Source organism: Mesoplodon densirostris, chromosome 1 (genome assembly GCF_025265405.1).
Source record: "Mesoplodon densirostris isolate mMesDen1 chromosome 1, mMesDen1 primary haplotype, whole genome shotgun sequence".
Classification (NCBI taxonomy): domain Eukaryota; kingdom Metazoa; phylum Chordata; class Mammalia; order Artiodactyla; family Ziphiidae; genus Mesoplodon; species Mesoplodon densirostris.
In genome coordinates this window covers 38174089-38462446 of record NC_082661.1, presented here as the reverse complement: position 1 = coordinate 38462446, position 288358 = coordinate 38174089, and the positions used below count along the sequence as shown (strand labels likewise).

The 288358-nt window shown below is 39.3% G+C and overlaps 2 protein-coding genes and 1 non-coding gene across 20 annotated transcripts; 1 reads left to right on the top strand and 2 right to left on the bottom strand.

The window, feature by feature from the left end:
• Positions 1–75176: 75176 nt before the first annotated feature.
• On the bottom strand, positions 75177–190750 carry PANK1 (pantothenate kinase 1). Of its 9 annotated transcripts, none has more exons than XM_060102276.1 (9): positions 190621–190750; positions 185349–185495; positions 177316–177371; positions 103469–103821; positions 94346–94599; positions 89160–89336; positions 88531–88654; positions 79747–79872; positions 75177–76645 (listed from the first exon to the last, which is right to left on the bottom strand). In XM_060102276.1, the coding sequence occupies exons 4-9, from the start codon at positions 103802–103804 to the stop codon at positions 76586–76588; spliced, it is 1077 nt and encodes a 358-aa protein (XP_059958259.1). In that variant the 5' UTR covers positions 103805–103821; positions 177316–177371; positions 185349–185495; positions 190621–190750; the 3' UTR covers positions 75177–76585. The 9 variants fall into 9 exon arrangements, with proteins under 9 accessions (XP_059958259.1, XP_059958278.1, XP_059958288.1 ...); XM_060102295.1 differs by lacking the exon at positions 190621–190750 and adding an exon at positions 190272–190614; XM_060102305.1 differs by lacking the exon at positions 190621–190750 and adding an exon at positions 190043–190265.
• On the bottom strand, positions 96420–96527 carry LOC132501276 (U6 spliceosomal RNA). The gene has a single exon (XR_009534211.1). It is a non-coding gene; the product is annotated as a U6 spliceosomal RNA (small nuclear RNA).
• Positions 190751–190875: 125 nt separating the features above from the next.
• On the top strand, positions 190876–264045 carry KIF20B (kinesin family member 20B). 10 transcript variants are annotated; one of them, XM_060102180.1, is made up of 35 exons: positions 190876–191035; positions 192002–192127; positions 194230–194377; positions 200697–200783; positions 200885–201001; positions 201777–201915; positions 202836–203020; positions 204803–204839; positions 205305–205532; positions 207104–207215; positions 208234–208305; positions 208392–208538; positions 209195–209357; positions 209915–210205; positions 214315–214454; positions 214738–214876; positions 215966–216194; positions 217213–217265; positions 220227–220380; positions 229588–230824; positions 231165–231303; positions 238301–238420; positions 240709–240769; positions 244312–244389; positions 245648–245773; positions 246409–246536; positions 248277–248432; positions 252130–252306; positions 254067–254177; positions 255807–256004; positions 256794–256862; positions 258558–258659; positions 259065–259215; positions 262508–262650; positions 263801–264045. In XM_060102180.1, exons 2-35 carry the CDS (start codon positions 192075–192077, stop codon positions 263876–263878), a joined length of 5568 nt encoding a protein of 1855 aa, XP_059958163.1. In that variant the 5' UTR covers positions 190876–191035; positions 192002–192074; the 3' UTR covers positions 263879–264045. The 10 variants fall into 10 exon arrangements, with proteins under 10 accessions (XP_059958163.1, XP_059958172.1, XP_059958181.1 ...); XM_060102241.1 differs by having other exon boundaries at positions 190877–191035; positions 216086–216194; XM_060102189.1 differs by lacking the exon at positions 192002–192127.
• The last annotated feature ends 24313 nt before the right edge of the window (positions 264046–288358 follow it).

Genomic DNA, 288358 nt, shown 5'->3' with positions numbered 1-288358 from the left:
GGTTAGATATTCTAATTTCTGAATTGAGACTGTGTGACTTGAAGTGACCAAGAATGAATAGAAAGCCATAGGACCTGAACACGTTTTCACCCAGAGATAGCGGTGGGCTATTCTCCACTGAACAAGTTTTAAAGAGGAAATGAGAGATGGAAAAAAAAAAGTTGCAGTTTTATTACATCCCACAAGGGATGCCTGTTCAACATCATACACACAAGAGGAAGTATATCACTGTGACCTATAAAAATTTTATGGAAGTCATCTCCAGAGGCAATACCAATTGAAGTATGAGTGGAGTCAAGAAAAGTTTAGACCAATTCATGGATAATATCAAAATAGGTTACCCAGAGAAAGAGGGAATATTTGGAAGATGCCATCACACTTTGGGGCTAACATGATATCCACGTCCTCCTACTGGCTTCATCTGTTCATGGTGTCACACTTACAAACAAACAAAAGGTCAATTTTAATGTTTTAAAGCTGCACATATCTTAACTGACCATAACCATCATATACTAAGATAGAATAATCCATCATGATTATTACTTCATTGACCAAGGCACTTTAAATAAGACTCTATAAAGATGATGATAAATGTATATAGATTATCCACTAAAGGTTATTATTGATCTTCCCTTGAAGTTATCCTTTATCTTCCGTGGCCTGAGACAAGAGCAGTTTAGGCACAAGAATGGGAACAACCCAGCCATGCCTAAAAGAATTTGCAAAAATTATCTATAAATAATTTATTTTAGTAAGTCTGCACTACTTAGTAATGGTTGAGCATCCATAAAATAAAAGAAAAAGAATAACTTACATTTGTTGTATAGTGCAATGGACTTTCTATCCACAAATATTACTGTATTTAAGCCACAGATGATCTAGTGAGCAAAACAGAGAAAGTAATGGTAATCTCTTGCTTTTTTTTTCTTTTTTTTTTTTTTCTGCCCAGCATCTCAGTTTTCCATTGGGCATCTTACCCATTCTCAGCTCATGTGCTTTGGAAACCTACATGCTCCTGGAAAGGCCTGGCCAGTTAGAGGCACAGTGATTCATTCAGAGACTTATGAACCAAACTAGACCAGTAAGAGTCAGCCTTGCAGCATTTGCTGGAACAACTGGGAAGAAGTGCGTTCTTTGCATGGGATTCCAAGTCATAGAATTGATACACAGAGCTGCTGGTGGCCATTTTTGTCTCCACTGGGAGAGACCCCACCTAAAATGAAGTCAACCCAGGAAAGAGAAGGAGCGAGAGAAATACATAGTTCTGAAATTGTATCAACATCTGTATCAGCTATAACTAAATCCTACCCTTGGAACTCTCTGTTCAGTGAATAAATGAATTAGCTTTTTGCTTTTAGTCAAGTTGAATTTGATTTCTGTCACTTGCACCCAAGCTCCTGACTAATTTTTTGAAGCATTGTTATTCTGGTCTTATACATATGGCTCAGAGCTTATGTAATTGTCCAAGATCATGCAGTAATATGTGTCTAAACCAGGATGCAAACTCAAAGCTGTCAAATCCTCCATCCGTAGCTCTTTTCAGTTCCTCAGCTTGGCTCCCCATCCCTCAAAGTTATCCTACCAGTGTTTATAGTTTTTGTTTTTGTTTTTTTTTGGTGTGTGTGTGTGTGTGTGTGTGTGTGTGTGTGTGTGTGTGGTACGCGGGTCTCTCCCCGCTGTGGCCTCTCCCGTCGCGGAGCACAGGCTCTGGACGCACAGGCTCAGCGGCCATGGCTCACGGGCCCAGCCGCTCCGCGGCATGTGGGATCCTCCCAGACCCAGGCACGAACCCGTGTCCCCTGCAACAGCAGGCGGACTCTCAACCACTGCGCCACCAGGGAAGCCCCCCTACCAGTGTTTTATAGGCCTAAACAAACACATTTGTATCCCTTTTTGCACAGACACTCAAATAATCAGATGAGCCAGCAGTAATCAGAAGCAGGAGGACCGGGACAGTGAGTGTGTAACATGTAGCAGATAAATGAAGGGTTCTCACTAAAGTAATTTTGTCAAAGCAGACTAGTACCAAATCAATCTCCAGTTCCTCTAATGCTAAAAGTGCTGGAAGCCTAGGAAATTGAAGTATTGTGAGCCATAGGAACACAGTAGAAATAAAGAAAATCCAAGTAACCGTACTGGCTCCATTCCTGTTGGTAGACTAATTCCATCACCCACACACTATTTTTTCTTTTCTTGAAGAACTGTGATACAGCGATATTTAGGATAAAGTTTTTCAGTTATCTAATATGAAAGTCTGCCAGAATTATTAAATAAAGCAAATGTTTTAAATCCAACAAAGAAATCAATCAGCCAAGGATCAAAGAGGATATATAGCTACTTCATTAACAAAGACATATGTTCTAGCTCACACTGTTGATAGGAGTCTTAATTGGTTCAATTTTCTGGAGTGATATTTTGCAACATCTATCAAAAGTTTAAATGAACTTAACTTCTGACCCAATACTTCTACATTTATTTAGGAATCTGTCATATATGCTCAGATATGTTTGGATAAGGGTGCATTAGCATTATTTATAACTGCAAACACATTGAAATAAGTTTCTATTTGCAGGGAATCAGCTGGATAAATTGTGGTACAGACTCCGATTTATTATAGATTGAACACACACGTTTATCTCTGCTGTCTCCTAAAATGCCACTGATGGTAAAGGAATAAAAAAGAAATAAGCCACAAAGATAAAGAGAGCAGGAAAGATGATGATAGCAGATAAGAAATGTGAACCAAATATTGGAAGCTGGGAAGTAAACGAACAGATGGTATAGGACTTAGCCAAACAGAGAACGCTGAAACCTAAGCCGACAGGGAAGGAATACAATAAGGAGTAAGCTGACTGTAGAATCACAGAAAGACTCAGGGATGGAGGAACAGAGGACTTCTAGAGGCAGCGCATGTGGTTAAAAATAGTATTGATGGAAAGTCTTTAAAAGTTCTCCTCCCCGGCACCTGCCCCAGAATCAAATAATGCCATTTGCAGCAATATGGGTGGACCTAGAGATGATCATACTAAGTGAAGTAGGTCAGAAGGAGAAAGACAAACACCATATGACATCACTTACATGTGGAATCTAAAATATGACACAAATGAACTTATCTACAAAACAGAAACAGACTCACAGACATAGAAGACAGACTTGTGGTTGCCAAGGGGGAGGTGGGGGGTGGATTGGGACTTTGGGATGAGCAGATGCCAAGTATTTTATATATAGGATGGATAACCAACAAGGTCCTATTGTATAGCACAGGGAACTATGTTCACTATCCTGTGATAAACCATAATGGAAAAGAATATGAAAAAGAATATATATGTATACACACACATATATGTAACTGAATCACTTTGCAGTACAGCAGAAATTAACACGACATTGTAGATCAACCATACTTCAATAAATTTTTTTTAAAAATTCGCCCCCCACACCCTGAGACAATTAGCCTCCCCATCTCCACTGGGGGGAGAATGGTGCTTACTCTGTGGAAATGCTACACACTATGTTATTGGGAACAGCAGATACAGTTGGGGTGCAGGGGGAAGGTGAGGCACCATACGAAAACAGGGGATTAAATGAAAACCATACTGAAAGGTGACATACCCTGTCCCCAAACCCAGGTCTCACTGGACTCCCAGAACACTAGCAGCCAAGCTTCTGACCTCAGGGCAAACGACTGAGATGTATCTTTGGAGAAACCGACCAAACTGAGAGCAAAGGTGCTAACCCTTGGGAGATGCAGGAACTACATCTAACAAAACTGCTGGATCCAGAGCTCCTCATTCATCATGCAGCTTGCCAATTCACCAATTCTTCCATCCAATCAGCTTTTTAGCACCTCGCTCTTAAATGAATAGACAACCACAGATCACCAGATAATTAAAAGCCTCTAATATAAAAGCTCGGATAGAGGGAATCAGGAGGGGAACGGCAGGGGAAATGAACTCAGAGGAAACAAGGACCATGACAATTCAGGGCATGAAAGAGAAGGACAAGGTCAGGAAAGAACAATTTTTTTTTAAACTTTAGTTGATATCTTCAAAAAGATAGAGAAAAGATAGTGCACAAATGAAACAAGAAATGGAGGCTATAAAAAAGAAACATTCAGGAACTAAAAAAGAACTCTTGGAATTAAAAATATGATAGTGGAAATTTAAAATTTAATGGAAGAATTGGAAGACAATGTTTAAGAAATACCCCAGAAAGTAGATAAAAACACAAAAATATAGAATATTAGAGTGAAAGAATAAGAAAGTTACTGCATTGGTTCAGAAGATCAAACATTCAAATAATAGGTATCCCCAAAACAGAGGAAACAGGAAGAAATACATGATGAAAGAAACACTACAGAAACACGTTCCACATTTGAGTGTCCGACAAAATTAATGAAAAACCCCACAGCTCCCAATCTCACACGACTTACAAAACTCAATTTCAGGTGTATTATATAACAAAATATGAAAAACAAAATGATTAAGCTTTAAGAATATAATACCTTCATGAGGTGGAGGTAGGGAAAGAATTCTAAAACAGAGCTCAAAAAGCCCTTAATCATGATGGGAAGAACCCTGATACATTTGATTGCATTAAAATTAATAACTTGGGGGCTTCCCTGGTGGCGCAGTGGTTGAGAGTCCGCCTGCCGATGCAGGGGACACGGGTTCGTGCCCCGATCCCGGAAGATCCCACATGCCGCGGAGCGGCTGGGCCCGCGAGCCATGGCCGCGGAGCCTGTGTGTCCGGAGCCTGTGCTCCGCAACGGGAGAGGCCACAGCAGTGAGAGGCCCGCGTACAGCAAAAAAAAAAAAAAAAAAAACAAAACAAAACAAACAAACAAACAAAAAAATTAATAACTTGGGTTCATCAAAAGATATGATTAAAAGAGTAAAAAGACAAGACAGAAAGTGGAAGAATATATCTACAATACATATAACCTACAAAGGGTTCCTATCAAGAATATAAAAGACACCCCTATTAATCAATATGATTAATAGGACAATCCAATAGAAAAAGGATCTGGACAGGCAATCCACACAAATGGAAATCCAATGGCCAGTGAGTACATGAAAAGATGCTCAACTTTATTTGCAATCAGATATACAAATTAAAAACACAAGATAGGGGCTTCCCTGGTGGCGCAGTGGCTGAGAGTACGCCTGCCAATGTAGGAGACACGGGTTTGTGCCCCGGTCCGGGAGGATCCCACATGCCGCAGAGCGGCTGGGCCCGTGAGCCATGGCCACTGAGCCTGCGCGTCCGGAGCCTGTGCTCCGCAACGGGAGAGGCCACAACAGCGAGAGGCCCGCGTACCGCAAAAACAAAAACAAAAACACAAGATAGATGTGAGCCCTAACGTAAGCTATGAACTTTAGTTAATCATAATCATAATGTGTCAATACTGGTTCATCAATTGTATCAAATATTCCACACCAATGCAAGATGTTAATAATAGGGGAAATCATGGAGGGGCAGAGAAAGAGTATATGGAAACTCTATACTTTCTCTTCAGTTTTTTTGTAAACCTAAAACTGCTCTAAGAAATAAAGTCTATTAATTAAACACAGACAGAGACACAGACACAGACACACACACACACACACACACACACACATGATGAGATACCACCATACATGCATCACATTAACAAAAAGTATTAAAAGTTTGGCGATACCAAGTGTCGGCAAGGATGCAGAGCAATGAGAACTCTCGTACACTATTGGTGTAAGTGTAAATTGGTACAAATATTGTGGAACACCACTTGGCATTATCTAATAAAGTTCAAGACAGGATTTCCACATGACCTCTCCTAAGTGTATACCAACAGAAATGCATATACAAATATATGAGAGCACATGTATGAGAGTGTTTATGCAGGCATCTCGGGTAAAAACCCCAAACTGGAAAAGCCCAAATGTCTATCAATATTAGTAATTCGAACAATTAAATGAAATTAAAACGAAAGAACCACAGCTACATGCACCTATACAGATGAATCTCAGAAACCTAAAAATAAGTGAAAGGAACAAGTCCCAAAGTAATATGAACAGTGGTATTCCATCCTCAAAAATTTTATAAAATTTTATAAAACTAAATTGTATTATTTAGAGACATACAAAAGCGAAGTCCACAAAACATAGGACAGTGGTTATCAGGTTGGGGGAAGGAAACGTAATCAAAGAGATCCAGCGCACAGGAAGTTGGGCTGGAGGCGGAGTGTCTTCTAAGATATTGGCCATGTTCTATTTCTTAATCTACGTGGAGTTACATAGAAGAAAAAAAAAAAGAAAAAAAGAGCAAAACACTTTGAAAATGTAACTAGCCCCTCTGGTTTTTTAACTTTTGGTCTCCAGATCAGTCATTCTCACAGCAGCCAAGTCAGAACATCAGTAAGCAAAGTTCTAGGGCAAGAAGGGACTAGCTCCTTCAAATACTTTCATAGAACTCTGTGAACTGTTCTATTCTCCCTCCGCCTTCATAAAGGGTCCTTCAGAGAGCTCTCTGGTTGAACCAACTTTGTAAAGTGAGGGTAGTTGGCAATGATGAGGGCACCAACAAGACTATGACACCAACAAGACTCTGACAGTTAAAAGAAAAGGGATATGATCAACTCTAAGCAAAAGTTTTCTTAGTGATTTCAGGATTTATTATGCAAGTGGCAAGAAATTTAGGAACTGTCTTTAACCTGATTGGTGGCATTAAGATATTTGAAAGAAAAAAATGTATATATAGACAAAAAGAGTGGGATTGAGCATGGATAAATGGGCAAAAGGAATAAAATATTATAAATAAATAATATAAATAAGTAAATAGCATAAAATACAAGAGAACAGGGACTGTGCATATGTCCACTTTCATACTGTACTGGAAACTAGGGGATATGATCAATCCATTACAATGAAAAAAGTGTTCTGAAACAAAAAAAAAGTATAAATTACAGCCTGACCCACCTTCATGGAGCCCAGGGATTCAGAAAGAGCTGAGAAAAGCATGGTCCTAAGCTTACAACTCCCCTCTACCTGCTGGACAGGAAGTAAACTCCTTTTATGGTTGCAGCTGCATGCCAGGGAGGTTGAGCACTGAATCCTCAGGAAGTTCTGACACTTTGTGAGCTGGGGAGGGAGTGAAACTAAGGGAGAGGAGGCTTGCATGCCTCTACCTCCAATCTGCACTTTAGTTAAAGAATATCCACGCTCTGTGTCTGCTCAGAATTAATGTGTTTGGTCATGCGCCCTGTTGATAAACACGTTCCCCATGGGTCAAGGAAAATATCAAGCTTCTTTGGTTTTATTTATTTATTCTTAAAGAATACAGGTAGAAACAAGAAATTCAGAAGTTAACATATAGTATTCATAGCAATAAGAAATGTATATTACTCTTAAATCGAACTACAATATATTGCATTTTTTTGTATCAAATTTCTGAAAACTCTGGGACTTCCTTGGTGGTCCAGTGGTAAAGAATCCGCCTTCCAATGCAGGGGACATAGGTTGGATCCCTGGTCGGGGAACTAAGATCCCACACGCCACAGGGCAACTAAGCCCACGCGCCACAGCTACTGAGCTTGCGCGCCTCGACGAGAGGGCCCGCGTGCCACAAACTACAGAGTCCACACGCTCTGGAGCCCGTGTGCCACGACTAGAGAAAGAAAACCCACAAGCCTCAACTAGAGAGAAGCCCACGTGCTGCTACTAGTGAGAAACCTGAGACCACGTGCTGTAACGAAAAGATCCTGCATGCCTCAACAAAGATCCCGTGTGCCACAACTAAGACCCAACACAGACAAAAAAAATAAGGAAAATAAATAAATATTTTTTAAAAATTTTCTGAAAACTCAAAGACCAGGTCTTTTCAGCAGAGGTAGAAAAGTATAATGGTGAATAGGGGTAACTGGAAAGCACAGGGGGAAAACTCCACATGGTGCAGGGAAAAGAGCACTGAATTAGGGTCTCAGGAACCAAAGTTTCCCTACATGCACACAGCTGGTTAGAGGCAGAATGGAGTTAAATTTGGATCTCCTGACTCCTAATCTAGCACACATCCTATTACATGCTATTGCTACCCTGTGTACAGCTACTGATTGAAGGATTAGAAGTGTGTAGACATCAGAAAGAGAAAGACCCATCGACAGACGCATGGATAAAGAAGATGTAGTACATATATACAATGGAATATTACTCAGCCATAAAACGGAATGAAACTGGGTCATTTGTAGAGACGTGGATGGACCTAGAGACTGTCATACAGAGTGAAGTAAGTCAGAAAGAGAAAAACCAATATTGTATATTAATGCATATATGTGGAATCTAGAAAAATGGTACAGATGAACCCGTTTGCAAGGCAGAAATAGAGACACAGACGTAGAGAACAAATGTATGGACACCAAGGGGGGAAGGGGGGTGGGATGAATTGGGAGATTGGGGTTGACATATATACACTAACTAATATGTATAAAATAGATAACTAATGAGAACCTGCTGTATAGCACAGGGAACTCCACTTCACTGCACAGTAGAAACTAACACAACATTGTAAAACAACTGTACCCCGATTAAAAAAAAAAAAAAGAACAGAGAGAGAAAGAGAAAGAAAACCCAAAATGATTTCATTAAGAGCATGTTTCTCTTAATTAAAGAAGATCTTTTCAGGACTTCCCTGGTGTCACAGTGGTTAAGAATCCGTCTGCCAATGCAGGGGACATGGGTACAAGCCCTGGTCCGGGAAGATCCCACATGCCGCGGAGCAACGAAGCCTGTGTGCCACAACTACTGAGCCTGTGCTCTAGAAACCATGAGCCACAACTAATGAGCCCACGTGCCACAGCTACTGAAGCCTGTGTGCCTAGACCCCATGCTTTGCAACAAAGAGGAGCCACCACAATGAGAAGCCTGCACACTGCAACAAGGAGTAGCCCCTGCTTGCTGCAACTAGAGAAAGCCTGCACACAGCAATGAAGACCCAATGCAGCCAAAGTAAATTAATTAATTAATTAATTAAATTTATTTTAAAAAAAAGACCCTTTCTAGTAAGATATAAACTAACATTTTCCTATTGAGGTCAGAATTATATTTTATGTATGCATGTGAACTACATATTTATTCCCCCCAAATTGTAAATTATAAGGGCACACAGACTACATAAGATAAAATTAAAAGTAAGTACAATTTTTATTTTATCTACTTCTGTACTATTTGAAAATTTAATAAGAAACAAGTACTACTGTTACACCCAGTAAAAATATAGTGATATTTCTAGTTCAATTGACTGAGATTAATTACATTAGCTATGAGCTCTCATTTACATATGACTGGCTGAAGTATAATTCCTGACAAGGGGAGTTGTTCCAGATATATAGTTACAGTTATGTGAACAAAATAATTTATAAAACTATGTATGATCTATCACATTTTTATCAAATACACATAATATGTAAAATATCTACAAAACACCTGGAACATTGTATAAAATGGAACAAAGGAGAATGTTAATTCAGGTAAAATCAATCCACTTCCTATGGGGAGGCCACAAAAGTTGGCCTTAAAATTTCTAGACATAGCCAGTAAAGGAAAACCCAGGCAGATACATGATTTGTAATGTCCATAAGGTAATGACAAACCAGCTGGACTAAAGCCAGACAATTTTTCCTAACAGTAATAATAGTGTGCTTACATAATGCCTACCATATGCCTGGGCACCAATCATTTAATCTTTTCTACGATGACCCAAGTGAGTGCTAAAACTGCTAGTGCCATTGTACAGATGGGGAAATGGAGGCACACAGAAATTAATGAATGACTCACCAAAGGTCACACAGGTGTTTAAACCCTGCCTGGAGTGCTGGCTCCAGAGTCCCCACAAATTCCGTTTGAGGCTGGAATTCAGACAAAGAGACTTTTAGCTGCTACAGTATCTCTCCTCAGTCCCTCATAGGGAAAACTGTGTGATGTAAGACTAACACCCTCAAGAGCATTCTTACAGCAGGCACAGTGCCACAGTTTGGAGGGCTTTTTAGATTGGACCATAAATGTACAGTTGGATGGAAGGTGGCACTATTTATCGGACCACCTCATTCTCCTCCTTAAAACACTCCAATGGTTTCTCCATTGCCCTGAGAATACCACCTATCCTCCTTATAACATGCAAGGCCTTGAAGGACCATCTTCGTACCTTCAAATGTCACCTCTTACCACTCTTCCCCTCAGTCATGTTGAAGCAGCTTCCCACGTCTTCTGTCTGATCTCTGAACATGCTAAACTCATTTCTGCCTCAGGGCCTCTGCACTTGCTCTTGCTTCCCTGGAATACCCCTCCACCCCCATGGTCTTTACAAAAATGGCTCTTTCTTGTCATTCAGACCTCAGGTCAAATGTCTCTTTCTAAGAGAGCCCTTCCCCACCATAACAATGCATGATACCCCCTGTCTCCACGACCTCTAAGTTAGACTGTTTCATTTTCTTGTAGCACAGTTATCACTATTTGAAGCTGTCTCATTCATTAATTTGTTTACTGTTTGTCTTCACTACAAAACCATAAGCTGTATGAGGGAGGGAATCTTTTTTATTTTAACATCTCTATTGGAGTATAATTGCTTTACAATGGTGTGTTAAGTTTCTGCTGTATAACAAAGTGATTCAGCTATGCATATACACATGTCCCCATATTTCTTCTCTCTTGCGTCTCCCTCCTTCCCACCCTCCCTATCCCACCCCTCTAGGTGGTCACAAAGCACCGGAGGGAGATAATCTTGCCTATCTTATTTACTGCTGGATACCCAGCACCTAGAACATACCTAACATATAACAGGTCCTGAGTAAACAAACATTTATTGAGATTGAAAAATTAATTGAAGACAACGTGATCCTTTTCATTTCAGTTATTTAGGCTGGCTACTCACACGGCCCAGATCTTCAACTGCTTGAAAGCCCTGTTTCAGTTAGGGCGGTGTAGGGAGTACACAGCCTGCACAACCAGCATTTGATGCTGGAATTTGGGCCAGAGTGACGCCCCCAGAAATATTCCTGGTCCAGCTGCAAACTAGAGGCCACTTGCATTCACCAGCTGGTGGGCAACACTCCTGAGCAGAATTAAGCCGCTTGCCCAGGAGTTTGCAGCATTTCAGAGCCTCACACTGGAGAGCTATCCAAAATGTGCCAAGTGCCTGGAGCCCTTGGGATTAGAGAAGCAAATAAACATCAGTCATCTTGGCCATACATCCGCCGGGCATCGATACAGTTGATACCACTTCCATAAGGAGTATGCATTTAAGTTTCCAGCTGCCAAATCACACTGGCTGCCACAGACTGAGACTAACACAACACTTATAAGTGTTATAAGTGTTAATTTGGCAGAGGACAAAGAAGTCCGTGACTTCATATCAACTAGGCCTCCATCTGTCCAAAGAAGCTGGCAGTCAGCTTTCTCTTATCCCTTCATCAATGATTGAAAAGATAAGGAGCAACAGTGATGGGTAAAGCTTGTAGGAAACATGTGCTCTACCCAAGATCAAAACCACAAGTGGAGGTCAGGTCAGGGGGTTCCTATCTGGTAATAAGGACCTTGTCAAAACAGACACGTGCTTAGTTCATTTCTCTCTGATGAACGTTCTCAAAAGCAGCCCCATGTCATTCAAAACAGCAGGCATGAAGGAGGATGAAGCAACACTCTTTTTCTAGAACAAATCTTAAAACATGATCACCTATCAAATGGTTTGTTTCTCACATAACTGACTTATACCTTTTTTTTTTACATTATTTTCCCTTGACATTAAATATACCTTACTAAAGCGCTAAGTCCTTGACTAGCCTCATTACATAAACATAACCTTGTTTTATTTGAGAAAGATTTTAAAATAAGGTGGCCAAAATGTGCTTCAGCAAAAAGAGAACTCACAAACAATTAATGTAGTGCCTTCTAATCCATGGTTGTTATCTCATTCCTACTTAGAATTATAAAAGGTCCCTGGAAAATCCCATTAACCTGAGAAGAACCTCTCTTCGCGGCTCTGTGCCTTCTCCAAGTGGAAGCACAGAGGGATTAAGTAGATGAAACATGAAGTGATTTCACACCCAGAGGGTAGACAGAGAAGGGCACGTCCGGAGGTGCTTGGAGCATGTGGATTTCTAAACGTGTGTAAAGAAAGTGGAGACACGAACAGGTGAGTCACGGGCAGTGACCCGTAAAGGCCACGGGGCCATGTGGGCTGGAGGAGGTGTCACTGCAAAGTCACTGGAGAAGACAAGCCCCTGGTCAGATGGAAAGAGGCTTGCAGGGGAGTTTGCAATTGTCCTCATATGATTTGGACCACTAAGGCCTGTGCTGGGACGGGGCTTCAGTGATGGACGCGAACAGCAGCCCTCGGAAGAGGCTTTGGAGGAAAATGAGGCCACGTGCCCAAAGGGTGGAAAGGAGGGAGGAAGGTGACAGAAAGCCAAACCCCAAAGTCATTGACTGCTTCTCTTTTGAGAAGTTTAGGAGAAAACCGAGCACAAGAAATGTTGAGATGAAATGAACAAGGATGTCTTATCCAGATGTAGTGTGATTAAGAAGTGGAATCACTCTTGTGCCTCCTAGATACACAATCTGTCCTCAGCGTCACATGCTTCCAGCTCTATGAGGCCCCAAATTTAGTCATCACATCTTACCACTGTTTCTTTCTTTTTTTTTTTTACAACTTTATTGGAGTATAATTGCTTCACATGGTGTATTAGTTTCTGCTTTATAACAAAGTGAATCAGTTATACATATACATCTGTTCCCATATCCCTTCCCTCTTGCGTCTCCCTCCCTCCCACCCTCCCAATCTCACCCCTCCAGGTGGTCACAAAGCACCGAGCTGAGCTGATCTCCCTGTGCTATGCGGCTGCTTCCCACTAGCTATCTACCCTACATTTGGTAGTGTATATATGTCCATGCCTCTCTTTCTTATATCCACACAAAACCAGCACAAGTCCTAACAGCTCAAGTTGGGACCATTCCAACAGTCTCTCTGACTTTGCTGCAAATTCTTGGCCCTCAGACTAGGCAGCCAGAATCATCTTGTCAAGAGAAAACAAACCAAACATTAAAAAATCTCCCATAAGAGGTCACTGATAATTGATTAAAACATTCAATCACTTGTAAAGAGGCCCTTAACTAGTGCCTTTCCTTATCACCTGTCCCCTGGTTCATCACTCTCTCTATCCCTAAAAAAAAACCCCCAGGGCTTCCCTGGTGGCACAGTGGTTGAGAGTCCCCTGCCGATGCAGGGGACACGGGTTCGTGCCCCAGTCCGGGAACATCCCACATGCCGCAGAGCAGCTGGGCCCGTGAGCCATGGCCACTGAGCCTGTGCGTCCGGAGCCTGTGCCACAACAGTGAAAGGCCTGTGTACCACAGAAGAAGAAGAAAAAAAACCAAAAACCAAAAACCCAAAAACCAAAAACATACTTTGTAACCCACCCTTTTACCCTGTAGGTCATCAAATATAGTAACTGGAAAAAAAAAAGAAATAAATTATATTGTTGTAAACTGGACAAGCCTGATTTTCATAAAGGTAGTAGTAATTTGCTCCATGAAAGGATTCCTTTCAACTCTTTCTGAATTGGTACATGTGCAAGCTTTACTGCTTTTTAAGCTGACATAGGCACTTGCTATGAGCCATAAAGCTCTTTGGAAAATTACAAAATATATAATTTCACAGAATAGGAAGAAAGCAGCCTTCCCTTTCAGTTGTAATCAACCAAGATGACCAGTCAAAACCTTTCTGAGTAAACATACCTAAAAAGGAGATTTCTTTGTGCTAAAAATCAAAATGAGGGAGGAAGATGCACTTGGGCAGCAGAAAGCCACATGCTGAGGCCTGGTTATAACAATGTCTGTAGTCTAATCCACTGCCAAGAAGCCCTGTTTCTGCTTCACCAGGCAGAGGAATGTGTGGCAGCCGGGCCTCCAGCACTGGAGCATCTGTGGACGGCCTCCACCCATGGACAGTGGCAATGCAACAGGGGCAGCATCAGGTCCAAAGTCAGCAAGTAGGAGGACTCACGTGAAGGCTTCACAGTCAAGGGCAAACGGGAGGTACTGTCAACCTCTGAATTCATACAGCTTGATTCTGAGTTTCAAGCATTTTTTTTTGCGGTACGCGGGCCTCTCACTGTTGTGGCCTCTCCCGTTGCAGAGCACAGGCTCCGGACGCACAGGCCCAGCGGCCATGGCTCACGGGCCCAGCCACTCTGCGGCATGTGGGATCTTCCTGGATCGGGGCACGAACCCGTGTCCCCTGCATCAGCAGGCAGACTCTCAACCACTGCGCCACCAGGGAAGCCCTCAAGCATTTTTAATTACACATATTATACATGCTTAATGTGGAAAAAGGAGAGAATAGAGCAAGAAGACAATAATAAAAATCAGCTACATCCTGTCAACTAATAGGCACTGTTTTTATTTGGAATAAATCCTTTGAGTTTTTTTATATTATATATGTATGTAAATACATTTAAAAAAAACAAGACTGAGAATTCACACCCATTACCATGTCTATTATTGAAAACAAAAACAAAAAAGTTAGCAAGTGTTAGTAAGGATGTGGAGAAATTGGAATCCTTGTGTATTGCTGGTGGGAATGTACAAGAGCGCAGCAACTATGGAAAACAGGATGATGGTTCCTCAAAAAATTAAAAATATATAGAATCATCGTATGATCCAGCAATTCCACTTCTGGGTATATACCCAAAATAAATGAAAACAGGGTCTTGAACAGATATTCGTACATCCACGTTCATAGCAGTATTATTCACAATAGCCAAAAGATAGAAGCAACCCAAGTGTCCAGATGAATGGATAAACAAAATGTGGCATATGTACACAGTGAAATACTATTAAGCCTTAAAGAGGAAATTCTGACCCATGGTACATCTCAGATGAACCTTGAAGACATTATATGAAGTGAAATAAGCCTGTCACAGAGGTACAAATACTGTGTGATTCCACTTATGTGAGGTACCTAGAGTGGTCAAATTCATAGACAAAATGAGAATAGTGGTTGCCAAGGGCTGGGGGAGGGAGAATGGGGAGTTATTGTTTAATGGGTATGGAGTTTCAGTTTGAGATGATAAAAAATGTTCTGGAGGGACTTCCCTGGTGGCGCAGTGGTTAAGAGTCCACCTGTCAATGCAGGGCACACAGGTTCGAGCCCTGGTCCCGGAAGATCCCACATGCCACGGAGCAACTAAGCCTGTGTGCCACAACTACTGAAGCCTGCATGCCTAGAGCCCGTGCTCTGCAATAAGAGAAGCCACGGCAGTGAGAAGCCCACGCACTGCAACAAAGACCCAATGCAGCCAAAAATAAATAAATAAATAAATTTAAAAAAATGTCCTGGAGATAGATGGTGATGATAGTTGCACAACAGTGTGAATGTACTTTAATGTCACAGAACTATACTCTTCTTTGTTTATTGAAGTATAGTTGATTTATAAAGTTGTGCTAGTTTTGGGTGTACAGCAAAGTGATTCAGTTATACACACACACACACACACACACACACACACATATACACATATATATATATATATATACATATATATATTCTTTTACAGAGTCTTTAGAACTATACTCTTAAAAATGGCTAAAATGGTAAATTTTACATTTTGTATTTTTTACCAAAATTAAAAAAAAACACCATGATGATCCTATCTGTAATTTGCTGTTTTTGCTTCATTTGATACCATGGCTGTTAATAAAGGTACTCTGTCTGATCATTTAGACATGATTGCAAAGTATTTTACTGTATGAATGCACCATAATTGAGTTCACCAATCCTCTACTGGTGGACAATTAGGCTGCCTCTGATTTTTCTCTCCCCAAAAGACACTGTATGATTCAATCATGTGACATATCAGGTCACACTACATTGCTGATGATCTTTCTTTTGGACTCATTAAGGTCATTCACAAATATTCTGAAAATCTTGCACTTCAGTCAGCAAAATTTCCACACCATTAAAAAATATTTATTAACTACTTTCCCTGTAATATATTAATAATTAATAACAAAGATAATGATTAATACTTAATTTTAAATATTTATTCAGTACTTGTACACTTTTTTTTTTTTTGGCCGCATCGCACGGCACGTGGGATCTTAGTTCCCCGACCAGGGATTGAACCCATGGCCCCTGCAGTGGAAGTGTGGAGTCCTAACCACTGGACCACCAGGGAAGTCCCAGTACTTGTACACTTTCAAACTTACTACTGAGGAAAAAAGTTAGAAATGTTACTAACTGAACATGACACCATGGGCAAGATTCAAAATACTTAACAAGAGGTGGATAACGGCGCCAGTTACTCAGAGGAGAGGCCAGCTGAACAATGGGTCAGCCAGACCAGTTAGCCCTGACTAACCCCAAAGAAACCATGTAACCAGGAGTATGGAGTAATACGGGAGTTCTAAAGCAAAAGTTTCTGAACAGACCCTATCTTTTTTTGGTTGCCCAAAGGAGAGAGAGCATAATTAGGAAAAGGGGAGCCAGGCTCTGGACTGGTAAAGTTCAATACCCCTATGGGACCCGGAAGTGGACAGTCCAGAGGTTCTGTCGGATAAACTGGTCTAGAGCCTAGGAGAGAGATCTGGTGTGCAGATCAAATATACACTTGGAGGTCAGAGCACACAGTTGATCACAAAGACCTTTAAAAGCAGGACTTTCAGACTCTGTGGGTGTCCCCTGTTAATGGCAGAGTCAATTCAGCACGTCTGGAGGGAGACTGAGATTTGCATTTCTGATAAGCTGGTGAGTGAGGCCTATGCTGGTCCCCAGACTACGAAATGAGAAACCAGGTGGCCTGAGGGTGGGTAGAAAAGGAGAGAGAGGGGGACTTCGAAGAAGCCTGAACTTTAGGAGAGGATAAGAAGAGGAGGCTGCAACGAAATTGAGAAAGGCAAGAAGAAGTCCAAGAGAGCCTGGGGTCACTGAAGTCAAAGAAGAAAGGAACAGTACTGCAACCCTGCTGAAGAGGTACTGAGCCTGTCTTAGTCTACTCAGGTTGTCACAACAAAATACCCCAGACTGGGTGGCTGAAACAGCAAACAGTTATTCTCCCACAGTTCTGGAGTCTGGAAGTCCAAGGTCAGGGTGCCAGCCTGGTTGGTTTCTGGTGAGAGCTCTCTGCCTGGCTTGCAGAGAGCTGCCTTCTTGCTATGTGCTCACGTGGCCTCTCCTTGGTGTGTATATGGAGAGAGGTATTTCTCTCTCTTATTCTTCTTTTTTTTTTTTGCAGTACGCGGGCCTCTCACTGTTGTGGCCTCTCCCGTTGTAGAGCACAGGCTCCGGACGCGCAGGCTCAGCGGCCATGGCTCATGGGACCAGCCGCTCCACGGCATGTGGGATCTTCCCGGACCGGGGCACGAACCCGTGTCCCCTGCATCGGCATGCGGACTCCCAACCACTGCACCACCAGGGAAGCCCTCTTCTTCTTCTTATAAGGAAACTAATCCTGTCACGGGGTTCCACTCTCATGACCTCATCTAAGCCTAATACCTCCCAAAGGCCCTACCTTCTTTTTTTTTTTTAATTAATTTATTTATTTATTTATTTTTGGCTGCGTTGGGTCTTCGTTGCTGCGCGTGGGCTTTCTCTAGTTGCGGCGAGCAGGGGCAAGTCTTCGTTGCGGTGCGTGGGCTTCTCATTGTTGTGGTTTCTCTTGTTGCAGAGCATGAGCTCTAGGTGTGCGGGCTTCAGTAGTTGTGGCAAGTGGGCTCAGTAGTTGTGGCTCGCGGGCTCTAGAGCGCAGGCTTAGCAGCTACGGAGTGCGGGCTTAGTTGCTCCACGGCGTGTGGGATCTTCCCAGACCAGGGCTCGAACCCGTGTCCCCTGCATTGGCAGGCGGATTCTTAACCACTGTGTCACCAGAGAAGTCCCGGCCCTACCTTCTAAGACTATCACATTGGGGGTTAGGGCTTCAACATATGAATTGGGGGGGCACACAAACATTGCATCCCTAAAAGTGCCCACTGGACTTTGTGTAAATGTAAAGATACCCCGTAGGTGTCTGGCAGCAACTTCATTGGATGATGTGATTACTTGAGGGTACACAGATTCATTATGACAACCCAAGACCACTGCTGTAATACTCATGACCTGTCAGCACTCTCAGGCTCCCCCAGGTTGAGAATGCTGAGCCCCTGGCTTGGCAGAATTGCTGTGTCCCGGCTCAATGCAGCACCCTCGACATAGAGGAGAAGGCAGGAGCTCCTGGGTACACATGCCAGGAAGCTCCTGAAACAGGAGTCTAGGCCACAAACATTCACATCTCTAATACCTATTAATTTGCTAAAAACAGTCCCCCTGGGCACTACAGACTTAACAGAACAGTCAGAGTCAGAGGGCTTGAATCCCTGCCGGCAGCCTGCATTTTCTCTCTCTGAAATTATCAATTTTGCTTCACTTTACAGGCCCAGCAGAAGTTCTATTTGTGGAAACTGAAAATAAGTGCAGTCACAAATGCTTCTTATCCCCATATTCCCACAAGAAGCTCAAAGAAAAGGCACATGGTTTCCCAGGTCCAAGCTCCCAGGCTTGTTATTCTAGTGACCTCATCAGTCACTCTGCAGAAAGCCCTGCAGAAAACCAGGCCTGCAAGAGCCCTGCTCCCCATAGAATGGCTTCCTGGGGGAGTTCCCAGCTCAGCTCACAGCTCTCTGGCCCCGGCCATGGGATCCACTGACTAGGGCGGTCATAAACTGCACTCAGCCATCATGAGTTAACCTCAGAAAGTCATCACAATCAATACAATGAGAGATGGGATTTTCCACAATGCTTTACTTTCAATTAAAATTAAAATTAAATAAACTAGGTGCTGCCTTGTAGAGCCAATAATATTTTATAATTGCAGTTATTTGGCAAATTAAGGCAAAAGACCAAGCAGAATGCCAAGAAGAAGCTACCTTGACTTATATATTATAATTACAACAATCTCGCTTATCCAGAATATTAGCTAGCTATGTGACAAAGGGCTAAAAGCTAACAAAACTGAAATCTGTGCAATTTATTCACAGGAACACATCAATGCATCTTGTTCATTTATTTATACTCTAGAGATAATTCTAACTGGCCTAATTATTTGTTTTTCAAGGCAGCAACAAATTAGAATGTAAACTTCAGGGCAGGGACTTTTGTCTCTTTTGTTCACTGATACACCCCTGACACCAAGAACAGAACTCAAGTATCTGATGGATTGTGAGAGAATGAACCTTTACATGTTCTCCTCAGTTGTATAGCCCAGACCCACCCTACTATGTCTCAACTCAGCTACGTCACACTTGAGCCCCAAAGACCTCTGATTTTGCAACCCCTGGTTTAAGTGCTATGACAGACCATTGGCTTGTAAATGGATATTCTAAGCAACTAATACAATTTCTTGTATGAATAAAAATATTCCCTCTGTGATCTTGTTTCCACTGGTTATTTGCTTAGCACCTTGTTTTTACCAAAACAAATGTCCACCTTGTTTCCTACCAGATCGTAAACTCCTTCACACTAGTTATTGAGGCAAATTGGTTGAATTGAGCTGGAAAGGGAAATTTTAGCTCAGTGCCTAACCTTCACCATTTGAAGGCTCTCCAAACTGAACTCCACCTGGAGAGGAATAGAGTCTTGTAAAAAACTGATAAACGGAAACCTCAATTAAAGAGTCAGGAGACTAGAAAGGGGAGCACTTATGCCCTGTGATGGTAAGAGAGCTCAACAGCAAGAAGGAAGACTCCTTTCCTGGCAACAGCTCAGCCAGTGAAAGGCCATGGACTCTGTTTACTAGAACCCTGCCAACTTCCTTTTCCCCTCTAAAGAAGAGTTCTCCTTCCCTGGTTGTGAAGGGACTTGCACGCGGCTCACCATGGTTGCAGACCCCAAACTGCAATTCTCTGCTGATCTTGAATTAAACCCATCTTTGCTAGAGAAACATCTGGCAGTCTATTTGTTTTAGGTCAACAGTGTGAGTAATTGTTTTTAATCCCCTCATTACCTGGCATATCATAGGAACAAAGTGGCACTGTAATTTCCCATTTGAAACACAGCACTTTTTTGGATTAACATTCTGTTCAAGTTACAACAGTTCTGTGGCCAATGTGATACTTCCAATAATGGCCAGGAATCCACTAAATCCATGACAGGCCAACAGTTCTTGCTGAGGCCTAATTCAAGAAAAATTCAAATGTTTAAGAGCCATGTTCTTTTTTTTTTAATTCAAAATGAAAATAGCTTATTGAGTTCTATTGGGAGAATGGGGAGATTAGAAATGTACATTCTCATAACCTAGAACACCAGCTTTATTGAACAGAAGACTCTCACGTCCCTGTCTAAGCGTCTCTAAGAAATAACCCTGCAGAGGTAGTTGGGCAGTTTTCTGATCTTTCATATTTATACAGAACTCTACCATTCACAAAGTGAGTTATTAGGCATTACCCATTCTCCAAATCACTCCTCAAGGGATTGATTACCACATTCCCACAACCCTAAAATAACAGAAATTGTAAGTTACCTCATGGACTTAAAAACAACTTTTCAGGCTTCCCTGGTGGCGCAGTGGTTGAGAGTCCACCTGCCGATGCAGGGGACACGGGTTCGTGCCCCAGTCTGGGAGGATCCCACATGCCGCGGAGCGGCTGGGCCCGTGAGCCATGGCCGCTGGGCCTGCGTGTCCGGAGCCTGTGCTCTGCAATGGGAGAGGCCCGCGTACCGCAAAAAAAAAAAAACAAAAAACAAAAAAACAAACAAAAAAAAACCAACCAACAACTTTTCAGGAAAAAGGAAAAATTAAGAAACTCCAGGATATTAAATATATGCATCTACTGATGGTCACATCTTATTTCAGAAACATTAAAATGAGAAGGAAAAATAGTGTACCTTAGACTCGGGGAAACTGAGACTAGAATCTTCTGATGTTCAAGTGACTTGCCCAAAGTCGCTCGATGATTTGCCTACAGGGCCAGGGCTAGGGCATCTTCATTCTTTCATGCAACAGTAGCTGAGCACCAATACATGCAGGCGCTGGAAAAACAGAGATGAGCAGAGGCAGCCCGGGCCGTCCTCCCCACCTCTTACTGTCAGGGGCTCTGCTCTCTGCTTGGGCAAGGCAGGACAGAGCAAGGCAGAAAGCCAGAGCAGCACAGATAGCTCTCCTTTCTCAGAAGAGTTGGCTGCCAGGACACTCCGTTGCTGCTAAACCTGGGAGTACCTTGGTTCCCAGAGCCCAGCCCTCCAGCAGCCTCACCCAGGTACATCCCGGAGAGGACAATGCGTTCCTGAGCCCCACCTCTGCCCTCTCAGCAGTTCTGTCTGGCTGGAGACAGGCATGCCTGGCTCCTTTAGGTGATTTGTACATGAAGAGAAGGTGGCCAGGGGGCACACCCACCAAACTGTTAGCAGTGTAAACCTGGAGCATGGGAGAAGAGGGGGTGCGTGGGGAAGCAGCATGCCCTTTATTCCCTTCTGTAAAGTCTAAATTATTTCAGAGGTGATTTTGAAAATGCAAATCTGGAAAAAAAAAAAAAACAAGAAAAGCAAATCTAAAATGTGCAATTTGGACATAGAAAGATTTGGGTTGAAATCCAGGCTCTCCCATTGACTTGCTGTGTAACCATGTCTCCACTGTCTACCCACTTCACAGCGTTGTTCTAAACGATTTAGTTGCTGCCGCTGGACTCTCTCCCTGTCCCCGCCTCCACAGTCCTGGTCACACTATGTGGTCAGTCTGTTAATGGGTTCTTCCAGGGCAGGGGTGGTCCCACTCTTTGCTTTTTCCTAATATCATACATGACACATTAGTCTTTAAAATTACTTGGGGAAACATATAGGCAGAGAACACTATTTATATCATATACGGTCTACTCGCAACTATGACTTTTGCAGGAGGGGTATTATCATTTTTTTTTTTTTTTTGCAGTATGCGGGCCTCTCACTGCTGCGGCCTCGCCCGTTGCGGAGCACAGGCTCCAGACGCACAGGCCCAGAGGCCATGGCTCACGGGCCCAGCCGCTCCGCGGCATGTGGGATCTTCCTGGACCGGGGCATGAACCCGTGTCCCCTGCATCGTCAGGTGGACCCTCAACCACTGCGCCACCAGCAACTATGACTTTTAAAAATCTGTTTAAGAATAGTGGCAGTTCCGTCCTCTGACTTTCTGTTGCTACATAGCTTCATTCATCAATGTATCTTGTGGGCGGTGGCAAGACCTGGGGAGAAGTATTTTAGGAATTGTTGAAAGAATTACACTGGGTCATATGAAGGAGTCTCTCTACTTCCTCCTCAAAACCGATAACAAATACTCCATGTTCATACTGCATCAACAAAAAAACAGTATCTCTCACTTCATCTTTCCCATCAATTTACTCACAGAATGTCTAAGAGTATAGCAGAGGTCCCAGCATGAGGGCCAGAACCATGAATAAAAAGCAGATGTGTCTGAAAAACAGCCCTTCAGGGAGTCGATCTGCAAGCAGATCAAGAGGCCTCATGAGAAGTAACTCACACTAAGGGGAGGATGAAGCAAGATGCACAAGTTGAGTTTCTCCCCTGGACTTGACAACTAATGGGGAAGAATTGATATAGGCTGGATTTCCTCAAAATCCAGTATAGGTTAAGCAATTCAAACACTATTTTTATTATAATTGCAAAGGGGGCCTGGGAAAAAGTAAGTTATGTGGTATCAGTCAGAACAGTTCAGATTTTCTGGAAATATTTTATGATCCTAGGCATATAAAACAGCAGAATGAAAAAACACATAATCCCCCAAAACATTACAAGTGTGGCATTTTCACCACTCAAAAGCCTTCCATGAACTGATCAGGCAACTCATATAAAAATTTCAAACTCTCACCCACCTATTCTCCTTCAAAGAAACTACCATAAGGATATAAACCAAAATACAGAAAAAGTTCACTCCACAATGATGTTCAAAGCAGGGCAACGTGCGGCATCAAAATAATGATGCCCCACACTTACTGACTTCATTACCTGATAGGTCTCTGGACCGCAAAGCCTCAATACAATACAAATTCAGTCTTGACCTCTTCATGAGGCTCAGATGACACAAAATATACAAGAACCTGAGAAACATTTGTAAATCCCTTTACTATTTCAAAAGCATAAATATGCAAAAAGCTTATACCTAGGGAAAGAAAGGAACGGTGGAAAGAAAAGCATCACGTGTTCTAAAAGTACACACACACACAAGTGTTTTGCAAATCTCCAGAGCTGTGAGCCCTGAACTAGTGAGCAAAAGACAATCAGTGGCAGATAACAGAGAAATTGTCAGGGGCCTCACCGCCAGCTGCCACTACTCAGTCACAAAGCCCAAGGAAAGGGCAGTGACCCAACCCTTGCCAATGACTTGAGGAAAAGTCTTTAGGGAGATCCTGGGAAAGTTTTCCTCATTACCGAGGAGACACGAAAACACAGCTTCTCCCCTTCCACTGTATGTCTCCTATCTTGATGTGACCCTTCATACTATTACCCATCTCAGGACAATGAGGGGAGTCCAGCTGAGAATGAAACCAACACAGGGCAGGAACAAAACCAAAAGAGTCACAAAGAAACAAACTCAGAGCCAGACATTCTGCTCCTGGACTTTCTACTACACAAAGGAATTCTTTTCCTTACTAGTAAAGTCATCCCAGGTTAGAGTTTCTGTTCCTTACACCCCAAAACATCCTACCTGATACATTATCTACATGTGCCACTTATGTATCAGACCCAGCTCACATATTTTTTTTTCCCTATGTGGTAGCTCCATAATTTCACATGTGGGGATTTCTAAGCTTCCATCAGATGTAATTTTGATTTCCTGAAATCCTAACTGGGCAGAAGAAAAAGGGAGACAGAGGTATGCACAGCTGTACAAAGGGAACACATTCGGCTGGTTCCCATCACACGGCTAACTATAGAAGCAGAGGACACCACAGTGAGTCTCACTGAAGCTTCTGGCCCCTCTCCCATGACCCCCACCCCCATATATCACAACAAAGCTCGACATCTGGAAGCCCGGTGATCTTCAGCTGCCTCCCTCTGCCCAGAGAGTATTGTACTGCACACGACCAGGAGAAAAAAAGAGGAGGGAGAAGGAAGGGGAAGAGGAGATTTCATCAGAGCACGTAGTCTTTTCTTTCCAGGGTGATAATGGCAATTTGGCTAAAACACCCAAAATTGCTTGTGAAATGTACTGTCTTGTCAATTAACACTTCAAATTCTTTTTTCAAAAATTACAGTGCAAAATAGAAGCTATTCAACTGTTCTTTGACAATGTTCTACTGAGATCACTGAGTGATTTTCATTGCATGCCAGGTATCAGCTCACCTTCTGTATCTTTCCCTAAAACCATAACAAACTTGAGTTGTAGCTTTCTAAAGTCTAGACCAGTCCTTGGGGCTTCTCCGAACCATCCTCCCAGGAGAAGCAGGGTCTAGTCAACATCTACCCAACATCTCTGCGGATGTCAACCTTGACCTTGACCTCGTGAGATGTACCTCCAATCCACTTGAGTCATGTCCTCCCAAAGCCACACCATCAACCTATCATCACCTGTGCCTACCCTCACTTCTGAAATGCAGGGTTGTTGTGAGAATTAAGCATCCCTCTCTAACCCCAACTTTCCAACCTCCCCAAGTCTCCAGCTCCTCAACATCTATTGCTAACCCTGTGTTTTAGTTGTCTCATTTGTAAAATTAGGATAATAATTCCATCTTTACAGAGTTGTTGCAAGAAATTAGTGAGTTAATATATGTAATTTTAACAATGCTTAGAACATAAAAAGTGTCCAAAACTATTGGTGCCAGTTACTATTTTAGAGAGATTTGGGGCCGCTGGATAGGATTTCCCTCTATTTCCTTTCCTTCAGTTATTCTTCCAGTTTATTCACATCCATGTGCATCCTTATTTCTTTTCTGCCTTTCTCAAAGAAAGATGTGTCCACTTATATTTAATTTTTCTAGTTAATATCCCCCTCCTCTTTTCTATATTTTGAACCTAGACCTTTACACTGGGTCTTCTTTAGCCTATAAATTTACTCAAGTGTCTCTCATCTTGAAAGCAGAAAGGAAGAATGGGAGAAAGGAAAGAAGGGGACATAAGGAGAGAGAAGGGGCAAAAACTACCCTCCAGCCTTGCCACCCTTTCCAACGACCACCAATTGCTTTCTTCCCTTCACACTCCCAGCCTCTTAAGAACCTGTCTCCTCACCCCGTCCTCATTCCCACCACCATGGAATGGAATTTGCCACCTGCCCTCCATACACACCATGCAAGCTATTTTTGACATTATCACCAATGGCTCCTAATTGCCAGGGGTAGCTCGGTCATCCTTCATTAACTGACCTCTCTGTAGCATCTGGCACTGCTGACTTCTCTCTCATTACTGAACTATTTCTCCCCTGAATTTCCATGACTGGAGTCTCTCCTGTTGAGCCTTCCTCCCCTGAGACCTGTGTTTCTTACTTCTTTGGCTAGATCCTTCTTCCTCGGACCACTCATTAGACATTGTGCCATGTATTCATTCATTCAACACATGTACTGAACACTTACCGAAGGGCGGGTACCATGACAGCTGCTGGAACCAGCTAAGCAGGGGCAGCTGAAACACAACTCCAGAGGGCACTACTCATGGTGAGACACAACGACTCAGACATCTGAGTGGTCCTTTCTGAAGTCGTGTGCGGCAGTGACACGACTCGGGCCCTGCCCTCACACTTGGTATAGTGAAAAAGAACATGTAACTAGACAATCAGAGGACAAAAAGAAAGGTACAGTGACCACGGTAGAATGTGAACACACCCTAGTTACTCTCCACAATTTTTTGATCCCTTTCACACTTCACTCCTCACACACTCCCCAGGTAATTACATCCCATCATGTGATTTTAACTGAACCTAGTAGCCGATGATGCCCCAATTTTGTATTATTTGCACAGAATATCATATTGCCTACCAAACATCTCTACCACATGCCCTAGAGGGCACCAAGCACCAAAAATATAAATAAAGCAAAAGTCTTACCATGAGGCATTAATCATTTCCCATCTGTACCACTTCAGCAGACCCCCTGGTTTATCACCCTCTTGGACTTTTCTTCAAGCACCATTAAGAGTTATTTGTTTGAAACACAAGTTAATTTTATCACCAAACTCCCAGTCCTACCTAAATCCCCTGTGTAAAAGCTTTCAAGGATTACTCTTAGTGGCCAAAGCAAAATTGAAACTCCTTCTACCTTAGTGTAATACACAAGACCCTAAATGATCTAGCTCCTGCCTGCTCTTCTGGCACCTACGTAGCCACATACGTACCCTGCACGTCAGCCACCCCAAATCACCCTGAAAAACCATGTGGTTCCTTCAATCCACAGTGTCCTTTCCCACCTCATTGCCTTTGTACCTATTGTTCCTGCTGCCTAGAATGCCCTTCCTCTGGTTGTTCACCTCATGAATTTCTACATTTAATTGTTTGACCAATCTAGGCAGAGTTAAGTTCTTCTGGCTATAAACTCCCATAGAAAGCAGTCACTACTGGGACTTATCACAGTGCAGTCATTCTTTATTGATACACCTGTCTCCCCTAGGATAGCGTAAGCCTTTGAGTAAGGACCCTGCCTATTCTCTGTGGGCCTTCAGCATCGCGGGCAGCATCTAGCACGTGCTGGGTAGTCAGCCTGGTGAAGAGGTAAACTCACTGAGTTATTTTAACATTGTTTAATCACATGATTATTTTATTTATTTATTTATTTATTTATTTATTTATTTTTTGCGGTACGCGGGCCTCTCACTGTTGTGGCCTCTCCCGTTGTGGAGCACAGGCTCCGGATGCGCAGGCTCAGCGGCCATGGTTCATGGACCTAGCCACTCCACGGCATGTGGGATCTTCCCGGACCGGGGCACGAACCCGTGTCCCCTGCATTGGCAGGTGGACTCTCAACCACTGCGCCACCAGGGAAGCCCCCACAGTATTTTTTAATTAGGGACTTTAAAGGTAATTAATTGTCTTTCATCAAATGTCTCTTCCCCAGAAAAGACTATTTAAGATTATTAAAACTATAACAGGCTAAACTGAAATTTTACCTTAATATATAGTAACCTGTCTTTGGAACCAATTAGGTATACTATTATGCAAGAATTTATAAAGAAAGCAGAATGTGCCAGGACACTTCTGAGATGCCAATTTGGGGGATCAAATGACTCAATGTCATTTGAAATTTTAGTTAGACCTTCATTTCTAATAAAATTAGAATATATGGGACTTCCCTGGTGGTCTAGTGGTTAAGACTCTGTGCTCCCAAGGCAGGGGGCCTGGGTTCGATCCCTGGTCAGAGAACTAGATCCCACATGCTGCAACTAAAGATCCCTCATGCCACAACTAAAGATCTCGCATGCTGCAACGAAGATCCCATGTGCCACAACTAAGACCTGGTGCAGCCAAATAAATATTTTTTTTTAAATTAGAATATATGGTTGGCTATATTTTATTTTATTTGAATGTGGAAGATAATCAAAGAAGTCAACCTAAAGAAGTAAAAAGGAATAACCCATAGTAGAAGATAATGTAAAAAGGATATATACATTTATATGAATATGTATAACTGAATCACTTTGCTGTACATCTGAAACTAATACAACATTGTAAATCAACTATATTTCAAGAAAAAAATTTTAAAAAGAAGTAAAAAGAAGAGGAAAATATGTGGGGCTTAATTTTTGATACAATGACCAGTCCCTTTATCATTGGAACACCCTTACTAGTAAGTAAAATATTTTTGACAGTATCTTATTTATATCCATTTATTTATTCTTTACCCACATACTTTGACTTTTTCTAAGATGTTTATGAGTTTTTTAATTAAGTTCTCACTGTTGCCTGGTAAGCCTTGTAACTAAAGTTGCCAAATAGCTAGCCAGCATGGAGGGCAGGGTCTGTGTCAGTGAAACGAAATGAAGCTTGGACCCTGGTGGAATGGACCTTACCCCTGGGTTCACTGGGATTACAATCAGAACCTGACAGTCACTGCTCTGATTACAAAAGAGAGAACAAAGACATGGGGGAGATATCTGGCTTTTAAAAGTCAAGAAACCACAATACTTCTTAAATCATTTTATGCCAAAAATACCACAATGGCTGTCTACACTGCCAAATCCACTAGCTAACCACTCAAGTTTATCTTCTCATTCTGCACCTCAATATGCGTATGGAAGAAGCCCTATAGTTTTGTTCAGGATATAGGATTTTTGAAGAGTGGGAGAACTTCCTTGGCTGGTTCCCACACCCTGTGCTCTGACCCTACCAGGCTACCTCACCCACCCACATATACACTCGTGTTCCAACTCTTCCAACAGTTATGCACGAGCATATGTGGGGAAACAGCAAATTAAAATATAAAAAGGAAACATCACTGACCAATGTGTACTGGGTTAACGTGAGTACAGAAGAGGGTACCTGACCTAGCACAGCTACTCCTGGGCATTTTATCTTTGACCCGTTACACTCTCTATAAACACTCCCCATAGGTAATTACACTTACACACACACACACACACACAACTTAAACTGAGTCTCTATGCTGATGACTACCAATCTATATTTCTTGCCCAGAATATCTAACTGCTCATTTGGCTCTCTCTCCCCACAAGCATGAAGGATATAAAGTTAATAAGACCCCAAGTCTTCCCATGCTTTTTTCAACACAGATGCACAGTAGCAGCTAGAAATAATTAGGAGCTACCAGAACCACATAAACCAAATTTGGCAGGGAAGGAAAAGCAGAAACTTAGAAACATGTGGCCTAGGCATTTACAAACTAGTTTTTGTCAAGAAATCCTTTGTTCAAATAAAATCTTACTTGGAAACCCAAAATGTGAAATCAAGAATAGCCCACCTGCTCAGGTTGCAGAAAAAACCACCGAAAGGAACCCTAAGCTGGACGCTGGACTCTTCCTGCCCACATTGTCCCCATGCCCCGGAACAGCCCCTGAGGCTCCTTGAAACTCTCAGAAATCTGCAAAACATAGTTCAAAAACTACTGGTCAAGATCCATGAAGGTGCTATTTTCAAAACAAAAATTAACAGCTTAAGCACAGTTTGGGAAAGCTAACTGGTAACCATGCATGAGAATTTCCATGCATATTAACAGATGCACACTATATATAAAATAGGTAACCAACAAGGACCTACAGTACAACACAGGGAAGGAACTACACTCACTATTTTGTAATAACCTATAACGGAAAAGAATCTGAAAAAGAATGTGTGTGTGTGTGTGTGTGTGTGTGTGTGTGTGTGTATAACTGAATCACTTTGCTGATTCAACAATACAACATTGTAAATTAACTATACTTCAATAATAAATAAATGAATACATAAATAAATAAAAGAACAAATGTCACTAAAAATAAAGTTGGTTCTGAGTAGCAAGAGCTAGGTTGGTCTTTTTCAGGTCCTATGTCAACCACTTCACCACATTTTCTCAAAGACAGTAGATCCCAATGACAAGGAAAAACCTAAAATTAGTCATATTTTGTTTAAGTCACACAAGGCCAAGTTTAAACTGCTATCTTTATTATAATATCTTTCTTATATAAAGTCCTATATTTTTGAAATCAATTTGGTACAATTAAATAAAAGGAAAAGTATCCTTTTATTTAAGGATTTATTTTATTTAAGAGGCAAATTTGAGCATTAGGATTAACAACTCAGTCAACTTAAGAAAACACATAATAAATAAGGACATATCTGTAAGTTATTATAGAGGAAACACATTGTTGTACAGGAAAACCCCAACTTACTGTCCTTAAGAAACAGACCTATATGACACCACAATCATCAAAAACATGAAACAAGGTGGGCAACTGATTGGTTGGTTGACGGTCATGATACCATATTTGGTTGCTTTGGTTACTTTGATACTGTACACACATAAGCTCAGTGAATCTCACAGGGGGAAAAATGAGTGGAAATTCACTTAACCCTTAGAAAAGCTTCCCATTTACTTAGTGGACACTGTATAGAGAAATTACAAAAATCCAATATCGTGTTTAATTTTTTCATCGTAAAAAAGACACTATAACAGTGATTTGTTTCAATAACATTTATTCTGAAAAAGCATAAAATGATTAAGTGTTATATAGATTGGTGGCTCTCAACCCTGGCTGCACATGAGATTCACCAGGGGAGCTTTAAAAATTCCTGATGCCCTGGATCTGTCCCAGAGCTACTGAATCAGAATTTCTGAGGGTGGCTTTTGGCACCAGTAGTTTCCCTTCCTTCCCCAGGTTATTCTAATGTATCACCAGGCTTGAGAGCCATTGATATAGTCTTGCATCAACTGATCAACTCAGTTGTCAAACACCAACATGAACAAACCATTCCTTTTTGATAGCAGTGATGCCTGTGAGTTGGGCTCCCCTGGCTCATGACTAGTTAATAATGATGGGTAAGGCTGCTTTCTGCTAGTTGTCTTGTTGACCCATATCTGACCGAAGAGGTTGCATTCTCTTCTCCTTTAAAGCAGATCTAACTTTGTTGTGAGTGTGGGTTTGGGGTTTTTTCTTTTTTTGGTCGTTCCTTCATGGGCTGTGAATGTCGTTGTTTTGATACAGGTTTAGAGAACTGAAATTGCTATTTCAAGAAATACAACTGGTTTTGGTAGATAAATATGAGCTTACTTCCATGGAAAGTATTTCATCAAAAAAAAAGTAGAATTACAAAATAAGTAATTGTGGCCTTAACCTGTAATATGTTAAGTAAACCAGAAAATGGTGAATTGTGCTCAGAAATATTTTGAAATTTATAAAGTCTACAAGTGATGACGTATTGGTAGAGTTAAGATTTTATGTTGCTACTTTGTTTACATATATGAACCAGGGAGCCATAAGACAGCTTGGGGAAAAATGGGTTGTGATTTTTTATGGTGATTTAGAAGACTGAAAACTAGGTTCCGGCCTCCTCTACAATCATAAGGGACTAATATTACATCCATAAGAGAGGCTCATAAACATGGAATTTCTCTCCAGAGCCAGAGAAATGAGCCATTTTCAAGATATGCTAGGGTACCCTAAGAAGTTGAAACATTAAAAGCTCTCTTAACTGAAGCAATCGAAGTCAGTAAAAGCAGAGAGTCAAAAAGATGATACATCATGTTTCAAACATTTTATTTCAATTTTAGTCACATAAATAAAAGTAAAATCATTCACTAATCTTTGGGTGCCAGGTCATGACTGCAGTTCTGTGTTGCCTTGGTTGGTTAAACCTCACCCAGATTTCCTCCTTCCATTTCTTAAAGGCACTTGTGAAAAAACCTGAGGGCAAAATCTCCCTAGTTTTTTTTTACTATAGTTTCCAATCTTTTATAGCTCTGTATTCCATACCTGGGGAGCAGTAGTTTGTTGATTTTTTTTAAATTCAGCCTTTTAAAGTATATAATTCAGTGGTTTTTAGTACCGTCACAATGTTGTAAAACCAAGACTACTGTCTAATTCCAGAACCCAGCCATCACCTCAAAAAGAAACCCTGTACCTACTGCCTTCATTCTCAATTCCCCCTACCCCATACCCTGGCAACCACAAATCTACATTTTGTCTCTATGTGTTTGCCTATTGTGGATATTTCATATAAATGGAATCACAAGGTGTGGTCTTTTGTGTCTGGTTTCTTTCACTTAGCATGTGCTCATGGTTCATCCAGGTTGTAGCTGCTGATATTGTTTTTTAATATGGCTTATTTTTATGAGTCTACATGGCCATCAACTTTGTTTTCACAGAAATAGCATTCCTTTTTGGCACTCCCATTATATCAGTTTATGTAATATTTAATTAAATCACGAAATTACAAGAGCAAGTATTAATAAAATAAACAAGACTGTGACCAAACACCACGGTAAGCGTGCACCTGAGCTGATAAAAGCAAAGTACACCCATTTATTATGATGACAGTTATTTGCCACAGTGGTCTCTGAGCTCTGAGCAACAACGGGTTCGTGTTTCAGAGGGAAACACAGTTAAGCACCGGTTAAGCCCATGAGCCGTTTTAGTGTTGGCGGATACTCCGTTACCTAGGACGGAGCGGTATGCATGCAGAGGGTGTAGAGGCGATAAGTGTCTATTAGACAACCCAACACAACCTCAACTGTCCCCAAAAGAAAGTCTTCTATACATCTCCTTCTTCAAAAGAGGCAAGGATGTGTTCCCATAAAGATAGGTATACCCTCCTGCCTTTATAAAAGCTTTACCATCCTATTTATCTTTCGAGAATCAGCTCAAACGTGTCCTGCTCTATAAATTCTTCCCTAAGCCTTGACTCCCCAGAGTGTGTACATGCTCTCTCTCCTTCAATTTCCAACATACTTATCTATCTCTTACAGTGCTTATAACTGGTATTACATAGCTAGTTAAACAATGTAGTTTCTTCCGTATGAGGCTGTAGGCTGCTTGTGTTTTTATATCTCCTACAGCCACTAGCACAGGAAAAGAGGGGCTCGGGACACAATCTTTGCGCAAATCTGTAATAAGAAGTTCAAGAAATATTTATTAAGTAAATAATGAATGAGCACATTGATTAAATGATTAAGTAAAGGTGTGTAACTTCCTACCTGGCTATAGAGGAATGCACCTCTTTCTTCAATGTGCAGTAAGGAAGGAAGATGAGAATCTGATGGGGCTGAGCGGTAGGCAAAGGAAGAAAATCAACTCCTCTGGGTGCCTAGCTGCTATCAGAAATCATGACTCTCCTCCACGTGTTCAACAGAAATCACTTTCAAATAGGACATTGTTAGATAATGGCACTTCCTGATGTCCTCTGACGTAGAACAAATTAAAAACAGAGAGAAAAATCTTTGCACTCAAAACATCCCATTGTCTTCAAGTGTGGATTTGGTTTTTCTCAATTAAATTACTATACCACTTGAATGGGTTTTTAGATATCCTAGAAACTACTCATAAGAACATAGCTTCCAAATTGGCGATTTTTAAAAGCAAAGCCATGGATTAGGTAAGGAATGCATAAACAACCCCCAAAGCGGCGCTGAATACATTTTTTTGGCCATATACGAATGAAAAACTGCCAAGTTCATTTTGATAATCCTTTGTTAAAAACAATAAACATGCCTGAGCTTGCAAACCATGCCATTCTGAAGAAAAAGCTATTGAGAAAATTAGAAAATGCTTAAAACTGTGATGTCTGATTAAAAAGAAAAACCTCTGTGGTAACAGATTTACCAGTAAGTCACAACACTGTGTCTCCTATTAATATGGAGCAGGGGACAAAATGTAAAGTGAGACAAAATAAAAGCAGAACACCATCTTCATAAATAAGTAAGAAGCTACATCTTAAAACTAATACAATTACAGTCCGCAACACTGACACAGGGGCACCAACACGATTGAGAAAACGAATCCTCCCATGCTTCATTAAGTTCAATGTCACCACAATGATGTCCTTGCATTAAAGGAAGTGTAATTTCAGGGGCTCCGAATGAACATACATAAAAATAACCAAGTGTGGGAATTTCTATTCACATAGAGTTCACGTATGTCAGTTCATAAAAGTTAAAGTAACTTTAACTGAATTTATTTCTGTGTTTGTTTTTCACTGATTATAAAATCAGCAGAATCACAGTATTGGAAGGAAGATAATTTGGAATATTTACATCCATTTCCCTACTTTAGGCAAAACTGAACTTCTCTTCTATCTGCCAAACAAAATCCTGGAAAAATTCTAATGAACTAATTGTAACTTGAGGACCACAGGATCAAAGTTCTCTGTTCTGTTCACTGACATACCTCAAGTGCCCAGAACAGCACTGGGCACATAGTAGGCACTCAATAAATACCTATTAAATGAAAGTAAATTGAAAGACATAAAAAATGTGCAATGTAATGCTAAAATGCTAAATAAGTCTGTGTAAAATTCCTTTCTCAGCTCTGTTATAGGTTATGGTGTTAATCATAACACACAAATTGTCTTTATATAATCCACTTTTCTCAAGCTGGCTCCAAAGTCACAAATCACACTTTTAACTCTAACCAATCACCACCACAGGGAGGTAAGAATCGGAAAAGACTCCAAAGAGAGATGAGGGTAAATTTCATCCATATGTTTTGATTTTGATTACTTTTCTTCTCCTGGAAGTTCATCTGGGATGTATCCGCATATTCATCTTTGTATTATTATTTAAAGACATGTATTTAAGAATGTGTTGGGCTTCCCTGGTGGTGCAGTGGTTGAGAGTCTGCCTGCTGATGCAGGGGACACGGGTTCATGCCCTGGTCCGGGAAGATCCCACATGCCGTGGAGCGGCTGGGCCCGTGAGCCGTGGCCGCTGAGCCTGCGCGCCCGGAGCCACAGAGGGAGAGGCCACAACAGTGAGAGGCCCACGTACCGCAAAAAAAAAAAAAAAAGAATGTGTTATTTAAAATTAAGGTTTGTATTTTTTAAAATTATACTACAAAGGTGGTTTGACTAAATCAACCTCTTATTTATTTCAGAATCCCACCAGCTTAAAAATAAATAAATAAAAAATAAGAACAGGAAAATGACATGATTAGGTGATTCTAGTCATCATTTTTGCTCAAAAAGCCTGGAAGCAATATGCTTTGAAAATTGAACGGACTTGGAAGGAGAGGGCCTGGATTCTGGTGTTGGCTCCATCACCAAAGAGCTTAACCAATCCTTGCTAACAGGAAACTGAGCTTCCCAGGCTGTAAGGTGAAGAGTTTGACAAGATGACCTCTAAAAACCTGTACAATTTCCAAGATCCTGTGATTATAAGTGACCAAATCCAGTCACTTAATTACACTCCCTGGGAGGGTCAGACACCATTGGCTTAGTTTGACATGACATTTATAGGGGGAGAGGGGAGCAAACTATGCAGGGGCAGTTGATTTGAAAAGCTAGTGATCTCGGGGGATTTCCCTGGTGGCACAGTGGTTAAGAATCCACCTGCCAATGCAGGGGACATGGGTTCAAGCCCTGGACCAGTAAGATTCCACATGCTGCGAAGCAACAAAGCCCATGCACCACAACTACTGAGCCTGTGTGCCACAACTACTGAAGACCAAGCGTGCCTATAGCCCGTGCTCCGCAACAAGAGAAGCCACTGCAAGAAGCCCACGCACCGCAAAGAGTAGCCCCCGCTCACGCCAGCCAGTAACGAAGACCCAACACGGCCAAAAAAAAAAAGCTAGTGATCTCCGATACCCTTGGACATAGTGTGTTTCTAAATTTGGAGGATCTGAAGACTTTCCTCCAGGGTTAAGCTGACTGGGGCACCAGAATGCCCAGCTCTCAGCAAAGAAAAGGTAAGATAAACTAATTAGAGTCCCTTCAAGAATGGAAGGGTTGCACCACTGGGCATGTACCCTGAGAAAAGCATAATTCAAAAAGAGTCATGTACCACAATGTTCATTGCAGCTCTATTTACAATAGCCAGGACATGGAAGCAACCTAAGTGTCCATTGACAGATGAATGGATAAAGAAGATGTGGCACATATATACAATGGAATATTACTCAGCCATAAAAAGAAACGAAATTGAGTTATTTGTAGTGGGGTGGATGGACCTAGAGACTGTCATATAGAGTGAAATAAGTCAGAAAGAGAAAAACAAATACCGTATGTTAACACATATATATGGAATCTAAAAAAAAAAAGGTTCTGGACAGGAATAAAGATGAAGACATAGAGAATGGACTTGAGGACACGGGGAGTGGGAAGGGTAAGCTGGGACGAAGTATGAGAGAGTGGCATGGACATATATACACTACCAAGGGTAAACTAGATAGCTAGTGGGAAGCAGCCACATAGCACAGGGAGATCAGCTCCGTGCTTTGTGTCCACCTAGAGGCGTTGGGTAGGGAGACAAGAGGGAGGAGATATGGGGATGTATGTATATGTATAGTTGATTCACTTTTTTATTTTTCCAAAATGCAGAGAATATTTATTTCGTACAAGAGCATAAAAGACATAAATAGAAGACTGTGTGTGTGTGTGTGTGCGCGCGCGCGTGTGTGTGTGTGTGTGTGTTTTCTGGAAGTGGGGGTCATGGATGTCAGGCCTGGAAATATGTGAGGTAGGAAGTGACGAGACAAGCCAGACCCGTGAGATCAGGTGGGCAAGCCTAGCACCTGAGGTTTGAGCCAGAGAAGGTGGCCTAGTGATCAAGGGACACCCGTGGTGAGCCTGACCCCAGGGCAGTGGTCCTGGTTGTGATTCACTTTGTTATACAGCAGAAACTAACACACCATTGTAAAGCAATTATACTCCAATAAAGATGATTTAAAAAAAAAAAAGAATGTAAGGGTTGAACCAGTGCCCTGGCAGGTCCCATCCAACTGAACACTAAAAAAAGAAAAAGAAAAAAAAGTTACAAGAGATTCAGAATGCTGAGTTGTGAAAGCCGAAGGCTAACCAAAGAGCCCTAGGACTTACTGGAATCGTGCTTTTAAATTTTGCTTCAAACACCTTCCGCTGTATCTGCACTACAGGTATCACTGATTTTCTGTGAGGACAAGAAGCAACTAAGAATTTAAGTCAGTTGAAGGTTGTGAGTATTATTACCTGAGGGTGAGGGGAGATTCAAAATAAAGAAATAAATAAGATACACTGGAAACAGAATACAGAAGAAAGGCGGTCTCTCTTGCACGAGAAGTCTGTATTTGGAAAACACAGGAGATGGGGATCAAAGCCGCTCCCTCTCCAGCCACCGGCCCAGAAACTGCCCGAGCGCCGGCCCAGCACCGTCGGGGCAAGTGGGCACGTGTCTCTCCTCTAAACCAACGCGCGCTCCGAGGGACCGGGTTACGGTGGCGGGCTCCCCGCACGTCTCACGAGGCGCTGGGGCGGCGGGGAGCCAAGGGAGAGCCCTCCGCCACCTCTGCCCAGCCCAGACCTAGATCCCGCCGCCGCGCCGCGAAGGATGCCCGGGTCACCTGAGCCACCGCGTCCTCAGCACGGCCGAGCAGGAGATAGGACAGAAGGTGAGCCAGGTGGTTCCTGGGCCCGAGCGCTGGGGATCCCGGCGCGAGAGCGACCGGCGGGAGACTGCGCCCCGGCAGCCCGGCGGGCCAGCCTCCAGCCCTCCGCAGCCCGCCCAGACCCCCCTCTCCGCCTGCCCCCGCCGGGCCCCGCTGCGTGCTCACCTCGCGTGGACCTCTGCAGCCCGGACGGCCGCGTGCACGGACATACCCCCGGGGCGCGCCCACCGTGCCGCGTCCCCGTGCGGTGGCCCCTTCCGGGGCCCCAGGCGCCGCTGTCCGCGCGTCAGAGGCGCGGGGAGCTGACTGGGCGGGGGCGCCGGCGGTGCCGGGGCGGGTGCCCCGCGGGCAGCGCGGGAGGCGGAGAGCGTGGCGGGGAAAATCCCGGCGCTCGGCCTCCGAAATGCACCAGCAAGTTCAGCGTCCCGAGCTCTGCCGTGCACTCCCTGGCCGGCGGGTGAATGGGATTTATCCCTGAGATCCGCTCTACGTGCCGCGGCTTGGTGAGGGGTGAGGGGCGCGCGGGAGGAGGGCCGCCTCGTGGTTATGTAATGGATCAGCCCGCCGTGACCCGAGCCAGCTCGCTCTGGGACGGCCCGACCCTCCCCGGCAACTGCAGTGCGTGCCCCCGCCCTAGGCAAGCAGAGGGGGCCGGGTGTTCTCAAAAAGAACTTTCCCCTGCAGGCTCAAAGAGCAAGCTCTGGAAAAGGAATCCAAGGACTCCCTTAGGTGTATCTGGCAGGGATCTGGACTCTGCCATGCAACCCGTCCCATTTCACAGCACAGGGAACTGAGGCCCCAAGGTGTTTAAAACGCTTTTTCTTATCGTTAGGTGGACCTAGATTCAACTCTCCTGAAAAGCTCGTGACCTTAGGCAAGTTACTTAAATCTCCGAGCCTTTCTTCACCTATAAAACGACGATAATAATAGTGTCCACTTCCTGTGCTTGCTGAAGAAGACAAAATTAATAAGGCACAGGAGTCCGGTACGTACGTAACACACCCGCAGTAAAAGTTACGGCTGCTGCTTGTGCTAAGGTTCGCCTGACTCTCCAAACGTCGCCCTAAAGTTGGCTGTCTCACTGGCCTAAGGAGCTGCCCGAGGGGCCTTCCTGTAAATTATGCTCCCTGTCAGAAGCAAAGTCTCCGAACTGACTAGGTCTGATTCCAATTTCTTGGGTTCTACATCCTTGCTACTCAACAGCATCGTCATCTGGGACGTTGCTAGAGAGGCAAAATCTCAGGCCCAACCTCAGAGCCGTTTAACAAGAATCCCTAGGTGATTTAGTCGGTTGTACTTCAAAGTTTCAGAGTGAGTAAGACTTTTTGGAAAATTTGACAAGGGGACTAGAAAGTTATGGCGCGGTGGCCACACAATACCTTAGGGTATTTTAAAAATAGACTGCTAAAGACCTTCCTCATTTTACCCTCCCGCTATTTTGTCTCTTTACCCCCTCCCCAGTTTCCTGCTCTTTAACTATAAAATCTGGATTGAGCTCCTCTTTTCACCTGAAGAAAGCTCTGGGTTACATCTAAGTAATGATTAGTGAAGCTACCTCTAAAACACACAGAAGAATTAGCAAATACGAATTGTAAAAGAATTCATTAGCATTGAAAATGTACTTAAAATGTTGAAGCAGCTGCAAGTCTTGAGCTTTCATCTGTGAAGGTCTTTAGGTTAAAGACTTGAATACTTTTGCAGTTCAGTACTTCTCTTAGTTAAACATTGCTTTGGGTGGTCAAGATGACCCATTTTCCACTTAAATAATGTAGGACAACCAGTTATTTCTTTTTTCTTTTTTTAAAAATATCTTTATTGGAGTATAATTGCTTTACAATGGTGTGTTAGTTTCTGCTTTATAATAAAGTGAATCAGCTATACATATACATATATCCCCATATCTCCTCCCTCTTGCATCTCCCTCCCATCCTCCCTATCCCACCCCTCTAGGTGGTTACAAAGCACGGAGCTGATCTCCCTGTGCTATGCGGCTGCTTCCCACTAGCTATCTATTTTACATTTGGTAGTGTATATGTGTCCACGCCACTCTATACTTCGTCCCAGCTTACCCTTCCCACTCCCCGTGTCCTCAAGTCCATTCTCTACGTCTGCATCTTTATTCCTGTCCTGCCTCTAGGTTCTTCATATCCTTTTTTTTTTTTTTAGATTCCATATATATGTGTTAGCATACGGTATTTGTTTTTCTCTTTCTGACTTACTTCACTCTGTATGACAGTCTCTAGGCCCATCCACCTCAGTACCAATGACTCAATTTCATTTCTTTTTTTTTTTTTTGCGGTATGTGGGCCTCTCACTGTTGCGGCCTCTCCCGTTGCGGAGCACAGGCTCCGGATGCACAGGCTCAGCGGCCATGGCTCACGGGCCCAGCCGCTCCGCGGCATGTGGGATCCTCCCGGATTGGGGCACGAACCCGTGTCCCCTGCATCGGCAGGCGGACTCTCAACCACTGCGCCACCAGGGAAGCCCAATTTCATTTCTTTTTATGGCTGAGTAACATTCCATTGTATATATGTGCCACATCTTCTTTATCCATTCATCTGTCAATGGACACTTAGGTTGCTTCCATGTCCTGGCTATTGTAAATAGAGCTGCAATGAACATTATGGTAGATGACCATTTTTGAATTATGTTTTTCTCAGGGTATATGCCCAGTAGTGGGATTGCTGGGTCATATGGCAGTTCTATTTTTAGTGTTTTAAGGAACCTCCATACTGTTCTCCATAGTGAGTGTATCAATTTACATTCCCACCAATAGTGCAAGAGGGTTCCCTTTTCTCCACACCCTCTCCAGCATTTATTCTTTGTAGAATTTTTGATGATGGCCATTCTGACTGGTGTGAGGTGATACCTCACTGTAGTTTTGATTTGCATTTCTCTAATGATTAGTGATGTTGAGCATCATTTCATGTGATGGTTGGTAATCTGTATATCTTCTTTGAAGAAATGCCTATTTAGGGGCCTACCTGGTGACGCAGTTGTTGACAGTCCACCTGCTGGTGCAGGGGACATGGGTTTGTGCCCCAGTCCAGGAAGATCCCTCGTGTCGTGGAGCGGCTAGGCCTGTGAGCCATGGCTGCTGAGCCTGCACGTCCAGAGCCTGTGCTCCGCAATGGGAGAGGACACATCAGTGAGAGGCCCGCGTACTGCAAAATAAATAAATAAATAAAATAAAATAAAATAAAATTTTTAAAAAGAAATGTCTATTTAGGTCTTCTGCCCATTTTTGGATTGGGTTGTTTGTTTTTTTGATATTGAGCTGCATGAGCTGCTTGTAAATTTTGGAGATTAATCCTTTGTCAGTTGCTTCATTTGCAAATATTTTCTCCCATTCTGAGGGTTGTCATATTGTCTTGTTTATGGTTTCCTTTGCTGTGCAAAAGCTTTTAAGTTTCATTAGGTCCCATTTGTTTACTTTTATTTCCATTTCTCTAGCAGGTGGGTCAAAAAGGATCTTGTTGTGATTTATGTCATAGAGCGTTCTGCCTATGTTTCCTCTAAGAGTTTTATAGTGTCTGGCTTTACATTTAGGTCTTTAATCCATTTTGAGTTTATTTTTGTGTATGATGTTAGGGAGTGTTCTAATTTCATTCTTTTACATGTAGCTGTCCAGTTTTCCCAGCACCACTTATTGAAGAGGCTGTCTTTTCTCCATTGTATCTTCTTGCCTCCTTTATCAAAAATAAGGTGACCATATGTGCGTGGGTTTATCTCTGGGCTTTCTATCTTGTTCCATTGATCTATATTTCTGTTTTTGTGCCAGTACCATACTGTCTTGATTACCATAGCTTTGTAATATACTCTGAAGTCTGGGAGCCTGATTCCTCCAGCTCCATTTTTCTTTCTCAAGATTGCTTTGGCTATTAGAGGTCTTCTGTGTTTCCATACAAATTGTGAAAGTTTTTGTTCTAGTTCTATGAAAAATGCCCATGGTAGTTTGATAGGGATTGCATTGAAGTTGTAGATTGCTTTGGGTAGTATAGTCATTTTCACAATGTTGATTCTTCCAATCCAAGAACATGGTATATCTCTCCATCTGTTTGTATCATCTTTAATTTCTTTCATCAGTGTCTTATAGTTTTCTGCATACAGGTCTTTTGTCTCCTTAGGTAGATTTATTGCTAGGTATTTTATTCTTTTTGTTGCAATGGTAAATGGGAGTGTTTCCTTAATTTGTCTTTCATATTTTTCATCATTAGTGTATAGAAATGCAAGAGATTTCTGTGCCTTAATTTTGTATCCTGCTACTTTACCAAATTCATTGATTAACTCTAGTAGTTTTCTGGTAGCATCTTTAGGATACTCTATGTATAGTATCATGTCATCTGCAAACAGTGACAGCTTTACTTCTTCTTTTCTGATTTGGATTCCTTTTATTTCTTTTTCTTCTCTGATTGCTATGGCAAAAACTTCCAAAACTATGTCGAATAATAGTGGTGAGAGTGAAGAAGACAACAACCTTGTCATATTCCTGATCTTAGTGGAAATGGTTTCAGTTTTTCACCATTTAGAATGATGTTGGCTGTGGGTTTGTCATATATGGCCTTTATTATGTTGATGTAAGTTCCCTCTATGCCTACTTTCTGGAGGGTTTTTATCATAAATGGTTGTTGAATTTTGTCAAAAGCTTTTTCTGCATCTATTGAGACGATCATATGGTTTTTCTCCTTCAGTTTGTTAATATGGTTTATCACATTGATTGATTTGTGTATATTGAAGAATCCTTGCATTCCTGGGATAAACCCCACTTGATCATGGTGTATGATCCTTTTAATGTGCTGTTGGATTCTGTTTGCTAGTATTTTGTTGATGATTTTTGCATCTATGTTCATCAGTGATATTGACCAGTAGTTTTCTTTCTTTCTGACATCTTTTTCTGGTTTTGGTATCAGGGAGATGGGGGCCTTATAGAATGAGTTTGGGAGTGTTCTTTCCTCTGCTATATTTTGGAAGAGTTTGAGAAGGATGGGTGTTAGCTCTTCTCTAAATGTTTGATAGAATTCACATGTGAAGCCATCTGGTCCTGGGCTTTTGTTTGTTGGAAGATTTTTAATCACAGTCTCCATTTCAGTGCTTGTGATTGGTCTGTTTATATTTTCTATTTCTTCCTGGTTCAGACTTGGAAGTTTGTGCTTTTCTAAGCATTTGTCCATTTCTTCCAGGTTGTCCATTTTATTGGCATAGAGTTGCTTGTAGTAATCACTCATGATCCTTTATATTTCTGCAGTGTCAGTTGTTACTTCTCCTTTTTCATTTCTAATTCTATTGATTTGAGTCTTTTCCCTTTTTTTCTTGATGAGTCTGGCTAAAGGTTTATCAATTTTGTTTATCTTTTCAAAGAACCAGCTTTTAGTTTTATTGATCTTTGCTATTGTTTCCTTCATTTCTTTTTCATTTCTTTCTGATCTGATCTTTATGATTTCTTTCCTTCTGCTAACTTTGGGTTTTTTTTTTTTCTTTTTTCTCTAATTGCTTTAGGTGTAGGTTAAGTTGTTTATTTGAGATGTTTCTTGTTTCTTGAAGTAGGATCTTATTGCTATAAATTTCCCTCTTAGAACTGCTTTTGCTGCATCCCATGGATTTTTGGGTTGTCGTGTTTCATTGTCATTTGTTTCTAGGTATTTTTTGATTTTCTCTTTGATTTCTTCAGTGATCTCTTGGTTATTAAGTAGTGTATTGTTTAGCCTCCATGTGTTTGAATTTTTTTACAGATTTTTCCTGTAACTGATATCTAGTCTCATAGCATTGTGGTTGGAAAAGATACTTTATACGATTTCACTTTTCATAAATTTACCAAGGCTTGATTTGTGACCCAAGATATGATCTATCCTGGAGAATGTTCCATGAGCACTTGAGAAGAAAGGGTATTCTGTTGTTTTTGGATGGAATGTCTTATAAATATCAATTAAGTCCATCTTGTTTAATGTATCATTTAAAGCTTGTGTTTTCTTATTTATTTTCATTTTGGATGATCTGTCCATTGGTGAAAGTGGGGTGTTAAAGTCCCCTACTATGATTGTGTTACCGTTGATTTCCCCTTTTATGGCTGTTAGCATTTACCTTATGTATTGAGGTTCTCCTGTCTTGGGTGCATAAATACTTACAATTGTTATATCTTCTTCTTGGATTGACCCTTTGATCATTATGTAGTGTCCTTCTTTGTCTCTTGTAATAGTCTTTATTTTAAAGTCTATTTTTTCTGATATGAGAATTGCTACTGAAGCTTCCTTTTGATTTCCATTTACATGGGATATCTTTTTACATCCCCTCACTTTCAGTCTGCATGTGTCCCTATGTCTGAAGTGGGTCTCATGTAGACAGCAAATATATGGGTCTTGTTTTTGTATCCATTCAGCCTGTCTATGTCTTTTGGTTGGAACATTTAAACCATTTACATTTAAGGTAGTTATGGATATTTATGTTCCTATTACCATTTTCTTAATTGTTTTGGGTTTGTTATTGTAGTCCTTTTCTTTCTATGTGTTTCCTGCCTAGAGAAGTTCCTCTAGCATTTGTTGTAAAGCTGGTTTGGTGGTGCTGAATTCTCTTAGCTTTTGCTTGTCTGTAAAGCTTTTGATTTTTCCGTCGAATCTGAATGAGATCCTTCCTGGGTAGAGTAATCTTGGTTGTAGGTTTTTCCCTTTCATCCACTCCCTTCTGGCTTGCAGAGTTTCTGCTGAAAGATCAGCTGTTAACCTTATGGGGATTCCCTTGAATGTTATTTATTTCTTTTCCCTTGCTGCTTTTAATAATTTTTCTTTGTATTTAATTTTTGATAGTTTGACATGTGTCTTGTTGTGTTTCTCCTTGGATTTATCCTGAATGGGACTCCGCACTTCCTGAACTTGATTGACTCTTTCCTTTCCCATATTAGGTAAGGTTTCAACTATAATCTCTTCAAATATTTTCTGTCCCTTTCTTTTTCTCTTCTTCCTCTAGGAACCCTATAATTCAAATGTTGGTGCATTTAATGGTGGCCCAGAAGTCTCTGAGACTGTTCTCAATTCTTTTCATTCTTTTTTCTTGATTCTGCTCTGCAGTAGTTATTTCCACTATTTTATCTTCCAGATCACTTATCCGTTCTTCTGCCTCAGTTATTCTGCCTGACTCCTTCTAGAGAACTTTTAATTTCATTTATTGTGTTGTTCATCCTTGTTTGTTTGCTCTTTAGTTCTTCTAGGTCCTTGTTAAACGTTTCATTTATTTTCTCCATTCAATTTTCAAGATTTTGGATCATGTTTACTATCATTACGCTGAATTCTTTTTCATGTAGACTGCCTATTTCCTCTTCATTTGTTAGGTCTGGTGTGTTTTTACCTTGCTCCTTCATCTGCTGTGTGTTTCTCTGTCTTCTCATTTCATTTAACTTACTGTGTTTGGGGTCTCCTTTATGCAGGTTACAGGTTTGTAGTTCCTGTTGTTTTTGGTGTCTGCCCCCAGTAGCTAAGGTTGGTTCAGTGGGTTGTGTAGGCTTTCTGGTGGAGGGAACTGGTGCCTGTGGTCTGGTGGATGAGGCTGGATCTTGTCTTTCTGGTGGGCAGGACCATGTCCGGTGCTGTGTTTTGGGGTGTCTGTGACCTTATTATGATTTTAGGCAACCTCTCTGCTAATGGGTGTTATTGTGCTCCTGTCTTGCCAGTTGTTTGGCATAGGGTGTCCAGCACTGTACGTTGCTGGTCGTTGAGTGGAGCTGGGTCTTAGTGTTGAGATGGAGATCTCTGGGAGAGCTTTTGCCATTTGTTAGTATGTGGAGCCGGGAGGTCTCTGTTGGACCAATGTCCTGAACTCGGCTCTCCCACCTCAGAGACACAGGCCTGACACCTGGCTGGAGGACAAAGACCCTGTCAGCCACATGGCTCAGAAAAAAAGTGAGAAAAAAATAAATAAATTAAATTAAATTAAAAGTTATTAAAATAAAAAACTAGAAAATTGTTTTAAAAAATTACAAGTAATTAAGAAAAAGGAAGAAAAAGAAAGAAACAAAGAAGAGAGCAACCAAACCAAAAAACAAATCCACCAATGATAACAAGCGCTAAAAACTATACTAAAAACACAACAACGACAACAACAAAAAACGGACAGATAGAACCGTAGGACAAATGGTAGAAGCAAAGCTATACAGACAAAATCACACTAAGAAGCATACACATACACACTCACAAAAAAGAGAAAAAGGAAAAATATATCTATATCTATATATATAAAAAAAGAAGAGAGCAACCCAATCAATAAACAAATCTACCAATGATAATAAACTTTAAATACCAAACTAAGATAAACATAAAATCAGAAACAAATTAGATGCAGAAAGCAAACCCCAAGTCTACAGTTGCTCCCAAAGTCCACTGCCTCAATTTTGGTATGATTCATTGTCTATTCAGGTATTCCAGAGATACAGGGTACATCAAGTTGATTGTGGAGACTTAATCCGCTGCTCCTGAGGCTGCTGGGAGAGATTTCCCTTTCTCTTCTTTGTTTGCATAGCTCCTGGGGTTCCGCTTTGGATTTGGACCTGCCTCTGCATGTAAGTCGCCTGAGGGCATCTGTTCTTCGCTCAGACAGGACAGGGTTAAAGGAGCGGCTGATTTGGGGGCTCTGGCTCACTCAGGCCGGGGGAGGGAGGGGTATGGATGCGGGGTGAGCCTGCAGTGGCAGAGGCCAGCGTGACGTTCCACCAGCCTGAGGAGCGCCGAGTGTTCTCCTGGGGAAATTGTCCCTGGATCTTGGGACCCTGGCAGTTGCGGGCTGCACAGGCTCCTGGGAGGGGAGGTGTGGATAGTGACCTGTGCTCGCACACAGGCTTCTTGGTGGCTGCAGCAGCAGCCTTAGCATCTCATGCCCATCTCTGAGGTCTGCGCTGATAGCCGTGGCTCGCGCCTATCTCTGGAGCTTGTTTAGGCAGTGTTCTGACTCCCCGCTCCTCGTGCACTCCGAAATAATGGTCTCTTGCCTCTTCGGCAGGTCCAGACTTTTTCCAGGATTCCCTCCCGTCTAGCTGTGGCACACTATCCCCATTCAGGCTGTGTTCATGCAGCCAACCCCAGTCCTCTCACTGGGGTCTGAGCTCCAAAGCCCGAGCCTCAGCTCCCAGCCCCCGCCCATCCCAGCGGGTGAGCAGACAAGCCTACCAAGCTGGTAAGTGCTGGTCGGCACCGATCCTCTGGGTGGGAATCTCTCCGCTTTGCCCTCCACACTCTGTTGCTGCTCTCTCCTCCGTGGCTCCGAAGCTTCCCCCCTCCGCCACCCGCAGTCTCTGCCCGCGAAGGGGCTTCCTAGTGTGTGGAAACTTTTCCTCCTTCACAGCTCCCTCCCAGAGGGGCAGGTCCCATCCCTATTATTTTGTCTCTGTTTATTCTTTTTTCTTTTGCCCTATCGTGGTCCATGGGGAGTTTCTTGCCTTTTGGGAGGTCTGAGGTCTTCTGCCAGCGTTCAGTAGGTGTTCTGTAGGATCTGTTCCACATGTAGGTGTATTTCTGATGTATTTGTGGGGAGGAAGGTGATCTCCACGTCTTACTCCTCTGCCATCTTGAACGTCTCTCTTCCAACCAGTTATTTTTTAAAGTTTTGAAGAAGAGAAAGAAAACCTCACAGGCTTTCCTCCATCTATGTCACCAGTTATAGGGAGTCTAGCAAAGCACAGAGCAATACTTTTGTTTATGTCATTAAATGCTGTGTGTGTGTGTGTTTGTTTGTTCAGATTTAGCTTGGCTGATTCTATCTCTGGCAGAATGATTTTCATCTTTTGAGAGGTGAGTAACTGTGGATTGTTGATCATGCTGCTGATAGAGAATGTCACTCCCATCTGCTTCCCCCTTTGGGGCTTCCACAACTCAAGGCTGTTGAACAAGCTGGTGCCATGGGGTGGGCAGTGTGGAGGTGAGGTAGGAGAAGGTGGAAAGAGGTATCTCCTTTCTCTAAGCCTGGAGGGTTGGAGGAGCTGGGGAGGGGAGAAGAAACCCCTTTGCTTGCCTTGGAATCCAACCAGGGCGGAAGGGGGAAATGCAGCATTTTTCCTAAACAGTGCTATCCAATAGAATTTTCTGCAATGGTGGAAATGTTCTATATTGGCACAGTCCAAAACAACTGTGAAATGTGGCTATTTACATTTAAATTTTAATTAAAATTCAGGTTTTTTGTGTGTTTGTTTCTTAGTGCGAGTCTGTTGCACTCATCACATTTTAAGTGCTCTACATTGATGTGCAGCTCGTAGCTGCCATACTGGACGGCATATAAAACATTCCCTTCATCACAGGAAGTTCTATTGGACAGCAGTGGCTAGAAGCCAGGATTTTGGTGAGGAGGTGAGCCCAGATATTTCAGTTTTTCCTAATTCTACTCAGAACCTCATCTGTCCTAGGGGAAGTGGAGGAATTGATCATTAAACCTAAGCCATTGAGTCCTTGTGAGAGTCAAAATGGGATAATCCATAGAAGGTGCTGGATGCCATGCCCTGCACATAGTAAATGTGCAAGAAGTCTTAACCAGTATTAGTATTAATAATAATTTTACATTTTTAAAAGTTGGGGGGACATGGTACTACAGTTGGATCATTATTAGTTAAATAACCTTTTGCTAATGTGGTCAGCTACTCTGGTACCTCAACTACCATTTATGGCTGTGCTCCAACCCCCTCCCCTAGCTTCTTCCTTCCCTCTCTGAGTTGGACACTACCTGTACTGTTCTGGCCTAGAGACACAGCATACCTAGTCAAATCCCTAGCATTTGTAACCAATAAATAACAAGTGTGTGAACCAAAATCACACTGCGCCATGGTTCAGGGGAATCAATTTTCAGATGAGATTCTCAGAAGCATAACACCTTAGGGTACATCCATTATAGAAGGAATTGTTTGTTCCTGTTACTTGGTCAAACAAGGATGTGTGGACTCAGCAGAGAGAAACGAGAACATTGGTTCCAGATAAGTAATATTTGGGGTGTCCACGTCAGACTGGAAGCTACCAGAAGGTGGGGGGTAGGGGATGGAAATGTGAAGCTTTTGCCTAAATAGAATTTGAAAGTTTATTTCCATGGCTAATAAAGATTCTAAGGATAACTACAAACAGCATAAAAAAGATGCAAGTATATTATGCTGTCAGTTATACAAATGAGGGCAATACATGGAATGGGAAATTGTGATTCTTCCCAGGACACCAAGAAACACACTTCTGAATAACCTTTTCTCAAATTCCTGTTCTTCTGACTTCTTTAATAAGATCACATCCTATGGGCACCTTTCAAATTCCACTTTCTTTATTGTCTTCCTTGGTTCCTTTTTCATCACATCACTTCTTTTCTTATGAAGGTTTTCTTAGAATTTAGCCCCTATTTCTCTGCTTTCCATTCTTTGCCCAAATCCCGATCCCCCTCTTGTCATGACTGTGGCTAACACCTGCCTGTCAGAAGCAGTGCATTTCCAATTCTGACCTCTCTCTGAACTCCATTTATCACCAGACCCCCAGTGGATATTGTCACTTAAGTTCTCCCCACCCCATCACTTCGAATGTTAACCTATCAGGAACTTGCTAGCTGGGTGACCTTGGATAAGTTACATAACAACTCAAAACTTCAGTTTCTTCACTTATGAAACAAGCAAAATAACAACACCTTCCTTCCAGAGCTATTGTGAACGTTAAATGAGACATATATGTGTGAAGTGCCTAGCACAGTAGCTAATGCATAGTAAGTACTTAATCAGTGTTGGCAGATGATTCACAATAGCCAAGATATGGAAACAACCTATGTGTCTGTTGACCAATGAATGGATAAAGAAGATGTGATCTATATATATACATACATATATATATATATATATATATATATATACACACACAATGGAATACTATTCAGTCATAAAACAAGAAGATCCTGCCATTTGTGACAACACGTATGAACCTGGAGGACATAATGCTCTGTGAATAAGCCAGACACAGAAAGACAAATACTGCATGATCTCACTTATATGTGGAATCTAAAAAATTTAAATTCACAGAAGCAGAGAATAGAACAGTGGTTGCCAGGGCCCTGGTGTTGTGGGAAATGGGGTCAAAGGATATAAACTTTTACTTATAAGATGCATAAATTCTGGGCATCTAATGTACAGCATGGTGACTATAGCTCATAATACTGTATTGTATACTGAAATTTGCCAAGTAAGTAGACTTAAGTGTTCTCACCACACACACACAAAAAAGGTAACTATATTAGGTGATGGGTGTTTCAATTAGCTTGGTTGTGGTAATCATTTCACAATGTATACATATATCAAATCATCACATCGTACACTTCAAGTATATTGAATTTTTATTTGTCACTTATGCCTCAATAAAGTTGAGGGGAAAATTAAATAAGTGTTAGCTGAAAATACAGCAAATACAAATACTCTTCCCTTGACCCCATAGAATATAAGCTATTTGATGGCAGAAAACTTCTCAGTCTCATTTACTGTTCCCCCAATGCTGACAGAATAGGAACTTCAATAAATCTTTGTGGAATGAGTGAATGTTAGCTACTCATCACCTTTGTTGTCACCTCTGTGGTTCTTCCTCTTATAGATTCATTCGATTAGGATTTATGACATTTATTCTGAGCTAAGTCAGCAACCGTGGGCAGGACCAAGATAGCCCCACACTATGACTTTCTTCCTAGTTCAGGGCTGCTGTGCAGTTTGAGAGTTCTCTGACCCAGCTAGGACTCCTTCCGAGAACACATCAGGGATAAGAAAGTTTACATGGAGAATGGGAAAGAGAGAGAAACTGCTGGTTTTGTCACCCAACCAGATGTGGAGTACAACCCAAAAAACGATGAGAAAGTCCCCATGGTCTGCCCCACAGACTTTGTGACCTGCCCTTTCTTGCTCCCATAGGATCAGCACAAAGGTCCTACTGATTTTAATAACATTGAGCTTTGTTTCCCAGTTAATTTCTTCAAAATCTTTCAAATGACTGCTCAAACTTTTATGTCCTTTTTTTCCTGAATTATGCATTTGGGTTTAGCGTTTCATTTCTCCAAATCAAATTTAAATAAAATTATCTAATTTTCATCATGTTAAGAGATGATGTACACCTCTTTCCCTTCTCTAAACAGCTGTTGGGAGAGCTGTGAGGAATTTAATGAGTTCCTATAATGTCCCAGGCCCTGTGTATAGATTTCCTTTGAGTCTCATAGGACCTATTTTCCACTTGAGGGAAAGTGGCTCAGAGTGGTTAAATAAATTGCCCAATATTACGCAACTAGAAAACTGTGCTGGTATATGAAATCAGGTCTGTCTACTCTGGGGTAGGTTGATTGCAAGAACAGCTGGGGTTCTCCATCCCTGTTTCCATATCATTTGCAACGTGAATTAGCTCTGCCCATCGGGAAGTGGGGCCTGTTTCCCCACCCCTTGAATCAGTGGGGAAGGGGAACAGTGGTGGGCCAGTGCCGAGTCTAGATATTAGGAGGTCATGCCACCACTAGCTCTCTCTCGGTACCCTGCATCACCATGAGAATGAGCCTGAGCTAGCCTGCTGGAAGATGAGCGAACACGTGGGGCCAAGCTCAGTCAGCTTAGTCACCCCAGCCAAGGCCCCAGACACCAGGAGAGCCAGACCAACATTAGCAGAGACAGCTGCTACCCCCATGGCAGGCTTCGGGGGCATGAGTGAGCCCACCTAGACCAGCTCAGCTCAGCAGAACTGCCCAGCCAACCTACGCGCTCATGCACAAAAATAAAGGTTTCCTGTTGTAGCCACTGCAGGGTTGTTGTGGTTTGTCATGTAACGTTATTTAGCCAAGAGACGACTACTATAAATTCAGTGTCTGCAGATCTTGTATTTACTTTAGAAGAGTATAAGAGAACAGTTTTTGCAAACACATCTATCAGAAGTCTTTTTTCCCCGGTTTTTATTGTGCTAGTGTGTTCTTTTCAATGACTCAAGGGGAAAAAAAAAAGTGTTGTGAGCAATATATTAGAAGAGAAAATAAATTATTTGTGTTTAATGGGCCAACTTAATGAGACTGAATTGCAAACTGAACTACAGTGTGTCTCTCCATCTCTATCATCAGACAAATCCAGTGCAAACAAATCAACCAGTGTTTTTGAGTGTCTAGCCTGTGAGCAGTACAATAGTAATTAAGACAGTGTTCCTTCCTTCAAGGAATTTACAATCTAGTTGAAGTAACCATGCAAATGAGAGAAGTTGAATAACAATAAAAGATTTCAAAAACACTGTCACCACAGTCTAACATTTCAAAAAGAAAAGGTGCATGATCATTTTGATAAAGGAAGTCAACACCTGCTAGAATTCAGAGGAGAAGCTAAATGTTTGGGACAGATGCTGCTTAAGGTAACGGCTGACTTTACAGGTGAGCCTGGAACCCCTTGGAGCATGTCAATAAGCAGATAAGAAGGCTCTCATGGTAGGTGAAACTACAGGTAATAATATTAGCAGTAGGAAAGTGCAAGGTGTATTTGGCAGTGAGTAAATAAGTCATTTTGATGAGAACAGGGAAAATCAATAGGACAAAGTGACTGATTAGATAGGGAGTGAAAGAGATACGAGAAGCATGTGTGTCTCCAGCCGGGAGGATGGTGATCATTAACAGAGAGAGGAGTTAAGAGGTAGCAGTTGGTGAGCTATTCAATATATGACACATGGAGCTTGAGATGGGAGTGAAATACCCAGCAGACTGTTGGAAATTTAGGTCAGGGGCCAAGGGAAAAGGTCAAAGTTAGAGATAAGGCTTGAAAATCTTCAGAGCGAGAGAGCTGGGATGAAACCAGAGCAGAAGGACAAGGCCTGGACCTCGGGGAATGCTCGCAATGTCTAGTGGGGGAGATAGGAAAGATGCACAGCTGACTGCTAAGCGGGATGGAGCGAGTGCCTCATGAGTCACATAAGTGTGATAACCATTCGGAGGCAGGAGAGAGGTGTACACCAGCAGAGCAGAAACATTCTCTTTCAAGAGAAGAATGAGTGATAATGAGCAGGACCTACTCCCAGCAGGACCAGACGGCTTCTGTAAGTCATTTGAAGGGATGCATGGTTCCAGCTAGACAGCTCACCTGCTAACATCAGAAACACAGGGAAGGCTGATTAGACTTTATTTGCAAGAAAACAATCAGCCAGCTTTGTCTGGGGCTGATTTACCCTTTTTGACTCTCTATGTTGATCTTCTTAATGGATTAATTAGCAAGTTTCTGCTTCACCTTTATTCATTTTTGATAAATTCAGAAAGTGCAAATTGAAGCAAGTATTTCATGAGGATAAAGCCAATCCAAATAAATAAGGCATCAAGGTAAAAGAACAATGGTCAAATGCCCTTTTAGTTTCTGTGCTAAAGTAGATCTTAATTGTTACACAAATTAACACATACTGGGTACTATTGTATCAGTCTTTTTCAGCAGACATTTATACATTCATGTGAATTAGTTCTCTTGATTATAGTCGATGACACGATAGCATCATTAAGTGAAGGAAATACAATTCCTCCCAACCACTGGAAGAACCACTCAAAGAGTTTCTAGCAATATAAATAATAGCCATTGGTTCTATTTTATTTCAGTAGACTGTGAAGAGTGGAAAAACACGAAGTGAAAAAAAAGGCTACCTTGGTTTTTATACATTTATAAAAAGGAGCCATGAGTCTGCCAGCAAACGGCTTGCCAGTTGCTTTAAGTGTTTCCAACCAATCTGAAGGTTAGTTGAAAGCAGTGTATCTTGTAAGCAGACACATCAACAGTAACCTTCTGGTCTATATCTGCTCCAAGTGCTCTGTTCCAGAAACACTACATGTAGGAACCGATATGTTAATAGGCTTTCCAAACGGCTCAGCACCCTAAAATTTAAGAATCGTGTCCTAGGTATCCTAGGGAGACCCAAGGATAGTTGGGAAGGTGCCCCAGTGAACAGGACCCAGACCTCCCCTTTTCCTTTTCTCCTTCTTTAAGCAGAGCAGCTCTCCTCTATGACTTTATTGTGTTGGGCTTCCAATCCATTCCATTCATCAAGCCAGAAATCTAAGAGTCGTCCCTTACCTCCCACATCAATCCATCTGCAAGTCCTGTCAATGAACTCATCAAAATCTAGCTCAAAATCTGCCTCACTTTTCTCCATCTGCATTGCCAACACCCTAATCCTGCTTGCTGCCTTCTCTTGCCTACTCCTGTCATAGCATCCTAACCCATCTACTTGTTTTTGCTCTAAGCCTCTGCCAGTCCATTCTCATGAGAACACCAAGAATTTTTTTTTCTCAAAACTTAAATTTGATCACATTGCCTCGCAGCTTATAATTTATCTATGGCTCCCAAAGCACGAATCTGGGCTCCTCTGACCATGGCCCATAAGTGTGTCATGCCCCTGCCTATCCCTGCATCATCTTGTGCCACATTCCCCATGTCTGTTTTTTTTCTTAGCATCAAGGCAAGGACATAGAGTTTTTACATCTGTTCTTCCTCCTGCCTGGAAAGCTCTTCATCATTTTTTGTTTGTTTGTTTGTTTGTTTTTTGTTTTATTGCAAAGACCTCAACTTAAATATCACCTCCCCAGAGGTCTTCTAAGACCATTCTATTTAAACTCAATCTCCTCCATTATTCTCCAACTTAGCACTTTCTTCCTCCTTCATAATTTTTATCTCAACTTGAGGTTTTTGTTGCTGTTTGCTTTCATTTTGTTTGGCCCTAAACTAAAAGCTCAATGAGAATAGAATCCATGCCCATCGTGTTCACCACTGTGCTTCTGGTACCTAGCATGGTGCTTGGCATATATCAGGAACTCAGTTATTGGATGAATGAATGGTTAAAAGGTTTCGAAGTTTTCAAGGTGTGGAGTCCCTGAGATAGACAAGTTAGACATTTTGGTTGGGGTGAGAGTGTGCATTTAGAAATTAAATTCCATTCCAGAGTTATACTGGTGACCGGTGATCTGAAATTCTCAAGCCCATGCTCTTCCAGCCTAGTGGAGCTAGATCGCGTTATTGTTGGGAAACTTCTATGAAGCTAAAAGGTTGTTTTGCCCCTTATGAAGAGAGATGTATTCCTGTTTATCTGTAAGTACAAATTGATCACAATAAGACATAAGAATTTGAGCTCTTTGGGGGAGAATGCCAACTGATTATACAGCATGCATTATTAATACTTGTTATGGTTATATTAAAACTCATATGAATCTCATGTAATCTCATTTTAAAAGTATAGGATTTTGGCCAAGAACATTATGACTATCTAGTTTGGCATTAGCATCATCTGGAGAGGGTCGAAGTCAGGATCATTGAAGTAGATTTGACTGCTTGCTAACAGCACATTGTATTTCCCATCACTGATGGAGGGGAACGTGGAAGAGGAGGGGGCTGGTATCGTGCTGGGAGGGGTGGAATGGATGAGGATGATGAGAACTAGCTCTAAGCTCCCTTCCAACTGCTTCTGATTCTTCAATTCCAGCTGAGCCAATTCAGCCTAACTTAGCAGTTATTGAGGACCTTCTGAGCATCAGGAACTGAGCTGAGAGCATGACCATGAACAATTTAGACATCCACTCTGCCCTAACAGAATCTGGAGATGGTCAGTGAGAGGTGAACACGACTTGGTAAAACCAGATGGTGACATCAGTCAGCACTTGGCTGTCCTCTTGGAATGTCAGTTTGGCACAAGAATTAGCCACGTGTAGTGAACAATCAAAAAAATAGCACTTTCTTAAATGGTATAAAATATTTCTAGCCCCCATATTAAAAAAATGATCACTGGACATGTTGGAAATGGCCCCAGAATTTGAAGTCCCAACTGGCTTCACTTAAATGTTCCTTCATCCCCTCATTTGTTTGAGCTCTTTAGCAATACCTACATGTTTATTGTATTTCCTGTGTGATACTGAGCCATTTTTTTCTTAATTTAATAGTAAAATCCATATGCACTTCTCTTATTAGATTTATGAAATAATGGAATGTCTGACTTGCCCAGAATTTCTTGATATGTAAGCCTGAAGCTGTTTTCCAATACCCTGTTGTGTTCATAGTTACTTACTCAAATTTGATAGAACCATCATGGTGCTGATTTGTAACTCATGGCAGTGGCCAGAGCATCTTTTATTTTCTCATTAGCCCCTCTGCAATAATCATCATTTTCCACATTAGGTACTACATTCATTGTTAGTATAAATCATACTCTTCTAAATTGTCTCAACACCAACATTGCCAAGTAGCTGGTTCATTTTGCACCTACCTTTTATTTAAGTTGACAATAGTTGTCTCACTAGTTGTAAGACATTTCCTCCACTTTTTTCAGCTATTTTATGACTTAGAGTAAAAAATACAGATTATGTGATGATGTTGGGCAAGTCATTAACTTCTCTGGGCCTGTTATTTAATCTGTAGAATTAGAGGATTTAATTAGGTTAGAGGTTAAGCTACTGGACAATGAGGCAAATTTAGCTCTCAGATGAGCTTGGAATGGCCTTCACAGCATTGAGAAAATTCATTGGCAGCTCTCTAAAATTGGGAGATTTCCCATGAAACTCCAGATTTATGGCTTCTCTTTGAAAGATCAACATCTGAATTCCCTTGACAAATCTGGCCCCAGAGACTCCTTGCCTCCATCTCCCATCCTTCTCTCATTCACTAGTGACAGGGGAGGAAGACACAGCTAGCCCCTCGCATTTCTCTTCTGATAGCACCTGAAGATGGTTACACCGCATGCCCTGTTCCTGCTGAAATCTAACAGGAGACTCAGAAAAACCAGACTCAGAAAGGGAAGCTCTCTTAATGGCCTAGAAAATTCCTTGAGGAAGGAGAAAAACAGCGACCTCACCTATACCGTAGCCTTTGGCCACTGTTCATGTTGTGGTCTTGCATTGCTCAATATTTATTATGGTTTGGGTTAATACATTTGTTTAAAAAAATTTGGGGGGAGGGGTGGGGTGGAGGACAAGGTGATTTATCTTGACTCCTTGCCCTTCCTAGTTCTGTGAATCCACCTTCCTTAAAACAGTTCTTTCTGTTTGGTAACTTTAGGAGAAGGTGTGTGTGTGTTGAGAGGAGCAGGTCTTGTTTTGGGTTTAAAAAAAAGAGAGAAGAGAGAAGAAAATTCTAGCCTGAGCTTATTGGGAGAGAGTGGTCTTTAAATTAGACACCTGCTCTTCACTTAATTGCAGACCCCAACTGACCCATTTTATTTATTTATCTGTCTGGCCCCTCTAGGCATCTGAGTTTCCACTAGGTGATCTCTAAATCCTCTTCCATCTTAACAAACCTAAACGTTTTAAAGATATTCTTTCAAAGGGGGAGAGCCTCTGCAGGCAGGTATATCCCTTCCTCCCTCTCCTGACAGAATATCACCAGTCTAAACACAAAGATACAACCCTTGTCTGGGTTCCATTAAATCCCCAGAAAAATCCCTAGCACATAGAAGGCACTTAGTAAATATTTGTGGAATGAAGTATTCAGGGTTAGCAATTACCTTTGGAAAGGATCTATGGTGATTAACAGAGCAAATTAGTGTTTAAGAGAGCCCAGACAATCACCTTAATGGCAATATCATTATATTTTATGTTACTCAGTAGAGAGGGATAACCAGCCTAAAATGCTTTGGTTTAAGTATTTTGTTGTTTCGTAAACTCCCTATTAACATGTCCTGGGTATAAATACAGTCAGGCTTTTAGATTTAAATTTTATTTCTAAAGAAGGGTAGGTATATATTCCAGGCAGTAGTGAAGAAAAACAGCAAGGCTGAATCTTAAAGGAATAAGGATTTGCTTCCTTAACTAAGATAGGCTTAAAAAAAAGCACTTCATGAAAATCAGGTGTCTGAACGGAGCCAGGGCAGGGATAGGTGGCAGAACGCTGCCCCCTTGTGTTTAGTATTAGAACTTACAACCTAAGTGCCCACACAGATACGGAGAAAAACTAGGGTTACCAGAGAGGAGAGGGAAGGGGGACGAGCAAGATAGGGGTAGAAGATTAAGAGATACAAACCTCAATGGACAAAGTAAATAAGCAACAAGGATATACTGTACAGCACAGGGAAATATAGCCATTATTTTGTAATAATTTTAAGTGGAGTATAATCTATAAAAATACTGAATCACTATGTTGATCACCTGAAACCAATACTGTAAATCAGCTGTACTTCAATTAAATTAATTAATTAACTAACAGTTCAATCTGGAAAGCTAAAAGAAAAGAATGCTGCAGTATTTGGAAAAGTACACATAAATAATCTTCTCAGAGGAAGAGATTGAGAAAACTGGCTCATTTGACTTCAGTATAAACTAGCAATCCTAACCTACCAGCCGGCAGCACTGGATGGAGAGCTAAGATTTTAGACATTTAAAATTACTTTAAAAACCCACCAACAAACACATATTGAACATCTAGATGGAAGTCATTGGAATGGAGGTGGTGTATAAGGTCATGGAGTTCCAAGGAGAATTCCACACCCCTAAATTTGGACGGTGCTTTGTAGGGTTTAATTGCTCCTACGTCTCTGCAAGACAGGGAGCTTTGTGCCCACGACACCCTTCCTTCAAAGCCTTACCATCCTAAACCCCATGCCTCAAGACTGTCAAAGAGTTGATACCACTTTACCTTGTCTGTTATTGAGAACTAGTCTAATATTGATAACAATACCTAACATTTTATGGAATATATACATTTGCCATGCACTGTTCTATGTGTTTTGCATACATTCAGTCATTCACTGCATAATGACCCGGCGAGGGGAATATTATTAGTATTGTCTCATTTTACAAGTGAGTAACCAAGCCACGGAAAGATTACTCTGTTACGAGGTACCCACTGGTAAGCTGGGGAGGCTGACCACTCACTCTGTCATGCTGTCTCTCGATGACCATAGCTAGCCGGAGGGCCTCCAAAAATTGTTCTGCAGGTTGTTCATTGTGCAAGGTTGCTGCCCAAGGGAGCTTGGGAACAGTAATCCAATCCCCACTCAGCTTGCCAAACTGTAGGCCTGCAGGACTGCATCTGTCCAGAGAGGTCTTTACCTAATTAGCACAAAGGTGCTGGGAGCCAAGTACTGAATTGAATGCTTTGTATTATCTCATTTCATCCATTTGTCCCCAAGCCTCTGCCCATTCTGTTTTCAAGACTCCAGTGCTTCCTACACATGCAAAGATCTCTGTATTGCTTATGTTTTAAGAACTTTAGGGCACATGAATCATTTGTAGACCTACCTATGAACACTACTTACTTGCTTTGATTTTTTGTCTGTCAAAAGATGCTCCAGGTGTTAACTGCTTGGGCAGCTTTAATTAAGCAACTAGGTCAACTAGGGGAGAATGCACAACTTTGAAATAAGCTGTTAATAATTTAAAACATAAACTTTTTTAAACCTATATTTTCTGCATCTTTAGTAGCGATATTTGTATCCAGTAATTAACTCATTTTGCATACAATGAACGCTTCTTTTTTTTGTTTGGTTGGTTGGGTTTTTGGTTTTTTGGTTTTTTTGACTGCTGGGCACTATTTGGTAATGAGAATTCAATAAAGAATAAAATTATTGTTACCCTAAATAAACTCCTAGTCAAATAAAGGAGAAATATAGGAAATGGAACTCACTTATTTGTCATTATATATTTAAGGGTTATTATACATCAAATTCTCTTGGGCACTAAAGGTACAAAGAAGCTCTGAACTGTTATCACCAGACAGGACAAATGCTTCTCATACTAAAATATATTTCAGCCAAGTCAAAGTTACCTCACCTAACTAAACTAAACAAACTAGGAGTATCCAGTACAGAGATCACTTACTTAAAAGTGCTGTAATTTCCTCACAGAATCTTCTCGGACCACTCTCTCTGATGATAGTCTCAGGAAGATACTCAAAATGGAATTTCTTTTTAAACTGTTAAAATTCTTGAGAAGCCCTGAGCTTAATGACACTGACTACCTTAAAGAGAATAACATTTTTATGCATAATATAAACACCGAAGAGTATGAATCTTTAAGTCCTCAAAATTAGTAACAATTAGCATAGTGCTTCCCAGATTACAGTGCATTTTCACAGTCATTTTTCATTTGATACTCATAAAACCCCACAAGGAAGGTTTTAATTTACTTTCATCTCTTTCTAGAGGATTAAGCAAGACCACTGAGATTTGTCCATGATCCTTTAGGTAATAGGCGGAGCCAGGTCTATAAATCAAACCAAGTATCATGTAGATTTCACAATGACATTACAAAATCCCCTATAGTATTTTGTTATTCCAGTCTTGACTGGGGTATTATTATTTACTGCCAGCTAAATAAAAAGATTCAAGCTACAATAATTCAGTATGAAATCGATATTTTAAAAACACATCTGAAAAGTAATCTCTACTTACCCAGAAGCCACTGTTGCTTATCACAGCATGTAATGGCCAGATCCACGACATATTGTATGCTGTAGTGTCAAAGCAACCCTAATGGCTGATTCATTAGGACTCATTTGGCTTTGCAGTGAAAGCAGTTCTTGAATTGATATAATTTTACAGTGTAATTTAGTTAATTTCACTAACTAGTATTGGGACAGACCAGGAACTTCCCAAGAAAGTAATGCCATCTAGAGGTAAAATCAGGCAGATGACATATACCTGCAACAAATTGCAAATAAAATATATAGAATAGTTTATTTAACCGTAAAAAGGGATGAACTATTTTTTTTTTTTTCTTTTTGCGGTATGCGGGCCTCTCACTGTTGTGGCCTCTCCCGTTGCGGAGCACAGGCTCCGGATGCGCAGGCCCAGCGGCCATGGCTCACGGGCCCAGCCGCTCCGTGGCATATGGGATCCTCCCAGACCGGGGCACGAACCCGTATCCCCTGCATCGGCAGGCGGACTCTTAACCACTGCGCCACCAGGGAGGCCCCGGGATGAACTATTAATACGTGCTACATCATGGATGAATCTTGAAAATATTGTGCTAAGTCAAAGAAACCAGACACAAAAGATTATGTACTGTATGATTCCATTTATATGAAATATCCAGAATAGGTAAATCCATAGAGACAGAAAGCACATTAGTGTTTGCCAGGGGCTGAGGAAGTAACTGCTTTATGAGCAGGGGGCTTTCTTTTGGGGTGATGAAGATGTTTTGGAAAAAGATAGTAGATGCATAAGTTTGTGAATATATTAAATGCCCCTGAATTGCTCTCTTTAAAATGGGCAAAGTCAATTGAAACACTTCTGGAAAGGATTCACCATTCTAGATGCCATTAAGTGAATTTTGCCTCATTTTAAAATGTTTTAAATAAAATAAATATATAGAATGTATTCATCTGTAATACCTTCATTTATACAAAACGAGTGTTAAACCATATGTGTCCTGTCATTTGTTGACTGAGGCAATGTTCTAGGCACAAAGAGAATACGAAGATGCATAACCCAGTTTCTATCCTTAAAAGCTACAAGTTAGTGGTGAAGGGTTGTACATTCATAAAACAGGACTAGATGGTGGAACGTGATGAGTGACATAAGGGAGAGAAAAGATAACTACAGGCCAACCTCAGAGATATTGTGGGTTTTTTTGGAGACCATGGCAATAAAGCAAGTCACATGACTTTTTTGGTTTTCCAGTGCATATAAAAGTTAATTTACAACATACTGGAGTCTTTTAAGCGTGCAATAGCATTATGTCTAAAAAATATACACATACTTTATTAAACAAAATTTATTTATTTTATTTTTGTCTGCATTGGGTCTTTGTTGCTGAGTGCAGGTTTTCTCTAGTTGCAGTGAGTTGGGGGCTACTCTTGGTTGCGGTGCGTTGGGCTTCTCATTGCGGTGGCTTCTCTTGTTGCAGAGCACGGGCTCTAGGCGCACAGGCTTCAATAGTTGCGGCGCTTGGGCTCAGTAGCTGTGGCTCGCAGGCTCCAGAACGCAGGCTCAGTAGTTGTGGCGCACGGGCTTCGTTGCTCCACAGCATGTGGGATCTTCCCGGACCAGGGCTCGAACCCGTGTCCCCTACACTGGCAGGCGGATTCTTAACCACTGCACCACCAGGAAAGTCCTACATACTTTAATTTAAAAATACTTTATTGCTAAAAGATGTTAACCATCATTGGAACTTTCAGTTATTTGTAATTTTTTGCTGGTGGAGGGCCTGGCCTATATGCTGAAGGCTGCTGACTGATCAGGGTGGTAGTTTCTGAAGGCTGGGGTGGCTGCGGCAGTTTCTTAAAATAAGACAACAGTGAAGTTTGCCACATCAATTGACTCTTCTTTTCATGAACGATTTTCTCTGCAACATGCACTGCTGTTTGATAGCATTTTACCCACAGTAGAACGTCTTTCCAAATTGAAGTTAATAATCTCAAACCCTGCCACTGCTTTGTCCACTACGTTTATGTACTATTCTAAATCCTTTGTTGTCATTGCAACAGTCTTCACAGCATGGTCACCAGGAGTAGATTCCATCTCAAGAAATCACTTTCTTTACTCATCCATGAGAAGCAACTCCTCATCTGCAAAAGTTTTATCATGAGATTGCAGCAATTGAGTCACATCTTCAGGCTCCACTTCTGATTCTAGTTCTCTTGTTATCTCCACTACATCTGCAGTTACTTCCTCTGCTGGAGTGCTGAACCCCTCGAAGGCATCCATGAGGGCTGGAATCAACTTCTTCCAAATTCCTGTTAATGTTGATATATCTTGGCTTATTCCCATAAGAATGTCCTTAATGGCATCTAGAATGGTGAATTCTTTCCAGAAGGCTTTCAGTTGACCTTGCCCACATCCATCAGAGGAATCACTATCTATGGCAGCTGTAGCCTTATGGATTGTGTTTCTTCAATAATAAGACAGTTGAAATGACTCATTGATCCCTGGGCTGCAGAATGGATGTTGTGTTATCAGCCATTAAAACAATATTAATCTCGTTGCATATCTCCATCAGAGCTCTTAGGTGACCCGGTGTTTTGTCAATGAGCAGTAATATTTTGAAAGGAATCTCTTTTTCTGAAGCAGTAGTTCTTAACCGTGGGCTTAAAATATTTAGTAAACTATGCTGTAAGCACACATGCCATCATCCAGGCTTGCTGTTTCATTTATAGAGCACAGGCAGTGTAGATTTAGCATAGTTCTTAAGGGCTCCAGGATTTTGTAATGGTAAATGAGCATTGGCTTTAACTTATTGTGTGATGAGCTGCATTAGCCCGTAACAGGATAGTCAGCCTGTCCTTTGAAGCTTTGAAGCGAGGCATTGGCTTCTCCTCTCTAGCTATGAAAGTCCTAGCTGACATCTTCTTGCAACAGAAGGCTGTTTTATCTACATTGAAAATCTGTTGTTTAGTGTAGTCACCTTCATTCATTATCATAGCTAGATCTTCTAGGTAACTTGCTGCAGCTTCTACATCACGCTTGCTGCTTCACCTTGCCTGTCCAACTTGTGGAGGCAGCTTTTCCCCTTAAGCCTCATGAACCAAAACCCCCGCTAGCTCCAAACTTTTCTTCTGCAGCCTCCTTACCTTTCTCAGCCTTTGTAGAATTGAAGAGGATTAGGGCCTTGCTCTGGATTAGGCTTTGGCCTACGGGAATGTTGTGGCTGGTTTGATCTTCTATTCAGACCACTAAAACTTTCTCCGTATCAGTAATTAGGCTGTTTTACTTTCTTATCATTCCTGTGTTCACTGGAGTAACACTTTTAACTTCCTTCAAGAACTTTTCCTGGGAAGGAGGAGAGATAAATTTGGAGATTGGGACTGACATATACACACTACTATATATAAAATAGATAACTAATAAGGACTTACTGTATAGCACAGGGAACTCTACTCAATACTCTGTAATAGCCTATATGGAAAAAGAATCTAAAAAAAAAAAAAAGAGGGGATATACATATATGTATAACTGATTCACTTTGCTGTACACCTGAAACTAACACAGCATTTTAAATCAACTATATGCCAATAAAAATTTCTTAAAAAACCAAAACCTTTCCTTTGCATTCACAGCTTGCCTGACCAGAGCAAGAGGCCTAGCTTTCAACCTATGTAGCTTTTAACATGCCTCCCTCATTAAGCTTAATTATTTCTAGCTTTTGATTTAAAGTGAGAGATGTGCATTTCTTGGGAATTCCCTAGCGGTCTAGTGGTTAGGACTCCACGCTTTCACTGCCGTGGCCTGGATTAAATCCCTGGTCGGGGAACTAAGATCCTGCAAGCTGCACAGTGGAAAAAATGAAGTGAGAGGTGTGCATCCTTCCTTTCACTTAGAGGCCATTGTAGGGTTATAAATTGGCCTAATTTCAATATTGTGTCTCAGGGAACAGGGAGGCCCAAGGAGAGGGAGAGAGATGGAGAATGGCCAGTCAGTAAAGCTGTCAGAACACACACAACATTTACTGATAAAGTTCTTGGTTGGTGCCCCCAAACAATGACAATGGTATCAAAGATCAGTGACCACAGATCACCATAACAAACATAATAATAATAAAAATGTTTGAAGTATTGTGAGAATTACCAAAATGTGACACAGAGACATCAAATGAGCAAATTCTGTTGGAAAAAATGGCACCAATAGTACTTGCTCGTTGCAAGGTTGACACAAAACTTCAGTTCTTAAAAAATACAACGTCTGTGAAGTGCAATAAAGTGAAGCACAACAAAAGGAGGCACGCCTGTATTCTGCCAACTGGAGAAGGGCGTCACACTTCACAATGGGGGCCAAGGCAGCGTGGGGCAGTGCAGGAAGCCTCCTGGAGAAGTTGGCTTCAGATCTGGAGTTTGATGGAAACCAACACACTGTGCAGAAAACTCAGCTTAAATTTAAACACGCTGGGCTTCCCTGGTGGCGCAGTGGTTGAGAGTCCGCCTGCCGATGCAAGGGACACGGGTTCGTGCCCCGGTCCAGGAAGATCCCACATGCCGCGGAGCGGCTGGGCCCGTGAGCCATGGCCGCTGAGCCTGCGCGTCCGGAGCCTGTGCTCCGCAGCAAGAGAGGCCACGATAGTGAGAGGCCCGCGTACCACAAAAAATAAATAAATAAAAAGAAAAAATTTAAACACGCTGCCATGAAGCCCAACCGGTGCAGCACTGTGCGTCTCGTTGCTGCCTGTTCTAGCAGTGAGATCCAGGAGCTAATATTCTGAAAGGCAGCTCTCACCTATGGGCACTAGACAAATAGCTGGAAGTGAACTCTCACACTCTGTTGTGACTGAGAGCGGAGGGCAGCTCTTTCATAACCTTATCTTGAACTTCATGTTTACTATTTCCACGCATATTTTTATATGTCTAATATATAAGTATGCATCCATAACTAATATATGTTATTCAAATGATATATTTCCATGAGTACCTATAAATGCAAATGAATAGGAAAAAATTGTCAATGTATGTACCGAACTGACACCAGTGCTTACTTCTGGGGAGACAGGAAGAGTGGAAATAGGTAAGAGTAAAGTGGGACTCTCATTTGATGTGTTATTGAGTTAATACATGGAGATTGTGTTAGCAAAACAGCAAAACAAAGAAAATCAGCAAAACAAAGAATCAGCAAAAACAAAGAAACATGGTTTATTATGTTTTTAATATATTTTAAAGTGTAGTTGATTTACAATGCTGTATTAGTTTCTGGTGTACAGCAAAGTGATTCAGTTATACATATATGTAATTGTTTGCATGTGCTCATCCCAAACTCCCAATCCATCCCTCCCCAACCCCCACCTTGTCAACCACAAGTCTAGTCTCTATGTCTGTGATTCTGCTTCTGTTTCATAGGTAAGTTCATTTATGTTGTATTTTAGATTCCACGTATAAATGATATCATATGGTATTTGTCTTTCTCCTTCTGGCTTACTTCACTTAGTATGATAATCTCTAGGTCCATCCATGTTATAGCACAGGAAACTATATCCAATATCTTGTAATAACCTATAATAGAAAAGACTGAAAAAGTATATATGTGTGTGACTGAATCACTTTGCTGTACACTTGAAGTAACACAACATTTAGATCAACTATACTTCAATTTTAAAAACACAAAAAGGCTGAGGAAAGTCTAGCTGGAGGAAACATTCCATTGTTCAAGATTTACTGAGTACCTACTATGTGCCAGACCCTGTGCTAAACTCTTAGAATCTTGTTTTTTTTTTTTTTTTTTTTTTTTTTTGCGGTATGTGGGCCTTTCACTGTTGTGGCCTCTCCCGTTGTGGAGTACAGGCTCCGGACGCGCAGGCCCAACGGCCATGGCTCACGGGCCCAGCCTCTCCGCGGCATGTGGGATCTTCCCGGACCGGGGCACGAACCCGTGTCCCCTGCATCGGCAGGCGGACTCCCAACCGCTGCGCCACCAGGGAAGCCCCTCAACTCTTAGAATCTTTAAGATTTTACCAAGATATGGACTTTTGGGTCATTAATAGCTGAGGTCAGCAGAGAAATGCTGGACTTTGCATTTTGCCTCCACACAGTTTTCTATTCTTTTCTTAATCTTTCCTGAGGAGGAAAATGAATTGTCTCAGTGTGGGAATGTGTGCCAGCAATAAGTCTCCAGAGACCCAGAAAATGAAGTAAATGTCCTAACAAGGAGACAGAATAAGTGAGCTGGAAGGGGAGGGGAGGTGAGAATCCTACGGGTACCTGCCTCTTACATTCATTCTCCTAAACAGCTGCACACATCTTCAGTGTCATGATTTCTGAGTTAGCATCCCTAACCAATTCTGTGCTCCCCTAAGGACAGAGGAAAAGAGGGTCAATTATGTCCCCTCAAACTTCAAAGCTGCAAAACTTTAAGAAAGTTCAAATGGTCCTCTTCTGCCAGTAATGCACAGTGCCAATATAGTCCTGCCATCTGTTTTAAATTCTAAGTGCAGCAACTGCTACATGTCTTAAATAAATATTCAAACCAGCTGCCAAGACAAAATTTGGTTAATGGCATATTTTTAAAGTATCTAATTCCGAGTGTGATATGGAACAGAAGTATGAAGTTTTTTAAAAGGCTGGAAAGCCTTTTCCAAGTAGAATGGAATGCAAAGGTCAATTATATGCTTATTTTGTTTCTCTACTAAAACCAGAAAAGTTTGCCCTTCCTAATCATGCCAACTGACTTTTTGAGTCAGTGTGTGTTATTAATCGCCGTCATAACCCTGACTTAATTTAAACACAAAAATGTGGTGCGGTCGTGTGATTGGAATGTTCTTTATAGTCCCTACCTTTGGGGGATTAAAATACTAGCTTTAACTTTTTTTTTGAAAGAGTGGTCCCCATTCCCCAAATCAGTTCCTTCAGAAAAGTGAAGATTATTGAAAATAAAGTATTGAGGGAAAAGAAACAAAAAAGAGAGAGAAATAATCACTATGCAGTGTTGATTCTGGAAGCAGAATATGTGCCTCAAAGTCTTGACAAACAACCCTGCTCGGTGGGCCGGGTGGGTAGACAGCCATTAGAACAGCCAGCTGAGATTTTTAAGAACAAAGAGTCTTGGCTCAAGTGATGTGATTGGTCCAAATGTCAAAATCATTTGGGGATTTTGTATACCCCCTGTTGACTCTTTGTTTAAGTGCTACAAGGAAGCTCTAGGAGGTCATAATTACGTGAAATACAACAATTAGTAAAAGCTTGCTTTGAATAGAGTTTTAAAAAAAATTTTTAATTGTTTTTTATTGAAGTACAGTTGATTTACAGCATCATGTTCATTTCAGGTGTACAGCACAGTGATTCGGTTGTACACGTAAATGTTTATATATATATTTTTTCAGATTCTTTTCCCTTATAGGTTATTGCAAAATATTGAGTAGAGTTCCCTGTGCTATATACTGTTGGTTAACTATTTTATGTATAGTAGTGTGTATATGTTAATCCCAACCTCCTAATTTATCCCTCTCCCCACCCTCCTTTCCCCTTTGGTAACCATAAGTTTGTTTTCTATATCCGTGAGTCTCTTTTTGTTTTGGAAATAAGTTCATTTGTATCTTTTTTTTTAGAGTTTTTAACATAATATAAATGTTTATTAATGATAAGATATAATAGCAATCTATGAACACATATTGAAAGTCATGAAACAGCTGTATAGACGTAGATGTAGATATATGTATATACCTTTGCAGTGAAATGATTCATATACCTTAAGCTTTCAAAATGATGGAACTTTCAGAATAATAGAGTGTATACAAAGCAAAAACAAAAAGTGGGCTTTTTTCCTTTATATTTTCACTTCATCCTCACCTCCTTAAGTGGGAAAAAAAAACGTGCTTTAGTTTTAGATAAATTAAATGACCCCGGGGAGAACATTTTTAGCAATTACACAGTAAGAGTGAAGAAAATATGTTTATTTTAATGATCTTTAATTTAATATAGTACAGGTTTTTCAAAATAACAGTGTTTCAGGATATGCTGGAAATTAATACACCTAAATACCTAGGTGAATAATATACCTAAATAATTAGGTATATTAATAAATATACCTAAATACCTAGGTGAATAAGTGTCTTGCAGTCATCGGGAATTTAGAGTAACTCCTCTTCCTGAGCCTGAAGAATTTATTTTTATTATTATTATTTTTAATTAATTAATTAATTAATTAATTAATTTTTGACTGCATTGGGTCCTGGTTACTGCACACGGGGTTTATCTAGTTGTGACGAGCTGGGGCTACTCTTTGTTGCGGTGCACGTGTTTCTCATTGCAGTGGCTTCTCTTGTTGCGGAGCACGGGCTGTAGGCTTGTGGGCTTCAGTAGTTGTGGCACGCTGGCTCTAGAGTGCAGGCTCATTAGTTGTGTTGCATAGGCTTAGTTGCTCCGCAGCATATGGGATCTTCCCGGACCAGGGCTTGAACCTATGTCCCCTACATTGGCAGGCGGATTCTTAACCACTGCGCCACCAGGGAAGCCCAAGACATGGAATCTTTAAGTTTCTGTGCAAATTGTCCTTAAAGTTTCCGGTGTATTTGCAGAGCACTTCAAAAATGCAAAGTGTTTATTTAGTAACCAGAGATGACAGCAGTAGTAAGTGCAGGCTGACCTTATGAAGATGTCTTTTGTTGCTTCCATACTTGGAGAGAGACTAGTGGCTCATCTGAGATGAACCTCAGACAATCTTAAGCAGAGTAACTGCCCAGCTAAGAGATTCCTTCTTCCCTACAAACTAAATTCAGAACACCAAAAGAGGTATCAGAAAAATGTGGGAATGGAACAGAAGTTGAAAACCAAGCTATAAAACTGTGCTGTTTGTGTCTATTGTTTTGAAGGGTGTCAGTCATTATGTAGTGGCCATGGTTGATTAATGTCCATGTGGTGCCATCATTTTTAACAGAGACAGCAGTTGGGTTTATTTAATCAGTAGTTGATCATCAAACAATGTTGCTTTCCTGCAATTGGTTGTGACCTGCCAGAGAATCAGGAAGGTTTATTTAAATGTGGATATGATTTTTAATGTTAGTAGTAATATAACCTTTAAGACAGTGATTCTTAAATTTTAGGTTTTTAAGGATTATTTGAGAAGATCTTTTTTCATGCATTCTGGGACCCCAATCTTAGAGATTCAGATACAGATGGTCCAGGGAGAGGTCCCCAAATAGTTGTGTTAAATAAACTCTCCAGGTTATTCTGAGGCATGTTGGCCTATACCACAATGTAAGATATTCTGTATCCTGAGCATCTCCTTCTGTTAAAGCCATCTGACATCTGAGATGCTATGAGTATTTAAGCAATTTAACTCTGCGCTAAGTTAGTGAGAACATAGGATTCCCTTTGAAAAAGAAAACTGTCTTTGACCTACATCATTTCTAAGGACAAAAAAAAAAAATTGAACAGGAATAAAAATAACTCAATAAAGAACTCTTCTTCTATCTTTGAGGATGACAGTGGATTTAGAAGACACGCTCTTCCTAATAAAAATCATAATCAAGACAAAATGATAGGTCATTTAAATTTAATTAACTATTGAAAAGAGGTTTATTTGCTAATACTAAAAATTGCATAACTACTAAAAATTTAAAATCTAATGAGGAACACTTAAAAACCAAATACCATAATTTCTATATACTCTTTCAAAATTTAAGAATTGAAAGATTAATTAAAAATCGCGTCCAGGTGAACTGTTTCATGAGAAGAATAAATTTTCAAAAGTAATATCAGAGCTCAGAAATATAAGTTATTGACTAAAATAGAAATTATTTCAAATTATAATAGAGAAAATTGGTACAAAAGTCAATAATTATTCCATTTTGCAAAAATAATTTTGCCATGGGTCTTCACAATAAGCTAGTATTTTGTAGACTCAAGTATTTCTTCTTGGACAAGATGAAATACAGATTATTTTAACTGCACAGAACTTTAGTCAATAAACTTTTTGTTTTTTGTCTGTTTTATAAGCACTCTAGTATGTGCAAGTCTAGCATCAATGCTTGTATAGAGTGTGGTGGAAGTGTGACTAAAGAAGAAAGAGAGAAGGCCAGGCGGGGGAATGTTAATATTAACCGAATAACAGAGAAGGAAGGCCCTTGAGCTAGGACCTCAGACCAGCCAATGTGAAATATTGAGCCTGGGTATGAAGAAATTTCAATGAGATGAATAATAGGAGTGATAGTACACAGTCAGACATTGTGTCTATATACAATCCCTTTTGGAAAATGGAAGCAAATATCTGGATCATTTGGACTCAAAGAAGCCTTGATTTTTCCCAAAAGGCCATTTCAAGATTCTTGATGATTGGTATCGTGGGCATGCTCCTTTACCTCTCCAAACCTCAGTCTTTTCTGTAAAATGGAGACAGGAATCCCCACCATGTTCATTTGCTGGGTAGATTAAAGGAGGTTATGTACTCGGAATGCCAAGCACATGAAAGGCTTAATCCCTCAGACCTGTCACTGTTATGAGCTCTTTTCCGCGTAAACACCATTTATTCTCATGTGATAACTTTATAAAGGGCAGGCTCAATGCCCAATTCTTAGAATCACAGAAATGCAGGTTTGGAAGAATGTTAAAGGTCTTCTCTGTCCCAAGCCCTCCCTCTTCATCTGGTGCCAGGTCAGAACCTGTGAGAATTCAAGAGAATTTAAAGCAGGCTAATAGGTTGGCTCCTTCCTAACTGATATTCCCTAAACAGTTGTTCACATTTATTTAGGAATTTAAAAATTAGAATAAAAGCAAAAAGTTTAATTTCTGCTTCTCATACTTGGTAACCTTACTTTGGGCAAAGCTTTTAGCATAGTTTTGCAACTTACCAATTGAATGATCGAAACTGATTTCCCCTGAGTTGAAATGTAAGACCCCATCATTGCTTCCAAATTCTCTTTTGCAGCACTGGATCAATAAGTAAAAGCTGACATTAAAACATGAGCTTTAATTAACTAATTAATCGATAGTTAACATTATATAATGAGTTGATAAATCTTAAAGTTTGCATGCCATTGTGTTTGGAACTTGCGTGGGATCCAAAAACGAGACTCAGTTTGACGTTTTCTTTTTAAAGCAAATCTTAATGTCATATACCCTTTTAAAAAAGTTAATTTCTTATATCCAAGGGTGGTTATATCTTGGTAGTATCTTTCTCGATGGCCACTAAAATAGATTATGCCACAGGTAAAATGGTCCTTAAGGTTCCCTGAGGCCAAGCTTTGTAATGGACAGGGATTCCTCCAGCTTGATTTTGCTGAGGCAGTCATCATGGTTAATTAACGACCACAGTCATGACTGACATGGACAGCTGAGGCCAGGCATGGAATGTAGAAACACAGGCTAAAGGACAGGAAGAATTGCATAATTAACTAAATGTTCAGGGCAGAGTCAACAAAACAGTTGTTCTTGACAACCAACCCATTTTCTCTGCAGTTGCTGAAAACTGTGTGGGTAGGATCCACAGATAATTGGCTCCCTTCTCCATTTCATTTTGCCTGTCTAAACATTGCATAAATAATTACTTGATAAATTCAATGTTGATGTTGGCACGTGAACAGACAGACAAGTGTGACTGCTTCTTTCAAAATTTATAAATCCAATATAAATAGTAATCAAACCCCAAAGGAGAGTGCTTAAAAATATTCCTGTTTAACATTCACAATCCCATTTAACTTGCCTAATTTTAACCCACACACTTGTGGAGCTTAATACAGAAACACTCTTGGCCTACATTTAAAATAATGTAACATTTGACAAACTGTTCAAGTACTGAGTTTAAAAATACACTCTGCATAAATTATGATTCTCATATAAACTCCAGATGCATTACTTGCAGGATTAACTTGGGGTTTCTCTCTTCCTCAATGCACCATGTATACACACTTACACAGTAAGCAAACACAAGAAAAATGCTAGAAAACATAGTCTGAGAACATACCATGAAAAAATATTTAATAAGTCAGGGTAAGTAAACTTGAGTAGTCAATGGAAAACAATTATTTTAAAATTTAAGTTTTCTTTAAAATTACAATTTAAGTATCTCTTAAAGGTACACAAGAAGACATAGACCACCTGCCTCACTCTGGAACTAAAATAGACAATTCATTAGCCACATTATGGCAGCCAAATGGCATGAATTCTTTAGATGCTGGACCTGGTTAAAATAGCAACAGCAAATTTCATGAACAGAGTGAAGGGAAGGAAGAGAAGAGAGAAGAAAAAGTCTAATATAAAAAAGTCCAATTCTTTCTAGTTGTTTTCAATCTAAGCAAAAATTAAAACTCTTCTTAAGCTATAACTGCAAAAAGTAAAAAGGAAATCCATTAGTTCAAAAAAAAAAAGAAACCTTAGACAACTGGGGCTGAGGCTGCTGGCATTTATTTTTGCTGGCATTTATTATTTATTATTGTAACCACATCAACTCTGCCATACACATTTGACTAAATGCACTTGGTTGTTGTGTCTAAAAATGTTCAAGGAATGTACAGGAGAAAGAAGGTAGAAAATCAAATACAATGAGTAGAATATTTTACAAAACTGAAAATGACACCAGTTAGGTTAAAATAAAGAATATCCAATTAACATAATTGTTAAAGGATTTTTTTCAACCTTCAAATTTAAGTTTTTTTTTTTTTTTTTTTTTTTTTTTTTTTTTTTTTTTTTTTTTGCGGTATGCGGGCCTCTCACTGTTGTGGCCTCCCCCGCTGCGGAGCACAGGCTCCGGACGCGCAGGCTCAGCGGCCATGGCTCACGGGCCCAGCCGCTCCGCGGCATATGGGATCCTCCCAGACCGGGGCACGAACCCGTATCCCCTGCATCGGCAGGCGGACTCCCAACCACTTGCGCCACCAGGGAGGCCCTTAAGTTATTTTTGAAAAGTAGTTTTACTGAAATATAATTCACATACCATTTAATTAATTCAGTGGTTTCCAGTTGAGTTGTGCAATCATCACTTCAATCAATGTTAGAACATTTTCATCATCAAAAAAGAAGCCTCATAACTATTAGCAGTAAGTCCTCATTTCTTCCAAACCCCCAGCCCTGGGAAACCACTAATCGAATTTCTCTCTTTGCCTATTCTAGACATTTTATATAAGCAGAATCATTTTGCTCTATTATCACTTTGAAGCCAGATTAATTCTAGTTTCACTTTACTTGACACTCTTTGATGGCTTCACACTGACTACAGAAACATCTTTTACACGGAATACGAGTCCTTCCATAATCTGTTTTCTTCTCTCCCTGGTTTCGCTCCCACTAACCACACTCCGGCTGAAGCAAATGGTGTCCCGGACAAGCCAGGCTGTTTCTTTTCTCAGTGCTTCTCTCATCCTGCTCTCTCTGCTTGGGCAGCCTTCCCCTCCTGCTCTACTCGGTGGTCTCTACTTGTTGGTTAAGACTCTGTGAAAACTTTTCTTGCACCCTCCTCCAGGAGAGGGGACCAAGGCCTCCTTCAAGGGCTGTTTTCTACCCTCAGTTGCGAGACTTTGTATAGGACCTGGTCCACGGCTACTCCTAAAACTGCATTTCCCACCACTCTGCCTGTTGTTTACTCCAGGCAGACTGGCCTCCTTACAGGTCTTCACAACTTCCATTCTCATTTTCCAGGAGTAAAAAAGTATTTTCCCCAGGTATTTCCAGTGTGTTCTCAGCTTTATTCACCTCTGCTCCAAAGTCACCTCCTAAGAGAGATTGTCTTGAGCACTCTAACCAAAGAAGTTTCAATCCCCTTTTCATTTTCTAAACAAAATTACCTCCTTCTGAGGCCCCTCTACCTTACTTTTTCTCTTTGTAGTACTGATGTAACATTATGTAATTAGCAATGTATCTGTCTTCCCTTCCAGAATGTAAGGTCTGTGAGGATGGGTCTGTTTTGTTCACTGCTGTATTTGTGAATGAATGAATGAATGACAGCTGTGACACTTAATTATATGTGTTGGTTTAAGACTTCTGTCTTCCCCACACTGGACAGCAGGGGTTGTATCCTATTCCTCCTAGTTTACTCAGTGCTCCTTCCTGGCACAAAATAACTTCTTAATATTCCTTGTATGACTGAATGATGTCAAGTATAAATTACCTCTAACAATGGTTCCCAACAAAGGGACTCTGAATCCATGTAAATATGTAATATGGAAGAGTACATAAGCTGAAGAATACAAGTAAATCTTTCCACTAGTCCTTTACCTGAAACTCTTGAGACCACTTCTGTTTTAAGATTCAGACTTGTTCCCTACTTTTTTTTTTTTTAGAAGATGTTGGGGGGTAGGAGTTTATTAATTAATTTATTTTTGCTGTGTTGGGTCTTCGTTTCTGTGCGAGGGCTTTCTCTAGTTGTGGCAAGCAGGGGCCACTCTTCATTGCGGTGCGCGGGCCTCTCACTATCGCGGCCTCTCTTGTTGCGGAGCACAGGCTCCAGATGCGCAGGCTCAGTAGTTGTGGCTCACGGGCCCAGTTGCTCCACAGCATGTGGGATCCTCCCAGACCAGGGCTCGAACCCATGTCCCCTGCACTGACAGGCAGATTCTCAACCACTGCGCCACCAGGGAAGCCCTTGCTCCCTACTTAATTAACACCTCTGGTAGGGTCTCGGGCAGACCCTGTAATCAAACACATTAATGGCTTTGCAACAAAACATGTGAAGAGCCCTCCGAAGAATGATAAATAATGCTCAAATCAACTTTTTCTGTCGTGAATATTTCTGTCAAGAGAAATGTTAAGAGTTTGGGATTTTGGAAGTGTGGATATGGGGCTGTAGACGTGTACTAGCATATGCAGATCTGTGTGATGTTTTATGCTAAAATGGATTCCCCACATTCCAGTTTAGAAATCACTGATTTAATGCATTAATTTAAAAACATCTATTTTTTTCCCAGCATAGCTAGCATTAATGTAGCTTCTACTATGTGTTAGCCCTTGTGCTAAGCTTTTTAAATACCTAGGTAAAAACTACTATTTGCCCCATTTTATGAGTGAGAAAATTAGGGTTTAGAGAGAGGGTTAGCAGCTTGTCCACAAAGCTTGTCAAAAGCTGAGCTGGATCAAAACTACAGCTGTCTCAGAACCAAAAGTCATGTTCTGGACCACCTGGTCACCCTGACTTCATGGAGTTCAAGATAAAAATTCTTTAGTCTTGCCAAGTTTCTTCATGATGTTGAGCCAAAGGAAAGTTTCTATAATTCAAGTGAATGTAAAAAAATTCCTCAGGCTACAACTCCCTCATTTAAAAAAAAAAAATGCTGGCTATAAGTAACCAACATTTAACTGATATTTGTATAACGGAGTAATTTATCTCCTCAGCTAAACCAATGTTTTAAACATTTGTAATGAGAGATCAAGTAATTCCAGATAATTAAAAAATTATGTAGTCACACTAACTTGCCCTCATTTTATTTTTTGCAGAACCATGATCCAAGGAGTGCTATTCCCTAACAGATGAGAGTAGGAATGGCAGAAGAGAACAATCTAAAAAAGGTACTATCACAGAGGATATGTGGATTTTCACACTTACCTTTTTCAAGAGCATCTTAATTGCTTGAATTTTTTTAAGCCAGGCGGAAGTTGATCAAATATAATTGTGATGACCAAATTTTGGAACTCTTTCAGAATAACAAAATATAGTAGTGATCTTTTGGAATAAGGAGTTAGTTGTATAAGAACAATAAAGCTACATTAAAAAAAATAAACCCCTGCGTAGGGCTACAACTTCAACTGAAGATACAGTGTTTTGGACCTTACCATGCTTATGTGAAATCTTCAAGTTATGAAATGTAGAGTAGCAAAAGTACAACACATATTCATTTTATGATACAAAAGCAGATAAGATGGACATAAAGGTTAAGAAATGAAAATAACATATACACTAAAAAAAAATCACAACAGAAACAGGCTTTATTTCAACCAGACAAGTGAATACTTCCATTAACATCAACTTCTTCAAGACTTGAAGACATGGAAATTAAAGACAGTGCCCAGAAGGCAGAGAAGGAAAGTTTCATCATGGAGCAATTGTACTGCCCTTCAAAAATCCCTTTCAGCAATATGCTCAATTCAAAAGATTAATTAGTTCTAAATCATTAGGTCTCACGTGTTTCAGTATTTGTACAAGACTCTCATTTGAAAGTTACCCATCAGTCCCAATGATATCTTTCAAACAGAAAAAATATATATAGATCAGTATCACAATTTTTTTTTAATTTTAGAAAGTGGGATTGAAATAGTTTAAAATATCTCAAATAAAAAACAACTTTATTATTATTTAAGATGCCTTGTTACAAAGCTCCTAGCTACATACATGTACAGAACACATATATTACTACATGACATCTCAACCCATGACTTCTCCTAAACATCCCAATGTGAACAGTTAATCTACCGGGAGACTTTCCCCTGTAAATCCCAACATCTTGCACAAGGATTTGTTGCCATTCATACGCTGTGCATGGATGAGGACACTTCATCAGAGAACATTTCAATTTAACATAACCTCACATAAAATAAATCTAACGCAACACTATATGTTCATAAGGGATATGACAAAATTGCATATAATTTTCAATTTTTGCCAGACTCACTAAATTCATGAACACTTTTTCAGAGTTTTCTCTTCAAGGGCACTTTTGAGAGCTTTAGATCTCATGCTTAACTTTGTATTGAGTTGGTCAGCACCTTGATTAATAGGAACAATTACATTAAAGAACGGTATTGGAGGGGGGACGGGGAGTCATCCGAGGACAGAAACAGGGGGAAGGACTCTCTTTTTCCCTAAGACATTCAAACAGAAAAAACAAGACCCCAAAAGGTAAACAAACAAACAAAATAGTGTTCACAGTAAAACATGACAGATTTGTAGTTTCATTTGAAACCAACAGCAAATCATGAAACGTCATGAAAAATATAAGTCAAGGTAAAATCTCCTAGAGTAATTACTAAATGAAGTTAAAATTACCACACTGATCAGTAAACCCCAGAAGAAAAATAAACAGCACTTACATTTCAGGTCCTTCTTAAACATCATACAATTTTTCAAAGTCAATGCATAAGATTGGTAGGTTTGGCCACACTGCACAAATATTTTTTTAAAAAATACAGTATACAGAAAAAACTCTTGTATTCCCCATTTTGAATCATAAGCTCAAAACCCAAGAGTAAAAGATCAGCTAGAAGGATTTTAATTATTTACAAATCCAGCAGGTTCATCTGCCATAATGGCTTGGCTTCCGTCCCACAGTGGCTTTCACCCTCTCCAGCTGCAGAGCTTGGATCCCTGTTCTCACAGAAGGCTGTTCCATCTGTGGCCCATCTCTACTGGTCATCAGTCATTTTGAACAGTTCCAGCAGTGCCCCAACAGCTCCAAAATAACCCTACAACAACAATGAGAAAACTTCTGTATGATTATCTCTGAACCTTAGTCCAATACCTACTGTTTTTCATAATTCGAGGGATGCTGCCCCCTAATGCTATAGATACAAGAAACTTAAAACCTGACCTCTGGCATGAAACATGATATAATAATAATAATAATAATAATAATAATAATAATAATAAAAAAAAAATGCATTGGATATCTATTTGTTTATATACATTAAATAAATTAACTGACGTAAAGTGTGTAGAAAAATGTCTGGCACCACAGTGTATACTACATCAGTGTTGACAATTTTTAGGATTTTTAGGATTATGATTATTTCATTTTAATCCTTGTCATGGCAAAATTCACATTATTACTCCCATTCCACAGATGAGAAATGGGAGGTAATAAAGTAAATTACCCTTTCAAGGTCACATGAGTTGTGCCAGAGTTCAATCGCAAATCTATCTGACTTCAAAGTTGTAATGTCTCACAAGGCATAGCTTTAAGCTTCCCTCAGTAGATCCTGGAAAGGCATCTAAATCAGCTCAAGTTTCCCTTTGCTCATCTGTAAAGGAAAAGCTCACGTATCTGTGAAAATGAAGGAAGCTGAAAAATGGAAATGTTTAGAGAAGCTGGTTTCCAAAAGGCAAGAGACTCTACTCCTCTGGTATTTGCCTGACTCGACAGTTACTTACTGCGAAATGGGTGGCAGCTGGCAGAACACTACATGGTAGCATCTTTGCCTCCACTGCCAGCTAACCTCTGAGGGCTCACGATATGCTAGAAATTTACATGGATTTCCTCACTTAATCGTCACAGTAACTTTATGAGACAAATAATATTATCACCCCGTTTCACAAAAGCTAAAACAGAAATGGAGAGGTAGAGTCATTGCCTAAGGTCTCCAAGTCAGTGAGAGCCTGTGCTCTCAATGGCTTGGCTAGACTACTTCTTTTAGGAGACGCACACTTACATAAGTGGAGTGAGTGGGACTGAGTGAGTGAGGACTCCAGGCAGGGCAGGAAGGCCACCTCACCAGCACCTCCCAAAAGTCCTCTCTCCATAATATCCTCCAGGAAGACCTGCCTAAGCAAGAATGAACCTAAGAAGGTAGAGAATTTTCTGAGAAACATCTACAAGGAGATACAAAATTGCTCTACTTTCATCGCCACAGAGACTGAGTTATGATACTTAGTAACAAACCAAAGCCATCGTTCACAGAGGCCTAAGATTGTACAAAGGGATATGCCTTTTTATCCAGAGAAGTAGGTTTCCCCCAAAGGCTGGCTCTTTTTCCTTATCTTACCATCAACTAACTACCTGTGTGCCCTTGTAGATGGCTTTTAATCCCTGACGGCTTCCAGGGTTTGTTTTCTGCCTTAGTGCAAGAGGATCTAAACTTAGGGTTGCCAGATAAATGCCAGGTAAAATAACTGTGTCCTATATTTTTAATCGCTGAATATGGCAACACCAGATGGGCTAGAAGAGTGGTCTTCTTTTTCATTTTAATTATTTTTTTAAACAAAATCTTACAAGGGAAATCGGTAACTAAGCAGATAGAAAAGGAGCTGCTCTGGTTGGAGGAGGGGGAGTGAAAATTCTGAGACTCCACTGCCCTTGCCCCCCACAAAAAAGTTATATCACTTCATGCCTTAGCCTCCTTAAAAAGACAAAAACAAAAACTTTCTTTAGTATAGTTAAACAGTTAACTATTTGGTATTTAACTTCGTATTGTTTTAGATGCTTTAATAAAACAAAACATAGGCTTAGAGAGCTCTAAATAATTTATAAATGCATCAGCAACTTTTCAAATAAATTATTCAGTTTGGAGATGAGAAAAATGCCACAGTAGTTATTCATTACAATTAAAATTTATGACACTCGTTCTCCCAATGTTCTTTCTGCTGCAATATACCCAAGGCTTTGGGTACCTCCTGTGATAAACAGCTATTCTCTACAGTATTGATTTTAAAGGGGAATAGAAGAGGTGGGAAGAGATGAGGGCTCCCCACTCAGTCTTAGAAACCTCCGATTTGCATTAGTGTAGAAACTGGATATAAGGGACTCTTTGCATTAACCGGAGCGCTCCACTTCTTCTGTAAACAGGCTGCCTAATGGCTAGCACACCAGCCTCTCAAGGCCACCAGGCTACTTGGAGCAGCCCAAGCACTTCTGTTCTCACCAGCTGAGTTGTTTACTTGCCAAGAGTCACCTGTGTTTATCCTCAAATTTGTTTATGACAGTTTGATTGTTAATGTAATAATCTAATGTAATTATATGCCACCTAAACCAATAAAAAAAGTACAAGATGAATGGTCACCTCTTTGAAGATCCAGTTAAATTCTTGAGAAAGATTAAAAAGCTAGTTAACAAGTGAAAGTTGCTAGGAGAGTAGATCTTCAAAGTTCTCATCACAAGGAAAAAAAAATGTTTGTAACAATGTGTGGTGATGGACGATAACTAAACTTACACTGATAACCATCTTACAGTATATACATATATCAAATCATTGTTGTGTACCTTAAACTCATACAATGTTATATGCCAATTATATCTCAATAAAATGGAAAAAAATGAAACAAAGATTGAAAAAGGTAGTCACAAACCACTGCTCTCTATTTAGGTGGATCCTACATATGAAAGATTGGGAAAATCTAGAATGACTCTGCAACCAAATTGCTTCATAAGGATCTTTAATTTTTGATCTACTTTAAAGAAACAAACCAGAAATCATAAAAGGTGCATAATACTTGTGGATTATGAAAAAAAAAAGACAATTACAAAGCTCTAATCAGCAGAACCCATGCTCAAAAATAGGTCTTGGTCCTACATCAAGAAATTGGTGAGTGAATGAACATTTATACATTTTACATTAAAATAGAGTGGTAAAAGTAGGGAGATATTTTTCCATGATTACCCATTTAAACTTTTTTTTGTTTGATTTTTTAAATTAACCATCTACTAGTCCTGATTATTGGATAATAGAGCTTCCATTTTATATAATGTTCTTCCTTATCTTTTGCATAAATGCAAACTAAGGAACCCACTCATATGTTAGACAACCCAAAAACTTCCATGTAGGACAATTAAGTCCATGTGAACTCAACCTACCTCATGTTCCAAAAACAGAGCTTTTAGCTGTCCTTTGGACCAAAAATCCATGGCATATGCTAGCAGCTTCATGGAGACCATATTGATTCTGAGAAAATTCCCAACAAACACAACTCTGTCAATATTCTGGAAAAATAAAATAAAAGAAAAACAATTGAACCATGACATACAAATAGCATTTAGCAACAGACTCAATGTGCTGTGTATCACTGTACTCCAGGACCTTGCAGAGTGAATTTTTTTTTTTAAGTGGAATTATTTCAGGATTTCCAAGATGAAGTCAAACAAACCTCAGAATGCATTCCACAAGAACATGAGGGGGAGAATTTGGTTGGGGGAGGCAGAGACTAATACTGGGCTCATTTACAGGTATTATGTTAGGCTGCCTTAGATCTGATATGAAATTCAGCTCCCAACATTCACATATGAAATTAAAACTGAAGTTCATCTAAATTTGCCTATGTATTCCTTAAATCCCACAAACTTCCAACTACAAAATGTATTATTACCAACTCAAATTATTTTTAAAATTTTATTTACTTATTAAAAAAATTAAAAAAAAATATTTTGGCCATGCCACGTGGCTCATGGGATCTCAGTTCCCTGACCAGGGATTGAATCTGGGCCATGGCAATGACAGCTCCAAACCCCAACCACTAGGCCACCAGGGAACTCCCAACCAACTCAATTAATTAAATGGCTATGGCATGGTTATTCATCTAACAACTTTGGTCAGGTTGCTCTGTGCCAAACACTGGGAATACACAAAAGAAACAATACCCAGTCTCTACCTTTAGGATATATGGTGAAACATCCTGTTTGGTCAGTATGTGGGTTACAATGTGATAACAAAAAATACATTTATGTTTTTGTTGTCACGGATACAGATTTGTATTCTGAACACACCCCTCACACTGAGCTCAGCCTATCTGCCACACAGACACTGCTCACTCCTCACTCACTCACAGAGCCAGTTGCTATGGTCACTCATATCAAAGGGAAGACAGTCTTGGGAGCTGGCATTATTTTCTGTTCAGTCTATCAAGAGCAACCAGGGTCTGGGAACAGCGCCTTCTAACTGTCTCAAGCTTTAACAATACATGAACCCATTAACCACTGTGAAAATTTTCCCTGGGTAGAGGGGTGGGAGGTGGGGCCACGATTAGGGGTCCAGCAGGGACAGGAGAGACCCTGGGTGGGGGTAGGCATGGAGGAAGGGAAGGGAACGTGGCCAGTGCTTTCCCTGTCCACTTAGGCACCGGGGAGCCCGTTGGGCTCCCAGGCCTAATCCTCTGCCCTGGAGCCTCCCTCCTACCCTGCAGAGCCCAAGCCTCACCCCACACCCCCACCCACAGCCCTGCCTCTGCACTCGGAGACCCCCTCTGAGACCCCCTCCAACATGCTGGGCATAAACCCCAGCCACACACCCTCACCCAGGGCCTTACCTCCAAACTCTGGAACTCCACACTCCAGAGGCTCCCGTTTGGACGTGCTGCCTCTCCCCTTCCGCACAGGTCCTAAGCAGAGGCCCCGCCCCACACTTGAGCATCACCCCTACCTAAGTTCCACCCCCTGCCTAAAGTCTGCCCCCCATAGCCAAGGCTCTTTTTTTTTTTTTCTTTTTTCCTCTTTTAGATTGGGGTTCTGTTTCGCCTTGTAGTTGATTCATTTATATTTTCATTTTTTCTAATAATCCTTTTATTTTTGGAATTTTATTTTGTTCTTTATACTTTGTTATTATTCTGCTCCTTTTGGCTTTTTCCTCCTTTTTTTCCCCTTTTCTCTGTAGTGGATTTGTTTTACCTTGTTGTATTTGTTTTGATTATATTTTTATTTTTCCTAATATATTTTTATCTTTCTAATTTTATTTTATTTTTTATTCTTTGTTATTGAACTGCTCCTTTTTCTTTTCTTTCTTTTTCTTTTTTTTTTTTGCCACACCATGTGGCTTGCGGGATTTTGGTTCCCAGGCTGGAGGTTGGGCCTGAGCTCCTGTGGTGGGAGCACCAAGTCCAAACCACTGGACTCACTGAGAACCTCGGACCCCAGGGAATATTAATCAGAGTAAGGACTCCCAGAGGTCCTCATTTCACACCAAGACCCAGCTCTACCCAACTGCCTGCAAACTCCAGTGTGGACGCCTCAGGCCAAACAACCAGTAAGACAGGAATACAGCCACACCAATCAAAAAAAAAAAAGAAACGAGAAATGACAAAAATATGTTACAGATGAAAGAGCATGGTAAAAACCTACAAGACCAAATAAATGAAGATGAAATAGGCAAACTACCTGAAAAGGAATTCAGAGTAATGATAGTAAAGATGATCCAATATCTCAGAAACAGAGTGGAGAAAATACAAGAAATGTTTAACAAGGATCTAGAAGAACTAAAGAGCAAACAAACAATGATGAACAACACAATAACTGAAATTAAAAATACTCTAGAAGAAATCACTAGCAGAATAACTGAGGCAGAAGAATGGATAAGTGAGCTGGAAGATAAAATGGTGGAAATAACTTCCAGGGAGCAGAATAAAGAAGAAAGAATGAAAAGAATTGAGGACAGTCTCAGAGACCTCTGGGACAACATTAAACACCCCAACATTCAAATTAGAGGGGTCCCAGAAGAAGAAGAGAAAAAAAAAGGGGTCTGAGAAAATATTTGAAGACATTATAGTCGAAAACTACCCTAACATGGGAAAGGAAATAGTCAATCAAGTCCAGGAAGTGCAGAGAGTCCCATACAGGATAAACCCAAAGAGAAACATGTCGAGACACATATTAATCAAAATATCAAAAATTAAATACAAAGAAAAATTATTAAAAGCCGCAAGGGAAAAGCAACAAATAACATACAAGGGGATCCCAATAAGGTTAACAGCTGATCTTTCAGCAGAAACTCTGCAAGCCAGAAGGGAGTGGCAGGACATATTTAAAGTGATGAAAGGGAAAAACCTACAACCAAGAAAAAACCTACAACCTTACTCTACCCAGCAAGGATCTCATTCAGATTCGACGGAGAAATCAAAAGCTTTACAGACAAGCAAAAGCTATGAAAATTCAGAACCACCAAACCAGTTTTACAACAAATGCTGAAGGAACTTCTCTAAGTGGGAAACACAGGAGAACAAAAAGAGTTATAAAAACAAACCCAGGGCCTCCCTGGTGGCGCAGTGGTTGAGAGTCCGCCTGCCGATGCAGGGGATACGGGTTCGTGCCCCGGTCTGGGAGGATCCCATATGCCGCGGAGTGGCTGGGCCCGTGAGCCATGGCCGCTGAGCCTGCGCATCCGGAGCCTGTGCTCCACAACGGGAGAGGCCACAACAGTGAGAGGCCCGCGTACGGCAAAAAAAAAAAAAAAAAAAGAACAAACCCAAATCAATTAAGAAAATGGTAATAGGAACATCCATATTGATAATCACCTCAAATGTAAATGGATTAAATGCCCCAATCAAAAGACACAGACTGGCTGAATGGATACAAAAACAAGACCCTTATATATGCTGTCTACAAGAAACCCACTTCAGACCTACGGACACTTACAGACTGAAAGTGAGGGGATGGAAAAAGATATTCCATGCAAATGGAAATCACAAGAAAGCTGGAGTAGCAATACTCATATCAGATAAAATAGACTTTAAAATAAAGACTGTTACAAGAGATAAGGAAGGACACTACATAATGATCAACGGATCAATCCAAGAAGAAGATATAACAACTGTAAATATTTATGCACCCAACATAGGAGCACCTCAATACATAAGGCAATCGACAGTAACACAATAATAGTGGGGGACATTAACACCCCACTTACACCAATAGACACATCATCCAGACAGAAAATAAATAAGGAAACAAAAGCTTTAAGTGACACAATAGACCAGATAGACTTAATTGATATTTTTAGGACACTCCACCTGAAAGTGGAAGAACACACTTTCTTCTCAAGTGCACATGGTACGTTCTCTAGAATAGATCACATCTTGGGTCACAAATCAAGCCTTGGAAAATTTAAGAAAATTGAAATCGTATCAAGCATCTTTTCTGACCACAACGCTATAAGATTAGAAATCAATTACATAAAAAACACAAGTACATGGAGGCTAAACAGTGCACTGCTAAATAACCAAGAAATCACTGAAGAAATCAAAGAAGAAATAAAAAAATACCTAGAAACAAATGACAACGAAAACAAAACGATCCAAAACCTATGGAACGCAGCAAAAGCAGTTCTAAGAGGGAGGTTCATAGCAATTCAAGCTCACCTCAAGAAACAAGAAAAACCTCAAATAAACAATCTAACCTTACACCTAAAGCAACTAGAAAAAGAAGAACAAAGAAAACCCAAAGTTAGTAGAAGAAATCACAAAATCAGAGCAGAGATAAATGAAATAGAAACAAAGAAAACAATAGCAAAGATCGATAAAACTAAAAGTTGGTTCTTTGAGAAGATAAAAAAAATTGATAAACCTTTAGCCAGACTCATCAAGAAAAAAAGGGAGAGGACTCAAATCAATAAAATTAGAAATGAAAAAGGAGAAATTACAACTGACACTGCAGGGTTTCCCTGGTGGCACAGTGGTTGAGAGTCTGCCTGCCGATGCAGGGGACAGGGGTTCGTGCCCTGGTCCGGGAAGATCCCACATGCTGCGGAGTGGCTGGGCCCGTGAGCCATGGCCTGCTGAGCCTGTGCGTCCGGAGCCTGTGCTCCACAATGAGAGAGCCCACAACAGTGAGAGGCCCGTGTACTGCAAAAAATAAAAATAAAAATAAAAGTCTGTGTACAATTGACACCGCAGAAGTACAAAAGACCATAAGAGACTACTACCAGCAACTATATGCCAATAAAATGGACAACCTGGAAGAAATGGACAAATTCTTGGAAAAGTACAGCCTTCCAAGATTGAACCTGGAAGAACTGGAAAATATAAACAGACCAATCACAGATAATGAAATTGAAACTGTAATTAAAAATCTTCCAACAAACAGAAGTCCAGGACTAGAGGGCTTCACAGGCAAATTCTATCAAACATTTAGAGAAGCATTAACATCCATCCTTCTCAAACTCTTCTAAAAAATTGTGGAGGGAGGAATACTCCCAAACTCATTCTACAAGGCCACAATCACCCTGATATCAAAACCAGACAAAGATATCACCAAAAAAGAAAATTACAGACCAATATCACTGATGGACATAGACACAAAAATCCTCAACAAAATACTAGCAAGCAGAATCCAACAACACAGTAAAAGGATCATACACCATGATCAAGTGGGATTTATCCCAGGGATGCAAGGATTCTTCAATATATGCAAATCAATCAATGTGATACACCATATTAACAGATTAAAGAATAAAAACCATATGATCCTCTCAATAGATGCAGAAAAAGCTTTCGACAAAATTCAACACCATTTATGATAAAAACTCTCCAGAAAGTGGGCACAGAGGGAACCTACCTCAACATAATAAAAGCCATATATGACAAACCCACAGCCAACATCACTCTTAATGGTGAAAAACTGAAATAATTTCCTCTAAGATCAGGAACAAGACAAGGTTGTCCACTCTCACCACTATTATTCAACATAGTATTGGAAGTCCTAGCCACAGCAGTCAGAGAAGAAAAAGAAATAAAAGGAATGCGAATTGGAAAAGAAGAAGTAAAGCTGTCACTGTTTGCAGATGACATGATACTATACATAGAAAATCCTAAAGATGCCACCAGAAAACTACTAGAACTAATCAATGAATTTGGTAAGGTTGCAGGATACAAAATTAATGCACAGAAATCTCTTGCCTTCCTATACACTAACAGTGAAAGATAAGAAAGAGAAATTAAGGAAACAATCCCATTTACCACTGCAACAAAAAGAATAAAACACCTAGGAAAAAACCTACCTAAGGAGGCAAAAGACCTGTACTCAGAAAGTATAAAACACATGCTCCTGGATTGGAAGAATCAATATTGTGAAAATGACTATACTACCGAAAGCAAGCTACAGGTTCAATGTAATCCCTGTCAAATTACCAATGGCATTTTTCACAGAACTAGAACAAGAAATTTTACAATTTGTATGGCAACGCAAAAGACCATGAATAGCCAAAGCCATCTTGAGAAAGAAAAACGGAGCTGGAGGAATCAGGCTCCCTGACTTCAGACTATACTACAAAGCTACAGTAATTAAGACAGTACGGTACTGGCACAAAAACAGAAATATAGATCAATGGAACAAGATAGAAAGCCCAGAGATAAACCCCCACACATACGGTCCCCTTGTCTTTGACAAAGGAGGCAAGAATAGACAATGGAGAAAAGACAGCCTCTTCAGTAAGTGGTGCTGGGAAAACTGGACAGCTACATGTAAAAGAATGAAATTAGAACACTCCCTAACACCATACACAAAAATAAACTCAAAATGGATTAAAGACCTAAATGTAAGGCCAGACACTATAAAACTCTTAGAGGAAAACATAGGAAGAACACTCTATGACATAAATCATGGCAAGATCTTATTTGACCCACCTCCTAGAGTAATGGAAATAAAAACAAAAATAAACAAATGGGACCTAATGAAACTTAAAAGCTTTTGCACAGCAAAGGAAACCATAAACAAGATGAAAAGACAACCCTCAGAATGGGAGAAAATATTTGCAAATGAAGCAATTGACAAAGGATTAATCTTCAAAATATACAAGCAGCTCATGCAGCTCAATATCATAAAAACAAACAACCTAATCCAAAAATGGGTGGAAGACCTAAATAGACATTTCTCCAAAGAAGACATACAGATGGCCAACAAATACATGAAATGATGTTCAACATCACTAATCATTAGAGAAATGCAAATCAAAACCACAATGAGGTATCACCTCACACTGGTCAAAATGGCCATCATCAAATTTCTACAAACAATAAATGCTGGAGAGGGTGTGGAGAAAAGGGAACCCTCCTGCCCTGTTGGTGGGAATGTAAATTGATACAGCCACTATGGAGAACAGTATGGAGGTGCCTTATAAAACTAAAAATAGAACTACCATATGACCCAGCAATCCCACTACTGGGCATATACCCTGAGAAAACCATAATTCAAAAAGAGTCATGTACCACAATGTTCACTGCAGCACTATTTACAATAGCCAGGACATGGAAGCAACCTAAGTGTCCATCAACAGATGAATGGATAAAGAAGATGTGGCACATATATACAATGGAATATTACTCAGCCATGAAAAGAAATGAAAGTGAGTTACTTGTAGTGAGGTGGATGGACCTAGGGTCTGTCATATAGAGTGAAATAAGTCAGAAAGAGAAAAACAGATACTGTATGCTAACGCATATATATGGCATTTTAAAGAGTGGTACTGATGAACCTAGTGGCAGGGCAGGAATAAAAATGCAGATGCAGACGTAGAGAACAGACTTGAGGGCACAGCGGGGGAAGGGGAAGCTGGGACGAAGTGAGAGAATAGCATTGACATATTTACCCTACCAAATGTAAAATGGATGGCTAGTGGGAAGCTGCTGCATAGCACGAGATTAACTTGATGCTTTTTGATGACCTTGAAGGATGGGATAGGGAGGTTGGGAGGGAGGCTCAAGAGGAAGGGGATATGGGGATATATGTATACATATAGCTGATTCACTTTGTTGTACAGCAGAAACTAACACAACGTTGTAAAGCATTTATACTCCAATAAAGATGTGAAAAAAAATATTGTGAAAGGAGGATGTGTCTCTTGTAACCCCAGAGTTCAAAGGCAGGGCTGCCATCCACCTATTATAAAGACTGCCTCATACCCTGTTTAACAGTCCACTATTCAACTAGAAGGGGGTTGGAAAGGGTTTCTGCTGTACCTGTAATGTTCTAATTCTTGATCTGTGTGGTGGGTATTAGGGGTGTGTGTGTGTGTGTGTGTGTGTGTGTGTGTGTGTGTGTGTGTGTGTGTGTGTGTGTGTGTGTGTGTGTGTGTGTGTGTGTGTGTGTGTGTGTGTGTGTGTGAAAATTCGTCAGGCTGTACACTTGTGATTTGAGCCCTCTTCTGTATGTATGTCATATTTCTCTTAAAATTTATATTTAAAAAAAATTCTACTACTGATGCTACTAGATTCTTTAGTGCTTCTTCTACTATTACCTATTCCATGCCCCCTCTTTCTTGTCTTCCTAATACAACTCAGTTGTATTACACATCTACTTTACACATCTTGTATTTCAGAAAAGGGTTCCATTCTTTCCAAAGGAATTTTGCAGTGTTTTAAAACATGGTACCAAAGCTTGGTCTGTCATCAGGTCCACCCTTTCTTGTGCCTGGGGCTCTGGCTGGCCTCAGCTGTAGCAAGCTCTCTGTGCTTTGATAGCCCTGTACAATGCTGCTTGAACTCCATGCCACAAGGCAACACTGTAAAGAAGCTGAAAGCAGAGAGAATATCGAATATTGCAAGTGGAATGTTTTACCTGCAATTATTTGCAAGGATGCAGAGAGAGTTTTGCCAGCCTTCATTAGGTGTGTGTCCATGAGGTTGGAGAGGTTATGGTATAGATTGTCATTTTTACCATGTTTCCACAGTTAGATGGTATTGTTTGTCATCATCTAGTGCCTACTTAAAACCAAAACATACTCCTGTCCCTCCCCGCAACACACGCCCCTCATGTTCTACCAGGTGTGACCTTGAGAAAGGGCAGGTTTCCTAAGGATCTGTGGTTTTGTGAGGGTCAACAGTTATTGCACTGCCAAACGATGTTTATGAATGACACATGGCTTTCCCTAGGTTAAGGCCTTACCTCATTCAATGCACACATCCGAGCAATGGAGCCAATGTTGTTGGTGATGGTGACCAGGGTGGCTCGGGCGAGGTCTTCCTTGCTGATGGAATCTCGCTTTTCCTTACTCATCATGTTGCCAAAGCTATGTTGGAAATAGTAGTGAGAGTGTTCAAAATCATCCTTAGGCAGGCCCCATGCTTCCACCAAAGTACTGTGGAAAGCTTTATGAATAACTCTGATTGAGCTCAAATGACCTGATTTGGCTACCATGGTTTACAAGCAGACAGGATTACGGTATGAATGGTTGGCTGCCCTTTTCTTAATAGGGACAAAGTAGCATGGCTATTAACGGGGGAAAAAATTTTTTTTAATGCCTCTAGATATCTGGACAAGAATGGAACGGGGGAAACTGTTGCAGTTTTCCAGAACCTTCTTTCAAAGCTGCCTTATTTTAAGCACAAGCATCAAGAGCTAAACATCTCAGTGCTTCATCAAGGGCAGGAGATCAAGTCTGAGCTCCAATACCATAGATCCTTGCACCAGGCTGGTGGGTTGACATTAAAAAAAAACAACAACTAAATGAACAGCCAGGGTGGAGAGGTTGCCTCGTGTTTAATCACTACTGCTCCTAGCTACTTAGTCTCTACCTTGATGCTACCGCAGATCCTTGAAGGCCAAATCGTTCATAGTCTCCTCCGTAAATGTCCTTCACCAGCTTATCAACATTGGTGCTGTCGCCTTTAGCTGCCATTTCCAGAGCTTCTTCAAAGGTCTCACAACCAGTCAGCAAGCAACATAGGCCTAGGAATGTTCCACCTCCAAGACTGAAGGAACAATAAGGTTTATTTTTTAAGTTTTACTTTAAGAGATGCCCATCCAAGTCCCCAACTACATCAATATCACTAATATGGGTTAATAAGAACAGAAGAAAAACAAAGGGGCACTTGAATCAAAGTGCTGGGTGGAAAAGAGCTTTAGGGTAGACTGGATAAAAAAAGAGGGCAGAGACTAAAAGAAACATCAAGGAAAACTCGCCCTGAAGTTTATGAACAAAACCAGAGAAAGACTCTCACTGATTTCCGTTGTGAGACCTTGAACTAGCCACTGACCTAAGTGCTTCATGCAATCTTCCCACCTATAAAATGGGGCCAAATCATGATCTATCTTCCTTATTTGGGTGGTCTGAAAGCAGCAAATAACCAGAGAAATGACCTCTATTAAAAAGAAAAAATACAAACATATGTAGCTAAACAAATACTTAGAAAAAGAAACTGTGTGTACCTGAAGCACAGTTCATATCTATACAGACAAACTCTGTGGTGACAAAACTGAACTGGGACGCTGCCCGGAATAGCTGGCCCCCAAGCTGTATCTTTCATCTGACCTTGCTTCTCTAGCAGAAATAATTTCATTTAAGCTCCTCAAAAATTTCAAAAAGGAAACCACCGATGGATCTCATATTGGATTTTTTTCTAGTAAACTCTAGAAAAGGTTATTAGTACTTTACTTACCACCCAATAGTCAAAAAATAGTAACAAAGATCTTAAAATGGTTTCAGTGCTCGAACCATATTTTAAAAGTTTTCAGTTGTTTGGGGGGAAATACTTCTAAAATAGTCTTTTGAGACAAAATTAGAAACCAATTATGATAGTTGAGAGTGAAATCAATTGTATATTAATATCAAAGTTACGTGAGGGGAAGTAAAGCAGATTCAGAGTAAAGCTGTCACCAGTGATCTCCTGGTAGGAAAGAGCACTGATATGGCCATGAATGGGCCTTACTCTTTACCTACTAGACAGAAGAGCAAATGCACATCAATTTGTTCTGAAGCCTCAAGAGCTGCTAGCCCTGGGAATTCCACATGTGTTTGGCTACTGGCTTTTAAGAGAAAATTCAAGTTGAGATCGAGGTTATTTTCAAAACTTAAATTTGAAAAAAGAAAATTTAGGGTAAATTATACTGACTGTCAATAACTGTTACCAAGAAGGCACCAGATTATAGACACACGGTTCTTTAAATCACATCTAAGGAGTAACTGTGATATTTCTTAAATAGTGATTCTTACAAAAATACATACTTGATTGAAATGATGGGTTCTCATGGAAAATTAGGTAGCTAGGCACAAGTCACAATATCCAAACTGTAGGTGCAGTACCACAAGGACAAAAAGAGCTCCATGGGCATTATTGCCTTGACACCTCAGTCACAGTAGAAAGTTTGGATTCCTTCTAAGAAAGTTTGTCTTCATTTACATTTAACATGGCACCTCATGCGATGTCGTTAGTTTCAGTCTACCCTAGAAAGCTAGCGTGGTTTAATGGGAACACTTTTTGGTTTGCGTGTCATCTGAATTTGCCTTGTTTTCTCTCTTTATATTCTTTTAAAAGGCTTGGCTCACATTTCTAGTTTCTACCTTTCATCCACACTAATAACCTTTCTTTGAATATCAGGTATTTGTATTCATCAAGGTGTTCAACAACCAACTCCAAACACAGGCACCTGAAGACACTGGCTGACTTAGAAAGAAGGCAACTCATCATCTGATGTGTTGGTATGAGTGAAAAAGGACACGGGCTTTGTATGACTGGAAAGTGACAGGTGACTCCAGACAAAGAATCGGAGCTGAATGGAGAAAGTGAGCATGAATTGGCACAGCTGGAGCACTGCAGATAAGAGGAAAGAATGCACAGTTGCAGAAGAACACTTTATTGACATCCTTAACCTGCTAACCGCTCTCTAGTCTAGTGATTCGCTCATAATCAGATACATGTTTCTTTCAGCAGACACACAGCAAGATCCTCAGCAAATCAGAGACCAAAACATCATTTTTTTTTAAAACCCAACAAACTTGTAGTGAGGAATTTTAGGAAGAAGTAGAAGAATCCAATCACTGAATGTTCATGCCCTTAAAATTGACTCCAAAAGAATGAAATAAGCTGCACTGTTCATTTCACTGAAGTTTTAAAATTCTTTTCATTCCTCTTTTAATAGATCACACATTCTAACAATGTTAGCTGTTAAGTTCTGTTTTTTCAGTTGACTTCTATAATAAAATTGGAGTTGGTCAACAGAAATGTTGCTACTAATCTAGGATGCAGTAAAGTTACACACAACACTGAAACAAACCATTTAAAATCATATGCTTAAAAGAAAACTGATATCCTGTAACGATGTGGCTTCCTAAAAATAAAAATGCTTAATGGGAAAATAGGGTATATGAGAATAACAAAAAACCTAGAGTTATAGCTATCACAGTAGGAGTAACAAAATTAAAACGGAAGCCATTTGCTTAAATCAGTGATTCCCAAAGTGTATTCCACACACTGATGTTCACTGCTGACCAAAATACAGGCACACCTCATTTTCCTGTGCTGCCCTTTATTACACTTTGCAGATATTGCATTTTTTTTACAAATTGAAGGTTTGCAGCAATCCTGCATCCGCAAGTCTATCGGTGCCATTTTTCCAACAACATTTGCTCACTTTGTGTCTGTGTGTCACATTCTGGGTAATTCTCCCAATATTTCAAATTTTAAAATTATTATTATATTTGTTATGGTGATCTGTGATCTTTGGTGCTACTATCGCATAAGGATTATTACCCACTGAAGGCTTAGATGATGGTTAGCATTTTTTAGCAATAACATATTTTTTAATAAAGGCATATACATTTTAAAACATAATTCTATTGCACACTTAATAGACTACAGTACAGTGTAAACACAACATTTATATGCACTGGGAAACCAAAAAATTTGTGTGATTCGCCTTATTGTGATACTCGCTTACTACGGAGGTCTGGAATGGAACCTGCAGTATCTCCGAGGTATGCCTGTAGTTTAGATCAGTGGTTTTCTAACTTGGATCAAAAAAAAACCTTTGGCAGAACAACTCTGGTTGGACAAGGAAGATCTGGGGCCCAGAGACTTGATATTTCATTCCCCTCCCCGACCTGTGGCAGCCCCAGAAAGGGCTCTCTAGTAACCTTCCATCTCCTGTAGCACCTTTCCAAAACTACTGGTTAAAGAGAGCTTGTAAGGAAGCTTGGGCATCCACACAGGATTTGTTGATGATTGCAAATCAGTGATCATAACTGGCATTTACCGGTAACTGGAATGGATAGGCATTATTGCACATGTGACAGATGCCAAACGTCACAATTTGGCTCATCATTCAAAGACAACCCAGATCCTTGGAACCCCCAAGTTTGAGAGAGTGTACCTGTGATATAATTCTTGAATTTGTTAAGTGTTAATGAACAAAATTATAAATATCTCTAATTCTGGAAAATGCTTAGCTTGTTGTTACCTTGAGACTAGCTCTACCAATTCAATGGTTGCTTTGGGGAAGCAGTTTGTCGTTTCTTAAAAATTATCCTTTCTCAGGAGATCACCCTCTTAAGGTAAAACCAGCTCAGCCGAATTCTTCATTTGTCTCAGATAGTTTTGACAGTCCTAATGAGGCCATGGGGCCAGTTGTGATTCTCATGTGAGCAAGTAAGGTTAGTGCTGTATTCTCAGTGAGAAAATGTATTGACTAGTGGCAATTAACGTACACACCAAAGCCTATATTCTGGACACGAGCAGGATCAGTCAGAATGTGTGGTTCAGGGTTTCTTAACACCACTAACTGTTAACATTTGAGGCGTGATACTTTTTTGCTGTGGAGGACTGACCAACGCACTCTAGGATATTTAGCAGCATCCTTAACCTCTGGTCACTAGGTACCATTATCGCTGCACCTCCAGTTGTGACAACCAAAAAGTGTCCCCAGACATAGCCAAATGCCCCCTGGGGGCCTCAATCTTCCCTTCCCCAGTGGTGAGCCCCTGATGTCTGCCCATCACAAGTCATGTCAATACAGGAGAAAAGCAGCGCTCTCCTCCTAACGGGTGGGTAGAACCGCAGAATTTCAGTACTGGAAAAGCTTGTAGAAACTAAGAAACAATTCACTCACTTCATGGCACAAACAAGGAAACTGAGGCCCAGAGAAGTTCCATGATATCTTCATCTATCAAAAACAAGGGTTTCAATATCATGTTTCAAAGCACACACCACACAACACTAGTTCCTTAAGTTGTTCCTCCAAAACCGGGTTCTGTGGTCCAATAAGCTGAAGAAACACTTCATACCAAATCTTCTTATAAGTAAGGAAAACCTGTTTAATTTTGTTTGTACTACAATTTCTCAGACTTCTGACCCTGGATCTTTTTCCCGTGTTGAATTCCCATTAACAGGAAGCTGAGCCCACGTGCCGTTGGGGAGTGTGTACATTAAGAAACATGGTACTCTGCTCTGCTCTAGTTGCAGGGCTGTTTTCCTGTCCACTGCACTCCCAAATTCCCTGTGAGGTGTGCTGACTATTCCAGTTTGCAGCTGAAGCATTTACCTGAAGGTAAAAAATCTGTAAACCCCATCTGGCTCACTGATTGGAACGACTATTTCAAGCAATTCTTCCTGTGCTAGGCACCAAGGTACTTCCAGAAAGAAGCCCTCTTTGACCATCCCAAGCATCCTTCCACCTGGATTCTACTGTGCTTGTGGTCCCTGCCATTCACCTGGCACTTAATATGTCTGCCTTTGGGAAAATTTCTGGTATGTGCAACACTTTTTCCCACAACCTGACCAGTTTCCAACCAAGGCTGTGTTTTATTAAATTTTCTATAAATCTCCCTGTGTAACATATCCAATAGATCCTTTTTGGTTGGCTGAGGAGGGTAAGATCTTTCTTTTAAAAATGTATTAAATATAAATAACCTTTTCAGAAAGTGGTCTTCAAGGAAGAGGCCTGGGTTTAAGCACAAAAAGGTTCTTCTAGTGGAAACCACGTTTACCTGGTCCCTGTAACTCTTTTATAGTTGTCCTTGGAGTACACTGCTAGGATGCTGACACCTGAGCCCATGTTCACCAGCAACATAGGGTACGGGTTATCCAGACAGTACGGCCTTTTTTGACACAATTCGGGATTTGTGGGATTTTCAAAATAGTAACATTCCGGCTTGCCGTTGAAGCCAACAGAGTCAACGTAAAGCAGGCCCTGAATCAGACAGTCCAGTTCATCCAGTTTGTGCAGCTGAAGGTCAGCAATCTGAAAGAGAAGGAGCCCTTGTGAGAGAGACCGCTACCACCTCAGGGGAAGACCCCGGAAGCTTTCAGCTGAACTTAACATGTGTCATGAACAGGAAAAGCATGGAAACATCCCTCAAGTACCACACTGAAATCTTGTTGAGAACCAGTCATTCCGCTGGAAAGGCACCGGACGTTGTGTCTGCTCATGGTGCCTGCCGAGAGACAGGACCCTACCTGATAGCTGGCAAGGCAGCCACTAGCACGTGGGGTGGGCAGAAGGGTTGCCCCTGAAAGCTACGTCCATGTCCTAATTTTCAGAACCTGTGAATGCTGCCTTATTTGGAAAAAGGGTCTTTGCAGGTGTGATTCAGTGAAGAATCTTGAGATGCAGAGGGCATCCTGGGTTATCTGGGTGGGCCCTAAGTCCACTGACAGTTTCCTCACGAGACACAGGAAAGATCTGACAGACACAGAGGAGAAGGTCGTGTAAAGACGGGAGGCAGAGCCTGGAGAACTGCACCACAGGCCAAGGAAGGCCGATGGCCACCAGACGCTGTGAGAGGCAACGAATGGATTCTGCCCAGGAGTCTCTGAAGGAAGTGTGGTCCTGCCAACACCTTGATTTCAGCCCTCTGGCCTCCAGAACTATGACTGAGTAAATTTCTGTTGTTTTAAGCTGCTAGGTTTGTGGTAATTTGTTAGAGCAGTCACAGGAAGCTAACCCAGCATACTTCAGGGTGAGGCGAGTGAGAATGTTCTGAAAGCAGAAAGGCTCCTACACTTCTTGGCAGGATACGGGGTCCTGAGGGAGGCATGTGAGCCTGGGAGCTGGGGACAATCTCCTCTGAGCCCACACAGCCCAACTCTCCTTTTCCCAAGCCTGGGCTTTGGAGTTCGACAGACCTGGCTTTGAAAGCTATAACTCCAACACTTACCTAATTGAGGGATGTGGGGCAAGTTACTTAACTTCTCAAGCCTCAGTTTCCTCCTCTGTAAAATGGGAATAATACCCACAGTGCAGTATTGTGAAGGTTACATGATAATAATATATGTAAAATGCTAACACAAGGCTTGGCAAGTGCAAAGGACTCAAAAAATATTGACTCTTTTATTAATAGCTGAGGTGGTCCCAGAGTGTCCTCTCAATGCTCCTATGAAACAAAAACTCCTATTCTCCTAGGTACGGGGGAAAAAAGTAAAGGGGAATCAGCTGGCTGAGGGCTAGCCTTAGCGGAGCATGAGTACTTTGCATCCTCAAAAGTTTATTCACGATCCTCAAGAGTGATTACTGCTGGTCAAAAAAAAAAAAAAAAAAAATCTAACATTCACCAACATGAAACTGAACCAATGATGGAAGATCATTTTTAAGTTCTAATTTAAATTAAAAAGAATCTCTTTAAGGAAATAATAACTGGTATTTATTATTTACTATATGCCAAGCACCTGTACTAGATCATTTACTTCTCATAAAAACCCTATGGGGAGGTATTGTTCTCCTAACTCTATGGTTAAGGCTCATAGAGCTTAAATAATTTTCCCTAAGTGATACAACTAGCAAATGCCTCCTAATAACTCGCTGTTCTTCTCTTGTCTTCATTCATAATGAGTCCTGCTTCTGGGATCTGGAAACCACCTACACAACTACTATACTTAGATATTTTGCCCCAAAAGCATCATCTTCATTATAAAAGTTAATAGCTAGAAGAAAACTTCTGACTTTTTGTCACTCACCTGAATGTCCCATTCAACAAAATCCACTGAAGCTATACCTGCAGAGCAGAATTAGTTAGAATAGGTTACCAGCAAGGTGGTAGACGTTTTCTTTTTTTTTACATCTTTAAAAATATGGACTGCTTCACAAATTTGCGCGTCATCCTTGCGCAGGGGCCATGCTAATCTTCTCTGTATCGTTCCAATTTTTAGTATATGTGCTGCCGAAACAAGCACTAGATGTTTTCTTGATACACAGAAACAATCATTCTAAGTGACACTTGGTGATAAAGTACATCTATCTCATAAGTGATTTTGAACATTTCATTTTTCACCAAGTGGAACTTTTGGGTGAGATGCATGTCATGATTCACGTGTTCAGGGGGTAACACTAGAGGTATAAGGCTATCTGGAGACCTAAACACTATAGTGACACAGCCACGTAAACGTTATCTTCTCATCCTCCGGGATTCCCTGCCCCTATCAATGTCTTCCAACGCACTCACAGCGTGGGTCACATTCTGGCTTGTTTTTGGTTCAGTGGGTGCCCCTGAGCACCACGCTCAAAGGCCTGTCCATAATAATGGCTTAATAAACATTTCTTAAATGGAACAGGGAAAACTGTCCCCTCCTGGATCACCACAAACTGAAAAGTAGCGATTTCATCACCCAGTCTTGGGGCCATAGGTTCACCTGCTTAAAAATTAATCGGAGGTCCATCAACAATATTGACAGCAGTGCCCAGAACCAACATCACGAACACGAACAGTGACACCGTCTGTTCAGGGGACATGCTGAGACTATGTTCGGGAAAAAGAAAAACCTGTCAGGGCAAGTAAACAAAGCACGTAGCTTTGCTCTGAAGGGAAAGATCTCACCTTTCCCCTCAAAATCACTTTCAAATAAAGTGCTAGCAGCAAACAAACATCTCTTCTATAACATTTTACAGAGGGATGGATATTTCTGAAGCCTGAGGTCATGCATCCCCAAACTGGGAAACAGAAATATTAGTCACTTTCATTGAGACCTATGGAGACCTCCCTCAAAGGTCTTTTCCATCCAGAAATAGGGACAGGCTCACAAGTGTAAGCGATGAATCAAATCATTACTTGGACAGTATGTTCAGACCCCAGCTATGGAGAAACACTCTTTCTTTGGGTTTAGTTTTCTTTATACCAGGGTAACAAAAGCAAATGCTGCAGGAGCCAATAAAGCAGTGAAGTCCCTTGACTAAATGTTAAAGTAACAGAATGATGGGGATTGTGGCACACAAGACAATCCACACATATTTAAAATTCACTGCAGCCCGCTGTTGCCGTGTGGTAATGGGGGCTTAATGTTGCCAAGTGATTCTATTTCTCAAGAAATAGAGCTCAAGAGCTGGAAACCCAGATTTTTATGTGAAAACTTCCAATTTTTATTTTTATTTTATTTTTTATTTATTTATTTATTATTTTTTTTGTGGTACGCGGGCCTCTCACTGTTGTGGCCTCTCCCGTTGCGGAGCACAGGCTCCAGACGCGCAGGCTCAGCGGCCATGGCTCACGGGCCCAGCCACTCCGCGGCATGTGGGATCCTCCCGGACCGGGGCACGAACCCGTATCCCCTGCATCGGCAGGCAGACTCTCAACCACTTGCGCCACCAGGGAGGCCCAAAACTTCCAATTTTTAAATGCTGGCAGCTAGTTTTAAATTTTTAAAAAAACATCAGATCCAGCAAACATGCAGATGAAGCTGCAGCTAATGTGAACATAACCTTGTCACCAAGGTGTGCTGGTCAATGTTTAACAATCAGCTCTCTGGGAGCAAATGCCCTGGCTTATAGCATTTACCAATTTCCATGGTATAATCACTCCCACCATAGCCGACTTCAAGCTACCAACACGATGTCACTAAACACAGCGCTGGGAAGATACAATGCGCTCTCATGCACACAGTGGGCTCTCGTGAGCCAGTAGGAGCTGACTTCAGCACCCCACTGCTTGTGACTCTCCTTAGCACTTTTGGGAAGTATGAGTTTTGCCAATTCCTATGTCATTAAGCTTAAACTATTCCCCAGACTTAACACCAACAAATCAAACTTGCCCTAAGACTCACACTTTGTAAATAACGGAAGTAGGGGAAGAAATAAAGTAAAAAAAAAAAATTTTGTTTTCAAACTACTACTATGATAAACTAACTTTACTTTGCCTAGTCCCAAAGTCACCCAAGCAAGCATGGGTGCAGTGGGGTTCTCAAATTTTAGGTGCCAGCAGAATCACCTGGAGGGTTTGTTAAATCACAGATCGCTGGGTCCCACTCCCAGAGTTTCTGATTGCATGTCTAACAATATCCCAGGTGATGCTGATGCTGCCAGTCCTAGGACCACACAGACTTTGGAGCTGAAGAGCTGGGATTAATGCATGGCCCCACTCCAGTACAGTGACAACAGGCCTTCAATAAAATCACATACTCTCCCCAATAGCAGCTGCCTTGGCTAACCTGCAGGGTTGTTTTCAAGAATCCAGTGAGATGGCTGTGTGAACATGCTTTGGAAACATGAGTTACACATGAATTTTATATAAGAAGTAAGATAATTCAGGTCTTCTTATCTCAAGTTGAAATACATTTGGACACATCATTTCCAAACCGAAAACTCTGATTTCTCAAAGGAATTCAGTGATTCCCTGTATGATGAAATTAGAAAAAATATGGATTCTAAACACATGTTCAGGATACAACTGTAAGAGGTTCTCCTTATGTGCTTCAGTCTGTCAAAAATAAATACTATTATATATAAGATGGCTAAACAACAAGGTCCTACTGTATAGCACAGGGAACTATATTCAATACCCTGTGATAAACCATAATGGAAAAGAATATGAAAAAGAAGGTATATATATGTATAATGGAATCACTCTGCTGTATAGCAGAAATTAATGCAACATTGTAAATCAACTAGACTTCAATAAGATAAACTTAAAAAGTAACTAAATAAATAGCTGAGTAAACAAATCTGGTAAAAATCATCCCAGGGGGCTCCATACCTACTCTCTATAGACCTACCCCAAACCAGTTCCATCACTCTCCTGTGCTTGAGAAATGAGTCATCAAACCGTTTTGCACAAAATGAATAAAATACACATCTGTATGATACCCCACACTTCCCAAGGTGCTTTTGCTGACCCTGGCTCCATAAATCATAATGAAAGTGGCAGAAAAGGTTATCTTACTAAACCAAGAACAATTTGCATATAAAATGGTTGACTCTGAATTATAAATTACATTCGGGGCTCTTTTCTCCTCACACAGGACAGCTAACTGAGACCTGAGAGACAGATGAATTTCAAATATGTTCTGTGAGTGAGAAAAATAACAAAACCTCAAAGATGGCTTCTTCCTCCTGGCACCCAATGATAAAAGGGGTACATGAATGGCCAAAAGGGTCGAGCCAGAATGAAGTGGAGGATGACAGTATCTACAAAGCTTATGCTCCTGCAATATCACAAATCAGTTCCTGGATTAATAATAGGAACCCAGCTAATAATGAATGGTCTACTTAGATTTAGAATTTCACACATCCACAATTACCTTATTATCCCCTCCTGATGATTTTTCCACCATTATTAACTTTTTTCGGTTGTGTCCTTGGAGATTTCTGGCTTAATGAAGGCCAATTCTTAAGTCCTCACACCTTGAAAAAAATGTAGTGAAGCAATAAGAGAATCTTTTACTGTTCCCTAAATATCATGTAAACCCAGTAAGATTGTTGTTATATATTGCTTGTTTAGAAGGTAGGTATTTGTTTTCTTCTAAAAAATGAAAAAAGTCACTTCTAACTTCTAATAAATGTTAGTCTTGGACTGAACAAAACTTACAAGGAAAAGTATCTCTTGTAATGAAGAGTTAAGTGGACAAAAAGGATGACTTTTTTCTAAAAATTTTCTATCATTAGAATACTTTGCATTCTAAAGAGGACTCTTGTTGAAGTTGGGAAGTGTACTTGTGGATGGAAATATTAGATTTGGTACATAAAATATTCTGGTAGGTTCTTTAAAACAACACTCGCAGAACATAGACAGTGGGGAGAAACACAAAGTTAAATGAAATCTACAGGATTAAGTGCCCTGGTATACAACCACATGGGAGCCTCCCCTTTGAGAATCACTTTCTCAAATGGTAGGAATCTTCATTGGCCTACCAATCTCTTGGAGCATATGTTGTTTAAGTTTTTCTTTTGTGTTCCATTTTGTTGAATCATTAATTTTGAAGGCAAACTTTTACCAGCCAGAAGTTTGTTTGTGAAAGTGATCCTAAAATGTTGAAGGAAGGAAGGAGAGAGGGAGGGAGGGAGGGAGGAAGGAAGGAAGGAAGGAAAAGGGGAAAGGAAGAAGGAGGAAGGAAAAAAAGAAAGAAAAAGAAGAAAGAAATGCAGCTTTGTTCAATTGAAAGTATTCTACACAGGGGTCTAGTTTAATGCTTGTCTCGTGGCTCTGTAACTCTTTCTTGTACATTCTAAATTGATGAAGACTAGTTAACATTATCTAAGGATTTAAGTACATTTACTATATATGAAAAGGACACAGTCATCAGACATAACAATCGCTAACTATTCAGGGTCGGCTGAACATCATTTAGATAGCCCTAGTCACTCAGGTTTTCAAAATACATGTCTGCAAACTTGTATTATGCTCAAAAGAGTGATTTTATATAACAATGACAGGACTTTACAGGTATGTATATACACTGCTTTATTATTTGTCAGATTGTTTACTACATAGTAGAGTAGTATATATTGATCCTTTATAACTTAGTGTGCACCTTCAATTTCCCATTCTGGATAAAGGAAGAGCTTGGATACATTATACCTAAGGACCTTAGCACTTACTAACCCTAACTCTTCCCCACACCAGCCTGGTTTGCTCTATTTCTTCTTCGGGTTCCTACTCCAATGTTACCTCATCACACAAAGACCCACCCAGCACTTCCTATCCCCCTTACCTATTTCTTTTCCCCCACTTATTGCCATTTGATATACTCTATATCACTTTTTTGATTATTGACCATCTCCCTGCACTAGAATATAAGCTCCAGGAAGGCAGGGGCTTTGTTTTGTTCATAACAGTACTTGTTGCATTGATAGAGTATGATAAATACTTGTTGAATGAGAATGAATGCTTAGGAAAGAGAATGAAAAAACCTATTCATCCTCACAAACTTTGGAAGGATCAGGGCATATCACTTACTGACAGACGGGCTACAGGAAGAGATCTGTCTTCAATTGTCTTCACTTTGGTCAAGACTGAGCATGGAAAGAGAAGGCAGGCCATATAATACTTTCTTTTACAGAGGGCCAGGCTGTTAGGCAAATTCTCCAAACTTGCTCCCTGCACCAGTCTGTTCATTAGGCTCCAGAAACCTCCTGAAGGAGCAGAGGCTTCTTTACCTTGGCTGTAATAAGATATGACCTTTCTCAGTTCAGAAACTTGAGAAACACAATTGCTCGTGGCCAACACAGATTGAGTAACTTTCTGGAATCCAGGGCATTACCCAAGAGGAGGGACGGAGACTTTGAGGGAGCTTGCTTAAATGTCCCAGGTCACCTTGGTACACTTCAGGCTCCCTAGTGGAGATGGACACAGAGGACATCCTTGAGGGACCTGGGGAGCTCACAGCACTAGGGGTGGGTCAGCATTTCCTGAATCAGAATTGAGCTGAGACCCAGCTCTTACCTAGGGGACGGTATTTAGCGCCTCTTCATCTCTCTTTAGCTTTAGTTTCCTTATCCGCCTAAACAACTTACTGCCACTTTCTGAAAATGATGAAACTGAGGCCCACAGGAGGGACATGTCTTGCCCAGTCACCCAGCTAGTTAAATGCAGAAACAGCACTAGAATTCAGGATCAGTGCTTTTTCATTTATGAATTTGAACTTAATTTTCATGCCCCTGGATCTCAACTTTCTCAGTTTTAAAACTCTTCAATCATTGGGTCCCTTTAGTGGGAAAAAGATCCCATGGATCATTTAAGTAAGTGGCAGTGTCAGATTCTGCTGGCAAGGGAAAGGGCACACAGGAGGAAAAGCCAAAACCTGAATATAATCAATCTGACTTAAACTAATGCTCTAGGGCTCTATTGCCAGCTCTTGTAGAAACTACTTATCAATGAGATAAATGATGTTACCTTTGATGATGCAAATAAAATTTGCAATTATAGCTTTATTAAGTACCATGAATAATGCGTTGATTTATTAACTTATTCATTAATGATAAAATTTCTGGCAAGACTAATCCACAAATCTTCCAACCCTTCCTTCTCCTATGTTCAATCACTACTGTTAATTTAATTTTCTTCATTTTCTCTATCTATTGTTTCTCTTTCTTCTCATTTTATTCCCTGTGAGATGAAGCTAGACAGTATAGAGATTATCTTGACTGTAGAAATGGGGAAATTGGAACACATAGGTGTTAGGGATTGCTTAATAAAGAGAAAGTTAGAACTCCATGTCACTCATCCATATCTTCCAATTAGCCAACTTTGTCAAATCTAAATAAGCAACACTGCAGTCAGGATATAGTATTATTCTTATTATGTAGAGCCATACTCCCTAAATCATATTCATCAATAATGGAATTCACCTCTAAATAATGTCAAAGATTTCATGTTTGTTTGTGAGCAAAACTTCTGAAGGACATTCATAAAAAAAAATGATACAGAGCAAATGGGTAGAAAGAAGAAATCATTTTTAGTAAGATGTGTAGAAAGCCTTTCCTGCAGGCCTCAGTCTATATATCTATGAAATTGGCACAATGATTAGGTTTTTCATGAAACATAAGAGTCTGTGGAAAACTAAAATACTTCAGAAGGGGATTTCCATCACCTTGTCTCTGGCATATTGTGCAGAAGTAATTGTAACAAAACTGATGAGGAGGACAGCCAATATTTATTGAGCACTAATTGCCAGGTACATATTATCTCATTCAATCCTTCATGTAACAACCCTGTGAGGCAGAAACTATTTTTATTCTCCTATAGATGAGGAAACTGAGGCACAGAGGGGTGAAGTAAGCTTGTCCAAAGTCCCAAGCCTAGTGGTCAGGTTCTTCCATAAGAGATGCCATGATCACGGGCATGGGAGAGGTTTTCTTTCTTTCTCTAAGAGGTGGTTTTGTTCTTTGCAGGGGGGTAAAGCGGACCTACCGTTCTGAAGTCCTCTTCGAACTTAAAGGCCCCGCCTCCCGTGGCACAGAGAGTGGTGTGCAGGCTGGAGAAGTTCTTCTCGCTGCCCATCTGGATGAACCTGTGCATCGCGCAGCTGGGAAAGCGGATGAAATGCAGGTTCCCCTTCCGCCCACACATGGTCAAGTTTTTCAGTTCCAGGTGAACGTCTCGGATCCCGGTTTTGCCGTAAGCCGTGTTCGAAGTCAAGTACTTCCTGATGCTCTTCAGGTTCTCCACTTCCTCCTGCTCCTCTTCAGCTGTAATATCCTTCGGTTCAAAGTAGACCAATTTAACCAGCGTCCCACCGATATCCATGCCGAACCACGGGAACGCTAGCGGACAGAAAGACAAAGTGCCCTTGAATTCTGGACAAAGAAACGGGGCCGTCTTTGAATAGTCAATAATGAAATGCAGTGGTGTTACATCTATAGCTGCATTTACCATGCAGTTTACCTGAATTCGACTATAGGTGCCTAAAAGAAGAGACAGGTGAGGAGAAATTCACACTTTAAATGGTGTCCATGATTCTGCCTACATTTCATTCAGAATCGGCCTCGGAATTGAATATGAGATGAGAATAAGATTCCCTAAGCCAGTCTCAATTCCCACGTGGTTCTCAGGGCTCCAGAATCTCACCAAATAGAGTTAACTCCAATACTTAAAGATACATATTTTGCATACACTCTGGCTCCCAAATGCTATTTTATCAGAATCTCAGCCAAAGAAAACAGTGATCTGTTCTGATGCCAGAGGAAACGCTGGCTATGCTAAGTGTACCAAGAGATGGTATGTTGACCTCTACGCCTCACGGTGTCTTCCTAGCTCATTCTTCAATGATCATTTTTACAGCATTCAATTTTTGCCTTCATGAGCTGACTTTATATGACATGACTCCACTGCTTTAATCTACAGAACAAATAGGAAGGAGAAAGGAGAGAGAGTGGGCTGTGAGAGCTGAGGGGCACACATGATGATCCCTATGGAGACAGAATTCTCAAAAGAACAGCTCGAGCTACAGCTCATTTCTTTCTTTATTAAGGAGAGATACTCTCTCCATCTCAAATGGCCCGCCCAGAAGTCCTCACCTCAGCCATGTATCCTCTGCCACAGATTCTGATTTAATTCTGAGGGAGGATCTAGGCATGAGCATTTTTTTTTTTTATGTTCCCCAGAGGTTCCAACTTGCAGGCTTGCAAACTGCTAAGCCACAAGAACCATGACACCGAGAGTCAAGCCCACAAATAAGCATAGCTCCTGACCAGGTCTGCAACTCAAAGGCATTTTTTTTTTTTTTTTTTTTTTTTCCGGTATGCGGGCCTCTCACTGTTGTGGCCTCTCCTGTTGTGGAGCACAGGCTCCGGACGCGCAGGCTCAGTGACCATGGCTCATGGGCCTGGCTGCTCCGCGGCATGTGGGATCTTCCCGGACCGGGGCATGAACCCGTGTCCCCTGCATTGGCGGGCGGACTCTCAACCACTGCGCCACCAGGGAAGCCCTGTGTTATATTTTATATAATTTATATAAATATTTTATATATTTTATATATATATATATTTTATATAAATATATATTTATATTTTAATCTGCTGGAGAGGCTTATCTATGACAAAATGAATTTCCATCGTAATTATCTTTATTGTTATTAAGAGAACGGGCTGAGCTCCCTGAACAGGCTGACTTTATTTAGAGGCAACCTGGAAAGTTAACGCTGGGCTGTCATATGTTCTGTAATGAACACAGGGCAAACCCAAGTGGGAATCCAAAATTTGGAGTCTCCCTTTTCATCTTCCTCAGCAGACTCTATGGGCTAAAGCTGAAACTTCTATTAAAACTGAGTTTAAAGACTCAAGAAGTAAAAGTGGCTTCTTTCAAAAAGCTTATTTTACTCAGCCCTAGAGAACATCCATTTGAGCCTTGGTCAAACTGTGCATGTTACACCTAGAGATTACATTGCCAGGAACATACCTGGGACCTAGAAGGCTTCTGGGACCTAGAAGGCTTCTTTTTTCTAGGCAGCCCCAATATTAAGCTCTCTTCATGGGTACACTGGGGAGGGAGGAGGAAGGAGTACATAGGATGAAGCCATTCTTGAACAGAATCTTCTCTCCTGTGTTTCCCTGTTGTCATTTTAGCTGTGATCCAAGCCAGCTGCTCCACACTTAGTAAGCAGTAACTCTAATGGTTTAGAAAAATAAAACCTCAAACTCCCCAAAAGATTAAGAGCAGCAAATTCCACTGATAAGACCAATGTAACAAATGTCCTATTATCTTTGCAGAAGTTTGCAAAGCAAATCCCACACAGCCCAGTGTAGGGTGGGAACTTGCTTATCCTAGCAGGAGAGAATAGAAAACTGGAAACAGTTTATCTCTATCTCACAGATGACATTCCTTGGTCCATTCTCTAAAAATTACTGTCAGCATGGCCCACAGTGTAGGTAGTAGGTAAATCCCTGATTTAGAATTAAGACCAATTGCTTCCCAGAAGCAGCAGCCAGTAACTAGCTCACATTAACTCCCTCCACCTCCCTGGATCTCAATTTCCTTACCTGTGAAAGGAGTGGACTGCATAAGAATGGCCTCCAGTTCCCTCCCTCCCATAAACTTTCCATGGATTTTTTAAGAAACACACACAAAAAATCGCAACTACCCCTAATCACACAGGCCATCCAGAGTCCTAGTTTTAAACCTCACTGAAATACACTATAGTACGTTAACAGGTGCCCAGGCTATGCAATTGGGGTTGCAGGTGTAATCCATTCTCATCAAAGTAGGAAAGACATGTACTACTGGATAGGATGGGGGAAGGGTATTCTGGAACATTGCTAGGATAACTATTTTTGAAAGACAACAACATCTATTAAACATCTAGCAACATCTATTAAAATTAAAAGTACACATACATTTTAAATGCAGTTAATCCCTCTCTTGGACCATATTAGAAAAAGGACCAGTATTCCAGGATGGGTATAAGGAAGTTCACTGTACCCCTTACAGTGGCCAAATTTAAGAAAAGCAAAAAAGCAAGATCAAAACAGATTGGAAACAACGTGCATACCCTTTAACAGAGAAACTTCAATAAAGTATGACTTCCAAACCATGGACTATTAGGCAGACATTAAAAAGAATGAATGAGATCTATACTAACTGCCTGGAGGGGTACACCCCCAATCTTCTGTTAATGAGAAAAGCAAGAGATACTTAGAAGTGTAAATAATTTATTAACCCCATCTGGATTGAATAAAAAGTAGGGGAGGAAGGGAGGAAAGAAAGGAGGAAGGGAGGGATGAAGGAGAGCAGGCAGGCAGGTGGAAAGAAGACCCTCCAGTGTTTATGATCTTATGAGCCCACAGGAAGGTTCAGAGGGCCACCCCTTCAGGTTGTTAATATTGTCAGAGGGTGGCAGGACAAGCAGGTTTTATAGGTAGAGGTTAGAAGTCAAGGGGAGAGGATGAGGAAATTCTATACTTAGAACTTGCAGTATATAAAGAAGTAAAAAAATAAGAATTCAGTGATAACGGAAAGTAGGAGACACCTTAGCACAGAATGGACAGAATAAGTTGTGTGTAACCCAGAAAAGCCCCTACCTGGTCTTTATTTGGTTGGATATTATTAAGTACAGGAAACTGAAAAGAGGTCTCACTTTTTAAAATGCATCAGGGGACAGCTAAGCATTTTATAAGTTATTTACAATTCCAGTTTCTTCTTCCTGCCTTCACCTCCTGCGCAGTTTTGAGCCATTTCAAAGCTTTTGTTAGCAACTCAGCAAAACAGGGGGGAAAAGTGTAGAGTTTTGGAAATTCAGTTAAATGTCATATCAGCAGTTTGGGTTAAGGTAAAAGGGAGCAAGGATTGGAAAACTACAGTTTGAATGGCAATAGAAATTGCTTTCACTTACCTATATTCATTTCTTACAGTCAAGAAAAAGTAAATGCTCTTCTATTCACATTTTAATGCTTTTATAGGACACTGTCATATTTTAAATGTTCAGTTTTATTTATCTTCCTGATATCAAGGTCTACCTAAACTACACTTCCCGTATATGAGCTGTGGATAGAGATAGAAGAGAAGGGGAAAGAAAAAATCCCAATGCAGCTATAATCCATGACTCACGTTTTCTTTAATCCAGGGTATGCAGATGCTTTGATGAATTCAGCTGAACCACTAAGGGCCTGTTCTGTGTTTGCCAGAAGTGATGCTCGTTCTAGATACAGAATGTCTGCATTCACCCTTTACTCCTCCCTTTTAAACCCAGATGCCTTTTTTAGTTCAGAAGTCTCTAGATCAACAGGACCCACATCCAGAGTTGATGTCAAAATGACCCCCTAATTTAGTGCCAACGGTGCATCATCCAGATGCTGTGACTGGGTGGGACTGCAGGGTTCTCTCCTTTGGGGAGGGGATGAGTATTTCACCTGCAGGAGGGACAGCGAGCCAAATACCTGGTAATCAGAAGAGCAAATTGTGGTCGTCACTAGTGTTGCTGCTTCCCTTTCTTCCTGGCCCATGGGGTCAGACTGCAGTTCCTAGCCATTTTTTTTGGTGGTACGTGGGCCTCTCACTGCTGTGGCCTCTCCCATTGCGGAGCACAGGCTCCGGACGTGCAGGCTCAGTGGCCATGGCTCACGGGCCCAGCTGCTCTGCGGCATGTGGGATCTTCCCAGACCGGGGCACGAACCCGTGTCCCCTGCATTGGCAGGCGGACTCTCAACCACTGCGCTACCAGGGAAGCCCCTCCTGGCCATTTTTGAATGGAGCTGGGCAATGTGCTTAATCTGGACAGTGAGTTAGGAATGGAAATGGTGAGTGTCACTTTCAGGCAAGAGCACTTACGTCAGACCTTGCAGAACTCTTTCTCTGTTACTGTAACCACCAAAATTAAAGATAATGATCGCTCCATCAGCCAGGATGCAGAGTCAAGACGAGCCATATTGGAACCCCAGCTGCCCATCAATGAACTTACAGTGTGAAGGAGAAATAAACCTTTGTTGTTTTAAGGTACTGAGATTTGGAGGTTGTTACCGCAGGATTATCTTGCCTGTCCTGACTAGTACACTTTCCATCAAAATCTTTGGCTGTTTTTTTCCCTGGAACCTTCCCTCTCCTGCAGAACCAGATCCAGGGACTGCCAGTATCGCTGATAAACATGTGGTAGCTGAGTGTTAATAAAAGGGTACGTAGGCTCTGTTGCATTTATTTGTGTAAAAATTTCTGTAAACACAAACCTGAATTGGCAATCTGATAGTAGTTAAAACCCTGAAATAAATCTGTATTCTACATAGTGTGGTGAAAATATTTAAAAATTTTATTGGTAGTCAATGGCTTTAAGACAAAGCCTGTTTCTTAAAGACCTTTTCAGAACACTAGAATAGTCTCTGAGGGGCACTTAAATATATATAACATCTTTACTGGAGTATAATTGCTTCACAATGAGGGACACTTATGCTTCTTGCAGTAAATTTCAAGGGTTACACAGTGAATTCCAAATAGCATACATGAGTAAAGACTGAGAAAAAACCAAAACCAAAATCAAAAACAAAACAACCACACACCAACAGAGAGAAAAGGTTTCCTACCAGTCAAGGAAACAATCTTAAAGAGCTAAGAGAGCCTGACATGAGAAAACCTACCTCCTCTCAAACAACCAGCCACAGAGCTTTAGGGTGTTCCTAGTGCGGCAAGTTTCCCTACCATCGGTATGTCTTCCTGCGTGTAAAGTAGGTGCCCAGTGCTCAAGATTAGCTCCTCTGTGCACGGGTCTGACTCAGCAACCTGCTGTTGTCATGGACGGTTCTCCCTAGACTCACCAAGTTGTAATTTGTTATAATAGTTGTGAACAGGGAGCAAAAGGACTGAATTTCTTTCCCTACTATTTGTTAATAGGTTTGTTAAGCAAACTAATAAATAGGTGGAAAAGATGTTTGAAGATGATGTGTGATCAACAGAGAAAAGAGACTTTTCAAGCACTTTGGAGATATTTTTACACTATGTGAATACTGACTATGTTCAAGTTGCCTAAGGATCTCTGCAAGTTAAAAACAACCACAACAACTTTAACTTAGATCCAAGTGTGTAATACAAACTGTATTTCTTTAAAAATTTCCTGAGCGCTAGCCTTCCCTTCACTATGTCTCAATTTGGTTGATAGTATAATGAAATTCTTTGCTAATATAGTCATAGAAACATTGAACTTTAAGAGGTAGAAGGGACCTTTGGTGGAGCCCAACACCCTGTTTACAGATAAGAAAATCAAGGTTTAGAAAGATCAAGGAATTACCCAAGGTCAGTCACAGTAGGTAACAACCTATCTTTAGTTTCATGAGCAACAAATTCCCCATTTCGCTCCGCTAGTCTGAGTTGTCTGGCACTTGCAAGAGACAATGTTTGTGGGCAAGTTTCTTTCTTGAGCCATTTACTAACCTGTAAGATGGAGGCAGACTAACCCAACTAACTAAAGTTCTGTCTGGTTCTCATATTCTATCCTCCTAAATACACACACACAAAGTTCTCCAAAACCATACTTTTAACAGCAAAAAACCTAACAGTTGAGACCCTAAGAACTATTTAAGGATCTTGAAGAAAATGGTAAATGTAAAATATAATAAAAGGGTTTCCATAACATTGTGAAGAAACCCATAATTACTGCACACAGAGCAATCTGCTAAACATTAAATACTCTTATGCAAAGAAACCTGAATCATGGTTTCTTTCAAATTAATGCATACCAGATTTCTTTAGTTTATATTTCAGTCACATGGCAAGGATACAAGAACACAAGCGCTTACAGAGTACTAATGGGAATATAAACTGTTGCAATCCTTCCTCTGGACTATTTGGAAATATACGTCAAAAAGTTCCAGATTCCTATGCCCTTTGATACATTAGTTCCACTTTACCCTAAAGAAATAACTATGCATGCATTTAAAAATGTATCTTACAAAAATCATTAAAGTTTTACTACTAATAATGAGGATGTGAAATTTAATGTCCAAAAATAGAAGGCTGGTTAAATAAATGATTATCCACTAACACAAAGGAACAATACATCAGCATGAAAATCATTTTGTAGGATGGCAATTAATGATGTAAGGAGAATGTTCATCATATATTGTTAGGTGAAAAGTGTGGGTGATTAAATGGTACATTTTGTATGATTACAATTTTGTATAAAAATTAAACAGCTATTGTTCGCAGAAAACAAGACTAGAAACTTCAGGCCAAAATGTTAACAGGCATTATGTATAGTGGATTAAGGTTTTTTTCTTCTTCTGGCTTTGCTGATATGATGTTTTTCAATTTTTTACAGTCAATATGTTGAATCTTCATAATCAGAGTTATTTTAGAATTCTCAATCAAAAACTTCTCTGTAATGATGCAAAAGAAAAAAAAAAAACTTTTAATTTTGCTTCAGTGAGCAGAGAGCAGACCTGTGGTCTTGCCCATGAAAAAAAGTATGCCTGCATTCCTCATCTCAACAGTTCCTTCCTTTCTCAAGCAATATTCTGCCCATCTCAAGCCTGTTACTGAAATCCAAGATGGCAATATAAAGAAGATGTGGCACATATATACAATGGTATACTACTCAGTCATAAAAAAAGAATTAAATTTTGCCATTTGCAACAACATGGATGGACTTGGAGGGTATTATGCTTAGTGAAATAAGTAAAACAGAGAAAGACAAATACTGTATGCTATCATATATGGAATCGAAAAAAATAAAACAAACTAGTGAATATAACAAAAAAGAAACAGACTCACAGATATAGAGGACAAACTAGGGGTTACCAGTGGGGAGAGGGAAGGGGAGAAGGGCAAGACAGGGGTAGGGAAGTGAAAGGTACAAACTATTAGGTATAAAATAAGCTACAAGGATATATTGTACAACACATGGAATATAGCCAAGATCTTGTAATAACTATAAATGGACTATAACCTTTAAAAATTGTGAATCACTATATTGTACACCTTCAACTTATATAATATTGTACAGCAACTATACTTCAATTTAAAAAGTTAAAAAAAAAGAAGAATGACAGGGGAAGGCTGACACCCAAGAGCAGAGTCCTTTAGCCAGTTAGATGCTTGACATCAGCAGGGCTCCTTCAGGTAGGAAGAGACCTGAATTACTCCCTTATTGTCAAGGCAAAACCTGTATGTTAAACTTGGCAATTCAAAACTCAGTTAAGGAAGCACAGGTATGTTTGTGGGAATGGATCACCATGGGAAAGGCTACATACACCCGTGTGACAGTAACCCTTCTTCCACTGACACAGCCTCAGATGCCCATCAACTTTCTTCCTCTCACCTGGACAAGGGTGGGAACAAAAGTGCTGATCATAGTCTCACATGAGTAAGAGCAAAAGGATAGTGAGGATTCCTTTCAGAAATCCCGAGACAAGTAGAAGTATTATCACATGAGCCTCCAGAACTAACTTCTGGATTTCACCACCTCTGCCATGCAGGCCCAAATTAACTGTTAGGCACAATAGGCTCGGTGCCTATAGTATTTTTAAGCCATCATGAAAATATTACAATTTCTTTTAAAATCAGAAGAAAATATATGAATTTTCAGGTCAAAGAAAATGTTGTAATACATCTTATCAACACATCCATCTTTATATCAAAAGAATCGTAAAATACAATTTTTATTTCTTTTTTCTTTTTTTTTTTTTTGCAGTACGTGGGCCTCTCACTGTTGTGGCTTCTCCCGTTGTGGAGCACAGGCTCCGGACGCGCAGGCTCAGCGGCCATGGCTCACGGGCCTAGCCGCTCTGCGGCATGCGGGATCCTCCTGGACCGGGGCACGAACCCGTGTCCCCTGCACCGGCAGGCGGACTCTCAACCACTGCGCCACCAGGGAAGCCCCTTTATTTCTTTTTTATGGAGCAAGGGGCCCGCAAAGGCAAAAGTGCCTGAGGTCTATGAAAGTTAGGCTGTTTATATTCTTCTTTACACCCAACCCCAGGTTAGAAATGACAATACGCGACCAGAGTTTACTTTGTGTGTGCAATTTGAACTGGATCTCTACGATTTGTTTACAGTTGTATTTCCTGAAAGCAACTTCCATTGGTATTTTATGCAACTAAACTTTAAAGTCAAATGTTTTAATTATCTTTATTTTTTAAAACTGGCTGTATTCAACCACAATGTTTCTCAAATTTGCCTCATCATAAAAACCATCAAAGGCACTTGTTAAAAATATAGACTCCCTGGGACTTCCCTGGCAGTCCAAAAGACTCTGCATTTCCACTGCAGTGGGTGTGGGTTGATCCCTGGTCGGGGAAATAAGATCCCACATGCTGTGAGGTGTGGCCAAAACGTTAAAAAACAAAACAAAACAAAAATTCCTAGGCCACTGCCTGGAGAGCCCAAAGCAGTGGGACTGGAGAAAATGTTTTCAAAGAGGGGTCCCTGGAATTCTCACAAGTCAAGCTCAAAACCACAGTTCTAGCTGAATCGCAATGAATGCTCTAAGTAGCTGGACCACTATTTGAAAGAGACAATCAGAGTTTGAATGAGCTGCCTTTGCTCCTAACTGCCAGGGAACTCAGGCTGCCAGCTGAGGGCAATGCACGGTAATGACCCAGCTGATTCCCCATTCCCAGGATGGACTTGGAAACAACTTATCACTTGTTAATGAAATTATTTCTGGGCAATTTATAACATGAGTGCCACAGGCGATTTTCACATCTTAAATACAGCTTCTGAAGTTTCCAGTTATCATTCATCTGGGACTAAACCCCACGGATATGGGTCTAGAAATGTTCCATATATAATTAAATTTCATCCACGTGCTCTTCTCTCCGAGTGACTCCCATTTTAAAAAAAATTAATTTAATTAATTTATTTTTTATGCAGCAGGTTCTTATTAGTTATACATATTAGTGTATATATGTCAATCCCAATCTCCCAATTCATCCCACCACCCTCTCCCCCCACTTTCCCCCCTTGGTGTCCATATGTTTGCTTTCTACATCTGTGTCTCTATTTCTGCCTTGTAAACTGGTTCATCTGTACCATTTTTCTAGGTTCCACATATATGAGTTAACATACGATATTTATTTTATTCTTTCTGACTTACTTCACTCTGTATGATAGTCTCTAAGTCCATCCATGTCTCTACAAATGACCCAATTTTGTTACTTTTTATGGCTAATATTCCATTGTATATATGTGCCACATCTTTATCCATTCATCTGTCAATGGGCATTTAGATTGCTTCCATGACCTGGCTATTGTAAATAGTGCTGCAATGAACATTGGAGTGCATGTGTCTTTTTGAATTATGGTTTTCTCTGGGTATACGCCAAGTAGTGGGATTGCTGGATCATATGGTAATTCTATTTTTAGTTTTTTAAGGAACCTCCATACTGTTCTCCATAGTGGCTGTATCAATTTACATTCCTAACAGTGCAAGAGGGTTCCCTTTTCTTCACACCCTCTCCAGCTTTGATGTTTGTAAATTTTCTGATGATGCCCATTCTAACCGGCGTGAGGTGATACCTCATTGTAGTTTTGATTTGCATTTCTCTAATAATTAGTGATGTTGAGCAGCTTTTCATGTGCTTCCTGGCCATCTGTATGTCTTCTCTGGAGAAATGTCTATTTAGGTCTTCTGCACATTTTTTGATTGGGTTGTTTGTTTTTTTAATATTGAGCTTCATGAGCTGTTCATATATTCTGGAGATTAATCCTTTGTCCGTTGATCTGTTGGCAAATATTTTCTCCCATTCTAAGGGTTGTCTTTTCATTTTGTTTATACTTCCCTTTGCTGTGCAAAAACTTTTAAGTTTCATTAGGTCCCATTTATTTATTTTTGTTTTTATTTCCCTTACTCTAGGAGGTGGGTCAAAAAAGATCTTGCTGTGATTTATGTCAAAGAGTGTTCTTCCTATGTTTTCCTCTAAGAGTTTTATAGTGTCTGGTCTTACATTTAGGTCTTTAATCCATTTTGAGTTTATCTTTGTGTATGGTGTTAGGGACTAATTTCATTCTTTTATATGTAGCTGTCCAGTTTTCCCAGCACCACTTATGAAGAGACTGTCTTTTCTCCATTTTATATCCTTGCCTCCTTTATCATAGATTAGTTGACCATAGGTGCGTGGGTTTATCTCTGGGCTTTCTATCCTGTTCCATTGATTTATATTTCTGTTTTTGTGCCAATGACATATTGTCTTAATTACTGTAGCTTTGAAGTCAGGGAGTCTGATTCCTGATTCAACTCTGCTATTTTCCCTCAAGACTGCTTTGGCTATTTGGTGTCTTTTGTGTCTCCATAGAAATTTTAAGTTTTTTTGTTCTAGTTCTGTAAAAAATGTCACTGGTAATTTGATAGAGATTGCATTGAATTTGTAGATTGCTTTGGGTAGCACAGTCATTTTCATAATATTGATTCTTCCAATCCAAGAACATGGTATATCTCTCCACCTGTTTGTGTCATCTTTGATTTCTTTCATCAGTGTCTTATAGTTTTCTGAGTACAGGTCTTTTACCTCCTTAGGTAGGTTTATTCCTAGGTATTTTATTCTTTTAGCTGCAATGGTGAATGGGATTGTTTCCTTAATTTCTCTTTCTGATCTTTCATTGTTAGTGTATTGGAATGCAAGAGATTTCTGTGCATTAATTTTGTATCCTGCAACCTTACCAAATTCATTGATTAGCTCTAGTAGTCTTCTGGTGGCATCTTTAGGATTCTCTATGTATAGTATCATGTCATCTGCTAACAGTGACAGTTTTACTTCTTCTTTTCGAATTTGTATTCCTTTTCTTTCTTTTTCTTCTCTGATTGCCATGGCTAGGACTTCCAAAACTATGTTGAATAATAGTGGCGAGAGTGGGCATCCTTGTCTTTTTCCTCATCATTGAGGAAATGCTTTCAGTTTTTCACCATTGAGAATGATGTTTGCTCTGGGTTTGTCATATATGGCCTTTATTATGTTGCGATAGGTTCCCTCTATGCCCACATTCTGGAGAGTTTTTTCATAAATGGTGTTGAATATTGTCAAAAGCTTTTTCTGCATCTATTGAGATGATCATATGGTTTTTTTTCTTCAATTTGTTAATATGGTGTATCACATTGATTGTGTATATTGAAGAATCCTTGCATCCCTGGGATAAATCCCACTTGATCACGGTGTATGATCCTTTTAATGTGTTGTTGGGATTCTGTCTGCTAGTATTTTTTTGAGGAGTTTTGCATCTATATTCATCAGTGATATTGGTCTGTAATTTTCTTTTTTTGTAGTCTTTGTCTGGTTTTGGTATCAGGGTGATGGTGGCCTCATAGAATGAGTTTGGGAGTTTTCCTTCCTCTGCAAGCTTTTGGAAGAGTCTGAGAAGTATGTATGTTAGCTCTTTTCTAAATGTTTGATAGAATTCACCTGTGAAGCCATCTGGTCCTGGACTTTTCTTTGTTGGAAGATTTTTAATCACAGTTTCAATTTCATTACTTGTGATTGGTCTGTTCATATTTCCTATTTCTTCCTGGTTCAGTCTTGAAATGTTATACCTTTCTAAGAATTTGTCCATTTCTTCCAGGTTGTCCATTTTATTGGCATAGAGTTGCTTGTAGTAGTCTCTTAGGATGCTTTGTATTTCTGCAGTGTCTATTGTAACTCCTCCTTTTTCATTTCTAATTTTTTTGATTTGAGTCCTCTCCCTCTTTCTCTTGATGAGTCTGGCTAATGGTTTATCAATTTTGTTTATCTTCTCAAAGAACCAGTTTTTAGTTTTATTGATCTCTGCTATCGTTTTCTTTGTTTCTATTTCATTTATTTCTGCTCTGATCTTTATGATTTCTTTCCTTCTATTAACTTTGAGTTTTGTTTGTTCTTCTTTCTCTAGTTCCCTTAGGTGTAAGGTTAGATTGCTTATTTGAGATTTTTCTTGTTTCTTGAGGTAGGAGTGTATTAGTATAAACTTCCCTCTTAGAATTGCTTTTGCTGCATCCCATAGGTTTTGGATCATCGTGTTTTTGTTATAATTTGTCTCCAGCAATTATAATCAAAAAGTTTTTTGATTTCCTCTTTGATTTCTTCAGTGATCTCTTGGTTACTTAGTAATGTATTGTTTAGCCTCCATGTGTTTGTGATCTTCACAGTTTTTTCCCTGTAATTGATTTCTAATCTCATAGCATTGTGGTCAGAAAAGATGCTTGATATGATTTCAATTTTCTTAAATTTACTGAGGCTTGATTTGTGACCCAAGATGTGATCTATCCTGGTAAATGTTCCATGTGCACTTTAGAAGAAAGTGTAATCTGCTGTTTTTGGATGGAATGTCCTATAAATATCAATTAAATCCATCTGGTCTATTGTGTGACTTAAAGCTTGTGTTTCCTTTAATTTTCTGTATGGATGATGTGTCCACTGGTGTAAGTGAGGTGCTAAAGTCCCCCACTATTAGTGTGTTACTGTTGATTTCCTCTTTTATAGATGTTAGCATTTGCCTTACATATTGAGGTATTCCTATGTTGGATGCATATATATTTATAATCGTTATATCTTCTTCCTGGATTGATCCCTTGATCATTATGTAGTGTCCTTCCTTGTCTCTTGTAACATTCTTTATTTTAAAGTCTATTTTATCTGATATGAATATTGCTACTCCAGCTTTCTTTTGATTTCCATTTGTACAGAATATCTTTTTCCATCTCCTCACTTTCAGTCTGCCTGTGTCCGTAGGTCTGAAGTGCGTCTCTTGTAGACAGCATATATATGGCTCTTGTTTTTGTACCCGTTCAGCGAGCCGGTGTCTTTTGGTTGGAGCATTTAATCCATTCACATTTAAGGTAATTATCGATATGTATGTTCCTATTACCATTTTCATAATTGTTTTGGGTTTGTTTTTGTAGGTCTTTTTCTTCTCTTGTGTTTCCCACTTAGAGAAGTTCCTTTAGCATTTCTTGTAGAGCTGGTTTGGTGGTGCTGAATTCTCTTGGTTTTTGCTTGTCTGTAAAGCTTTTGATTTTTCTGTTGAATCTGAATGAGACCTTTGCCAGGTAGAGTAATGTTGGTTGTAGTTTCTTCCCTTTCATTACCTTAAATATATTGCGCCACTCACTTCTGGCCTGTAGAGTTTCTGCTGAGAAATCAGCTGTTAACCTTATGGGAGTTCCATTGTATGTTATTTGTCATTTTTCCCTTGTTGCTTTTAATAATTTTTCTTTGTCTTTAATTTTTGCCAATTTGATTACTATGTGTCTCGGCATTTTTCTCCTTGGATTTATCCTGTATGGGACTCGCTGCACTTCCTGGACTTGGGTGGCTATTTCCTTTCCCATGTTAGGGAAGTTTTTGACTATAATCTCTTCAAATGTTTTCTCTGGTCCTTTCTGTCTCTCTTCTCCTTCTGGGATCCCTATAATGCGAATGTTGTTGCGTTTAATGTTGTTCCAGAGGTCTCTTAGGCTGTCTTCATTTCTTTTCATTCTTTTTGCTTTATTCTGTTCCGCAGCAGTGAATTCCACCATTCTGTCTTGCAGGCCACTTATCCGTTCTTCTGCCTCAGTTATTCTGCTATTGATTCCTTCTTGTGTATTCTTCATTTCAGTTATTGCATTGTTCATCTCTGTTTGTTTGTTCTTTAATTCTTCTAGGGGTTGGTTCTTTAATTCTTCTAAGTCTTTGTTAAACATTTCTTGCATCTTCTTGATCTTTGCCTTCATTCTTTTTCCAAGGTCCTGGATCATCTTCACTATCATTGTTCTGAATTCTTTTTCTGGAAAGTTGCCTATCTCCAGTTTACTTAGTTATTTTTGTGGGGTTTTATCTTGTTCCTTCATCTGGTACGTAGTCCTCTGCCTTTTCATTTTGTCTATCTTTCTGTGAATGTGGTTCTCATTCCATAGGCTGCAGAATTGTAGTTCTTCTTGCTTCTGCTGTCTGCCGTCTGGTGGATGAGGCTATCTAAGAGGCTTGTGCAAGCTTCCTGATGGGAGGGACTGGTGGTGGGCAGAGCTCAGTAAAACTTCAATGCACTTGTCTGATGATGGGTGGGGCTGGGTTCCCTCCCTGTTGGTTGTTTGGCCTGAGGCGACCCAGTACTGGGGGCTACCTGGCTCTTTGATGGGGCTAATGGCAGACTCTGGGAGGGCTCACACCAAGCAGTACTTTCCAGAACTTCTGCTGCCAGTGTCCTTGTCCTCACGGTAAGCCACAGCCAACCCCCCCCATCTCTGCAGGAGACTTTCCAACACTAGCAGGTAGGTCTGGTTCAGTCTCCTATGGGGTCACTGCTCCTTCCCCTGGGTCCCCATGCACACACTACTTTTTGTGTGCCCTCCAAGAGTGGAGTCTCTGTTTCCCCCAGTCCTGTTGGAAGTCCTGCAATCAAGTCCCACTAGTCTTCAAAGTCTGATTCTCTAGGAATTCCTCCTCTCGTTGCTGGACCCCCAGGTTGGGAAACCTGACATGGGGCTCAGAACCTTCACTCCAGTGGTTGGACTTCTGTGGAATAATTGTTCACCGGTTTGTGAGTCACCCACCCAGCAGTTATGGGATTTGATTTTATTGTGATTGCGGCTGTTCTACCACCTCATTGTGGCTTCTCCTTTGTCTTTGGATGTGGGGTATCTTTTTGGTGAGTTCCAGTGTCTTCCTGTCAATGATTGTTCAGCAGTTAGTTGTGATTCCAGTGCTCTTGCAAGAGGGAGTGAACACACATCCTCCTACTCCGCCATCTTGAACCAATCTCTCCCAGTGACTCCCATTTTAAAGGCAACCAGGCATTCTTCCATAAAGAAGAGTGCTCTAGCAACAGTACTCATGATTTTAGGTCAGGCAGGCAGATATTCTTTGATTTGCAACCCATGGCACAGACAACCACATGAAATCAGAAGAACAAACAGATACATCGACATAAAAGCTATGTCACTTTTTTTTTTGTAGGTTAAGATTTGGGAGGAACAAAAGGTCTTGCAGGGAGCCATTCTGGTGGCACCAGTAAATGTATTCTTATCTTGGGTCTGGGCCAGGAGTTAGCAGGGCCAAGTTGGAGGCAGACATGAGGGGACCCAAAATGTCAAAGCCATGAGGTTAAAACAAACTTTTCCTCGAGTCTCTTCCTCAAGTCCCTGAGAGGCTCAGTGAGGTGCAGTTTCTTTCCCAAGGTCCTGGAGCCTCTCTATGCCAACTTCTTATGAGAGAAATCAGAGCAGAGAGACCACCGAGCTCATCTTCTCCTCCTCACCCCTGCAGTCAAGCCCTGAATTTCTGTTCCAGGTCTTAAGGAGGGAAAATGAGAGGCAGATGAAATTTGTTTCCCATTCCACAGCAATGTTCTCAGGCTAAGCGGGGGAGCAGGGGTGGGGGGTGAGGAAAACACAATTACAGACAGTTATGGTCATCGTCCCTATTTCTCACCCAGAAGCTGCTTGTCCCGTCCAGTCTAGAGGCAAGGGAAGGTGAGTATCAACCTTCCATGTGGTTCTCACCTTTAATTACACCACCTTATTCATAAGAAGTACAGTCCGTGGACTAAAAAGATTGCACCCTTTTGACCATACAGCGATATGCCATGGGGACCTGAGTACAGTGCACCTGTGCGACTGTCACCAGTGTGAGTGTTTCAGCCACCAGAGCTGATCCCAGCATCCACCCAGGAATGGTTCTTCCAGCTACCTAATGCCATGCACTGAGGCTCAAGACGGTAATCTCATTACCTACTTAAAGAATCCCATAATAAACCACCAAGAGGTTTAGCTTTCTGTCTTGAAAGAAGCATGCTTACTTACTCTAGGGATGCTATTGACAATTTAATACTAGGGAGTGCTTAATTAAAGAGGCTTCCGGGGAGAACAGCATTGCTAGGTGGCACTGCAGGGCAGAACAACAGGGCTACCAGAAATGGGCTTTGTTCATTTATTTTAGCTGTGAAAGCCTGGCAAATCTTTCAAGTCAAGATGGGTGGGGACCGAGAAAAGATGCGCCAACTGCTCACATGGCAAGGCAAGCTGCAATAAAGAGGTCACAACGACCCTCCTCCAACAATCTGAGACCAAGCTACATGCTTATGCCTCCACTGATTCATTAAACAGATATTTTGTTCCTATAGACAGTGGGAGCCACTGTGGCAGAGTCAGGACACAGCAATGAACTTGCTTCCCTGGCACTTACATTCTTGTTTGCAAGGACTGATTGTTAATCAAGAACAGTCTGGACTCCTAGACTTAGAGAATGAATTTATGGTTACCACGGGGGAAGGGGAGGTGGGAGAGATAGTTAGGGAGTTTGGGATTGACATGTCCACATTGCTATATTTAAAATGGATAACCAACAAGGACCTACTGTATAGCACAGGGTACTCTGCTCAATATTCTGTAATAACCTAAATGGGAAAAGAATTTGAAAAAGAACAGATACATGTATATATATGGCTGAGTCACTTTGTTGTAACCTGAAACTAACACAACACTGTTAATCAACTATACTCCAACATAAAATAAAAAGTTTAAAAAAAGCAAAAACAGTCTGGAGAGGAGTGAAAACTCTGCTATGAGTATAAATTCACATTGTCCTTGTACCAGACACTACTTAATTAAAACAATCCTTTAGTATTTACAAATGCAGCTCTTTGCAGGGTTCCCTTCTGAGCACAGTAACTATCACAAAGTAAAGCCTGACACCACTTCCTAGCCATTCAAGAACCTTCTTTTTTTTTTTTTTTAAGTCCTGAGATTTTTTAAAAAATAAATTTATTTATTTATCTTATTTTATTTTTGGCTGTGGTGGGTCCTCGTTATTGCGCGTGGGCTCTAGTTGCGGCTAGTGGGGGCTACTCTTTGTTGCAGTGCATGGGCTTCTCATTGTGGTGGCTTCTCTTGTTGCAGAGCATGGGCTCTAGGCGTGCGGGCTTCCGCCACTGTGGCATGTGGGCTCAGTAGTTGTGGCTTGCGGGCTCTAGAGCACAGGCTCAGTAGTTGTGGCGCACTGGTTTAGTTGCTCCGCATCACGTGGGATCTTCCCGGACCATGGCTTGATTCCATGTCCCCTGCACTGGCAGGTGGATTCTTAACCACTGTGCCACCAGGGAAGTCCCCATTCAAGAACCTTCTAATTAAACTGGATATAAAGTTTGAACCTACAAAAAGTTTCAAAATCACAAGGATGTTAGTGTTTGAGGGATGTAAGACACCTTTTAGGGAAATGCACATCAAAACCACAATGAGATACTACTTCAAGCACCCTAGGATGACTATATTTAAAGCACGGAAAATAACAAGTGTTGGTGAGGATGTGGAGAAACTGGAACTCTCCTACACTGCTGGTTGGAATATAAAATAGTACAGTAACTTTGGAAAACAGTCTGGCAGTCTTGCAAGAGGTTAGACATAAGCTAGTATATGATCTAGCAAGTTCAGCCTCAGGTATATACCCAAGAGAAATGAAAATATATGCCCACACAAAAATTTGTATGTGAATGATGAGAGCAGTATTACCCATAATAGCCAAAAAGTGGAAACAATACAAATGTCCATCAATTGATGACTGGATAAATAACATGAAATATTATTTGGCAGTAAAAAGGAACGACATACTGATACATACTAAGACATGGGTGAGCCTTGAAAACACTATGCTAAGTGAAAGGAGTCAATCACAAAAGACCAGGTATTATATGATTCCATTTATATGAAATATCCACAATAGTCAAGTCTATAGAGACAAAAAGATTAGTAGTGGTCCAGGGTTGGGAGTTACGGGTATGGGGGAAAAGGGGAGTGATTTCTAATAAGGTTTTTTGGGGGATGATGATGTAGTCTAAACTTGATTGTGGTGACGGTTGCACTCTGAATATACTAAAAAACACTGAACTGTACACTTTAAATGGGTGAATTCTATGTGAATTCTATCTCAGTAAAGCAGATTTTATAACATATATAAAGCTCTGGCCCAATCCCTGTCTTTTATAAATGACTTTTAAGATATAAATGCCAAGTTAAAAATTGTTTTTGAAGGAAATCTTCCTAAAATGCATGACCCACCTTCTCATATTCTTAAAGAAAACAGAAGAAAATCTTAGCTCTTTCTGATGACTTGGAGTCATGTAAGAATCAATTACTGTACCCACTATATACTGATGCCCTCAGGAACCACATAAACTTGTGCTTCCCAGGCTGCTAGGTTTGCGTATTCTTCTGTCTCTGTTATAGCTTTCTGTCTTGCTTTTTAGAAGCTAACACTGTTAATTTCTTGGCTGCTGTCAGTGTACTGCAATGTCTATCCCGAACCTGCTATGTATGATTGCAGAGAAACCAGAAAATCAAGTCTGGTAAAGCTGTGACTTTGGTAAGAGTAAATAGACTCAGAGAGAGCCCAGGAAGTACTCCAAGTGTAAAATGCATGAGCATCTCCAATTTTATCTACTTTCCAACAGTGATTTTTGGTGGCTCAGAAGTGTTTGCTTCCCTCTAGGTTCTCAGCTGCCTCCTGGGTTATCACTGCCAAGATGCCAGAAGTGATGATCACTGTGATTAGTAACAACTGTTTTTTTTTTTTTTTTTTTAATTTTTTTTTATTTTTTTATTTTTTTATTTATTTTATTTTTGTACGCGGGCCTCTCACTGTTGTGGCCTCTCCCGTTGCGGAGCACAGACTCCGGACGCACAGGCTCAGCGGCCATGGCTCACGGGCCCAACTGCTCCGCAGCATGTGGGATCTTCCCAGGCCGGGGCACGAACCCGTGTCCCCTGCTTCGGCAAGCGGACTCTCAACCACTGCGCCACCAGGGAAGCCCTGTTTTTTTTTACTATAACAATTTTTGTCAAAGGCACAGCCAGATTTAATATTTAATTGGGAAAAGAGATGAAAACTTTACAAATATAAATATGAGTATTCAAAATATTTTATTTATCTGGCACCATTTAGTCTGGGGGCACACTGCCCTTCTCTATCACTAAGAGATTTTTAAACTCTTTAGCACTGGAACCTTTATTTTTCACACTTTAACTCTGGACCTCACATTTGAAAGAGATAAGAGCAACATCTTATTTAAATTGGTTTATTTTAAAAACATATCACACATTTAATGTAAAGTTAACCAATAAGAATGATGCTGTTTTGATGAACATAAAGGCTGGTTAACTGTCATTTATGGACGATAGCTGCAGTTTCAGGAACCTCAGCATCCAATTTATTTCTGTACCTTGTTTGGATTACACAATATGGAGACAAGCTTGATTCGCAGAGAGTAGGTGCAAATCCTAACTGGTTTTCTGAATAGCTTTCCTCACAATCTCAGAGATTTCTTGAATCAAAACTGATGCAGTAGCTTGAAAAGATTTACTGGAAAATTTTCACAAAAAGCTGAATACTAAAATATCTAACAACTCCTCAGTTTGCTTGTAATAAATATAAAAATCAAACAAAAAGCATCAAAACCTTATAAAAAGTGCTAAAACTCTAAGACAACATAATCAGGACTTGACAGGTTATCCACTTACTTGTTAGAGCATTTGCTAAAAGCAAATATGCCTAAGCCTTGCCCAAAATTTAATCGAGTGTGGTAAACGTGTGCTGAAGTGATGTATTAGCTTGTGTAAGTTTATGTGGATGTAGACGCACAGGCCAAACTTCAAAATACTTCAGAGCTGCACACTTGCCAATCAATGGTCTGCTTATAAGAATTCAGAAGAAGCTTATTCCAGGGTCTATAAAAAAAAAGCAGCAGCATTGTACCAACTAACATTAAGGGTTTACCATGTGGCAGGTGCTGTGCTAGGAGCTTCACATGTAATATTTAATTTAATTCCCATAACGCAATGAGGTAGGCACTGTTATTATGCTCATTTTACAGATGACGAAACTGAGGCTCAGAGAGGTTAAGGAAACTAGCCAAACAAAGTTGGGTGATCTCCACCTTTTTAATTACAGCTTTTAAATAGACAAAAATATTTTTAAAGAAGAATTTTGTATGAAATATTTGGATCCCCTAAAAGTTCTGTCCTGTATAAAACTGATGTATAACAAACATCCATTGACTGGAAAACAAAAGAGCAAATGCAAACACTTTGTACGCCATTACTTTTATAACTCAGCATAAAAAATGATATTAATAATGTCCCTAGATTGTTAGAAGATATTAAATGACACTCATTATTCCATCAAAGAAGGCAGGGGTGTATAAAATGCATTTGAAGCACTTTTTTCATAGAAATGATAAAGTCATAAAACCGGCAAAAGTAAACCAGTTCTAGCAGTTATATAGATAAGAATTCACTGATGCTTAACTGGTTGGATCCCTAGGAATGCTTGACAAACAAGAGTGATATCAGATAGATTCAGGATCTTTTTCTTTGCTTTTGTGGTTAACGTGAAATACAGGGTCATAGGTAGAGAGATTGCGGAGAATCCCGAGTATCTCACAAATTTCAGCAATACCTCTTGGTTCAACCCTGAATCTAGCACCTCCGGATTCCCAGGCCTGAGTCCAGACCTACATCCTAACTGTCTTCATCTTCAAACTGAGTGCTAGCTTGCCTGTTCCCACCCTAATGACTCCAGAGGAAAGGAGAGGGGTGGAATTCTTTTAAGACTGTTCCTAATCTCTCAATCTCAAGACAAAAACTGTGTAGGAGATAACAATCGCTTCTAGTTCAGTGATTTTGGGGTGATCCCAAAGCACCTATTTTGGGGTACAGGAGCATTTCATTACAAGAATGAGGTTTCAAAATCTCAGACCATAAAGAAATGGTTGAAAATTAATCATAAACAAACAATAAAAGGTACTGGCAAACAAAGGAATCCTCCAGGGCAACATGATATCAGATTTTCATCTATCAACAAACAGGATGTAACAATTTTAACTGTGGTTAGATAACTGAATTTCTACATCTAATTGTGCATCACAAAATACTATTGTCTCAACTGGATATAATATGTTGTTAATGTTTTTAACAAATAACAGATTATGGTTATGTTTTTTTAAAGAGTTCTTATCTTTTAGATATATATATGAAAATATTTACCATTGAAATGTTATGATATCTGAGATTTGCTTCAATATCATCCAGTTTGGGAGGGGAAGGTTTGCATGTAATAGGCAAAATAAAATAAGATTGGACATGAGTTGATAATTATAGAAGCTGAGTGATGAGTAATTAGTAGTTAGTTATACCATACACTCTAGTTTTGGATAATGATTGAAATTTTCCTAAATATAAAGATTTTAAAAAAAAATCTCAACACTCTCCATACATTTCTTCAGGACAGTGAGAGAATAAATGGAGAACAATGAGTTACCTTTAGAGTAAAATGCAAAGGGGTATGAACTGGGGAAGTCCCTCCTGAGAGATCCTGTTTTGGAACCAAACATACACACAAAGTTCATTCTCCTCTTGGCTGGGGCAAATCTCAACCTTCCCACCCTAACCATAAACATGAAATGAAGATATTCTGGCAACTCCATCCTGCTGTTTCAGCAGCAATAAATTCTAAATCACCTTACAAAGGTGCAAGGCTCAACCGGGGCCAGATTTACACCTATTTAAAGAAAAAATTATGCTGTTCCCCCATCCACAAGCAATAAGTGTAACTCAAAATAATTTGTCATTCAAAATAAAAACAATAGTGAATTGTGAAATAGGTATAAAGAAGTCCAAAGTTATGATTTTCCTATGATTAATACTTGGGTGAAAGCGCGCGCGTGTGTGTGTGTGTGTGTGCATACACACATATAAAGACATGTATGTTATCTTCTCCTTTCCATGGTTCCCATGCTGGATTGCTGGTACACTAACACCTGCTTGTTCTACCTATTGGGTCATCCAGCACTGAGCCCAACTATTTCTGATGTAGGAATTTCAGAGAGAAAAAGGGTGACAGATAACAGTTGTCCATCAAAATCCGAGGGGGATTCGTTCCAGAACCCTGAACCTCTCCCCACCCAGCAGATACCAAAAATCTTTGGATGCTCAAGTCCTTTATGTAAAATGGCATCGTATTTGCATATAACCTACACACATCCTCCCATATACTTTATTTTTTTATTTATTTATTTATTTTATTTTTTTTTTGCGGTATGCGGGCCTCTCACTGTTGTGGCCTCCCCCGTTGCGGAGCACAGGCTCCGGACGCGCAGGCTCCGGACGCGCAGGCTCAGCGGCCATGGCTCACGGGCCCAGCCGCTCCGCGGCATATGGGATCCTCCCAGACCGGGGCACGAACCCGTATCCCCTGCATCGGCAGGCGGACTCTCAACCACTTGCGCCACCAGGGAGGCCCCTCCCATATACTTTAAATCATCTCTAGATTACTTATAATACCTAATACAATGTAAATGCTATGTAAATAGTTGTCAGTGCATGGCAAATTCAAGTTTTGCTTTTTGGAACTTTCTGGAATTTTTTTTTCAAATATTTTTGACCTGTAGTTGGTTGAATCCACAGATGCAGAATCTGCAGATCCAGAGGGCTGACGGTAATGTGGTTCTAAATTCTACCCTTATACTACACTGGGCTCTCAAAAATTTGTAGAATACTTTCTTTCCTGAGAATGAGGGTCCATCACCTAACATCTCATCTTCTGGCACTGTCCTACGTATCAGAGGATATGTTGAGCTTTTTCTCCCATTCTCTGCCCTAAATGCGTTAATAATTCAGTTTGTATTACTGATACCATCTGGGACTTTTCTCTGAGTGACATGTGACATGTATTGCAGGCAGTGGTAAGTATTTCACAATTAGAACTCTGAAAATAAAGCCCTGATTTTCAGCATTTGCCAATTTCCACAGTGTAAATACACCCACAGTGGCCAATTTCAAGCTACCAACACAAGGACATCAAATGCAGAGTTGGGAAGTAATGTGTACAACCAGCTCCCAGAGCCTGTAGGGGCCGGATCCAGCACACCACTGGAACTCCTGGTTTGCCCAAGATGGTCCTGGCATAATTATTAATGTTACTCCCTACCACCTTTTAAGATTGCTGATGAAACATTATGTGGTCACTCCAAAGAATAAATCACATTTGGGCCACTTCTTCATAGTAGAAAGCTTCCACAAAAGGTAAGATGTGATATCTCCTTGACCAAACTAATACTACCTTCCTTCCCCTAAACATATAGTATCTCTTTAGGTGTTTTTCATCAAATGTAGGTAGTGGGGGAAATAAGAATGGTAAACAACCTCAACTACGTTCAAGCCCTCTGACTCAAACATACAATTTAATGACTTAAAGGAACTGCCATAGCATTTGAGTAAAATCAAGTCATGTAACTGGCTTCAGGTTACACTACCGCTTGGAATCACATGAAACCAAGTATCACACCCAGGGTCTAGCACGGTGCCTTGGCCCAAAGGAATAAAAACTGACTAGCCCCTGTGCGACACACGGGGAGTATTAAATCTCAGCGTTCAAGGTCACCCAGGTCAATACTTACTGATCTCCTTTATGACAACCCAAAGAAGCCACCCTGCAGTCTAAACTTTAATACTTTCTAGTATTTCAATACAACCTGTACTGAATCACATGGGTGATGGAGTCTGGCAGGTGAGAGCATGGCTCTTGGTTCTTCAGAGGGTAGGACCCCAAGGAAAAGTCAAAATAAAATAGCTGTCTTTAAATATCTAATGAGCTGTCATGTATAAGATAAATTAAATGCACTGTACTGTCAGGGAACACAGGGTAGAAATTATGAGGCAGATTTCGATTTAGTATAAGGAAGGACATCTAAGACCACCCTCCCATAATTGTTATTGAGTGCTGATGTTTTGACGGAAGATTCACCATCCTGCTGACACGAGTTCCAAGCCAACTAAGTCCATCTCTGCCTCTTTCACTCCTGAACTGCCTACATCAGGGTGTAAAGGAGTTGTTTGTCCAAAAGCCTCAGAGGATTTCCAGTAACTGGCACTGCCCAGGCTGGCCTCAGCTCACAGAGGTCCATGTAGGTCCAGGCCGTCCTGAGCCTCTATCTAAAGTCCTGTGGCCTCAGATTCAGTGTAGAGTCAAGGCCAGGCACACCAGAAGGTTCACGTGCTGATCTTGAGGGCAAGAAGCACCCAGAAATATCCATTTTATCATCTGCCAGAACAAAGTTTGCTAGGCTGAGGGTCCATCAACAGATGAATGGATAAAGAAGATGTGGCACATATATACAATGGAATATTACTCAGTCATAAAAAGGAACAAAATTGAGTTATTTGTAGTGAGGTGGATGGACCTAGATACTGTCATAGAGAGTGATAGAGTGAAAGAGAAAAACAAATATGGTATGTTAACACATATATATGGAATCTAAAAAAAAGGATATGAAGAACCTAGGGGCAGGACAGGAATAAAGACGCAGACGTAGAGAATGAACTTGAGGACACAGGGAGGGGGAAGGGTAAGCTGGGACGAAGTAGGAGAGAGTGGCATGGACATATATACACTACCAAATGTAAAACAGATAGCTAGTGGGAAGCAGCCGCATAGCACAGGGAGATCAGCTCCATGCTTTGTGTCCACCTAGAGGCATTGGATAGGGAGACAAGAGGGAGGAGATACGGGGATGTATGTATATGTATAGCTGATTCACTTTGTTATAAAGCAGAAACGAACACAGCATTGTAAAGCAATTATACTCCAATAAAGATGTTAAAAAAATAAATAAAATAAAAAGATAAAATAGAAAAAAAAACACCTAGGCCTAAGAACTAGATGCGGCTGTTCTGAATTCTGAAGTCTTGTTCAACTCATGCAGCTTTTATAAAGGAAAAGTGCTCCCTTTCCTAATCTTTCTCCTCTCTTTGGTGCCTATCTGCCTCACTCAAGGGCTGAGATATCAAACAGTAAAGATCAAAGAAAGATACTTCCTGTTTTAAAAATAACTCTGTCCTGACACTAGATTAGCAGTAAAATAAATCACACAGTCTTCTTATTCACAAGTTCGCCAACATCACTCTCAGGCAGGGCATGCTTGTACTTGGTCTCGGGAGTTGCAATGGAGCAATCTATGAAAGTGACAATGACATAAAGACCCGACTCACAGGCCATGTGTCCTGCCTCCAGAAACCTCAGAGGGAATTAGGGAAGCTTCCATTCAGGAGGTGATGTCAGATCAGCTTGGAGGATACCCTGAAACCCAGTCCCCAAAGGTTCACAGTTGGAGCAAGATGAGTTGATGAAAATCCTGAGATTTCAGAAAGTTTTGAAAGCTTCTGTGACTAAACAATAGCAAAAATATTAATATTAAATACCCATTATGAATAGCAGCTAGTATTAACAGTAAAATATCTTTTACTATGCACATATCAGGGTCTAGGCATTCTACTATAGACTTTATCTACTTTTTTTTTTTTTTTTTTTTTTGCGGTATGCAGGCCTCTCACTGTTGTGGCCTCTCCTGTTGCGGAGCACAGGCTCCGGATGCGCAGGCTCAGCAGCCATGGCTCACGGGCCCAGCCGCTCCACGGCATGTGGGATCTTCCTGGACCGGGGCACGAACCTGCGTCCCCTGCATCGACAGACAGACTCTCAACCACTGCGCCACCAGGGAAGCCCTGTCTACATTTTTGACGTTTGGTCCTCACAACTCGTAAGATGGACACCAGTTATTTCTAGTCAACAAAGCGAGCCTCTGAGAAGTTAAGCATCTCAACTGAGGCTACACTGTTAGTAAGTCGTAGAATGAGGCTCTGAATACAGATCTGGTGGCTCCAAAACTCCTTCTACTACAAAACACTACCGATAAGTCCTAGGAATCCACTAGGGTCCTGAATCTGGTCCCCTGGCCCAGCAGAGTCCAAATCTGAGCTCCATTTTCCTGAGTCCTGGAGCCCTCGCACAGTTTCTTCTTCTGCAGAAGGAAGATCATGATGGTACCTGTCTCAGGCTGTTCAGGTTGCTGTCACAGAATACCATAGACAGGGTAGCTTATAAATAACAGAAATTTATTTCTCACAGTCCTGGAATCCAAGATCAAGGCACTGGCAGATTCAGTGTCTGGTGAGAGCCTGATTCCTAGACAGCCGTCTCTTTTGTGCTGTAACCTCTAGCGAACTCTCTGGTCTCATCCTCGTGACCTCATTACCTCCCAAAGGCCCCACTTCTTAATACCATTACCTTGGGGGTTAGGATTACAATATCTGAATTTTACAGGGACACAAGCATTCAATCTAGAGCAGTACCTATCTCACAGGGTGCTGGGAGTGTTGGATGAGGTAATCCATGTAAAGTGTTTGGCTTCCTGGCACAGAGTAACCATCTCTAAATGTTGGCTACTGTTACTTCCACAAATACATGAATGAGCTTTTTGCCAAAGGTGTACCAATTGCACACACTTATCTCTTCTACAAGTTTTACAGAATGCACTTCCTTTTCGCAAAATAATAGGCTGAATGTGGCATAAAAGAAAGCTGGCTAGCTGGCAATGGAGTTAGACTTGTTTTTGAATTCTGGCTCTGCCATTCAGACTTCAGGCAGGTTGCTTCACTTCTCTGGGCCTTGCTTTCCCCATCTGTAAGATGGAGTGTGGGAGTAGTAATCACATGCTTTTGTAAAGACACGTAAAGAGCATTGGGACACATAGTTGTTGCAAAATACTAGCTACGCTAATTACTCGGTCAATCAAAGTGACTACCATAAGTACCCACTACTGTCATGAGTCTTTTCACCCTCTTTCAAAACCATAGAGAAATCTGTTACAGGCCCAGATCATTATTTTGATGTAACTGCCCCTAAAAATAACATTCCCTTACCCCATGGAATCATCAGCTGCATTCAAATACATTCCCAAGGACAAAAAACAGTCCCACACATACACATGTATGATGAAACAACTCTAAGCATATAAAAGATGTCATAAATTAAGTAATGAGATACCATTACCATTGACGGCTGCACTATCTAGAGAAAAGGTCTACTTAGAAATTCTGGGGTGGACCTTTAAGATGGCGGAGGAGTAAGATGTGGAGATCACCATCCTCCCCACAAATAGATTAGAAATACATCTACATGTGGAACAACTCCTACAGAACAACCACTGAATGCTGGCAGAAGATCTCAGACTTCCCAAAAGGCAAGAAACTCCCCATGTACCTGCGTAGGGCAAAAGAAAAAAGAAAAAACAGGGCCTCCCTGGTGGCGCAAGTGGTTGAGAGTCCGCCTGCCGATGCAGGGGATACGGGTTCGTGCTCCGGTCTGGGAGGATCCCATATGCCGCGGAGCGGCTGGGCCCGTGAGCCATGGCCGCTGGGCCTGCGCGTCCGGAGCCTGCGCGTCCGGAGCCTGTGCTCCGCAACGGGGGAGGCCACAACAGTGAGAGGCCCGCATACCGCAAAAAAAAAAAAAAGAAAAAAAAGAAAAAACAGAGACAAAAGAATAGGGACGGGACCTGCACCAGTAGGAGGGAGCTGCAAAGGAGGAAAGGTTTCCACACACTAGGAAGCCCCTTCGCGGGTGGAGACTGCGGGTGGCGGAGGGGGAAAGCTTCGGAGCCGCGGAGGAGAGCACAGCAACAGGGGTGTGGAGGGCAAAGAGGAGAGATTCCCGCACAGAGGACCAGTGCCGACCAGCACTCACCAGCCTGAGAGGCTTGTCTGCTCACCCGCTGGGGCAGGCGGGGGCTGGGAGCTGAGGCTCGGGCTTCGGAGGTCAGACCCCAGGGAAAGGACTGGGGTTGGCTGCGTGAACACAGCCTGAAGGGGGCTAGTGTGCCACAGCTAAATGGGATGGAGTCTGCGAAAAAGTCTAGAACTGCCTAAGAGGCAAGAGACCATTGTTTCGGGGTGCACGAGGAGAGGGGATTCAGAGTACCGCCTAAACGAGCTTCACAGATGGGCGCGAGCCACGGCTATCAGCTCAGACACCAGAGACGGGAATGAGATGCTAAGGCTGCTGCTGCAGCCATCAAGAAGCCTGTGTGCAAGCACAGGTCACTATCCACATCTCCCCTTCTAGGAGTCTGGGCAGCCTGCCACTGCCAGGGTCCCGTGATCCAGGGACAACATCCCTGGGAGAACACACGGTGCTCCTCAAGCTGCTGCAATGTCATGCTGCCTCTGCCACCTCAGGCTCGCCCCTCATTCAGTACCCCTCCCTCCCCCCGGCCTGAGTGAGTCAGAGGCCCAGAATCAGCTGCTACTTTAACCCCATCCTGTTGGGGCGGGAACAGATGCCCTCAGGCGACCTACACACAGAGGTGTGGCTAATCCAAAGCTGAACCCCAGGAGCTGTGCGAACAAAGAAGAGAAAGGGAAATCTCTCCCAGCAGGCTCAGGAGCAGTGGAATAAATCTCCACAATCAACTTGATATACCCTCCACCTGTGGAATACCTCAATACACAACAAATCATCCCAAAATTGAGGTGGTGGACTTTGAGAGCAATTGTAACTTGGGGGTTGCTTTCTGCACCTAATTTGTTTCTGGTTTTATGTTTATCTTAGTATAGTATTTAGAGTTTATTATCATTGGTAGATTGGTTTATTGATTTGGTTGCTTTCTTCCTTTTTTAAAAAAATATATAGATATATTTTTTTTCCTTTTTCTCTTTTTGTGAGTGTGTATGTGTATGCTTCTTTGTGTGATTTTGTCCATATAGCTTTACTTTTACCACTTGTCCTAGGGTTCTGTTTGTTTTTCTTCATTTGGTTTTTTGTTTTTTGTATAGTTTTTAGGGCTTGTTATCATTGGTGGACTTGTTTTTTGGTTTGGTTGCTCTCTTCTTTCTTTTACTTTATTACTTTTAAATTTTTCTTATTTTTAATAATTTATTTTTTATTTTAATAACTCTCTTTTCTTTTCTTTCTTGCTTTCTTTTTCTCTCCCTTTTCTTCTGAGCTGTGTGGCTGACAGGGTCTTGGTGCTCCGGCCAGGTGTCAGGCCTGTGCCTCTGAGGTGGGAGAGCCGAGTTCAGGACATTGGTCAAGCACAGAACTCCCAGTTCTATGTAGTATCAAACGGCGAAAACTCTCCCAGAGATCTCCATCTCAATGCTAAGACCCAGATCCACTCAATGACGAGCAAGCTACAGTGCTGGACACCCTATGCTAAACAACTAGCAAGACAGGAACACAACCACACCCATTAGCAGAGAGGCTGCCTAAAATCATAATAAGGTCACAGACACCCCAAAACACACCACCGGACATGGTCCTGCACACCAGAAAGACAAGATCCAGCGTCGTCCACCAGAACACAGGCACCAGTCCCCTCCACCAGGAAGACTACACAACCCACTGAACCAACCTTAGCCACTGTGGGCAGACACCAAAAACAATGGGAACTATGAACCTGCAGCCGGCGAAAAGGAGACCCCAAAAACAGTAAATAAGTGAAGCAAAATGAGAAGACAGAGAAACACACAGCAGATAAAGGAGCAAGGTTAAAACCCACAAGACCAAATAAATGAAGAGGGAATAGGCAGTCTACCTGAAAAAGAATTCAGAGTAATGACAGTAAAGACGATCCAAAATCTTGGAAACAGAATGGAAAAAATACAAGAAATGTTTAAAAAGGACCTAGAAGAACTAAAAAGCAAACAAACAATAATGAACAACACAATAAATGAAATTAAAAATTCTCTAGAAGGAATCAATAGCAGAATAACTGAGGCAGAAAAACGGATAAGTGATCTGGAAGATAAAATAGTGGAAATAACTACCACAGAGCAGAATAAAGAAAAAAGAATGAAAAGAATTGAGGACAGTCTCAGAGACCGCTGGGACAACATTTAACACACCAACATTTGAATTACAGTGGTCCCGAAGAAGAAGAGAAATAGAAAGGGACTGAGAAAATATTTGAAGAGATTACAGTCAAAAACTTCCCTAATATGAGAAACGAAACAGTCAATCAAGTCCAGGAAGCGCAGAGAGTCCTACACAGGATAAATCCAAGGAGAAACACGCCAAGACACATATTAATCAAACTATCAAAAATTAAATGCAAAGAAAAATTATTAAAAGCAGAAAGGGAAAAACAACAAATAACATACAAGGGAATCCCCTGGCTTCTGCAAGCCAGAAGCGAGTGGCAGGACATATATAAAGTGATGAAAGGGAAAAACCTACAACCAAGATTACTATATCCAGCAAGGATCTCATTCAGATTTGATGGAAAATTAAAACCTTTACAGACAAGCAAAAGCTGAGAGAATTCAGCACCACCAAACTGGCTTTACAACAAATGCTAAAGGAACTTCTCTAGGCAGGAAACACAAGAGAAGGAAAAGACGTACAATAACAAACCCAAAACAATTAAGAAAATGATAATGGGAACATACATATCGATAACTACCTTAAACGTAAATGATTAAATGCTCCAACCAAAAGACATAGACTGGCTGAATGGATACAAAAACAAGACCTGTATATATGCTGTCGACAAGAGACCCACTTCAGACCTTGGAACACATACAGACTGAGAGTGAGGGGATGGAAAAACATATTCCAAACAAATAGAAATCAAAAGAAAGCTGGAGTAGCAATTCTGATATCAGACAAAACAGACTTTAAAATAAAGACTACTACAAGAGACAAAGAAGGACAGGGCATAATGATTAAGGGATCAATCCAAGAAAGATATAACAATTGCAAATATTTATGCACCCAACAAAGGAGCACCTCAATACATAAGGCAAATGCTGACAGCCATAAAAGGGGAAATCATAGTAACACAATCATAGTAGGGGACTTTAACACCCTACTTTCACCAATGGACGGATCATCCAAAATGAAAATAAATAAGGAAACACAAGCTTTGAATGACACACTAGACCAGATGGATTTAATTGATATTTATAGGACATTCCATCCAAAAAAACCAGAATACACTTTCTTCTCAAGTGCTCATGGAACATTCTCCAGGATAGATCATATCTTGGGTCACAAATCAAGCCTTGGTAAATTTAAGAAAATTGAAATTGTATCAAGTATCTTTTCTGACCACAACACTATGAGACTACGTATCAATTACAGGGAAAAATCTATAAACAATATAAACACATGGAGGCTAAACAATATGCTACTAAATAACCAAGAGATCACTGAAGAAATCTAAGAGGAAATCAAAAAATACTTAGAAACAACTGACAATGAAAACATGACAACCCAAAACCTATGGGATGCAGCAAAAGCAGTTCTAAGAGGTAAGTTTATAGCAATACAATCCTACCTCAAGAAATAAGAAACATCTCAAATAAACAACCTAACCCTACACCTAAAGCAATTAGAGAAAAAAGAAAAAAAAATCCCAAAGTTAGCAGAAGGAAAGAAATCATAAAGATCAGATCAGAAAGAAATGAAAAAGAAATGAAGGAAATGATAGCAAAGATCAATAAAACTAAAAGCTGGTTCTTTGAGAAGATAAACAAAATTGATAAACCATTAGCCAGACTCATCAAGAAAAAAAGGGAGAAGATGCAAATCAATAGAATTAGAAATGAAAAATGAGAAGTAACAAATGACACTGCAGAAATACAAAGGACCATGAGAGATTACTACAAGCAACTCTATGCCAATAAAATGGACAACCTGAAAGAAATGGACAAATTCTTAGAAAAGCACAACCTTCCGAGACTGAGCCAGGAAGAAATAGAAAATATAAACAGATCAATCACAAGCCCTGAAATTGAGACTGTGATTAAAAATCTTCCAACAAACAAAAGACCAGATGGCTTCACAGGCGAATTCTACCAAACATTTAGAGAAGAGCTAACACCTATCCTTCTCTAACTCTTCCAAAATATAACAGAGGGAGGAACACTCCCAAACTCATTCTTTGAGGCCACCATCACCTTGATACCAAAATCAGACAAAGATGTCACAAAGAAAGAAAACTACAGGCCAATATCATTGATGAACACAGATGCAAAAATCCTCAACAAAATACTAGCAAACAGAGTCCAACAGCACATTAAAAGGATCATACACCATGATTAAGTGGGGTTTATCCCAGGAATGCAAGGATTCTTCAATATATGCAAATCAATCAATGTGATAAACCATAATAACAAATTAAAGAATTAAAACTGTATGATCATCTCAATAGATGCAGAAAAAGCTTTTGATAAAATTCAACACCCATTTATGATAAAAATCCTGCAGAAAGTAGGCATAAAGGCAAGTTACCTCAACATAATAAAGGCCATATATGACAAACCCACAGCCAACATCACTCTCAATGGTGAAAAACTGAAATCATTTCCTCTAAGATCAGGAACAAGACAAGGTTGTCCACACTCACCACTATTATTCAACATAGTTTTGGAAGTTTTTGCCACAGCAATCAGAGAAGAAAAAGAAATAAAAGGAATCCAAATCAGAAAAGAAGAAGTAAAGCTGTCACTGTTTGTGGATGACATGATACTATACATAGAGAATCCTAAAGATGCTACCAGAAAACTACTAGAGCTAATCAATCAATGAATTTGGCAAAGTAGCATGATACAAAATTAATGCATAGAAATATCTTGCATTCCTATACACTAATGACGAAAAATCTGAAAGAGAAATTAATGAAATACTCCCATTTACCATTGCAACAAAAAGAATAAAATATCTAGGAATAAACCTAACTAGGGAGACAAAAGACCTGTATGCAGAAAACTATAAGACACTGATGAAAGAAATTAAAGATGATACAAACAGATGGAGAGATATACCATGTTCTTGGATTGGAAGAATCAACATTGCAAAAATGACTCTACTACCCAAAGCAATCTACAGATTCAATGCAATCCCTATCAAACTGCCACTGGCAATTTTCACAGAACTAGAACAAAAAATTTCACAATTTGTATGGAAACACAAAAGACCCCGAATAGCCAAAGCAATCTTGAGAAAGAAAAACAGAGCTGGAGGAATCAGGCTCCCTGACTTCAGACTATACTACGAAGCTACAGTAATCAAGACAGTATGGTACTGGCACAAAAACAGAAATATAGATCAATGGAACAGGATAGAAAGCCCAGAAATAAACCCACACATATGTGCTCACCTTATTTTTGATAAAGGAAGCAAGAATACGCAATGGAGAAAAGACAGCCTCTTCAATAAGTGGTGCTGGGAAAACTGGACAGCTACATGTAAGAGAATGAAATTAGAACACTTCCTAACACCATACACAAAAATAAACTCAAAATGGATTAACAACCTAAATGTAAGGCCAGACACAATAAAACTCTTAGAGAAAAACATAGGCAGAACACTCTATGACATAAATCATACCAAGATCCTTTTTGACACACCTCCTAGAAGCAACTGACAAATGATTAATCTCCAAAATTTACAAGCAGCTCATGAAGCTCAATATCAAAAAAACAAACAACCCAATCCAAAAATGGGCAGAAGAACTAAATAGACAGTTTTCCAAAGAAGTTATACAGATTGCCACCAAACACATAAAAGGATGCTCAACATCACTAATCATTAGAGAAATGCAAATTAATACTACAATGAGGTATCACCTCACACCAGTTAGAATGGCTATTAGCAAAAAGTCTACAAACAGTAAATGCTGGAGAGGTTGTGGAGAAAAGGGAACTCTCTTGCACTGTTGGTAGGAATGTAAATTGATACAGCCACTATGGAGAACAGTATGGAAGTTCCTTAAAAAACTACAAATAGAACTACCATATGACCCAGCAATCCCACTACTGGGCATATACCCTGAGAAAACCATAATTCAAAAAGAGTCATGTACCACAATGTTCATTGCAGCTCTATTTACAATAGCCAGGACAGGGAAACAACCTAAGTGTCCAATGACAGATGAATAGTTAAAGGAGATGTGGCACATATATACAATGGAATATTACTCAGCTATAAAAAGAAATGAAATTGAGTTATTTGTAGTGAGGTGGGTGGACCTAGAGTCTGTCATACAGAGTGAAGTAAGCCAGAAAGAGAAAAACAAATACCGTATGCTAACACGTATACATGGAATCCAAAAAAAAAAAAGAAAAGGTTATGACGAACCTAGGGGCAGGACAGGAATAAATATGCAGATGTAGAGAATGGACTTGAGGACAAGGCGAGTGGGAAGGGTAAGGTGGGACAAAGTGAGAGACTAGCAATTACATATATACACTACCATATGGAAAACAGATAGTGGGAAGCAGCCGCATAGCACAAGGAGATCAGCTTAGTGCTTTGTGACTGCCTAGAGGGGTGGGATAGGGAGGGTGGGAGGGAGATGCAAGAGGGAGGAGATATGTGGATATATGTATATGTATAGCTGATTCTCTTTGTTATAAAGCAGAAACTAACACACCATTGTAAAGAAATTATACTCCAATAAAGATGTTAGGGGTTCCCTGGTGGCGCAGTGGTTGAGAGTCCGCCTGTCGATGCAGGGGACACAGGTTCGTGCCCCAGTCTGGGAAGATCCCACATGCCGCGGAGTGGTTGGGCCCGTGAGCCATGGCAGCTGAGCCTGCGCGTCCGGAGCCTGTGCTCCGCAATGGGAGAGGCCACAACAGTGAGAGGCCCGCGTACCGCCAAAAAAGAAAAAGAAAAAAAAGATGTTAAAAAAAACTAAAGAAATTCTGTGTGCCCTATCTGATTCAGAATATTGTCATCCCAATGTGAACACTGACCTACACAGTAAAGCTAAAGCACATGAATGAATAAAATGTAAGTCAAACCTTGATTGATTTTCATGGTAACTGGTTTGTATTAAAACACAACACACACTATTAAAAGTCAGGGTATCAGACAGATTAAAAAACCAACCCCAAACCTGTTAATCAAAACCAGTACTCTTTGTTTCCCTACCAATTCTGTCTCCAAACACCAGGCTGGAGTTTGTTTTATTCACTTGTTGAATGTCCCACATGTTAAAAAGTAACACTAGTTTTTCCATCTTTTGTTACTATGCCAAACAAAATATGCTTTGTATTAACGTTGAAATTCACTTACTGGCCTTTTCGGGAAAAGTGATGCTCATGTCCCTAATAAATCCTGATACCTGACTTAACCACTTAGACACTGAACACTTGTGCCGTTAAATTCTTAAAATCTTCAGTTCAAATGTGCATTGAACAATTCATAACTTCATTGACAAACTTAGAAATCTGACCACACCCTAGAAGGGAGCAATGTAGAATGTGCCCTCGCTTTCCATTTTTGTCTTTTGTTCTCGATTCGCAAAGCTCCCTGTCCATCTAGAAGTTCTGCTTATGTTTTTAAAAATGCATATATATTCATACTCTATGCAGATACAACCAGAAAATTCTACCTGTTTATCTTTTTATCCCGGGTTTTCTAATTAGCCTGACTCAGAAGTAGGGGAAATTCTAAGTGTCAAAGGTAAATATCCCAATATGTAGAAAAGTGAAGCCTTACACTTTGACAATGGTGGCTAGCTAAAACCGGTAACAGGTTAGGGTTTCTTCAGTTTGTGTCCACGAATGTGTTACATGCATAATGAACTCTCACCCATCTTCTGCTAGTGTTCTATCTGGAGAATCTCAGAATTTGGAACTTCCACCAGGAGGCTGCAGGCACTGATCCATCCCTTATTTTTGCCTGTTGCTACACACTGGGAAGGAAGAGCGCAGCTCATATCCTTGAGTCTTCTGATGGTACTCAGGTATTTACCTTTCTGCAGCATAGTGTTTGCTGGCTCAAACAATTACCTCCTTTGCATTTTTCTCCTCTCTTCACTAGTGTGGCTTGTCTCCAAGTATCCTTAGAGTCTAAAATATCCAGGTATGGAAACAACCTAAGTGTCTGCTGATGGATGAATGAATAAAGTGTGGCATATATGTGCACAATAGAATATTATTCAGCCATGAGAAAGAAGGAAATCCTGTCATTTACAACAACATGGATGAAGCTGGAGGGCATTATGCTAAGTGAAATAAGCCAGACAGAGAAAGACAAACAGCGTGTGGTATCATTTATATATGGAAACTTTAAAAAAAATAAGTGGAACTCATAGAAACAGAGTTGAATAACAATGGTTGCCAGGGACTGGTGTGGTGGTAGTGAGGGAAATAGGCAGAGCCCGGTAAAAGGGTACAGACTTTCAGTTATAAGATGAATAAGGTCTGAGGATTTAATGTAAACACGGTAACTATAGTTGGTAACACTGTATTGTATAACTGAAATTTGCTAAGAAAGCAGAATTAAGTGTTTTCATAAAAAAGTAAATATATGAGGTGATGGATGTATTTCTTAACTTGATAGGAATCTTGTCATAATGCATGCATATATCAAATCATCATGTTCTACACTTTAAATATATTGCAATTTTAAATGTCAATTATACCTCAATAAAGCTGAAAAAGAAAATAAATAAATGAATAAAATATCTAGGATTTCAAGGCAACAGCTATATACTCCTTTGTGCCATTTCTGTTCCTTCTCCAAAAAGTATATATTCACCAATTTCATCAAAAATAAAGAGTTATGTACAAAGTTGTTGCTGCAGAACTGTTTATGATGTTTAGAGACTCTAGCTGCAGCCTAAAGCTATGAGAGACAGGTTAAATAAATTATGGTATATCTATATAATGGAACATTGGGAATATAATACAACCATTACAAATGATGCTTTAATGCTGTAAGAAAATGCTTTTGCTAAAATTTTTAAATAAAAAAGGATAAATTGGGAGTTTGGGACTGACATATACATACTACTATATTTAAAATAGATAATCAACAAGGACCTACTGTATAGCATAGGGAATTCTGCTCAATATTCTGTAATAATCTAAGTGGGAAAATAATTTGAAAAACAACAGATACAAGTATATGTATAACTGAATCACTTTGCTGTACACCTGAAACTAATACAACATTGTAAATCAAATACAGTCCAATAAAAAAAAGTTATCAAAATCTTATCTTAGTGTGATCCAAAATTACCTTTAGCACATTTTAAACAGTCATTTTCTCTGAGTGATGGTGCTGTGAGTACTTTTTCCTGCTTTTTCTTTCTTTCTTTCTTTTTTTTTTTTTTGCGTTACGCAGGTCTCTCACTGTTGTGGTCTCTCCCGTTGCGGAGAACAGGCTCCAGACAAACGCGCAGGCTCAGCGGCCATGGCTCACGGGCACAGCCACTCCGCGGCATGTGGGATCTTCCCGGACCGGGACACGAACCCGCGTCCCCTGTATCGGCAGGCGGACTCTCAACCACTGCGCCACCAGGGAAGCCCCTTTTTCCTGCTTTTTTCCTCCATGTTTGTATTACCCAATATTTTGGGAGGCAAAGGGGGGAAAAAGGTAATTGTGGGGCTAGGAGTGTCATAGCTAATCAAATAAAACTTTTTGGTCTTTCTTATTGTAGACCCCCCCACCTTTTTAAGTAAGGAAGTCATTCTGAGGTGTCTCTGCCAGCTCAGTCGTCTTGTCCTATGGGTCAGTGGTGGACAGTGTTCTATATGGCAGTGATGACAGCTGGCATTTACTGAATAACTGCTATGTGCCAAGCAGGAATCTAAGTTCTTTATATACATATTATCTTATTTAATCCTCACATCAACCTGGTGAGGTTGTATGATTAGCTCCATCTTACCAATACTGAAACTGAAGCATAGAGGTTAAATAAATGGCCCCAGGTCATCCAGCTGCAATTCAAACTCAAGCCCTCCAGAGTTTGAATAACTACACCATTTACAAATATTAGGCTCTTGGCATTTTACTAGGACTATCATTAGTTTAGAAATATTTGATATATGAGTTGACTCCATAAGGAGTCAGCTACTTATGTATGCTTCAAAAAAATCAGAGCACGAAGGAGCATGCAAAAGGAATCTCCCTATAGAGACCTCATGGAAACTCCACTGAAGGGCTTTCACCATCGTCTGTCGTACAGATGGAAATGGCTACTTCAATGAGGTGGTGATGATGTCACCTGTACCTTTTTCATCAACATCAATCAAATATCTGTACCCAAGTTGCACAGCATATGAAAAAAACTGCCATCTATAATAAGACTTCCAACTTAATTGCAGAGAAAAGACCAATAACATACATGGAACAATCAGCACAAGGCAAAAATAAAAACTTTTAAAATAATAATAATAAAATGTTAAGCCATGTGGCAGACTGGATAACTAGTGTAGAAGTCATATAGAAAGAACCGTCAGCTCTGAAGTATCTTAGAATCTGAAGGTACAGTATAAGAAACAATACTTGAAGATCATCTAGCCGACTCCAGCATTCCAAGAGGAGAGCTAACTTGGTTGAGGGCACCCAGTTGCTAAAGTAATCAAGAAAGCTTGAAGAAGCAGTTAAGTCTTGGAAAAGCTTTCCAAGAATAATAAGCACAGTGAGTGAGGTGATCTTTTGATAAAAAGAGTGGACAAGATTTCCTGATTTCCTGATTTAGCAAAATCAACCTGCCACTATTCTGATTTTTAGATTACAAGATTGTGAATAGTCCTTGCACCGAGGGATCAGATTTAAAATTTTTAAATAATCAAAAACTACTGAATGGTTTGTTTCATTCCATTCATTGCTTTTAAACATGAAGTATTTTAATGTTTATTACACTCTACTCAAAATATTAGCAAATAGAAACATACCTACTCACATATGCAATCCAGGTGCCTATGTGAGAGAAGTGATATCTGGCTGCCCTAAAACACCTCTGGTTTGGACAGAAGCAGGAGTCTGAAGTTGCAAACTGTAAGTAGGAATTAATTATTTGTCCAGCTTTGATGCTTTTATCAACCACATACTCAAATTTCATTTAAAGCATGTAAATACTCTTTGTAATAATTGCTTATGTAAAAATCTATCAGTCATCAGAAAATAGGGATGTGCTTGAGTCTAAGTAGATTTGTCTTAGATTACCTAAATATCAACTGATTGGGCAGTATTTTTTTTTCTTTTTTTTTTGTAAAAAGATACTTGAATGTTAATAGGCAAGGTATAAAGATACTAAATTAAGCCTAGTTTTAACTAAGAGATTTTGGTAGTCAACACAGCAGATATGGCTCAGAACATGTAAAATTTATTTCAGAAATGTTTGTTCAAATTTGAGAAAAAAAACATGATAGGATAATGAAAAGTCAATTTTGAAGAATTCTTTTTAAAAGTTGATAAATAAGTATGATCGCTAAACTTAAAATAACTATGGTTTTCATTAAAAAACAAAACTAAACTAATACCTGACAAAGCACACAGGCATAAAGTTATACTTTCCTGTATTCTAGAATAATACTTCCTGTGGATTTGCAAGCAAAAGTTAAGGCTCAAGGTTATTTTTTCTCTGCCTTCATGCTATTGTTAAGAGAGTGTATTTTCAATTCCTCAAAAATTATTTCAAGAGGTATTATACACTCAGTTAAACACAGACCATTTAAGCTAGCAATACTAAATACTCAAAGCAGTTCTCTTTCGTTATATTTTAGCTACTTACATTGTGAATTCTCATACAGTTTGTTAATGTAATCAGAGAAATAACTAAAATGTGGCTTCAAAAGAAGTAAAACAGGTTAATAAATCATTAGGAATCAATGCTAAATCCATAAAGAAAGTCATTTTCTAACAAGACTCAAAAACAAAAGTAAACAGAAATTCAGGTGTTAGATGCCTTCCTTATAACCGTAGCCAATCTGCTGTATGGGTTCAAAGTTCCCGACAAGACATTAACTTTCAACCGAAACATTTCAGACCTACAAAACACAAGTATCAGAGTTACCGCGTCCCACAGTCGAGTTAAAATGCTTTCCAAAGTCTCAGAGACTATAACTGAATGCAGAAAAGCTAAGAGTCTAAGTTGATAATCAGAAACAGAAAAAAGTGAAGTTTTTTGCCAAATATCAAGCTTTTACAGACGAATCCAAAGCATATCTAGCAATTTCCCTATGTGAAACAGAATAACCTATATGCAAAAGGTGCATGTTTGAATGCAATCACTTATTAGCATGCATTCTACTTACTTTGCCTTCTGCCATTTATAAGCTTCATTAAGGAGACCCAGAAAGAGGTAACAAATTGAATTAAGTTCAGCTCAGATAAGAAAAACCTGTTGTAAACTCGATCTACAATTTGCATCTCAGAATTTCCAGCGGGGAAGGGACTCTTCACAAACTAACATATATACAAGCTTTAGATTGTGAAATAACGCATCTCAGTATTCTGCACTGTACAGTACTATTAGAAACCTCAACTCCACCTCCCCACTCCGCGAAAAAATTCACCTCCAATCTTCATTGGTCCACATAGTTCCGGCCCACATGGTATCAGTGGGTGTGTCCCTCCCAACAGGTCCTCTCATTGGCTGCGAGGAAACAGCGTTTAATAGGCTGTGATTTTCCGGGGCTGTCAAACTCCACGCCTCCAGACCTCGCGCTTGCGAATAGGCCCAGGGAGCTGGCGGCTTCTCTTCGATTCAAAGGGCAAGCTGACTGCCCTGAGCGCCAACCCAGAAAGACGAGCTCTCATAAGGGAAAGGGGCGAGGAAAAGAACGAGGGCAACTCAGGCTCTCCACCCACCGCTGCTCTACCCCTACTCCCGGACCCCACCAAATGTTGACACACGTGCATTTCCCCACCGACAAATTAGTAAGGTGGCCAGTGCGTTTGCCTTCCATAGAGCCGTGACCTGAGGAGCAGCTCAGACTCCGAGTCCAGTCGGCCTATTCTACAGATGGAAGGAAGCAAGCACGGGTCAGGCTTAGGCAACGATCTGTAGTGCTTGCGCCCCCTCAGAGCGGTCCGCCGACGGTGGGCGCTGGTGTGCACGACGCGCGCTTCGGTGCCTGGCCCGCCGCTCCCGGGTGCCGGACCCCGCGCTGCGCCTGCCTGGCGCCCGCGCTCCCCTCCCGGAGGGACTTACGCGGCCTGTTCTTCCTCCCCGAGTCCATCCTCCTCCGCAGCCGGCATTTCTTGGCCGGGGAGTCGTGCTGAGGGGGCGGCGGCTGTGGCTGGAGCTCTGGCTGGAGCGGGAGGCGCGGGGGCGCCGCGTCGCCGCCGCCCGGGAGGCTCCGGCTGCAGAGGCGCGGCGGCTGGATGGGCGGCGGGTGGAAGCCGTTGTGCAGCACCCCGTTCACGGCTGCAGCGCCGGCGCCTGCAGGAGTCCCCGGGGCATGCGAGGCCGAGCGTTCCGGCTGCCCGCCGTGGTCGCCCATGCCAGGGGCTGGTGGGGCGGCGCGCGGGGCCCGGCTCAGGCGGCCTCGCTGGAGGTCATTCTCGGGCGTCTTTATTTCCCCGGATCCTCCTTGCGGCTTCCGATTCAACAGCCGCAGAGCCGGCGCCGGGGGATGGCGAGCCGGGCGCTCCTCCCCTCCTCCCGCCGGCGCTCCAACCTCCTCCACGCCCTGCCCCCCGCGCGCCGGTCCCCCGGCGCCGGCCTGGAGCATGCCCACTCCCGGCGCGGAATCGGGGATACCAGCGCACCCCCAGCCGGGGCCCCGGCAGCCCACCTTCCCCGGATCCCCCAGCCGCGCGACTTCAAACGCGGCTTCCTCGCCTCCCAGACCTGTCCCCGCTACTGAGCATGCCCAGTCCTGCCCGCCACCGCCGCCGCCACCGCCGAGCTTCAACATGGGGACTGAAGTTCTCTGGCTTTGCAAAGGAGAGATGGGCGGGTTGGGCTTTGTATGGCGGAGCGAGCCGAGAGGGGACTGGGCGAGGCCGGCGCGAGAGGAGCGGGCAGCTTCGGGAGGAATGTGCGGCGAAGACAAGAAATATTTGTAGAGGTTTGGGTTTGCTAATCCTGTCCCCAGTGAGCTAGATACCTTTGCAAGGTCATTCACGTCGCGCCCTCCTCCTCGAAACCTTTGTGAGTGTGTGTGTGTGTGTTTAGTGAAGTGACCAAACTACTAACAGGCCTGAGGGGAAGGAGAACGATTATTTATAGAAAGGTAGGCGGATTTGGAGAGGGGGAAAAGTGTAATTTCTTTGCTGCCACACACAGACACCATGTGGCCTCGTGGAGTTGTCTTTTGCAGGGAGGAAACCTAGGAATTCAGTGTAAGGACAGTGAAGGTCACAGATGTAGGCGGGATTAACTGGTGCTGGAAGAGACCAAGTAAACAGAAGCAGTCCCAAGCTATAAAAAGCACTTTCCTCACCCAGAAAGGACGTTTAAGAGACAATGTCACTCTATTTATAGAGTAAGGAGTTGCCTGTGTTTTAAGAAGGGAAGGCAGCATCGCAGGGTAGACAACCCCAAAGGCTCTGGAGTCAGAGCTGGGTTCAAATTCCAACTCAGCCCCTGATCAAACCAAGAGAAAGTCATTGCTCAAGTTAACATACCTAGCAACAGGGAACAGGACTGGACACGCTCAGTAGGCAGGACAAATTTGGGTGGTGAGGACCTTCCTTAAAGCTGTGTAATCCCGTGAGGCCTCAGCTTTTGAATCTATCTAGGAGCTGTCATGAGAAATCTATCTGAAAGTACCTGGTACAGTCCTGGCACACAGTTAAATGCCCACAAGAGGTGGTTATCCTTATTACACTGTTATTATTAGCAATAATAATAATTATTATTATTATTAGCAGATCATCCTTCACTTCCAGCAAGGGGAACAAACCATACTCACAGCCACATTTACTGAGTAACTTATTGTGTGTGATGTTCTCCATCATCTGTATTTACTTAATCTACAGGCCTCGGGGTGCATTCAGCAGCAGCCAGGGCCTGCACCTTGATCGGAATTCCTTCCAGCAGAGCCTGACCTAGAATCAGAGCTTTAGAACCCACGACCACTTGAGTGCTTTGGTCCATTCACACATTTTTTCAGATAAGGAAACGGAGCCACAGAGGGATGGCTGAGGTTAGTAAGAACAAAGCTAAGAATAAATCTTAATTCTCCTATCTTTGCTTCCCTGACCTTATTATACTTTTGAAGACATGGAGATAAAAACCTAGATGATCTGGCCCCTGCCTACCTCCCCTGTCTCGTCTTGATCTCCTGACGCTCCCTCTACAGAGAAGCCTTTCAGTTCCTCAAACACACGAATATCCCTTTGCCTCTGCTGTTTCCGTTGCCTGTTCCCAGACCTCTTTGTCTACTAGATTCCAACTCAATCCTCAGACCTCTGCTTCAACTGCTTATATTTAAATAAATCTTCCCTGACCCTTAGGACAAGATTAGGGCTCTCTCCTCCTGCACTTGACCTTCATGACTCTATCAGTCTGCAATGCTACAATGGGGGTAATCATAGAACATCACTGAGTTGTTACAGTGATGAAATGAATATATATGTAAAGTGTCCAGCACATCATAGGTGCTATGAAAAAGTTAGATATTATTTGATTGTCTCCCTCCACTACACTGTAATCTCCATTAAGGCAGATGACTCTCATTCATCACTGTATCCCTAGGAAGCTCTTGGTAATCATTTGTGACTGAATAAATGACTTTGGTGATATTTCACCCAGGGTGTCTCTCACTTTCTACTGTAAATTTGCTAAAAAAACAAAACAACACCAACAAAAACCTCCATTGTTACACCTAAATATTCAAATATAAAGTTTTCAAATTCCTACATAATTTAAGCTGAGTAGTTTAGGAAGCACTTTACATCAGAAATGCAAATAGAAGATTTAGCAATGCAGTATCTCCAAGGACATATTCTCTCCAGCTTGGTTCCCAGGCATGGTGAGGAAGGCCTGAGCCAGGTGGCTCAGACCCAGGTAGGGCAGAAGTACTGGTTTGGGGACAGAAAGTCCTCCACCTGCTTCCTTTCTCTCATCATCGTCAGGCTGGTGCCCTGGATCAGTTACACCCTGCATGTGGTAGAGAGGAAGCCAGGAGGCATCTCACATGTTTATGGGGGCGGGGGGTGGTTTCGGAGGTGTAATTTTGAGGCGTGAGCTATCATGTGCTCCAGCAGGGGAGGTGAACAGATAATGTTCGGAAGAGAGGGAGGGAGGGAGGGAGGAGAGTGCCACAAGGCACTCTCTCCCTCTGTTCATTTTTTAATTTACTAATCATTTATTAAGCATGTACTATATTGTAGGCAGTAAAACAAATGCAGGGGGTACAAAGCCAAAATAAATGCCTTTGTTGTCGTCTAGGGGCTTACAATTCAGAGAGAGAGGGAGAGGAAAGTCAATGGTTCTCCATCATAAGAATAACCTAGGGAGCTTTTTCCTTTTAAACTTTCTGTTGAAAATAACATACATACAGAAATGTACACATACCCTAAGGGTAGAGCTCAGTGAATTTTGCACAAATGAACACCCTGTGTAGCCAGCACCTGATCAACAAACAGGACATGACCAGTAACCTAGGAGAATTTTTAAGAGCCAATTTTGGGACGAGGTTCGTAGACCTTCAGTAGGTTTGGAGCACAGGAATCTGCATGGTGATGATGGTGATGATGACGCTAAATATTTTTTAAATTAAAGAAAACAGTAACAGTAACTTTTTTCAAAACAGGATTTAAAAAAAAAATGCAGATGGTCCTTCCTTGGAGCAACAATGAATGAAACAAAGTATGTCACCAATGCCAAGGAAGGGAATTCCAGAGGACTCCAGAGAGTGAGCAATGATGGAATAGGAGGACAGAGGAGGAGGATGGTGCTGAGATGGACGTTAAGACATGCTTCAGGGAGGAAATGACCTGTAAACTGAGTTTTGAACAATAATGGGATTTCATCATGGAAGGTGTAAGGAAATTTCCTTCCATTCAGAACTGAGGGAGTGGAGACTCTGCCGGTGTTTCGAAACCATCTGGCATGTTTGGGAACCTGCCGGGAGTTCAACAAGGCTGAAACACAACCTATGAAGGGAGGAGGTGAGTGATGGCCAAAAAGGTTAGATGGGGTCCAAATCTCAGGTGGCTCTCTGCACCCTAGGAAACAATTTGGACTTCTTCCTGAAGGTCATAAGAAACCATTGAAGAGTTTTAGGTTGTGGAAAAACTACTAGATTTGCATTCTGGAAGGATCTCTGGCAGCAGTCTGGAGAATAAAATAGGGGAGGAAGCTCCTAGCTGGAAAGACTAGATAGAAGACTACTGGAAACAACCAGGAAAGAGGTGAGAAGGGACTGAGTGAAGGACACACCATTCAGAATGAGATCATCAGGTGGATTTAAAAATTATTTAAAGAATCTATAGGATTTAGTGGCTAATTGCAGGGTGAGGGAGAGGTAAGGCTAGGCTAATTTCTGTGTTTCTAGTTTGGGCAACTGGGAATGTGGTGGTTTCAGCATGCAAGATAAAATACGCACAAAAGGAGCAAGATCTTCTACCTATTCTCTCTGGGTTTTATACTTTAAAAAGGGTGAGCCTTGGGCTTCCCTGGTGGTGCAGTGGTTGAGAGTCCGCCTGCCGATGCAGGGAACACGGGTTCGTGCCCCGGTCCGGGAAGATCCCACATGCTGCAGAGTGGCTGGGCCCGTGAGCCATGGCCGCTGAGCCTGTGCATCCGGAGCCTGTGCTCCGCACCGGGAGAGGCCACAACAGTGAGAGGCCCGTGTACCGCAAAAAAAAAAAAAAAAAAAAAAAAGGGTGAGCCTTTAAAAATATAGATCTGATCATGACATTCTTGTACTTAAACTTACATTGATATGGAAGCCATATAAATATTTGACTATCTCAGTCTAACTCAACCCTTCCTCCCCTCCCCTCCCCTTTCCTTCCTTCTTTCCTTCCTTCCTTCCTCTCTCCTTCTCCCTCCCTCCCTCCCATAAAAAAAGGGACATAAGCACTAGTTTTCTATTACTCTAAATAAGACTTGTAACTTACTGTTATTTTTTGAAGACACAGATAAAACCTGTCCACCATGCCATCATTACACATTATCACGGTAGAAATTCTAGTTCCTTGCTAAAATGGAAATAAAGCCAAATTTGCCCAAGTTTCTACCCCTTAATAGTCACACAGATGACAGTATGAGCTCAGAGAAAGGGTACTCTTCAAGATATAGTTTAAAAAGAATTACTAGAACTTTAACTGCCAGAATTATATTGACCCAAAATGACTTCTTTTTGCTTTTTTGCCTTTTTGCTATTGGTGTTGGTACCTTTCTTAGAGATTCGCATGGGGCACCTCACACAAGACACTATTTTCGAGGACAGTGCTACTCTCAATGACCCTGCTTCTCATGCTGCTTTCTTCAGGGCCCCTGGGGAGGAGCACTGCTGCAGGCAGTCAGAGGCCGCCAAAAGCAAACGCACGCTGCTCTGGTGAGTAACATGCTATGGGGAGATTCTGATGACCCCTGCATCAGAGCCTCCCTCTTTTCCTTTCTTCAGAATTGAGCAGCTACTACACAGCAGGCACCAAGCTAAGTACCAGGGATACACTCTTAAGCAAAAGCTAAGTCCCTGTCCTTAACTAGATTACAGAAAAGACAAGCCTTAAGCACATAATCACCACAAGAGCAAAACTGTAAGTGCATTCCGCGAAGTGCAAAAAAAGGTAAGACTCTCGGTGCCATGAGGGCACACGCCAGGGGGACCTGGCCTAGTCTTAAACTTTAGTAGCTGAAATGATATTTAAGCTGAATTCTGAATATCGAATAGAAGTTAACTAAGGTGGGGGTGGAAGTGGAGGAGGTATTCTTACCATAAATATGGTAGGCACTTGCTGACTGACAGGATGAATTGACCCTGTCCCTCTCAATAGGGCAAATCAAAAGTAAGGAAGATTATTCACTGGAACAAACCATTAGAGAGGGTTCAGGCCAATCCCATTCTCTTTACTGTTTTTCCATATGGGTTGATGGAGCATTTTCTACTCGATACTATTGTTGCCTATTTTAGTTTTTTGTTGTTGGGTTGTTTTTGTTTTTGTTTTGTTTTTGGTCAACAGAGGTGGAAAAATATATCATTAGCAGCTGCCACTACCAGTAATAACCGTGTGTACAGGAATGTAGCACACCTCACATGAACCAACTTCCTGTCGGTCACTAATATTTTTTGAGCAGCTACCAATTATGATTTGGTGAAGGGAGGTGGAGTGTGACTGTCTAGAAATTTGATAAGCTATAATCAGAGTGACCCCAAGTACTGGGCATAAGTTTAGGAATGGAGCTGGGTTTAGCAGAATCATAGTAGTCTTCTTATCTAACACTTACTGAGTTCTTACATGCCATACACTGTACTAAGCACACTATTAAGTGTCATCTTTTTAAATTAGCATAGTAGTCACGTGAGTTGGGTACTGTTATTATCCTCATATTTTGAAGGAGAGAACTAGAGCTTAGAGAGGCTAACTTGCCCACTTTCACACAGCAGGAAATGTATAACAGACATTTGAAGTCAGGTCTGGGTGGCCCTAGAACCTGCACGTTTCATAACTCAGCCACAGTGCCTCCCAAAAGGTGGCGTATCTCCAGTCACCTGCAGACTTTATGCCATGGTTGCAAACACCTGATACAGTATTCCACTGCCCACACAGCATTGCTCTTCACAACAATTACTGGGTCCCTTTATTTCTCACTGAAATGTTTTTGCAGTCTAGTATCTTAAATTTTTGTCTCCAAAAGAGCCATTTTCCCTTTTTATTTTTTAAATTATTTTTTAAATTTATTTATTTCTGGCTGCGTCGGGTCTTCGTTTGCTGCACGCGGGCTTTCTCTAGTTGTGGCGAGTGGGGGCTACTCTTCATTGCGGTGTGCGTGCTTCTCATTGCAGTGGCTTCTCTTTGTTGCAGAGTGCAGGTTCTAGGCACTCAGGCTCAGTAGTTGCGGGACATGGGCTCAGTAGTTGTGGTGCATGGGCTTAGTTGCTCCGCAGCATGTGGGATCTTCCTGGACCAGGGTTTGAACCCGTATCCCCTGCATCGGCAGGCAGATTCTTAACCACTGCACCACCAGAGAAGTCTGTCCCATTTTAAAAAATTAAAAAATTAATTAATTTTTGGCTGCATTGGGTCTTTGTTTCCCTTTAAAAAAAATGTCCTAGCTATTACCATTCTCTATTTTATATACTTATTCAACTAATATTTTTAAATGATGCTACCATGTGTAATCCACTGTTCCCAGTTACAGTGATGAGCAAGGTAAAAAGTCCTGTCCATCATGGAGCACACCTTCCTCTGGGGAGGGGGGCAGGGGAAGTCAGAAAATAAACAGTTAAATAAATAAATACAGACTGTGTTAAGTAACATAAAAAGCAAATAAAATGATGTGAAAGAGAATTATTGGAAGAAAGGAACCAGTTTACATGGGGGTAGTTGAGGAAACCACATTGATACTGGTTCCTGAAGGTTGAGAGATTGAGGTGCGAAATATCATGTAGAGAGATTTGGAAGAGCATTCCAGCATATGCAAGAGGGAAAAAAATTGTGTATCTATATCTATATCCATATCCATATCTATATCCATACCTACATCTCTTGTGTGTGTGTGTGTGTATATATGTATTCATTTCTTCATCACCAAAGTTCCAATATTTGGGGGGATGCTGGTGAAGAGGGGGTATGCACATTCCTTTGAGGATGATATCAGTGGAAGGGACAGGCTTCGATTAGGGTCCCAGCATTCAGGGCGTTCAAATTTGTCTTATAGCTTCCCTGTTTTCTGGGCGAAGTCCCCTATGAATACTGAAGTTTCTTCAGCTGCAAGTGATAAAAGCCACTTTAACTCATTTCCTCATAAAATGAATTAGTGCAGGGAACTGGGTAAATAAAAATCACTGGAAAGGTTGAAGGAACAGCCTCTAGGCTGGGCTCCCAGTAATGAATCCCAGAATCCCACCACAGGATCAGCTTCCTAAGGGAACTTCTGTAAGGGAACTGCTACTTCTTGTACAACAGTAAACCAAGAAATCAGGGAGTCACTGCTCCTACCACCGGGTCCAGGACTGACTGTCTCAGGCTGAATGGAAACCTACAAAATTCTTGTCCTGTATTCTGTCTCTCCAAATCCATGATGTCCAAGACAAGACCCTGGGACCCCTGCTGCCATGGCACCACCCACCAGACAAAACAGCAGAAGTGCAGCCTCCTCCTCAACCTGGCTTTCCAGATGCTACCCAGGTGCATCTGCTTGGCTGGGCTAAGCCGCGTACAGGTCCCAAGTTCTAAGGGAGTCTGGGAAATGAAGTGTGCAGTTTTCTCACGTGTAGTGCACAATATGGCATATTACAAGGGGTTGAAATGGAGTTGAGTGAGCCCGTCTATTTGCCTGCCACAAAACTCAATAGAGAATTCTGATAATTAGGTAGCCTGGTTTGCCCGGGACTTTTCTGCATCCTGGAAACTCCCTGGGACAGTTGGTTACCCTATGAGGTAGCCAGGCTTGAAGTTCCCTGTAAATTCTTTCAGAGGGACTGAAATTGAAAGGACTAAGCAAGTAATAACAACAATGATATTACATACTACATGTTGTTAAGAGTTCTATCTGTGGGGGGTTGGAGGAATTGGGAGATTGGGATTAACACATATACGCTAGTGATACTATGTATAAAATAGATAACTAATGAGAACCTACTGTACAGCACAGGAAACTCTACTTAATGCACTGTGGTGACCTAAATGGGAAGGAAATCCAAAAAAAGGGGATATATGTATACGTATAGCTGATTCATTTTGCTATACAGTAGAAACTAACACAACATTGTAAAGCAACTATACTCTGATAAAAATTAATTAAAAAAAATAAAACAGTTCTATCCCTGAAGTCATTCAGACATAGGTTTGAATCCCAGCTCCTCCTCTTAGCCAGCTTCTTCTTTTATCCAGCACTTTCCAATAGTATTCTGTGATGGGGTAAATGCCCTATATCTACACTGTGGTGGCAGTCACTAGCCATGAGTGGTTTCTGAGTACTTGATACGTGGCTAATGTGACAAAAGAACTGGATTTTAAATTGTATTTAATTAATTTGTGATTTTTAAAAATTAGCTTACTTTTAAAACCACTTTATTAAGCTATGACTGACATATAAAAAAACTGTAGGGCTTCCCTGGTGGCGCAGTGGTTGAGAGTCCACCTGCCAATGCAGGGGACACGGGTTCGTGCCCCGGTCCGGGAGGATCCCACGTGCTGCGGAGCGGCTGGGCCCGTGAGCCATCCGGAGCCTGTGCTCCGCAACGGGAGAGGCCACAACAGTGAGAGGCCCGCATACTGCAACAAAACAAACAAACAAACAAAAAAACTGTACATATTTAATGTATACCACTTGATGAGTTTAGAGTTAAGTATATACCTGTGAAACCATCACCACAATTTTTCACCACAATTTTTGGCATAAACTTATCCATCACTTCCAAAAGTTTCCTTTTGCCCTCTTTCCCTATTATTACATTATTATGATGATGATGATAAGAACACTTAACATGAGATCTACCATCTTAGCAAATTTGTAAGTACATGCTGTTATTAAGTATAGGCATTATGTTGTACAGTAGACCTCAAAGACTCAGCTTGCATAACTGAAACTTTGTACCCTTTGACTAATACCTCCCCATTTTCCTCTCCCTCCAGCCCCTGGCAATCATGGTTCTACTCTCTGCTTCTATGAGTTTGAGTATTTTAGATTCCTCATATAAGTGGTATCATGTAGTATTTGTCCTTCTGTGTCTGGTTTATTTCACTTTGCATAATGTCCTCTAGGTTCATCCATATGTTGCAAATGTCAGGATTTCCTCTATTATAAAAGCTGAATAATATTCCATTACATGTACATACCACATCTTTTTTTTATCCATTCATCCACTGACGGACATCTAGGTTGCTTCAATGTCTTGGCTATGGTGAAGAATGTTGTAATAGACATGGGGGTGCAGATATCTCTTCAAGATCCTGAGATCAATTCCTCTATATATAATCCCAGAAGCGGGATTTTTGGATCATATGGTAGTTCTGTTTTTTAAGTTTTTGGAGAACCTCCATATTGTTTTCCATAGTAGCTGTATTATTTAAATTTAAATAGTAACATGTGGCCACTAGCTACCGTATTGGGCAGCAATGTATACAATGGGGATAACAGTGGTATCTACCTCATTTACTTATTTATTCAACAAATACTTATAGAGTATCTTCTGTGAGCAACTACAGGTATTGTGCTAGGGAAAATATCATGAAGCTTACAACCAGTAAGGCAATCAGACCCATTTAACAGGTGAACAAATAAAATAACTACAGTTTACAGTTAGTAGTATAAAGGAAGTAAACAAGATAGAGCCTTACAGAATAATAGAGGGTGCATTCTTTAGATGAGGCATGAGAGGAAACCTCTTTCAAGAGATGGTGAATGATCCAAACTACCACTACCTTTCAGTTCAGCGTAGCCATGTGACACAACTCTGGCCAGCGGGACAGAAGTGGAAATGAGCCAAACGATGTTTCAGGAAAGATTTGTTTTTTTTTCATAGCAAAGGAACTGGTGAATCAATTTGAGGACACTCCCAAAGGGCAAAGATGAGACAATTTGAGCATTAATAAGGATAATAACTGCAATGTATTGAAACTCATCAAATATGTTTAAATCCAAAAGTTCATAAAGACAACTTTTTAAAAAAGGCTGACTGGTTATCATTGGAGGACACTAGTGAATCAAGTCATTATTTTGAAAACTGGTAAACTAAGGAAAAGAATCAAGCATTTTATCTTTCCTTTATTTTCTGTACCCATTGAGTAACCTAATAATAAAGGCAGGAAGTTTCTCTTTATAGAAGTAGTCCAGCTAATAAATGAAGAAGGAATGATATAATTAAAATATAACCATTTTATAACATAATTAATGGACCTAGGCAGTAATCATCAAAAGCTGATATTATCACAAGGAGAAACACTCAGACATTAGATGCTTTCAGATAGCAGAACATAACAAAAAACAAACCTGAATCTAATCAAACCTGTAGTTCCAACTATGAACTTATAAGATATAGAAGACAGAGGACACCATCGGATGCAATTAGGAAAATCCAGATTGTAGGAAACTCTACAAGGCAAATGACCTGGTTTCTTCAAAAAATAAATTGAGAGAAAATGAAAGAAAGGGGATCCTACAGATCAAAAGGGACTTCAAGGATGTATAATTTGCAAGTAGTAGTCTTATTTGGATACTTTAAACTATAAAAAATATGACTTTTATGGGACACTTGGAAATTTGAACACTGGATATTTGATATTAATGAACTTCTAATTTTTGTGTGATAATGGTATTGTGGTTTTGTTTAAAAAGTAAGAGTTTTATCTTTTAGAGATACATAGTGAAATATTTGGGGAAAATGATAGTGTCTGGGATTTGCTTCAAAATAATAAGGAGAGACGGAGAGTGTGTGCAGAGGGTATAGATGAAATATGACTGGCCACAGATGGATAATTATTGTAGTTGCATAATGGATCCATGGATGGGGAGTGTCTTCATATCATTCTCTTTGTTATGTTTGGAATCCTGCATAATAAAAAGTTAGATTAAAAGTGGGCTTGGCTCCTTTACTCTCCTCTTATTTTGCCTTGAAGATAGAGTTAAGGCCTTATGGTGTACCAGCCATCTGTGACCATGAGGCAGCAAGTATGAGGTCAGACATGAGAAGGACAATATATGAAGGATGGTAGAGCTGAAAGATAGAAAGAGGCTGAGTCCCTATAAGCTCATGGAGCTGTTGTGCCGGCCCTAGAATGCCTAGTTCTGGAAATTTTGTTATAAGAGATAAACAAACCTCCCCGTGTTTAAACCCCTCTTGGATTTGCGGGCAAGACCATTCTTAGATCATACTGTTAAGGTCCAAAATATGAGAAGCGGCAATCTAGGTGAAGAGCAAAGCAGAGGGCATCACAGTCAGAAGACCCTGGGATAGTTAAGAATTTGGAACTCACAGAAGGCCTGCGTGACTACAGCATGATGAGGGAGAAGAAGAGTAGGGTACGATGAGGTTGAAGGTGTAGACACGGGCTTGAAGGCTGGAGGCACGGTAGTCTCTGGTAAGCACTCTGGATTATTCTAAGCATAATGAGAAACCCGTGACAGTTTTGAAGCAGACACGTGACAATAGCTGATTTATTTATGTTTAGAAAGATAACTCTGGCTGCTACATAAGGAAAGGATAAGGGCAGGGGCACGTGGGAAAGCCTGGAGGCAGCCATCCAGATGGAAGATGATGGGAGTCTGGCAGTAGAGATGGATAGAAGTGGGCAGTTTTGAGACCTATTTTGGAAGTAAAATCCACAGAAATTATTAAATAAATTTATAAAATTAGGGAAGGGGAAAAGTCAAGCGTGGCTCCTAGTTTTCTGGTTTTAGCAATAAAGTAGAATTGGAAGAGGTAAACTTTGTATGCCAGTTGGATATCCTAGTAGGTATGTCAATTAGGCAGTAGGGATGTGAGTATGGAGGTGGACAAGAGAAGCCTGAACTATAGTATACATTTGGAAGCCATCAGCATAATATTGCATTTAAAGCTTGTGATGGATGAGATCACCTAGGGAAACAGTGTAGGTACAGAAGAAAACAGGACCCAGGATCGAATCTTAAGAAATACTAACACTGACACACGGAGCTGAGAAAGGAAAAAAGACTGAGGATGGAGGCTCTCATAAAGCAGAAGGAAAACCAGGTGATAATCTGGTTTGGTTGACCATAAGGTATCCCAGAAATTAAGAGCAAGGAATATTTCATAGTCCAAGTGGGCCTCATGCTGCTGAGAAGTGAAATAAGAAGAAAATAATAAAGGAGACACTGCTGTTGATAATAAGAAGGTCATTGGTGACACTGACAAGAACAATCTCAGAAGAGTGGTGGAGCTGGAATCCAAATCTGAGTGGGCTGAGGAGTAAATAGGTGGCGAAGGAGAGATGGTGTGTATAGAAACTTTCTTGAGAATCTGCCATAAAGGGAGCAGAGAAACAAGGCAGTAACTGGAGGCACTTTAGGTGTCAAGGTAAAGTTTTCAAAGACAAAGAGATAGTGGAGCCTATCTGAATGCCGATAGAATGATCCATTGGTGAGAGTAAAAGGTGATGGGATTTAGAACACAAATGAAGGACTGGTCTTTAATGGGAGGAGGGGCACTTCCTCCATGGTTGAAAGAGCAATGGAAAAGTAGATGCAGATGCAGGGAGAAGTCTAGATTTGGTGACTAAAAGATGACATAGTTTCCTTCTCTTTTATCGGTGAAATATGATGTGAAGTCATCAGCTTAAAGTGAGGGAAACACGGTCTGGGGAAGGTGTAAAGAGAGAGGAAGGGTATAAAATAGTGCAAATTCAGCTTACTTCTGAAATTGCCAGGCAGTGTTGAGAGACCTCTTGAGGATGGTGATGAGGGATTTAAAGTTATTTGTGAGATGCTCGGTAAATATTAGCTATCATTATTCTTAAATGCCAGTTAAGTAAGGCTCATTTAACCCTAACAACATACCTACAAAGTTAGGTGTTATTACCCTCATTTCAAAGAGAAAATTCAGTGTCCCCAAATTCACTAGGTTGTCCAGGATCATACACTGGTTTAGGCAGTGGAGTGGCATTTGAACCCAGACTGGGTACCCATAAAAGCCAGAGCCTCCCCTACCAAACCAGGTAAGCTGACGTAGCACTGTCATATCTAGCTGCAGAGTGTCTGGAGCACCCTCTGGAAGTTGGAGGAACACCAGCTTTCACAGATCACTCCTGGTCCTCTGAGCTAAAGCAGTTGAAGAAAATTCTGCCAGGGTAAGTTTTCAGATGCCGTCCCTGTTGCTGCTCTGCAGAGGTCACACATATGACTTTAAATCAAAGTCAATGCCATAATGAGTTACTGTTTTTTTACATAGGAGCCAATTCAGCAGCTAGGGTAGGGATGGCACTTATTTTCAGCCAGTGTTACTCATTCAAATAGCTTTTTCAAATTCCTTGGTGGATAAAAAAAGGTTTCGTTTGTTTAGTGGCATTAAATAGCATGTATTATGCTCCTGATTTTGTGGATCTGGAATTAGGACAGGGCTCAGGGAAAATAGCTTGTCTATTTCATGATGACGAGATGGTTGGGATGATTCAACTGGGGCCATATATCTGAGACCTTAATTCTGATTGCAGTTTAGTTCCTCAGTTTTTCTCCCCATCGTGTCTGCTGGAGCTGAAATGTCCAGGATGACTTCCTCACTTCCACATCTGGCACCTAGGTTGGGGTGGATGGAGCAGCCTGGGCTGGCTGGTCATCATTCTCTTTCCACATGATAAGTCTGCTGGGCTGGCTTGGGCTTCCTCACAACATGGCAGTCTCAGGGTAGTCAGACTTATGTGGTGGTTGGCTTCAAAAATGTATATTCATGTTGTATATTCTATATTCATATTATAGAATAGTATAATAGTACTTTTATTTTTTTAATAGCCACTTTTGAGCTATTACAAATAATGCTGCTATGAACATTTATGCACAAGTTTTTGTGTGGGTACCTATTAGCTTTTTTTTGGCTGGGCCTGCGGCTTGCAGAATCTTAGTTCCCCAACCAGGAATTCAAACTTGGCCCTTGGCAGTGAAAGCGTGGAGTCCTAACCACTGGACCGCCAGGGAATTCCCTCATATTGAGTTTCAAAGTATAAAAATGCACAGGGGGATGAGGGATAATTTTGGGGGGCAATGGATATATTCTATATCATGATTGTGGTAGTGGTTACCTAACTGTATATATTGGTCAAAACCCATTAAATTGTACACTTAGAGGTATTTGTATTCAAATTATATCTCAGTAAAGCCAACCTCCTAAATAAAGGATGGAATGGTAGGGGGACAGATTTGGAGGCGTATTAATATATATAATGTTTCAACAATATATAATGCTTTTCTGTATACCAATATCTTCACATACATTTTCTCAATAAAGCAAACAAAAACTATGATCATTTCAATAAGCCAGTGAGATAAGTAAGAAGATATTACTGTGTCCATTTTAGATATGAGGAATTTACACCTGCATAGTTTGGTTGCGTAGATTGTCCAATATCACAGAGCTGCCAATTGGCAGAGGCAGAATTTCTTCCACCTTTTTTTACCTCTGCAGTTTTCAAATGCTTAATCAAATTTGCTTATAAAAATTGAGGGAGAAAGAAGCTACATCTGTACAGATTTCATATTTGGACACAGAATAAAGAAGTTCCCCCACATGCCGGGTCTTCCATGACCTAAAATAAAAAATGAAAAAAAGTGATGACTCAAATCACAACTAGAACGGGACCTCTGAAAAGCAAGAAATTTAAAAATATCCCACCTTTGATTGCAACACTCTTTTAAGTCGCTCTAACGCTTGAGCTTTTATTGAGAATCGAATGTTCTGTATCTCTTCCTGCTCTTACCAGGTTCCGTGGGTCCTATGCTTATGTGCTCAGATCCTTTGCCTGCCGTACCTCTACCCTGCTGCTGGCTCCTGAAGGCCGGCTCTCTCAGGATCCAGGGTCAGCTGTCTTCCAGCTGGCTTAGTCAATGGGAGGCGCTGGTGAGAATGTCAGTTGTCTTCTCCTTCCCTTGCTGCCTTGGGAGGCATCTCCCCGAAGATGCTGCCCCTCTTCTGAGGTCTCCAGCAAGTATGGTACATGCCTGCCTTGACTTTGTCTTCTGCTGGGTGATCGTAACTCCTGGGATCTGATGATACCACCTTCTCCCTGCGTCTCGCCAGCCTCAGGATGGTGCTGGCTTCTTGCTGTTGCTAAAGTCTGTGCTGCCTCACTGGCCTCTGATTAGCTTCTCTGCCTCTTCTTTCCTGTACCAACCATCTCTTTTGAGGGATGTTTTACAATAGACCATCTGTGATATTGACTTAGGATTGGGCATAGGACCATACCTGAAAATAGTTTTGGGTTTTTTTTGCGGTACACGGGCCTCTCACTGTCGTGGCGTCTCCCATTGCGGAGCACAGGCTCCGGACGCACAGGCTCAGTGGCCATGGCTCACGGGCCCAGCCGCTCCACGGCACGTGGGATCATCTCGGCTTGGGGCACGAACCCGTGTCCCCTGCATTGGCAGGTGGACTCTCAACCACTGCGCCACCAGGGAAGCCCCTGAAAATAGTTTTAACCACTTCCCTTGGCATCCATTTCTGGTCCACCCTTCAGGCATGTTTAGATATGACATTCATTATTCCATTATGGATGGGTATATTTGTGTCATCAATGCAACCCCCAGAAAATTAAAATTTATTTATCAGATCAGCTAGTCTGCAGTCATCCAACAGCTGAAATAATGTATTTAAAAGATCTGGAATCTCCGAATAAACCTTAAGCTGCCCATTGGTCATAATAACATTTAGCATGTTAAATTAGTACAGTGGAAATTTTATTAGTCAGCATACTTAATACTAGGTTCTGTAATAAATAAATCCAAAATCTCAGCAACTTAATATGATAAAAGTGTATTTGTTGTTCACAAAGAGTTCAATGTTGTCAGCTGGGGGTGTCTGCTCTGTGCAGTTAATTAGGAAACTGGTGTTGCCCTAGATGTTGACATCAGCTAGCAGAGGAGTGACAGCAGAGAGGATTGTGGAGGTGTTTTAGGAAACAAGACTGGAAACAGCATACATCAACTTTGTCCACATCTCACTGGCCAGAACTCAGTCACATGCCCCTCCGCACACCCACCCCAATTGCAGGAGAGCCTGAGAAATATAGTTTAAATTAATGCCTAGGAAGAACAAGAAATGACCTTGGAAAACATACGGTCAGTCTCCGCCACTATTTTCCCTTTCGGTCAATAACTTTCCATTACATCCTGCCTCTCACTTATAGAATAAACTCCTCTCCACCCCACTCGCTAGAACATTATCCGAAGTCACTGAATCCAGCTCAAAGCCCTGGGTGATGCTCAGTCAGCTCTATCTGGTTCACATGTGGTTCTTTTTGGTTGAGTAATTTATAAACTAAAAAGAGGAGTCATCTGCCCCCTGCTCCTTTCTCATCCCCAAATATACACTGGTAAGCAGAGACAAGGAACTTCAGTGTCCCATATGGAAAGGGAAGAAATGAAAGACAGAAAGCCGATAGTGGTCCAAAGCGGTAGGTCAGGCACTGTGACATCTCCCTGACCAGGAAGCATTGGGAAATGTCTTTGACTGGACTCTGTTTCTCCTCTACGAGAGGCATTGTTTTGTCCATACTTTTCTGTGACCCCTGGTTCCACTCTTCAGGAATTCTCTTCATTGTTCATTATCCTCTGTGGTGATATCTGAAGTGGGTGATAGGGGGTAAATTATTTCTGGGACTATGCAGATTTTGGAGTCTGCTTCCTTCTCATGGAAACCTGGGAGTCCAAAGCTGGTTGTTGTTTCCTGCCTTGACTAGTCTTTGTCCCAGACTTCTGTTTTCTTTGGAAATACTATTTCCTCAGAAACCTAACAGGCTTCCCATTGATTTCCTTCTAGACAGTTTCTATGCCACAAACTACAGCCCAAACACTTTCCTAGACATAGTTCTCAATATCCTTTCTGTCTTTGTTCCCTTATCCTCATGCCTCCCTCTTCTTACTGGCAGCCACCTTGACGCTATCAGGTTGAAAGGGAAAGCCACGTGTGACGTGGCTTGTGCCAAGAGGTGGTGGTGACTGAGCAGTCCTGTGTTGCTCACAGTTTGTTCACTCTTATTTTCTACTATTTGGGGTCTAGAATCAGTCTACTTCAAGGCCCCCAATTTATGTAATTTTCCTATTTTCTTCCATTTCTTGTTGCAAACTGCCAAAACTTGCCAGTCGCTTGTGGCCAAAATGCACTAACAGTTTGATTCCTTCCAACTGCTTCTCTTGGAGCCAGCAGTCTGTAAGCATATGGCCTGCCTCTCAAGCGAGAAGTTTTGCCAAATGTTTTGCCATGCACAGCATGGATTGCCACCTTTTCTGCCTCTGGGATCAGTTTCCTTTCTTCCCACAACTGGCACGCTAAGCCAGTGCCACTTATTTTAGGTTTTGGGGTTTTTTTTTAGAAGTACCCCACTTCAAGGTCCCATTTGTGGCTTTTGTTATAGCATTATTGCTAGTTGCATAAAAAGAACTTCCAAATCTCAATCTCAGTACCTTAAGACAGCAAACGCAATCAAATTCATTTCTCACTCCATAGTCCAGAGTAGGGGTGAGGGCGAGTGTGGAGAGAGGGAACTCTGCACCGTGCAGTCAGAGATGAGGCTAACAGAGGCTCTACCATCTTCAGTGCATGACTCGCAAAGGTGCTCTGAGTATGGATATCCAGCCAGCAGCTGGAAGAGGACAGAGAGCATGGATAATCACATGGATGTTTTAGGAGTTAGGTCTGTGAGCGGTGCATCACTCTGCACACATTTCATTTGTCAAAAGTCAATGATATGGCACAGGAGCTGAGTAGGTTACATAAGTGAGTTGAATGGGAACCAGGATGAATTCAGGAAGTGCATAGTCTTTCTAAGTGAGTGGTAGCCATTCAACTCCAACTAATTATTGTCATGTGGGAATGCAGGGTTGCCAGTTGTGATCTTTCCAGAGTAGCCAGAAATCCAGATTCCTATGTGAAGTCTTGTGATGTTTAAATGTTCATGTGATAGACAGTCCCTGAGATGATCTTGTGTAGTCACTTGTGTAGTCACAAGTGACTGTGTGTCCTTGTGTAGCCACTTACACAACGTATATCATTGTGTCAGGGCTGGTCTGAGTGACCAATAAAATATGATGGGATTGATGATATGTGACCTACTTCCAAGGCTAGGTCATAAAACATATGAAAGACTGTCTTGCTTTCTCTGGGATTACTCACACTGGGGGAGGTCAGCCACTGTGAAATGAGGACAGTCAAGCAGTCTGTGAAGAGGCCTACATGGGTTATAATTGAGATCTCCCATCAACAGTCAGCACCATCATGCCGATCATGTGAGTAAGCCACCTTGAAAGTGAATCATCCGTCCCTAGTCAAGCCTTCAGATGATACAGCCCCAGCCAACATTACATCTGCAACCTCATAGGAGACCATGAGACAGAACCACCCAGCTAAGACACTGAGATAATAGATTCTTATTGCTGTTTTAAGCCACTATTTTTTTTTATATTTTGTTGCTCAGCAATAGGTAACTGATAATGGTCATAACTCACTTTAAAAATTTTTTAAAGTTAAACATTGTGTATAAAAAATTTCCTTCTGCTGAATTCAGGCTACCAGTTTATAATATCTATAGAGAAGAAAGCAAGAAACAGTGGGCTGCCATTTTCTGATTCTTGCTTGCTTTGAACTGAACTTTTCAAGCATCATAAATCCAAGAGGAAAAATGATTTAATGAACTGCATTACTTTTGCCAGATTCAGTGAGACTTGCGTTCAAACATGACTCCACTACTTACTAGTTATGAGACCTTGGAAAATTTACTTAACTTCTTTTGGCTACAATTTCCTTATTTGGAAAAGAGGAATAACAACAGAAGTACTTCTCAGGAAAAATTGTGAAATACTCTGAAATGAGAATAAGAAAAGATTAGTGGGTGTCCTATCTAGTTTATTCATCCAGATTATCTCTGCATTTCACTGTCTTTGAGTTATTTCACAACGCTATAATTTGTAGAAAACAGAGTAATGCAAATGTGTTTTTTTTTTTTTTTGCGCGCGATACGCGGGCCTCTCACTGTTGTGGCCTCTCCCATTGCAGAGCACAGGCTCTGGATGCACAGGCTCAGTGGCCATGGCTCACAGGCCCAGCCATTCCGTGGCATGTGGGATCTTCCCGGACCAGGGCATGCACCCGTGTCCCCTGCATCGGCAGGTGGACTCTCAACCACTGAGCCAACAGGGAAGCCCTAATGCAAATGTTCCTTATTCACAGAAATGCAAATTGTGTCTACTGGTATGCAACTGATTACTGTCCCAAGGATAAAGATCAGTTTTACACCAATAAAGTAAGTTCATTTAAGCATTCCTGATGGCTTAATGTATTTGCTCTTTGGATTCTCATTTGGACTGGCTGTAACATCTTAGTTATATCATTAATTGATATGTTAAATAAAACCAGAGACATATGTTTATTTTATATTTGTATGTGAGTCATGATTCAACTTAAAAAAAAAATTACCCTTTGACAGATATCAGAGTGTTGTTATGATGAATAAACAAATCAATGCATGTGAATCCCTTAGCACTGTGCCTGACACAGAGTGTTCAATAATAATTAGCTCATTTTATAATGCTAAAGAAGAGGGTAGTGAAGAAGCAATGATGTGAGGTCACCAATTTAGATGAAACAAAGGTCCACTGGTCTACCTATTCACTCATTCCTGTTTTCCAAAAAGGATACTCAGAGAAAACAACTTTGCAAATCAACAAAATAGCAGTCAAAATGCTAACCAACACAGTAATTACACAACAAGATCTCTGAAAAATCATCTAACCTATCCTATCCTGATGAGAAAGATAATACTTACTTTGACAGTTGCTGGTAAGGCTTGCTAAAGTAACACACATGGAATGGGGTTACTGTGAATGAGCTAGAAGGGGTGTTCATCTGAAAACAGATTTAGAAAGCACATGTCTGAGTGTTCTTTCAATTCTGTGCCTCCTGGTAAGTAACTGAAATGCCTTAAGTGGGCCAGGTATAAGGAACAGCTCTATCTATCAATTTTTGTTTTAGATAAATATCAAATATTTAATAGAGAGAAAATTTTTTTATTATAATGCCAACTAAAAATTGTCACTTGCCATCTGCCTCTGCAAGGATTAGGTCACCGGCCACTGCAGTCGTTGACCTGCTTACCCTGAAAGGAGTTCAGGGTGGAGATCAGGAATGAGGTACTCTGTGCTTTGGGAAAAACTGGCAGAACAGGTCTTTCCATAATTAGATATTTTCAGGAGATTTTATGAGCCCGATTTCTTGCATCTCCTCATACCTAGAAAAGCACTAAAATCATTACCGGAGACATCTGCTCCTCGTGACCAGCAGAAACCTTCTGCCAAAATGTGTGCTTGATTGCATATATCCCTCTTCACCAAAATCTCACACACACACACACACACACACACACACACACACACACACACACACACACACACACACACACACACACACACACACACACACACACACACACACACACACACACACACACACACACACACACACACACACACACCCTGTCCCCTTACCTCTTTGGAGCAGTTCCTCAGAGCTATCTGAGAGGATGTCTCCCAGGCTACAGTCTTCATTTTGCCCCAAATAAAACTTAACTCACAATTCTCATGTTGTGCTTTTTTTTTTTCAGTCGACATTAAGAACAAATCTGATGATAATTGGAAACAGATACTCTGGCTTAGCATCAGAGAAGCAGTATGGAACGGAATGGTGTACTGGAGTAGGGGCAGCTCCAGTCAAGTGGTGCCACCCAGGAATTCAGGCCACGGTTTTGTAATAGCAGCAAGATATCTCAATTATTATGGGATATTTCTTAGCTCAAGCAATTAATTAAGCATCCAAGCTGACCAATCAAAACACTTCTACCATTTCTTTATGACCTCTGACTTAGGCCATGATGTTTTGGATGTGCTCTGTGGGTGGCAACTACTTGTTGGTGACACTCATCAGGAGTTGCTTATCATGGTTTGATGCCTTATTTACTGGCATGAGTAGAAGATGAAGTGTCAGTGGTCATGTGTGCTTATCAGACTGGGGTTGCTGGTAGTCAACGAAGAGAACGAGTAAGTAATATTTGTGGCTCTGCCGTCAGACATTGGACGCTTTGTTTTGCCCATCACACTTTGCTTTGTCCATCATACTGTGTGAATGGGGGGAGAAAGAGTTCTGAATATGTTCAAGAAGCTTTGTACTGTAGTAGAAAATAGACGCCTCTGGAGTCATATAGACATAGATTTGAATCTCAGCTGCACTGCTTAAGAGCTAACTAACCATGGATAATTTGCTTAACATCTCTGAGCTTCAGTTTCCTCATTTATAAAAAGAGAAGACTGGGTGCAGAGGGAACCAGGCTCCTTTAATCTTCCTGCCCTGCCATCTTTAGTATGTGGCTTTCTGCTCCTAGGTTGCAAGCTGGCTGTTGCATCTACAAGCAACAGCTTCTGAATTCCAGGCAGGAAGAAGGCGGGGAGAATGAAGGTTAAAAGGCACATGTCAGCTGTGTCTCTTTTATCAAAATTCAGCAGCTTTCCTTGAAGTCACCTCTAGCAGACTTTTGTTTACTGGCCATATTCGCCACCTCTGACTGCAAGGGAACTCGGGAAATAAATTTTTTGTAGCCCATAACATTTCCACTTACTCATACAGCAGAGTTCTACTATGAATGGGAGATTGGCTCCTGGCTTAAAAAAACTCAGCAGTATCTGCTAAAGTGCTCAATAATCCTGGATATTATGTTTATAATACTTTTAATCTCAGCTAGTCTCTCTCCTTTGTCATTACATCCAAAGTGCTGGGCATATGGCACGCGCGTGCATGCGTGTGTGTGTATATTCAGTGTGCTTTCTTGCTCATTTAACTGGTATATCAGAAGTATTTTCTTCCCAGTGAGATTAAATAAAAGGCTAAAAATTAAAAAAAAAAAGAAAGAAAGAAAGAAAAAAGAAAGGGTACTTTTTACGTACGGAACTATGCCAAGAAAGTACCTTTGGGTTTTCTTTTTATTGAAGATTCTTACAATAACCAAAATCATTATGATAATAGCTAAAAATTTACTGAGCATTTATGGTGTGCCAGAGACTGTGCAAAGTTATTTCTATTCATTATAACCACCATAAAAACTCTATAAGGTAGACTGCTTAAAACCACACAACTAATACACAGTGGAGCCAATATTTGAATGTGAATCTGTCTGATTCCAAACTGCTCTTTATCACCTGTCAGATTGCGAGATATTCCTCACCTACTTCTGGAGACTCTTTCCAATTTTATTCTAAAGCCCAAATCTTGGCCTCGCATTTGGCCAATACCACAGTAATAATTGCTGTAGGTTAAGACTCATCAAATTAGTGGGACAAAGTTTGATGAGAAACAGGATATGCATATTTAAAAAGTATCTCCACACGAGATACTTATTAATTATACAGAGAATAACAGGGGCTTCCCTGGTGGCACAGTCATTGAGAATCCACCTGCCAATGCAGGGGACACGGCTTCGAGCCTTGGTCTGGGAAGATCCCACATGCCCCGGAGCAACTAAGCCCATGTGCCACAACTACTAAGCCTGCGCTCTAGAGCCCGTGAGCCACAACTACTGAACCCACGTGCCACAACTACTGACGCCCGCATGCCTAGAGCCCTTGCTCCACAGGAGAAGCCACTGCAATGAGAAGCCTGTGCACTGCAATGAAGAGTAGCCCCCGCTCGCCGCAACTAGAGAAAACCCGCGCACAGCAATGAAGACCTGACACAGCCAAAAATAAAATTAAAAAAAAAGAGAATAACAGTAACTCTACAGTGGCAAAATCAGGCTCACAACACCATAACCAAGTAATCAAAGTTAATGTCACTAGTAATGAGATACACCAACATCACATGACTCCTCAAATGACACCCTGAGAAGGACACAGCATCACTTCTGTAGTATTCTTTCCACAAATGCATAAGCTAAATTTAATCATGAGGACCTCAGACACACCCAGCTTGAAGGACATTCTACAAAGTAACTGGCCAATATTCCCCGAAAGTATCAATGTCATGAAAGACAAAGAAAAGATGAGGAACTGTCTTAGCCTGAAGAAGACAGAAAACATGACAACTAGATGCAATATGTGATCCTGGACTGGATCAACGAGCATAAAAAATCATTAGTGTGACAACTAGGGAAATTTGAATAAGATCTATATATCAGTTAATAGTATGGCATCCAAGTAAATATTTTGTTTTTCATAATTGTACTATCATTACGTAATTGTGTACATTTGGAAACTAGGTGAAGGATATATGATAACTGATTTTTGTTTCTTGGTGACTTTTTCTTGCATCTTTTTGTAAGTCTGAAATTATTTTAAAATGACAAATTAAAAAAAACAAAACCCTTATCTATCCCAGTTCACCTGGTAAAGGTGTCTACTTCTCAAAATTATGTCTGAACTACAAGTCAATGGACTGCAAGTACATCTCCACCAGCTTTCTCATCTGCTCGGCATTCTGTGTTCTGTCTCTAAGAGGATGCCCTGCTCTTTGTCCAGATGGTACCATGCTCAATGGTGCCAGATCTAAGAGAGAACTATTTACACCCTAGATAGCATACATTTGTATATTCATTATGACAATTTTCTGGCAAATGAGAGAAAAATATTTTGTGCTAACACAATCAATATATTGCGACAGTTTACCATCATATGGAAGTAAAGTGTCTTGGGAAGGGCACTTTTTTTCTAATTCATAGTATGGGTTAGCAGTAGCCCTGCATTCCATTCCCTTCAAAGTCATCAGCAGGGTACAACCTCTCTTCTAGATTAGATCTAGTCATAGGCCATCTCCTGAAGGAGGGATATCCCCTTTCCTCATCTCTCCTTCAGCTACAAAATGGAACTTTCTCTTAGAGTTTAAAATGTCCTGGGGTGCGACATCCCCAGGTTGGTGGTGGGAAGACTACACTGACCAGCCAACGTGTAAAGAGGAAATGCAGCAGGGGCAGTTAGACCTCAGAGTTGTAAGATGGATAGGTGATTCTCAAACTTTTCCCCAAAGGTTCCTGAATAGCAGAGAAGAGTTATATCAGGTAGGATGCTTTGGGCTGAAAGTAACAGAAAACCCAGTTCAGACTAGCTTACACTGTGAAGAAATTTATTAACAGGCAGTCCAGAGCTCAAAAGGGCTCCAGGCCCAATGTCATAAGGGCTGCACTCCATTTCTTTGATATTCTCTTGGTTCAGTATTCCTTTGTGTATCAGTTTTGTCTCCAGACCAGGGTCCTCACTGTTAATAAATGGCTTACAGGAATAAATAGGGACACACATTTCTTTGTTCATGTTCTGTAGGCGAAAAAGACCTTTTACCCATTGTACCACAGAAACTTTTCCCTTCAGTCTGACTGGGCCAACTTAGGTCACATACCCACTCCTCTGCCAGTAACACTCCCCAAGAAAGAGCTGTGCCGTGAATGATTGAAGTCTGAGTTCCTAAACCATTCAATGGCAAGGTTGTGGGATTCCCATGAGCGGTTTAGAGTAAGCAAGATATACTCCCAAAGCTGGGGATGAGGTTAAATTTATTTGAGTAATGGGCCTTCTGAAGAAAGAGTGGATACCTGAACAAAAATCAGGGCTTTGTCAGGGAAAGGAATGGGGACAATTGACCTGGGGAAGTGAATTCCTGCCCCTTGTGAATCAAGAATGTTGGTCCAACATGACCTTCTACAAATAGGATGTTTCTTTGTGTGTCTTCTTCCTTTTTAAATGGGTTATACCACTATGGAAAATAACATGGAGGGTCCTCAAAATATTAAAAATAGAGCCATCATATGATCCAGCGATCGCACTGGGATATATCTTTGGGTATATATATCCAAAGAAGTTGAATGCAGGATCTCAAAGAGATATTTTCACACCTGTGTTCATGACAGCACTATTCACAATAACCAAGGGGTAAAAGTAACACAAATGTACATCAATGGATGAATAGATAAACAAAATTTGGTTTATAGGAATATTATTTTCCACCCATAAAAAGGAAGGAAATCCTATCACAAGCTACAACATGGATGAACCTTGAGGACATTATGCTAAGTGAAATAAGCCAGTTGCAAAAAGACAAATATTGTATGAATCACAAAAGACCATCACATTGCAAATATTGTATGCATCACAAAACACCATCACACTGCAGGATGCAATGACATTTCACAAATGTTAATATTTTCTCTTCTACCACATTTCATTTGATTTTAAAAATCCTTTTCCTGCTTTATCTTAAAAATCATACACATTTCTTGTTCTATGCCATTATGTCTGGACTGGGTTTATCTAGAATGAATCTCCTCTTCCAGTTTTGTTGGAAATTGCTTACTTTAAGAAGGTATTTATCCTGTGGCATCCAGAAACCCCTGGCACTTAGCCACATTTGAGAAGCAAGGTATGGAATCCAGAGGAATGGATTTTCTGGAAGACAATCCCTCTAGTTAAGTGAATTGTAATGCAGCCATATGATAGACTATTAGCCATTAAAAAGGCTTATGGGGCTTCCCTGGCGGTGCACTGGTTGGGAGTCCGCCTGCTGATGCAGGGGACACGGGTTCACGCCCAGGTCTGGGAAGATCCCACATGCCGCGGAGCGGCTGGGCCCGTGAGCCATGGCCGCTGAGCCTGCACGTCTGGAGCCTGTGCTCCGCAACGGGAGAGGCCATACAGTGAGAGGCCCGCATACCGCAAAAAAAAAAAAAAAAAGGCTTATGAGTCTACTTTTTAAATAGGGGAAATAATTGTTTTACAATAATAAGTAAAAATGAAAAAAGAGAATGCAATGCTGACCATGACTATTAAAGAAAGAAGTTACAGTAACAATAGTGGGAATCTGAAACACATGTATAGGAAAACACCCCAAAAGAAACCGATGAAAATGTTAACGGTGGTAGCCTTCGGCTAGTGCATCTTCAGGAGAGTTTTTCTTTGAACTTTCAATTTTCTTGTTTTTGTTTGTTTGTTTGTTTTTTCCATAATTTACAACACATCTAGAATGTTTAGTAAAGGAAAAGTGAACTGGGGTAAACACAAAAATTGTGGGTCCAAGGGTCTCACTTATGAAAACATAAACATTATAAACACTATTTTGGCTGTCAGAGGAATTACACCGCCTCCCACATCCCTGCTTTTTTATTTTTAATGTGTTTTTGACAGTTGAGGTCAATATAAAAATACCACTGTATACATAAAAATAAAGATAGATCCAAAATTAAGTTGTTCAGTTTTCTCTGTGATTTAACTCCTTGGCCATTTAACATTTTATATCTGAGTAATGACAAACTATTCCTATTAGCATTGCAAGTAAATTAATTTAGAACAAAATGGAATTCTTGGTTGTTTGAAAAAGGATTAAAAGTCTTTCATGTAGGGGCTTCCCTGGTGGCGCAGTGGTTGAGAGTCTGCCTGCCGATGCAGGGGACGCGGGTTCGTGCTGCAGAGCGGCTGGGCCCGTGAGCCATGGCCGCTGAGCCTGCGCGTCCGGAGCCTGTGATCCGCAACGGGAGAGGCCACAACAGTGAGAGGCCCACATACCGCAAAAAAAAAAAAAAAAAAAAAGAGAAAAAAAAGTCTTTCATCTAAAAATATGAAATTATTGTTCAAAGGGATATAATTCGAAAATCTGTAAGCACATTTATGCGTAAAAAAGTCATTTACTTTTAACTCTCCCTTACATGACGCATGTACTAAAATCTGAGAAAGTGCCTGGGTTTGTTCCATTTAAATGCTTTTTAATAGTGTTGTCATTCTGTTTCTGGCAAGCAAAGCTTTACATAAGCCTAAAGATGCAGAAATTCTAAGATTAGAATAATTTAGATTCTGTCCTTGGGACACACTGTCTAGTGTAAGATGGTGGCATGTCCCTGTAGGTGAGTCAGCTCTCGGCTTGGACTGCAGACTCTGCTAAGACTCTAGTCCCTGGATTTCATCCACTCGTGATCTCCATCAATGTGGTTACAGGGCCACTCTGAGCTAGAATCTGCGGCTGCTACTCTCTCCTGCCCAGGAGCACCTGCCCTGCAGCAACTGGAGCTTGGTCTACCCATGCGTGTCCTAGTCAGGTGGTGTTGGTCTGCCTCTCACTACTGTGGGGCTTTGGGTCAATCAGTGACTTAATTTTTGAGGCAGGAAAACTTACTGAGAGTCAATTTTTCATATTCTCTATATCCTGTGCTCACCACTCCCTTTCTCAGCAAAAGACTCATGGTATTTCTTGCCTTGGGGTTTTTTTTTGCACAAGGAAAGCAGGTATTTCCATGGAGCACTTTTTGTTTTGTTAAAGTTCAAACTCTGCTAGAGTCTTCTACACATTCTTTCTTTTTTTAAAAAATATTTATTTATTTATTTGGTTGCATTGGGTCTTAGTTGTGGCATGTGGGCTCCTTAGTTGTGGCTCGAGGACTCCTTAATTGTGGCATGCCAACTCTTAGTTGTGGCATGCATGTGGGATCGAGTTCCCTGACCAGGGATTGAACCTGGGCCCCGGCATTGGGAATGCAGAGTCTTATTAACCACTGCGCCACCAGGGAAGTCCCCTACGGATTCTTAGAAGGAGAAAGGGAGACTCTTCGAGGGCAGCAAGAAGGAAAAGACAAATATACATGTCACTAAAAATGGGGGTCTGTGGGTGGGAGGATTCCTGAGATCTGAGTAGCCTCGGTGCAGTGGCTGGAGGAGGAAGCTAGTGCTCAGAGAGGATGGCTGTGAGGTGGGGTGTACCTTGACCTGCCCCAACCCCTCAAAGATCCTCGACATCGCAACTCACACAGAAGCCACGGAGTGGCTCACTCCAGAGGAAACTTTTCTAGTACAGAATATGGGAACCCAGCAGATATACACGCAGTTGGACGAGAGAGGACAGGACAGGCCCTCTCCATGCGTTAGCACACTGGGCAAGAACCAGAATCCTGAGTCAGGTCCCTGAATGGCTGAGATGTCATTTCCTGCCATTCTAGTGGAGTCATGCTAGGAGTTAGTTTTAATTAAATTTAAGAAAATAAAATAACTGGACATTTCTTACTCCTTTGAATTTGTGTACATTCCTGCTATGTCTGTCTGAGCTCCTATTTCTTCATCATATCCTGGAGATCAAACACTTGCCTCATAGCATCACTGTAAGGATTAAGCCAGGTTAACATGGGAGGGCCTGGGAGAGTGCCTGGGTGTATTTAGTAGGTGCTCAACTGCTGTTGATTCTCTAAAAAAATTTTTTTCCTTCTCTCCAAGATGGGACTGCCAGAATGAATGGCAGAAGTTGGTATGAGGACCTACGGAAGGCCTTGGGCTAGGGAAGGTAGAGGGGCAATGTTTTTAACAGTAATCATAGTGATAGTTACTTTTTTTTTCTTTTTGGTCTATTAATTGGGGACTCTTTATTTCCGTGGTGTAAGTTGATTTACAGTATTATATGTTCCAGGTATACAGTACAGTGATTCACAATTTTTAAAGATTATACTCCACTTATAGTTATTATAAAATATTGGCTATCTTCCCTGTGCTGTACAGTATATCCTTGTAGCTTCTTTATTTTACACACAGTAGTTTGTATCTCTTACTCCTCTACCCCTGTCTTGTCCCTCTCCCCTTCCCTCTCCTCACTGGTAACCACTAGTTTGTTCCTTATATATGTGAGTCTGTTTCTTTTTTGTTATATTCACTAGTTTGTTCCATTTTTCAGATTCCACATACAAGTGATATCATACAGTATGTGTCTTTCTCTGTCTGACTTATTTCACTAACCTAATACCCTCTAGGCTCATCCACGTGGTTGCAAATGGCAAAATTTCATTCTTTTTTATGGCTGAGTAGTATTCCACTCCATCCACACAGCACATCTTCTTTATCCATAATGATAGCTAATATTTATTAAGAACCTATTATGGGCCAGGCATTCCTGGACTATAAATCTTGTCAATGGTTTTTCACCTGTTCTGCAGAGCTCTAAGATTCCATAGAATCTTAGAATCTTAGATTCCACAGAATTTTAGGGTTGGATTCCATTCCAACCCTAAGTTCCTGAGGGTCTCAGGAACTGCAGTGAAGAGCCAAAGGGAGACCAATGAGTTCACATGCAGGGCTGCTTCCTCTACTTCAACTAGATCGGTTTTGCTTTTACCTGTTTAATATGTTGATCCTCTACATGAGATTTTGTTTGAAAAGTAGTATGTCTCTTAAAAATGTCGGAAAACCTCTACAGAGATTTTGGATCAATATGGCAATATAAACAAACACATGTTCAACCAGCCTTCCTCCCCTGATCTAAACCCTAAAACTAACCTAAAGGATATATATCTATATATATCTGTAGATATACAGATATCTGAAGGTCATGTTGACTGACAAGATGAATTGCTCTAAATGGATCAAAAATTCTGCAGAAACTGCTGAAAGACAGAAAGTAGAACTGGGATAACACTGAAGGAGGGACCCACTGCCCAACACTAAAGAAGAGGGCACCTGTAAGTTGTGAGTCAGGCTTCAGTACTGCTCCAAGCTTGGGGAAAGCGAATACAGGGACGGGAGGCAGTCCCAAACCAACATTCAGTGTGATTTTGGTAGCATTACAGCAGTAGGAACAATCAGACAGTTCTTCTCCTCCTTCCACCTGTGCTACGCAGCAAACAGCAAAGGCAATTCCAATGGGACCCCTTGGGCATTATAAGCAGGATAGTAACCAAGAGGTATGTGTACCCCAAAAGAAAGTGGGAGTTCCCATGCCCCGAAGACGAGCTATTGATCCACTCAGTCTGGTAGTATGTCCTGCCTCTCCCCTATAACCACAGGAAGCAGAAACATTGAACAGATAAGCACTCAGACATACAGGCAAGGCTAAGAGACAACTGAAAATGCAAACAGAAGGACAACCGAGAATCACCAAACATTTGAAGAAAAACAAAGAGGAGTCCCAGAAGGAAAGAATGGAGGGAACGAAAAAGAGGAAATATTCAAAAAACAACAGAATAAAACAGCTCATTGTCAATGAAAGATATGACACCTCCAGTGAAAGGCCCCATGAGTGCTGCTTAGAATGAACAGAAAAACAAACAACCAAACAAACAAACCCCAGATCACGTCTAGACACTTGATGGTAACATTTCAGAAAAGCTCAGTTAGTAACTTGCTTTTCTGTTTCTAGTCAGTCTCCTAAAATGTGGTCACTTTATTGGACAAAGAAATTTTTTTGGTATTGTCTGCCAAGATGATTTGAGTTGGAATATTTTTAGCAAAGGAACCTGATACTCTTGGCTGACTGACACAGCCAGTAGTTGAGCCCCATGCTGGATAGTGTGAAGATGTGGCAAGAAGAGGCTGGATTGGCTAAATTTATAGTCATTGAATACAGATGTTTCTTTTTGTCCCAAATGATCTGTTTGGTACTTAATCTGCCTAGTTACTTATTGCCCCACAATGAGTTATCAGAACAAATGAAATAAAACAACCCATTTCGGATCTGTCCCAAACACTCCTACAAATATCCCCTAAATATCCACTCATTTGAATGGTTTTGTTTTTTTTTTAACATCTCCACAAATTGTACATCCCAACTGTGACTCAGAATTATTGTTAATCAAGTTCAGAATTAAAAACATATTTTAGACATTCTACTGAAATATCTCCTTCAACTTAGAAATAAGTCATTAGAATTTTGAATGCCTTTTAAGTGTTTGTGGTTTGGGCCCTACACCATGTGTTATTTTATGAGTTGTTTTTGGAGGGCCAGCTTTTCTCCCTCATTCTTATCATCCTCTCACCATATTTGTTCAGATCTTCATCGAACATCTAATATGAATTGAAGATTGTTGATTCAGTCCCAAGTCTTTCGTCTTTTTCCATTAGGTGCAAGAGCAGTCCTTAGGACTGAGGAGTCTACAAAAATGAGTAAAGCACAGTTCCTGTAAACCCAGAAGTGTTTAAAATCTAGTAAATAAATATGAGAAATGTATAAAATCCAATGAGGATTCTCTCCCTCAGGAGAGGAAAAGATCATATTTGTTATGATCTAGGCCATGCTCATGTTATTCTTCTACATTGGTCTCTCCTGTAAGATTGTAATAATAACTACCATTTATTGGTACCTTCTGTACCCAAGAGAAGCTGGCAATTGATGACCTAGACGGGTGGGATGAGGGGAGAAGTGGAAGGGAGGTCCAAGAGGGAGGGGGTTTATGTATACATATAGCTGATTCACCTCGCTGTACAGCAGTAACTAACACAACATTGTAAAGCAACTATACTCCAATAAGAAAAGAAAAAAAAAAAAAAAAAAGAAAGAAGCATCAGACTCAGAAAGGTCCGCTGACCTTGCCCAGTGTCACAGACTTCTAAGTGACAGAGCCTGGAATTGACCCGTCTACTAGACCATAAAGCCCTATTTATTTTTCCCCCAACTTAAACATACTCTTTCCTCTGTCTTGAGCATACATTCTATGTTCCCACCTCTCCCTTTACTATGGTCCATTCTCCTACTTTAGAAAAGAAAGGTATACACTCACTTCTCTGGAATCTTCTTATGGTGCATTGTCCCAAGAAGTAAAAATCTCCTGGTTACCTAAGAAAGGGACAATTCAAATGACTGGGGAAGCCTCCTTGAATAATTAATCAAAGCACATAAAAAAAACTGCCCAATGCCTGTCTTCCTCATACATATTTCTGGTAAGAGCAAAATGTTGCTTTAGAACCAGGGTATTTTGGCTGATGTTGGGATATTCTGAATTAAATCAGAATGGGTAGTGAGGGTGACTGTACTTCTGCCCTTTTTGGACTGCAATCAAAGAATGCAATGCCCTTGAAAATTCTATGAGAGCAAAGCAAACACAGCTTAAAAAAATTTTTAAAGGAAAGCAATTCTTTTCAGATATTTAAAAAATACTCATCCTGGCACTTGTCATTAGCTAGAAAGAAAAGCACCTTCAAATAGCCTATGAACAATGGTGGTAGCGATGCTGATTATTTTTCAGTGTAACTGGATTTTTTTAGGAATACCAACTTTTTAAAGATACATTGATTAACACCCACAGGTAAGATTTTTACAAGATTTTTCTCAGATTAGTTGTATATCATCTAGTAAGGGAGCTAAACCCTATTTTATCAAATCTAGATCATGAGATATTTATTCTGATTATAGTACATTCCCATTTTATTTCATCCTCTGAATTATTTACTTTTTACTATCTCCTAATAACAACATGTGAAGTTGCTAGCTGCTGGACCAATTAGTTATTAGCTATGTGACAAGGATGGGCTATGTGCTCATCAGCTGGGCTTCTTCTTCCTGAGTGTGCAGGAAAACCATATTTCCCTTTCTCCCCTGCAGTTAGATTGAGGCCACATGTCTGGGTTCCTGTCACAGGAACATGAGCAGAAGTAATGGACACCACTTTCCAGGCCTAGTTATAAACTCCCCCAGCACCATTATTCAAGCTCTCTCTTTCCCTTCTGCTGGGCCCATGGGGTTCAATATTGCAGATTACCAAATGAAAGGAACCAAGCCACTGTTTTGAAGACAGCTGACCCAGAGTCACCCTACTCTCACTGGGGCTATGAAATGAATGACAGATAAAACAGTGTGAGGCTTCCCTGGTGGTGCAGTGGTTAAGAATCCGCCTGCCCGTGCCGGGGACACGGGTTCAAGCCCTGGTCCAGGAAGATCCCACATGCCACAGAGCAACTAAGCCCGTGCTCCACAACTACTGAGCCTGTGCTCTAGAGCACGCGACCACAACTACTGAGCCCGCATGCCACAATTACTGAAGCCCGTGTGCCTAGAGCCCATGTTCTGCAACAAGAGAAGCCACCGCAATGAGAAGCCAGCGCAACGCGGTGAAGGGTAGCCCCCACTCACCGCAACTAGAGAAAGCCTGCGAGCAGCAGCCAAAAATAAAATAAATAAATTTATTTTTAAAAAATTAAGAAAAACAAACAGTGTGGAGTTATTTTATTTTTTTACAGCAGCTAGCTTTAATTACCCTGATTAATATGAACAGTGTATACTTTTATAAAGCATTTCAGATTTTGAATCATGTATTGAACATTTCCTAAAGAATATCATACCTGCTCTCATAGGTCTTGATTCATACATAACTTCTACTCTTTGCTGGATACTACATTGTATTACTGCAAATTAAGTAATGAAAAATGTATTACTTTGTTTCAATTAATTAATATAAAATTAATTATATGAGAGTTATATCATTTTAATCTTGATTGCTTTTAGAAATATATTGTACAACATGGACTCTATAACTTACTTCTCAGTGTTTTTTTTGTTTTGTTTTTTGTTTTTTTTTTGCGGTACGCAGGCCACTCACTGCTGTGGCCTCTCCCGTTGCAGAGCACAGGCTCCGGACGCGCAGGCTCAGCCGTTCCGCAGCATGTGGGATCCTCCCGGACCGGGGCACGAACCCGTGTCCCCTGCACTGGCAGGCGGACTCTTAACCACTGCGCAACCAGGGAAGCCCACTTCTCAGTGTTTTTGATACTATTCCTTAAAAGAAATATTAACACATGTGAACTGAAAAATAAAATAAGACTTTTTTTGACAGAAAATAAGTCAGATTTTAGTGATTAGTTTGCAAATGAGGACTGGCTTTGTCAATTAGGTCATATGGTTTTGTCATTTGTGGTCTGGTTGACCACAGGATAGGAGCACTTGCCATGCATTCAATGAAAGAAAGCTTTAAGTTTTGACATAATTATATTTAAAACATGTGATAAGTTTGTAAAAAATACTGTACTACCACAGATACTGAAATAAATGTCTCCAATTTTTACTGAGTAAAAATTTAAATGAAGTGCTGCTGGGTGAAAGAATAAAAGGTATAATTAATAGTCACTTGATAATCTATGACGAAGCCTTTTTGGTACAGTTTCAGAGACTGAGACTCTAATGTCTGTCTAATTAAACCCTTTATAAGTCAGATGGCTTCTAATTCATAGCTTTCAACAAAACTAAAAAGAGGACCTAATTGAATTATTAGCTGATAAATCTTTTAAGTAATTCTGGATAATAAATCACTCTATTATTTTTGACATCTAATTTGACAGAATTTCAAAGAATTGGGTGACATTGCCATAATTAACTTTTCTATTCTTATATTATTATTGTGAAAAACAGCAATAGAAGTGGTACGCAGTCCCATTTTGGACATAATTAATATTCTTCCATGAGTACCTGAACTAATGGAAAAGTAAATCCCCATTAATTTCAGTAAGAGGTACATCCCTGAAAATTTCTACTTATGTGTTTGGCAATTATAAAAAATATTTAATATATTTATATTGTTTTAGCCACTTGTATAACAATAATAATTATAACTACAGAAGTACTCTTTTTAACTTAGAGGGAACTAAAAAAATTAAAATCTCTATCAGTACTTCTGCTTGAGACACATCATAAGGTGATCAGTGAAAGACTTCTTGAGCACAAACACTTCTACATTACAGTAAAAAACTTATATTAGGGTGAAAAACTGGGGGAAATGGAATGCAAAGGAGTTCAGGAAGTAAAAAGAAACAACGCTCATTTTCTGATTGCTAAAGAAGAGTTCGTGTATTTTTAAAAAATGTGTGCTAGTCTCAAAGTTGCTAACATGCAATCATGCTCTAATTATTTATAACTTGATATTTTTTCTTGTGTATCTATTTTTTTTTTTTTTTTTTTTTTGCGGTACGCGGGCCTCTCACTGTTGTGGCCACTCCCGTTGCGGAGCACAGGCTCCGGATGCGCAGGCTCAGCGGCCATGGCTCACGGGCCCAAGCCGCTCCGCGGCATGTGGGATCTTCCCAGACTGGGGCACGAACCCATGTCCCCTGCATCGGCAGGCGGACTCTCAACCACTGCGCCACCAGGGAAGCCCTTGTGTATCTATTTTTAAAAAATTGGTCATGGGGCCTCCCTGGTGGCGCAGTGGTTGAGAGTCCGCCTGCCGATGCAGGGGATGCGAGTTCGTGCCCTGGTCCGGGAGGATCCCATATGCCGCGGAGCAGCTGGGCCCGTGAGCCATGGCCGCTGAGCCTGCGCATCCGGACCCTGTGCTCCGCAACGGGAGAGGCCACAACAGTGAGAGGCCTGCGTACCGCAAAAAAAAAAAAAAAAATTGGTCATGTTCTATATACTCTATGTATTGGTTATATTCTATGTTCTATGTATTTGTATTCTGGCTCTGCCACTCACCTATGACAAGAGCTTGGGTATGTCGCTTAACTTTTCAGGCCCTTAGTTTCTTTTTTTCCCTGTAAAATGTGAAAGTTGAACCACATCATTTGCAGGCCCCCTTACGTCTCTAATATTCTATAACTCTGTGACTAAACACTCAGAAATATTCTTTTAGATGACTGAAAACAAAAAGTATCCAAATATGCATTTCCTCTTTTTCCCCTTTCTCATTTCCCTTCTTCCCTCCCAATATCACTAAGGCCGTGTTGGCATAGAGCAAAGATTGTATGTTTTGAGGGATTTACTAAAATTGGTCTCATTATGTATCAATTCATTACAGTAATTCATTGGCTTCCCTCAACCAAAAAGTAATCAAACTATTCTCCCTAGTAATTGAAATCTGAAAAGCATATAATAAAGATAATATTTTCTAAAATAAAAAGATGATATTGGCAGGATCCTGCTTCCTCCTTTTGAGGAAGCTAGAATCTTAAAATAGCTCATCAGAAACAGAAGTCTTTAGAATAGAAAAGTTGACCAGAAAGGCTATAATTGTTGTTAAAAAATATGTATGTGGGGCTTCCCTGGTGGCGCAGTGGTTGAGAGTCCGCCTGCCGATGCAGGGGACACGGGTTTGTGCCCCGGTCCGGGAAGATCCCACATGCCGTGGAGCGGCTGGGCCCGTGAGCCATGGCCGCTGAGCCTGCGCGTCCGGAGCCTGTGCTCCGCAGCGGGAGAGGCCACAACAGTGAGAGGCCCGCGTACCACAAAAAAAAAAAAAAAAAAATGTATGTGAGGTCCACTAGCACCTCCTTTTGCTATTTATAAAACAATGCAAGATATGATGTATAAATAGTACTATTTTGGTTTTAAATATTTCCATTTTGGTAACAGAATGTTGTGGTTTTTCATATTTGCAGTGAGAAAAGGTCCTGAAATATTAGTGCTGTGTTTTTCTTTCTTGTCCCACATTTCCGTGTAGTTACATGTACCCATGTTGACTTGTGGACAACTGAGATTGTTAGATCAGGGATTCAAAGAGAAAGAGACATTTAATATTCAATTGACTGACTTCCACAAAAGGGCAGAGTTGGGAGGGAGCCCATGTGAGATGGTTGCTGACCAACCCTGGAGAGCTATGTGGAAGGGAGGCCAGTGACTGCAGCCCATCCCCACCATTCAAGTGAGCATGCCTCTTTGTGTAGAAGAGCCACAGGTGCTACTGTCAGGTCATCACAGCACCTGCACTCGGCCTCTTAGCTCATCCAGGTGAAGGATGTCCACCTGTGTCCTACAACTTTGATAGCCTCCGATGTGAACTGCTGTTTATTTTACCCTTGTTAACAGGACACAAAACATCTTTTCAAAATAGTGTGAGATCCTTCACCACCAGAGGCCATTGAAAATGAAGAAGAAAGAGAAGCCACAGTTTTGGCACTTGGAAGTCTGGACTGGGAAACCCATCTCTGGTGTATGTGTGTGTGTATATATATTTACATGTATACATTTATACTGGAGAAGTATTAGGGTCTTAAGCCTAAATGAGATGGCATATAGGAAAATGCACTGTACTAATTCATCTATACATCCAATTAATAAAATTTTATTGAATACCTAATGAATATTTATTGAGCACCTACTATGTGCCAGGCACTGTCCTAGGTATTAGGGACATAGCAAACAAGATGGATGAGGTCTCTGTCTCATAAGCTTGCACTGTGGTGGGGGAAGACATAGTGTAAACAGATAAATAAGGTAATTTCAGTTACTGTAAGTGTCATGAAGAAAGTAAAAGAGGCCAATTGGATAGAAGGTGACTGGTTGGAGGGTGAAGAGAGCAACTGCAGGGAGGGTGGGCAAAGACAGCCTCTTTGGGGAGGGTAACACTGAATAATGAGGAGGACTTAGTCATGCAGAGACATTTGGAAGGAACAGATAGAGGGAACAGAAAGTGCAGAAGCTCTCAGGCACATAGTAGTTTAGCATGTTTTAGAAAGATGGCAAAAGATGCAACCTCTGCAGACTCAGGAGTGGGGAGCCTCCTTCACTAAGATGATGGGGTCTTACAGCTGACACAGAGTAAGTGCTTAATAAAGAAATGTGTCTTTGCTCTGACACATTACATTAGAAAATGTTTACCACAAATTTAAAGAGTTTATAACGAAGAGCTTCCCCTGCCCATAACTCCAGCCCTGCTTCCCAGAAGCAATCAGCCTTATAATTTACTTTTGGTTCTTTTGACATATCTTTGAATATAGCATGCTCCTAATGTTATTTCTTCATGTATCAATTATAGATATTATCTATTTACTTCCTACAATGACAGAGAAGCATTTAGCCAAGAGAATTATGGTTATTTTTCTGCCTCTACTGGTTTCCTTTGCACCTATAAATAATAAACTTCTATGTCTTGTCCCTTCATATCTTGACTCCCAGATCATGAGACTGAGATATTATAGACCTAATTCTTTCTGCTGCTTCTCTTCCTCCACTTTTCCCTCCATGTCTCTGCTGGGCACAGCCTCCTATGCCCTATAAACTGTAGTAGTTCAACTCTTTTTAGCAGTTATACAGGGCTCTTCATGCTCTAGGTCCCACCTACTTTTTTCATCTCCTAACATTATCCACTTACGCTATACTCACAGTTTTACTGAACTATGTACTTACAGTTTTTGTAAACTTTTGTATGCTCTTGTCTTTTTTCTCATTGCCTCATATGTTTTCATTGCCTGGAAGGGCTTCCCTCTGCAATTCACTGGCAAATCCCATTCATTCATTTTAGCCTACATGCCACTTTATGATATCTTCCTTGCTGGATGCCATTTATTAATTAAATACAAAAAATATTTATTCAATGGCTGTTATATGCAAGGCACTGTTCTAGGTGTCAGGGCTATAGTGCTCCTAGACAGACATTCATAAGCTTGACTTAATAAGCAGACTTAATAAAAATAACCACCATGATGAAACACATGATGTGTCAGGACTTTACTAAATAACTCACAAATGCTATTTTAATCGTCACACCTTTATAGGACTTTAAGAAGTTAAATATCTTTCCTGAGGTCACTTCCTGTAAGTGGCTAAGCTTATATTCAAACTCAAATCTGCCTAACTTCAGAGGTGTCACTCTTAAATCATACTCATTCTGCAGCTATTACTCCTTGTACACTTCTACCATAACATTTGTCATACTGTTTTGAAACTGTGCATGGAGTTCCCCACATAAACCAGAGGACATAAAAGAATTATTTGTGTGACTATTTTTTCAATTTTCTCAGGATGGTACAGAAGTAATACAGTTCTAGAGACACAAGAGTGAAATTAATGCATTACATACAGTGGGTGCCTTAGGGAATTAGGGATTAACTCTTGAAATCTCAGACTGAGAAAGGCTTGCTCTAAACTGAAGACATCTTAAGGGTAGAGATACCTGCTGCTTAATGGGTGCTCGATAAATGTTCATTGAACCTGTTCTTCAAACCTTTGTAATCAATACATACCGAGTTTTAGGGTTGAAAAACTATGTTAGTCCTGCATTTGAAGGTGGCTTTGCAGCAGGAGCTAGGCACTCAGTCTTTTTAATAGAATTCCAAGGGTGTTCAGTCCAAACTTTAAGAGGCAGTAGAATGCAGTGGTTAATTGCACAGACTCTACAGCCAAACTACCCAGATTCCAATTCCAATTCCATTGTTTACTGTTTATACAACAAATTGTTATTTAACATGTGCCAGCCACTTTTATATGTACTTTACAAACATTACCTGAACTAAACCTAACACCTCCACGTAGCAGATACCTTTACTATTCCTCAATAGTGCCATGTCTCAGTTTTCTCCTCAGTTAAATGTGGGATACTAATAACAAAATATAGGGTATGTAGGATTGAATGAGTGTAAAGTGCTTAGAATAGTATCTGGCACATAAAAAGTTAGCTATTACTACCAGTAGACGCTGTGACCATCAGCTTGATGTAACTTAACAATTTTTTCATCTTATGCTAATGTTCACTTCAAGGGAATTATTTGGAATGGGGACTAAATCTTTTTTTTTTTTTTTTTTTTTCTTTTTGCGGTATGCGGGCCTCTCACTGTTGTGGCCTCTCCCGTTACGGAGCACAGGCTCCGGATGCGCAGGCCCAGCGGCCATGGCTCACGGGCCCAGCCGCTCCGCGGCATGTGGGATCCTCCCAGACCGGGGCACGAACCCGTATCCCCTGCATCGGCAGGCGGACTCTTAACCACTGCGCCACCAGGGAGGCCCCGGAATGGGGACTAAATCTTAAGCATCTCCCAGTCAAGTTGGCTCTCTGTTTCTAAGGGAAAACCCAGTGGCTGGTGCTGAAATGGAAAACGTAGGAAAAAAAAATACCGCTGAAATCCGTCCAGTCTTCTGCAGCTGCTCAGGCATCTCCCGAGTCCACGTTATTGTCACCTCTTGCTGGGATGCCTGCATTAGCCTCCTAGCTGGTTCAACGGCCTTCTCCTTGGCTGCCTCTATTCTCTGCTCCAGATTAACCTTTGCAAAACACAGAGGCAAACTGTATTGTATAGTGCGCACGCTTACAACAGTCCATTGATTTCTCATTGTTCTTAGAATAAGGACCCAAATTAGTAACTGAGCTGACTAAGTCTTGTGGGATCTAGCCTTGGCCCATCCCTCTCCGTGGTATCTACCCACCCCAGGCACATCAGCCTTCATTCATTGTTCAGCAAATATTTGTTTGATCACCATGTATTTATGGAGTCATTAAGGATACATCAGTGACAAAGAGAAATAGTTTTTGTACTCATAGAACTTACCTGTAGGAGGTGGGAGAACAACAATGGCAACAAAAACCAGACATATAATAATTATTATAAAAAATATAATAATTGCTGGTTGTAAAAAGTAGGAAAATGGTATTGAGCCCGCAAATAAAAAGAGGGTCATTTGAGATAAGATGGACAAAGTCTTCTCTAAGCAGGTAATATTATATAGATGAGATGTAAAGGAGGAAGAGAAGTGAGCCACATGATGAATGTAGAGGAGAGAATTCAGGTGGACAGAACCCATGCAAAGGTTCACATATGCTAGAAACAGCCTGGTGTGTTTGAGGTACCCAGAGTAGATCAACTCACCACACAAAGGTAAGAAAGTGGGGAGTGAGATTGGCTGGCGCCTGGTCCTGTAGGGCCTGGTAGGCCATTGTAAAGAATTGGGAAGTTTTTTCCCTCTTCTTTTTATTTTAGAAAAGCTCCAAGATGTTTTGAAAAGTTGAAAGAGTGGCACAATGTACATCGCTATACCCTTTATTTAGATCCACAATTTATTAACTTTTTGCCACATTTGCTTTTTTGGTTCTATTTTCTCTGTTCTCTGTTCTTTTGTTCTCCCTAACATCTTTCTATTTTGTTTTTGTTTTACTTTTTCCCCAAATCTTCTGAAGGTAAGTAGTTGCAGTCACTCTGACACTTTGCTGCTAAATACTGAAGCAAACATATTCCCAAAACAAAGACATGCTTCTACATAGTCACAAATTATCACACGTCCAAAATTTAATACTGATTTAGTATCATCTACGTTGTAGTGCATATTTATATTTCCACAATTGTCCACCAATTGTTTTTTGCAGTTACTTTATAAAAAATCTATGAACCAATCAAGATTCATGAATTTCATTTAGCAACAGCTGTCCCCTGAGTAAAGCAATCCACCACCTTTTGATTTTCTCTTTCCTGAACACTGACATTTTTGAAGAGCCTGGGTCTGTTGTCTTGTAAGATGCTCTACCTTCTGATTGTTTCCTCATGATTAGATTCAGGTTAAACATTGCTGGCACAAATAGTACCAGGTGATAGATAGTCCCATTACTGGTGATGTTGTGTCCTCACTTGATTAAGGTATGTCTCATAAATAAATCTCTACATTGTAAAGTTACCTTTTCCCCTAATTAAGAGTTAATCTCTAGGGTGATTCTTTGAGATAGTGTTAATATCCTGCTCCCCAACAACCTTTTAGCCAATGGTTTAGCATCCTTTATCCATTGTTTTAGTATTCTTTGATAAGCTTTATCTATGTCAATTTTTACAATGGGAGTTGCAATATGGGGAATATTTTATTATTCTTTTTGCATTCATTAACTGGCATTCTTGTGTAAAGAAGAGCTTTTCATTGTTAGTCCTTTTCTCCCCCATCCACCCCCCTAACGAAGAGGACTTAAAAAATTAAACCTGTTTTAATCTATTACCATTATTATTCTTATTCTTTTTGATGTTCAAATTGTTCTAAGCATGGTTAGTGGAAGCCCCTTTAGGCCAGATCCTGTGTCCTTTTGAAATGACCCTATTAATCTCTCATATTTGTTATTTCCCTTCTCCCACAGTGAGAACCCTGGTACCAAACAACATGAATATATTTACTCCTTTGCTTTTTCCTATAACACATGTATAACAGATTCAAAATTACTAAACCAATACCACTTTCAACATCAAACCTACTAAACCAAGTTATTGATTTCTTTGCATTTCTTTTGCTCTTACATTGGATTCCAGAACTCCTAACTCCAGTATATAGAGTACTACACTCAAGTTAATTGAAGAAGTTCTTTTTCTCTGTGTGGCTATGCTGACAATTTGATATACAGGTAAGTTCATCTCTTTCTTTGTGTTAAATTTTAGGGCTTGCTTTTATTTCCATTGTTTTAGATTTAAGTTTTTGAAAAGGCAAAACTCTTTTTTTAAAATTTATTTTATTTATTTTTGACTGCATTGGGTCTTCGTTGCTGCACGTGGGCTTTCTCTAGTTGCGGCGAGCAGGGGCTACTCTTCGTTGCAGTGCTTGGGCTTCTCAATGCAGTGGCTTCTCTTGTTTTGGAGCACAGGGTCTAGGCACACGGGCTTCAGTAGTTGTGGCACATGGGCTCAGTAGTTGTGGTGCATGGGCTTAGCTGCTTTGCGGCACGTGGGATCTTCCCGGACCAGGGATTGAACTCATGTCCCCTGCATTGGCAGGCGGATTCTTAACCACCACGCCACCAGGGAAGTCCTCTTTTTTTAAAAAGAAGTTTATTCAGAGAGCCACACTCCCATCACTAATCCTTGCAAAATATTCCCATCCCCTATAGATAACCATTTTCAACTAATTTTCTGTTTTATAGTTTTTGTATTTCTATCTTCAAAAATAGGCCAAAAATGGGTGTGTGGTATACATACATATAAGTATGTAGACTCTCATTTCTCCTTCTTGCTTACACAAAAGTTAGCATACTTTGTATATTCTTTTGCACCTTTTCTTCACTGAGCCATATAAATATTTTATTCTAAAAATTCATTGAAGGGCTTTATGCTAGGGACTGACATGATCATTTCCATTTTAAGATTGGTTTCGTTGCCCTATAAAGGATGGAGAACAGGACCTGAAGCAGGTAGACCAGATGGGAGGCTGCAGTGGTCAGAGCAATGAAAAGGGAAAGGAGTATTTATTTCACTTATAACACCAAAGTACAACAGATACATTTATGAGCTGGATGAGAGTGGTGAGGGAAAAGGAGGACTCAGAAATGATTCTTTCTCATGAGTAACTGGGTAGATACATGGTGGTGTCATTTACTGAGACAGAGATTTGGGAGGAGAGGCTTTAAGTTTTGGAATGAAAAATCAAGGTCCCATACTGAATATGTTAAGTTAGAGATGTCTGTTATACATCCAAGTGGAGATGGCAAGTGGATAATGAGATATTTGCATTTGGTTGAAGTTCAGAGGAGAGGTCTGGGGAGGATAAGGAATTTAGGAGTTACCAGTATAAAGATATTTAAATCCATGGGAGTTGATGAGTTTGCCAAGAGGAATACTGTAGAGGAGAGAAAAAGGTGGGGGAGAAGGGAAGCTCAAAACCAAGCTCTGAGGATTCCCATAATTTAGAGTTTAGGCAGAAGAGACAGAAAAGGAGACTAGGCTGTACAGCTAGTACGGTTAAGAGGAAACAAGGAGAGAATGACCTTTTGCTGACCCAGAGGCCAAGTGAAGTTTCAAGGCTGAAACATTTAACTGTGTGGATGAAACAAACTGTGTGGAATGCTTCTGGGAGCTAGAATAAAATAAGACAGAGAATCCATTGGATTTTGTATAGTATTTATCCTGCCCCCGTGCCTGGTATTACATTCCTTATGCCTGGAGTGCTTACTCCTCTCTTTTTTAAACCTAGTTAATGCCGAATGACCCTTGGAGATCCAGATCAAACATTATTTGCTCAGGTTCCCCTGTGACATAGTCTTACAGCTCTAAACATTTCTTTCAAACCACTCAGTACAGTTGTAATTTCTCAATTATTTGTCTTTGCAATTTTTTCTCAATTATTAGAATATAAGCTCCTGGAGGGTTAGGGTTTGTTTTGCTAGCTCTCCTCCACTGTTTCAACTGACTCCTAGCCTAGTGTTTGGCACATAGAAGGTTTTCAATAAATATCTGTTGAACATAAATAAATGTAGCACCTGGAGCTGGAAATCAGTTACAGCTAGTAAAAGCAATAAAGGCATTATGAGGTACGGCAGGAATGGCAGATTTAGGGGTAGAAGTGCCTGAAGGAGAAATGGAGACTTTGACACAGAGGCCCCTAAAGACTTAAGTTCCAGCCGGAACAGTAAAACACGGTTTTATTCTATCTTCCCTCCTTTCTTCCCTTTCACACCTACTTTCTCTGTTCATTTTTACTCCTGGTCCTGCATCCTCTTCTCTACTCCAAACTGGCTCACCACAAATATGATTTTTTTGTGGATAAAGAAGGCAAACTGAATAAGGAGGCAGTGGGAAGTTAGAGAAGGAAGGGGGAGGTTATGGGAAATATAAATATAGAATAAGAAAAGGAAGACAGTAAGCTCATCAAACCAGGTACTATACTACAAATGCTACTAACAAAGTAAGAGTCAAAAATAAGATCACATGTGAGAGGGTGGGTCTTGAAGTCATTCAGCTGAGTTTAAAATCCCAGTTCCACCATTAATAGCTGTATGCCTTTGAGCAAATTACTTAATCATATGAACTCAGTTTCGTCGAAACCTATAAAAGGGGCATAATAACAGTACCTACCTCACAGGGTTGTTCTCAGGATCAGTACGACAATCAGTTTTAAATGCTTAGCACCATGACTGGCACAAGGTAAATGCTCAATTAACGTCAGCAGTTACTTTTCTTTAAAATGAAGTACAGCAGGGAGAGATGGCCTAAGTAGTAAATACTTGTCATATGACTGTAATAACACCGCATCAAAAGAAGAGGATCACTTTAAAAGAAGCAGATAAGATGTACTGGCACTTACATCTCGGGCACTGCAAAAACCTTGCCTATGCATGGAAGATAGACTGTCACAGTACAGCGCCTCACGCCGGTAGTTGCATTATATTTTCAGAATGGCAAAAACAAAAAAACAAAAAGAGAAAGAATGCTTTTGAAAATCTTTTCTGGAAAAAATGTATCTCGTCCACGAGGGCCGCTGTGGACGACAGGTAGGATCATGCAGCGAAGAAAGTGACCCTCCGAGTGCGGGCAGCGGCCATTCTAAGTGACTCTCCCGATGCGGAGCCTATTCCGGCCCGCAAGGACAAGGCCCGCCATCCGTTGGCTGGTCCCTAGTGTAGTCGCGGGGCTAAGTGTGGCAGCTACCTCACCTCGGGGCCTCCGCCACGTCTTTATTGTCTCCAGGATGGAATCCGAGATCCGCGCCGCCGCCAACAGAAGGTGGTACCCACCGCAGCCCCAAGGCAGCGCCCTAACCAGCCCCGCAAGCAGAGCCCCAGGGAAGCTCCGCCCACTGGCCGCTCACGAGGCCGCTTCCGCCCATTGGTCGCCCGGCATTCCGAGACCCGCCCCCAAATTTGAAAGCTTCTCCCGGGAGCGGGTGGGAAGCCCACAGCTCTAGACGGCGGCGCTCAGGAGCGTCGTTCCGGAAGCTCCGCCCACTCCCAGCGTTGCGTTTGAATTTGAAAACGAAAATAACGTGGTGCTGCTCCCAGGTTGGGCCGGCGGGGCAACGTTTGCAAGTGAGGGTACGCGGAAGGAGGTGGGGGACTGCGCACGTACCAGGTGAGGTGAGGAAAGGTCTCAGCCAGTGTGAGCACCTTCCAACGGGGCTCGGGACACCCCTGAGGTTACTCTCAGGAACTGGGTTGTGGAGCAATGAAGACGCCTGGGCCACCGGGTGCGCTCTGGGGGGTTGAGCCGTTGTACTCGCGTTAGGGTTTAAATCTGGTCTCCGCCGCTTATTGGCTGTGTGACGCAAGGCAACGTCTTTAATCTTTCTGGGCCAGTTTCCTCATCTGCAAGAGCGGGTAATAATAGAACCTACCTCTTTGGGCTCTTATGAAGATAAAATGATAATATGTAAACCTGTTAGAAAGTGCCGGTGTATAGCAGGCACTAAGTATTTGCAATCATTAATATTTTTATTGTTGCTGCCGTTAGTGTTGAGGATCAGGCGTCCATTGCCAGATCTGGTGTCCTGAATCCTAAGGTGAGCAGTTTGCTCGGCAAGTGACGTGCTGTTATTTGGGAGGGATGGGGGCCCTGTGGTGGCCGTCTGTGCAGTTATTTTACAGGCTGCTGCCGGTGCCCGGGGCTCGCCCTTCTTGGGCTTTGCAGTGCTAAGCGGAAGGGGGTGTGTGTGACGAGTGCAATGACTGCTGTCATCCTCCAGTTTGGGAGGTTTCCCCCATCTCGTTCTACTTTTTGGCTCAGTGATTCCTGCCTGGTGCAGCTCTTTAATGTTCCTTACTGAAGGACTAATTGACAAAAGGTCATGCCTTATAGGTTAGCTTGTTTTTAATCCTCAAGGTGATCAACCTCAGGTTTGTTTTTGTTCTTAAAACAAGGTAGCATGTTCACCCCGAAGCAGCATAACAGTGTGTACTTTTTATTAGATGTCCAAGACCTGAGACTTCAGCTTGCAAAATAATGTAAAGGACTCATCAGTTGTGAAGACTTTTTTTGAGTCTATATTTTGTGGATGACATTCAGAAACGTCATTCAGTAACAGATTTTATTTTTTGTCAGTCTTCAACCATGAAACCTCACTGGAGAGAAGATAAAAGATGCTGTTTCTCAGTCGTGGGAACAGCTTTCCGAAATGAGAAAGGAGGTCTTGAACCTTGCTGTTGCTAAAGATAATATCAGAAAAGAGTAAGACCATTTTTTTTTTTTTTTTTGCAGAGAGGATTTTATTTATTATTATTAAGCCACTATAGCAGGGAGTTTTTATCACTACATAAATCTCTGAATTTGTTGTAGGGGATACAGAGTAGTATAAGACAAGGTCCTTGCCCTCAAGAAGTTCCTAGTCTAGTTAGGGAGGCCACACATAAGTAGAAGTTAACTAAAAGTACAGGAAGTGATAGTACATCTCATTAATTTTATAATTGTTAAGAGGCAGTTTAGTCATTGAAAACTGAACATATGAGCACGTACAAACTACTGTAACCTTACTTTTTTAAGGGGGTACAATATTCTTTTTAACTTAGTAATTTCATAAAAGATTTATCAATGTGTTTTTTTTTAACCAGAAATTAATCGAAGGTAAAGATTGAAGCTTACCTTCCAGTTTCCTGGGCATTTCTCTGAAATTTGAGTTATGAAATGTCAAGCCAGTACTTTCATATTTTTGCACACTTTTCTCCCATATTCTAGATCAGTGATTATTTTTTATTCTATCAGATACCTTTTTTCTTAATTTTCACCCATAAATTGCATGTTTGAAATACTCTATCAAACTGCATTTAAGTAATTTTCTCATTTTGATTACATCACTGATTATACAATTAAAAAAGCAATAAAGATATTAAACTTAATTGTATGATTAGGTGATCTTGTAGTTTGCTGGGTTTTGTTGAAGGTAAATGTGTAATTTCTTTAACTCTTTTTGCAATTTAGGAAAAACAAAACCAAAAACAGCCCTGTTGTACTGAATTTGGGGGTTTCAGGACTGATCAAGGAAAAAGATACACCTCAAGGTGGCAGTAACATACGAGGAGCTTTACTGGGGTAGCACTTTGACAGGCACTTTGTGAGCTTGGGAAGTTGCCCACAGCATGAGACTTTCCAGAGAGACTAGAGTGAAGGGCCAGTCACTTAGATGGGGAAGAGGGTAAGGGAATTGGGGAGGGGTGGGGGTCATAGGAGAGGGAGCTCTGTGTAAGTGATATTGCTCAGTAGCTCAGTAGCGAGTCACTATGTCAGAGAACTCCAAAGGGTAGCGGTGGCTTGGGGTCTTATAGTCCTAGATTTTATCTGTGGCTGGCAGATGGTTGGGTGCAGTTTTTTGGGATATGGGAACCAGTTGGGCTCTACATGGCTAAAAATGAGCTTATTTTGGCTATATGTAAAGCAAACAGGTGTGTAAAACTTTGAGTTTGACACCTCAGTGGGTTTTTGAACTAATGATCTTGGCCTGATGTGAAGAAGTAATGCAGGGCCAGTATACAGGGGCCATCTTTGGCTCATTTATTTAACCCCTATGGTTGCCCATTACTAAATACCTTCCTGAACCAGGAACTCTAGTGGGCAGTCACTGTTCTGAATATTTCATAATATTCAAAGAATAGAGTGCTCTCTCCATTTCTCCCTGGTATTGTTCACCTAGTAGGTTCTCAGTAAATGTTTTAATGTTAATATTTTATCAGTGAAGGTTACCCCTAAGTTTACCTTTAAATTTAGTGACTTGATGTTTAATTTAGTTGTAATAGTTTACTGATGCATTATTCCATGTTCACCTTAATTTTTAAGACCTGTGATGTATCAGGTACTGTTTTGAATATGTTCACATACGTTATTTCAGTTTTTACTTGCATTATTTGGAAGAATTCAATTGAAAGTAATTGTCCAGAAGACACTAAATAACTAAAATAACACAAGGTTATAATTTACTCTGCCCTTACTGTTTGATTTCTGAGAGGATTTCAGGCAAAGTCTGAATGTTTTATACTCTCTTACCTTATGGGTTACCTTTACTCATGAAATCTCTTTGGCTAAATCTACCCATAGGTTGCAGCACATGAATAGTAGTGGTAGGCTGTATCCAGTATTATTTGATTTAAATCTGTAAATAATTGTCTTTTGTCTTTTCCATGCGTCATCATGTTATAGATGAAATAGTCTAATGTTTTCCTTTTGGAAATGTAGTTACATGGCAAGAAGTAGTGGGCTGGACTCACAGAATTTATAAACTATGGATAGCTTATATGCTGATTTATTAAGGTTATCTAAGGAAGTTACTGTTATTCTTGCAGAATGGAATCTAATGTAAATCAAGATGGGGTGCCTAGACCATCTTATGTTTTCAGTGCTGACCCAGTTGCAAGGCCTTCGGAAATAAATTTTGATGGCATTAAGCTTGACCTCTCTCGCGAATTTTCCTTAGTTGCTTCAAGCACTGAGGTAAGTACAAGAAAAGTATTATGTTGATTATCATGATTGAGAGCAAATGGGCACACACACACATACACACACACACACACTTGTGGACAGGTACAACTAGAGCAGGGCTTTCCAAACTTTGTAGCTTTAAGGCAAACTTCTATCTCAGCAATTTTTTCATGGTGCCCTAAATACATAACAGTTCCTTTTCACATAGTAGGTGGAGACATCTTAATGACTATTTATGCCCTGACCTAGTAGCCATTTGAGAAAAAAATAACTTATGAAATTTTTAAATATTAGTTTTCAATAACCACGGTTACTTACTAATGGGCTATGTGTGCATTTTGGGTGCTGCACAACTTCTCAAGCTTTGGAATCAAATTAGACACTGCCACCTGCATTTCCTGTTCTTCATTGTTTTGGGGTCGTACTTGCTTTTTATCACAACCACCACTGGAAAATCCAGCTTCACTAAGATATGACATCATCAAAAGAAATAGTGTGATCTAAGGTTGAAACTGAACTTTTTCAAGCTAATAGTTCGTGGTGTTCAACATGTGTCAAGTACTGCTATGGTTCCCTCAGAAATGTAAAATATTCCACTATGCCCCTAGGAATTTCAGGCCTTAGTTTAAAAAATAATGCAGATTAAAAAAAAATAACTTAGTAGTGTTTAAGAAATAAGTCTTTCTACTACCCTACCTACTGTCACTGTTTGCTGTGTTTATAGACTTTTTCTTATACATTTACTTTCAATCCATTTATATTCTATTTATTACAGATTAGATTATTAATTTCAATGTCTTAGAGAGATGGACTAACCCATTTTATAAAGAAAGATGGAGGGGGAAAGAGGAGTATAGGGAACATAGATAAAAGGATAATAATTATTTAATACCCATCATGTGCTAGGCTCTTTTACTTTAGCTCATTTAATCATAGATAAAGAAGAGAGGAAGGGATAAATGCCTCTTGGTGTATAAATGGAATTATACATTACTAGACTTTTGTGTGTGCCTTCCTTCACATAATACAAGGGTTGGTAAATAATGGCCTGGTTTTGTATTTCCTGTTTTTGTATTGCTTACAAGCTAAGAATGGTTTTTATATTTTTAAATGGTTGAAGAAAAAGAGTCAAAAGAAAAATCATGTTTCATGATGTAAAAATTATATGAAATTCAAATATCACAAGTCATATTCATTGGTTTACTTATTTTCTAGGTCTGCTTTTGCAACAGAGTGGCAGAGTTGAGTAGTTGTGACAGACTGTAGAGCCTGTAGACCCTAAAATATTAAGTGTTTCTTTACACACAAAAAATTTGCTGATCTCTACTTAGCACGATGTTTTTGAGATCCATCACGCACCATGTGTCAGTAATTTGTTACTTTTTATTGCTGAATAGTAGTTCATTGTACAGATATGCCACATATCCATTTATAGTTTGATGGACATATGAGTGATTTCCATTTTGGGGCCATTATAAATAATGCTTCTCTGAACGTTTATGTGCAAGCCTCTCTGTGAACTTATGTTTTCATTTCTCTTGGGTAGATACTTAGGAGTAATTGTGGGTCACATGGTAAGTGCATATTTAACTTCATAGGAAAACTGAAACTGTTTTCCAAAGGGACTGTACCAGCACCAGCAACGTATGCAGGTTCCAGTTCTTCCACCTCTTTGCCAACCCTTGGTAATTTTATGAGTGTGTAGTAGTACCTTGTTGTGGTTCCAGTCTGCATTTCCCGAAATGAGCACTTTTTCAAGTATTTCTTGGCTATTCCTATACCTTCTCTTGTAAAATGTCTCTTCAAATAATTTCCCTACTTAAAAAAATTAGGTTGTTTGTCTTATTACTGATTTGTGAGAGTTCTTCATGCATTGTAGATACATATCCTTTATCAGATCAATAGTGTCTTGATTAATAGAGGTTTTTAATTTTAAAGAAGTCTAATTTAACTTTTTTTTCTTTTACAGTGATTTCTTTTGTAAGTCCTAAGAAATCTTTGCCCAAGGTGGTGAAGGTTTTTTAAAACATTTTCTTCTAGAAATGCTTAGAGCTTTTGTTTTAATGGTTATATTTGTTATCCATCTTGAATTAGTTTTTGTGTATAGTTGGTGTAGGGATCCAGGTTGATTGGTTGGTTGATTTTTTTTTTTAACCTCCATTTATCTAGTTACTTTAACATTATGAGTTGAAGAGACTTTCTTTTCCCCATTAAATTGTTTTGGTGTCTTTATTGATAATCAAATGGCTGGGTATCTATGTGTGGATCTATTTCTGGATTATTCTCTTTCATTGACCTATTTGCTTATCCTTATGCCTATACTTCACTGTCTATTTCTGTAGGTTTATAATAATACATGAAATCAGGTAGTATGAATTCTCTAACTTTGCTTTTCTTTTTTAGGAATATTTTGTCTTTTCTACGTTCTTTGTAAATATATTCATAAATTTTAGAATTGACTTACCAGTTTCTACAAAACAGCCTACTGGGATTTTTGACTGGGTTTGCATTGAATCTATGAATCAGTTTGGAGAGAATTGATAGTTTAATGATATTGGAGAGTTTTAATTCATGATTGTGGTATATTTCTCAATTTATTTAGGTCTTTAAGGTTTTAGCAATGTTTTATACTTCTTTTGTTGAAAGCCAGTGTAGGAGCCTTCAATATCTTTTGTTAAATATATTCTTAAGCATTTCATGACATTTGATGCTATTGTAAATTATATATTTAACAGCTTTATTAAAGTAAAATTAAGATACAATAAACTGTACATATTTGAAGTATAGTCTTTGACAAGTTTTGACATAATGCATGTGCTTGTGAGACTGTCACTACAGTCAAGATAGTGAATATTTCCATTACTCCTAAAAGTTTCTTTGTGCCTCCTTGTAATCCCTACCTCCCATCACACCTCCAAGTAACCGCTGATCAAACATTAGTTTGTACTTCTAGAGCTTTATATAAATGTAATCATAAGTATGTACTCTTTTCTTACTAAGCATAATTATTTTGAGTTTTATGCATGTTGTATGTATCAATAGGTAATTCCTTTTTATTGTCCATTATTTAGATATGCTACAATTTGTTTATCCGTTTATCCGTTCACTTGCTGAGGGACATTTGTGTTTATAGTTTCTGGCTATTACAAAGCTTCTAGGAACTTCTGTGTACAAATCTTTGTATGGACATATATTTCCTTTATTTTTTTTCCCTTGGGTAAATACCTAGGATTGGAATGGCTGGATCATTTTTAAGAAACTACCAAACTTTTCCCAAGTGATAATAGCATTTTATATTTTCAGCAGCAGTGTAGGAGAGTTGAGTTTCTCCACATCCTCACCAACACTTAGTGTCATCAATCTATTTATTTAATTATTTGTTTGTTTTTAAACAGACTATTTTTTAGAACAGTTTTATGTTTACAGCAAAAATGAGCAGAAGGTACAGTGAAGGTACAGTAACCTTCTGGTTACTTGTGATTTATTCTACACTTCTGTGTTTTAGTGACTTAGAGCCTTGTTATTTGTATTGTTTTTGTTTTTTTTGCTTCACATTGGTGTATTACTTTCTGCTTTATAACAAAGTGAATCAGTCATACATATACATCTGTTCCCATATCCCTTCCCTCTTGTGTCTCCCTCCCTCCCACCCTCCCTATCCCACCCCTCCAGTAGGTCACAAAGCAACAAGCTGATCTCCCTGTGCTATGCGGCTGCTTCCCATTAGCTACCTATCTTACGTTTGGTAGTATATATATGTCCATGCCTCTCTCTCGCTTTGTCAAGCTTACCCTTCCCCGTCCCCATATCTTCAAGTCCATTCTCAAGTAGGTCTGTGTCTTTATTCCTGTTTTACCCCTAGGTTCTTCATGACATTTTTTTTTCTTAAATTCCATATATATGTGTTAGCATACGGTACTTGTCTTTCTCTTTCAGACTTACTTCACTCTTTTTTTTTTTTTTTTTTCTTTTTTTTTTTTTTTTTTATTTATTAGTTTCTGCTTTATAACAAAGTGAATCAGTCATACATATACATCTGTTCCCACATCCCCTCCCTCATGCATCTCCCTCCCTCCCACCCTCCCTATCCCTCCCCTCCAGGCAGTCACAAAGCACCGAGCTGATCTCCCTGTGCTCTGCGGCTGCTTCCCACTATCTATCTAGCCTACGTTTGGTAGTGTATATATGTCCATGCCTCTCTTTCGCTTTGTCACAGCTTACCCTTCCCCCTCCCCATATCCTCAAGTCCATTCTCAAGTAGGTCTGTGTCTTTATTCCCGTTTTACCCCTAGGTTCTTCATGACATTTTTTTTCTTATATTCCATATATATGTGTTAGCATACGGTATTTGTCTTTCTCTTTCTGACTTACTTCACTCTGCATGACAGACTCTAGGTCTATCCACCTCATTACACATAGCTCAATTTCATTTCTTTTATGGCTGAGTAATATTCCATTGTATATATGTGGCACATCTTCTTTATCCATTCATCAGATGATGGACACTTAGGTTGTTTCCATCTGCGGGCTATTGTAAATAGAGCTGCAATGAACACTTTGGTACATGACTCTTTTTGAAATATGGTTTTCTCAGGGTATATGCCCAGTAGTGGGATTGCTGGGTCATATGGTAGTTCTATTTGTAGTTTTTTAAGGAACCTCCATACTGTTCTCCATAGCGGCTGTACCAATTCACATTCCCACCAGCAGTGCAAGAGTGTTCCCTTTTCTCCACACCCTCTCCAGCATTTATTGTTTCTAGATTTCTTGATGATGGCCATTCTGACTGGTGTGAGATGATATCTCTTAGTAGTTTTGATTTGCATTTCTCTAATGATTAATGATGTTGAGCATTCTTTCATGTGTTTATTGGCAGTCTGTATATCTTCTTTGGAGAAATGCCTATTTAAGTCTTCTGCCCATTTTTGGATTGGGTTGTTTGTGTTTTTGCTATTGAGCTGCATGAGCTGCTTATAAATTTTGGAGATTAATCCTTTGTCAGTTGCTTCATTTGCAAATATTTTCTCCCATTCTCAGGGTTGTCTTTTGGTCTTGTTTATGGTTTCCTTTGCTGTGCAAAAGTTTTGAAGTTTCATTAGGTCCCATTTGTTTATCTTTGTTTTTATTTCCATTTCTCTAGGAGATGGGTCCAAAAGGATCTTGCTGTGATTTATGTCATAGAGTGTTCTGCCTATGTTTTCCTCTAAGAGTTTGATAGTTTCTGGCCTTACATTTAGGTCTTTAATCCATTTTGAGCTTATTTTTGTGTATGGTGTTAGGGAATGATCTAATCTCATACTTTTACATGTCCCTGTCCAGTTTTCCCAGCACCACTTATTGAAGAGGCTGTCCTTTCTCCACTGTACATTCCTGCCTCCTTTATCAAAGATAAGTTGACCATATGTGCGTGGGTTTATCTCTGGGCTTTCTATCCTGTTCCATTGATCTATTTTTCTGTTTTTGTGCCAGTACCACACTGTCTTGATTACTGTAGCTTTGTAGTATAGTCTGAAGTCAGGGAGGCTGATTCCTCCAGCTCCGTTTTTCGTTCTCAAGATTGCTTTGGCTATTCGGGGTCTTTTGTTTTTCCAAACAAATTTTGAAACTTTTTGTTCTAGTTCTGTGAAAAATGCCAGTGATAGTTTGATAGGGATTGCATTGAATCTGTAGATTGCTTTGGGTAGTAGAGTCATTTTCACAATATTGATTCTTCCAATCCAGGAGCATGGTATATCTCTCCATCTATTTGTATCATCTTTAATTTCTTTCATCAGTGTTTTATAATTTTCTGCATACAGGTCTTTTGTCTCCTTAGGTAGGTTTATTCCTAGATATTTTATTCTTTTTGTTGCAATGGTAAATGGGAGTGTTTTCTTGATTTCACTTTCAGATTTTTCATCATTAGTGTACAGGAATGCCAGAGATTTCTCTGCATTAATTTTGTATCCTGCTACTTTACCAAATTCATTGATTAGCTCTAGTAGTTTTTCGGTAGCATCTTTAGGATTCTCTATGTATAGTATCATGTCATCTGCAAACAGTGACAGCTTTACTTCTTCTTTTCCGATTTGGATTCCTTTTATTTCCTTTTCTTCTCTGATTGCTGTGGCTAAAACTTCCAAAACTAAGTTGAATAAGAGTGGTGAGAGTGGACAGCCTTGTCTTGTTCCTGATCTTAGTGGAAATGGTTTCAGTTTTCCACCATTGAGGACGATGTTGGCTGTGGGTTTGTCATATATCTCAGATTGTTTTATAGCAGTCAGCCACTTTAAAGAAAGATGATCTCTGAAAAGCCATATTTTTTATTTTTTAAATATTTTCTCCTTTTAAGGCAAACAGTTTGGAATCCAAAGATTATCTCCAGGTTTGTCTTCGAGTAAGACCATTCACACAGTCAGAAAAAGAACATGAGTCTGAGGTTTGTGTTGAATTTAGTATGTTTTACTTCCATTAAATGGGCAAAATACCATTGTTTTAATTTACTTATTGTTAGTTTTTATTTATTTATTTGTGTTCTAGGCCTGCGTGTATATTCTGGATTCACAGACCATTGTGCTGAAGGATCCTCAAAGTATCCTTGGTCGCTTAAGTGAGAAAAGCTCTGGGCAGATGGCACAGACATTCAGTTTTTCCAAGGTAGGTAGGTACCCATGTGAAATGGAAGATTTTTCTTTTCAAGAAAAGAAACTTGGCTTGGGCTAAATTGCTACCTAATTGTATATAATGAACTATATACATCTTGTGCTTATGAAACTTAGATCTTAGGTACTGGTATTTTTTTCTTAATGGTAGGACTCAAATTTCAGGTGTGTACATATATAATTGGAAGTGAGAAAATCTTTGTAGAGTTCTTGCAATCTTTTTTTGGTGGAGGGTAGTATCCTTTTCAAAATCTACATGAAAAGTTATTGGTTGGGGGCTTCCCTGGTGGCGCAGTGGTTGAGAATCTGCCTGCCAGTGCAGGACACACGGGTTCGAGCCCTGGTCTGGGAAGATCCCACATGCCGCGGAGCAACTGGGCCCGTGAGCCACAACTACTGAGCCTGCGCCTCTGGAGCCTGTGCTCCGCAACAAGAGAGGAAGCGACGGTGAAAGGCCCGCGCACCGCGATGAAGAGTGGCTCCCACTTGCCACAACTAGAGAAAGCCCTCGCGTAGAAACGAAGACCCAACACAGCCAAAAAAAAAAAAAAAAAAAAAATTATTGGTTGAGTCAGATTTCTATCCTGAAAGCTTTCTGAAAGTAGTTAAACTAGCAGGTGTATTTGTGGGAATTGGGGATATGGCAACTATTTTAAGAATGAATCTTGTAGGACAAATCTTTTAAATATTAAAAACATGAAAGGGTAGAACTCATTGTGAATATTAACTTCAGTATTCTAAAAAGATTTTTTTTTTAAATGCTTGTTTAGGTTTTTGGCCCAGAAACTACACAGAAGGAATTCTTCCAGGGTTGCGTTCTACAACCAGTTAAAGACCTCTTGAAAGGACAGAGTCGGCTGATTTTTACTTATGGGCTAACCAATTCAGGAAAAACTTATACATTTCAAGGTAAATAGTTTTATTTTTGCTAGAAAGGAAAAATGAGGCGCTAATAGTGTACTCATTTTCATAATACTTCTTATAGTTATGTTTCCATTGCCTAGCACATTTGCTCCATTTTTAATAGTAATAGCATATTGAATGTGTATTGCCAATGGCTTTTAATTCAGATCGACTACTTTACCCATATGTAGAGAATTACATGATGATAGAAACTCAGAAGGGGGCTTCCCTGGTGGTGCAGTGGTTAAGAATCCGCCTGCCAATGCAGGGGACACAAATTCAAGCTCTGGTCTGGGAAGATCCCACATGCCACGAAGCAGCTAAGCCTGTGTGCCACAACTACTGAGGCTGCTCTCAAGAGCCCGTGAGCCACAACTACTGAGCCAGTGTGCCAGAACTAAGGAAGCCCATGCACCTAGAGCCCATGCTCTGCAGCAAGAGAAGCCACTTCAATGAGAAGCCCATGCACCACAACGAAGAGTAGCCCCCGCTTGTAGCAACTAGAGAAAGCCCGTGTGCAGCAACGAAGACCCAATGCAGCCAAAAATAAATTAATTAATTAATTTAAAAAAAACCTTAGAACAAGGGTTGATGCAACATAGGGAATTAAGCATGGATAACCAGGGAAACACTTTATATTTTATTTTACTTTTATACTTTGTGATAATGAATGATAGCCAATCTTAAAGCCTGATCTGAATGTAAAATTTCAGGTTTTGCATCAGAATAATAGTTGATAAAATGTCAATTATACAGTGAAGACCAAAATGATGGAAAACCGAGTAATCCTTCAACTTCTCTCACTTTTGTCTCAGCTTTTTACTCTTGCCTGTTAGTGGTATAAAAGGAGCCTTGGTAGTTCAAGAATGTTTTTTTCCTCTTTTCTTGTACTCTAAGAGAGTATAAAACAAAAATTCTTTTCATAGGCACAGAAGAAAATATTGGCATTCTACCTCGAACTTTGAATGTATTATTTGATAGTCTTCAGGAAAGACTGTGTACAAAGATGACCCTTAAACCACATAGGTCCAGAGAATACTTACGTTTATCACCAGACCAAGAGAAAGAAGAAGTAGCTAGCAAAAGTGCATTGCTTCGACAAATTAAAGAGGTATGGGAGTATTTTAGTATGTAAAATATACATAATCCTGACCTTTGAGTAGCTCTTTAGTTTGTTTCAGCCTGTATTGGACTGTTTTGTGGTGCTTGTGGCTATTGTCTTTTCTTTTTGAGAAAAGTATTAAAAGCTTTTTTGAAGTCATCTCTTATTTCATACTGTACAAACAGCAGAAATGTTTAAACAATACAAATGTAAATGGTTCTTAAATCTTTTTTGGTTGCTGTAGAAACAACAACTCTCTATATAATGATTTTTAAAAATTCTTTTTTTTAATTGTAAAAGTAATATGTATACACAAAATCTAAGCAAGAGGATGTGAAAAATAAAAGTGAAAATTTCCTATAATTCCATTCCTGAAGAGAAAACCAGTATCAGCAGATATGAACATATCCGTTTTTATCTTTTTCTCTCTGTACATACACAAAAAATCTATGTACAGAGCTTTCTGTATGTGTCTATATATACACACACAAACATAGTCATATATAGTTGCATATGTCTTCATATCTTTTTCTCTATATGTAGGATATGGTCTATTTTTTTTTTTAACAAAAATGAGATTTTATTATACAGACATTCTGTAACTTGCTCTTTCATTTAACATGTCGTAAATCTCTTACTACCTTAATTCATGTGTCTTATCTGTTAGGTTATGTTTTTTCCTCTTTCTTCTTTTTAATGGTTTTTTATTAAAAAAATTTTTTTATAAAGTATACTTGTCTATTTATTCCTTCTTTGCCTTGTGGATTTTGTGTTATGCTTTCAGATATTTATTTTATCTATTTAAAACTGTTAAAAACTATTAACAGTCTTTATAAATATGTTCAAAACACTGATGGGGATTTTCTTCTTAAAGTAATTTAGAAATCAGTGTTTCAAGGTAATAAAATATTGTTGCTCAGTGGAGAGCAAAGTTCAGAATCCATGATCATGGTCTCTGCAAGTAAAATAATGAGTATTTCAAAAAAATTTATGGAGATTGGTGGATAATTGCATGGATAATTCATAGAGGAAATTAAAGTCATTAATAATGAAAAAAACTTTCCCTAACAAGTTACCTAGTTAAAACAAAATATTATTTTGCCTATGAAATTATTAAAATTTTAAAAACTTGAGATATGCACTTTTTTTAAAAGTTCGTTTTATTGAGGCATAGTCGATGTACAATATTATAGAAGTTTCAGGTGTATGATGTGAGATACACACTTTCACTTTCATATATTGATTGTAAAATGTGTCTCTCCAAAGCAATTTGGCAATACTATACTAAGAGTGAGAACTTTAAAAAACGTTCATATTTTCATCCACCAATTCAGATTTAGGTATATAGTCTAAGGGAACAATTAAATTACAGAAGAAAAAAATAATATATTAAGATGTTTATCTTAGTATTATTTAGTTAAGTCATTTCACATCACATCTCTTTAGTTAGGCAGCCACCAAATGTTTACAAATAATTTTTAATTATATAGAGAAAAAGCTTACAATGGAATAAGTGTGGGGAAAAATATAGAAGGGAATATATTGAAATTTTACTAGTAATTGCCTCTGAGTGGCAGTGATTATATATGATGATATTCTTTTTAATATTTTCTGTAGTTTCCCAAATTTCCTATTATTAGAATGTATTATTTCACTAGGAAGGAAATTAATAGAGGTCGTTGAATTGAGTAGATGAAAGGCAGGTGACTTACTTGGATAGGTAATTAATAAACTGATTATTTAATCTTAACTAACAATGTTTTTTAATTTTTTTAAAAAAATCTTTTTCAGGTTGTTATGCATAATGCTAGTTATGATACTCTTTATGGTAAGGTTTCTTTTCTCATTTACTTTTAAAATGTTGATTATTTGGAAAGCTTTTAATTTTTGAATCACTTCTGGTGATTTAATTTCTTTAATAAACAGTAATACTTGGAAAATGGTACATAACTATATGAAATATCAGTCATTGTAAAGTTTTATTTTGACTTAATAGATAAGTCCCTTTCACTGGTTAACTTTCATGTTGTTTCGAGACAGACACTATTTTTCCTTTGTCCTTTATGTTTAATTTTTACGTAAAATTATTTTTACGTTTATTAGTGTATTTGCAGAAAAGAAAAGAAAGATAAGCGGATTTTGGTTAATACAAATATTTATGTCTGCTTTGGTCCAAAAAATTTTTAACATTGCTGGTCAAAAGATTAAGGATACTTAGTTTTTCAAGTCTAGGAGTCTTGATCTATCCTATTGTCTCATTTAATTTTGTGATTATCTTTTTTATTTTCTGTAGGAAGTTTAACAAACTCTTTGAATATCCCAGAGTTTGAAGAGTCCATGAGAGACTATGAACACGCAAGCTTGAATATGGATAATAATATAAAATTTTCTGTGTGGGTTTCTTTCTTTGAGATTTACAATGAATGTATTTATGATTTGTTTGTTCCTGTCTCATCTAAATTCCAAAAGAGAAAAATGCTACGCCTTTCCCAAGACGTAAAGGGCTATTCTTTTATAAAAGGTATACTAATGAGTATTTTTTACTTTATTGCTCTGAAATTCCTTTCTAGGCTTTGTTATGGGAAAGCAGACTGGAAATTGAAATTTTTTATACTAATTATTTTTTATTTTTTTATTTTTTATCTATCTATTTTTGGCCGCATTGGGTCTTTGTTGCTGTGCACGGACTTTCTCTAGTTGTGGCGAGCAGGGGCTGCTCTTCGTTGCAGTGCACGGGTTTCTCATTGCGGTGGCTTCTCTTGTTGCAGAGCATGGGCTCTAGGCACGTGGGCTTGTGTAGTTGTGGCACACGGGCTCAGTAGTTGTGGCTCGTGGGCTCTAGAGCACAGGCTGAGTAGTTGTGGCGCTCGGGCTTAGTTGCTCTGTGGCATGTGGGATCTTCCTGGACCAGGGCTCGAACCCATATCCCCTGCATTGGCAGGCGGATTCTTAACCACTTCACCACCAGGGAAGTCCTGTATACTGATTATTAACATCAAGATAATAGTTTGTGCTTTGAAAGTATGTTTTGGTATGTTAATTAAACTTGAAGGTAAAGGGGTCTAGTTTAATGTTGTATTTGCTAGAGTATTATTGATTCTATTTTAGGGGATGGGAAAAGCTGTGTGTGTGAGTATTCACATTATTCTGCTGCTTTGTAACAGTATTCAAACTTCAGAGCCATGTATCAATAAATGTTTCTGTCCCATAGTGCTGTTTTTCCAACCTTTTAAAAATCACTACCCCACAGTAGGAAATACATATTAATAACATCATGATCCTGTACCTGCATATGTATATATATACGTATATACAATTGAAGTTTCATTAATTATACTTACCCTTACTACAAGGAATGCACTTTGTTGTTTTCTATATTGTACTTCATTTTTACAAAATGCTAGTTGTGACTCAATAAATTTGACTTCATGGCTCACAAATGAATTGCAGTCTATAATGTCTCATAGCTAGGTAATTTTCTAGGTTTAATCTGTAATGTATTTTGTCTTTTTTTTTTTCTGGATGTCTAATTCTAAGGAATCTTACCTATTTTTAATTTTCCCTTCGGCAGATTCTGTTGAAGAACATTTACTTTCTGTGTTTGTACTACTTAAATACTGGAAAATCATTATAATATCCTCTTCTTGTGTACTGCTTTATATATATATATATATATATATATATATATTTATTTATTTATTTATTTGGCTGCATTGGGTCTTAGTTGCGGCATGCGGGATCTTCGTTGCAGCGCGTGGGCTTCTCTCTAGTTGGGGCGCATGGGCTCTAGAGCGTGCGGGCTTAGTTGCCCCATGGCATGTGGGATCTGAGTACCCCGACCAGAGATCGAAACCACGTCCCCTGCATTGGAAGGCGGATTCTTAACCACTACACCACCAGGGAAGTCCCTTGTGTACTTCTTTTCTAATGGAGTATGGAATAGCTGAGTTGACTATACCTAGGGCGTGTTATTAAAAGAAAGATTTTATTATATGTCTTTGGGAAAGAGATTACATATCTTCAAAGAGATTACATTGTACTGCAAATGCTGTGTTTTTATAAATTGATATGTGTCCTCTTTATTTTTTAAAGATCTACAGTGGGTTCAAGTATCTGATTCCAAAGAAGCATATAGACTTTTAAAACTAGGAATAAAGCACCAGAGTGTTGCTTTCACAAAACTGAACAATGCTTCCAGTAGAAGGTAAGGAGTAAACCCTGTGGTGTAAGCCTGAGGTGTGCTAATTTAAACACAACTAATTTAAGATTAAAGTGGACAGTAGGTTCTCTGATATATTAAATGAATTCATAGGCATAAAAACATTCTGTAAACTGAAGAGCACTAAACACATAAGATTATCAGGACTGTTTCTTGTTCTAAAGTAAGATTTACTAATTTACACTCAGTCTGAGGTATTTTTACTCTTTCTGTATGTGAATATCTAAGCTCAGTATTTTAGTTACCTGAAACGGTGGACTTTTCTCTGTGTTTTTCCTACTTACCCCATGAACACAGACACTGTATGCATACTGAGTTGGGCCAGAATCTCAAAAGGGCTAAGGTAGGATTTTTTTTTTAATGTTTATGATATATGATATGATATACATATCATGTATCATATATCATATGTGATATACATATCATATATATATGTAAGATATGTTTTTGTATAGCTAAAAAAAAGGAAGGATGTTTTTGATGGAAGGGATTGGTGGATGAGAGACAAAAGAAAATAAGTGTAAGTTTATACTTAAAACAGGTTTCCTCTTAAGGGGGAAAGAGCCCTGTCCCCCATGTGTGTAGTGAAGGTAATATATAATCCAGATAAGCCTGTATTTAGTCCAGATATATACTTTGCTTTAGCTATATATTCAAAGTAGATTAGCTGTAAATAATACCATTTTAATTAGTAATATCTTTGCAAGCAGATTGAGACTTTATTATAAATGATTTCATTAATAGAAATAAGAGGAGTAGGTTTGAAGGATTTGGGGCTAAGTGCAAGAAAGATAAGGTATTTGGTTTTAGGTAGTTGGGTGGTATGTAGGTGATAGTGGAGCACTGAATTGAAATATCTGACAGCTAGTTGGAGAATGCAGTGCTGGAGCTGTGGCTAGTATTAGGATATAAATAGATGTTGATTTAGATGCTTGTCTCTCCTATTTAGAATGCAGAAATTAAAAGTGAATGATAGTATTTGATCTTTGTTTACTTCTTTTAGTCACAGCATATTCACTATTAGAGTATTACAGATTGAAGAATCGGAAATGCCTCGTGTAATGCGAGTCAGTGAGTAAGTTGAGCATTCTTTAAGTCGTAATTATTCTGAATTGTTTTGTTTTGAAGAATTTTTTAAGTTTTTTTTTTTTTTTTTTTTAGATTGTCTTTATGTGATCTTGCTGGTTCAGAACGAAGCATGAAGACACAGAATGAAGGTGAAAGGTTAAGAGAGACTGGGAACATCAACACTTCTTTATTGACTCTGGGAAAGTGTATCAATGTTTTGAAGAACAGTGAAAAGTCAAAGTAAGAGTTGCTGAACATGTTATTAGCATATTAAGTATTATAATATTTAGACCTTCAGCTTTGCTGGTTTTAGAAAGTTCTCTTGTTTTTAACTTGCTTCTTATGACTATATATAGATTGTAATTAAAATTACTTAGAGATCTTGGATTAAAAAAATGATAGAAATTAAAAAAAAAGTCAGTCAATGCCAATGGCTCATCAAGTAAACACAATATTTTCCATAGCAAATATATATCAACAGACATCTTGGATAGTAAGCTTCTGATGATGCTGGTTTAGCATCGAAAACCACGTTATTCTTATTAATGCATTCTGGTTTTCTAGACGTGATAGATTTCTGCATTAATTATGAATCAGCCTATACCATTTCTAGTGAAGATGTATATATTGTATAATTGGCCTACACTAGAAAACACAACCCAATTCAATGTGACTTTCTTTACATTTTGCCTAGTATTAGAATTACTATTATAACTAGTAGTAGTATTTAAAGAAAACAACATGAATAAACAGAAAATGATTATTATAGGTGGAACTAATTATTAACCTAGAATTTAAGTCCATGATAACTATATTATTTCTTTGTAAAATTTATCAGCATACTGACTTCATGAGATTTGTTTTAACTTACAGTTTTTTGAAAAATTTTTCCATAGGTTTCAACAGCATGTGCCTTTCCGGGAAAGTAAACTGACCCACTATTTTCAAAGTTTTTTCAATGGTAAAGGGAAAATATGTATGATTGTCAACATCAGCCAATGTTTTCTTGCCTACGATGAGACACTCAATGTGTTGAAGTTCTCAGCCATTGCACAAAAAGTAAATATAATTAACTTTCTGCACAATTTATTAAGCTTCTTATCATTAGAGTATTAATTATTTTTTTCTTGGAGTAGGTAATGCATTTTGCACTAGCTCTAAACCTAGAAGATAATTGAAAATTTAAAATGTAATATTTGATCAAGTAGTAGGACATAGGAAAAATATTGAAAGTAACCCCTGCTTAAGAGTAAAATGACCTCAGTAATAAATAAACTTACCCATTACAAATTTCGACTAATTCTTGCAGCAAATTGTCAGCTCTGCTGTCCATCTGGTTCATTTAGTGGCTAATCAGGAAACCCCCTGCTAGGAATAGTATTGATACTAAGAACTTAACCCAGGAAAGTAAATTTATCTGTAGTATACATGTGTAATTAGCTTTTTTCTTATCAAATATTTATTTAAGGATGCTAATTCCTTCTTGCATGTTTGTTTGCATTGTTTTTGTTTTTTAATTCTCAAGTTGTCATTTGACTTAAATTTATAAAATTTTTGTTTTGTGTGGACAGTTCTTGCCTCTTCTGTTTTAAAAGTTACATTGAATATTTTAACAGGTTTGTGTTCCAGACACTTTAAATTCCTCTCAAGAGAAATCATTTGGACCTGTCAAATCTTCTCAAGATGTATCACTAGATATTAATAGTTCAGATAATAAAATACTAAATGAAAAAAGATCCACAATTTCATGGGAAAGTAGTCTAGAAGATGTGGTGGAAGATGAAGATTTGGTTGAGGATCTAGAAAAAGCTGAAGAAAAGCAAAATGTGGAAAGTGAATTTACTGATGAAGATCTAGATAAAACATTAGAGGATGATAAGACTTTCAGTAGCCATGAGGAGAAGAGAGTATGTATTAAGAACTCATACTTCTAAAGTTGATTTATTTATTATTCTGAACTTAGGGTTAATAATTCTTAAGGCTGTTTCTCTCATTTTTTTAACAATACACTAATTTGTCTTTCATCTTCATGTATTGAAATTTTTCACATCCACAGAAAGAATAATACAATGAATACACATTTGCACTTCACCTGAATTTGCCAGTTGTTAACATTTTATCGTATTTACTTTAATTCTCTTTCTGTGAGTGTGTGAATACACATCTTTTTGGTGTATCATTTGAAAACAAGATGCAGACACAATGACACCTTGCAAATAACTACTTCAGCATGTTTCCCAAGCACGTAGACATTCTCCTCATGATCAAAAGACCATTTTCATACCTAAGCAATTTCACATTGATACATTAACATAATGTTATATTGTCCATATTGAGATTTATCCAGTGGTCAGTATTTCCTTTATAGCCACTTTGTTATTGATCTGCAACCAAAGTTAATACATTGCTTTTGATTATCATGTTTCTTTAGTTAATCTCTAATCTAGTGTTGATGTTTTTGAAACATTGTGGTTAGTTGTCTTGTAGAATATCTCCAGTCTGGATCTGTCTTATTATTTCCTGATTCAGGTTTAACACTTTAGGTAAGCCTATTATATAGGTGAAGTTGTGAATTTCCCATTACATCACATCAGGAGGCAGCTGATGTCTGATTTCCCCATTTTTGGTGATGCCAAATTTTGCTCATTTGGTTAAGGTTTTGTGTTTAGATCTCTTTTCATTGTAAAAGCGTATCATCTGTGAAGATGCTTTGACACCATGTGAATATCTTGTTCCCCAGTATCCTTTCAGCCAGTAATTTTAGCATACTCCACCAAACTTTTACTTTGCGGTCTTAAGTACAATTGTGCAAAATATCTGCCCAGTACTGATTATCCTATTTATTCAAAAACAAAAATTGTTTGGTTGTCTTATATTTATGGTAAACAAATAAGATTTAATGGCGGTTCTTTTTTTTCTTTTTTTTCTTTTTTTTCTTTTTGGCTGCGTTTTGTCTTGGTTGCTGCACGCGGGCTTTCTTTAGTTGTGGCAAGTGGGGGCTACTCTTAGTTGTCGTGTGTGGGCTTATTGCGGTAGCTTCTCTTGTTGCGGAGCATGGACTCTAGGTGCGCAGGCTCAGTAGTTATGGCTCACGGGCTCTAGAGCACAGGCTCAGTAGTTGTGGCTTATGGGCTTAGTTGCTCCGTGGCATGTGGGATCTTCCCGGACCCGGGCCTGAACCGGTGTCCCCTGCCTTGGCAGGTGGATTCTTAACCACTGTGCCACCAGGGAAGCCCAGTGGCGGTTCTTTTATCCTCTGTCCAAATACAATTCACACATATATTTAAGTTGTATTAATCCTGAAATGGAGATTATGTCCACAGTACCAGTTCCCTTCATTAACTGGTCATAACTATTACATATGTATACATGGAGTCTTCTTACCAGTGTCACAGGAACACTAGTAACCCTGTGCTCATGGATGTGCTTCAGTGGTATTGCCACATCTGACATCATGGTACTCTTTTGGACTGTAGAAGTCTTAAGTAGATAGATGATGTATTGAGTTAAATACTCTCATTTTAATAGTTTATTTCAGTGTCCCTGAAAGCTATAGTTGTGCCTGTGTTGTTTGGAGATGAAAATGAAAGCTTCAGATGCCACTAGTCTCAGTTTATCTGGTTACTATGTGATTGGACCTTGTTTACCTTGGATCTCTGTAATGTAGTACTTCCCTCAGTGACAAAATGAGCCGTTGATAGTCCTATTTTAGTTTTTATTGATCTTCTCAAAACTGAAGTCTATATAGAATATCCATTAAACTTAAAATGTTAGTAGAATTTCAGAATTTATTAGGGAAAAATAATGTTGTAGTTTATAAAGGATTATATAGTGTAAATGCATATCTTATAATGTTGACTAGGTACTTTATTTTTATTTATTTATTTTATGACTAGGTACTTTAAAATTAACATTTCATCAAAGTTTTTTCTAATATTTTTAAAAATGAAAATGATTATAGACTTTGCATGCTTTACATTATTAGCATTTTAATTAGAGGGTTGTGTTAAAGATCATTATGAAATATATTGATATTAGCATATTTACACTTACAATTCATTTAACTAGGCTAACCAACCAGAATTTTTTTCACCAAAAACTTTATCAGATGCTAACAATGATAGAAAACTAATTGTTGTTGAGAATTATTGAAAGAAACCAATTTTCCAAGGTATTCCCACATTCATGCAGATTTCTCTAAGTCTCCCACATTTCTTCTTCAGTAGTTATTATTTATTATTTGAAACAGTGGGAAAGTCTGTGGTTATTTAAAATTATGAAAGTATTATATAATCATGGTGGAATCTAGAAAAAGAAAAAAAGGAAAATAATTAAATATAAATCTCTCTCTAACCTGCTCACGTTAGTAGGTTTTTACTATACATTATAATATTGTAACCTAATTTTCTTCACTTAAAAATAAATTGTGAAAAGTATGAATTATAAATATGTCATCATAATTCATTACAGTAGTTTACTGTATAATGGTACCATAGTTGAACCCATCTCTTTGATTGTTGAGCTGGGTTTCACTTTTTCTTTATTTACATATCACCACTCACTGTTGCAAAAAACACAACGACCATTCTTACAGCCAAAACGCTGGGTCCGGGGCCTCCCTGGTGGCGCAAGTGGTTGAGAGTCCGCCTGCCGATGCAGGGGATGCGGGTTCGTGCCCCGGTCTGGGAGGATCCCATATGCCGCGGAGCGGCTGGGCCCGTGAGCCATGGCCGCTGAGCCTGCGCGTCCGGAGCCTGCGCGTCCGGAGCCTGTGCTCCGCAACGGGGGAGGCCACAGCAGTGAGAGGCCCGCATACCGCAAAAAAAAAAAAACAAAAAAAAAAACAAAAACGCTGGGTCCTATTATATAATTAATTCCTCAGTATAAGTTCTTAGAAGCAGAATTTCAAAGTCAGGATATCTATAGAAATATTTTCAAATACAAAATCGAAAAACTGAAAGATTTGTAACTTTGAGAGAGCTTATTAATTTATTATTGAGAAACTTTAATCAAAAACCTTAAAAAAGAATATTAGGCTTTTTTCTTGAATGCTATAATTTATTACATATCTATACAGGCTATGATGTCAAGTTGTAATTGCCTTATTGTTCATTGTCTGTATTACGTGATTAATTATGTATGTAATTTCAAAGACAGAGTTGTTGCTCACATTTGAATAGTTATAAAAGCCCAATAGGATAAGTTTTAAAATTTATTTTATTTATTTATTTTTGGCTGTATTGGGTCTTTGTTGCTGTGTGCGGGCTTTCTCTAGTTGCGGTGAGCGGTGGCTGCGGAGCATGGGCTCCAGGCGCACGGCCTCAGTAGTTGTGGCTCGCGGGCTCTAGAGTGCAGGCTCAGAAGTTGTGGCGTACAGGCTTAGTTGGCCTGCGCCATGTGGGATCTTCCCGGACCAGGGCTCGAACCCGTGTCCCCAGCATTGGCAGGTGGCTTCTTAACCACTGCACCACCAGGGAAGTCCCCAATAGATTAAGTTATGTAACATCCTCTTTGTCATTTTGGAACGTGTTTGGGGGTTCTTACTAACTACTCCATATAATACTTCAACTTTATATTTTGACAGACTAATTTTAAACTCAAACTTAAGCATGTACCACAGACCTGGTCTTTACTTTCTCCACCTAAGAAATGTGGATGCTGCTACCAAGCTTACAGAGGGTTGTGTGGATTAAATGAAATAAAATATGAACTCCCTAAAGGAGTTTCCGGTAGATAATAGATGCTCAAATGTTATTTTCTCTTCTTTCTTTGTGTAGCTAGACAGTGAGACATTCGAATTACTGTATATCTGTTTTCAGATATACGTGGAGAGGCGTACTTGATTTTTCAGATTAGTGAATCTCTGCAAATACATAATTTTCAGTGAAAATATCATCTAATAAAAGTGTGCATAATTACAATCTAAATGAAAAAAGTTTTATTTTTGAACACTTGGACAGTCTTTCTCTTGGAATATATTTGTTTTTTAATTAGAATTTTAATATTTATATTTTAGAAACTTTTGGATTTAATAGAAGACTTGAAAAAAAAACTAATAAATGAAAGAAAAGAAAAGTTAACATTGGAGTTTAAAATCCGTGAAGAAGTTACACAGGAGTTTACTCAGTATTTGGCTCAACGGGAAGCTGACTTTAAGTAAGTTTTTTTGTTCATGTCCTGGTAAAAATTGAGAATTTTATTTACTTGTTTAAATTATTATTTTTTGGCTTTTTATTTTATATTAGGTGACTTCTGAATTCTGACCTTAATGCAGGCTTGAAAATAGCTGTTACTAATCCCCATGGTGATTGTGAATTATACACGAATGATTATTTAAACTGACTTTTAATTTATAATGTACTTAATCTTAGAAATTTAAAATAAAAGCACAAAGTAGTGCTTTTTCTGTTTCTTAATGGGATTAATTTCTGTTATGAAGGGAAACCCTCCTTCAGGAACGAGAGATATTAGAAGAAAATGCTGAATGTCGTTTGGCTATCTTTAAGGATTTGGTTGGTAAATGTGACACTCAAGAAGAACCAAACAATGAAGATAGTGCCGTGAAAGCTGAAACTGAAGTATGTTAACTGAAATATTAAATCCATGAGGTTTAGGTACCAGGATTTAGTATACCACATCAATGATGAGAAACATTAATATACTTTAGAATTAAAACAAAAAACTTAATATGTAGCTTTATGATAATTAAGCATGCTTTGTTAAGAATGTAAGCACGAATAGTTTAAATATAGCTATTGAACTTAGAAAAAATATATATCTGTTACATTTATATCTCAGTTTGGTGTTGATTGAGTCATTGTGTTGATTGTAGGTAGATTCCTTTTTGTCTGATTATGGGATACCCCTCTCAGATTTGTCTTAAACTTAAAGAATTTTAAATGGCTGAGAGACCTAAAGGGTCATTTAGTTCTGTTCTGATTAAAACAAAAACATTTATATATAGAAAGATCACTCTTGCTTGGCTGACTGACCATTCCCTACTGTTCAGGAAACATTATTCTTTCCTGCTGCTCCTACTGAAGCTGAAATTAATCTCATCTTTTTGGAAAGTTTGTTTTTGTTTTCCTTTGCTTTTTAATTACTCAGTTCAGGGGGTCTGGGATGGTGATGTCCAGGCTCTTGCTTTCAAACCATCATTATGTGTCCTTGACATAGCTTGGGATTTGGTCTGAATTATGAAACTGGAAATTTGTTTCCTCAGCTAGCTGAACAAAGCCTTTGAAGGCTCATTATATAACTGAAAGTATACCTGAAACATTATTTCTCCATAAAAACAATGTCATAAACTATGATAAGTCATTACAGAACAATTACGATTACCTAGTTCAGGTATACTTTCAGTTATATAATGAGCCTTCACAGGCTTTGTTCAGCTAGCTGAGGAAACAAATTTCCAGTTTCATAATTCAGACCAAATCCCAAGCTATGTCAAGGACACATAATGTTTCATGTTCCATAGAACAGAAAATGAGTAATGGAGCACAACTTTTTCATACTTGGAGGTAGTTCTATATAATCTATTAAAAATTTTTTAAGTTGTGAATTTTTTTGCTGTTTATTTTTAAAACTATCTCAATCATATGATACCACACTGAAATAGTGAAAGCCACTGTTAACATTAGGTATGTGGTTTTTGCTATTTTTAGGAAGGACAGAATTATGTAGGAATTGAAGATATTATTGGTTCTCTTCAAGATGATGTCACTGATATTAAGAAACAGGCTGAAATTGCTCACTTATGTATTACATCTCTTGCTGACCCCCAGGAAGCTATTGCTTGTTTAGAATTAAAGTTTAATCAAGTTAAAGCTGAATTAGCTAAAACCAAAGAAGAATTAATCAAAACCCAGGAAGAGTTAAAAAAGAGAGAAAATGGTAAGTAGATGTATTTTACCCCTATGTAGATGTTATAAATTCATAAAAAGACAGTTGGTAAGTATGAGATTTATGCAGCTTATTTACCAAGTGGCCAGAAAATGATGGCAGTAATGTATTTAATATTTTACCATTTGTATGAGTTTATAGTAACTTACTAGTAAAAATATATATATATATTTTTTTTGCGTTACGCAGGCCTCTCACTGTTGTGTCCTCTCCTGCTGCGGAGCACAGGCTCCGGTCGCTCAGGCCCAGCAGCCACGGCTCACGGGCCCAGCCACTCCGCGGCATGTGGGATCCTCCCAGACTGGGGCATGAACCCATGTCCCCTGCATTGGCAGGCAGACTCTCAACCACTGCGCCACCAGGGAAGCCCCTAAAAATATTTTTTTGCTTTTCTTTACTTTTAGACCAATATTACTAGAAAACGGGCTTCTCAAAAAAACCCAAAAACTGAGTATAGCTTTATCAGCAAATTAAGAAATAGCATAGGAAATTGTAAAGCTGTAAATTTTGTTTATGTATATATTATATATAAATATATGTATTATATATATATTTTTTATATAAATATATATATTTTATATATATGTATATAATATATATATATATATATGGATTGTTTGTCACATCTGAGTTTCAAGTATTAGATGAAATACTCTGCCCTTTTCTGTGTGAAACAAGATGGGTGGAAAATAACGGTAAGTGATGTCTCATTCTGAAGTGTATCAGAAAGGTACCAGCTAATTCTTTTCTGACATTATACCAGAAATTTTTTACTATTGAGCATACGTCATTCATTTTTACCCTGAGTTTTGAAAGTTGCTTTTTCAGAAACATTATTCTCTGGTGGTAGAATTGTAGCTAAGTGCTTATGTGCTTCTAGTGCTGTGAAAATTCTTTTTCTGAGTATAACAGTAAAGCGTCTACTATAGCAGCTTATGTTTCATGATTATTCAGTGATATATTTTTTTAGGTGCTTAGATATTTATTTTTAATATTCTTATTTTTTCAGAATCAGAAATTAATTTAAATTCATTGGTTCAAGAGCTTGAGAAATCTATTAAGGTAATACTTTTAAGCTTTATTTTGCCTTGATAAGGAAATTAATAATTAAGTAAAATAAGCAGTGTGAATTATGACTAGGAACGTCTACTTTAAAAATAAAGTAATAAATGAATATAATAAAAAAAATTGACGAGCATAAATGCCTTCACCCTCATACCTCTTTCCAAAGATGGCCTCTGGAAAGTTTCTTTAGTCTTTCCAGAAAAGATTTGTGTGTGTGTGTGTGTGTGTGTGTGTGTGTGTGTATGTATGTATATATATATATACATATATATGTGAAACAAACACACTTTTTAAAAAATTTGTACAAATGGGATTGTAGCTCTGTGTCTTGCTTTCTTCCCTTAGAAGACATCTTAGAGATAATTCTATGGCAGCACATACAGATCTATGTCATTCTTTTACTAGTTGCATTGTGTTGACTAGATATATTTAAATGGTGTTTATTTTGTCTGAAGTTACTGAGTGTTTTAAAATTTAGGATATGGCCTGAGCAGTGTGCAGTATTGGAATCCTGAAAATCTCTAGCACTTTGTACCTTCAGATAAGATAATTACTCTAAATGGTTGTAGATGAATTTGACATTGATAGATATAAATATAAAATTGCAGGTATACATAGAGGTGAAGTGAATTTAAAATTCTAAACTTAATATTTTTCCTGACCTTCTCTTAACTTACATTTGTCCTTCTAAAGAGCTGGATATTTTAATATATGATCAGATATAAATAATTCAAGATCTTGGTATCTAACACCCAGTACTTAAAAAGGTAACCAAAATAATGTACTTAGTACAAGACATTACAGCTATTGTTTAGACAATTCGTGATCTTTTCCTTTTCCTTTATTTTTTCTAGTTACAAAAATAGCTGCTAGTTGTAAAAATTCACCTACATTAAACTATGTAAAGTAGAAAGTACAATAGTACCCCATAATGTCTCTCCTACATCAAAAACAAAACAAAACCAACTTGGCTGGTAGCCCTTTGAGACTTTTATATATATATCCATTTTTATAGAACATTCACTATGAACTCTTTTAAGTTCTTTACATATATTTACTTGTTTAAATCTCAGAACAATCTTATGATGTAGATACTGTTATTTTTTATTTTTATGGAGGTGTCAAATAACTTGCCTAGGGTTAAGAGAACTTAACCTCACGGTGCTGATTAACTGTTGATCTAGGGTCACTGTTCCAAAGGTTGTTTTGAAAGCAGACTCTTTTAATGATTAAAAGATTGTTTTGCATGGTTCTTTAGCATCCTTCCTACCAAGCATACCCTAGGCAGAAAACATTCCTTTGAATAACTGAAATTTGTGGAGGATGGATTTTCTTGGTGAAGACTGTATAATTTGAAGGAGGGAAAAAATGACTAGGTGATTATGATAGGTCTGAGAGTGGAAGAGGAGACAACTTGAAATTGTCATGGTCTGTTTGAAAACTCAAACTTTGTCAGAGGTCTGATCCCTCTATCCCAGAATTTTGTCATTTATCAGCGACACCAAGGGACTAATTGCGAAAAAGCATGGAGGTTGTTCTTCATGATATCCTTTGTTTAGGGATATCTAAAAAGACTTTGCTTTTTTTTTTGTAATAATCCATTACTTTTTGACTTAAAGTCATTTTATCTATATCTCTTAAGAACATTTGCTGATTTTACGATGTAAAATGATGTTTTGTTTTCTCATATAGTCTTTTTTTTCTCCCCAAAATGGATTGCTACCAGTATGTAGGGATTTAATTAATCTCTGCCTTTAAAAAAACTCTGCCTTTACCATACTTTTAATTACTTTATAAATATACACTTAACTGCCAAGATTTCACCCTTCCTCTTTCTGGTTACCTTTTCTTCTGCTGTCCTTTTAGGAAGGCATAGTCTTTGCCTTAAAAAATAAAAATCTAAATGGCTTTTATCATCTAGATAAACTAGGAGCTCATTTTTTTTTGTTATTTCTTTTTGTTTGTTTCCACGTGCAGAAGGATTCACATTTATTGGTTCAAATACAGTACCTAACATTTGCTAAACATGCATTTCACCCTACTTGGTCACATTTCCACAGGTAGTCAATGCACAGAAGAGGGCCCATCCCTTGCCAGATGGTAGGGTGGGAGGTAGCAGAGGGACTGGGTAGCAGAGCTTGCCAGCTATCACTTGGTCATGCAGGGTTGATGGAGCCAGGTTGGCGGGCAGACCTTGTCCGGCCCGCTGGGGACAGGGGCCCAGAGACATCCTGTTTGCTCGACTCCTATACAGGACTGTGGGTAGAGGTGGGCCTCGGGTAGGCAGCCCAGGGGTAGGCTCACGGATGCATGTGCCACTGGAGCTCCTGAAGGTGCTGTTATGGGAGGTAGTGCTAGGAGTTCCCTTTTAAAGCAGTGTGTAGACTGTGTATCTTTGATATATATATAAGCTAGAAGCTAAGGCTAGAACCTTTTCTGCGACTTGTGAACAAAGTAACAAAGACATTGTTACTTTGAGAAGCTTTGGTTGTAAAACAATTGATGAGTTTCTCCAGTTACTCAAGATTACTCAAGATTCTAAGTAAAAGTACCTGTAAGAAACAATTTTGTCATAGTGTTTTCATATTTTTCTTTTCAAAGCACATTTTGTTTATGACTTAGGGTAAGTGTTTTAGGGTTCTGTGGTTATCTGCAAATAAGTCTCTAACCCACCTGATGCCCTCAGAAAATCTAAAGATGAATTTGTTTTTAGTATTGGGGTGAAACTACACACTTAACAAGGTTTTTTTGTCCTCCTTAGTGAATGTACAAGTTAATATTGCTCACTTCCTAGAGTCATTGGTTATTTTAGGGTGAGATTTAAGAAATAACTTAGAAAATCTTCAATAAACTTGAAAATAAAATTTTTATGATACAATATTGAATCATAATTTATATAGTTCTTAAATGTATTATAGCTTTCTATATGTGAACTAATTTTAATTTATTTTACTTTAGGACAATGCTGGTACATCTACTTTAATAATAAACAATAAATTGGTTTGTAATGAAGTGACTGAAATGTCTAAGGACAGCAAAACTAAAACCTATTCAGGAAGAAAAAGATTAAATGAAATTGAACTTCAACAAGATGAACCACCAGCAAAGAAAGGTACTCTTCAGCTGCTAGCTGGAGGCTTTTAAGAAAGCTAACTCCTAAGCCAGGAAACAGAAGAGTGGTAAAGAGAAGGAAATTTACTTATCTAAGGAAAAAAAAAACTGAGAAAATATAAATGTCCCTAAGTTTTACACTAACATGTTATAAACTGTCTAGAGGATGGGTATATTTAAAGCTGCTTTTATTTTAATAAGTATGTTTTTAGATATTGTGCTTTTATCACTTTAATATGACAATAATTCTTTTATTTCTGTGCCTATAGTAGTTAAAAGTCATCACTTTCATCTTCATGATTATAGTACATTTTCTGCCAGAATTTCTTCACATTGTTTTTCATTTGAAGAAAAAGCCATTTGACAGTAAGACTTTGAGCTAAACATTACTAAAGACAAATGTGGTCAAGTTTTGTTTTCTATAAAATTACCAAAAAAATAAAGTGGGCACATGCTTCTCTATACTATACATCCCTGGTTATATGGAAGAACATGGCAGCTTTCACCTTGTCTCTAAGCTATTCATTCTGTCTTTTGGAAAACTTTTACAGTCTGATACAGGGAGGGAGGCCTTTCTAAGAGAAGGTGCATTAGCTTTAGAAACCTAATTAGCAGAAAGAGAAAAACAAATATCGTATATTAATGCATATATGCGGAATCTGAAAAAATTGCTATAGACGATCTTATTTACAAAGCAGAAATAGAAACACAGACGTAGAGAACAAACATATGGATACCAAGGGGGAAGGGGTATGTGGGATGAATTAGGAGATTGGGATTGACATATATACACTACTGATACTATATATATATATAAAACACATAACTAATGAGAACCTACTGTATAGCACAGGGAACTCTACTCAATGCTCTGTGGTGACCTAAATGAGAAGGAAATCCAAAAAAGAGGGGATATATGTGTACATATAGCTGATTCACTTTGCTGTGCAGTATAAACTAACACAATATTGTAAAGCAATATTAAAAATTTTTTAAAAGATGGATTTAGAATGTTATTAATATTTATGAGTAATAATATATTATGAATTATGAACCAAAAAAGAAAAGAAACCTAGTTAGCTACTTCACCTTGAGAAAAATGGATAAATTAAGTCTTTCTTTGGTCATTAGTAAAATAAATTAAATATACCTGCCTCCTGAGGTTGCTAAGAATAAAAACAATTGGGTAATACACCAATATAATAAACACCTCATAGAACCTCAGTAAAATTAATGTTTTCAAAAGTAGATAACTTAAAGGATAATATAGCGCTAGATATATTAATCCAATAAAGTGTGAGTTAATAGATTGAGACTAATATGCATAGTCACCTTCTGTTATCATTGAAGGAGTGGTGCCTTAGCTACAGGGAGTATAACCTTGTTATGATTTCCATAGCACTGTTCCTCTATTTTTTCACCTTGATCAGTGCCACAGAGTAGTTGAGAATATAGGGTAGTTGAGAATGCAGGAACAGTAGATCAGTAGGAAGTGGAAGTGAAAGTTCGCAGGAGCGAGTGATCTACATGGTATGACTAATCCTAAGGGTAACCCATTCATGAAGAAGGTGATTGTATAATAACTCTAGTTGTTAGCGACAAATAATTTGGATGTGGGTAGATTTAAGTAAGTTTAGGTAATATAAAGTATTTTTTTTCCTCCTTAAGTTTGTAACCACTGTGGCTATTTCACAATTATTTGTTGTTAGAGACTAAAGGGACTACATAAAGGATCATAAGAAAATTTTAGCTATAACCACCCTTCTTCCCCTCTACCTGCTACTAAAAACTCTCCAGAACAAAATATGTGACTCCTATAAATACTAGGATAGGATTAGGGGGTTGATAGTTTTACTGGATGTGTGTTTTCTGTTCTTAAAGGGAATGCAAAGCCATCTCCCTATGAAAGTGAATTTACTTGTTTGAGGTCACAGGTATCTGTACTTTGGGAAGCTGATAACCATGTAAACCATTCAAGAAATAAGCCTTCAGAATAGTGATAAAGGAGACAAACCAGAGATATGCTACAATCTGTTTACCTGTAACTTTTCAACCAGAACTAATTTTTGTAGCAAAATATAGGTAAGCAGTATATGTATAGGTTGAATGTGATAGAAATATTGAATTAAAGTAATTATCTTTCTGTTTATGTTTACTTTTTATAAGTTAACCTATATTAGGTTTATATACAGTAAAACCTATTTCATCTTTATGGCTAGACTAATGCTTTAATTTCTCACTGACAAGGCTGTTCTGAATATTTTCTATGAATCTTTTGAAATAAAACATAAAAATTTCTGAAAGAATAATATGAATATCTGAACAAGAAAATCAGGTGCAAAACAAATTATCTGAAGTACCTTATGTTATGTAATTTTCCTAGTTATTATTTTTTTAATGAATTTATTTATTTTTGGCTGCGTTGGGTCTTTGTCGCTGTGCGCATGCTTTCTCTAGTTGCGGTGCGTGGGCTTCTCATTGCGGTGGCTTCTCTTGTTGCGGAGCACAGGGTCTAGGCGCGCAGGCTTCAGTAGTTGTGGCACACGGGCTCAGTAGTTGTGGCTCGTGGGCTCTAGAGCGCAGGCTCAGTAGTTGTGGCACATGGGCTTAGTTGCTCTGCGGCATGTGGGATCTTCCTGGACCAGGGCTTGAACCTGTGTCTCCTGCATTGGCAGGAAGATTCTTAACCACTGCACCACCAGGCAAGTCCTATCCTAGTTATTGAAATATAGTAAAATTAAGAGAACAATATTACTTGATCACAAAAGCTTTATTGCACTTACTGTAATTCACTTCAGGGTTTAGGGACTATATCCATATAGTATGCATGACTCAAATCTCTTCTCTCAGGATATTCAGGATTTATTTGTGAGCTCTGAATTTCTGATTGTTGTCATTTTTAACTTGCTTAGATCCCATCTTTCTCTCCTGATAAAGGGTTCAGACATCTTTATAACTTGTCTTCTTAAAGGGCAAAAGGATTAGTCATTTCCACTGATGAAGTCATGGGTGAGAAAATTACATCATAAGTTCAGAATTACTTAAAGGGAAAGTAGAACAGAGGTATGAATCAGTGGAAAAGCCAGTTATTCCACTTTGGGATGACTTGCCACAGCTTTGTAAGATGTTAGGAGACAATCTGATAAAAATAATGCACTGGTTGAACATTATTTTTAAAAATTCATAAGAGTAAATGGGCAAGTTTGTTATAAACGTAAATAAAGGTAAATCTCTAAGTCTACAGAGTAGATGGAATCCTTAGAATAAGCTGAGAATCTGAAGGAACTAAATTAGGAAAATATAACTACAAACATAGGAAAATCATCAAAAATAAACTCATCAGCTTTTCAGAAAGCAGGCTATAGAGCAGGGGTAATGCCATGTTTTTCCTCTCCTTTTTGAGGCAGGAGAGACAATGTAAGTTATAGGTAATAAAACCTTGTCCACTGAGCTTTTAAAGTTAGTCTGTTAAAGAGATCTTGGAATCCTGTTATGGGATTACACAATTACTGCTGCCCAAGAGCATTTAAACAATCAGGTGAAGGAAAAGAATATGGATTGTATTTGAAAAATGGAAACTTACAAATAAAGCTTTTACATGTATACTACTGAATGTAAAACTGGATAAATTCTTGGATGGAGTAGGGAGGTGAGATTCCCAGATTATATAGTGATTTTGGGGTGAGGGGTTACTCTCACTGGGACATCAGTATCTTGAGAGGACTGGGATTTTTTTCTCAGCCTTATTGAGGTACAATTGACCAATAATTTTGTAATACATTTAAAATGTTTAACATGATTTGATATACATTGTGAAAAGTTTCCCATCGTATCACCATTAATTAATACATCTGTCACCTCACTTATTCACCTATTTTCCCCCTCTTTTTTCTTTTTTGGTGAGAACAGTTAAGTTATACTCTCTAGGCAAATTTCGCTTATGCAATACAATGTTATCAATTATAGTCACCGTATTATACTTAGATCCTATGACCTTATTCATCTTAAACTGAAAAATTATACCCTTTCACAAGCCTCTCTCTATTTCCATCACCCCTCATCCCCTGACAACCACCATTCTACTCTCTGTTTCTCTGAGTTGGATCTTTTTTTCTCCTCGTATTGATACCATACAGTATTTTTCTTTCTCTGTGTGGCTTATTTCACTTACTTCACATAATGCCCTCCAGGTTCATCCATGTCATTGCAAATGGCAGGATTTCCTTCTTATTTAGGCTGAATAATAATATTCCATTGTATACATATTTATTCCACATTTAAAAAAATCCATCCATCCATCCATGGACACTTAGGTTGTTTCCATGTCCTGGCTATTGTAAAAAATGTTTTAATGAACATAGAGCATGAACTTGCATGAACTTTGAGATAGTAATTTCATTTCCTTTGGATATATACTCAGAAGTGGGATTGTTAGCTCATAAGATAGTTCTATATTTAATTTTTTGAGGAACCTTCATACTGTTTTTCTAGTGGTTGTACTACTTTATATTCCCATCAACTGTGTGCAGATTCCCTTTTTCCCTCATCCTTGTCAGCATTTGTTATCTCTTTTTGATAATAGACATCCTAACAAGTGTTAAGTGATATCTCACTGTAGTTTTGATTTGCATTTCCCTAATGATTAGTAATGTTGAACACCTTTTCCTGTACCTGTTGACTATTTGTATGTCTTCTTTGGAAAAGTGTCTGTTTAGTTCCTCTGCCCATTTTTTAATTGGATTGTTTGGTTTTTTGGCTGTTGAGTTGTATGAGTTCCCTATATATTTTGGATATTAACCCCTTGTCAGATAGCTGGTTTGCAGATATTTTCTCCTATTCCATGGGTTGCCTTTTCATTTTGTTGACTGATTCATTTGCTGTGTAGAAGCTTTTTAGTTTGATATAGTTTCACTTATTTATTTTTTGCTTTTGATGCTCAAGCTTTTGGTGTAATATCTAAAACCTGTTGCATAGTCCAGTGTCAAGGAGCTTTACCCCTATGTTTTCTTCTAGGAGTTTTATGGTTTCAGGTGCTATGTTTTAAGTCCTTCATCCATTTTGAGTTAATTTTTATAAGTGGAGTAAGATAGGAGTTCAATTTCATTCTTTTACATGTGGATATCCAGTTTTCCCAACACAATATTGAAGAGACTGTCCTTTTCCATTGAGCATTCTTGGCTTTCTTGTTAAATAAGTTGGACATATGTGTATGGGTTTATTTTTGGGCTTTTGAAACTATTTCATTGGTCTATGAATCTGGTTTTATGCCAGTACCATACTGTTTTGATTACTGTAGCTTTATAGTATAGTTGAAATTAGAAAGTGTGATGCCTCCAACCTTGTTCTTTCTCCAGATTGCTTTTGCTATTCAGGGTCTTTTTTGGTTTCCTGTGAATTTTTAGATTGCTGTTCTATTTCTGTGAAAAATGCCATTGGAAATTTGATAGGTAATTGAATTTGTAGATTACTCTGGGTAATATGGACATTTTAATAATATTAATACTTCTAATCCATGAACATGGAATATCTTTCCTTATCTTATATGTCTTTTTTCATTTTCTTTCATCAGTGTTTTATAGTTTTCAGTGTATAGGTTTTTTTACCACCTTGGTTAAAGTTATTCCTAAGTATTTTATTCTTTTTTATGCTATTGTAAATAGGTTTTTTTTTCTTATTTTCTCTTTCTGATAGTTTGTTGTTAGTGTACAGTTTTTTGTTTTGTATAGTGTTTCTTGTATATTGATTTTTGTATCCTCCAACTTTAGTGAATTTCTGTATTCTAAAGGTTTTCTGGTGGAGTCTTTAGGATTTTCTATAATATAAAATTCTGTCATCTGTAAACGGACAGTTTTACTTCTTCCTTGCCAATCTGGATACAGTTTGTTTCTTTTTCTTGCCTGATTCTCTGGCTCAGACTTCCAGTACTAATGTTAAATAGAAATGGTGAGAGTGGACATACTTGTTTTGTTCTTGATATTAGAGGAAAAGCTTTCAGGTTTTCATGGTTGAGGATGACGTTAGCTGTGGGTTTGTCATATATGGCTTTTATTATGTTGAGGTATGTTCCCTCTCCAGTCTGTTGAGAGTTTTTATCATGAAGGATGTTGAATTTTGTTAAATACTCTTTCTGCATCTAGTGAAGTGATCATATGATTTTTATTCTTTATTTTATTAATAGAGTATATCACATTTACTGATTTGCATATGTTGAACTATCCTTGCATCCCTGGGATAAATCCCCCTTGATCATGGTGTATGATCCTTTTAATGTGCTGTTGAATTCGATTTGCTGATATTTTGTTGAGGATGTTTCCATCTATGTTCATCAGTGATATTGACCTGTAATTTTCTTTTTTCTAGTTTCCTTGTCTAGCTTTTTTATCTTGGTAATGCTGGAAGAGAGCTGTGATTTTAATTTATCAAATGGAGTCATAAGATTAAAAATCTTGTACAGTCACTTAAGTTTTTTCCCCCACATTATATAATAGTATCTGAAAGACCTTTCATAAATGCTTGTGCTTTTTCTTTATTTTTCTCACAATGCCAACTGTGATTAGCATATGGGAAGATAGAAACCTGTTTGTATGTGGGATAGTAGATTTAATTTTAAAGATCTTTTTATGATCTTGAAAATGCCTTCTTAATTGAACAGATTCATTACATAAGGTACTATCATCTCTCATCTAGGATGCATGAGAGCCTGCCACAGACAGGAGGAAAAACTTAAGGGCTTGTATGTCATCACTGTGTGAGATTTGACATTTATCTCATGGAACAGTTACATGTAGGGCTGCCATATAGGGGCTTAGTAATGAAGCAAACTGATATGTTTAGATCCCAAATGTTATTACAGGGGTGAGTATCAAGGTCTTCCAGAAATTTAGAAAAATAAATTCCTGGAGCAGTGTGCATGTACCCTCAAAGTGTTTGCATGTACAATACATTCCAGATTTATCAAGTCAGTATGTTTGGTACTTGTTCTCAGGAATCTACATTATAAGCTCTTTTGCCAATTCTCTAAAACTAGAGAACCACTGTTATAAAAATGGCACTGTAAAGAGAACAGCTTAAAATTTAAAACATAAAATTGCACTAAAGTAACCAAGTTAATATAACTGAGGCATGTTAGATTATAAATTTGCACATATCTAGAACCAGAATAGCTTACTGATGACAAAAGTTATGTTTTTCTGATATAATGATATGTCTTAGAGATAGAAAAGGAGAACATAAGCAATGTAGCTGAATTTCAAAAATAATTCATTTACGGGGACCTCCATGGTGGTCCAGTGGGTAAGACTCTGCAGTCCCAATGCAGGGGGCCTGGGTTCAATCCCTGGTCAGGGAACTAGATCCTGCATGCATACTGCAACTAAGAGTCCACATGCTGCAACTAAGAAGCCCCACATGCCACAACTAAGAAGCCTGCATGCTGCAAATAAGACCTGGCATAGCCAAAACAAATAAATAAATATTTTAAAAAATTAATTTAGGATTATTGTTCATGTATATAAAGATGCATTAGACATAGAGAGTCTGCTCTCAGGAAGTTTGGAATCTAGTAAATGAGAATGACAAGTAAACATTATTTCAGTATAATCTAATGTGCTCAGATGCATAGGATAATATGGTGGCACACACTAAAAAGAAAACTATAAAATACACTTTTTAAATACTCATTGGACAGTTACCAACTGAAAGTAACAGGTTTCTTAGTGAGGAGAATTTCAATCCATCTCTCCCTTATAACTGTCTTCTGCTCTGATGGATTTCATACTATATCTGGGGCCTTTAAGCATGAGGAATTCGATTCTCAACGTGCTTAGTGAGACTACCAAATAAAAATATAGGTGAAATTGACAGATAAGTGGCCAGTCAGGGAGTGAATGAAGGTCAGAGCACATGTTGAGTTGATTATATCAGTACAGTATTGTGTAGAAAATTCATAAAAATTAGAGTTGTGTATATAAAGTTCACACATATAAACATCAAACCATGAAGTGAAATAGAACAGAAAAATTTAAAAACCAAAGAATCAGATTCTTATATGTTTTGAAGTAATTTTCCTAGGATATGAGACAACTCATCAGATCAGTTATTATATCAGTGGAAATTGTATGAAGACATAAAAAGATAAATTTGGTATCTGGAGAATTGAGAATTATGTTTCAAGAGTTAATCATGTAATCTGTGAGAAAAATTTGAACATAGTTTATACTGGACAGTTGTGTGAGATGAGTGAATTTATCAAATATTAAGAATTAAGTTTTAGCTAATAGTGCGTCTTCTCTGGACATAGTTTAATCTATACCAACTATGTTCTTGTACTTATATAACATTTACAAAATGCTTTAACATACATTACATTTTAACTTATTTGGCCCTCTTAACACTACCCTGTAGTAAGTAGGGCAGGTAGAAATATCCTTATTTTAGAAATGTAGATATTAAGCCTGAAAAAGACACATTTTTATTTATTTTTAATTAGCTGAACTCTTCTGTACAGATTTTCAGCTTCTAATAATATCTAACTATATCCCAAGCACAGTGTTCTAAGCTCATTGATTATCTTGATCTTCACAATAACTCTGAGATAGGTGGTATTATTGCTATTATTTTCCATTTTCCATTTGAGGAAGCAGCCATGGGGTCAAGCAGTTTATTGACAGTTATGCAGCTAGTGAACAGTAGGGCTACATTAGACTTGGCATAAATTTAACCATTCTTCTCCTAATTTTACCTGTGAAAGTATAAGGTACTCAGTTTGCAAATCACTAATTTCATAGATCTATAGTATAATTGTGCTTTAAGACCGTTCTTTAATCTGCCTTAGGGTACAATTCCCTACCTTCTATCTCATAGTAGTAATAAAGATTTGTGGTAGACAATTTAAATAACATAAAAGCTATAAAAAGAAAGTAGAAGTAACTAGTATTCCCACTCAGAAGTAGTTAGCAGGATTTTCTTACACATCCTTTGCTAACTTTTTCCACTGTGACTTAATGGAACTACAATTTTTACATAAATTGGTGTATGCTATATATGTTTTGCAACCTGATTTTTCTTTTTTACTCAATAGCTTATTTCTGTTTTTCATTAAAAGTGTGCTTTCATATGTTTCCTATGTTTGAATATTGGCTTATATGGTAACTTTTTGATTTTTATTAAGGTTTGCTAGATTAATAATAATTTTTTTTTATTTTTAAAGGACCTACACATGTTAGTCCAACCATCACTGAAGACCAAAAGAAAAGTGAAGAAGTGCAACAGAGCATTTCAGAAGATGAGGAAAACATTAGAGTTTTGCAAGGAAATAATGAAGAGCTGAAAACACGTTTACTCATTGTTGAGAATGAACTTAAAAATGAAAAGGAAGAAAAAGCAGAATTAAATAAACAGATTATTAGTTTGCAGCAGGAACTCTCTTCCTCTGAAAAAAAGAGTTGTAGTTTTAGTGTAGAGGTCCAACAAATTCAGTCGAATTATGACAATGCGATTTCTGAATTACATGTGCAGAGAGGTATAAATCAAGAACAGGAGGAGAGGATCATGAAATTGTCAAAGGAGATAGAAACTGCTAGAAGAAACATCACAAATAATGTTTCACAAATAAAATTAATGCAAGCAAAAATAGATGAATTACGTACACTTGATTCAGTTTCTCAGATCTCAAGCATAGATTTACTCAATCTCAGGGATCTGTCAAATGGTTCTCAAGAGGATAATTTGCCGAATACACAGTTACATCTTTTGGATAATGATTATTTGACAAGTAAGCAAGTTAACGAAAGTGGTATTCAAGAACTTGGTAGGGAAAGGTCTTTCCACTCTACTGTTGAAGCCATTTGGGAAGAATGTAAGGAGATTGTAAAGAGTTCCTCCAAAAAAAGACATCAGATCCAGGAACTGGAACAACAAATTGAAAAATTACAGGCAGAAGTAAAAGACTGTAAAGATGCAAACAATAGACTAAAAACAGAGGAGAGGGAGAATAAAAATCAAGATCTACTAAAAGAAAAAGAAAGTCTTATACAGCAGCTGAAGGAAGAATTGCGAGAAAAAACTGTTGGTCTTGATATTCAAGTACAGTATGTAATTGAAGGAAAGAGAGCACTTTCAGAACTTACACAAGATGTTACTTGCTATAAGGTGAAAATAAAGGAACTTGAAGCATTGTTAGAAACTCAGAAAGATGAATGTAGCCGTTCAGCCAAGTTAGAACAAGAAATTATGGAAAAGGAATCTATCATTTTAAAGCAAGAAAGAAATCTGAAGGAATTTCAAGCAAATCTTCAAGATTCTATCAAAAACGCCAAAGATTTAAGTGAAAGGGAAGTCAAATTGAAAGAAGAAATCACAAAATTAACAAACAATTTGCAAGATGCAAAGCATTCACTTCAATTAACGGAAGAAGAAAAAGAAACAAACTGGCAAGAAACAGAAAAGTAAGCTAAAAGTTATTAAAATGTTTGAAAATATGGAAAGCATTTATTGATTTTTCTGTGTAGCTTTTAAAGAATCTGGTTGGGCATATCTTAATCTGGTTAAGTATAACATGTATGATGACTGAAGAACTTCAATTTTGTTTATATAAACTTTTGGAAACAAATGTTATATGCAAAGATCTGTTTATAAAATCTCCTGAAATCCTCCTTGAAGGATTTCTTCATGGTTTGGACATTCCAAATTTGTGAAAAGATCTAATTTTGTAGATTATTAGTAGCTCACACATATGATTCTAAGTGATTAGTGATATGTCACTATAGATAAGTGATTTTTTTTTAGGTTGAAAGAGGAGCTCTCTGCAAGTGCTGCTCTTACCCAGAATCTGAAAGCAGATCTTCAGAAGAAGGAAGAAGATTATACTGAGCTGAAAGAGAAACTGGCGGATGCCAAAAAGCAGATTGAGCAAGTACAGAAAGAGGTAGGTTATTTGAAAAGGTGTGTGGCCAATTTAAATGATAAAGATTGTTTTCCTTATATATCAAGTTTAGACACTAAGTTTAGTATTGACCAGGACATTTGTCAACTCCATAATTTTTCTTAAATGATGAGAAAAGTTATTTCACAAAAGAAAATTTAGTCAGATTAAACAAACTGAAGGATGTCTAATATTAAGAAAAATATGTGCCTTATTAGAACCTTTTTTTTTCTTTTAAGGGCTGCTAAGTTCAAGTCCTCCCAGAAAAGTAAATAGCAAACTTTTGTTTGCAGATAGTATTTAGGAGAGTATGTAGTGCAATTGTAACAAGTTTTCATTATAATTTGATTTAAAAATAGGAAATATAATCACATGATTCAAAATTTAAAATATATGAAAATATGTATAGTGAGGGAAAAAACTGCCTCCCAGCCATCAAGTTTCCCTCCAAAGCGTTAGATGTTACCAACTATTTTTTTTCTCTTCACTTCTCTTTCCTTCTCTTCCTATAAAAAATGAAAACATCCTATAAACACTATGTGGACCTTGGTTTTTTTCACTCAATATTTCCATCTCAGGATATAAGTCTCCAAATGAGCTTTTTTTCTTTTTTATGACTCTGAACATTTATTTACCGTTAATCAGCCCCATATTGTTGGACAATTAAGGTAATTTCCAGTCTTCTGTTAATCATGCAGTGATGTCATTTTGAACATTTGCAAGTCTTCCTCTGGTATAAATTCCTAAAAGTGGAATTTATGGGTCACTGGTTTGTACATTTGTAATTTTGATATTTATTATGCTTTTTAGAGATTATGCTAGTTTACACACCAGAACTAATGTATGAGAACAAGAGAGTATTTTTCTCTGTACTCTTATCCACAAAGTAGTATTTTATCATATTTTTTTGATATTTGCTAATTTGACATGTAAATAGTGTATCTCAACTATAATTCTAACTTGCATATCTCTAATTATGAGTGAACATTTTTTGGTTTAAAATTCATTTGTATTTTTTTTTCCTGTGGTCTGTATATTCATATTCTTTGTATTTTAGTTTGGGTTATTGTTTTTCTTTTTATTATTGCTTTGTGGGAGCTTGTTACATACTTAGGAAATTAACTTTTTTTTTTAAAATTTAAGGGTGATTTATTTTACTTAAGGGTGGCAGTGGGAATAGTCATAGATTTCTAATACAAAGCAAATACAAAAATCAAACAACCATAAGAATAATGAAAATCTAAATATGAAAAGCTAATCTTTTAGGAGAAAAATAAGGAGACTATCTTTTTTGTTTTTTTTGCCAGTGGTAATGGATATGTAAGGATATTGACAACAACATTGGAATAGCAGAGGAATTGAAAATGCTATACATTGATCAATGGGAAACTAGCTAAATTAATTATATTGCATATACACAATAAAATAACATGAAGAAAGCAAACACACACACACATATATATATATATATAGTCTTTGGTTGAACCATATACCATTCTAAGTGCTCTACATTACATATACTATCTCACATAATTTCCCGACAATACTACTACTATCCCATTTTACATATGAGACAAGAAGTTAAATAACATGCCCAAGATGACACATATATATATATATTTTTTTCTACGTCATAATATTGACATTCAGTCCAGTAATCTTCCACTGTAACAGCTCCTTTACTTTGCAGTGAAAATTGATTTGTATATTTTCTGGAAATTAACTTTTGAAGGATATTAATTGTAGATATCCCCCTATCTCTCCCCCACATTGCCATTTTTCTTCATTTTGATTATGTTCCTTTTTTTTGCCTTGGAGCAACTTATTTTTCTTTTATGACTGTTGGATTTTGTATCATAATTAGACTTTTTTAAAAAGCTGAAGTAATTTTAAATATTTTTCATTACCTTGAGTTAGTTACAAAAGAATACTTAAATGTGTAAGGTCTGAAGAATATTGATACAACAAATGCTTGTGGGTCTCATCCATTTTCTATGTTTCCTACCCCCACTGAGTTTACTGTAATGAATGTTTTGTGTTTATCTTTTTTTAATCTTTTAAAAATATAAGTTAAATCATATTTTTTTTATCTCTAAACATTATGTCATGTTCTGAGACATTTTCACATCATATTCCTGACATTTATGTATGGTTATAATTAATCACTTTCACTGCTGTGTAATACTCAGTGTGTGACTATACAATTTAGTTATCTATTCTATTGACCATTTAGATATTTCCGTTCTTTGCTCTTAGAAACAGTGATCCTATTTTATACATGCCCTTGGTACACATGTGTAAGAATTTATATAACAAGGGGTGTAATTGTTGGGTCAGAGAATGTAAATGGGTATCTTATGGTTTTAAGTTGTATTCCTCTGATAACTAATGAAATGGAGTGTCTATTTGTGTTTTTATTCACTATATGTCTGTTCCAGTTTTCACTCTGTGAAATCCATTTGTTCATATTTTCTTTTAATTTTGCTGTCCTTTAAAAAATTATTATTGTGTTGGATTTCTTTATTCTTGGTTCTAATCCTTTGTCAGTAAAATATATTGCAAATACCTTCTAGTTTACCTGTTGAAAGTCAGGCCTCCTCTTTCTATGAATGTCCTCAAAATAAAAGCCAGTTAGTGCTCCACTTATTTCTGTGATTCTTTTTTCATTTAATTTATTTGTTATCTCAGTATTTCCTATTTTTTTGTTAGTTCCTCAGTGCTTTTAAAAAGATTTAAAACATTTTTTTATACAGCATTTTTTGTTGTTTTCAACAGAGGATTGGTTACTTTCTTCTAAACTACCTGACATTGAAGTCCTGGAATAATTTTTTATTTAGCATAAGAAAACTCTCACAATAGTATAGCATTAATGTAAATTAAAAATGAATGGAAAGAATGAGTATGAACTTTTTGATTAAATAAATTATGATTTTCATGACTATTAGGCCTATACTGGTAAAGGAGAAGCTCCTGCTGTGGACCTGGTACCCTCTGTGTCCATTTTTTTTTTTTGTGGTACGCGGGCCTCTCACTGTTGTGGCCTCTCCCACTGCGGAGCACAGGCTCTGGACATGCAGGCTCAGCGGCCATGGCTCACGGGCCCAGCCGCTCCGCGGCATGTGGGATCCTCCCAGACCGGGTCACGAACCCGCGTCCCCTGCATCGGCAGGCAGACTCCCAACCGCTGCATCACCAGGGAAGCCCTCCATCTCCTTTTTCTGTGAGCAGAGGTTCTTTTTTTTTTTTTCCCTAGCAGCTTCTTAAGCACTCTGATACCTGGAAGCTTTGGCCTAAGACCTTTTGATCATTTATAATGATTTGTACAGATATTTAAATTGTGTTTTCCACTGCTTTATTAGTGGTTAAGTTCCCTGATTCATTGTTAGTGTATTTATTTAGCAGGATTTTGATTTAAGTGCAGTGATAAGTACTAAGTTTTTATGATAATATGGGAAAATGCTTGTGTTATAATGTTAAGTAATAGAAACCGGACCCAATTTTATATATATAATAGGATTAAAAATTTGCAAACAATTTGTATAATAATATAGACTGCAAGGAAATATAAAAATATATATTTTGATTATTTTAGGTAATGGCATTCTAGGTAATTTTTTAAAAGGTCTACTTATTGCATTATTTCTTATAATGGGTATGAATTCATTCATAATAAGGGAAATGTAATAAAATTTTTGATTAATGGAAGAAAAATCCAAAAAATACCACCATAGATAAAATGCAAAATATATGTTGTTTCTGATAATTATACACAGAAAGTTTCCAGGCCACGCAACAAGTATTTCAAAGTGGACTAGATTAGAAATGTAAGACAGTAAAGACGACCTAAACTGTAATTAGGCATAGGAAAATGTTTAGTCAGATCAGCAAGTTAAAAATCATAATTTGGAAAAGCACTTGTTTGTCATTCAGAAGCCTGAATTATTTGCTTTCTAGGAATGTAATTTTTGGATTGTTTGCTTTCTAGGAATGTAATTTTGGCCAGGGCAGCCTTTTTTTCTCCCCTCATTGGATATAAATTACTTACCTTTGGATTTAGTGTAGATTCTGAACTTGTAAAATAAATTTCGAATGACATTTTGGTTTTAACACCTCAGGATCAAGACTAGAGTTTCTGTAGGTGGTAGACAGGCTTGAAAGCTTTATAAATTCTGGGCAAATGACAGGTAAATGGATTAAATTACTCCAAAATATAAACTGCAGTCCTAGCCCTATGCACCTTATTGCCTTTTGTTAGGTTCCTTTCACTTAGCTAAGTAGTCCAGAGGGAACTTTGGATTTACATTCCTATTATCAGTCCACATGTTGTTCATAGTATCCTCAACAAAACAAATAAGGAAATAACCATTAGGCTGTATTTAAGCCTTCATACATTTTCCTCATTTCTATCAAATGTAATGTATGAGCAAGGCCTGTGTAGTTTGATTTCGAATTACTGGTTGTGAGATCTGGTCTACCTCTCTTGACTTTACTACAGGATAGGCTGGAACACCATTCCTTTGTCTTTTCTGATCTATTTAAAAAAAATTTTTTTTTTTTTGGCTGCGTTGGGTCTTCATTGCTGCGCACGGGCTTTCTCTCTAGTTGTGGTGAGTGGGGGCTACTGTTTGTTGCTGTACGTGGGCTTCTCATTGCAGTGGCTTCTCTTGTTGCAGAGCTTGGGCTCTAGGCACGCGGGCTCAGTAGTTGTGGCTCACAGGCTCTAGAGCACAGGCTCAGTAGTTGTGGCACATGGGCTTAGTTGTTCTGCAGCATGTGGGATCTTCCTGGACCAGGGATGGAACCCGTGTCCCCTGCATTGGCAGGCTTATTCTTAACCACTGCACCACCAGGAAAGTCCTCTTAAAATGTTTTTTGTTTTAGATTGTTGTAATGTAGGTTGTTTATTTCTGTTAAATGATATCCTGGCTGAAGATTCTTGGAGTATAGAAACTTCCTGGTTTAAGATACTATTTCTGAACACCATGATTATCAGTAAGCATTATCAAACATGGTATAATTGACTTGTGTTCATATGGAGCTAGTTACTCAGTTCTTTAAAAATGGCTTCTTTTTCCAATTAAAAACTTTTAATTATAATACATTATTAGGAAATTTTTTTAAATTAATTAATTTATTTTTGACTGAGTTAGGTCTTCCTTGCTGCATGCAGGATTTCTCTAGTTGCGGCGAGTGGGGGCTACTATTTGTTGCGGTGCACAGGCTTCTCATTGCGGTGGCTTCTCGTTGCGGAGCACGGGCTCTAGGCATGCAGGCTTCAGGAGCTGTGGCTCACGGGCTCAGGAGTTATGGCTCGCGGGCTCTAGAGTGTAAAGTGGCACACGGGCTTAGTTGCTCCATGGCATGTGGGATCTTCCTGGACTAGGGCTCGAACCCACGTCCCCTGCATTGGCAGGCGACTTCTTAACCACTGAACCACCTGGGAAGCCCGGGAAATATTTTTTAAGAAATGAAGGTAAAAGTGAAAGCCTTCTCCCCAGTCTCATTTCTCTCTTCTTAAATATGACCATTCTTGACAGTCAGTCCTTCTGTGTTCTTTTAGATCTTTTTATATGCATTTTACATAATAAATATATGTAAATAGTGCTTGTATGGTTTTACTTTTATAAATGGGATCAACTATATATAAATAATTGCTTTTAAAATATAATTTTAAGATTTTTTTATAGCAGAATTTAGGAGGTATCTCTTTTTAAGTAATGTTTTATTATATAAATGACTATTTAACATTCCTTGAAGGGTGGGTATTAATAGTGTTTTCTGTTTTTCAAAATAAACAATGTATCATGTGAATGCTAATAATAATAGGAGCTTAGTCTGGATTGGTTGTTCTGAGTTTACATGTATCATCTCATTTAATTTTCACACAAATATTAGGGATAGGCATTTTTTTAACTTCCATTTTATGACTAAGGAAGTAGGCATTGAGAGAGAACTCGTCCAAGTTAGAGCCAGGATGGAAACTGAAGCAGTCCTTATGTGCATCTTGGTGCAACACGTAGTTTCTATATATTATTGGCAGACAGTTTATATCTGTAAAATTGATGAAGATGGTGTTTATTACTGGAAGTCCCATATTTTTGAACAAAATAAGCCAATAAAAATAAATATTATTAATGTATGATTATAAAAGGAATATATATTTATTGTAGTAAATTTGGAACATACAAAAAGCCTAAAAAGAACTGTAACAATCACCTGAAACCAAACCCCTCAGAACTACTATTATTTTATTATAATTAATTTTTATTATTTTATTATTATAAAAAGCATGGAGATACCATGCTTTTTATGAAAGGGAACTTTGTTCAATTAACTTCCTTCAGTTTTTGAGATCTCTAGTATTGGTATCATGGAAATTGGACTAAAGATGTACATAGATTACCTGCTATCTCTCCTCCCTTCCCCTTCCCTTTCCCCTCCTCTCTCCTCTAAGATTTGCATACTAATTCATAGTGCTTTTTGATTTCTTTAATAGGTTTATAGAATTAAGTTACCAGTAATACCAAAAATCAATTGACCTTCACTTGCATGGGTACCTTATGAATCTTGTAATTGTTCCATTTTCATTCTCTGTGTGCCATTATTAGCTTTTGAAGTATTTCTTATATTACTGGATCACATTACTTAATAGATCTTGGAAATCTGAGCCAGTGTTTTTCCCCTAGAGTATCTCTATTGATTTTTCCATGATAATGATTTTGCTGTTGCATGCAAGGGTCTATATTGTTTCTTTTTTGAGAGCACTTACACGGTTTGAGAGTCTTAAAATGTTGTAAAAAGAAAATGGTCTCTTCATATGTATCTCCCTTGGAGTATCAAGAAATTTTCTGATAATCTGAAGCCATATCATGTATGTTAGAATCTGTAATTTTTCTAATGTGATTTAAAGGACATGAATCTTTGAACGAGTGGCCATGAATCTTAAACAAAAAACAATTAGTATTTCTAGAAATATTTAATTTGATTTATTACTTTGTAGGTATCTGTAATGCGTGATGAGGAGAAATTGTTGAGGATTAAAATTAATGAACTGGAGAAAAAGAAAAACCAGTGTTCTCAGGAAATAGATATGAAACAGCGAACCATTCAGCAACTTAAGGTAACAGTTTTGTTTTTAAAGGTGATCAGTGTTTAATTAAATGTATCAGTTCTTTTTTTTTTTTAAGTAAGAAATGGATAGTTTTATTTGAGCCAATCTGAGGATTCTAACCTGGGAGACAGTCTTTCAGAAAGCTCTTAAGACTGTTCTACCCATTAGAGGTCAAAGCAGGGTTTACATACCTTTTGAGACAAAGGGTTATACATCAAATAGTATATTGTTGACAGTTTACACAATCCAGATCTGCAGTACAAAGGGAGTAGTGGGTAGTCATGGCCCCTTTCACCATAAGAAGGAAGGTTATCTCCTAAGGTGTTATCTTGCTGGCACCAGGAGAAAATAGCTCTTTACAATCCAGCAGGCATTCCTGTGTCTTCTAAGGAAGGGTTAATGCAGATGCATAATGCACAGTAAAGTGGGGTAGAGGATGGGCACAGAGAGAACTTTATATTTGAAAAAAAATTTTTTTTCCCTTATCCTGCCTTAAAAATGTTTTGTTTTATCACAACTTAGTGAGAACTCTCAGGTGGTAAACCCAGCCCAGCTGTCTGGTCAGGGTGCGCAACACTGCTGGGGTTGCAGCGGAGGTGCGTTTGCATTTGTGGTCAGGGAAGGGCCCTGCAGCCCCAGCTCTGCCGGGGTCAGGGCTAGCTGGGGAGCCCTGCCCGCAGTGCCCGAGTTCGAGGCCCCGCCCGCCCACCCTGGATTTCGGTGTCCTGGGCACCGTCTGGACAGCAGGTGGCTGCAAAGTGTGGGCTGTGGCTCCCAAGCACCACACCCTCTCCTCGGTGGAGCCGACTCCACAAACCCCTGCTTCTGGGTCTCAGACCAACCCTCTCTCCATCTGTCGCTGCAATAGGACGTCCCAAGGTTTAGGGAGATTTCCAGTCCTCGGGAGCAGGGTTTCCGCGGGACTGTCTCCTAGTCTGCCTGCATGTTCCCCTACACCCACAGAACGAGAGTCATGTTGTTTTCAGGAGACTTTTTGGAAGCCTTTAGGAAAAAAAAAAACTGTTAAAAAAATCCTAGGGACTTAAGGGTCCAGTAAGATCCCACATGCTGCAGAGCAGCAGAGCCCATGCTCCATAACAGGAGAGGCCACCGCAATGAGAAGCCTGCACACCGCAAGGAAGAGTAGCCCCCACTCGCCACAACTAGAGAAAGCCCGCGCACAACAACAAGGACCCAATGCAGCCAAAAATAAATAAATTTATTAATTTAAAAAAATCCTACTTTCAGGAAGACAGTTATTTCATGATTCCAACACCTTAGGGGACTTCGGGGAACAGCTATGAGTACTTGGGGATAACAGATGATTTCAGTGTCAGCCCAAAGGTATGGTGAGGTTTCAAAACAGATTGAAAACCTGTTACCCTGCACCCCTATGGAGCCAGACACCATCTGTTGATAAGCTCTTTCCGTCACTGTCCGAGCACCTCCGTGGTTCTCTGTCTGTTTCCGTCCCCTTCCTTCCACCTCCATCACTCTCAGTCTGTTTCCCTCCCCGTCCGTCCATCTCTGTCGTTCTTCGTCTTTTTCCATCCCTGTCCGTCCACCTCATTCGTTCTCCGTCTGTTTCCGTCTCTGTCCGTCCACGTCTGTAGTTCTCCATCATTTTCCTCCTTCATTCTTTGTCTCTTCACCGTCTTTCCATCTCCAGCTGATTTCATAATAGTATTCAGAGATTTCCAGGTTCTGTAATGATTATTCTAAAACTTACAAAATGAGAAGATATTGCTGAAGTTAGATGAGAGAAGGAGTGCAGGTTGGATTACCTGGCAGGTTAAAACTAGAACGGAAGGATTTCCAGTGCCCAGAAATTAACCTTGTGTCCTTTTCAAACCTCCCAGCTACTTTTTACATATAGGGCATGTGGGGATCCTATTTTTTCTGCATTTTGAGTCTACTGTTAAGGAATTTATTTATGGTTTTCTTTGTTCCTCCCACATTAAATACATAGTAAACTTTCATTTCTCTCTCTTTATGCTTTTTGTGTTGTGTAAGAGAACATACATGCTAGCTTGACATGTTGAGTGAAGAAGATGATTTGGCATTTTTGGGGTAGATTAAAGGTTTAAAGTTTGGAGGTTTTGTTGTTTTCTCTTATTACCACTCTCACCCTGCCCTTTTCTCTGAGGTGAAACAAACTTGGGAGCTTGAGACTATTAGTCAGCCTTCTAAGAGACAGATTTCAAACAATATTAAGCCCTGTTTTCAAGTCCCACTCTTAAATAATGGGGTGTAGTTAAGTTGCATTTGCATTTAATTCATATTCTTTCATTTTGCAGGACCAGTTAAGTAATCAGAAAGTGGAAGAAGCTATACAGCAGTATGAGAGAGTGTGCAAAGGTCAGAAACAAACCTCTACTTCCAGTACTAAAATGACTGCAAAATAAGTAGTTAGAATAACAATTGGTTTAATATTTTCCTTTGAAAGTTGTAAAGTTAAATAAGAGCAACATAAGATGTAACTTTATTAAAAGAGAAGAGCATCGATTCTAAAGAGTAATTTACCACCATAAAGTTTATCCTTGGAGAAGTAAAACATTAAGAAATATTCAGTCAGGGCTTCCCTGGTGGCACAGTGGTTGAGAGTCCGCCTGCCGATGCAGGGGACACGGGTTCGTGCCCCGGTCTGGGAGGATCCCACATGCCGTGGAGCGGCTGGGCCCATGGGCCATGGCCGCTGAGCCTGCGCATCCGGAGCCTGTGCTCCGCAACAGGAGAGGCCACAACAGTGAGAGAGGCCCGCATACCGCAAAAAAAAAAGAAAAAGAAATGTTCAGTAAAAGCAACATTGATTTCTAGGTAATGGCCAGTATTTTGTGAAAAATAAAATTAAAGTTATATAGGTCACAATGAATGGAATGGATTTCTAGTCAAAATAATATAAAGATTATACCTCAAATAAAATATCTTTAAAATTAAAAAATATTTTTAAAATGTTTTTAAAAACTATTTAATACTTTAGATGCAAATTGTATGTGCTAAATTTTTTTTCTCAATTTGGATTGATTTTTTTTATTTGAAATATTACAAAATTATCTTTGTAGATGATATATACATATTTCTGTTAATAAAATTATGCAGATTCCTCTCCTTCCCATCAGTCACCCCTTAACTTCTTAGTTGTGTGAGTAGTAGAGCTGGGATTTGAACCCATGTCTGTTTCAGTCTTAAGTTCCAGACTGTCTTCACTAATTCATGCCTTTTGTACTTGGCCAACTAAAGAGCAGGTGTAAGACAACAAGATTATTACTTATTTAGATGACTTGGACTTTTGTGGGGTTCAGTTGGATCAGTAACTTGGATGTGAAAATATATCTCTGCACACAGTCCTATTTTCTCCTACCTTTTTAGGCCACTGTCCTCTAACATCTCCTATTTCCGTAATCTTTTTGGAGTTTCCCTTTACTTTGGCTCCTTTGTCATTGTTGGTAGATGTGAATAGATATTCTGAAAAGCATTCTTTGGACCATGATATAGTTTTTATCGTATTTTAAGTTTTTCTTTCTTTGCCAGATACTGAGATGTGTGGCATAGGCCCATTTTGAGTACTTTTAATCTTCCATCTTCTCCATGCTCTTTAAACTTTCTCCCAGATCACTTGTAACCTACATATTTTCAAATTTTATAGCTTTTTGCAACCTTTCCTTTATTCTTTAATTATTTTGAATTATTGTCTACTCTTTCATTTTCATTTTTTAAGTAGTATTTATTGTGTATGAGCATATTTTTTCTAAATATAAAGGTAAGGTGTAGCTTGCCCCCTTTTGAAACTCTTACCTCGGCTTTTGTGATCTATTCTTCAGGTTACTGCCTTTCTCTCAAAATGAGCCTCAGCCACTTCAACAAATTTCCTGATTAAGCCATCATCATTTTTTTTCTTTTTATTTTCTCTCTTGAGAGTTCATTCACTCTTGTGATTTTAAGTATATATGAGACATTCCCTGACAAACAAAAAAGTGCATTTTTAGCTCTTGAGGCTTTCCCTGGCTTCTACATTTCTATTTAAATACTGAATGCCATTCATTTAGCTATCTTATTTATTTTTTAAAATGGAGATATACATACCATAAAATTTACCCTTTAAAAGTGTACAGTGTGGTGGATTTTAGTAAATTCACAAGCTCGTACAACCACTACCACTACCTAATTCCAGAACATTTTCATCAGCCTAGAAAGAAACCCTGTACCCATTAGCAATCACTCCCCATTCACACTTCTGAGATAACTCCAATCTCTGCCTCTGTCTTAACATGGACATCTTCCCTCTGAATGTGTCTGTGTCTTCACCCTATCTGTCTCTGTCCAAATTTCCCTCTTCTTATAAGGACACCAGTCATATTGGATTTAGGGCCTACTCTAATCCAGTATGACCTTATTCTTAACTTTCCTGAGATAAAATGTAAGTTATTGGAGGCAGTGACATATAATAATGCTCTTGTTTCTTTTACTGTTCCTACCTTTCAAATAATAGGTGAATAGCCATTACGGAAGTTAACATTGGTGTCCTGGGGCTTTACTGATTGCTATCTAGATACTTAAACTCCTTCTTTTGAGCCCTCTAATTTAGAGCAAAAGATAGGGTGTAAAAGGAACAGATTCTTTGAATAAAATTATAATTAATTGTATAATCTGAATATATTTGCAAATCATGCTTTTTGAAAGAAAAAGATAGAATACCAGTACTCCTTTAATCCTAAAGAGGAATTTTCTGTTTCATTAGCTCTCCTGGCAGCTTACATCAATGAACAGAAATACTGAAAATTACTCGTTAAAATTTTTTCTCATTGTTTTGTTTTAAGCTTACTTTATATTAAGCATTTTTAAGGGAGCCATCTTTTGATATTTGTGTCATTTTTTTTGTCACTTTTAGTGCCCTGAGTTTGAGCTATGCATTTATAGATTCATCACCTCTGACATTCATAGCAGTCTTGGTAAAAGGTGTCAGAAGTGAGCCCTGCTACTATGTGTCTATTACCAGAGACGATAAACCAATCTTTCCTCATTATCTCTTTCTATCAGGCAGGATTAGAATAGAATTGTTTATAAGCCATTATTGTAGTCATTTTTCAAGGGCCAGAAACAGTTTTGGTAAGGTTATAATAGTACAATTATTCCTGATGAGCTGGTTTTAAAAACACTAGGAGTAAATATTTGGCTTTGAAAATTTTTCTAGAAAAAATAATTACTTGAGATTTAAAAATTAAATTTGGGATTGAGAATTTATTGTTTTTAGGAGGTAAAAGTTTTAGTTTGGTTTGAGAATATTAACACTAAAAGTAAGTGTTTTGACAAATAATGTTTTTTTCTAAATCCCAAGATCTGTGTTATTAGTATGGGCATACCTCAGAGATGTTTCATATTCGGTTCCAGACCACCACAATAAAGTGCAGATCATAGTGAAGCAAGTCACACAGTTTTTTTTTGTTTTACAGTGCATATAAAAGTTATGTTCACACTATATTGTGGTCTGTTAAGTGTGCAATAGTATTATGTCTAAAAAAACAGTGCTCATACCTAATGAAAGAATACTTTATTGCTAAAAAGTGCTAACCATCACCTGAGCCTTCAGGGAGTTGTAGTCTTTTTGCTGGTGGAGGGAGGGCCTGGCCTCGATGCTGAAGGCTGCTGGCTGATCAGGGCAGTGGTGGCTGAAGGTTGGGGTGGCTGCAGTGTTTCTTAAAGTAAGACAATGAGGAGATTTGCTGCATCAGTTGACTCTTCCTTTCATGAACAATTTCTCTGTAGCATGCACTGCTGTTTGATAGCATTTTACCCACAGTAGAATTTCTTTCAAAATTGGAGTCAAGGCCTCTCAGACTCTGCCACTGCTTTATCAACTCAGTTTATGCTATATTCTGAATCTTTTGTTGTCATTTCAACAGTCTTCACCAGGAGTAGATTCCGTCTCAAGAAACCACTTTCCTTGTTCATCCATAAGAAGCAACTCGTCATCTGTTCAGGTTTTATCATGAAATTGCAGCAGTTCAGTCACATCTTCTGGATAACTTGCTGCAGCTTCTACATTAGCACTTGGCTGCTTCACCTTGCACTTTTATGTTTTGAAGACAGCTTCTTTCCTTAAACCTCGTGAATTAACCTCTGCTAGCTTGAAACTTTTCTTCTGCAGCTTCCTTACCTCTCTCAGCCTTTGTAGAATTGCTCTAGATTAGGCTGTGACTTAAGGGGATGTTGTGATTGGTTTTGATCTCCTATCTAGGCCACTGAAACTTTCTCCATATCAGCAATAAGTCTGTTTTGCTTTCTTATCATCTGAGTATTCACTAGAGTAGCACTTTAAAGTCTCTTCAGGAACTTTACTTTGCATTCACAACTTGGCTGTTTGGTGCAAGAGGGCTAGCTTTTGGCCAGTCACGGCTTTTGACCTGCCTTCCTTACTAAACTTAGCTTAATCTCTCATTTCTAGCTTTTGATTTAAAGTGAGAGACATGCGACTCTTCCTTTCACTTGAATGCTTAGAGGTCACTGTAGTGTTACTAATTAGACTAATTTCAATATTGTTGTGTCTCGGGGAACAGGGAGGCCGGAGGAGAGGGAGAGATGGGGCACAGCTGGTCATTGGAGCAGTCACAGCACACACAGTGTTTATGGATTAAGCTTGCTGTCTTACATGGGTGTAGTTCATAGTGTCCCAAAACAATCACAGGAGTAACGTAAAGATCAGTGATCATAGATCACTGTAACAAATACAACAATAATGAAACAGTTTGAATTATTGCAAGAATTACTAAAATGTGATACAGAGGCAGGAAGTGAGCAAATGCCGTTAGAAAATGGCACTGATAGACTTGCTTAATGCAGGGTTGCCACAAACCTTCAATTTGTAAAAAACACAGTACATGTGAAGCACAATAAAGCGAAGCACAGTAAAATAATAGTTTTTATTATTTTTATTAGTAGTTTAATTATATTGAAAATTTTTACTTTAATCTGAAAAGATTCCTTTTCCATCCATTTATTCTTGCATTCATCCAAGCATCCATCGTACATCAGTTATTTAGTTGATCCTCCATATATGCCAGTACTGTTCTAGACATTGAAAATATAGCAGTGAACAGGACAAAGTTTCTGTCTATGTGGAACTCATATTCTATTATAGTTAATAAAAGTGTATTTTAATTTTAGAAGAACTCAAAAGAAAAATTGGGTATCTAGATGTAGATGTTAGTAATTTCTAAAATGTTCTTTCCAAATTTTTAGATCTAAGCGTTAAAGAGAAAATAATTGAAGACATGCGAATGACCCTAGAAGAACAAGAACAAACTCAAGTAGAACAAGATCAAGTGCTTGAGGCTAAATTAAAGGAAACTGAAAGACTGGCCACAGGTGAAACAAGATTGCTTAAATATCTCAAAGCATACTCTTTCATTTTCTTTATTTTCCTAGATTTCTTTCCTTTTTAAGCATAGTTTAGTGTTTATAATAATTCATAATAAAAAGTATTTGGTGTGTTTTTGGAACATCCTGTCACTTGTCATTTTTCATTATGATGAAAATTATTGTACCTAAGTCAGAGAAGGAATAAGGACACTTTCATAATAACTGGATGATAGCTTGCAGTGCTCCCCAGATGTTAAGAATAAACTTTCAACTGAGTTTCACCTCTGTATAGCAACTGGTATCATCTTATATGTTTATCTCAATAAATACTCTGACTCCATCCTTCATAATACCATCAGTGGGTTGTTTTTGTTTTTAATTTTTGAGAACATGAAGTTTCCTATATATTGGCATGCATTTATACTGTGTAGTCAGAACACTATTCAGTGGGTTATTGAGAGGTTTTTGTAGTTCTTCTCTAAGAATTTGGTAAGCTCTTAGAATGGTCTCGGTTCTATCTTGGTCTGTGTACTTCTGCTTCTGGGCTCTGCTGATTCTTGTCTGTATGCCATGCCACATACAGCTCTATGTGGTATAACTTTTGCATGTACTTTAAAAATAATTTTATGTTTTCAAATCAGAATTGGAAAAATGGAAGGAAAAATGCAAAGATTTGGAAACCAAAAGCAATCAAAGGTCAAATAAAGAACTTGAGGATAACACAGATGTACTTAATATAAAGCTCAGTAAGCTTCAAGATGAGTTACAGGTATGATTTTTATCTATATATGTAATTGTATCTTTATATATATTCATTATATTTCTCATAAAAGGGTAATTTAGTAAATATTTTATAATTAATTTAGATATGGATGAACCAGTAGCTGGGAAATGTTAATATATAATTTTTCAGTATACACTCAAGTGACACAGGGAAGAAATTCCCAAGATACGAGCTACTAAGTAAGTGCCAATGAAAATGCAGTGGTTGGGTCTACAGTATTACATATTTAATTTTTAAATCATCACTTCTTATGTCTTTGTACCTATTTTCTATGCTTTAAACTTCTAACTCATCAAATACTGCTGTGGAAAAGATGACTATTAGGAAAATTATTTTGATTATTGTAAATTTAATTATTAAGCTGGAAAAGAATAGAGTTGAATGTCTGAACCCTGGAATACATTTGAAACTATACTACTACAGAGAAGATATTCTGTTTTGTGTTTATATGTTTTTCCATGTTTAGCTTTCACATACTATGTGTAGAATACAACATATGGGGGAAATATATTTTTAATGGGACTTAAAAATACTACGTAAAATTTTGTACATTTTATTTATTAGAAGTTGCAATCCAACTGTAGTTTTGGGATTGAAGAAAACATAACAGTGATTTTGAAAAGACTGCATCTAAATTATTTTCTTAAATTCAGGCTGTATATAATCAGATACTGAACAAATACAAAAGAAATCAGTTACTTTCTTTTGTAACTATTAATTATATACTTTAGAATTTACCCTTTCCACTCCATTAATTATGAAAAAATAACTAATTTCATTGAGAATGTTCATATTAAGGAATACCAGTATGTTCTACGTTGTTCTAAAATAATGTGATCACATATCTTAGATAATAAACGGGATTTTTAAATACATAGCTTTTAATGTGGCATTACTGTTTTTGTTTCAAATGAAGTTTTACTTGAATTTTGAATGTATAAATTAGACATTTTTGAACCCAAAGGATCTATGGAAACCTCTTTGAAATTTACTGATCAACTATATTTTCTTTTTTTTTTTTCTTTTTTTTTTTTTTTTGCGGTACGCGGGCCTCTCACTGTTGTGGCCTCTCCCGTTGCGGAGCACAGGCTCCGGACGTGCAGGCTCAGCAGCCATGGCTCACGGGCCCAGCCGCTCTGCAGCATGTGGGATCTTCCTGGACCGGGGCATGAACCCACATCCCCTGCATCGGCAGGCAGACTCTCAACCACTGCGCCACCAGGGAAGCCCCAACTATATTTTCTGTCCAGCTGTTCCCAATGTTCCTTAAACTAATAAATGTTTGCCCTGTTGCACAAGTTATTCTTTATTTGGCATCCTGTATACCTAGGATAATTTTATTTTTGGAACCATACAATTAGAAATGACTACCATAAATCAATTTTTTTTTAATCTGGCATTTAAGAAGGCTTGGTTCTCTGTAACTCTTTGAGAAATTTCAATTTTTTCTTCTTAAGCTCACTGATGATGGAAAGTCCTCAAATTCACTTTATAGCAAAATAAAGTTTATAAACGAAATAACTATTTAGGAAAGCAAACCAACAGTGTTCTTTTGATAATCTGAAATAACCTCAAATCTTGTCATTATTTAAAGAAAAAGACTTGTTTTTAACTTTTTGAAGAGGTGAAATGAAAAGTGCTGGATTACGTGGAAATGTTATAAATACAGATTTATTAACTGCTTTTGAAGCATATTATAGTTACTTATGCTATTTATACATATAGGAATCTGAACAGAAATATGAAGCTGATAGAAAAAAATGGTTAGAAGAAAAAATGATGCTTCTCACTCAAGCAAAAGAAGCTGAGAATCTACGAAACAAAGAGATGAAAAAATATGCTGAAGACAGAGAACACTGTTTGAAGCAACAAAGTGAAATGGTTGGTAACAATTATACTTTCTCTTCTATGTATTTCGCCTGCTTTCTTTGGTTTCTTAAATTTTTTGCTGGGATTCTTCTATTCTTATCGGTATCTACTTGGTTGCGTGGTTTTCTTTTTTGTTTCTTTTTTTTCAAAGGCAGTTTGTTTGTAAGATGACTTTTCTAGCCCATTTTATCTTGAAGTTCTTATTGTTGGGAAAATAATATCTCAATATTTAGATTCAGAACTTAAAAATCTCTTCTTTTGACTGCCACAGGATTATCCCTACTGTATTGTAAAACATTTACATTTTGAACTGTAGAGTCTACTAACATGGTGTTTATATTTTACCTCATAAGCTGATTTTATCTGTTTTTTTTTTAAGTCAACTAAATAGTTTCTAGAAGACAATAGGTAGAAATAACTTTCAGTTTTACATTGACTGGCTCTAGTTCTTAAGTGATTCTATCTTAGCTTGTTTTTTTTCCTCCTATTTAAATCGACAACTTAGTCTGTTTGACACAATCAGAAAAAAGAAGTTTAAAGTCATCATTGATCCGAGGAAAGCTGTTGAGTAATACATTAACGTTATTTTTAAATGAAAAACTAGTCCTCTATTTACAGTAATAGTAACGTGGCAGTATCACATTGTCATCTATTGGCATTTCCTTTGTTAATGACAGAATTTTACTTATACCAGCTAAACTTCCCTATACAAACAGGAATATTAATTTTCAATAAGTTACGCATGATTTTTTCCAATGATTTTTAAATTTTTTTTATCTTTTTATTTTGAAATCATTTTATTTCCAGAAAAGTTGCAAAACTAGTACAGGGAATTTCTGTATACCTATCACCCAACTTCTGATGTTAGATCTTACATAACAACAGTACAATGATCAAAACCAACAAATCAATATTATTATAGTACTGTTAGCTAACTTATGGACCTTACTAGAATTTCACCAGCTTTCCCACTGTTTTTTTCTGGATATAGGATCTAATCTGGGATACTACGTTCCATTTAGTTGTTGTGTTTCCTAAGAGTCTTAACTCTCTTTGTCATGTGACAAGTTATGTGAGACTAATACTTGTCATTACTACAGCAGTGAGATGGCAATATATTTCACTTCATGTGCGAACTCCACATGACTGGAGGTGCCTTCAGGAAGTGCTGGGTTGAGTCAGATTGTAATGCTGTGTTTATCTTAACAGGAAATGTTGCTGCTGGTTCTCGTTCTGTCCATAGCCCATCCAACCTTCCTGGACAGTAATAAGAGGCAAGAAGTGAAATCAAATCTGTTGGCTGTCATAGTCAGTCACTCTGCCTCCAACCCAGGAACGGGCCTACTTTCTTTTCCTAATGAGTAGTCCCTCTAGCAGCAATGCCAGCAAGTAAACCTCCTTTGAGTTTTTAATCCTAGAGAAAGCTAGCTTTCTCCTTTCTCCCATATATTTCTTTACAATCATACCTAGGATATGTGTCTATGATATTTAAGAAATAAATTGTTGATTTTTTTTAAAGCTTTTAAAATTGTAACATACATAACACAGTAAGTAAACAAAACAAACATATAGTTCAATGAATTATTATTATAAAGCCAGCCCCCACTTACCTACCACCGAGTTTAAAAAATAGAACCCTCTTCTGAATGGTAATAACTGTTCTGTCTTTTAATGTTAAACTTTAGTTTGGCTCATTTATGAATTTTATATAAATGAAAACATATAAATACATAGAATGCATTTTTTGTGTCTGGCTTCTTTCACTCAGTATTATGTTTGTGAGGATCATCTTTACTGTTGCAGGTAGCTGGAGTTAGTCTATTTTCATTGCTGAATATTTCAGTGTATAAATATACCTCAGTTTGTTCAATTTAAAGTTGAATATATGTGGGTTGTTTCCTGTTTTGGGCTGTTAATGCATAAGATCTCCTGTTAACATTTTTATATATTTCTCTTAGTGCACATGTGTATACATTTCTATTGCCTATATAGCCAAGAATAGAATTGCTAGTTGATAGGGTAAACGTATGTGGAACTCTAATAGAATGCCAGACTGATTTTCAAAATAGTTGTATCCATTTATACTCCAACTAGTATTGTTGGATGTTTAGTTTATTGGCTCTGCCTGTCCAAGTCCCCTTGCTTATCTTCTATTGGACTATCTTTTTTTTTTTTTTTAATAGGAGTTCCTTATACTTTCTGGATAGGAGCGTGTTGCAGTTACCTTCTTTCAATCTCTGGTTTACTTTTTTACTCTCCTGTTGCCTTTTTAGAACAGAAATTCTTAGGTATTGTAATTCATTTTCCCAGTCTTTTCCTTTATGAACCTCAGGGCATGAAGATGTTTTCTTACATTATTCCTGAAAGGTTTGGGGTTTTACCTTTCATATTTAGACCCTAGAATTAATTTTTGTGTTGGAGTGAGATGGGGTAAAAGCTGTTATTGTCACTGTAAATGTGTATTAGCGATCAACCTGGTAGTACATATTGAAGAAACTGTCTTTTTTTTATTGCTCTGCAACTTTTGTCATAAATCAGTTGCCTAAGTGTTAACTTTCATACATTGTGTGAGATTAAGATTAAGGTTTTTTCTTTTTTTCCATTTGGCTATTCAGTTGTTCCATCACTCTTTGTTGAAAAGACTGTCCTTTCCTCCATTGAAATTCTTTGGCATTTTTATAGAATATCAATTGACCATAACATTTGTGGATCCTATCCTCTGCTTTCTGATGTCTGTGTATCCTTACGCCAATATCACGGTCTTGGTTATTATTATTACAGTAGGCTTGAAATGATGTAGTGTGATTGCTCCTATTTTTTTTTTTGCGATATGTGGGCCTCTCACTGTTGTGGCCTCCCCCGTTGCGGAGCACAGGCTCCGGATGCGCAGGCTCAATGGCCATGGCTCACGAGCCCAGTTGCTTCGTGGCATGTGGGATCTTCCTGAACCGGGGCACGAACCCATGTCCCCTGCATCGGCAGGAGGACTCTCAACCACTGTGCCTCCAGAGAAGCCCATTCCTACTTTGTTCTTCATTTTCAACATAATTCTGACTGTTATGTCATTTGCATTTTCCTATTATTTTTAGAGTCAGCTTTTTCATTTCTACCAGCACACACACACACACACACACACACACGCACGTGCTTGCTTGGATTTTGAAGTTGCTTTGACTCTAGATCTTTTGGGGGAGACCTGGCATCTTAACAATATTGAATCTTTTGATCCTTGAACACAGATTCTCTCTTTGTTTATTTAAGTGTTCTTTTATTTCTTTCAGCAGTGTTTTGTAGTTTGCCATGTTTAGGTCTTGCACATATTTTCTTTAATTTACCACTATTTCATGATTTTTGAATCCAGTGAAAATGGTATTTTTAATTTTCATTTCTCTATTGTTTGTTGCTATTAGTTTTGTCATTTGTTTTATTGTAATTTTACCATCTCATTCTCAAATATTGGGGGAAGTGCTAGAATTAGCTTAAAAGCTGTAATTTTTTATTGAAAGAAGTGCCCAATGTGAACATTTAAGATATATGAAGGCATTATGTGCTTGGCTTTATAAGTAAATATTTTATTGAGACTTGACTACGTAATTTGTTATATATCCTGTTCACAGTTGTATTTATTGTGTTATTTAGAAATTCAAAAATTTCTTAGGTTCATAATTTTGCAAGGTTTATTTTAACATTTTGTCCATATTCTTTTTAGGAAATGCTTGAAGCACAGTTGGCTGAGAAAGATGGTAACCTCCAACAGTGGCGGGAAGAACGCGATCAGCTGGTTGCAGCTTTAGAAATACAGCTGAAAGCACTTATCTCCAGTAACATACAGAAAGATAATGAAATCGAACAATTAAAAAAGATCACATCAGAAACTTCTAAAACAGTCAGTAGAATCATGTTCTTTCTATGCCTTTTTAAATTAAACATAGGAAGTATTCAAAATTATTTAATTGATTAACTTTTAAAGAATAAAAATGTAAGTAGATAAGTGGGGAATCATAGTTTGAAAAAATTGTTTGGATATTGGTCATGAATTTTGAGTTTTCAGAGTTTATCATTATGGTTGACTCATCAATGACTAATTGAGAAATAGTACTTTCTCCAATATTTTGGTCATATCTCTCAGATAGAATAATTAGAAAATAAACTGATGATTTAGTCCCTAATCTGCCTTTAAAATGTGGAAATGTGACTCAGCCTGAACGCTTGGTGATATTTAAATACTTGAACTCATCCTAAATTTATGATAAAGATACAAATTGTTTTTGAAAATAAGCACAATGGTGAGGAGATGTGAGTCATTCAGGAGCTACTCCCCCCACCCCCTCTGGCTGCACCACACAGCTTGCAGGGATCTTAGTTCCCTGACCAGGGATCGAACCCAGCCCCCGGCAGTGAGAGCACCGAGTCCTAACCACCGGACCGCCAGGGAATTCCCAGGAGCTACTTTTGTAATATTGCATTGGGGCTAGGAACCCTAGATAAAGAAAGTATTGCATTTCACAGATAGCTATTTCCCAGGTAAATTGAATCAGGGTACATCTGAAGCTAGTCTTTCCAGAGTAAATAATCTGCATTTGAAAATCTGCTGTTCTGCAGCCTTCAGACAATAATAAAATTAAATGTGTTTGTGTGTATATGTCTCTTACATCAAAAGACATCATGATTCTAAGAGAAAGACTGCTCAAAACAGAGGTATTAGCATGTGGTATAAATTGCACAGAATAGAAAGTTAGAAAAACTAGGTATCAACTGCTTTCAGTGTGGTTTTGGGACCTTTAGGAAAATTACTTAACATTTCCAAACTTTAAAACAGAGATGATGATGTCTTTCTAATAGAATTGTGAAAATTAATCGAGAGCATTTGTAAAACAGTTAGCACAGTTATTACCACAGTGGAAGTCAGTACATGCTAGTTGCTTTCCCCATTATGAATGCAATAGGATCTTTTTTATTTGACAGTTATGGGTAGGTGACATAAGAGATGTATTTGACTTTTGATTTTGATGGTAGTGATTAGAAGGTGCACGTTGGAATTTATCAAGTTTAAAAATGTATTCTGATTTTTTTTATAGATCCCTTAAGTAGGGTTTAGGAATAGAGCATACCCTATGACTGATTAAGTGGGACGAAGAGTGTGCAGCAAGGAAAGGTTTAGTTATCAGTATGGTCTTTTCTACTCTAATGCTATAGTTGCATCCCTAAGACACCTCTAGTTTTTCAAAATTGTGTTATCAAAGTGATTTGGGGGGTTCAAGCTCCAACTCAGTACAGACCGTGGTCATGTTATTTAATTTCTCTCTGTTTCTTCATGTGGAAAGTAGGAATAACAATTCTTGCCAAATCTCAGAGTTGCAGTGAAAGTAAAATGAGAGAATATATGTAAAACACCTTGGAGGTTGAAAGTAATCTTTCAGATTTCTCTTTAGATCAGATTCAGAAGAGGCTGGAAAGTTGCCCAGCCTTTCCTAACTCTCTGAGGATGAAAGAGAAGAAGAAGGAGCGTTAGTTGGTCATTGAAGAAGTCTTTAATTACTTCCATTATTTAATTCACCCAAATCTTGATATTATATTCTTTAGGTGAAGTATTTTAATGTATATTCGGTTACGGTGGCTTGTTGCTTTAATATTTCCTTACTTTAGGAAAAACAGACCATGGATATCCAGCCCAGACATATGAGTTCAATGGATCCTGAAAGGGTTGAAACTGAACCTCAGTCAACAAATTTTGAAATTTCCAGGGATGAAGTAGAAGTGAGTATTTGATAACACAGTCCACTTTTTTCTTTTTTTTTTTTTTTTTTTATGCGGTATGTGGGCCTCTCACTGTTGTGGCCTCTCCCGTTGCGGAGCACAGGCTCTGGACACACAGGCTCAACGGCAATGGCTCATGGGCCCAGCCGCTCCGCGGCATGTGGGATCTTTCTGGAGGAGGGCATGAACCTGTGTCCCCTGCATCGGCAGGCGGACTCTCAACCACTGCGCCACCAGGGAAGCCCACACAGTCCACTTTTTAACCCTCTTTACCAATGACCATTAATTACTAAATAACACTTGCAAGTATAATTTAATCAGTTGTTGTAGGTATCTTGCTGTACAGTTAGCTGTGTGTGCTCTTGGCTATGGAAAGGAAAACTGAAGGCTTTTGAGGGGAGGTGCAATTCTTTTGGGGAAATTTGATCCCCAAATGGTATTAATTTCCTGTCAAAATGATACTGATCTCAAACAGATCTTGATTATAAACAAATTTGATGGTCAGAAATAGGAAATCCCACAAAAGATAAAATATGGATGACTATTTTCCCTCATAAGCAGTCCATTTAATAAGCATTCTAGTAAATAGTATTTTTTGGAAATTTTACCCATTTTATAACTTTATCACCAAATCCCAGTAACCTCACAATGAGTTTCCTTAGTTTGAAGTGGGCTTAGGGTTCTGTGACTTGCGTTGGATAACGTAGTTTCTCAGATTACCTATGAAATAGATAAAAATTCTATGTCACTTTTTGAAAATAAAATTACTTTTTAAATATTTATTTTAAAAAACACATTTATTGGGAACATTCATTGTTGGGAACCTGGCACTGAGGTTAAAGACATAAGTAAGATATGATCGCCATCCTTAAGGAATAAGAACTCTAATAAGACAGGTGTTTAATGACTATCTTTTTTCACCTTATGGACTAAGTGTTATAAAGAGAGTGCTAAGAAGGAACACTGATGAGGAGGATATGATGAATTTTGCCTGAGTGGTTGTGGACGTGGATTAGAAAAAGTAACATCATACTGGGTCTTAAAGGTGAATAGAAGTTTACCAAGCAGAGAATGGGAAGAGAAAGGCATTTTGATCTGGGGAAATAACACAAGCCATTCCTTACAAGGCTTCAGAAGAATCATGTTACTTCCACCACATGCTATTAGTCATGGAAGCCATTAAGGCCAGCCCCAATTCAAGGAAGGGGAATGAGACTCTATCTCTCAATGGTAAGAACAGTAAAGAATTTACAGCAAACTTTAGTTTACCATAACTAGGGTGCTTATTAAAAATCCTTGACTCTTTCCTTGGAGAGTTCTGATTTAGTAGGTTTGTGGTAGGGTCCAAGAATCTTTTAAACAATTTCTCTAGATAATTCTTACGATGACACAGGTTTGGGAAATACTGATCTCTAAGCTTCTCTCAATTTTAACATACCATGTATAAAACTGGAGAAAGTAGATGATGCCTCAGTCTTTCTGTCCTTGCTGTAGCAGATTTGATCCAGCAAACTTTTTATCTTTTCCAATTTATTGTTTTTAATAGGTATTTGAGAGAGTTAATTTTTGGCAATTTAGAAATTCATATTCTGCAAATAAGATTTGTTTTCCTTTTAAATTCTCTTGTAGGATGGATCTGTAGTCCTTGACTCTTGTGACGTGTCAACAGAAAATAATCAAAGTACTCGATTTCCAAAACCTGAGTTAGAGATTCAATTTACACCTTTACAGCCAAACAAAATGGCAGTGAAACACCTGGGTTGTACCTCACCAGTGACGGTTAAGATTCCCAAGGCCCGAAAGAGGAAGAGTAATGAAATGGAGGAGGTAAATACTTAACTATTAAGTGAATTAAACAAGTAAACCTTATTATTATTAAGCTCAGTGATAATATATAGTTAAACTCTGTTACATTGCCCTCCTATTCATAAGCACTGCCATTAGAGACCAAAACCATAGTTTATAGTATATTTAATACTGTTTTAAGAATATTACTGTGGTGAATAGTCCTCAAACAAAAAGCTTATAGATTTTAAAATATATAGATTATTCCTTCTTTTAGTGAAGCTATGACAGGTCAAATGGTGGTGAATTTTAGTAGCGAGCTATTTCAGTATACCAGTCCTGTTCAAACTTAGTCACTTTCCCTCCAATGGAAGAGAAAAGGTGTTGATAAAAGGAATTAGAGACACTGAAACGACTAACTTGCTTAAATATAATCTTTGTCATTTAACTAAAATCTTAGGTCTCTATGATCATAATAGGTTTCAGAAGAGAAATTCTTTTTCTATGAGCCAGTATTAAAATTTGGGTCTCGATTTAGTGGTAGGCCAAGAACGATTTACTTCTTGCTGCAGCTTTCTGATCATGGGGTTACCAAACCTTCTATCATATTCTAGCCAGTCACATAAACTTTGCGATCCTCACTTTCCTCCTTTTGGAAATAAAGAATTAGATATAATATGTTTAAAATGTTTTGCTTTTGTTCCACATATGGTAGATACATAATAAATGGCAATATTTATGTTAACAGAAATATTTATGTTTAAAACTATAATTATAAACTCTCTAGCACAATAACTTTTTTTCCAACTTGTCTTTTTCACTCCTTTAAAGAGTAGTGTATTTTCAAGTTGGTGGAAGAGCAGAAATAATATTAACCATACTCCTGAGGCTCTCTGTCAGGTAATACATTTGCTGAATGAATATTATTTAGCATATTTCCTTCTACGCATAGAACACCTTTAGCGATTGTTCTGGAGAGCCTTAGTTAACTTTTATTCTATATTTATTTAATTTATATTTAGTATGCTTTAGATACCATTAAGATTAGTTGACCCTTGAACAACATGAGGGTTAGGTGCCAGCCACAGCGCAGAAAAATCTTGTGTAACTTACAGTCGGCCCTCAGAATGTGAGGTTCCTCATCCACGGATTCAACCAACTACAGATCATGTAGTAATGTAGTATTTACTATTGAAAAAATCAGTGTATAAGCATACTCATGCATTTCAAACCTGTTTTGTTCAAGGGCCAACTGTACTAAGTTTAATTTCATCATCTTTGTTAACATGGTGACTAACATCTATGTTGACTTGATTCATTTTTTTCAGAGGAAAAGGAAAAATTGGTTGTATACTCAGAGGGTTAAGATAAAATCATTTTATTCATTTTACTGCCGGCATATACTCCCAGTTTCAGAATAGATACACAGATTGTTGTAGGGTAAATCATGTAGAAACTTAAAAGTTTTAACTGATTTTGCTAGCTCTTTACTGCTGTAATAAACTGAATGTTGTAAAGTCCTCAGGAAAATAATTTATACAGTGCTATATTCTAATCTAGTGAAGACTCCAAAGAGCTCTTTATTGAACACTACAAGTATGATGGAGTTACAATCTTTCTTCCTTTGCTTCCCCTGATTACCATCTATCTGTCTTTCCTCTTTTACGAAATCTTCTTCTTGTGATCCTTAAGACTTTACTTGGTAACTTGAATTCTGAGGTTCAGTCATGATCTCTCTGCTTCTGTTCTTTTTTTTTTCCTTTTATGCTTATAATCTTTAGTATGATTAGTATTTGCACAAGTTCAGTTCAGTTAATGTACTACAAAAGACTTTGTCTTAAGATTAAGTGGGGAAAAGAAGAGTGAGATGTCATGCCTTTTTAGTAGCAAAAACAGATTGTATTTCTTAACTTTCACATTTTACCTGTGCTTATACTGCAGATTTTTGTTTTGTTTTCAGTGTCACTAAGTATCAACTAGAGGTTATGCTCAGCATGATTTGGGAGTTGAGAAAAGGGTAGATAAATATATTGCTATGTTGTACTGTCAAGATGGGGTTCAAATAAAAGATGTTATCCCTTCATTTAACTAATGTAATTTCATCATGATGCATGTGAAAAATTCATACCTTCAATCATTTTGCGATAAAAACATGTATTGCATCATCATGCTGTGCACTTAAACTTACATATGTTATATATGAGTAATATTTCAATGAAGTTGGCAAAAAACATTGTGCCTTCAGTCAGGGTTTCTCAACTTCAGCGTGATTGACATTTTCAGCCAGATATTTCTTTGTTTTGGAGAGTTCAATGCCCTATACATTTTAAGGGGTTTTTAGCAGTATTCCTGGCCTCTACCCACTAGTTTCCATTAAACCTGCCCCTTATCCCCAGCAGTGACAACCAAAAATATCTTCAGACAATGCCAATGTCCCCTGGGGTCAGAATTGCCCCTGGTTAAGAACCATTTTCTTGTTTTGTTGTTGTTTGTTTGTTAGTTTGCTTTTGTTCTTTTTTTTCCTCCCCTGGAGTCTAGAGAGAGAAAGAAAACACTGTCAAGAAATTAATCAGTGCTGAAATTCATTATTTTTAGGACTTTGTGAATTTTGAAAATAAGAAGAATGCTACACCCAGAACTAATTTGAAGTCCCCTGTTTCTGAGCATAGAAATTCTTCTGTCAAAAAGGAACAAAAGGTTCGTCTTCTAATTTGTCCAAAATTGACCATTTTCATAACTTACATTTATAAAGTAGAAGATGAAAATAAAAATGTCAAATCTGATTAGTAATAATTATTCAGAAGTTGGGTTTTGTCCAGTTATAACTTATTTATCTTTCATTTTCTATTCATCTAATCAGCTCTGAATATATAACCTTTGGCATTTGGCACATAGCAGGTACCCCTTGATGTGTTCACCTCTGACTTATCATTCTATCACACTCATTCTCTGGCCCTTTCATCCCTCTCCTTATATTCTTAATCCCAAGTTCCCTGCCTGAGAATTCGTAACCTGTGCCTGGCCTCTTTAATTCAACTATGGCTATAACTGTTTCCTTCTAACATTCCTCATCAACAATAACAAGAAGTGTTTGTTTATTAGGTTTCCACACGCCCATCATCTAAGAAAACGTATTCTTTACGGAGTCAGGCATCCACAATTTGTATAAACGTGCCTGCTAAGAAAAAAGAAGGAACGCTACAGAAATTTGGAGATTTCTTACAACATTCTCCAACTATTCTTCAATCAAAAGGTTTGCAGAATATTAATTCAATGACCTTTTACGTTAGATATATGGTGTTTTCTAATATCTGATTGGTGTATAAACTCAACAACAGTGACTATTATATTTCCAATAGACAGTGTCTTATGTTAGGTATTTAGGGAGGAAACATGAAAGGATGATATATGCCTTGGTGTTCACTGTGTAATGGAAGAGAAAGATCTGTATTTAAGTAATTGATGCAGAGAAGGCTGCTTAATGTAATAGTTGTAGAGATGCAAGGAAAGTGCATGGTAGTATTGGAGGAAGAGAGCTGTTTGTTTGGGGGCTATGGGTAGATTTTATAGAAGAGATGGGATTTAACCTGGGTGTTGAAATGTTGGAAGATTATACCTCCTAGAGATAACCACTGATAGTATTATGGTATATTTTCTTCTACTGTTTTTTTCTCTGCATGTATAAACATTACCTAATCATATATGTCAAAAGCATATATTTCTATAAATATGTATTGAGTTTAGTTGCTTAATGCTTTTTTCGTTATAATATAATGTAGACATACTGATACTTTTGTAGTAATATGTGCTAAGATATATATTCTCTCTATACACGTATACATAAATATATATTTATATACACATCTACCAGAGGGAACAGTTTTAACACAAATAGAGTACCAGGAAAGTGTAGGGAATGTGCAGGCAATTACAGGTAGCAGTATGCATCTGGCGTCTAGAATGTGGGGAGATTATTGGGAGGAAGGGGGCAGGAAGGAGTGAGTTTTCATTAGAGTACCTGAATGGTAGCAATAGGATAAGTTGGAGACTAGAGGTGGGGAGAATGAGGAGGGAAAGGGACTGAAAGCAGGGGCAGTTGAATTTAGTCAGATTGGTTGTGTAAAAGTACTTTCTGTAAAAGCTTAACCACAGAGCTTCCCAAACTTTCTTGGTTCACAGTGCCCTTAATGTCTCAGTAATTTTTTTCATTGTGTCCATGCACCCAAAGAAACACCTAATAGTTCCATCCGTTAATACTTAAAGCCAAACAATCAATGAAAATTCAGCTCCTGAAAATCCAGGTTGCCAAAATATTTCATCATCAGAAGGAAGGTAATGCGATATCTTTTTGAAACTGAACTACCCTGAGTTACTGAGCGTCACTGTTTTCCTCAAAAATTTAAACTATTCTGAGCTGCTCTTATGAATTTGCTGCAGCATGTCTTGGTACACAGTTTGGGAACTTCAGACTTAGACCCATTTGTATATATTTTTCAAAAACTATATACATTCTTTGAAAGGTATAGTTTGTATAAGCATAGAAAATATCTGGAGAGACAAACAGCAAACTGTTAAATGTCTAAATTTGGAGAGGTGGGACTTGTTATTTTAGATGCTTCTGTATTTTATTTAAATTATGTTGACCATTGCTTATATATTAAAAAGAAATATGTTTTCAAGGAGAGGGAGGTACCCACCTGGTAATGACTCCCTTGCTTGGTTGACTCAGCTCCTTAACGGCTTCCCTACCTATATACCCGGTGTGGAATTTTTAAAAACTTATTTCTAGTAATATAAAGTATCCTTGTTTGGGATTGTAACTGCAATACATGTCCGTTGTTGATCACTTGGAAATAAAGGGAGAAAAGAAGATAACAGAGATTAGTGCTTAAAATTCTGCTGCTCTGATAACTACTGTTAATCCACTACTCAGTAACGCTGGTTTTCCAGTTTATCCCTTTTGTCTATCTCTTATCCATTCAGTACATGGAAGCCAGAGTGATTTTTTCAAGGTGCAAAATGAATTATTTAAACTATATAATTTTTTGTTTTCTTATTATCTTTTCCAGTAGAATATAAGCTCTACTCGTGCAAAATGTCTGTCTGGTTTACATCCTCAGCTCTTAGTATAGTGGTTGGCACACAGAAGTGAGGAATTTCAAAGCTCCAGGCCAAAATCCTATGTGTGATTTGTTTCAGGCTGACCTTAGGCAATTACAAAGGTTTTACCTGTTAGGTCTCATGAGGGAAAGCTACCGTCCCCACATCAAACTTGATATACAGCCAGTGCATCTCAGTCTGTGAAGGGAGTAAGTCAAGGACTCAGGTCTCTTGCCAGCCGTACTCTTACACATACCTGCATTCCTAGCCTAGGTGCCTTCATTTGTATACTATTAATTGGGGGCCTTCAGCAGAGAATGTCCTCAGGCATCTCTGCCAAAGATGTTATGACGGGGAAGTGGAGGGAAACTTGAAAACACTTTTTTCCACTCTGACTCTACTTTTCCACTCCTAGCCCTCCCCACTGGTCTCCAGCACCAAGGTCCATAAAACTACAAGTGCAAGAACCTTTTGTTTAGGGCTCCCTTGGCAATAAGATCACCCCAACTTCTGTGCTGATCCCCCTGACCCAGACTGTGCATTATTCCATGGGGGAATGTAGAAGGGCGGTGGGAGTTGGCGCTTTCTCAGGTTTAGCCTCTTGCTTACTCAATTGCAGTTAAGTGGTTAAAGGCTTTAACTTTCATTTTGACTTGTTGTCTTAATTAGCCACTCTGACATCTGGCAGCTCAGCTCTCAGGCTCAGCTCAGCCCTTGACAAGTAGACCTCAGTTTAGCGTATTTCCTTAAATGTGTTTTCTATTTAAAAAAATATATAGTTGATATCATATGTACATGGATTTTCTATCCAGAAGTTTTCCCAAATGGAAGTATGTTTTCTATTAAAATCAATATGTGTCTATTAAAAAAATAAAGCGTATGTACAAAGTAAGAAATTTTAAAATTCCTATTCAACTTACCAGAAGCAATCAACTGTTAACAATTTGGTTTCTTTTACTCTATGTGTGCATGTGCACGCATTTGTTAACTAGAAGTAAAGGGCTCACAAGTTACTTTCACTTAATATTCATTGTGAACATCTTTACGTGTGAGTACTGAACTAGCTCTACCATCTTATTGTTCTTAGTGATGCATGGTCCACTATATACGTATCCTGATCTTTTCCTTAATGTAGTATAAACCTCTTCCAAGTCATTAAAGATGCTTGAGTTTTACTGGTTGTACTATAATTTACCAAACCTTTTCAAATGTTGAACATTAGTGAAGTGATATTTTATTTATTTGCCCTTTTATTTTTGCTGTTGATCATTAATTTGTGTGTTTATTAGGCATTTAATTTTTTTCTTTGTGAGTTTTCTATTCGTGTTCTTTTATCATTTATAAATTGCAGTGCTTTTCTTTTTAATATGGTTCTTTATTAAGGATTTCAAATATTTGCAGTTAGAAAATTATTTCAAGATTTAACTAATGTATTTTTTTCATAGCAAAGAAGATAATTGAAACAATAAGCTCTTCAAAGCTCTCAAATGTAGAAGTAAGTAAAGAAAATGTGTCTCGACCAAAACGGGCCAAACGGAAATTATACACAAATGAAATTTCATCTCCTATTGATATATCTGGCCAAGTGGTAAGCTACTATTTAAGTTTTCTTAAAAGTAAAACTGTTTATGTTCTTTTTAATTCTGAAGTATTCATAACAATTTGAATTATATAATGGTTTGAACTTTTATTCTGTAGACCATATTTCTTGAAACACGCTTTGAATGTTGTACTTTTGGTACTGGATGTGTTAAATTTATAGTAATTGAATATAAATGTTGCATTAATGTATACAAGTGTCACATGCATCATCTGCATTTATAAACTCATAAGAGGAATTTTAATTCCATCAATAGAATTATCACTTTAATAATTTATTGGCTTCTAACATCTGTTTTTCTTATTATCTTTATCACAAGAGTTGTACAAATCTGGGCCTAAGTCTGCCTGCTAAAAATATAGAATTGACATTCAGTCATTTCCTCCCACTTTCCCTCTAAGGCTTCCAGGTTTCCTTAAGAAAAGACTATATAGTTTGTCACCCTGACTTTATGACTCATTCTCCTTACTCAGAACAGGCTGTTCTATTACAGGGAAAGTTCTAATTTTCTATCATGCTTGCATCTGCCTAGTGTATGGAAGTGAAGATAGAAAAGGAATTAAAGAAAAGCCTTCAGTAGAAAATGGCCAAGAAAAATCGGGAGAGACCTTTTGCAACAGTAGCTATCAGATATAAGAGAGACACTTGAAGCAAGTAGTAAAGAATTAGGATCATTAGGACATGATTTTGGAAGTACTGTTCTCTTGGTTACTTTTCTCCATCTGTCTGATAAGTACATAATTTTCTCCCTTGGCTGAAGTTATTTCTTTTCTTAGTTGCAAAATAATGCTCTTTCTACTTTCTAAGTTATATACTTGTTACTGCAAAAAATCATTTCCTAAAAATTATTTGAGGCACTTGTCTCCAAATATTTTAGTAATTATTTCAAGCTATGAATTCAGTAAAAGTGTGGATTATTTTAATTCCAGAATTAGGTAGTGTTGAAAGAATCTTTTGTAAAATCCACTACCTTAGGCATGCTTTTTAATAGAAGATTGTATATCTGCAGTCCAGGAGGACAAAAAGTACTGTCATGTACTTATTTCCATTATTAAGAACATGAACATAGCTTATTAATTGTAAGTAAGCTTTCATTTTTATTTTTATTTATAAAAAATTGTGAAATTGTTAATTTCAGATTTTGATGGACCATAAACTGAAAGAAAGTGATCATCAGATTCTCAAACGACGACTTCGAACCAAAACAGTCAAATAAATCACTTATGGAGAATGTTTTAATATAAAATTTATATTCATAATCATAACTTGCATCCTGACTTTTTAAAGATGATTGTATATACTGTGATACATCAAATCCCTTTGTATGTACATTGCTATTTTATAATAGTGTGATTTTAATTCAATAAAGGAAATAAGTCAGCAGTAAGTTTGCTTGTCTACTTTTCTAAGGCTTTTAAATAATAGCTTCTTTTCAAACTGTATGTATTTTCCTGTTATCCCAGGCATGGGACCAGTGAGGAACCTAGGAAAATGCTGTTATTTTTTGTTTGTTTTTCTATACATAGATATCACAGGTCAGATATTTGGTTTACTTATACTTAACAGTGTTTTAGGAATTGCTTTTACTGTATCTGTTAGGAAATACAGGTAATTTTGTTTTTTTTTTTTTTTTTTTTTTTTTGTGGTATGTGGGCCTCTCACTGTTGTGGCCTCCCCCGTTGCGGAGCACAGGCTCCGGACGCGCAGGCTCAGCGGCCATGGCTCACGGGCCCAGCCGCTCCGCGGCATATGGGATCCTCCCAGACCGGGGCACGAACCCGTATCCCCTGCATCGGCAGGCGGACTCTCAACCACTTGCGCCACCAGGGAGGCCCCAGGTAATTTTACATATCTGTTTGGATTATAGCTAAGATTCAGGGAGTAAGTGTGTACAGGTCTTCTAGTTGCTAAAATATGTATGCACATAATTTAGAAAAGATCTCAGGCCTTTAATTAGAATGTATTTTATTTTTAAATAATTGAATAGAGTTGGTTTTCTGATTTTTCCAGGACACAGAAGATTAGAAGCAAAAAGTTAGAAGGGAAGAGGCGATAACATCTAGAGGCCAAAAAATTATACTGTTATCTAGGGAAGATAGAATTTTAGACCTGGAGAGACCTTAGAAATACACTTTCCTCATTTTATAGATGAGAAAACTGAGGCCCATAAAATTTACTTTTTCAAGATCACACAACTAATGTATATTAAGCTTTGGTTTAAAAAAATACCAACAAGAAACAAAAAACAAAGCAGAGGCCTCAAGAATTGTTGCCAACTGGGGCTTTTTAAGAGCACACATTTATGCATCTGAAACCTTTAAGGTTTCATTGGATTTTAGCATTGTTTACTATAATCATGCCCCTGAGACAGGAATAAAAGTTATCTTTGGTGTCTTGTTTAGGAGACACTTATATGTGTTTGGGGAAATTTTCCATCAAAATAGTTAATTTAAAACTGAAACCTCTTTAAGCATGAACATGTTTTTATTATGCTACATGGTTTCATGCTAAAATATATATATATATATATATATATATATATACACACATATATATAATTGATCCTCATTATTCACAGATTACATGATTACAAATTTGCTTATTTGCTAAAATTTATTTGTTACCCCCAAATCAGTACCTAGGCACTTTTGTAGTCATTCTCAGATATCCCTAGAATGGCAAAAAATTTGAGTCACCCAACATGCATGTTCCCAGCTAAGGTTGAACAAGATTACACTGGCTTCTTGTTTCAGCTCTCATACTGTAAATGAGTCTACATCCCAGAATGTAGACTGAAATCAAGCCTCAACAACATCTGCAAAGGAGACAGAGTTTGACAATTGGAAGGGCTTGAGAAATACCTTGGGCTTTCCACACGCTTGTACTAACAAAGCATAACACCAAGTCTGCATAAGTTGAAAGCAATCAGTCAGTAATCAAAATGCCTACTGGAACAAAAATCAACACTTCAGAGGAAGATATAGCACAGATTCTCTTTAACATATCTTGTATAATGTGTGACATACAGTAAAAAATTAGTATATATGGAAAGAAACAGGAAAATGAGTCCTATGGTAAAGAAAAAAAAACGTGAAAATAAACCTTGACATGGCACAACTGTTGAATTTTGCAGAAACTTTCAAGCAGCTGTTGTGCGCATGTTCAGATTTAAAGGAAATGCTATCTCAGTGAGTAAGGCAAAGGGAATCTCAGCAGAGAGATGGAAAGTATAGAGAAAACAAGTGGGCTTTTTAAAACAAAAATAACTGATGTAAACAATCTGGATAGATTTAACAGCAGATTAGAGGTGTCAGAAGAAAGTATCAGTGAACGTGGAAACAGATCAATTAAAATTGTCCAATCTGAGAATAAGGGAGATTGGAGAAAGAACAGAGCCTGAGGGTCCTATGGAACAATATCAAATGGATTAACAGGTGAAATTGGAGATCCAGAAGGCTAAAAGAATGAAAATAGAGCAGAAAAATATACTTGTAGAAATAACGGCCAAACATTTTACAAATTTTATGAGGAAACATTGGCTTTGAAGCACTGCAAACTCCAATTAAGATAAATCAAAAGAATAGTACACCTAGGAAAATCATAGTCAAACTACTAAAAACCAACAATAAAGAGAAAACTTTGATAGGAAAACCAGCAAAGTCTTGAGAAATACAACAGGTTGCAGATGAGCCGCTGACCTGGAGAAAATATTGGAGTATGTGCAGGCAGAGCACGTATATATAAAAATATATTAAAAACTCTTAAAATTTGTAGTGAGAACACAACCAACCCAACAAAAGTCTGGTAAAAGACTTGAATAGGTGCTCCACTAAAGAAGATACAGACAGTGATCAGTATACTGTATGTATATTGTATATTGTCACTATACATATGAAAAGATACTCAAGGTTATTGGTTATCATGGGAAGGCAAATTAAAGCCACAAGTAGAAGGAAAACTGCAGTGAGAGAAGGAAGATCAGTGATTACCTTGAGGCTGCAGTCAAGAGATGGGATCCGAGGACATGAGGAAACTTCTTGGGGAAATGGCTATATTCTATGCCTTGATTGTTTTGTATTCTGTATGCAATTTCTAAAAATAAAATTGCCTTTGAAATGAATAAATTTTATTGTATGAAACTTTACCTCAATAAAAAACTGGAAAAAAGGATTAAAAAAAAAAACTTGCAATGAGGTACCATTCCATGGAGACTAGAATAGCTAAAATTAGAGAGATAGACAATACCAAGTGAAAGATTTTGGCTTCTAGCATGATATTTAAATGAAAAAAAATTTTTTTTTCCCTGTAGAGTAACTGCCCTCGTTCTTTATTGTGGCAAGATATCATACTTTGGAAAATGTTTTGGAGGCATATTTTGACAAAGAACTGTAAGGTATGGTGACTTAAAAGTAATAGAATTATAATTGAAGCATTTTATTAAAGCTCACTTTAGAATACAGGTATTAATAATTCCACTTGATGAAGTGGTTGATAGCAGATTTGGGGGACAGTTTGAAAATCTGTAGATGGAATTCAAAATGGAATATAAGACAAGTGTAAGTTGAATTAATTCTAAATGCCCTAGGGGAGATCATTAGAGGAATCTTGTTGTGAAGCCTTTTGTAAAGGAAATAGTAAGTGTTGATACTTAGTAATCACTTTCTAATTTATGTGTTTTATAAGTTTAATTTTTTTCTTATGTAAAGTTATACCTGATTTGTGATTACAAGTCAGGTTAGCAAATGCTTATCAAAAGCTGATGATAAATACTATTTAAAAGCATAACAGAAGAAAGCCAAATGTTGTATATCTAAAAATGGAAAGAGGATGTATACTGCTGAGTTCTTTGGTTACGTTTTTTTTCGTCTTCAGTAGCATTCAAGAGAAATAAAGACTTTATATTAAAGTTAACGGAACAACTTCAAAGAAATTTAGTAAAATATTATTGGTAGTATGTTAAACAAGCCTGTTATATTTTGTCCCTATGGCTTTCAGAGGTTTGTTCATCACTTGATTGAATTATACCAGTTTTTGCAAAGTCATAGTCCAATATTCTGAATATTCTCACTGATCTGAGTCTCGACTCTCAGCCAGAAGGAGGAACCCACGAACGTGATGTTCTGATTACTATAATCCACCGTACCAAATTGTGCTTCACTTCCCAGCTGCCCAGCTTCCCTAATCTTGGTCGTCTTCACTACTTTGGAGCAAGATAAAAGTACTGTACTTTACGTATTTGATCTCCGCCTACAACCATCACTGCAGATGTAATTGCTATGATTGCAGTTTGGTCAAGATGGGCATTTTCCTGCCCCTCCACATATTTGGTAAAGCATAGTAGCTATCAGTATATCTGCTTTGGCCAAATCCCAAAGAATGACCAGACTGGGCACTAGACTGGAATTTTACTGGCTAATTTGAATCTTCAAAGCTTTTCATTTATTATAGGTGACTAGCAGCTTTGAACCAATATCTGAACTCTGTCTCAGTGTCACACACACAGTTAAGTCCCTAGTTTCCCCAAATATGGAACTAATTAAGGAACTACTATGTATAAAATAGGTAACTAATAAGGACTTACTGTATATAGTACAGGGAATTCTACTCAATACTCTGTAATGCCTATATGGGAAAAGAATCTAAAAAAGAGTGGGCATATATATAACTGATGCACTTCTGCTGTACAGCAGAAACTAACACAACATTGTAAATCAACTATACTCCAATAAAAATTTTAAAAATTAAAATCAGTAAGAAAATATCTACATTTCACCCCCCCCCAAATAAAAAGGAAGTTTAGGCTTTGCTTAGACCTGTTTCATGGCCAAGTAGGCTAAACTTTCATAAATGGGAGGCTTCATTGTGGCTTTTTGAACCTAAGGCTTGATCTAGCAGAGACTAGTCTAATCAATAGCTAAAAATTTGGTCTTTGGTTCTAAAACTCACTTTTTATTTTCTCTGATTATACCTTCCATGTGCATCAAGAACATAAGTTTATGTAAAATAGCAGATGGGTCTCATGGACTCAGCATGACTAGGTTCTATATACAATCTAAATTGAGATATATAATTTCTGTGCAATGTGTACACCAATTCAGCAGTATGATGACCGATGGCTAGTCCCACGAAACTAGTGCAGTTAGGCCAGTAGTCTAGCAGTGTATGCTTCAAGAATACAATTTATCTATTAACACTTAGCCCCCCTGTATTTTCATTCTGTTTATCATTTGTTTTGGGACTCTGCTTGTCCTTAGACCGTTTTAAAACTTATTTAGCAATGAATAACCATGAATAATCATTTACAACACCAAAATGATGTTCTTGAGATAAAATATGCACATGGATTAGTGGTAAAGGTTAAAACTAGTTTTTGAAAATTTTAATAGAAAACAAATGAGAGATTTAAAATATTCTCTCAGATAACACATTAAGTGGAAATTTGAAGACAAGATACATATCGTTGACCAGTGATCCAGTAGACCAGGGAGCTATTTAGTAGACCACAGCCATGCCCTTCACTTATATATCTATAGTTATATTCATACTATATTGACAGAGTGGAGTGGTTGTGACACCTTGTGGTCTGCAAACCCTAAAATTTTTACCATTTGGCCCTACACAGCAAAAGTTTGTTGGCTCTTGTAGTAGACAGTCCAACATACCTAACGCCAGTTGGTAACTGGTACATATCCAGCAAGGTGCCAAACATGTTTGTTCATCATAAATAAGAGGAAGAGCCTAAAAGTGCTTAGTATTATTTTTAAAAGTAAATTTTGATTAAAATTTTAATAGTTTAAATAACATCTCTAAATGATTTGTGAAGCATTACTTTTTGAGGAACATAGTTTGGAAGGACTGCCCGAGGTCTTTGTTACTTAAAGTGCAGTCAATGGCCCGGCAGCCTGGGAATCACTTGGAAGCTTGCTAGAAATACAGAATCTTGGGCTCCACCCTAGACTCCTGGAAAAAAGCTGCCTTTTTAAACAGGATCTCCAGATAAGTCATGTGCAGTGAAGTTTGAGGAGCACTGCGGTTACATCTCATCAATTAAAACTCCTCCACTTAAGAAGAAAAGCACAAGGAAGACTCGATTCTTAACGAAACTATTTTTTAATATCCTGGTTTTTAAAAATCTTTAAAAATTTTGAAGTACACAAAACTATATAGCTCAATGAATTATCACAAAGTGAATACATCTATCTAATGAAAACTCAAAGCAAAAATTACTATCATTACTCTCTTTCCCCGTCCCAGGCATGACATCTCCCTATTACTGAAAGGTACGCAAGAGAGAGGAGATATGGGGATATATGTATAGCTGATTCACTTTGTTATAAAGCAGAAACTAACACAACATTGTAAAGCAATTATATTCCAATAAAGATGTTAAAAAAAAAAAGGTAAAAGTAACCAACTATTTTTTTTTTGGCTATGCCACTCGGCATACAGGATCTTAGTTCCCCAACCAGGGATCCTCGAACGCAGACCCCCTGCAGTGGACGTGAGGACTCTTAACCACTGGACCGCCAGGGAAGTCCCAACTATCTTAATTTCTAACAGCATAGAATGCAAAAAAATGAATGTATTTGTTCTGATGCCATTTGTGCTAAATTATACTTGTCAGATTTATCCATGTTTTTCTTTATAGTTTTTTCACTTTTATTGCTATGTGGTATTCCATTATATATCACAAGTTATCCATTCTACTATTGATGGACATTTAGGTTTCTAGTTTCTTGTTATTTACAAATAATGCTGCCATAAACATGCATATCTATGGGGTGTACCTAGGAATTGAAATTGCTAAGTCATCGGATATATTTGTATGTTCAACTTTAGAAGATACTACCAAACAGTTTCTCAAAATGTTTGTAGAAAAGTACATTATCACCAGCAGGGTATGAGAGTTGCAGTTGCTCACAATTGCTTAGTATTGTATGGTTTTATTTTGCATTTCTTTGATTACTAATGAGGTTGAGATCTTTTCATATATTTTTTGACTATCTCCTTTTACTAAGTCCTTTTCCCATTTTTAAATTGTGTTGTCAGTCTTTTTCTTATTTATTTTTAGGAATTCTGTATCTTCTAGATATGAGCTCTTTTGTCATTTACATGTGTTGCAAATGTTTTTTTCTCTTTTCACTCTTTTAATGATACATATTTTGTATAATTTTAAAGTAGTACTTAGTGAGAGAGTTGATCAGAACCATCTAGTCCAGTATTGCCAGAAATAGAACTGGTCTCCTTTTTTTTTTTTTTTCGGTACGCGGGCCTCTCATCACTGCGGCCTCTCCTGTTGCGGAGCACAGGCTCCGGACGCGCAGGCCCAGCGGCCATGGCTCACGGGCCCAGCCGCTCTGCGGCACGTGGGATCCTCCCTAACCAGGGCACGAACCCGTGTCCCCCGCATCAGCAGGCGAACTCTCAACCACTGCGCCACCAGGGAAGACCAGGTCTCCTTTTTAATAACTAAATTTTGTACCAATAATGCATGTATTATGATGAAAACAGCCATTATCAGTGGGAATTAGTTTGAGAAGATTTTAAAAAGACAGCAACCAGTTTCAATCTATATATCTTCATTTGAAATCTTCTAGGATATGTAAAAAGGAATAAATAAGATGTAGCTTCCATGTTACATGTGTAAGAACGTCTATAGTTGTATATATGCCTTTTTAAAATTTTTTATTTATTTATTTTTGGCTGTGTTGGGTCTTTGTTGCTGTGCACAGGCTTTTTCTAGTTGTGGTGAGCAGGGGCTACTCTTCGTTGAGGTGCATGGGCTTCTCATTGCGGTGGCTCTTCTTCGTTGTGGAGCACAGGCTCTAGACGCACGGGCTTCAGTAGTTGTGTCATGGGGGCTCAGTAGTTGTGACTCATGGGCCCTAGAGTGCAGGCTCAGTAGTTGTGGTGCATGGGCTTAGTTGCTCTATGGCATGTGGGATCTTCCTGGACCAGGGCTCAAATCCATGTTCCCTGCATTGGCAGGCGGCTTCTTAACCACTGCACCACCAGGGAAGTGCAGATTTAAATTTCTCATATTCTTAACAAGTCCTTGGTGATTTCCCCTCTAGAAATTGTAAAGGGGCTTTTGGAAGATTATAGAATTTGCATACATAGATTGCTCTTTTTCCTATGTGGCAGTCTTAGAGGAGGAATAAATGTCCAGTATTCATCATTGATTTAGAGTTTCTTTTAACTCAGTGGTTCTTAACCCTAATTGCACATTAAAATTACCTACGTATCTTTTAGAAAAAATACTGATGGCTGGGTCCTATTCCAGACCTGATTGAATTGGTCTGGGATGGGGCCTGGGTATTGGGATCATTGCAACCCTGGTGATCCTAAAGTGTACCCGGGCCTGAGAACTACAGCTGACGTTGCAAAGATAAGTTTGTTCACCAGAGGGAGACAAAACACTTCTTTAGGAAAAAGCCCCCACGTAAACAAAATCCATTCTCTGACTTCACAGCTGCATCAACTCCAATTTATGTAATGTGCCAAGCAGGGCAAAAATGTGGGAAGATAGGTAAAATTATCTTTGGTACTGTTGCTTGCCAACCAAAGAAGTTCTTGCTATCACTGAGGAAAATTCCAGGAACTAATTTTAAAAGTAATGTGGTTAAAAATATATCTTATTCACCCAATTACCTGGACTAGCATCTAGAAATATTTTCAATCCTTTCCTACCTCACTTTGATAAAATAGACTATATGATAGAAGAGGGTAATATTCATATAAAGTGGGAAATTTTGACATAAGATTACTCCAAGAATCTTGCAAATAGAAATCAACATCAGCAAAAATAAATTAGCTTAAGATATGCTTGCAAGATTTTAGGAAATATGCAGATATAATAATGTGACTTAGAAATATTTTTAAGTCTACAAGTACTTGATTGGCATCTCCCAATTTTCATTTCTCCCATCTCATGCCTACTTCCATCATAGAAACCATAAAAGCTACAAACTTGGTTTCTGTCCTCTTGTAGCTGGAAATGGTCAATGAGATGGAGGTGAAAATTGCTGGGGAGGGCTTCCCTTCATGAATAAAATGACAAAGAAGTTTCTTTTCTCTCTTTTCTTCCTCACCCCATTTTCTCCATCTTCTTGGGGACATTAAACTTGGAGGTTGAGCAACCATCCCCGTCCAAGAGATGACAAGTGTGAGGATAAAGCCAGTATTGCTAAGGATGGCAGAGCATACAGGCAGGAGGAGCCTGGGTCTCCATCGGTCCTGGGCAGCTACTATGCTAGTGAGGGACTGCCTATCTCTGAACTTGTTAGGGGGAAAAGGGCTTCCTGTTATTTGCAGATAAATTCATTCCTAACTGACCCATCACTGAAAACTTATATAGTGGTACATAGACATAAATATATTTATTGTATTGACCTTGGGTATTATCCTTTCTAGTTATTGTTTTTTTAAACTCAAGTTAAAGAAGCCCTGTGGGCTTTAGACAAAGCCAGGAATTTAGAAGCCCAACTTCCTTTTTCAGTTGTTATTTCTAAAAAGCATATATATTTCTAAAAAAGCATAAAAATTATAAATACCAGGCAATTTACCAAGCATTCCTGTCCCAACCACCTTTTCTGAGCCAAAATACATAGTTTGACGTATCACCTGGCTATAGGGTGAATATTTTTAATAGAATGGTGCTCAAAAATCCAGGAGGTCTGGTCACCTTAACTGACATAGCCTGTGAGTTCTTAGGGTCCAACAGCACACAGACCCCTGCTGTGGCCAAAAACACAGTCAACCAACTAGAAACAATAAACCAAACGGTAATAGACCAACAGGACATCAAGACAGGATGAATCTGATATTAAAGGTAGATGTCAAAAAAAGGTATCTAATTTGAAAAAGAACTGGGAAAGAGTAAGATTTCTACATTTTGATTAAGCAGAGTGGCGGGACTTCCCTGGTGGTGCAGTGGTTAAGAATCCGCCTGCCAATGCAGGGGACACAGGTTCAAGCCCTGGTCCAGGAATATCCCACATGCCGCAGAGCAACTAAGCCCGTGAGCTACAACTACTGAGCCCGTGTGCTGCAACTACTGAAGCCTGCGCACCTAGAGCCTGTGCTCCACAACAAGAGAAGCCACTGCAATGAGAAGCCCACGTGCTGCAACGAAGAGTAGCCCCCACGCTCCGCAACTAGAGAAAAGCCTGTGTGCCAAAATGAAGACCCAATGCAGTCAAAAATAAAATAAATTAAAAAAAAATTAAAAACAAAGAAAGCAGAGTGGCAATTTGCTATTTGATGGCCAGGATATTCCGGATAATTGCTTTTCTATGGTCCAATGTGGGAGGATTTCATGGAAGAGGCTTTCCTGGAAATCGGGGGTTGTTTAAAGAATTTGGGAGAACTGAGTTGCAAAAAGGTGGGAAGATATTATAGGTATATGATGTCTCCTTGGAAAGGTCATAAAGGTTGGGCCCTCCCTGGATCACAGCACAGAAACATGTCCCCTGGAGCTTTCATATGCTCCCTCTGTGAGCTGCCCAGGGGACAGTGACAGTGTACTTCCAGAAGACAAATGCAAAGGTAATTGACTAAGAAGTAGGAAGAAGGAAATCCCTTTAAATGTTGAACTTCATCAGGTCTGCTCCTGATGCCCTTCTCACTTTTAGGCTTTTATTATATGTGGGTATCTCTCAAGTCTTTATCTCCAAACCTAATCTCCCCGAGTTTCAAACTCATTTCTAGCTGCTTCTTGGTTATCTACACCTGGAGTTTTGCAGTCATTTCAAACTTGCAGTGTCCAAAAAGGAACTCATAAAAAGTTTCTTTTTTCCTATATATTCTCTCTCATTCTCTATTTTTTGGCAACTATTTATTTAGCCTTATTAAAGTATAATTGACAAAGTTCTAAGATATTTAAAGTATGCAACGTGATGATTTGATATATGTATACATTGTGAAAGGATTCCTCCCACCAAGTTAATGAACACGTCTTTCATCTCCCATGTTTACCATTTTTTTTTGGATGAGAACATTTAAGTTCTACTCTCTTAGAAAATTTTAGTTATACAATAGTATTGTCAACTATAGCCACCATGTTATACATTAGGTCCTTAGACCTAGTTTTTCTTATAACTGAAGGTTTGTACTCTTTTATCAACTTCTCCCTATTTTCCTTACCCCCCAGCCTGATAACAACTTTTCTGTTGTCTCTTTCTAGGAGTTTAGACTCCCCCCCCACTTTTTTTAATATACCACACATACAATACCATGCAGTATTCAGTATTTGTCTTTCTCTTTGACAACTATTTATTGAGTGCTGATTATGTACCACTCACTTTGCTAGCACTGGTGGTACAAGGATGGGCAAAACAGCCATGATTCTACCCCACTGCATTTTCAGTCTGGAGGGGCAGACTGCCACTAAACAAATAAGCACACAAATGAGTACATATTTCAATCTGTGATGACAAAGGAATGGACACCAGAGGGTATCTGAGAGTCAACAGGGGGACTGCTGTCTAATCAGGCAGAATATTACCCACCTGGTCACCAGGGCGTCATCCTCTCCTTTCCCTCTCTTACCATTTACATACAGCCAACCACCACATCTTGCCTATTTGACCTCCTAAATATTTGTCAAGGCCATCTCCTCTTTCCCTTCCTCATTACCCTAGCTGAGACTGTCTCCATCTTCGATGTAGACTTGGCATGATTCCTTGATGCCAGGCTTCGTACATTTTCTCCCTTGCCCTTCATCCCACCCTGCATCCCTTTCTATACTGCCTCCAGACAGCTTTACCCAAACCTATACCTGACCATGTCACTTTCCTGCCTAAAGCTTTCCTAGTGGTTTTCTATGTTATGTTATAAAGTCAGGTCAGATTTTTAACCTTGTCATTTTTTCTCATCTTGAACTTTACGCTTGAGCAACACCAAACTACTCCTAGTTCCTTGAGCACACTGGAATTTCATGCCTCTGTGCCTTTGATCATGCTGTCCCGTTCCTGTGGTTGCAACTCACCCTCTCATCTTTGCCTAACTTCCACTTTGCTTCTATCTCACGTCCCTCCTCTGCTCATAGTGGTTCATGCTTCTTTACCCTCATTACAGCACTCAGGATCTACATTATGTTTACCTCCCTTTCTAAAATGTGGGCACGTCAAGGGTGGGGGGTCTTACTTTACCTGTCTCTATGTCTAGCAGCATGCTTGGTAAATGCCATATGTGATGGAGTTCATTATGGGATGGAACCAGAGTGAAAAGATATTTGTTTACCTGGAAAGAAATGTATTGATAATTTGATGCCCAAGACAAGGAAGCAACTGATGATTTATGGCTTGAGTGTTTAGTTGGCCCTAAAAGTCAGCAACACAGATATTACAACTCCCTTACACAAACACATGTTCTCATCAGTCCCAAATGGGCACGTCTGCTGGATCCACTGAATTGTGAACATGTGGAGGGCATTATCTTTAAGGTAACACTGACCAGTTGTGCCTTCCACTTTCAACAGGAAAGCCTTCATCTACCCTAATGAAGGTCAGGATTGTTGGGGTAATGGCTGCTCCATCCGTAATAGCACATGGAGAGTATGATTTACGAGCTGGGTTTTTATTGTTCAAACTGGGAATTAAAGAATAGTCTCTCAACAAATACCATAAGATATCACTTATACGTGGAATCTAAAACATGACACAAATGAACTTATCTACCAAACAGAAACAGATTCACAGACGTAGAGAACAGACTGTGGTTGCCAAGGGGGCATGGGGTGGGTGCAGGATAGATTGGGAGTTTGGGATGAGCAGATGAAAACTATTATATACAGAAAGGATAAACAAGGTCCTACTGTATAGCACAGGGAACTATATTCAATATCCTGATAAGCCATAATGGAAAAGAATGTGAAAAAGAATATACCTATAACTGAATCACTTTGCTGTACAGCAGAAATTAACACAATGTAAATCAACTACACTTCAATAAAATAAATTTTTAGAAAAGAGTAGTCTCTTGATAGCAATACACTGAAAGCCTTGGTGCTGTAGCAGCTTCAAAGATGAAGCATTTATGGACCCTGGTGTTTGGACAGCTGGACAAGTGCAGCTGTATTTGAGACATACTAAGAAATTTTTGTGTTGTTTATCTGATATTCAAACATAATGGGCATCAGGTGTTCCATTTGGCAACTCTGCACGGAAATGGCTTGAAAAAACATACCCCAAATTAGGGGCTCATTTGATGTGCTAGGAAGAACTTTGGGGAAAGTGTCAGAAGAACTGGTTTCTAGCCACAGCTCTGCATCTTTCCTCTGCTGTTTCCTTACCTTATGAAGTGAGAGGGTTTCAGATTCAGTGATTCTGAGACTTTGCTTGTCTTCAAAAACTTTGCACATGTGAAATTTTATTCAGAAGCTCAATATATAAAACAGATAAAAACTGAGTTGCTCTGATTGATGCTGAGTATGGGTTATTCCCCATCCCAAGGTGGTAGAAAACCACTGGACTTGATTTCTAAAATTCCTTCTACCTGTGACAGTCTGTGAGTCCAGGTGAATTCATTTTACAGGGAGCAATCATCCAGTTTGTGGTTAATCATACCTTGTCCTTTTCTTTGGCACTTAGGAAGGACAAACTAGAACTATTAACTGCCTTCGTTTATTTTTTCCACAGACATTTGTTGAGTACTTACTACAGGCAAGGCCATGTATTAGGCACTTTGGAGTGAGACTACGAAGAGAAAACTTTAGAAGGACCTCTTAATTTAGTAGGAGAGCTAAAACTTGTGACAGGTAACTATATGTGCATTTATTAAGATTTGCTATGTGATAGGCATGTATTGCTTCCAATTTTAAAAAGTATTTCCGTGAACATTGGTCTGACTCACGATTCTTATTCCTTTCCACCTGCTTTCATCACAACCTTATTTCCTTTCAAACATTTTTCTAAAACTAATGAGGAGATGATTCCTCTACTTGTTTTATCTCTGAATTTGCCTGCCTGATTTAGGATATTTCTAAGAAGCCCTGCCATTGCTAAGTGTAGGATGATGAAGTTATAATGTGTTTTTTTTTTAAAAAAGCAATTTCGGGCCTCCCTGGTGGTGCAGTGGTTGAGAGTCCGCCTGCCGATGCAGGGGATACGGGTTCGTGCCCCGGTCTGGGAGGATCCCATATGCCGCGGAGCGGCTGGGCCCGTGAGCCATGGCCGCTGGGCCTGCGCATCCGGAGCCTGTGCTCCGCAACGGGAGAGGCCACAACAGTGAGAGGCCCACATAACGCAAAAAAAAGGAAAAAAAAAAAAAGCAATTTCAGAGACCCAGCCTCCTCTCATAGCATGCCGTGGCCCGGGTCTGTAATAGAAGAAGTCATTTTGGACTTCCTTCTCATCTTCACCCATCCACATGCTGAGGCTCTTATCAAATTTCGCCATTTCTTGCTTTTTAGGCTTCCTGGCTTTCTCCTTCCTTCTTCCTCTGCCGGGCCTGCTTCCTCACCTAAGTTCTGGTCATCTCGCATTGACCTCACGGCTATTGTCTTCTCCGAAGTCTCTTTCTTCCTCTCTTTAATATTTTTCATGGCTCAGCAAAAGTTCTTCCTGGCCACCTGAAGGCAAGCTGTTTGAACCCACTGCTTTGTCTTTGTCTTTCTGCTACTGAAAATTCCCAGGTGCACATCTGAACAAATGTCAACATTTTGACATGGCTCTCAATGGCCAGGTATTATTTTTCATTTGCTTTTGGTATTTAAAAAACATTTTTGTTTTTCTTCCATGGATTACAAACTATCTGTTGATAAAATTTAAGCATGTGCCGATTTTTTAAAAAAGTAAATAAAAATCATATGTAATTCTACCTCCCCAGGTCGGGAGGAGAGGTGGGGGTATGAACATCTCTAAGGTATGTTTTTTTGGATTTTTTTCCCTATGCCTATATATTTTTTTCCTCAACAAAAATAGAAAAAAATGTACATACTGTTTTGTAGCTTGCTTTTTTTGTTTTTGTTTTTTTGCGGTACACGGGCCTCTCACTGTTGTGGCCTCTCCCGTTGCGGAGCACAGGCTCTGGACACGCAGGCCCAGAGGCCACGGCTCATGGGCCCAGCCGCTCCACGGCATGTGGGATCTTCCCGGACCGGGGCACGAAACCGTGCCCCCTGCATCGGCAGGCGGACTCTCAACCACTGTGCCACCAAGGAAGCCCCTGTAGCTTGCTTTTTCATTTAACAATATATAGTGAACATCTTCTGATTTTATTAAATATTTTCCCCTTGATATCCTTAAAGACTGTGTAGTGTTCCATCAGACGGATGTGCTATGATTCATTTACCCTACCCCACTTTGTTGGTCATCTGGGTTTCCCAGGTTTTCCCTGTTAAAAACATGCTGCCCTGAACAGTATTGGAGCTAAAGTTTAACATACATCGGTGAAATGTATTAAACTTTTTTTCCCCTTAGGTCAATTCATAGAGGAAGTATTTACACTTAACCCACATTATAGCCAGATTTCACTCGGTGTTTCGGTCAAACTTTCTCGTGGTGCAGCTACCCAATTCCTGGCTCGCTCCTTCTTGGCCGCCTAAGACCTGCTTCCCTCCTTGTCAGTCACACATCTCTCACTTTACACCACACCCGTGTTAGCAGGTTTCACCTGATGAACACTGCTCATTTTTTCAGTTCTGCAGGTAGAGGGAAATTAGAGCCACCCACTCCTTTCTCTTTCCAATGTTATTTTTATTATTGTCACTTTCTTAGGAAATAAAAGGCTGAACAAGTCCCCTAACTACTTGAGCTTCACGTTAAGATGGTGCTGGGGAAGCCTCTCCAATCGCTGCGTGACTCATACACACACACACACTGCACTGCTCAGACCCTCACCTCAGCTCCGAGTCTCCACCGATGCTCGCACGGAGAGCCAGTCTGGATCAAGCACTGTGGAGCTAGTTCCTGTCTCTGTCTGTGAGAAGAAAGTCAGGCGCTAAGGGGTGTCATTTCAGGAAGTCTCAAGGCTCATTTCATGTTATGACATAAAAATTCTTTGGTGGAGGAGGGAAAAACTGTAGTTTTTCCAGCTGGGTTCTGTGAGACCCTTGGGTTCTACCTCAGCATAGTAGGGGTCATCCCAGGTGGGGAGCAGAAAGCAAAGTTGAGGAGACCTGAGCTGGTTTGTCTTTTTGTCCTGCCAGAGAAGAAGACGTGAAGATTGCTGGAAGGAAGTGAGGGGCTTTCTGAAGTAAGCAGAGGTGATGTCTTAACCCAAAGTGCCCAGTCTTTTTCTCTTTCTTGAGAAGAGGCAGCTTCTGGGCATGGGGAGGGCCCAAGAGAATCCCCCAGATGTTGGGAGTTGACTTGGAGATAAGGGCTGGTGCTTGCTTCTGATCTGGAGCCCTGTAAGTGCTGGACGGGGAGGACCATGCAGAGGCACAGCTGAGAGAGCAAGGGAGAGAGGGAAGGGGACAGCTGTGTCCCTGCTGCATGACGTGGCAGACACACTTGGGTTCTCCTGTGGGCCCTGAATGATCTGGGAAGTGAGAGGGGAGCAGGGACTGTTTGGTCACTTTTCCACTGCTGGAGGCCTGTGCTGTCAGTGGGTCAAGCCAGGGCCACTCCCAGGGTTTGATGGGGGAGGAAACAGGCCTGTCCCTGTAGGTTCACCCATGACACCTCACCAGGTGGGAAAAAATTAGCAGAAGAATAACCAAGAATCTGATGAGTAATGTCTTATCACCTCTGTGCACCCAGATGTTTGGATTGTCCTCCACAAGACTTGGACTTGTGGGATGGGGGTCAGGGGTGAGCTCCCTGGATGCTGACACACAGACTGGGAGGGGTCGGGTGTGGTGGCAGAGGACTTAGGAGTCCATGGTGGCTGATGATAATGATGTTACTTAAGAAAGCGACATTTTAAACCTGAAATGATAGAAAGAAAATGACTAGATTGAGTCGAGTTTTCCAGATTGGCCTAAATTTAGTTTCATCTTTTCTGAGAATGAATGAGAACTCATAAAAGAAAAATTCAAGTATTTATAAAAATAAACTGAATCTTATTCTTGCATATAGTTATTTATGACTATCTAAGTCACATCTGCTCTTCTCTCTTTCAGGTGAGAAATGAGGCCCAGAGAAAGGGAGCGATTTATTCAAGGATTTAGTTATTGAGCAGCAGTGTTGGTCCCGGAACCCCTGTGCTCACTCAGTGCCTCCAGTGGAAAGTCACAGGAACACACTGTTGCCAAACAGAATAGAGAAACGTGGCAGGGCAGGGAGAGGGGAGGTGGTAGAATGGACTTATAGGATTTGGGTTTGTGGTACGTGATTTGGGGGCAGGTTTAAGGAAGTAGGCCTTTGCCATCTTTGGTGAATTGGATGCTGTCTGAAATAAACCATTGCTGTCCATTAGGCAGATGATGTATCTGAGGAAGGAATTTGTAGATCAAGTATGCCTTGGAGCATCTTCTGCTAACACAAACAATCAGCTTTAATAAAGATGTAATTGAGTTAAAAAGAGAGGCAGATAATTTATAGTGAACATGTAATTTGATGCCATTGTTTTTCCCAAGTGTTGGAAGAGGGAAGGCCAGGTTGTTTTTTAGAAATTTGAACAATGTGAGTTAAGAGTTAGATTAGGTTTAACATCTAGTTTCCAGCCTTATCATGTTATCACAGAAAGTAAACTGTCCACAAACAAAGAGATCTAAAATACTTGTTTCTTCTCTATTTTTGCCAGTAGGGATTTATCTTGCCTTTCTTCTCCATGGCCCTCACAAATAAGAATCTGAAAATCTCCACTATCCATCTAATTATATAGCCCAGGATCTAACCTGGACAGAAAAGAGACCACTGAAACAAAGACCTTGTATATATATTTTGATTTCATTGTAACTCTGGTAATAATTAAAAATAGATATTTCTACTTACCTGGGGACAATAAGCAGCTACTCAGAGCTCCTCCTTCATTGCATTATGCCTCAGCTTTTTGGAGGAAGAGGGATATGGAACATCTGAGGTGGAAACGTTTTCTAGGTTCCTTAGTGGGTATCTGAGTTTGGCTTCTGGCTGGAAGAGGATAAGCTCCTTGGAGAGTGTGTTAGTGAACCCAAAGTTTCAGAGTTGGTGGACAAAAGCTCTACCTAATGAAAAGCCAGGGAAAGCTTGTGCATGTGGTGTTTGTGGGGTTGCATAGATTAATTCCTGACTAAACTCTAGAGCCCGATGAATGGTACATGGCTTGTGAGCTACAGAAAGACCCATCAGCTTCTCTACACATCAGTCAATTAGATAGAAATGCCATTTTGTTCTTAAGTCTTATGAAAGGAAGAGGCATAATGGATGGGGAGCCTCTAAGTGAGTCATCTCAGATGCAGAGGAACCGTGTTAGAACACTCTGGAAACACCTAGTTGCTGAAAAATCTAGGAGAGCAGCTGGGGGTTGGTGGGAGGAAACTAAGTCTGGGCAAGGGGAAGATCACCCTGTGAGAAAGGCAGTGTGGAGTCTCTGTGAAGTCAGGAAACATCAAGGTCAAAATGGGCTGCTGCTTGGGAGACAAAGTTGAGGGTGTGCATGCTGCCCAGCTCTCTAAGAATCCACGTGCTGCACAGAGGACGTGAGGGATGCTGGGAGCTTCCACTGTTGAGATAAGGGTTTTGAAAAACTTCTTCCTTGCCTGCTCCATGTTAATTAAACTGAACATGGGAAAGGAGCAGGAACCCTGTAGGGAGAAGCAGAGTGTGCCAGGTGAAGGAGAAGCTGTTGCTCAGTCCAATTCCACTGCTTGGATCTCTACTCCATACCTTCTAGCTGTGTAACCTTGACTATGCTCCCAAAATTTTCTGTGTACTGAGTTCCTCATTTGTCAAGGGGAACTGTATTTAAATGCCTTCTTTCTGGGTTCATTTGAGGATGAAGGGAGATGGGCTTTTAAAAGAGCTACGGTGGGTCCTAACACGTAGATGGTTCTCAGTGACTATTGGCTTATTTCTTCCTCCTTGAGCAGAAACTAACACTGTCCCTCTGGATAATCTAGCAAGCTTGGGGCTCTCAGGGTCTGCACTCAACTTGGAGGGAAAGGGATTTCACATAACCCTCTTTCTAATTCTTGCTTTAACACAGATTACGAGGAACGGAGCAGTTCTCTGCAGGAGGACTGTCATTTGGATCTGATGCAACCCTTCAAGCTACAGGCCTGAAGACACATACTTCTAATTCTCTGGAGCCAGAGAGAGAGAGGGAGCTGATTGGGTTGACTGACAACACTTATGAACATGGACACTGGTTTATTAATTACTGTCCCCCTTTAAACAGCATGAGGGTCAGGTAAAACTTGGCATTTCCAAATCTGCAGGCAGCCAGCAGCTAAAATTGGCAAGAGAGTTTCAAATTCTAGTTCTATTTCCATGGAACTAGGTGGAAGTTAGATGGATGAAAACAAAGAAAGCTTAGAAATGGCTGGGGTGAAGAAACCAGCCCTACTAGGAAGGATTAACTTTTTTTTTTTTTTTCACATTTGTAGCCATTCTAGCTCTTCAAATGCACAGCTGTTTATTGAAAGCCAAGATTCTTGCTACAATGGCTAACTCATCCCCATCTACCTGGATGGACTTTTCCTGGCTATATCACTGAAAGTTCCGAGTTCTAGTAAACCTTTCTGTCCTGGACCAACCAGGACAGTTGGTCATCCTCCTGGAAAAGACCAAGAAAAATCACTGAGAAAGAGGCAGCCTCAGTGAACTATAGAGGTATGGGCTAGAGCCAGGAGTAAGGGAAGTCAGGTAGGGGGTTGGCTGCTTGAAGTTGGCCCCCAGAGTCACAAAGTTCAACTCTTCAATTACTGGGGAAATCCAGAAGTTGGGGCAGTCACTGAGGCCACTTTGAATAACCAATAAGCAAAATAATCAAATGCCACCGAAACACAGAAATGAAGAAAATCTACTCCCCACCCGAAGTTGAAATATAGGCTAGGCTCAAAGACCTCCTCTGGACTTGAGGCAGAGAAAAATTAGTTTTTTAGGGAACTGGTCTGCAGAGCAGGACTCACCAAAATCACCTGGAGTGCTTATTAAACAGTTTCCTGGACCTCACCCCAAATCTATCAAACATAATTATTAGGGGTTAGGACTGGGAATCTGTCCTTTTAATGAGCACCTTGGAGAATTCTAATATGAAGTGAGGTTTGGGGATCATTTGCTTTTGGGCAGAGTCATCAAATATTTCTGACCACTCTCCCCTAGCAGTGAAAAACATTTTTTTAATATATATCGTCGACATATGTATACGATATTTAAAAAGTTCTCTCCCTCTAGTATGCCTGCTCATCTTTTAGGTTTCACATTTCACACCTCTGGGAATGGTTTAATCGGATTGGTTTATGTTCTTATCATACCTTGGATCTTTCTTTTCAGAACACATTCCAGTCTGCTAGACTGGAGTTTCATGAGGGCAAAGGACTATGTCTATATATTTTCTTTCTTATTTATTTATTACACAGCAGGTTCTTATTAGTTTTGTATTTTACATATATTAGTGTATATATGTCAATCCCAATCTCCCAATTCATCCCACCACCATCACTACACGCCCACCCCCTGCCCAGCTTTCCCCCTTTGGTAAGGACTATGTCTATTTCATTTACCTTTGTACTCACAGCAGCACAGTGCTTGGCCCATAGTAGGTGTTCAGTAAAATATTGGTTTGAATTGAATTTGGGACTCCTCTTTATTTATTTATTTATTTATTTATTATTCTTTTTGTGTGTGTGTGTGTGGTATGCGGGCCTCTCACTGTTGTGGCCTCTCCCGTTGCAGAGCACAGCTCCAGACGCGCAGGCCCAGCAGCCATGGCTCACGGGCCCAGCAGCTCCGCAGCATGTGGGATCCTCCCGGCCCGGGGCACGAACCCGTGCCCCCTGCATCGGCAGGTGGACTTCCAATCACTGCGCCAACAGGGAAGCCCGGGACTCCTCTTTAAAAGAGAGAGAGAGAGCTTGTCCATGGAACAGTGCTGCTTAATGCTAACATTGCTTGTCCAAACTGCTACATGTTTCCATGGAAATTCTACCAGTAGTCCATGTAGCCACCTCTACCTGTCAGTGCCAGGTACCCAAAATAGTTTAAAATTCCATTTCCTGGTCTCCAGCCAGTTTTCTCCTGCAATGGCAGAACTCCTGCTATAGGAGAAAGGACCCTCCGTTCAAAGAGCAGCAGTAGACATCAGTAAGAGGCTTTCAGTCCAGACAAGTAAAAAGGAAAGGAGTGGAACACTTCATTCTTCAAACAACACCTCCCCTTGGGAGGTGTGACTTGGGGAGAAGCCTCCTTGGACAGGTAGAAGGGAGAATAAATGCATTTCACTCTCTCGGGGGGCCTTATTGTTGAGTTCCAGTGACTGCTAACATCAATTATGTCATCATTACTTAATAGCACCTTTGAAAATAGGGACTGCTAGTTTTGGAATAAAAACTAGTTTCTTTACTTTGATGGAAAAGATCAACATGAAAATGAAGATCGAAAGACAAGGAGCACTTTCATGGTTACATAACTGCTTCCAGGCATGGGAGGCAGATGCTGTGCATATTTCAGGGAAATTGTGAAATTGTGGAATGTTGTAGCTGGAGAGATCTTTGAGATTCTGACCTTCCCTCAGTCTGCATCATCACTGAGGTAGGTGTTGTGAAATGACCCAAACTAATTTGCTCTGATACAACCATTAGGTGTTTTTTTTTGGCAAATGTAAGTAGTTCTCAATGATTAGAAGCTCCTGCACATAACTTTCTACTAGATTATGATGCAGGCAAGTTTCAGACCAAACCTGACACACATACATTTAGTAGCCAGCAGGCCCCCAAATGATCAGATCTGATCTTTGAGGTCTTTTGACTATTGTTAAAGGAAAAATTATTCGTGATACTTGTTAAAACAGTAAGGCAGAATTTATTCAGGACTATCAAGGTAGGTATAGGGACTAGTGTAATGGGGCTTTGCTGTAAGGGAGGCAGATTGGGCTTAACTCTTTTTTTTTTTTTTTTTTGCGGTACGCGGGCCTCTCACGGTTGCGGCTTCTCCCGTTGTGGAGCACAGGCTCCGGACGCGCAGGCTCAGGGGCCATGGCTCACGGGCCCAGCCGCTCTGCGGCATGTGGGATCTTCCCGGACCGGGGCACGAATCCGTGTCCCCTGCATTGGCAGGCGGACTCTCAACCACTGCGCCACCAGGGAAGCCCTGGGCTCAACTCTTAAAACAACAAGGCAAAGTGAGAATTTATAGCCAAGAAACAGTGTGTGTGCAGGACTTGGTGAGTGGAAAATTATTAAGAGGAAACATCAAGGGGAGGGGAGGGATTCTGGCTAAATTGATCTAATGGGATTCTTGCTGAAGGCAGGCTGGGTTGATCAGATGTCACCTGGGGAATGGTGGTGACTGGAGACCCTAATTAGGTATGGAGATGTGGAGGATGGGGGATTCTGGCTAAACTGACTTAGTAGGATTCTTGCTCTTGAGGACATGCCCAAGGATGGGGCTTAGTTGAAAAAGATCTCAGAGGATACCAATTAGAGTTTGGTCAAGGAGAAAATGTTTGTCACCATACCTCTGTGAGAGGAAAATGTGGCTAAACTCAGGTAACTTTACAGTTATACCCTGACAACAAGAATCCCCTGAATCAGTAACTGTTCTGTCTGGAATCAAGCTTGGGGTACATTTCAAAGGACACAGACTACTGCACTTGCTAGATTTGTTTACCCTGCTCCTGCTAGGGCAGGAAGAGATTCCATAATACTTTTAGCCACATCTTGAAGACCATTCATACTAGTGGAAAATGATACCTCATTATCACTACCGGGAATTGATAAGGATGGTAGAGACAATCGTAGGAGCCACTTGTGAGGTGTCACTTTCTGTCACAGTAGTTCAAATACTAGCTGCCAGCTATGGAGTGGTGTTCCCTTTAGGGTGATGGACCCCTCAGGATTATAATGCCAAGCACTTAATATAAATTACAGACTGCAGGATAGTGGAACTCAGGATTTAAAAAAAAAAGTCTGTAATCATAACTGGAATAAAGCAAGGCATTCTTGTGCTTCTTTCTGGTGTAGTACACCAGTCATACATGGTAGTGATTTTAAGAAAACCCATATCAACAACAAAGGCATAATTTAAAAAAAATTTTCTCAGTCTAACGAGGTGGCAAAGAACATTCCTAATGTATAACAGAACTTAAAATATTTGTCCCAGTCATTGCCTCTCTTGAAATATTCCTCATGGACAGAAGTTGCTTCCAGAAGCTCTCATTTTCTCTCAACTCACAAGTTTAAATATTCTTCCAAACCCAGACTCACTTCTGTGTCTCCTCTCTTTTCTTTTGTCTCGTCATTATTTTTTTCCTTTCTTGTGGAAATCTAGGCTTTCCTGATGATTTCTCACCATTCTTGCCATCAGCATAATGAAGCACAGAAGTGAGAGGTAGGTGGGGAGTTAGGGAGAAAGGCAGGGCCATGGTCACAGTTGTTGGGGGAGGGGAAAAGAATGTGAATATATTTTTCCCCACCTGTTATATAACTTAAACCCCAGTTTCATGGATCAGTAAGACATCTCTATATACAGATTATTCATTTTGGATCTCTTATTGCTCTTAATCACTCCCCTCCCATTACTATACATAATACTACTACAATTAAAAATATTTTTGTTTGGGCTTCCCTGGTGGCGCAGTGGTTGAGAGTCCGCCTGCCGATGCAGGGGACATGGGTTCGTGCCCCGGTCCGGGAAGATCCCACATGCCGCAGAGCGGCTGGGCCCGTGAGCCATGGCTGCTGAGCCTGCGCATCTGGAGCCTGTGCTCTGCAATGGGAGAGGCCACAACAGTGAGAGGCCCGCGTACAGCAAAAAAAAAAAAAAAAAAAAAAAATTTGTTTTAGATTTACTGTAGCAATAACATATATGCTAATGGCATTATTACAAAATTTCAGCCACTAATGGAATTACTATTTTTCTTGTGCTTAGAAATGATAGCAAAAAAAAATTATTCTCAGCTCTACCACTGCAATGTTTAAACACACACAAGATGATAAATAGAGCAACAGGGGGCCTGTAACTATATAAATATCCTCTTCAGAGAGAGTTGGCTTTGGTTCCTCTCACAGCGGGAGTCACGTTATTTGACCTGGTAATTAGTGGGAATATGAATGACGAAAAATGGAGAATCCTCCATCTCCTTGTGCTTCTTTACTATTCAGAGGAATGAATATCTGGAGAAGGGCGAAGGTTGTCCTAAGATTAAACCAGCTGGTTAGTGGCCAGAATCTGGTGCTCTTTCCTCTTTTTCATGCTGTCCCTTTGCCAGATTTTGGCTGGCAGAAAATGGTTTGTTTTGACTAGGATATAGGAATGTAGAAAAGGAATTTTATTTCTACGCATACGCAAAATTGAGCTTTGGGTAACTGGAACAGTTTGGATAAAAAGAAATAAAGGAAGAGTGCATCCTCATGCAGCATAATGCAATTTGGCATATGTTCTCCAGTTTGCTCATAACAAAAGGAACTCAAGCACATCTCCTAGGCTGTTGCTGTTAAGTTGCAAAGTAGCAGCTGGGAAACATTGCTATGATTGAGACTTCCCTTGGCCTGCTGCGAACAGGCTGGGGGATGGCCAGTGCCTCAAAAGGAGGGAGTCTACTTAAAAGAGAAAAGGTTGGCAAAGAAAAATTGCAGTGGGTGGAGTTAAACAGGCAAGGAAGACTTAAT

Bases quoted from the DNA above. Each gene is read 5' to 3' on its own strand.
- PANK1 (XM_060102270.1), bottom strand. From the start codon at position 145,907: ATGTTGAAGCTCGGCGGTGGCGGCGGCGGTGGCGGGCAGGACTGGGCA. The intron at 88,655-89,159 runs GTAGAGACTAAG...TTTCCAACATAG, and splicing joins GGATCTGCGGTAGCATCAAG to CTTTGGCAACATGATGAGTA. The intron at 76,646-79,746 runs GTAGGTTGAGTT...TTGTTGTTGTAG, and splicing joins CTCTGTTTTTGGAACATGAG to GGTTATTTTGGAGCTGTTGG.
- KIF20B (XM_060102180.1), top strand. From the start codon at position 192,075: ATGAGAAAGGAGGTCTTGAACCTTGCTGTTGCTAAAGATAATATCAGA. The intron at 216,195-217,212 runs GTAAGTAGATGT...TTATTTTTTCAG, and splicing joins GTTAAAAAAGAGAGAAAATG to AATCAGAAATTAATTTAAAT. The intron at 259,216-262,507 runs GTTTGCAGAATA...TTTTTTTCATAG, and splicing joins AACTATTCTTCAATCAAAAG to CAAAGAAGATAATTGAAACA.